This window comes from Dermochelys coriacea, chromosome 3 (assembly GCF_009764565.3).
Source record: "Dermochelys coriacea isolate rDerCor1 chromosome 3, rDerCor1.pri.v4, whole genome shotgun sequence".
NCBI lineage: Eukaryota > Metazoa > Chordata > Testudines > Dermochelyidae > Dermochelys > Dermochelys coriacea.
Genome location: NC_050070.1, coordinates 112,473,415 through 112,758,847, shown reverse-complemented (window position 1 = coordinate 112,758,847; position 285,433 = coordinate 112,473,415). Strand labels below are relative to the sequence as shown.

General features: G+C 40.6%; 1 protein-coding gene across 2 annotated transcripts; it reads right to left on the bottom strand.

The window, feature by feature from the left end:
- Positions 1–44,306: 44,306 nt before the first annotated feature.
- On the bottom strand, positions 44,307–273,053 carry ADGB (androglobin). 2 transcript variants are annotated; one of them, XM_038395342.2, is made up of 35 exons: positions 272,888–273,053; positions 244,988–245,147; positions 240,206–240,298; positions 234,723–234,794; positions 231,946–232,155; positions 223,210–223,349; positions 211,814–211,900; positions 209,840–210,033; positions 206,658–206,786; positions 190,799–190,893; positions 188,056–188,230; positions 186,245–186,335; positions 177,509–177,653; positions 164,091–164,136; positions 153,237–153,405; positions 150,413–150,476; positions 146,068–146,170; positions 143,319–143,460; positions 140,610–140,724; positions 138,925–139,092; positions 137,374–137,512; positions 135,807–135,941; positions 130,066–130,159; positions 125,792–125,926; positions 121,777–121,930; positions 112,730–112,917; positions 110,882–111,066; positions 100,160–100,356; positions 88,701–88,812; positions 67,213–67,394; positions 64,602–64,757; positions 60,357–60,465; positions 51,627–51,735; positions 49,001–49,184; positions 44,307–47,323 (listed from the first exon to the last, which is right to left on the bottom strand). In XM_038395342.2, the coding sequence occupies exons 1-35, from the start codon at positions 272,962–272,964 to the stop codon at positions 47,117–47,119; spliced, it is 4,761 nt and encodes a 1,586-aa protein (XP_038251270.1). In that variant the 5' UTR covers positions 272,965–273,053; the 3' UTR covers positions 44,307–47,116. The 2 variants fall into 2 exon arrangements, with proteins under 2 accessions (XP_038251270.1, XP_038251273.1); XM_038395345.2 differs by lacking the exons at positions 209,840–210,033; positions 231,946–232,155; positions 234,723–234,794; ... (1 more) ...; positions 244,988–245,147; positions 272,888–273,053 and having other exon boundaries at positions 46,055–47,323; positions 223,210–223,340.
- Between the last annotated feature and the right edge of the window lie 12,380 nt (positions 273,054–285,433).

Genomic DNA, 285,433 nt, shown 5'->3' with positions numbered 1-285,433 from the left:
TGAGCACATGCAAATGGAGGCACTCCCCTTCAAGAGTGAGCAGCACCAATTAACATGCTACAGGAGTATAATCCATTTCTCTGGCAAAGGTTTTTTGTTTTATTTTTGGCTGCTTGCTGACTGCATTATTTTTTGTACACATCAGATTATGCAGTGTAGAAGGGATCAACCAAATGACAGTCTATTGCTTTAATACCTGTGTGTGTGCTTAATCCCAGAATTTCTATTTATATGATTGAACACAGTTTAATCAGAAAAGAAGAAAATGCTCTTACCTAGATGAATATTAAGAACTTTTTAAAAATCCACCATCTCCATAAATTGGGGTATTTTGGACTGAAGTTTAAAAGCTATCCTCCACTTAAAACCCAAAAGAGATGTATTTACTGTATATGCAAACACTTGCTCAAACCCTAAAAGGCTCACTGTATAAATAAGAACATAAAAATGGCAATACTGGGTCAGACTAATAGTCCATCTACCCCAATATCCTGTCTCTGACAGTGGCCAATGCCAGATGCTTCAGAAGGAATGAACAGAACAGGGCACTATCAAGTCATCTATTCCATTGTCCAGTCCCAGCATCTGGCAGTCACAGGTTTAGGGATACCCAGAGCATGGGGTTGTGTCCATGACCATCTTGGTTGCTCCAAGAACTTCTCTAATTATTTTTAATGCAATTATACTTTTGACCTTCACAATATCCCCTGGCAATGAATTCTACAGGTTGACTGTTCATTGTGTGAAGAAGTACTTTATGTTTGTTTTAAAACTGCTGCATATTAATTTCATTGAGAGACTCCTGGTTCATGTGTTTTGTGAAGTGATAAATAACACATCCTTATTTACTGTCTCCAGACCATTCATGATTTCATAGACCTCCATCATATCCCCCCCACCCTTAGTCATAACAGTCCCAGTCTTTATAATATCTCCTCATATGCAAGTTGTAACATACCCATAATCATTTCTGTTATTCTTCTCTGTATCTTTTCCAATTCTAATATATGAGATAGGGTGACCAGAATTGCACACAGTAGTCAAGGTGTGGTGTGTCATGAATTTATATAGTGGCATTATTATCTTTTCTGTCTTATTATCTATCCCTCTCCTAATGGTTCCTAACTCCAAGGTCTCTTTCTTGAATGCTAACACATAATTCAAACCTATTCATTTTGTATGGATAGCTAGGATTACTTTTTCCAGTGTGCATTGCTTTGCACTTATCAATGATGAATTGCATTTGCCATTTTGTTGCCCAGTGACCCAGTTTAGTAAAATCCCTGTGAAACTTTTTGCAGTATGCTTTAGACTTATCTTGAGTAATATTGTATCTTCTGCAACTTTTGTCACTGCTTTACCAGCTCATTTATGAATATGTTGAACATAGGTCCCAGCACAGATCATTGGGAAACCCCGCTATTTATCTCTCTTCATTGAGAAAATTGATCATTTATGCCTATTCTTTGTTTCCTGTCAGCCAGTTACTGATCCATGAGAGGACCTTCCCTTTTATCCTATGACTGCTTACTTTGCTTAAGAGTTTTTCATGAGGGATCTTGTCAAAGGCTTTCTGAAAGTTCAAGTACACTACCATTCACTAGATCACCCTTGTCCACATGCTTGTTGAATCCCTCAAAGAATTTTAATATATTGGTGAGGCATGATTTCCCTTAACAAAAGCCATGTTGACCCTTCCCCAACATACCATGCTCATCTGTGTGTCTGATAAGTCTGTTCTTCACTATAGTTTTAAACAATTGCCTGGCACTGGCTCACTGGCCTATAATTACCAGGATTACCTCTAGAGCCTTTTTAAAAAATAGGTGTTACATTATGTACCCTCCAGTCATCTGGAACAGAGACTGATTTAAGTAATGGGTTACATATCACAGTTAGAAGCTCTGCAATTTCATATCTGAGTTCCTTCAGAATGCTTGGGTGAATACCATCTTGTCCTGACAATTTATTACTGTTAAATTTATCAATTTGTTCCAAAACCTTCTGTATTGACACCTCAATCTGTGACAGTTCCTTAGATTTGGCACCTAAAAAGAATGGCTTGGGCATATCCTCTGGAGTGAAGTCCAATGCAAAGATTTCATTTAGCTTCTCAACAACAGCCTTGTCTTTCTTGAGTGGTCCTTTAGTACCTCAATTATCCAGTGGGCTCACTTATCTGTAATGTACATTAAAAAATTTACTGTTTGTTTTTGTGTCTTTTGCTAGCTCTCTCTTCAAAGTCCTTCTTGGCCTGCCTTATCATATTTTTACACTTCAGTTGCCAGAGTTTATTCTCCATTCTATTTTTCTCAGTAAGATTTGATTTCCAATTTGTAAAGAATGCCCTTTTGCCTCTAACTGCCTCTTTTACTCTGTTGTTTAGCCATTGTGTCTTCTTTTTTGGTTCCCTTATTTTTATTATTATTATTTGGGTATACATTTAATTTGAACCTTTATTATGGTGTATTTAAATAGTTACCATGAAGCTTGAAGGTATTTCACCCTTGTGACTGTGCCTTTTAATTTCCATTTAATTAACTTTCTCATTTTTGTGTAGTTCCCTTGTTCAAAGTTAAATACTACTGTGGTATTTATGTTCTCATGTGGTGGATTTTTTGGCATTTTCCCTCTACAAGGATGTTAAATTTAACTATATTATGGTTATCCACCAAGCAGTTCACCTATATTCACATCTTAGAGCAGATCCTGTGCTCCACTTATGACTAAATCAAGAATTGCCTCTCCCCTTGTGGGTTCCAGGACAAGTGGCTCTAAGAAGCAGTCATTAAGGGTGTATAGAAATTATATTTCTGCCTTCCTTCCTGAGCTGACCCATACCCAGTCAATATGAGGATAGCTGAAATCCCCCTTTATTATTAAGTTTTATACCTTTGTAGCCTCTCTAATCTCCCTGAGCAATTCACAATCACTGTTACCATCCTGTTCAGGTGGTCAAAAGCGCATTTCTGCTGCTAATATATATTTCTGCTGTTACTGTTCAAGCACAAAATTTAATTTTGCAGTAGGTTTAAAAATAAACAGATTCAGAAAAAAAATCACTGCCATCCATTTTGCCCAGTTATTACAATCAATGTTTTGTTGGGTAGCATCTTTTTGGTAACCCTTGGCTACATTAAAGAAAGAACAATAGAATGAAGCACTTTCTAATACTCTCCTGATGAAAGGATAGTTGTCCAACAGCATACATGGTGGTCTCAGCCTATTTCCCATAGGAAACCCTATTGGCAGAGATACCAAAGAATGTACATGGAGCTGAACTATTCACTCCTCTCCAGGCAGGCTCTCCAGGCCAAGGTGAAGGCAATTTAGGAATTGTGACCTGTGGACTCTGGAAAGCCATTGCTGCTGCTTGGGTTGTGATTGTTTTAGGAATAAATTAAGGCCATCTTCATCGCCACCAATCCAGCTCCTTTCACCAGCACTTCATTTAAAAAATAAATCTATATTAAGAGTCTTCTCTCATGAGACACATATACAAAAACCTTCATCATAGGACTAACCTCAGAGTTTCTAATGCCCTGCAAGAGACCCGAGGGAAGTACCTTCTGTAGTGTCTCTGATGGGTGACTTTGTACCTGAGTGTTTGCTCCATCCAAGTGCCCCAGGCAGAATCAGTTCAGACATTGCTTCTTAGCTGGCAGCCACTGGCATCCCCCATCCCATCAAAATCAAGCACAAGTGGAAATGCTACCATGATATTTACTGCCAGTAATACAAGCAGCTTTATCCTAATAGTTTTGACACTCTTTTCCTGAGAATGTGGCACCATTCATATAGCTCCTCAGTGCACATTCATTTTGATATAGGCTATTTTCTGGCTCTTTACATTTGTTACTAAAATCATGAAAACAAGATTATTACCTCAGAGATCAGCAATGACCCACTTATTCTCACACTTGCTTATAATTAACAGCCAGAATCAGTTCCACAGTTGTCAGTTGTGAGGTCACAGATGAACCTAGGAACTGAGGTAAGGGAAAAAATTAGCTCTGGAATGGGAGATCTCAAGTTAAATGCAAATATCTAAAGTCCTAAAGCAGAAAAGACATTTCAGAAAATAATGTAGAGGATTACACTGCAATATGATTTCTAAACGGAATTCTCAAAACCATGCAGAAGCAGCTCTTAAAATTACCAGTAAAACAACCTCCCAAACACTAACCGGCCTGTGTCAGGGTGACACTTTATAATTTCATTTGGCTGCAGCCATAATTTGGTTTTGCAGCTTGCTCTAACCAAGTTGTGTGACTGAACTCACCGCAGGCAGCAGCTTGGGCTGAGTACTTACCTAGGATCTCGGACAAGGGTGTACTTGCGTGGCTAGCCTGAGCCACTCTTGTGCTGCTGCTCCAGCCACACTGCTTGGGTTAGCACACTAGCTCAACCAGAGCTAGCCCATGTAAGTCTACCTGAACTTGGAACTACACTGCCCAACTGTAGCGTAATCACAGCCTTAGGCTGCCCTAAGTGTATTTAGCCACTGTATATAGCACTGGTTTTTATAATCGTCTTTTGAACTGTTATGTGGCAGATGGCAATATGGTTTAAATGCAGTGGACTGACTCCCAACATCATCAGTGGCTTCTTATCCTTCTTCTCTAAGTAAAACTTACATAAAGATTGTCCCACCCCTCTGCCCCCATCCCCAACCCTTCAACAAAGCAGTTATGTGGTCTGATCAAATATTTAATGGGGAAATACAGAGCTAGTGCTGGGGAGAGCCTTTCCATTGTTTATTCATAGCTTGCAAAGCCAGAAGAAACCATAGTGATCATCCCTTGGCCCCAGCAATTTTGTGTGGAGCTAGGCATGCTCAGAACATGCCTACAGGATTGAGCCCTGCAGGGAAGGTCTCTCTTGGGCTTAGATGTGAGATAGACATCTGGACTTCTGCTCAGAGGCAGAAACATAAGCATCTAGGTGTCATGGCCAGGTTGTGGGCAGCCAGACCTAGTGGTCAGAGCTGGAGTCCACATTCACAAGACCAGAGCTTAATTTGTAATGAAAGTGCCGGGGCTCAAGCAATATTTTTACATTCATAACTGATGCAGCAAGCCCTGAAGTTCCAGGGATATGAACTGCCAAGCCTAGAGGTGCCAGGGCTCAGTCCTGGCACAAATTAAACACTGCACAAGACAGAAATTGAGAGTCAGCTGGGTCAGGATGTCAGGAGGCAAACTTGAGATCAGAACCAAAAGTTGGGAATCAGAGTCAGGCTGGGTCAGGATACCATTGGTCAGAAGCAAGAGACAAACTAGAGATCAGAACCATAAGTCAGACACCAGGAAGTCAAGCCCAGAGGGCAGAAGCAGGATGGATCCCTGTTGTTCAGACAGCTTCCTGTTCCTGCTGCTGGCTTAAGTAGTGCTCTGGGACTCTGCCAATAGCACCTCAGGGGCTAAGCTTCAGATGGGAGCTAGGCTTCATGGGTCCTGAGTAAGTAATTGTCAGCAGACTACCAAGTGGAAGGATGGAGCATGGCTGCTCCTGTGGATCTGGGTTCAAAACCCTACGGAATTCTTACAACACCATGGGAGTTCAGGTGGGCAACCCTGAATGGGGGATTAGTGGATTGCAGTAGTGCCTAAATCTATGGATCTGGGCCATTGTCTTTCCATTACCATCACAACCTTCCCTAAAAGTAGATGCACATCTTTAAAAAGATGCCATTGTTACATTTGTAGCCTTAGATTAGGAGTGGGTTTTATTGCAAAGACTGTGGGGAGAGAGAAAGGTTTTGTAATTGTCAGAGTTGGCCAGGGCAGCCTACCTGCAAACACTTCTCACATACAAAGCTTTTCTTGTAGGTATTTAAACAAAACAAAAAAAACCCCGACCAAAAATAAATAAATAAACAACCACCAGAACTTCCTAGCCCTTGAAACAGAAAATAACAATGTCTAGCACGTTATAACAAAAGCCAAGGCCTGAAAATCAGGTTTGGTTGTCCACTTTTTCAAAATTGACTAAGCTGGCCTGTTTCCAGCAACTTCAACCATTCTCTCTTCTCTGTTTACCCACAAGTTTCAATAAGATTTCAGTGTATACGTCCTCAGCATGCAGTTGCCCTCAGTAAATAAGTCTGTATCAGTATTCTAGCAACCCTTCATACCTGCGTGCGTTAACGCTCTGCTCACCTCTCCAGCAGCTAACTGTTTCTGCTACATGCAAAGTAGACCATCATCCATCAGAGTCTTAAAATGAAGTCACATTATGATGTGGTTTGGGGTTAAGTTTGAAAACTTGATGTTCTGAGCCCACATTTGTTCAGGTTTCCGAATCCTAATAACTCATTTTATATCTTTCTGTAAAGATTAGAACTAAATTGCAATAGTATTTGATACATGTACACTTAGAAGCAATTAAATGTTATCATAATTTTCCTTCAAGATAACACAGCAAAAATAGTAAGTTAAATTCTGTAAAAACTGCAAGTTAAATGTTGCTTTATTAATGATGTCCCTAAAACCACAGGAAGTCTGACACACACACAATTCTGTTTGAAAGGATGAAAGAGTTTGCCTAGCAGTTACCTAAAAGCAGAAGGAATTGAGTAATTTTGTTATTTGTATACAGATAAGGGTTCAAGAAGCAAAACAATTAAGCAACTGTTCCTTCTGCTGGAGGCACTACTGCTAGATAACGGACCTCAGGATTTCTGTTGTGTTTTGAATTCGAGGGAAGGTCATATAATAGGATATGAGTTCATTTGTCTCAAAGTGAACTTATCTGCTGCAATGAGAACTCTCTTAAAAAAAAGTCTTGGGCCAAATTCTATCCCTCTGCATTTAAGTGGTGTCACACTGCTCTAAAAGAGTAGAATTTGACTTCAGGGAAATGATACCGTGTAGGAAACTGGAATTTGATCTATGGTGATTTTTCATTTTAAATTACTAAGTCATCCTCTTTTAAAGTTAGTTAACTTGCTGTTGTAGAGCAATGTCATTACATAAAAATAAATAAATAAACCCAAGAGACCCACACTGCATGATCTGGACGTCTTAGCATGCTCCTAAAATGAGTCAGAGCATCAGTCAGACCATAGCTGGGTTTGAACATGGTTTCAAACTTAGTGTAGACAGAGTCCTACAGCTGGAATCTGTTTGGCTAAGAGAATTCCAGTGTATTTGAGACATTCAGTTTCATGAGGACCTGGAAGTTTTGTGAACTGGCTAGATATGACCTGAAACAAGCAGTGGTGGATTAGCCACTGGGCCCATGGTGTCCATGGCCATGGGCCCCCACCAACTGGAGGGGCCTGGGAAAAAATCCTCAGCCAGGCAGCAGAAACCTGGACTGCAGCTCCCGGGTAGGTGGGGCAGGGTAGGGAAAGCCTCCGTGCCCTGACTCTGCTCTGTGGCAGCAGCACCAGGCAGGGGAAGCCCCCCTCAGCAGCTCCCAACCCTGGTCCTGGCTGAAGCTGCAGGACAGGGGAAGCCCCCCTTCCCCAGCTGCTCCGGACCCTGTCCCTGGCAGGTGCCCCCGAAGAGGGGCAGCCCCCACAGAAGTTGTGGAGCGGCAGGGGACACCCCCACACCCGACCCTGCTTTCTGGAATAAGCGCTGGGCAGGGCAGGAGAAGCCCCAGCACCACAACCCTGGTCCCCACAACAGACGTGCGGGAGGTGGTGGCGGAAGCCCGTGCACCCGGACCCCCACTGCGGCCTTGGGACTGGAGGAGCTGTCACTCTCCACTGCATCCCAGGGCTATGGCATGGGGACAGAGCTTCTCGAGTCTTGGGGCTAGTGGGTGGGGGGCAGAAAGGAGCAAAAGGGGCTGCGGGGGGAGGTAGAATGGGGCCCCAGGGAAGGGACAGAAGGGGTGGGGCTGTGGGCAGGGTCGCAGGGGGAAGGGGTGAGGAGGGGTCCCCCACTTGCTTTAGTCCAGGGCCCCAGGAAACCTTAATCCGCCTCTGGAAACCAAGTGCCATAGGTTGATGTATTTATAACAACAGAAAAAACAAAATAAAACAAAAACAAACAAACCCAACCCCCCCCCCCAAACTGCAACACTGGCAAACATTGTACATGTACAAGCTGCAGTCCATCACTGGAGTAAAATCAGCAGAGAAAAGTACACAGATAGCTTTTTGGAGGGCTGGTACTTTTAATTTTAGCTAGTGACCATGTGGAAGATAGGTGTGCTTTTATATTATTATGAGCAAAAATGGTGGATTATCTAGCCCCTAGACACTGAGGTATTTGCATTTCTCCTGTTACTGAAAAGAGCTAATTAAATGATGTATTTACTTCTGCTGGGAAAACAGAGAGTTATTTATGAGTGATAGTCACCATCACTAATCAGATGCAGTCGAGTCATTTCTAGCATAGGGCAGAGTGCCCGGGGTGTGAATAAATAAATAAGTACATATATCCCCATTCTGGGTGGTGGTCTCTTGAGCTGAAAACATCTCCCATGTACAAGGGTGCCAGCAGGTGAAAGAAGGACACGGACTAGGCAATGAGAAAGTCATGGCCTCGGTAACCCTCACAAATCTTTTCCATCAGGCTGAGGAAAATTAAAGTGTCTCCTCCTGTTATCTTTGGAAAGGTTAGCAGTTAATGAAGGCAAGGCAATCTGTACTGATAAGAGCAGAAGCTGAACAGTCCCGCTTTCACAGTCAAACCCCACACATTTATCTCTTCTCGGAAAAGCTGTTGCTTGCAATGCATTGTTTTAAAGCAAAGGAGAAATAATGTACGGAGTTGGCAGCTTTTGAAAGTTAATGCCACAGCAGAATTTAAGTTTATGAAGCTCCTGATAACTTCTTTAGTGTTTGCCCTTCATATCCCCTTTCCAGACGAGATATACCACCACAAGTGATTCAGGAGCAGTTAAAGTGACAAAATAATAAAAGCCATATCTAGCTGTTTTGAACATGCATCCTGGAGTTGTAAGAGACACCCAAGAATGAGCTCTTCCAACTCAATTTCTGAAGTAGCAATATGCATTAAATCCCTTAGGTCTCTTTCATTCCCTAGCCCCCAACTCCAACTTTTATCCTGGGATGACAAGAGGAACAGTTTAATTCAGGAGGCATTTATTGATGGCCACAGCCAAACACCTAATCCTTCCCTTATATTTGTCTCTCTGGGACACATGGTCTGTTTTGCTGATTTAGAAAAAAACAGAAGAGCTCAGAATAATGCTTTGACTGGTTGCTATTAATGAAGTGTGCCAAACATAAAGGGCCAGAAACTGTTCTAACACTGGTGTAAGTTCAGTGCTGTCATCAGGTTCCTCCAGATTTACATTCATGTAACTGAGGGTGGGAGTTAGCTCACGGTTTTTACCACAAGACAAACAAGATTTTGTTTTCCTCAAGGAAATTGAGACTCAGGTGATCTTTAGTGGGATCCTTCCTGTTCCTAGAGAAGGGCAATAAAGGTGTGACAAGATTATGACTGTCAACAGATGGCTTAGGCAGTGGTGCTATAAGAAGGGCTTTGGGATGTATGGCCACTGGGAGGCATTCACGGACAGAGGACAGTTCTCTCGGGATGGACTTCATCTGAGTAGGGAAGGAAATAGACTTCTAGGATCGAGGTTGGCACAACTGATAAAGAGAGCTTTAAACTAGGAATTAGGGGGAGACGGTTGGGAGATGTCCAGGAAATCTCCACGCTAGATTTTAGCATTGAGAGGGAAGAAGACGAAGTAAGAAAGGATACAGCCGTGGGTAGGAGAAGGTATATAAGGAGCAAGGGCGGTGTGGATACTAGTCTAATAGGTTATACTGGCTGTAGAATGACTGTGTCTAATAGGGTACAAAATGTGAGCGAGGCCAAACAGCAAAAATTAAGATGTTTGTACACCAATGTGAGGAGCCTAGGTAACAAAATGGAGGAACTAGAGCTACTGGTGCAGGAAGTGAAACCAGATATTATAGGGATAACAGAAACAGGGTGGAATAGTAGTCATGACTGGACTACAGGTATTGAAGGGTATGTGCTCTTTAGGAAAGACAGAAACAAAGGTAAAGGTGGTGGAGTAGCATTGTATGTCAATGATAAGGTAGAATGTAAAGAAATAAGAAGCGATGCAATGGATAAGACAGAGTCCGTCTGGGCAAAAATTACATTGGGGAAGATAACTAGTAAAGCCTCTCCTACGATAGTGCTTGGGGTGTGCTATAGACCTCTGGGATCTAATTTGGATATGGATAGAGCCCTTTTTAATGTTTTTAATCAAGTAAATACTAATGGAAACTGTGTGATCATGGGAAACTTTAACTTCCCAGATATAGACTGGAAGACCAGTGCTAGTAATAATAATAGGGCTCAGATTTTCCTAGATGCGATAGCTGATGGATTCCTTCATCAAGTAGTTGCTGAACCGACTAAAGGGGATGCCATTTTAGATTTAATTTTGGTGAGTAGCGAGGACCTCATAGAAGAAATGATTGTAGGGGACAGTCTTGGCTCAAGTGATCATGAGCTAATTCAGTTCAAACTAAATGAAAGGATTAACAAAAATAAATCTGCAACTAGAGTTTTTGATTTCAAAAGGGCTGACTTTCAAAAATTAAGGAAATTAGTTAGGGAAGTGGATTGGACTGAAGAACTTATGGATCTAAAGGTAGAAGAGGCCGGGGATTACTTTAAATCAAAGCTGCAGAAGCTATTGGAAGCCTGTATCCAAAGAAAGGGGAAAAAATTCATAGGCAGGAGTTGTAGACCAAGCTGGATGAGCAAGCATCTTAGGGAGGTGATTAAGAAAAAGCAGAAAGCATACAGGGAGTGGAAGATACATACAGGGAGGGATCAGCAAGGAAAGCTAACTTATTGAAGTCAGAACATGTAGGGATAAAGTGAGACAGGCTAAAAGTCGAGTAGAGTTGGACCTTGCAAAGGGAATTAAAACCAATAGTAAAAGGTTCTATAGCCATATAAATAAGAAGAAAAATAAAAAAAAAGAAGAAGTGGGGCCGCTAAACACTGAGGATGGAGTGGAGGTTAAGGATAATCTAGGCATGGCCCAATATCTAAACAAATACTTTGCCTCAGTCTTTAATAAGGCTAAAGAGGATCTTAGGGATAATGGTAGCATGACAAATGGGAATGAGGATATGGAGGTAGATATTACTAGAAGCGAAACTCAAACAGCTTAATGGGATTAAATCGGGGGGCCCAGATAATCTTCATCCAAGAATATTAAAGGAATTGGCACCTGAAATTGCAAGCCCATTGCAAGAATTTTTAATGAATCTGTAAACTCAGGAGTAGTACCGAATGATTGGAGAATTGCTAATATAGTTCCTATTTTTAAGAAAGGAAAAAAAAGTGATCCGGGTAACTACAGGCCAGTTAGTTTGACATCTGTAGTATGCAAGGTCCTGGAAAAAATTTTGAAGGAGAACTTAGTTAAGGACATTGAAGTCAATGGTAAATGGGACAAAATACAACATGGTTTTACAAAAGGTAGATCGTGCCAAACCAACCTAATCTCCTTTTTTGAAAAAGTAACAGATTTTTTAGATAAAGGAAATGCAGTGGATCTCATTTACCTAGATTTCAGTAAGGCATTTGATACCGTGCCACATGGGGAATTATTAGTTAAATTGGAGAAGATGGGGATCAATATGAACATCAAAAGGTGGATAAGGAATTGGTTAAAGGGGAGACTGCAACGGGTCCTACTGAAAGGCGAACTGTCAGGTTGGAGGGAGGTTACCAGTGGAGTTCCTCAGGGATCGGTTTTGGGACCAATCTTATTTAATCTTTTTATTACTGACCTTGGCACAAAAAGTGGGAGTGTGCTAATAAAGTTTGCAGATGATACAAAGCTATTGCCAATTCAGAGAAGGATCGGTATATTATACAGGAGGATCTGGATGACCTTGTAAACTGGAGTAATAGTAATAGGATGAAATTTAATAGTGAGAAATGTAAGGTTATGCATTTAGGGATTAATAACAAGATTTTTAGTTATAAGTTGGGGACGCATCAATTAGAAGTAACGGAAGAGGAGAAGGACCTTGGAGTATTGGTTGATCATAGGATGACTATGAGCTGCCAATGTGATATGGCTGTGAAAAAAGCTAATGCAGTTTTGGGATGCATCAGGAGAGGCATTTCCAGTAGGGATAAGGAGGTTTTAGTACCATTATACAAGGCACTGGTGAGACCTCACCTAGAATACTGTGTGCAGTTCTGGTCTCCCATGTTTAAGAAGGATGAATTCAAACTGGAGCAGGTACAGAGAAGGGCTACTAGGATGATCCGAGGAATGGAAAACTTGTCTTATGAAAGGAGACTTAAGGAGCTTGGCTTGTTTAGCCTAACTAAAAGAAGGTTGAGGGGAGATATGATTGCTCTCTATAAATATATCAGAGGGATAAATACAGGAGAGGGAGAGGAATTATTTCAGCTCAGCACCATTGTGGACACAAGAACAAATGGGTATAAACTGGCCACCAGGAAGTTTAGACTTGAAATTAGACGAAGGTTTTTAACCATCAGAGGAGTGAAGTTTTGGAATAGCCTTCCAAGGGAAGCAGTGGGGGCAAAAGATCTATCTGGTTTTAAGATTGTACTCGATAAGTTTATGGAGGAGATGGTATGATGGGATAATGGGATTTTGGTAAGTAATTGATCTTTAAATATTCAGGGTAAATAGGACTAATCCCCTGAGACGGGATATTAGATGGATGGGATCTGAGTTACTACAGAAAATTCTTTCCTGGGTATCTGGCTGGTGAATCTTGCCCATATACTCATGGTTTAGCTGATCGTCATATTTGGGGTCGGGAAGGAATTTTCCTCCAGGGCAGATTGGAGAGGCCTTGGAAGTTTTTCGCCTTCCTCTGTAGCATGGGGCATGGGTGACTTGCGGGAGGCTTCTCTGCTCCTTGAAGTCTTTAAACTATGATTTAAGGACTTCAATAGCTCAGACATAGGTGAGGTTTTTTTGTAGGAGTGGGTGGGTGAGATTCTGTGGCCTGCGCTGTGCAGGAGGTCGGACTAGATGATCAGAATGGTCCCTTCTGACCTTAGTATCTATGAATGTATGAATCTATAAGATAATTAGACATGGCAGTCATAGTATACAAGGAATAATGTAGCAAGAAGAGATTCAACTGTGAGAAGCCCAGTGCAATGACTGAGGGATTTGTACTGGTCAGGCATCAAGTCCATATCCTTCAATTGGATCAGTGTGGGTGAAAACTTGCACCTGCAGAGAACCTTATGGATTCCAATGAGGTAATACTGGCATGGAATGGATTGCAGGTGATTAATCACAGGAAAAAACTACCAAGGAAAGTGATAGATTCTCCATCTTTTGATGTCTTCAAATCCCAACCGGGTGTCTTTCCAGAACATATGCTTTAGCCAAACACAAAGTTATTGACCTCAGTGCCAGGGTAACTGGCTGAAATGTAATGGCCTGGGACATACAGGAGGTCAGACTGTGATCTTTCTGGCCTTAAAAATCTTTGAAAAGATTTGATATTTTTCACTTTAAATGAAACTAATATTTGAGGTATTCTAAGATGAATAAAGGTATCAGAAAATGATTAATTAGCAATTTGATTATGATTGTTGATGCTAAATCATGCACATGCATATATAAATATTTTAAAATCAGGAATAGAGAAGTGTGTGTGCTGGGGCTGACATTATTTAGTTCATTTCAAAGTTAATAATTAACACTACATTTTTATTTTTAGTTATATGGGGACCATGCTAGCGGATTCCTAGGTACCTAACAAAAGCATAAGCAAAGGCAGGCTTGTCAGTTTAGAATTTCTTTTGGTTACCTCCCTCTCCATTCCCTTTGGTTTGTCTGGGGAAAGAAAGGCTTGCTGGGCCTGTATAATAGAGAAGGGAATATTCATTGTGCTGTTTTACTTTGTGAAGTTTGGAAGCGTTCTTGAAGGGAAAGGGTGTGATCTTCATTCTTTTCCTCTCTCAGACCTTCAGAGTCTCTTCTATTCTAGGAATTCTTCATAATACAAATGTGTCTGAGAACATGTGATATGAACTTGTCAGGAGCCTCTCCTGATTTCCACTCTGCCCCCAAGTCCCTGGGATATTGTCACATTTCCTGTTCTATGCTTTACCATCCCTTTGGTGTTTTTTCATGTACACCCTTTTCCTTGATCAGAAGAGCTGGTTTGCCTAAGAAGGATCAGCAAGTGTCCTCACTTTTGAAAAAAATCTTTCAAGAGTTGAGTTTGCAAATAGCCACTGCCTGAAAAAATGCTACCTTTTGGGAGCAGCAAACACAGATGGGATTAACTGAGAGGAACAAATGGACCATTAGCAGCTACAAGGATGGACATTTGCCTGAAAAAGGGAATGCCTACAATGAGCTATTTCTGAGGAAGTTCTATGAAAACTGCATGTGTTGGGCCCCAGAAATCGTGAGGTTAGGTTCTTTTGATTTGCTCTTTGATATACTAGCATGTTTTTTTTAATGAAAGCTGAGAGTCTGATTTAATCAGGTGACCCCAGGACTGGGGCTTTGATTAAGCACTAAATATCAAGAGATTTGTGATAAAACCAGGAGAGCTGGCAACACTGTATAAACCTCCCAAAGTTTTGGGAAATTACAAATATTTGGTTAAAAGTCTGTAGGTTTTATAACATTTTCTCATCCCAGTTTTAATACCTGTGTTTTCTGTTTGCATCTCAACAGCAGGCTGTCTGAGACTGGCCATAACTGCTCAGCATGGTGACAAAGTGTTCATTGATTTAAATTTTTTTTAAAGTGGGTGAAGGAGGGTACACAGTCAAAGATAAATTTGAGATGATTGGCTGAGGCAGGAAATAAGACATTGCCGAGTGGACACTGTGTTGAGTTTGGACCCCCTTTTCAGCATATTGATAGCAAAAAACAAACATAAAAAAGGAAGGAAAAAAAGGCCAAACATTAAGATGGCCAGAGCAGTATCTTTAAAATAAATTTTGTGCTTATCTGTCCATCCATCCCACATTCATCCTTGTGGTATCTGAGCAAGGTACCACAGTGACTGGTGCCTTCAAATGCCGGTAAAACATAGAAGCTATCATAGCTGGACTCCATTCATCACACAAATGTTTTATGATATCCAAACAGGCTAGTTAGTGGCTTGACAAATGCAGGATGTCAAATATTGGTTGCACAGATATTCATTGTTCTGTTGTCTTTAATAGTGCCTAATCTATGACAGCACAGATAATGTATTTATATTAACAACACATGAAATAGAAAACTGAGCTGATTACCACTGGAAAGGCACCTCCTGGAAAACAAGAGATTTGTGCCATTAAAAAGGTCCTTGTAATGTATCTTGAGGAGTTGTGTGTGTTTTATAGGTTAGAACAGACTCAGCAGGTTGCTTTAATATGAAATGCTAAATAAAGAACCCAGGATTGAACAATTTGTATAAAAATTTTTCATTTTTGTGGAGGGAAAAGTGAAGGTGAAGAAAGCAACTGCAGCATTGCACAGAGTAATGTTGTAAAGGGGAAAAAAATCATTCCCACATTGTAAGTGCCCCATATTGCTTGGAGGGGAGCAGGAATTGTGGCATGAACAGAACATTTCTGTGCAGCTTTCCTCTTCTGTTATGGCTGCTTTTCTGTACACATTGTCGGAACTTTTCACTGTCACCCTGGATCTGCCTCTTGCTGAGATGCATCACACACCCTTTGCATGCTGCATGTCCTCAGGCAAAACATCTTATGAAAACGCGATCACAGTGGAGTCACAGTTTGAATTAGATCTGCTCAGGCGCTCACTAAGAGCTTTGTTGTTGGTTTGTTTGTTGTATCTCCACTGTCTGTTAATTTTTATTACTTCCAAACTTCTCCTGTCTAAAATCTGTGGGAAAAGCTTGACTATCACATTAAAGGATATTTACCAGATGAGGACAATGTGGATGATTAAAGTGGCTGCTTCCATCTTTGCTCAGTGTTGTGACACATCCTCACATTGGGCAACATGAAAGGCAGAGAAACAACAGCAGTGAGCACTGATAACTTTGTGTGTCATTCTTTAATGCCTGGAGCTGACTAGGGTTTATGCTTCGCAAACCTCGTGGTTTGTTCTTTTTTTTTTTTGGTTAGGTTTTGCTGAAGAAATGGAAGGGGGAAAAAGCATCTGTTTCCTACTTTAGATTTCTGTATGCAAAATGAAGGAGAGGCAGAGACTTTGGTCTGCCTCATGTAGGGATTTAATTTTATTAGTATAGTTATTCTACAGTATATGCAATAATCTTTATATCTGTATATCATCTTTACTCTTCCCAGCCCAGAAAGGAAGGAGGGTCTTATGGTTAAGGCACTAGATTAGCACTCTTGAGATTTAAATTGAGTTCCTAGTTCGGTCACTGAGTGACCTTGGAGAAATTGTTTATTCTCTTTGCTTCAATTTCCTATCCATAAAATGGAGATGATAATACTTCTTTCCCTCATCCTTTGTCTATCCTATCTATTTAGACTGTAAGCTATTTACAGAAGTTCTAGAACTCTGAGGCCCTGATTTTTGAGGGGGCTTCTACTATATACATGATAAATAAATAATAATAATAGCCTTTCATAAAAAGTGAGTGTTGTAGACCATTTCACTGCTCAGTAGTTTATATTGTACCTACAAATATTGTACCATTCAAATCTGTGTACAGTAGTTCACATTATATTCTGAAGGTAGAGTTAGGGTGGACCTAGATGCCATGGTCAAGTTTCAAGAAGGCAGATGGGGCCTAAGATAATTGTAAAGGTATATAATATGTTTGTTTCTGTGATGCTGTGTATAAGACAGATGACCATTCGTAGCATGGTTGCTACCACTTTTATACAATTGCAATAAATCTTTTGCAAAGTATGTCATGTAAGGTGTCAATGAAAAAGTTGTGATTTGTTAAGTATGATTAACCTGTTTATATGCATGTGTCATCTTTGTATCTGAAGTTATTAATATTGGCTATGTACTTGCATCTTAAACCTGTGTTGTATTCCTGGGGTGACACACCCCAGGATAGGATTTACATCAGGGCTAGACAGTTATGTGTTGATAGCCTATCCAGGACACTCCATTCTCACAATGGGCCATTGAAGAAACTCATCCCGCCCAGTAGGTCTTCCTGTGGATGCCTCAGACAGCGAGGAGCCAATGGCCACCCCCTGTGATTCAGCAAAACATGTAAGGACATGTGATATACTCCTGTGACCCTGGACTCCATCTTGGGCCGGTAAGTTAACTTTCTACAGACAGGGGCCAAGGGCTTTGTTTGGGACAGTTAAGTTCCATGCACCTGGCAAAGGATATAAAAAGACCTCTGAGACATCTCCATATTGCCTCTTTCCTGCTTCCAGTCTCTGGACTGTGGCTTTAAAACTAAAAAGAGCATCGTGAACTATGGATTGAGGGCCTGCCAATCTTCTGAAAGTTACTAGAGAGACTTTACAAGCCAGCAGTCTATTCCATCATTGCTACAAACCTGATATAAGGACTTTTGCAACCATTTGTATATATATGTTCTATTAACCATTTATAACTCTCTTCTTCTATTTTATTAATAAATCTTTAGTTAGTTTACTAAGGATTAGCTGAAAGTGTGATTTTTGGGTAAGATCTGAGATTCATATTGATCTGAGGGTATGTGTCTGATCCTTTGTGATTAGAATGAACCTCACATTTGGTGAAATGGGTTTTCAATAACCTCTCACTACATTAGATTGGATGGGAGCCAAGGGCTGGAATGCCCAAAGAGGACTGTGTTTGTCTTCTGGTTAGCCAGTGTGGTGCTGCAGAAGCTCTTTTGTTACTGGCTTGGTGAATCTAATTATAGAATAATTTTTATAGAACCAGTTTTGGGGGTTTGTCTGCCCTATTTCTTGCAATCTGTGCTGAATGTGGCATTCTCAGTGTGGTCCATCACAGGCACCCAGTCACAGTTTCATGAGGGAAGTAGGAGTGTTAGTGAATGTATAAAAAATCAGGCATTTGGGATGTGAAATAATAAACAAGAATCTTTCCACCACTGCAGCACATATTTATAAGCAAATACACTAACTTGCACAGACGCCTTCCAATATATTGGCTCCGTATTCTAGCAGGGTTCTGTAGTAGCTGCAATGGTGTGTGTTGGGGTGTCACAATAGAGTGGGAGCTGATTGGCCACAGCAACATACATTTCAAAATTAAAATCAGTTGTGTTCCCTTCTGCACCACCCAGCCGTCTCTCTAATTCCATGTCTATCACACCCTTCCCAAAGAGACAACTGCCACCCAATCCTTCTCTGCTCCCTTGCCAACCTTAGGTCTTCCTCTGATTCCTATCCTTTACAGCATTGTCACTGATGTACCATTCCCCTCAACTGATGGCAGGGCAGAAGCCTCCATGATATCCCCACCTCACTATTTTTTACCTGCTGCAAGGCTAAGTCAAGGGCATTCATTGCTGTATGGTCCCTTCCTCGGCCACCACTAGCTTTTTCCATAGCTCACACCCAGGCATAGGCTTCGATTAGGTCTTTAACCTTGTCTATCTATTGCTTTTTTCTGTACTAATGTCAGTACACAGTTTGCCTCACCAATCTGTTCTCTGCAGGTTGATGTCAGGGCACAGATTTCCATGCTTCAGAAAATCCTAGCCTGCTACAGGTACCATTATGAGGCACACTTGAACTTGCTAAGAGTTAAGTTGTAATCTTCTCTTATGCTAATATCACTTTCCGTAACAAATCTAGAGAAATGGCTGAAACAGCTCACCCAGAATATACTGTTCCAGACAGATTTAAATGGTCAGGTCCACCCATAGAAGGCAAAATTAAAGGAAGAACTAAATCAATCAATGCTGATGTTAATGTGAGATAGCTAAGCAAACGTGAGAAATTACCAGAAAATGACTATACGCATCCATTCAGGGAAAAGCAAATTCCTACTTAATTCTATTGAGCAGACACCTGAACAGAAAACTGTAGATATCCAAGTGAGCAGAAGGAAGAATGACAAGGAGGTAATTAGCTCAGCCAATGAAAATAAAATGAAAAAGATGAGAGGATTCTCTGGTGCAGTGATCCTAAACGTACGATTTATGGGTGTTCCATGCACTATTTAACCCTTGTTTAAAAGGAAGTAGTACCTAGCACAGAGCACACAATAGAAGCTGAAAATTCTTCTCTTTGGTTCTTGGGGTTAATCTGCAACAGCCCTGGCCCTAAATATGGGGCTGTTCTAACTTAGGAGAGCTGGTTACAACTTTCAAGGGATTGCTAGAGTATATCTAGCACTCCTGCCTCACTTCTCTGCTCATGCCTCACCCTGCCCCCTACGCTATGGATTATTGAGGCGGTTGGGAGTAATATAGGAACCCAATACGTCAGCAAGGTGGAGTCCACAGTTGTGGAGATATGGGGGTTTGTTCTCAGGCAGCTCAAAGGGCGTGGAATCAAGCCTTAGTATCTAGCCTTGTGTCTCTACATGTGAATACAGCTAGGGTAGGTGTGTGGAAATTTGCAAGGAGTAGTAGGAGGCCTTTGATCAAAACATAGCATGTATTATACACAACAAGGGGTTCTACAGAGAAAAAGGTTTCAGAGTAGCAGCCGTGTTAGTCTGTATTCGCAAAAAGAAAAGGAGTACTTGTGGCACCTTAGAGACTAACAAATTTATTAGAGCATAAGCTTTCGTGAGCTACAGCTCACTTCATCGGATGCATTTGGTGGAAAAAGCAGAGGAGAGATTTATATACACACACACAGAAAACATGAAACAATGGGTTTATCATACACACTGTAAGGAGAGTGATCACTTAAGATAAGCCATCACCAACAGCAGGGGGGGGAAGGAGGAAAACCTTTCATGGTGACAAGCAGGTAGGCTAATTCCAGCAGTTAACAAGAATATCAGAGGAACAGTGGGGGGTGGGGTGGGAGGGAGAAATACCATGGGGAAATAGTTTTACTTTGTGTAATGACTCATCCATTCCCAGTCTCTATTCAAGCCTAAGTTAATTGTATCCAGTTTGCAAATTAATTCCAATTCAGCAGTCTCTCATTGGAGTCTGTTTTTGAAGCTTTTTTGTTGAAGTATAGCCACTCTTAGGTCTGTGATCGAGTGACCAGAGAGATTGAAGTGTTCTCCAACTGGTTTTTGAATGTTATAATTCTTGACGTCTGATTTGTGTCCATTCATTCTTTTATGTAGAGACTGTCCAGTTTGGCCAATGTACATGGCAGAGGGGCATTGCTGGCACATGATGGCATATATCACATTGGTAGATGCGTAGGTGAACGAGCCTCTGATAGTGTGGCTGATGTGATTAGGCCCTATGATGGTATCCCCTGAATAGATATGTGGACAGAGTTGGCAACGGGCTTTGTTGCAAGGATAGGTTCCTGGGTTAGTGGTTCTGTTGTGTGGTGTGTGGTTGCTGGTGAGTATTTGCTTCAGATTGGGGGGCTGTCTGTAAGCAAGGACTGGTCTGTCTCCCAAGATCTGAGAGAGCGATGGCTCGTCCTTCAGGATAGGTTGTAGATCCTTGATGATGCGTTGGAGAGGTTTTAGTTGGGGGCTGAAGGTGATGGCTAGTGGCGTTCTGTTGTTTTCTTTGTTGGGCCTGTCCTGTAGTAGGTGACTTCTGGGTACTCTTCTGGCTCTGTCAATCTGTTTCTTCACTTCAGCAGGTGGGTATTGTAGTTGTAGGAATGCATGATAGAGATCTTGTAGGTGTTTGTCTCTGTCTGAGGGGTTGGAGCAAATGCGGTTATATCGTAGCGCTTGGCTGTAGACAATGGATCGAGTGGTATGAACACTTCAATCTCTCTGGTCACTCGATCACAGACCTAAGAGTGGCTATACTTCAACAAAAAAGCTTCAAAAACAGACTCCAACAAGAGACTGCTGAATTGGAATTAATTTGCAAACTGGATACAATTAACTTAGGCTTGAATAGAGACTGGGAATGGATGAGTCATTACACAAAGTAAAACTATTTCCCCATGGTATTTCTCCCTCCCACCCCACCCCCCACTGTTCCTCTGATATTCTTGTTAACTGCTGGAATTAGCCTACCTGCTTGTCACCATGAAAGGTTTTCCTCCTTCCCCGCCCTGCTGTTGGTGATGGCTTATCTTAAGTGATCACTCTCCTTACAGTGTGTATGATAAACCCATTGTTTCATGTTCTCTGTGTGTGTGTATATAAATCTCTCCTCTGTTTTTTCCACCAAATGCATCCGATGAAGTGAGCTGTAGCTCACGAAAGCTTATGCTCTAATAAATTTGTTAGTCTCTAAGGTGCCACAAGTACTCCTTTTCTTTTTACAGAGAAAAAGCAATTGAAGAAAGTTTCAAAGGGACTTGGCAGATTACAGGTTGATGGCACTAATGTCACTGTCTCTCAGGAAATCTAGCTTTATCTAATTAACAAAAAGAACTGGAACCACACACAAGGACAGAATTGCAAAACAATTCAGAGAAGCTATGGAATCTTTCCAATACTCAGCCAGCATAACTCATCCTGATTACATAGGTAGAGGTGAAGTGATGAAACGTGGCAGATGGAACATAATCCTGAGTTCCTCTTCCAGCATTTACAATTGATGATCCAGATTTCTACCCCAAATCTTTGTTTGGGATGGAAGTTCAGTTTGTTATATCTAAATAATGGGTATTTGTGAATATAAACTCAGGGAAAATTCAGACTGTTGTACATTTTTAAAAGACCTACGTGCCTGTTCACTCAGCTCAGCATCTCTCAAATATAGTTTGAACACTCTTACACTTCATAATAGGGGGATTCATAACAGGCTCGGTGCTGATAAATGAACGAGTTGGTCTATTGGTAACTAAGGGCAGGTGGAAAAGGGTGGTGTATTTTGTATGTAACCCTTCTGCCAGGCCGAGTTGATAGCAGCAAGGGCCGGGTTCAGTACATAGGGGTTCCCTCTCAACAACACAATGCAAAACTGGCTCAAGCCCCCACCCAGTGACCTGGGAAAATCTTACACACACCTCTGGGCATCTCAAAGAGGCAATACTTCCCCTCTCGCAAGCACAGAGTCTTGGTGTAGCAGTGTTGCTTTTTGGAGCTTTGTGTTAATAATGACACCAGACTTCAGAAAGGGCTGTGATTGGATGAGCAAGCCTGTGAAGTTTTGTTTAAAGACTCTGGAAGAAGGGGAAAATTCTGCAGAGCACAGCAAAGGGCTCTCTGGCCACAAGGGGGTGCTGGTGTGGCAGCCATTGTGTTGGACGTCACTTCAAAAAAACATGGCCATTGAACAAATGCTACTTGCCCACACAGCTGAAGGTTTGACTCATTAGTTTCAAGATCAGTCCAACTGTGCTATTACTGTTACTAGTCTGGGTTTGTCTAAACAATACATTGGCTGGATCCCGTAATACAATCATTCACTGCTAACATTTGTGGTGAGTTTGCAAATGACCAGAAGGCATGGGTAAAAGTGGAAAAGTGTGAGAACTGACATTGTAACAGTTATTTCTAGAAACATGTTTTATGTCATTACTTAAAAAAGCCCCCAACCCTTCATTCAGCCTAGTCACACTTGTTTCTTTCCTGTTTTCATGGAAAGAAAGCTTTCTACATTACCACTCGCTGCACGGAATTACGAGCTCAGGCTACTGCTGGCACTCTGGCCACAAAGCTTCCTGCGATGCTCCCCTCATGAAATGTGAAAGGATTATGATGGTCTGTGGTATACATCACTGGATGACAGGGGCACTGCTATTGTGGATGTGTGCCATGCATCCTTAGGCCTGGTCTACACTGGGTGGGGCGGGGGATCGCTCGAAGATACGCAACTTCAGCTACAAGAATAGTGTAGCTGAAGTCGATGTATCTTAGATCGACTTAGAATCACTTACTTCGCGTCCTCGCGGCGCGGGATCAATGGCTGCCGCTCCCCCATCGACTCCACTTCCGCCTCTCGACATGGTGGAGTTCCGGAGTTGACGACAGATCGATTGGGGATCGATTTATCGCATCTATACTAGACGTGCTAAATCAATCCCCGATAGATAGATCACTACCCGCCGATCCGGCGAGTAGTGTAGACATGGTTAAAGCACTGCAGCATTCGTAAAGAGACGTTGGGCCTCATTCTGATCTCACACCAGTTTTTACACTGGTGCAACTGATCTGGACAGAGTTCCTTCCTCTTTACCCACTTGACAGATCAGAATCTGTCCTTCTGTCCAGTCACTTAAGCTATGTAGATAAAGATGTTACAAAAGAGAGTGACCTTCCTAGAATGTTTTCCTGATCTAGTCTGAATTTAAATGAAAAAGAGTTGTGGGATGATCAGAAAGTGAAGCTGAGGAGAAACTGACTCAATTGTCAATTGTTTTGAGTTGGGTAAAATGCAAAAAATAAACAGAGCAAATGGTGGAAAGTAAATCAGATTTTTAAAATGTGTCTAATAAGACAGGTGAGGAATTGGTTATTTAGCACTAAATGTATGCTATTTTTAAAATAATACTTTATTTAATCAATTCACTGACTAAGTGATTATCATGGAGCAGATTCTGATACCCTTACTTATGCAGAATTGTACCTTATGCCTCAAATGCTCCCATTGACTTCAGTAAGACTACCCAGGGAATAGGATCCTACTCAGTGTGAGTAAGGGTATTAGAATCTGTTATCCAGAACAAGGAAAGCATGGACAGTAGCAGTGCAAGCTTGATCATGTTGCCCTACTAATGTGCCTTAACTTTCATCACTGTGGATGAGGGAATATTTCAGTCTCTACGCCCATTGACTGAGCCTCTTTGCAACCAATAGTATGCCAATTGTGAGGGGGACACTTTTTCATGAGGGCCCTGATCCCAAGTCTATTGAAATCCCTGGGAGTCTTTCCATTAACTTCCCTGGACTTTGGATCAGGTCCTAGGAACTGGTTTGAAACCATTTCATCATTCTAAAAATATATTCTTTTTAAGGCTGACAGTATCTCATTCACTTTTTCTGAACTCATTTTTTCTCTTCAGTGTTCCTGTGATTACTTTCCTTTCGACCCTTTCTCTCGTTAGCAGCATGCTTTGCCTGTCTAATTTCTCCTGAGATTATATCAGCAGGGATGATCAGCAGCTGAGCTCCTTTTATTAATGCTGACGCAGGCAAAAGAGCTCTTCAGAAGCTCACAGGGGTCAGCATTTAAAAAGAGCAAGAGACTAGCTGGCACGTAGCAAGAATTGGTTGCTTTTGATTAGTATCTTTTGTTGCTTTGAACCAGAAATGACGCAGGGGAAACTTCCATGTGTTATGCTTCCCTTGATTTGAGGGAGTCTTACTGGCTACTGGCTGGTCAACAACCTGTTCACACACACTGCATTATGCAAACATCTGACAGCTTTTCATGTCAGACTGAATTATTTCATTCTTCCTCCCTTTTGAGATGGTACATTTCTTCAGGAGTAACCTCTGTGCTTTAACCTGCTAGGCCTGCTCTAAGAGAAAACTCCACGTATTCCAGCATTGCAATTAATTCTGTGAAAAGTGATGTAGCCACTGAGGGGAGGACAAGTGAGGATCTCCTGCAGCCTCTCTCCAGCAGAGGATTATGCGCTGGAAGCTCGAATCTTGTCAATATGTACTCTACACTCAGAAGAGTTTCAGAGTAGTAGCCGTGTTAGTCTGTATTCGCAAAAAGAAAAGGAGTACTTGTGGCACCTTAGAGACTAACAAATTTATTTGAGCATAAGCTTTCGTGAGCTACAGCTCACTTCATCGGACGCATCCGATGAAATGAGCTGTAGCTCACGAAAGCTTATGCTCAAATAAATTTGTTAGTCTCTAAGGTGCCACAAGTACTCAGAAGAGTGAATCTGTGAGCAGTAGGTGGCATTGTTAAACGCTGGTTGCTATCGACTGGACATCTGTGATGAGGCTGGCTGGAGAGGAAGAAATACATGGAGGACAAATGATATGACCTTCAAGACCGGAGTAGGGGGAAAAAAGTGCTTGGGAGTAACGTTGCTGCCTACTGACCAGTGTGTACAGAATATACTATTAGTTGTCCAGGAGGGGGGCAAAATGTTTGTGAATTCAGGTCTTGCTCAGTCTTAACCCACTTCTGCTCCTTCCCTTGCTATACCAGTAGCTGGTGGCCTCAGGAAAAAATATAATTACTATCAGATGAGAAGCATTTCAGACAAGGTTGTTTTCTTGTTCTGGTGGCACATTTACCAGTCAACTGGGCAGACAGAAAATTCCCAGAAGAGGACGGAGTCCACACAGGCTCTAAATATTTCCCACCCCAAACCACAAACAAACAGTAAAAGGAGGCGACAATCCCCCTCTCCTCCACCCTCAGAGCTTGTTGCTTTTACAACACTGAATTACACACCAACCACTTTGTACCATATGGCCTCTCCTCAAGGAATAATTCTGATTTAAAATCCACAGACTTGACTCCTGTTCTCCATTGGCAGAATCCATTTTATAGCATTGCCAGCTCTTGTTATTTTTTGGAATGACATATTTTTTCCTTCAGTAAAGTTGAGAGTGGGGCTGGCACACCGACCTTGCTAAACTCTAATCTTCAACATTTATACATTTGTAGGCATCTAGCTCTGTACTAGCATTGCCAGAAGTAAGCAGCCAGTTCTTAGTGGATTTTTCATGGAAATGAGATTGCAGATGTCCGACAGACCCACTATAATGACTTACTCTTCCTCTATTTCCTGCATATCTCTTCAAGTTAAATTGTCACACTGAGGAATACTTTCACCTAAAAACATAAAATCATTATTGAGGAGTTTCTTTCATTCCCAGCTCCTAGAGTCATCTGAATACAAAAGAAGCTCCACTATTATTTTTTTTAAAAACGTCAGTTTCTGGCTTTCATGGGTGTGGATAAAAGCTTGAAAATATGACCTGATTTACTCTACAGGCTAAGAAACTAGAAGGCAAAGAAAAATACCCAAAATGTATTATTAAAAAAACCCCCAATGCCCCAGTATAATGACTTACTCTTCCTCTATTTCCTGAATTTCTCTTAAAGAGAACTTGTCACACTGACGAATACTTTCATGTAATAACATAAAATCATTTTACTTTCACGTGTTTTCATTGTCTACCCTGGCCAACCTTTTTCCAACTTATAAAAAATCCTGATTTTTTAAGCCACTCATGGTTTTTGGGCAGCTGACTTGTGATGTCCTGTTTGGAAGAGTTCAGCAGTCCTAGGCCTTGTGCTAGCTCCTCTGGACTGGTGTGACTTTCATCCAAAGTGAATGGACATAATGTAAAGTCAGATGCAGAAAGGCTACAGCCTATCGGTACTTCTCAGCCTCGGTGCGGAAGTCCATATGGACTCCCCAGTGAAGGGCCTGGTGATGCATTGTCTGTGCTACTTCTGACTTCATCTAAATAGATGAGAGTCACCATTTAAAATGTTTCAATGTGGAATCTCTTTGTGCACAAAAGAAGGGGAATGAGTTTGGGAAAACATAGTTTGTCTTAAGTAAAGTACGTTAGTGATGAGGGAAATGATTCCTCCATTGGGTGCTGTAAAATTAACTGCCAGAAAGGGTCCCTTTTAAAAAAAACCTTTTGTCCTATTAAATTCTCACTTAAATCTGCAAAAGAATGTGTGGTGGGACAAGAGCAGAATGAGACTTATGTTAATGTTAATTGTACAGCTGGTGGACATTTCTGTGCTCCTTAGGGGAGAGAAAAACATTAGGCAATGACCCATTAGTGTTCATTGCCCTGTTAAGTTTGACTATCTGGTATTCATTTTCCATTAGCCTGAGTAAAATAAATTCTACAAAGATAGAAGCTAAAACAAGTTCCACAACATACATTCAGTATCGGGTTGTTTGGTATAGCACTAGAAATCTTCAGCAAAAATTTCCCCAGTTACAATCCCATTGAAGTCAATGAGCAGACATTGAATGCCCTTAGTGTGTAATTAACCAGTTTTTTCCTACCACTAGATGTCACTCTTGTCATATGAAATGATCCTCACACAGAAGTTAATTTTTGGGAGCTCAGCTTATTTTGGAGTCCCTTCTCCAGATGGATGTTTAAAATCCAGCTCCCTGAGCTTTTTTTCCCCAGTGACAGTCATTTCCTGATTAATGAAATATGTTGCACAGTAGGCAAGCACACTTACGTTTAAAATAAGGTGAGGAAAGGTTGAATTTACTTTAAATAACAGGGACTTTCCCTGCTAGCAAAATAAAGCCAAAGCTCTTTCAGTTAAGGGGATTCTTCTACTGAGCTCTAAAGTTTGTATACCATTGAATAGCACAAAAAGAAGGGCGATTTTATGATTAGGTCACTGGATTTGGACTCAGGAGATCTGGTTTCATTTCCTGTTTCTGCCTGTGTGATCTTTACCAAGTCACTTCTCTTAGGTCTTGTCTTCACTACTGCAGTAAGTCGACCTAAGTTACGCAATGTGAATAACATCACTGAAGTCGACATAATTTAGGTCGACTTATCCCGGTGTCTTCACTGCGCTGCGTCGACGGGAGATGCTCTCTGGTTGATTTACCTCTCTCTTCTCAGGGAGCTGGAGTACTGGAGTCGACAGGAGAGTGCTCTACCATTGACTTAGTGGATCTTCACCAGACCCGCTAATCGACATCTGCTACATCAATCGTAGCAGCATCGAATTCCCGGTAGTGAAAACAAGCCCTCAGTTGTAATAAGAACACTTCCTTTCCTTATCTTGGCTGAGATCTTTGGGAACTATTATTAATAGTGACACTTCTTTACCTATGAGGATAAATCCATTAATGATTGTGATGTACTCAGATGCCATGTAACAAGAGGCTAAATCGTCACCCCCAATGGAAGAAAACTCCAGAAGCTCCCACTAAAAATCAGTCAAGTTTTATTTAGGTGTCCAAAGTTAGGCTCCTAAGTTGGAAAAATGTTGGCCAGGATAGACAATGAAAATACATGAAAGTAAAATTATTTTATGTTTTTATGTGAAAGTATTCCTCGGTGTGACAAGTTCTCTTTAAGAGAAATGCAGGAAATAGAGGAAGAGTAAATCATTATAGTGGGGCCTGTCAGACATTTGCAATCTCATCTCCATGAAAAATCCACTGAGAACTGGCTGCTTACTTCTGGCAATGCTAGTATATGCCTATAAATGTTGAAGATTAGAGTTTAGCAAGGTTGGGGTGCCAGACCCACTCTCAACTTTACTGAAGGAAAAAATAAGTAATTCCAAAAAATATCTGAGATTGCAGCTCTGGACCTCAATCCTAAACTCTGATGTATGTGGATGAACCCTTATGCTCATGCAGAACCTCACTGGACTCCATGGAGATCCTTAAGGGCTCAGGTGTCCACCTCTATGGATCAGATTGCATAATCAGGGCCAGAATATATATTTATTTTAACAAGCAATTGGGAGATATTGGGAGAAATTCTTCACTAAACTAGGGTTACCATATTTTAAGTTCCTAAATAGAGGACACTGCCAGGGGGAGGGGGAATTGGAGGGAGGAGGGGAAGGGTGGTAGAGTTTCTACTGTACAGTTTCTTTCTATTTTGAATATCTAACATTTATAAATAACAAGTGTAATGGCATCAAAATGAAAGTAAATCAAATTTAAATGTACCTTTTTACATGCACTCAGTCCTATCCTACTGTCCTTCTTCCCATTGTGCCTATTTCTCTGTTGACTTATCTTTCTCAGCGGTGGTTGATTGCTCATCAAGTAGCCACAAAGGTCTTTGCAAGGTGTGTGCCTGAAGTTGTGCTGTACAAGCAGGATTCCTTTCAGCAACTCAACAGTCAATACCATGACACTCCTACTTCTGTGCTGCTACTGGCAGCGGCGCTGGTTTCAGATCTGGGCATCCAGACTGCAGCTGCTGCTCTCCGGCTGCCCAGCTGTGCAGGCAGAAGTAAAGATGGCAAACCGGTTAACATGCACACTGCTAGTAGGGCATGCTGGGAACTGGAGTTCTATCAGAATCAATGTTGGGAAAAGGATGAGCAAGGAAAAATCTCAGATATTTGTTCATATTTCAAAAATCCATCCGGCTGGAGATCGGAGGACCAAAGAAGAGGTCATGTCTGGGAAAACCCATACGTATTGTAACTCTAAACCAAACTGACTTAGCAGGGGATTCCTGATTTAAGGCCCTTCTCCTGACATAGCGCATCTGAAATATACTAAGATCAGCTGTTTGAATTTTCTATTTTTAACAGAGTAAATACCTGCCCCACTGGTACATAACACCTGACGGTACAAACTTGCATCCTCTGGCCAGCCAATGTAACATTTCACTCCATGTATTGATTTTGGGTATTTCTGGTATATGATATACCAGGTAAGGAGATGGGGATAGTTTTTCCTATGTAATCCTAACCAGCTTTTTACAATAACCATGAACATTTACTAGCTCTTCCACAAATTCTACTGACCCAGACCTTATCATGCAGATTAAACAAACAAATGATATTTTCCTTGTCTGTCCCAAAAAAAGTACTTGCCCTAGAAGGGTAGGGTGAGTACATTTAGCAAGGCTGAAAACTCACTACATTGTTACCCTCTTAGTTCTTATGTTGTTATCGTGGAAGAAAAGGAAACAAATATGTTTTGTTAAAGCTGCTTCATACAATCATACAAAGACAGATCACAGTAGGGAGCCTATTGATAGAAAATAGCCTTATTCAATCTTACAAATACAGAGTCCTGACTAACTTCAGTGGGACATTTGCAGGAGTAAGGACTGAAAGATTAACACTATCCTACATGTTCTTAGTTATATCAAGGATGATAGGTTGAGGCTTTCAAAGCCAATTATAGGGGATCTAGCCTTATTGTCCCTATTAATTTCAGTGGAATGGCTAAATCCCCAAGTTGATTTTGAAAATCTCAATCCTAAAACTCATCATTAAGCAAATGCCATGATTTGATACAAACTTTGATACAAAAACAAACTGTTTGTAAATCCTTCAAAAATCCCCATGATCATCTAGGATCCTATTTTGTTGCCCCTGCACTGAGAAAAAATTCCCATGGTTATTGCAGCACAAACCACAAAACTCATGATGAGAATATTCTCTGCATACCCCTCCTTTGAGAGAAGATGGAATCCTCTGCGCCCAAGGTACTTGTTGACATTTGCAACACAAAGAGGAAACAAATTAAATCTAAATGGTTCACTGAAGTACTTAATGCTGTAATTAGAGTAGTTGCTCAAAGGAAACAAAATATTAAAATCCAACAGTTTCATAAACTGAAGGGAAAGGTCATTCTGTTGTTTGAAAACCCCTCATAGAGTGGCAGCAAACAGGTGGGGCTCCAATTAGAAAACAAATTAGAGCTGCCTTACACTACAAGTGGCCTGCATCTCAGTTTGTGAAAAGAAGTAAAATGGTCCAGCCCAATGTGAACTGTACAGTGTTTTCTTTTAGGGGGTGCATTCTCCCCCATGCAAAAATATCCCACAGAATGGCATGGAAAATCAGGGCATTTCCTTATGTCTCTTTTAATGGGAAGGGTTACAGGTTTTATCTCCAGTGGAAGAGGCTGGGTGTTCCAATCCCCAAAGTCATAGAGCCTGTAGTGTGGAGGATCTTATCCCTTGCCTCCCTGCTGCCCAACATACAGCCCCCCCTGCACCCTTGCATGTTGTGGTACCTGCACAGCACAGCGTGTACATAAGAACAGCCATATTGGGTCAGATCAAAGGTCCATCTAGCCCAGTGTCCTGTCTTCTGACAGTGGCCAATGCCAGGTACCTCAGAGGAATGAACAGAACAGGTAATCATCAAGTGATCCATTGCTTGTTGCCCATTCCTAGCTTCTGTCAAACAGAGGCTAGGGACACCATCCCTGTCCATCCTGCTAATAGCCATTGATGGACCTATCCTCCATGAATGTATCTAGTTCTTTTTTGAACCCTGTTATAGTCTTGGCCTTCACAACAGATTGACTGTGCATTGCGTGAAAAAATATTTCCTTTTGTTTGTTTTAAATCTGCTGCCTATTAATGTCATTTGGTGACCTTTAGTTCTTGTGTTATGAGAAGGCATATATAACACTTCCTTGTTTACTTTCTCCACAACCGTCATGATTTTATAAACCTCTATCAGGTCCCCCCTTAGTTGTCTCTTTTCCAAGCTGAAAATTCCCAGTCTTATTAGTCTCTCCTTATATGGCAGCTGTTCTATACCCCTAATAATTTTTTTTTCTCTTTTCTGAGCCTTTTCCAATATTTTTTTTTTGAGATGGGGCAACCACATCTGCATGCAGTATTCAAGATGTGTGCGTACCATGGCTTTATATAGAGGCAGTATAATATTTTCTGTCTTATTATCTATCCCTTTCTTAATGATTCCCAACATTCTGTTAGCTTTTTTGAGTGTACTTAGATTTTCAAGCTGTGCATCAAGGGGAGCCCTTGGACTGCAGCTGCCCTGGAGCCTCCCTGGGATGGAAAGATTGATATTAACAAGCGTGTAAGTGCAGATTGACTACCAATGTTTTGTGTTTGTGCAGTGCATAGAACATGGGCTACTGGTCCATGACTAGGATTCTTAAGCATTACAGTAATACAGATAAATAACAACAATACTGTAACTTATGCAGACTTCCTCTGAGGGGAAAGAGAATCCTGTTGTGACGTATGGCCAGAAAGGGCTAAACATCCAGCCAAATAAATGACTCAAACTCAACCCTTAAAGACATGTGGGGAGATAATGTTTGTGTTTTTGTGTATTTACATATATATGAGTAGGGTCAACAATGTAATCAACAGTCCCTGTCTATGCTGTATTCTGTTTCATGTTCTCTGTGTGTGTATATATATCTCCCCACTGTATTTTCCACCAAATGCATCCAATGAAGTGAGCTGTAGCTCACGAAAGCTTATGCTCAAATAAATTTATTAGTCTCTAAGGTGCCACAAGAACTCCTTTTCTTTTTGTGAATATAGACTAACACGGCTGCTACTCTGAAATCTGTTAATTCAGAGATCAAAAGAACATCCTAGCATTTAAATGAATTGTAAACACAGGATATCTCTGTATTCATCTCTCTTTGAAATGTATAGCAAATCATCGGTGAATGGTGGAGGAACAGGTGATTGTCTTACGTTAATTTGTATAGCTAAGTACCGGCAATGGACCCACTTCAAAGATACCCTGATTATTGTTCCCTGAGGGACTCCAACTTGTCAAAGAAGTGTTGAAATTGTATAAAAGATCCTTGGGTCCTGATCATTTTAATCTCAGATCTGCTTAAGCTTCATCAGGGGAAATTTGAGTCGCAAGACCTGAGGTCCCAGTTAAATTGGTACACCGTGGATATGATATTGGACATTGGACTACAACCTGTGAACTAAATTTTCAAGGAACTCTTTGCAACTACAAAGCTCACCGTCTCTGCTATATATCTGAAACTCAAGAATTGAATTCACGCCTGTATGTGTATTAATCTTTTAACCATCCTCTCTCCCTTTCTTTTTTAAATAAATTTTAGTTTAATTAATAAAAAGTGGCTGTAGCGTGTCTTTGGGTATGATCTGGAATATTCATTAACCTGGGAGGTAATATGTTCAATCCTTTGGGATTGGTAGAACCTTATATGTATATGTATGAATATATATGTGTATATGTGTGTGTGTGTATATATATATGATGAAATAAGATTTTCAAAAATCTTCATCATATTTGACTTGGGTACCTGAATGGAGGCCTGAGGCTGGTTACTTTAAGTGAACTGTGTTGTTGATTTCTGGACAACCCGTGAGGTATTAAAGAAACTGTTTTATGCTGGCTTGGTAAATCTAAGTATTAAAAATATCCACCAGCTTTGGGGATAGTCTGCCCCATTCTTTGCAGTTCACCCTAATTGAGTGACCTCAGCTGGTCCCCATTGGGACCCTGGTCATACCTGTAAAGCCTAGATCTCCTCTCTTCTCCCACCCCATTACCTCCAAATACTGAACTCTATTGCATCCCAGCAGAAGGACTTCTACAGGGCCAGGCAGGTGCACATGCTATGAAGATGGCACTTGCACACCATGCAGAGAGGACCCTCTGCACCTGGATCCCCAAGCCATAATCTTGATCATCCTAAACAGAAGGAAGGAAATGCCACGGAAAATTACACTGAAGTTGTTTAAAATTTTTCACATTGATTCATCTCTGGATCTGTTTTAAAATGACAGCATCACGTCCTATAAGAGGATACAAATGTGCTGTGTATCGATACCAGCCAACATTTTCAGAGTTAGGTACCTACAGCCAGAGTTAAGCAGCTGAAACAGTTGATTTTACCCAGTGGCTTAATTTGAAGTGAATGGGAAGCATAAGCGCTCAGCATGTCAGAAAAACAGACCCCTTTTAGTTAGATGCCTAGGTTTAGGTAACTGATTTGGAACATTTTGGTCTGTTTGTACAGAGTAACTTGATATAAAATCACTGGGGGTGAAAGGGGTGTTATGGGATGGTTGATACTTCCAGTGCAAGTTACTGACTCCCTAATAGAAAAGGAATACTTGTAGCACCTTAGAGACTAACAAATTTATTTAAGCATAAGCTTTCGTGAGCTACACTAAAGCTTATGCTCAAATAAATTTGTTAGTCTCTAAGGTGCCACAAGTACTCCTTTTCTTTTTGCGAATATAGACTAACATGGCTGCTATTCTGAAACCTGACTCCCTAATGTATTAGATTCTGATCATGATTCAATAAAATATGTCACGGCTACAGCATACCAAGAAGCACAATGGACAGAGGGTACTTTCAATGTTTAAATCTATCAATCCCCTGAACAAGTACTTTCTGAAAGTTTACTGTACTACACTGTTCCGCTATCAGTATTTCAGCATGATATACTGTATTGCACTGAACTCAATACTATGTCTCATTGTCTTCCTTGCTTAGGGGCAAGGAGATCAGCTATGAGTTATATAAGGAGAAAAGCAACACACTAAGTAAATACATTCTTCCAAGTCTCAGAGGTCTGAGGCAATTAAATTCATGCACAATAATGTAAGTAATTCATGGAAGTTTATGCGAGTGAAAATGTATACTGTTGCTGTAACAAATGTGCCTGGAATGTACTGCACAACAGTTATATATATCATTTAACTATAAGCAATACTTTAGAGCAATACAGAATACTTACAGTGCATTCAAATTCAGTGGCTCAGCTGGGCTGGGCCAAAACAGGGCACAGCTTTCAGTAGTCTAGCTAAAAGCATTATGTTTTTGTTATTTTGCAGGCCAATGCCTTTCAGGTATTCTTATTCAGTCTGTTTATTTATAGGACTACTCAAAACTGAGTACTTATTTTGCTGTAGGTTAAATACAAGACTAAAAAGAACTATCCTGCCTACAGTGCCTCAGAAATAAAGCCAGCTCAGCTGAAGATTCAGCATTTCTCTCTTGGGCTTTCAGTTGCTCAGATGTGTGCTCATTTGCTGGGGTGTTCCCCAGGGGGGAACTAATCAATAATAAGATCTTACCTAGAGCTCTTTTCATCAGTAACTTAGCACGATGGTGTTATACATGTGGAAATGGTCATGTTTGTCAGAGACATGGATGCAACACAAATAAGCTTCAAGCAGACAGGGCTTCTTGCATGTATGCAGCTGATTTAACTGGTAAACTGAAAAAGCTTGAGTCAGCTTCGCTACTTAAAAACAAAGGCACATACAGAAATGACTCCTTCTAGTGAACAAATGCAGAAATTGCTGGTGTGTGTTTGGTCAGCTATGCAGCTGCCTGCCTGAGTCTTATGCTATGCATTGCAGCTTTGGTTCTTTGGCTTTAAGTTGGCATCTGAAGTGTGTCTGACCCTTTAGAACTGAGGGAGGGAAAGTCATTGCCATGTCTCCTGTGTCTGCCTGAGGGAGGCTTGTCTTTGTCTGAATCAAGAAGCTACATGATCTGACAGAAGTACAGAGCTCTGCTTGCTGGAGGCAAATGTAGCCCTCAATTGAGTTTGTTATAAACAGTACATGTGCCAGAAGACACATTATTATATCTGATATAGAATGTTGATGAATATTAAACCTACGATGAAGGTTAAAAACTGTCTCTTCCAAAACTCTCTGACCAAGAATATTTCTTTTGTGAAGCTGGCAAAGAACCTTTAGTTTATTCTTTGAGCGAGCTGGCATTTATTTTTCTGGAGAGCGATGGCTGGAGATTATATGATGCAGTACAGTGCATACCTGTGTGACTCAAAAACTCCTCAAAGTTACCACAAATACGTTGTGTTTTGATAACTGATAAATACAGTTGTTTAATTTTGGATGTCATTCAGCTACAGTTCAACACAGAAGTTCACAAGTCATTAGCTAAGTTGAATGTGCTCTTCTTTGCTTCATCTCTGGCAGTGCATGTAGTACATGTTGGCAGTGCATGTAGTACACGATTCACATTTCTGATCATGTGCTCATTTCAATCTTAATTAATATTGACTCTCACAACAGTCATGTTCATGAAGATTTAATAATGCTATGATTCAGGTTCTAGATCAGTGGTTCTCAACCTATTTACCATTGTGGGCCGCATATGTGACCCACAATGTGTTATGTGGGCTGCATCTAATACTACCTCTATGCCCTGAGGATGTCACATGGGCTGCAGCTCTGTGCTGATTGGGCTGCAAGCGGCCCGCGGGCCACAGGTTGAGAACCACTGTTCTAGGTTAAGTTGTTCAAGGGTGAGTCTTGCCCCTTTGTTAATTGTAGTGTCCTTGCCTAGACCAAGGGCTTTTAAGCTCTTCAGGACAGAGATGTGGTATGCCATTTTCTAGCTCTTCACTACTTAAAAATATCATTTACAGCACATCCACACTGCTGACAGTCCCTGCTGCAGCCCATGAAAAGGATTCTGGGATGCATTAGGAAGCAAGGAGGCACCAGTTTTTGTGATTACTTAGGTTGTCCTTTGTGATAACTCTTGGCAAATTGAGCTGAAAATCTTCAACAAAGCAAGTGCTGAAGAGGAAACCCCTATTCGTGTCTCTCAGGAGGTGCTCCTCCACTTTTACTGTACAACACTGTTACTATTTATAACATGTACTGATTTTACTGTTATAGTTTATTCAAAAACCAAAACCCTGCCAGGCTTCATAATGGGCAAAGCCAGGTTGTTTTCCTTGGTACAAAATAACACTTTTTCAGAGAGTTCAAGTTTGTGTGCCAGGAGCATGCTCATCTCACAACCAGGAACATGCAGTGGCCACCCGGTAGCAGGTTTCAGAGTAGCAGCCGGGTTAGTCTGTATTCGCAAAAAGAAAAGGAATACTTGTGGCACCTTAGAGACTAACAAATTTATTAGAGCATAAGCTTTCGTGGGCTACAGCCCACTTCATTGGATACATAGAATGGAACATATAGTAAAAAGATATATACATATACACACAAACAGAGAAGGTGGAAGTTGCTATACAAACTGTAAGAGGCTAATTAATGAAGAGCTATTATCAGCAGGAGAAAAAAACTTTTGTAGTGATAATCAAGATGGCCCATTTAGACAGTTGACAAGAAGGTGTGAGGATACTTAACTTAGGGAAATAGATTCAATATGTGTAATGACCCAGCCACTCCCAGTGACCTGGTAGTAGAACTTGTGGTTCTCTTGCTTGTTTAAGTCCTGGTAAGAACCTTTGTTTGACAAATGGTGGGCTCATATTCCTCAAATAATAGAAAGATAGCCTCCCTGATCATTGTTTCTCTGGACTGTAATTTCATTTTGGCAGTTTCTGGGACAAAATTACTTGATGCTTAACACCCCAACTCATGTATATTTTATAATGTACATTATGAGCACATTGTGGATGAAATCCTGGCCTTATTGAAGTCAATGGCAAAACTCCTATTTTCAGAGCCAGATTTCATCCGCTAAGTTTTATCAGGCCTGATTTTCCATTATCCTGCAGCTTGTGTGGTCAGGTACACTGGTACCAAGTGGGCATAAAATGCTACTAAATCAGAAAGGTAGCATTGTACACACACAGTTAGAACACATTTCAATGACTATAGAAGGTACAGGGCAATGGAGAATCTAGTTCCCATTAAAGTAGGTGGAAAGACTGGAAATAGGAGATTGATAAAGCCTCATTCTTGACTTTTCATTTCCTTCTTTTCAGTACATGGAATTTGTAAACGATATGACAGGCAAATACAAAGTTGTCACCTGGCAACTTTTATTAGCTTTTAAAACTTTTGTTTGTTTGTTTTGGGAGTAAATCAGAGTCTCCAAATGAAACATATGGATAGAAAAAGAAACAACAGAAATCTAGGTAACTGCTTTTCACTTGAGCATCCTTCTCAAACATCATATGGATAAATTATAGCTTTTTAGAGTATCACTTATAAAAAGTATTCCCATGTGGAACATAATTAGAATAATTGAGATGTTCTAATCAAGATGTAATAGTTATTTTAAAAATGAAAACACAAATGAAGTTCTTATAACTTTAAAGCTAAATAGTTGATACCAAAATTCACCTAAGACCAAGTGAGAGATTTCTGAATTGTTGGTCTGTCAGCCTTCAGGAATGCCATCCCATGGACTGGGCCTCATGACAACTGGGGGAATGATAGAGAAATATCTCTAAAAGTTCAGGACCAGGACAAAGGAGGAGGCAAGAGAAAGCTATTTCTGAGGGGTGGGATGTCTCTGTAGCCCTTCTTTCTTTTCATCACTGGTGCTAGGAATACAATTTCTGAGGGCTGAAAGAGAAAATACAGAAATTGCTCAATATACTTGCAATATGGTTAACAATTTCTATATATACTGTTGTTCATGCCTGTCCCCCAGTCATTGAGCACTGCCATGCTTGAAGGGGTAGTATAAAAAATTATACCTGTAATATCAATATGGACATCCCCTTTATTATCCCTCTGCCCATGGCTCTGCTGAGATGGGACAGCTTCAGTCTTTGCTGGTAGTTCCAGCTGTGGCTTCACATGTGGAGGCTGCAGCAAGGATACTCTGAATCAGGACATCATTGCCTTAGCCATATCAGTCTAGCACTATTTACTCTTCAGGCAACACTGCTGCATGTAAGATCCCACCATGAGAAGAGGTTGCAACCTTACAGGTGCCTTGTGACACTATAGAGCGTGAGTGAATTCTTCCTCTTTCGGGGCCTTTTGCCAAACTGGTCCATTAGCTAATTAATCCTGATAACATCCCGGTGAGATATGAAGTTATTATGAACCACTTTTTACAGTGAATTCTGAGCTGAGAAGGCCCCTGTTTTTACCCTTTGACACCTAGAGTTAGCCATCTAAATCCATATATAGGCTTCTAAATAAAGTGACATGATTTTCAGAAGGGCTGAGCACCTGCAGCATCCTGAGAGGTTGCATCCTGCTCATCTGTCTTCTGCCTTTTTCCAGTAGGAGTTGGGGCTGCTAAACACCTATGGAAAATCATCCGGTTTTCTTAGGTGGCTAAATATGGGTTTAGAGCCCTGTTTTTTAGGCACCCAGATTTGAAACTGCTGGGATAAGTGATTTGCCCAAGATCACCCAGGAAGGCTCTGGTGAAGTTTCAGGCTCCCAGGCCCTAATTCAACCACCATTGAAAGTCAATGGGACTTAGGTTCCGGCGTGCCTGAAACATTTTTGAAAATGAGACATAGGTGCTACGATTTAGGGTATCATTTGCAGTTTATGTAGATGTACCACACTAGCTTTAATCTCACTAGCATGCTAAAAATAATTGTGTGTGTGTGTGTGTGTGTAATTAGTGCGGACTGTACTAGCCTGCCTAGCTCCCTGAATACATATTCACATTGCTAGCATGAGCCTCACTGCTATATTTAGTGAACTGACTAGATTTAAACAAGCATGGGTATGTCTACATGAGCTGCAAATTGCATCCTTGGTTGCTGTGTGGATGTGCCCTAAGGCTGCTAAATCATTAAGGTCTGGCAAAGCTGGGTGAAGCAGTATCTAAATACAATTAAAAACCTGGCCTTGACTTGCCCAGGGTCATGCAGGAAATCTGTGCAGAGCAGGGCATTGACCCCAGGCCTCCAGAGTCACAGATTAACAATGGACCATTTGTCCTCTTCACTACATCACTAAGTTTGTGGTTAAATTCCATTTACATCAATGGGCCCCAATTCTGGTCAGACCACACCTCTCTCTCTCCTTTTATTGCCACTGTTGTTGAAGGTGGCATTTTGAACATGCCTTTGTTTCATGCTATTTTCTCTCTCTCAGCACCATATGGACTTTCTTCTGCTCTTGCCTGGCTTTCTTTTGTCTTTCTGCTTTTATCTTCCTTTGAGGTAGGCACATCCCCTGTGATGTCATGGAGATCATGTTTTTCTGAAAATAACAAGAATATCTAATCACAGATAAATTACCTGAACTCTGCAAATAGGGGGAATAAAGTAGGGTTGATCCAAGAAATGGATGAGACAAGGAACAAAGGGCATTTGGAGTCAAACACCTGTTCAGAATTCTAAAGGAGAGATGTCTGTCATTCCACTAAAACGCTTGCAGCTCAGATATGCAAAGCTGTTCCCCTAAGTTTCCTGCCAGAAAAAATATGTTGTCAAATCTATTTCTTGTTGGAGGAGAGTATGGTGTCATAATAGTGTGTGTGTGTGTATAAATGTTGTAGCTGGTCTAGACTATGGTTGCCTGTTGCTGGGGTGTGCAGACTGGCATCTTGAAACTGAGTGTCATTTCACAGCACACAGCTTGTCTTAGTACTTCAGACTCAAGACATCCTGGAACAGACTTGTCAATTTTTCTGCAATTCATTATGCAAATCCTAGACAAATTAAAATAATGCAGATGGGAAAAGGCATTTGTAGTTTAATGAAGCTATTTACCTTTAAAAGAAAAAGAGTCTAAATGATTTTGTGCATCTAACATAACTTTGGAGATGCAGTTTAATTACAAGGATGCTTTCTAGCTCATGATTGCTGCTGGATAGCCATGGATAAAGGGCCAAACCAATACCTAAAGCTTAGCAGAATGCACCAACAGATTGTTATTTAAAGTGATCAGCTCATCACAGAGATGACCACATATTTCTTCTCTAGGTTTCTGCATTGCTTTGCAATCATTTCAACAGTTATCCTGAAATGAAAAAATAGAGCAACCAAACCCAGAACAAACATGTCACCAATTCACTAGTAAGTATATGCTGTTTATAAAGTATGGATGTTACTGATATTTTTCATTGCTGCTCCTGGGTAATGAAGCAAACCTCTGTTCTTAGTAGACATGGCTATAGGAGATAATTTTGGTAACTATTTAGGCATTATTGGAAACCCAATCCATAAGGTTAACCCATTTTCATTCTTCCATGCAGTTTATTTTCAACTTTGACCAATATTTCCATAATTCAAACCAATGTACGACGTCAGTGCTTCAGTGTAGCAGACAGCATTACAAAGGTGGAGGTGAAATAAGAAAACACTATCCTCCTCTGATTATTTCAGTCTAAATCAAAATTATAGCTCACCAGATACTGTATTTGTAAAGTCCTTGCAATACCGCTTTATGGTCTGCTCTTGTCTGATCTCACAAGATGCAGAGCTGGTCTGGAGGAGAAACGCCTCCTGCCTCTGCCATGCTACTGCTCTTCATTCTTAGAACTGTTGTATTCATGCCAGACACATAATCTGTAGGAATTACCACTATCACACATAACATTCCTGTGTGCTTACTGGTATTCGGATGAGCTAGGAATATTGAGGAGTTAAAAAAATGACACAAACATAAAGAGAAAATCTTACCAGGACGTTGGAGTGTCTCCTGCATTCACTATGGAGCAGCGGGACACAGATCACCCCCAGTATCCGTTACTTTTGAATTGTTGGCCGCTTTCCACTACCCCAATGTGTTGAGATAGCAATTACCATTTTCTTTTCTGGGCGGTCGGGGAAAGTGTTGTGGGGAGAGGTGTCATAAATGTTCAAACCCCAAGACAGTTAAATTAAAACATTTAAAACCAACGCAGTGATCTAGATAGCTCTTTATATAGGACCAGTCCCTAAGACTAAAATTGGTGGAGTGGTAAATGGATGTGTGCAAACTTTATCAGCAATCATTTTTCTCTGTGTCAGATGTCAAAATGGGAGAACATTCAAAAACAACAAAAGATCTCCATTCTAATGCTTGGTCTATCAGCTAGTCCATCAAGTTTACTTAGTTACAGCTATTTCTGTGGTGCTCATCACCATAGTCCCTAACGGCCTGATTCAGAGAGACACTTAAAGCGCATGCTTACCTTTACACATGTGCTTAAGCCCATTCCTTTTCTGCAAAGGATTTAAGCATGTGTTGAGTCCCATTGACTACGTTTCTTAATTGCTCTATTGAATAGGAATGGACTTCACATTGAGCATGTGCTTATGTGCTTTGCCGATTCTGGCCCTGAGCCTGGTCTGAGTGTTAAGTTTTGTATAAACAGCAAAAATGGCTCTACAAATTTCATTACAAGGAATCTTGAGAAAATACAAGACTTCACACCATATTATATATTTCTGTACCATGAAACATACAGTCAGTAATAAAAGTAGTAGAATGGTATTTCTTGTACTGGTTATTGGAAATTATTTCTACAATAGAGATGTCACAGGCTAACAGATTTAGAGCTGATGCTGAGTTAGATCTAAACGCCATAAAATTCTGGCTGTTGTCCCTAAACCTAAAATGGAAATATGGTTTGTCCTGGTGAAAATGTAACATAGCCTTTGTTATGCTTGTTTTAGTATTATAGGTAACAATCAGTTATATTAAAACATATTGGCCTGTTTTAACTTGATCATCAGACTCATTGTAAAGGGTTCAAAGATTAAGGTTCACCAACCTGTGAAGCGGACATGGCTGGAACTGACCAGGGGTGCCAGTTTCGGTTGGCTGTATTCCTGGAGGTTTCATCATGACATAATCTTTAGTTAACGATTAATCTTTAATTCCTGGAGATTTCAGGACAGTCCTGGAGGGGTGGCAACCCTAGAACTGATCCACTTTCCTGAATATTTCAGCAGTGTCTCCTTTTTCTGCTTATTGACTATCGATCCTGATGTGCAATGAAATGTGTGAGAAAGACTGAGTGGATTTATTGGGCATGAAACTACATTAGGAACTTCAGCAATCACCTGTTTCTGGGGTATAGTTACTCAGAATCTTTGGCACAGTCCAAAAGCACCACACTCCAAATTAGGCTGATTTTCTTCCCAGCTCTATCAGCAGTGAAGAGAATATTTTCATTACCGGCATATGTGTGGGGATTTTGTAAAACTGACGCAGTTCTCTTAGCACAGCCCCACATTCCAAAGTATATTCAATTAAACGTGCACAACGTGTATAGTAATTTACTCCATCCCAATAGCTACATGGGTAAAATGACAGATGAACTGATAGAGCCATTTCCTGAACTACGTCAGAGTCTTAATGTGCCACTTTACTTTTTAAAATGAGAAATTATGGCAATTTGAATTGTGCCTATGTCATCAGAACAGTGTTTGATGACGAAGGGCTGAGTACATTTGTCAATAGTTTAACTCAGTTTGTAACTGTATTCCATGTGACGATTCATTGTCATCATGAGGCTTAGTCCCATTCCTGACACTTTATAGGAATTTACTTCCTCTCTGTTTTGATGGTTTTTGGAAGTGATTCAGTTTCCACAACAGAATGGCATAGGGTGACAGATTTATGTTACCAATCTGCCGGGGCTTCAGGTGATCACGTTGAGGCCACAGGATCTTTAGGGGATGAGATGAAGGAACACACCAAGTGACTAAGTTTAAAGCTTTATTAACCAAATAACAGTGGTGAGTGCTGGGTGCACCCCACATCACTCAGAGGGAGGAAGAAAGCATTAGTGCCTGAGCCCTAACCCACTTTCATACTTACACACGCACAACCCAAGGCTGGCCAAGCCTGGGTGTAACGTAAGAAGAAGAGGGGGAAGGGCAGACGAGAGTTCTGCCCTGTGCATAGGTCGTCTAGGGTTTGCTGTAAATCTCCCACTTGCTTCAGCTCTCAGGAGGGTTTTAAGCCCTGGGTTCTTCTGGGAGCATTCCGTCCAGGGACCCCCGTCCCCCATGCTCTCTGTACCAGTCTGAACCGGCCTTCTGCGGCTCCCTGAGCTTCCCCAAAACACCGGTTTCAGGGTCACGAGGCTGTTGTGTTCCCACTCACTTGCCTTTGCAATCTTATTAGTTTTGCAACCCCTTCAGTTTTGTCTGGCTCAGTTCTCCTTTCTCAGGGCTGGCTGGGGTTGGGAGACAGGCTTCTGGTGGTTTGGCTGCAGAGAGCTTGTTTGTATGCACTGGCCTTGGACTGCAGTTTCGTTCCTTATCTTTGGGCCTGGTTGGATCATCGAGTTAACCCATTCCTTTCTCCCTTACTCCCTCTTCGGCCTCTTGTAACCTAAATAGGAATCTTTCACTCCACACTCACACTTCAACCCTTCCCAAGATACTTTCCAATGCATATAAAAGCGTTTGCAATATACAACGCTGGTGCTTACCCAGAGGACTCCAATGAGAGACTGCTGAATTGGAATTAATTTGCAAACTGGACACCATTAGGCTTGAATAAAGACTGGGAGTGGATGTGTCATTACACAAAGTAAAACTATTTCCCCATGTTTATTTCCCCCCCCTATTGTTCCTCACACGTTCTTGTCAACTGCTGGAAATGGCCCATCTTGATTATCACTACAAAAAGTTTTTTTTCTCTCCTGCTGGTAATAGCTCACCTTAACTGATCACTCTCATTATAGTGTATATGGTAACACCCATTGTTTCATGTTCTCTGTGTATATAAAATCGTCCTACTGTATTTTCCACAGCATGCATCTGATGAAGTGGGCTGTAGCCCACAAAAGCTTATGCTCAAATACATTTTTTAGTCTCTAAGGTGCCACAAGTCCTCCTTTTCTTTTTACAAATACAGACTAACACGGCTGCTACTCTGAAACCAATTTTTATTTTGACAATAGTAGCATTTACGGAGACATCAAGAAGATCACTTTAATCTCATCCTCTTCTACAGAAGTCTTATCACAGAATCACACAAGAAAAAGGCCAACATGTGCCATTGCCATGGAAATGGTATTGAATATAGCAATAACACTATATTATGAAATGCAGAGAACAAAATGAGCTAGTCCTGCACACTACTGACAAGGTTTTTCATTTGCAGCCTACAGCTACAATCCAAAACTTACTAGGCTCCTGAGCTCTGAACTATAGGTGGCCAATGTACGAGGAGGAGTCTGGTTTCATATTCTTATTTGCATATACAACAAAATTAATTGGAACAGGCTTGAGGGGATGGAGTGTCAGACTGGGCTTCACAGGAGACGTGTGTGTGTGAGATAGAATGCACAGAATGAAAGGGTACATCACAGAATGAGTGGAGGAGGGTGCTGATATGCTTTAAGATGAGAAGGAAGCTGGAAAGCCCAACAATCAGCAAGGGAATGGGTGAGAACACACTAGAAAGGGAAGAGGAGGAAAGAGAAAAGAGGCTACAAAAGAAATGTCACCTTTTAGCATCATCTGCTGTCAGAACAACTGAGTTTAAAGCCACAATTTTAATTTGATTTGTTTCACGTTGGCATCCAAACTTTGTTCGGATTCCATCTGGCTACAGCTGAGAACTGTTTACAGTAAACAGAGTTTTTAAATGTGACTCATACAACAGTGCAGCTAGTGCTGTGGGGATGGGGGTGGGGGTGGGGGGGTGGAATGACTGATGTCCTTCCCACAGATTACGCCCTTAAATCAATTTAACAAAGTGATTCAAACCAACTAGTGAGGAGTTGATCAAAGTGGCGGCGACCTGAATAGCTGAAGGAGGAATGGTTTATTCTGCAGTGGGTGCTCAAATGGCTAAATATGACTGAGTGACCTCAGAATGTTTTTGAGTCACTTGCTCTAGCTGTTGTGATTTAAAAAGATTTTGAACATGGGCTCTTTCTACAAGGATTGGATATCACATATATCTATCTTCATGTGTGATGACTATATCCCAAAGTGAAGGACTTTCTATACCCATATAAGCAGCTGCTCTAATAAGTGCTTTCACCCTTTATGGAGAAGGCCAGGTAACTGTCACTGCACACCCCTAGTGTTTCTATCTCTGGGGAACAGCTTTAAATTCCAATCAAGGCTCCATGGGCTCTAAGGCTATGTCTACACTATCACTTACGTAGGTATAACTTATGTTCTGAGGTGGTGTGAAAAAACACACCCCTGAGCAACATAAGTTACACCAACATAGCACTGTCCACATCAGCACTTATGTTGGCAGCAGATACACTTCTCGTTGGGGGTGGAGTAATTATGTCAACTGGAGATCTCTCTCCTGTCAGCAGAGATGACTACATGAGAGATCTTACAGTGGCATAGCTGCATCAGTATAGATGTGTCGCTAAGCTCTCTAGTGTCGACATGGCCTATCAGTGGTTCTCAAATGCAGCCACCATGACCGCATGTGGCCACCAGGGGTTTTTCTTGTGCCCACAGCCTCCTGGGTTGTGATGGGTTGGGGTGGGGAGCTCTCCCCTTCCTGTTGCTCCCGAATCAACACCCCTTGGTGTTGATTGCTGGGGGGGTTGCGCCCTGCCCCCCTCTGGAGACACCTGGGGCACAACACTGGAGGAGCTTGCATCTGGTGAGTTCCGCACCTTCTCAGAGGCAGTGGGGTTCAGGCTTTGGGCTTCAGCCCTGTGGTAGCCAGTTAGTAGGCTCTGGCCATGGGGCTTTTGGTGCCAGACCTGGGCTTTGGCTGCACGCTCCAGCTACATGACTTTGAGCTCCGTCCCTCAGATGCAGGGGTTCAGGCTCCAGCTCCCTGCTGCCTCCCCTGGCCGCCGACCCCCATTGCCCCTGGCCCCTGCTGCCCGCCCCCCAATTCCCCATCCAGGGCTTAATTTGTCCCCAGGCTTGTGGGGGCTGAGTAAGTCTGCTATGAAAAGTGATACATCTATGTTTGTTAATATCATTTTTCACAACAGACTTAGCAGCTAGCAATAAATACATTACAATGATTTGGATGCGTGTATGTGCATATTTATTTGTTTTTCCTAAAGTTAAATATTTTAGGGAAAAGAGTAAGAGCAGCCACCAGCAAGAGTTGGTGGCTGGACTCTGAGGCCAACAAATAATTTGTCCTGAGAACCCTTGGATGAAAGCCCATCAGCTACTGTGCTATGGGACCTGAATTACACTGAGCTGTGACCTCAACATGAAATGCTCCCTCCTCACTGCCCCCTGCAAAAGATAAAAACTACTACATAAAAACTGAAATGAGACCTGGACAGGAAGAAAAAAAGGGGAAGAGAGTAATGTAGTCCAGTAATTCACAATTTTTAGTATACAGCCATAAATTTTAATGGTGTGACATGAGGGTCACAGTTGGTTAGTCTAGGATTTGAAAGAATTTGTGAGGGTGGAGCTAGATGTGAAGAAGAAAAAAAAGCTGTAGTAGCCAAATAGCTTCGAGGTGTCTAGTATGAATGTCTTTTCTAAACATTTTGAATTCTGCATATGAAATAGAATGGTGCAGTACTACTTAATTAGTATGCATAACACAACTCATCATCCACTGAAAGAATTCATGTTTCTGCAAAATTCAGTGACACAGAATCTAAGAGCCCAAATTCATCCTTAGTTTGACTCTGGTGAAGTCAAGAGTATAAGCCCATCGAAGAAACTAGTCCTAGGTACAGTCTTGAAACTGGACATCTGTAAACCTTTTGGAATGCTAGAGAAATTTCCACATGAGGGTAAGCGACTTTTCTTGATTCCTCGTGCCCTGTTAAAAATAATACCTCTTTTCTTTTTGATCCAATGCTTTCAGCAATGTTATTGCCTTTTTGTTGACTGTTTTTTTAAATTGAAAAATGGGGGACAGACACGTGGTACTGGGAGAACAAGTCCAATACAATATGAATATTTTTAGTGCAAAATTTTATTTCAGTTAAAACAGATAAACTGTAATGGTAGTGATTATCATTTATCATATGAAAACCACGAACTTTTCATGTTAAAAAGAAAGAAATACTAGATGGATTTTGGAATAATACCTGGAAAAGAGAAAAAACTGCATTTTCTGGGTAACAAAACATCGACTTAGAAAAATATTGAATAATTCTTTTCATCATTAAAAATAAATTCTCTTTCCTAAACAATGGGTAGAGTTAACCTTTCAGGCCGCTACTTTTTTTCCCTGCACTTTTTCCTTCCTTTTTTTTCTGTGCATCTGGACTTTTCTTCTCTTGCTCTGCTCGAACGGCTGCTTCTTCAGCGGCTAGTGCTTCTTGTTTTTTGAGTTCAGCCTCTAGTAGCTTACTTCTGTATGCTTCCCGAGCACTGAGAACCTTGCCTCGTGCTTCATCTAAGGATGCCTATCCAAAAACAAATCCCACCCCCAAACAAATGAGCATGCATATATATGATAAGGTTGAGTACCCTGACATTTATGTTTCTTGCTCCTGATTTTCTAGTTTCTCCCTTACTTGTTAATGCATATGCATTGTCTATAGTTCTGTGACAGAGTTGCTCAGTGATTACAAACAGGTGATCTTTTACATCAAGAAGAAGAGGAACAAGTTTACAGTAGTAGTTTACAACAATCTTCTTTTTAAAAGCATTTCTAGTACCATAAGCAATTAGTGTGGATAGAGGACTATCCACACTATCAGAAGTGACTATGGAACCTAAATATCATTGCAAGTCAAGCTCCTAAGAGCTTTTGTCACTTTTGAAAATGAGATTTAGGCACTCCTGAAAATTTTATGTTAAGTCCCATTTTCAAAAGTGACTAAGCTGTCCAAGTCCCTCTGACCTTCAATGAGACTTAGGCCCCAAACTCGCTTTTGAAATTTTCCCCCTTAACCTCTCCATGCTTCAGATTCCCCATCTGTAAAACAGGAATAATGATTCTTAGTTAACCTTGTAAAGTGCTCTGAGATCTATGGATGAAAACACTTTAAGTGCTGATTAGTGTGGCCAAGATGTTCAGAAGTAACTGAAGATTTTGAGTGCTGAACAACAACCCTCTAAAAATCAGCCCCTTTAAGATGTTCCAAGTTGGGCACCTTAAAATTAAGGCACCTAAAAAAAGCTAGTAAATTCTGAAGCACATTGTGTGTGCTTTATTAAGGACCCAGTCCTGCAAGCTCCCTTCACCCGTTGCAGGCCTGTAATCCATCAGTTTATGTTATATGCCTATTTATGTATTGTGCATCATTCAGTATGGCATATGGGAGCTTTTATGAAGGAGAAAGTTAAAATGACTGCAATAAATCAATCCATCTTATTGGAAGGATACTTTCACTGGCTTTTATCCAGCTCTAAAATATCAGGACTGGGGTCATTTGATTCATGGTGATTAATGCATCTCTGTGGCTTGCTTGTCAAAAATCATATTGCTCTTATTGACTCTTAAAGCTTAAGTCAATTTTGTTAAGGTATCTTTACCCACTTCAACTATTAAATAGATCCCAACCTTGACATACTGCACTAATGTTGTACCTTATGCTGAGTGTATTATTTGTAGCTGTGTTTCGTCAAGACTTAAGAACTCTAATAGCTTGCTAACTGGCCTTATGCAGATTTCAGAAAGACTGCAACATACCAATATTGTATTGTTCAATTGAAAACATCAGCAGTGATTATTTTTTTGTCAATCCAGTTTTTTATTTTCTACTAAGTTTCCTCTCCTTACTGAAAAAAGCTACATGGCTCTGCATCAAAAAAGGCCAAACTGGAAATGCCAGATCTAGTACATACATACAGGTATGTACCAAACACTCTGCTTACTTTCACTTTGAACCATCCTGCTATGTTGTTAATTACAAAGAAGTGCCCCTAGAAAGTAGTAGCTCAAGAAATGTATTCTAGAGTATCACCTCTACAGTGTTGTGTGACACTAATATTTTTCTGGGAACCTTGTGCTTTAACCATGGCTCAAGTGACATTTCAGGCTCATTTACTCTAATGAAGTGTACTTATTATCGAAGGCCAAATGGGTGTGTATGCATATGTGGCTGAAATCACAGAAAACCTATCTATGGACTTACTTGTATATGCTCATACATTTCAAGCATATTTTGCTTCAATAATGTGCGAGCATTTTGGTCTTTTTCTCTTTGTTCCAGAACCAGCTGCCGAAGCTCCCTAAAATGATTTATTTCTTCTGCTTTACGCAGCTCCTGCTGTTGAACGATAGACTCATTTCTTAGCACAGGCTCAGGCTCTGTTTTTCTGTAGGAAATACAAACATTATTTGTCTCACTTCACAGGCAGATTAGAACAGTTTTTACATGACTGATTGCCTGTATACAATATATCTAATTGTACAATTCAATGTTATATCATGATTCTAGGTATGGCTAAGGAGCCACTTTTATTCTCACCCATTGTTTACCGATGATCATAACTGGAAAAATTATTCTTTTGGCCAAAATTTCTCATACTTGATCCTTTGTTTTAAAATTTTGGTAAAATTGTGCTCATCCCTATTTTAGTTATCTGGATGAGAATTCAAGTGTTTCTCACAAAACAGGGATATTTTCAGATCTTTTTCATATTGCAATAACTCAACACAATTTTTAAATGGTATGTGCTCAGTGAGTACCTGTAAGAGTTTTGATGATGTTAATAAAAATTGATTGAGAGATAAAGATGCTATAAACTATTGAAGACATAACATAAAATCCTAGAAAGAGTCAAGAATGTGACAAGATATTGGGTCAAACTGTCTGCTGTCTTAATTTCATTCTCTTCAGTATTATACCAGTTTCCTTCCCAGTTAAAGCACTGATTCAGGAAATTGTCTTTATGCAGGACCGCACTTCAATATGTGCTTAACTTTAAGCAAGTGTGTGATGTTGCACTTCATATGATTTTATGAAAATATGCTAATGAGTGTGAATATAATGTAACTGGAATATGCTTCAAGCAAAAGGTCTCTTGTAAGGTATCATTACAAAGCTTATAATCTACTGAGTGTGTTCATCCTATTTGTATGCATGTATCAATCTTTTATCTGAAACTAGGAATATAAAATATAACTCTGAGGTCCTATTGTAGTTATGCGAAGTGTGGGCCATTAATGGTGGTTTAGAATTTTGATGACTTCCATCTTAAACTTGGTGCTTTTCCATTTGGAAGGAGGGGTGGGGACACATAGAGACAAAAGATTTCCGCCTTGTGCCAAAGCTATAAAAGGGGGTGGAAGAGAACAAAGGAGGTTCCAGTCATGAGAAATCCCCTAGTTACCACCTGAGCTGGAACTAACAAGGATTGTACTAGGGGAAAGGATTGGGCCCAGACTAGGAAGGAATCTAGTCTGTGAAAGAAGCTTATTGGAACATCTTTCAGGGTGAGATTTCATCTATAATCAGTTTCTTAAATGTATTAGGCTTAGACTTGCATGTTTTGCTTTATTTTACTTGGTGACTTGCTTTGTTCTGTCTGTTATTACTTGGAACCACTTAAATCCTACTTTTTATACTTAATAAAATCACTGTTTGCTTATTAATTAATCCACAGCAAGTAATTAATACCTGGGGGAGTAAACAGCTCTGTATATCTCTCTATCAGTGTTATAGAGGACAGACAATTTATGAGTTTACTCTGTATAAGCTTTATACAGAGTAAAATGGATTTATTTGGGGTTTGGATCCCACTGGGAACTGGGTATCTGGGTGCTAGAGACAGGAGCACTTCTTATGCTGATTTCAGTTAAGTCTGCAGCTTTTGGTGGACGTGGTTTGGATCTGGGTCTGTGTTTGCAGCAGGCTAGCATGTCTGGCTCAACAAGACATGGTACTGAAGTCCCAAGGTGGCAGGGAAAATGGCTCAGAGGTAGTCTCAGCACATCAGGTGTCAGTCCCAAGGGGGTCTCTGTGACCCAACCCATCACAATGTGCTTAAGTTCCATTGAAGTCAATGATGTGCTTAAGTGCTGGCCTGAATAGGAACGGACTTAAAACATGCTTCAGTGAACTGGGGCCTAAGTGTGTCTATATCTAGATAGCTGCACATTAACACACAGTAAAACATGTATTTATTCCAGTGAATAGACATATTTATTTAAATATATCATTACATTACATGTGCATTAAATATAGTACTTGAATCTTGCATCACACACTGACATACTGGAAGTGCACTAAATATGATTATTTTAATGTATGATAATTGAAACAAACACACATTAAAATAAATTTCCCAGCATGTGCATTGTCTGGATTCCACATATTTAATTCTCATGTCACACATTGTGCTATTGTTCAATTCCTTTTTTATTTATTTTTATACAAAGAAAATTAATTGCACTTAGATATAGTAAGGTATAGATTTTAAACACACAAAAGTCAGGTATCAAGCCAAATTCTGATATCACTTATACCTCTGTAAATGTGAAAAAACTATTGACTTCAGCTGAATTACTTCAGTTTCATAACATGAAAGTGAGCTCAGAATGCAATCGTGGTTTCTACAACTACTGTGACAAGCATATAAAAGCTAATACCATATACAGTAATTCAAAGTACTGCAGTCTATACTGTATGCACCCAGGGATGAGTTAGAATTGTGGAAACAACATAATGCATTTCTAACTCTTCTATTTGTAAATTCTTACTGTAAATACTGCATTAACATATTTTTTAGCATTTAATTACATTTGCTACAATTTACCTAATGTAGGGGGTTAGGTCTAGAGGTTCCCATTCCTTTTGCTGAGCTTGTGTGCTTGTGTCAGTGCCTGCTGGTGATGCTGTTATTTCAGGCACAAAAGAAACTGCATCTGCAATAAAATAGATTAAACTGGTTACTTTGTTTTGCCATGAAAATTCTCCTCTCCTTCTTAATAAAGTTCTATCCTCTTCTGGCTCAGCAGCACACATTATTACAGGCTGAGCAGGAGAACAACTAACACTTAGCGACTGCTATTTCTTGTGTTATCATTACAGAATCCTAGAAGATGGAAAGTATTGTACATCTGTCAAGGAACATTTTTAAACCTTCACAATATCTATTTTATATATAAACTTAGTTAAACCCATATTGCTCACAAACTACTATGGCCAATTTCAGCCATTTACAAGTTATTCATCTCCCCAAAGGATCTGAGACCAAAGGCAAAAGTGTGAGATAGATATGAGTATGTGAAATTAAGGGTTTATTACAGAAACAATTTTTCAACCTTTATTATATCTGGTGTCAGGAGAATGCTATGATACTGTAAGTGCTGATGGACCTAAAGCAAAACCCCAGGTCCAAAATCCTCTGAGCTTTGCGGGGGAAAGTAGAGTTGAATCCAAAATCAGAATTCAGTTTTTGACCCCATCTTCATAACAGACCAGATTAAAATCTTAGACTCATGTGCCCCCAGACTGTGGTTTGTTTGAATTTTTGATCCAAATGTTACAGCTCTGTTTCATCTCTAAATTATGTAGCATTTGAAATTTTGTATGAAATTAGTAGTTCTACCTCTTAGGTCAACACAGCCCAGAGACCCACTTCCAACGTGTCCATCTGGAGGATAAACAGTTTTGAAAAATTATGGTTGAAGAGAACTGGCATCTGGGTTAGCGAGTTCTTCTGAAGGCCTTGTCACTTTCCTCTGTCTCCTTGCACCCTTCTGCGGCGGGTGCTTTTTACCAGGTCAGTAAGGGCGGCAGCTACTGTGGTGAAGCCAGGCACAGCCTATAATAGCCAGTGAGGTCTAGGAAATGTGGTACTTGCTTCTAGGTTGATGGGGTCAGACAGGTCAATGCATGGACCTTATCCACCAGGGGATGTAGCCAGTCCTGTCCCATAGTGTACCCAAGGTATGTTACTTATCTCTGTCCCAGGTGGTATTTGGCAGGATTTGCAGTATGTCCCTGACCTCCTGAGGGCCTGCATAATCGCAGTGATGTGCGGTCTTCCTAGCTGCAGCTTTAGATGGCTATGTCATCAATATAGGCAGCTACATAATGGTAGTGGGGATGCAGCACATTGTCTATCAGTCACTAAAAGGTGGCGGCTGCTCCACGCAGGCCAAAGGGCATGGTCACAAACTGATAGAGGCCGAAGGGAATAGGGAAGGCTGTCTTTTCCCAGGATACCTTTGTCCGGGGGATTTGCCAGTATCCCTTAGCAAATCAAACATGGTACTCGGGGTTCCCAGTCTCTGTAGTAGCTCATCCACCTGAGGCATCAGATACATGTTGAATCTTGATATAGCATTGATCTTTCTAAAGTCTATGTAGAATCTTGTTGAGCTATCAGGTTTTGGCACTAGCACAATAAGATTCTTCCACTCACTGTGGGATCCACTCAATGACCCCCAGGTTTAGCATAGCCAGGGGTGCTTCCCACATCTTCAGCAGGGGTTGATGATTCTCTGTCTGGGCATCATTGCAATGTGATGTTGGGTTAAGGGAGTCCCCCAGGGAGGGCAAAGAACACCATGGGGAAGGCCTGAGTCAGTTGTAGTATTTGGGCTTACTGCCTCCAGTTGATCTCTGACCCCACTGGCACAGGGATTTGGTCCAGGGATGTAATGGCTTGAGGCCCCACTTCTGGTTCTGGGGCATACGGGGCTATCAGATGTGATACATTTATGTGTTCTTCCATCTCACAGGCTGATGGATGTTATAGTCCATTGGCCCTACCTTTCTTACTACTTCAGATGGCCCCTGTCACTGGGCCAATAGTTTTGATTCAGATGTCAGGAGTAACACCACCACCCTGTCTCCTCGTTTGAATGTTCACATTGTGCCCCCTTGTTGTAGGTACATTTCTGGGTTTGTTGGGCCTTCAACAGGTTTTCCTTGGCAAATCTCACTAGTGTTTTCAGGTGTACTCTTAGTTGGAGCACATACTGCACTGAGCCCATGACCAGAGACTCCTGTTCTTCCCATGCTCCCCAAAGGAGGGCCAAAATTCCTCTGGGTTGCCTCCCATACAGAAGGTCAAAGGGCAAGAACCCCATGGTGGCTTGTATGATCTCCTGTACAGCAGATAGCAATGATGATAGCAGTTGGTCCCAGTGCCAAGGGTCTGCATCAATGAATTTGCTCAACATGGCTTTCAGTGTCCCACTGAACAGCTCCACCAACCCAGCCATTGGCAGATGATAGACAGAAATCCTGAGTGCTTTGATATTCATCAGTTTGCACAATTCCTGCATCAGTTCAGACAAGAAGTTGAATCTCTTGTCTGTCAATGCCTTCATATTCTGATCTTCATGAATTCATTCGCTATGGTGGGTGCATTAGTTGTGTCTAGCGGGTTGGCTTCAGGGTACTACATGGCACATTCTACTATCACTAATATATAATGGTGGCCTTGTGCGTTCTTCTGAAGGGTGCCCAATAAATCCATTCCTACCCATTTGAAGGGTACCCACCACAGAGAGCAGATTAGGGAGGACTTTGGAATCCCTTTGGACCCTGTCAACTAGCATTTGGGGCACAAGGCACTGAAGTTGTGCACTTCTTTGTGGATGCCTGGCCAGAAGACTCTAAGGGCCAACCTCTCCAGTGTATTTTCTCTCCCTAAGTGTGGTAACCTCCTGTAGAACTTCTTGGGTACCAGCAGACGTCACTTGTGGGGGAGGGGACTTGGCGGTCTCTCATCACTCAGTGAAGCTGCTTGTTCCAGAGTTCGAAGTGGGGGCCACTGCTTTGCCCATTGGGTTTCGCCCTCCTCCCCATCAGAGATGGCCACCTGCTCCCAGGTGTGGCTTAGTGTCTAGTCCTCTTGTTGTTCCTTCACAAAGTCCTCATCTTCTGGTAAGCCAATCATGACTTACTTCCTCGGGTGTCCCCGGAACTAGCGGGCTGCTGAGTTGGTGTCCCTGGCTATCCCGAGGAGCCCTCCTCCAGGGTCTTCTGCCATGTCTTGACCCATAAGCCTGCTCGTTTTCAGCTCTGGGTTGCTTTCTGTGGGGGATTCCTGCTCCACTGCTTCAGGAGCTCCCTAATCCACTTCCAGGCTTGCCCTCAAATGATCAAGTAGGTCAGGGTGGCTACTAGGCTGACTCGGCAAGTCTCCATGTGTCCTCCTACCCTCAGCAGCATGTTTGTCACAGGGTAGAGTCACACGTCCCCATGGATGCGCTCGGGGTAGATCAGAGCATCTAACATATTGGGACACTCTATCATGTTTGCCTGTACAATGGTTTGGCTACACCTGGAGACTACCAGGCCCATCTCTTCAGCTCTTTGACCCATACCTGCAAGCAGCATTTTGGCTGGGCCCCACTTACAATCTCTAGTGCCTGCCATCCATGCCTGGCCATAGCTGCAATCCATAAAGGAACACTCCTGCCTAACATGCTTCCTGTGCACACTCAAAGCAGCTCCCCTTCAGGGTCAGAGGTGGCTGGTTCCCTTTTGGGGCTGTAGGGTCTCCAAGTGGGGCATACCCCTTTCCTTGGCAATCCTGGTCCCCTCACCGCTCCACCTTGGTCATGTCTTCTGGGTGGGAGCAATCCAAAGGGGGGCGGCTGGCTCAGCCACCCTCAGCCTCCTCTCCTAGCATGGCCCTCACTAGGGTTCGGTGTCCTGGTTCTGGGAACCCCTGTCCTCGGTGTCGGTGAGACTGGACTATTTTGGCCAGCACGTAGTTATCCATCAGGGTCATGGCTTCCACCAAGGTGATGTTAACCACACCACTGTATAAACCCTACACGGTGGTATTTGCTGTATTCCTTTTACTTTGACTATGAAATGCTGCAAAAGCTGTGGCAAATTTGACTACAAGTACTCAGGTAAATTTCAAGATATAATGGCGCTCACTATAGTTTGTTTCTATGAAAGTATCTGGTTCCTTTATTTAATACAGCAACCAACAAGAGACTTTTAAAGATATTATTGGAATTTTCTCCCCAGCAACAAGAAAGGTAGTTCTTGAGCACTAAAAGATTTTACTTCTAGGCTGGAAGCATTTGTGTCAGTATTTGCAGATAACTGTAGCTGTTTCAAATTAATTTTTAAAAAGAGTTTTGAAATGCTTCATATGAAAAGCTATATGTGCATTCATTGCTGTTAAAAAAAATTGCTCTCCCCCGCTGGATGATCCTCCTAAATTGAGTATATAGGTATAATGACAAACTCAATTAATAAATATCAAGAAATAAAAATTAAATTAAATTGAAGGTCCAAATCGCTACTGAAATCTAATCGCTAAGCTGGCATATTTAAAGCTAATCACAAATTCATCGTATCTAAACTCCCTATTTTCCAGTCTAATTACTTGACTCTAAGTTCCTGTTAAGGCAGGGAGGGAAATAGAATTCACAGAACTGCTCATCATAGAATCATAGACTTTATGGGTCTAAACATTAAAGCTGAATTCCTGATGTCATCCCATGACTCCAGGAGCTGCAGCCCTAAGCCCAGGTCTACAGTGCTTATGCCTTGTGTGCAAGAACTATATCACCTTCCTTTCCTTCTCCCACACAAATTTCGTGCTATATGGACTTTACCAGGACAGCCATTCTCCCAGAATAGGGTCAGAAGGGCCCATTATGATCATCTAGTCTGACCTCCTGTACAATGCAGACCACAGAATCTCACCCACCCACTCCTGTAAGAAACCCCTAACCTATGTCTGAGCTACTGAAGTCTTCAAATCGTGGTTTAAAGACTTCAGGGTGCAGAGAATCCTCCAGCAAGTGACCCGTGACCTGTGCCCCACACTGCAGAGGAAGGCGAAAAGCCCCCAGAGCCAATCTGCCCTGGAGGAAAATTCCTTCCCAACCCCAAATATGGCGATCAGCTAAACCCTGAGCATATGGGCAAGATTCACCAGCCAGACACCCAGGAAAGAATTCTCTGTACTAACTCAGATCCCACCCCATCTAATATCCCATCACAGACCATTGGGCAAATCTACTGCTAATAGTCAAAGATAAATTAATTGCCAAAATTAGGCTATCCTATCATATCATCCCCCTCCATAAATTTAGCAAGCTTAGTCTTGAAGCCAGATATGTCTTTTGCCCCCACTGCTCCCCTTGGAAGGCTATTCTAGAACTTCACTCCTCTGATGGTTAGAAACCTTCGTCTAATTACAAGTCTAAACTTCCTGATGGCCAGTTTATATCCATTTGTTCTTGTGTCCACATTGGTACTGATCTTAAATAATTCCTCTCCCTCCCTGGTATTTATCCCTCTGATATATTTATATAGAACAATCATATCTCCCCTCAGTCTTGTTTTGGTTAGGTTAAATAAGCCAAGCTCTTTGAGTCTCCTTTCATAAGACAGGTTTTCCATTCCTCGGATCATCCTAGTAGCCCTTCTCTGTACCTGTTCCAAAACTTTGAATAAAACTCAAGATTTTAAACAGGATATTTTAAAATTTATACATGTTCAATGCTTCATCTCTTTACAATTCCAACTTTCCCTCAGGTTGACATCAGTTGTATTTTTTATTACACAACTTGTGCATAACACTATGTCATTCTGTGACAATGGGATTAAATGAGTCAAGATTGTTTTGATTTGATGAGAGTTTAATTTACTGAGAAAGCTTCACTGTTTTTGCTCTCCCGTGTATATCAGGCAGAGAGCACAACATTTTCATTTACTGCTGATGTCTTTTTCAGCCGTTGAATTTTTAATCTTAAATACAAACATGGCCAGATTACGCCAATCTTGATCCCCTTGTGGTCCTTCCCCAAATGGGAAGGAGAACCACCTACACAAGAGCCCTGGCCTGGGTTAGTGTTGGGTGGGGACCATCACTTCTCTTTGGCCGAACTGGGACTCTCCCCTCCCTGGATCACTAGTCTCTGTTTTTAGAAGGACTGTTGTCTGTCCTGAAGGCCTCAGCTATTACCCACTAGAGCAGCGTGGGGAGGCCTCTTCCATCACTAGCCCAGCAAAGCAAAGACAGGACTGCAGAAAGGAGGTTTTCTTCTCCTCCTAGCCCATGGTCTTCTGCAGGGGTAGTGTTGGCGAGGGCCCTGGAAAGCAACAAGATGTTCCATTAAGACATTCTTGCCTGTTAGAGAGTTCATGTCTCACTTCATATGTCTCAGAGAGCTATTTTGCAGGCTGTCTGCAGAGTCAGGCAAGTGATACTACATCAGTTACACTTGATTCACATTTCAAGTTTTTCTTTGCAAGCATGAGGGCTAGAAAAATAACCTTTTTAAACATTAAAGCTGAATTCCTGATGTCATCCCATGACTCCAGGAGCTGCAGCCCTAAGCCCAGGTCTACAGTGCTTATGCCTTGTGTGCAAGAACTATATCACCTTCCTTTCCTTCTCCCACACAAATTTCGTGCTATATGGACTTTACCAGGACAGCCATTCTCCCAGAATATCAGCTGGCTGTGGCCTACTGTACCTTATTTGTGGTAGCTGGCCTATGGTACTGTGCATGGGGGGCTGAGCATGCAGCATATGGGTAGTGAAGGAGTCTTCTACATGGTGGTCTAGCAAGGGTGCTAAATGAAAAATTGTAAGTGTCTTTGGGCTATTCATCAGACAATTATTCTCCAGAACAAAACAACATTTACAAAGATAATGCACACAAAAATGCTCAAAGGCCCCTTTCTCCAATTGCCACTCTTTAAGGGACTGATCCAAAACCCATCAAAATCAATGGAAAGTCTTCCATTTACTTCAAGAGTCTTTGGATCAGAACCTAAATGCTCAATTTAGTTCAAATTCTGGCATTCAGTACATGGTTGGTGACCGTGTTAATCAAATGATCATGTCGCACTCATGTTCTGAGCACTCCAGACCCAAAACAGTTGAACTGTATTAAATGTATGAAATATAGCTGTGGTTTTAAAAATAATAAATGTGTGTCAAGTAAGGGGGGCAATTAGCAGGTTCAGGATAAATGAAACATATGATCAACATTTCTGATTTACTGAATGAGTATGATACAATTTTACTCAGAAAATTAATCTGCTGGAAATGCTGCCGAGAATTTTTTCATTACTGTGTATCCCTTAACACAGTGGTTTTCAAATGTTTTACGCTGCATACCCCTTTCCAAATAATGTAGTCTACCACATACCCCCATCTAAAATAGGGTTATAATATACCTATGAAAACAGAAAAAAAAGGTCTGTAAGGGATAAATTCGCCATTTCAGGATTTTTCTCATGATGAGAGCTCACATAACCCTAGGGGTACGCGTACCTCAGTTTGAAAAACACTGCTAAATTTAAAATTGGCTCTCTTGTACAAACCTAAATGGCCAGCAGTAAGACAGCAACATTTTGTATATATTGTCGGAGAAGTCTTGACATCAGGTGTCTCTCTCTCCAGGTAAGGGGAACTCATCCTAAAAGCAGCTGCAGGATAACTATTAATTATGGGGACTCTGTTTTACAACTTAATATACAAGGAAATAAAAATTCGAGATTTAACTCAATTTAAAATGTAAGAAGTAGCTATTGCAGTATACATATAAAGCACAAGACATGGTGGGCTAGGCGTCAATTTCTAGGGCTTTATGTTCTGATATATAGAATTATTTTCCTATTTGGCAATGTATTAGTGTTAACAGTTTAATGAGTGGGTGTGGACATATTCTTGATTCTTGCACATATTAGTCACACATTTGAATTCCACCCAAATTCACAGAGACCAATGTTGTTACAATCAGATTGGTATTTGATATTGTGTACTCTCTGGTGGGCTGATCTCAGTACTATTCTTAGCAGAAAGGTGCTGCAACAAAAAAAACCACCAGGACTCTTGTTGGAATTCTCACAGAGTCCAGAGATTGTTAGGAAATGAAAACTGAACTACCCCTAGAAATATGCCCTACCAGAAAGTTGGATGACATTTGTAGAGTCTGTGGAGAAGCTTGTGCTGCTACAGTATATGCTGCATGTGCTCTGTGGCTAGTACATCACTTTCCAGAACTGTCAGTCTGGCCCTTTTCATAAGCATGACATTAAAACAGAAAATGAACATCAAGAAATAGTAATGTCCTTGAATCATGGTGACTATTTCAGCTTCTGAATTCATTTTTAATATTTCTACAGCTATGACCTCTACAGCAAACATAGTTCAATAGGGTATGTGTTTTTGCAATGAACGTACATAAATAACACTACTATGTTTACTAGTTAGAACCCCAATGTGCACTGAACAATTTTGATGAGAGCTATGTTATCCATTTGCCATCAGCATTTAATGAGAAAGGTTGTTCAGATCAAAAGAGTAACACACGATGGGATGTTTAATCTCCTAGGATCACATGTCTGTATTAAAAAATAGGCTAGGACATGCATGGGCCATAATTTAGAATGCATCACAGAAAAGTCTGTACTACAGCGATTCACAGAATTTTCATTTTGGCAACCTCCTGCCTGCCATGTAATTACTCCTTATGAATAACTTTAAATTAGAATTCTTCTAGGTAGGACAACTTGTTTTGCAGAAAAGTTAAACCCATACCTCCTTCTCCTGGACCCAGTGCAACACTGACACTTTCGGGCTCAGCTGTGCGCTCTGTGGAACCCTTCTGTATGCACTTATTAACAAAATGCATACGTTCCTGAAAAGCCTAGAAAACAAAAAATGATTTAGTCTAGATAATTAAAAAATAGATGTACTGCAAGCTACTTTAAATGTCAAAGAATCTTTTTTAAAAAGGAAACTGTAACAAATAATGCAAGAAATCTTTGAAAAGGAATTTTTAGCTCTAGTAAACACTTAGTAAGGGTTGATATATGATTTATGATTATTGGTGAGTAGTTTTGTTTTGATAAGTAAGAAAGTCATCCCTCATGGCTGATTAGTGAGCCACTGAAAAAAGGATAAATCTGGGAGAGTGACTTGTGTCACAAATATACTCTAGAGGGGCATTGTATCAGATTGCTTAAATCTTCTCTGAAGCAATAACAATTTGTCAATATCTGACATTCAGTTTTTCAATATATGTTTTAAAAACATCTGTTATTTAGTTTTAACATGCCATACTCATGGGAAATAAAGTTACATTGCTATTTATGTCAAGTGCACCTTAAGTAAATGGGCAGGAATTTGATAAATAAGTCCTCATGATTGTGGTTCAGTAAAACGAAGAGTACGCAATAAAATTTTAATAACAGCTTAAAACTCAAGTGGCTGACTTTTTTATCACTGCAAGTCTTTGCATACTGAATATATACAGTATATGCCACATATATGATACTAATGCTGTCTGGAGCATCTATAAACAATGCATCATTAGGCTGGTGTCTATAACTCTTCCTGAGGCAGGAAGCAAAAATTGAGATTTTTACACAGATCTAGTGCTGGGTTACCTGCAAATATATCCGGAGAAACAAAGCCTGTTTTACACATTCCCTTTCCTCCTGTTATGGCATCATATAACATATATTGTGTCAGTGTGACAGTCAGAACTGACATAAGAAATCAGCAATACAAATAAATATTTAAACAAATATCTTTCCCCCTTAGATTAAGCAATTACTGTTGTAATCATTTGGTGCTGTTTAACTGTTAGCACTTACACAGTAAAAACAACCTGTTGTTAACCATAAAGAACAGAACACTGACAAAAACCAGAATTTAAAGTGCTACTCACTAACTACTAAGAATGAGAGATTCTGTAGAAGTTTGGACTGTATTCTTAATACTATGATCTGTTTTTTTGAAAATTAAAAAAATTCTCTAAAAATTGCTTTTGCATTTCATTTAGATTTAACAACAGTAAAAAGAAGTAATAAACTAATAAATAAAAAACTCTCTTTACTCCGGGCCAAATCCCAAAGTCTTTCCTCAGGCAAGAACTACCCCTGACTTCAATGTTTTTCCTCAGTAAGCTTTTCAAAATCTATCTCTGTGAAATTTGGGCCATGTTTCTGCAATCAGATGCTCACAGGTGCAAGGATTGGGCTGTGTGAGTCTGATTGCAGGAGTAGGGCCCAATTAATGGATATGAAGCATTTCCTTACAGGTTTGTCCCCAGGGGAAGGCCGTTAATCCACTCCCGTGGGTACTTCTCACTCTTTAAACTGTAAAGGAGTATTTGTGGCACCTTAGAGACTAACAAATTTATTAGAGCATAAGCTTTCGTGAGCTACAGCTCACTTCATCGGATGCATTTGGTGGAAAAAGCAGAGGAGAGATTTATATACACACACACAGAGAACATGAAACAATGGGTTTATCATACACACTGTAAGGAGAGTGATCACTTAAGATAAGCCATCACCAGCAGCAGGGGGGGGGAAGGAGGAAAACCTTTCATGGTGACAAGCAAGGTAGGCTAATTCCAGCAGTTAACAAGAATATCAGAGGAACAGTGGGGGGTGGGGTGGGAGGGAGAAATACCATGGGGAAATAGTTTTACTTTGTGTAATGACTCATCCATTCCCAGTCTCTATTCAAGCCTAAGTTAATTGTATCCAGTTTGCAAATTAATTCCAATTCAGCAGTCTCTCGTTGGAGTCTGTTTTTGAAGCTTTTTTGTCGAAGTATAGCCACTCTTAGGTCTGTGATCGAGTGACCAGAGAGATTGAAGTGTTCTCCAATTGGTTTTTGAATGTTATAATTCTTGACGTCTGATTTGTGTCCATTCATTCTTTTACGTAGAGACTGTCCAGTTTGGCCAATGTACATGGCAGAGGGGCATTGCTGGCACATGATGGCATATATCACATTGGTAGATGCGCAGGTGAACGAGCCTCTGATATTGTGGCTGATGTGATTAGGCCCTATGATGGTATCCCCCGAATAGATATGTGGACAGAGTTGGCAACGGGCTTTGTTGCAAGGATAGGTTCCTGGGTTAGTGGTTCTGTTGTGTGGTGTGTGGTTGCTGGTGAGTATTTGCTTCAGATTGGGGGGCTGTCTGTAAGCAAGGACTGGTCTGTCTCCCAAGATCTGAGAGAGCGATGGCTCGTCTTTCAGGATAGGTTGTAGATCCTTGATGATGCGTTGGAGAGGTTTTAGTTGGGGGCTGAAGGTGATGGCTAGTGGCGTTCTGTTGTTTTCTTTGTTGGGCCTGTCCTGTAGTAGGTGACTTCTGGGTACTCTTCTGGCTCTGTCAATCTGTTTCTTCACTTCAGCAGGTGGGTATTGTAGTTGTAGGAATGCATGATAGAGATCTTGTAGGTGTTTGTCTCTGTATGAGGGGTTGGAGCAAATGCGGTTATATCGTAGCGCTTGGCTGTAGACAATGGATCGAGTGGTATGATCTGGATGAAAGCTAGAGGCATGTAGGTAGGAATAGCGGTCAGTAGGTTTCCGATATAGGGTGGTGTTTATGTGACCATCGCTTATTAGCACCGTAGTGTCCAGGAAGTGGATCTCTTGTGTGGACTGGTCCAGGCTGAGGTTGATGGTGGGATGGAAATTGTTGAAATCATGGTGGAATTCCTCAAGAGCTTCTTTTCCATGGGTCCAGATGATGATGATGTCATCAATGTAGCGCAAGTAGAGTAGGGGCATTAGGGGACGAGAGCTGAGGAAGCGTTGTTCTAAGTCAGCCATAAAAATGTTGGCATACTGTGGGGCCATGCGGGTACCCATCGCAGTGCCGCTGATTTGAAGGTATACATTGTCACCAAATGTGAAATAGTTATGGGTCAGGACAAAGTCACAAAGTTCTGCCACCAGGTTAGCCGTGACAGTATCGGGGATACCCGCATGGCCCCACAGTATGCAAAGAAACAAAGAAAACAACAGAACGCCACTAGCCATCACCTTCAGCCCCCAACTAAAACCTCTCCAACGCATCATCAAGGATATACAACCTATCCTGAAAGACGAGCCATCGCTCTCTCAGATCTTGGGAGACAGACCAGTCCTTGCTTACAGACAGCCCCCCAATCTGAAGCAAATACTCACCAGCAACCACACACCACACAACAGAACCACTAACCCAGGAACCTATCCTTGCAACAAAGCCCGTTGCCAACTCTGTCCACATATCTATTCGGGGGATACCATCATAGGGCCTAATCACATCAGCCACAATATCAGAGGCTCGTTCACCTGCGCATCTACCAATGTGATATATGCCATCATGTGCCAGCAATGCCCCTCTGCCATGTACATTGGCCAAACTGGACAGTCTCTACGTAAAAGAATGAATGGACACAAATCAGACGTCAAGAATTATAACATTCAAAAACCAATTGGAGAACACTTCAATCTCTCTGGTCACTCGATCACAGACCTAAGAGTGGCTATACTTCAACAAAAAAGCTTCAAAAACAGACTCCAAGGAGAGACTGCTGAATTGGAATTAATTTGCAAACTGGATACAATTAACTTAGGCTTGAATAGAGACTGGGAATGGATGAGTCATTACACAAAGTAAAACTATTTCCCCATGGTATTTCTCCCTCCCACCCCACCCCCCACTGTTCCTCTGATATTCTTGTTGACTGCTGGAATTAGCCTACCTTGCTTGTCACCATGAAAGGTTTTCCTCCTCCCCCCCACCCCGCTGGTGATGGCTTATCTTAAGTGATCACTCCTTACAGTGTGTATGATAAACCCATTGTTTCATGTTCTCTGTGTGTGTGTGTGTGTGTGTATATATAAATCTCTCCTCTGCTTTTTCCACCAAATGCATCCGATGAAGTGAGCTGTAGCTCACGAAAGCTTATGCTCTAATAAATTTGTTAGTCTCTAAGGTGCCACGGGTACTCCTTTTCTTTTTGTAATAGAATGAGCTCTGATTACCTTGACAGCTCTTCCTGGTTCTGCAGACTCCCATGCTTGTTTCATGGCTTTGATCTCATCTGCTCTCTCTGTGTCTTTCTTCAGTTCCAGCACCTCTGCCTCACTCTGTTCAATGACGAGACGCAAGATCCAGTAAGGTTTGTTCGGATCAGATTGCTGAAGGTGGAATCGAGCAAAGCAAGTGAACTAAACTTATTGGTTATCTACATTCATTATTTCTTTTTAGGATCTAGTCATTTTTTGCTGCTCTTTGATAATTTCCCACTTTTTTGAGAGTCCTGCACACTTTTGATATTCACTGCTTGGTAGAGCGTGATTGTCAAAGGAAGCCTCTTTTTTATTAATGCCATCCTCTGATGTTCACAGGTGTGCTCACACTCAGTAGGGAATTGCTGCACACCTGATGGCTGGAATTAAATAATCATGAAAGTTCTCTTATTCCATTTCATGTATATCAATGTTAAAAATAAATGTATCTCACTGACACTAGCTTACCAATGAGATAATCATTTTGGAAAAGGATGGTAATTTTCTGACTAAGAAGTCAATTATGCCTGATCAGTTCAGGTGCAGAGCTCCTTCTGAATAGAAAGAGTCTCGGCCACCTCTGTAGCAGCATGTCACTTTTCGCCTACATCCTACAAAGGGCTCTCTGAACAGTCAAGATACATTCAGAGAGGAGGTGGGTGTGTCTTTTCCCATTCCCAGCAGAGCTGATGGTAGACATCTAACACAATTGGAAGTTCTATCGATTTTCTGAGTTAGCATGGATTTCCCCCACCTCCCCCACATGAAGCTGTAGGTATATGAAGAGGCCTCCCAGAACCATTAGGAAGAAATTCTGCATGAAAACCTCATGGAGACATCCTCCACTTTAACTCCCTCCTATGGCAGGTTTCAGAGTAGCAGCCGTGTTAGTCTGTATTCGCAAAAAGAAAAGGAGTACCCGTGGCACCTTAGAGACTAACAAATTTATTAGAGCATAAGCTTTCGTGAGCTACAGCTCACTTCATCGGATGCATTTGGTGGAAAAAAAAATCCACCAAATGCATCCGATGAAGTGAGCTGTAGCTCACGAAAGCTTATGCTCTAATAAATTTGTTAGTCTCTAAGGTGCCATGGGTACTCCTTTTCTTTTTCCCTCCTATGGGTTTCCCGTAGAAGGATGATTAAAATTAAAATGATACCACTAAAGGATGAATTATCATTGTTTTCTCTCATTGGGAATTAGTCTATCTGCAATCTATAAAGGTCAATTAGACCATTTAGTAAAGATTGTATGCTAAAAATGGTTTATCTTTGCTTTTGCCCCTCACTCCATTTTAATGACTTGGCTCACTATTGATCTGGAATTTACTGGGCCTGATTCTGCTCTTACTTATACCTGTGTATATTGGCAGTAGCTCCAATGAAGTCAATACAGTTCCATGGCTGTAAGCTGACTTTTGTCAGTTTGCACAAATCTTATTGTCATTTAAAATGTTTTAATTATACATATTTTTTAATTTTAAGAAATTATGAAAGTTTTTAGAAACAAAAGAAATTAGCACTTGGAGTAATTTAAAAACAAGTTTTGAAAGATCTGAAGGTTTCTACAAACTGATCAATCTTTGACACAAATCACATTTTCTCCCTAAGTGTTTGTGTTCATGAGGGGATTTTACAGTAGTGTTTCAGTTATCAGAACATTGTCCATTTTGTGAGCAAAACATCTAATTTTCAAAATAAATTTTCATTGCACTAAAATGGTCAAATTTTTTTCTCAGCTCTGCATCATTGGTCTCTTAAAATAGGAGTATACTGTAGATCTGAAAGGCTAACAGCAGCCTTGCACCAGATAGTTGATATACTGGTGTTTTGCTCTTTTGCAAAAGGAACAAATCCTGCCTACCCAGCCTTGGCCAAGGGAGGACCACATGAGCAGGCTGGATGCAAGCAGCCTCTGCAGGGGATGAACACTGCTTGCATGCCACAGAACCCTTACATTGTGCTACCTCAGAAGAGGGGAGTTGGTGGGCAGGGGCAATGCCAGCAAATCTACCACTAAGTGGCTCCACCAGCCACTCCAGTCTAGTTGCCTGATAGGAGGGTTGTAACCAACACCTAAGCTACTTCAGATCTGAAGCTGGATGTTGTGGAAAGTCTCCTTTCTTCATTCTTGGGCCCCTGTGGAATCCCAAGTACTGCATAGCTGCTTAGGCTGTGTACTAGGGCCAGGAATTCCCCTGAAGTGCAAGTCATGAGATCAACATATCTTTCATGTAAGTGAGGCTGGATCTCCAAAAGGGGCTGGATGAAGCTTGTCTCCGAAATGATATTGTTGTGACCAAACAAGTACATCAATCATATAATACAAGATAAACATATTTTACAAATATCATCTAACATTTCTACATATTTAGGAAGGAGACAAAGCATGATATAGAGAAATATATGTATTCCTGGTTATTCTGCTTTAGCTGCCTGTAAGTACTTTTACATCCTGTATGAGGACACAATTTATTTGTGAACATGGAACCACCAAATAATATAATTTTATGCCAAAGAACATCTAGGAAATGTTGGGGTTGCACATATACTTTATCTACAGGCTTCCTTGATTTATTCTTACCTGAGATTCTGGTCTAGATGCTGTTTTATCTTTACTGGACTTTTCTTTTTCTGTCTTCTCAGTTGCTTTATCTTTTGTTTTTCTAGTTGTTTTAGGAGTGCTTGCAGATTTTGGCCCTTCAAAATTGCTATAACAATCCTGGTTTACTGCTGGAATGGGTTCATCATGTTTCTCACCATGTGCTATCCATACATCGTTGTGAGGATGGTGTGAATTATTTAAGACCATTACCAACAGCGAACAAACGTCCCCACATTATATCCGGGATGGAACAGAAAAGTCATTCAACAATACAGAAAGAAAAAGAGAAACCAGTTAATGATTTTGTGATATTAAGCACTGAATTAGCATTGTTTGGCAGAAAAAGGAGAAAAATAAACGTAGGGCAAGAAAAACTTTAATACTTGGCTTAGAAAAGGCCAGATTCTGATATCCTTTTTGTCTTAAATAGTACCTTACTTAGGCCTCAACTGTGGTGTTGCCATAAGCCCTGTGTACAGGGCTGTGCATCGTTTCATTGACCCAGGAGCAGCCCAGTAATCAAACTGTGACTCAGAAAACCACAATCTCCCTCTTGGTTCCCCACCATGGTCCAAGACGAATGTCACCTATGCAAGCCCAATAGCATATATCACCTGATGCACGGCTGGCCACAGTACTGGGTGAGTGTGAGTGGGGTAAAGCTACACCTCTTATTGCCCACAAGCATGGAGAGTGAAATGGGAAATGCAGGGGAGAGGGAAAGCAAAATATTGCACTGATTAAGAAACATTTTAAAGAATTGCATATACACTAAAATCAGGAAATTCAAAGTTATGGCTCTGATGTCAATCCCAACATATTTTGTATTACTGTCTGTACCATAATATTGTGTATGTGGCAGTGTGTCAGAGTAAAAGATGCTGAGAAAATCAGAACTGAACATCCTGAGGTATCTTCCCTTAGCTATGTGTGCATTAACAGATATTTTTTCATTTAACATGCTTGTTTTTAAAAAAGAAAAATACAGAAACTTGAAATAGCACACACAGTTTATGTGTTGAACTGAACAATGAGCTAGATCTTAAACTATCTCAGAGAGCTAAAAAGCTTTAAGTTTGAAATCTGAATCTTATCACCAATTCATATGCCTTGAAATATACAGAAAGATTATGTTGAACATGTAGATTTGATTACAAAAGGCAGACAGTTAATCCTATTTGGGAAATGGGGACTGGTAGAGTGTAAAGAAAAATGTAACTATTTTATAGCCTGTCAATCAATATTTCTTGAAATCTTTTTGTTACAAAGCCCTCTTTCTTAATGATTGTCTACACAGTAGTGTATACACACTACAGGGGTGTGATTCCTGAAGTGCACTAACACTTTGCTCATCAATTGGTCAGTGTAGACCCTGCTGGTGCTCACTAAAGGTTCCCCAGTGTGCTTTACACAGTACTGTTTCAAACAAAGCTAGAAAGTGCACTAGGGAATCCTCAGTGTGCACCAGCAGGGTCTACACAGACTAAGTAATGCTCAACACTTTAGTGCACTTTGGAAATCACATCCTTTATAGTGTGTGCATTATCCCACATGTAAACAAGCCCTTAGTGCCAAATGCAGCGCCATAACTGTGCTCCTACATCCTTTCAACTGAGTGCAAGCTTTCCTGCCATGGGGTCAGATCCAAAGCCTACTGAAGCCAGTGGAAAGACTGGAGCAGTCTCCTTCTTTGGGCTATATGGGACTATAAAAAGATAAGTAAACAACAGAGAAATGCATACAGTCTGAAATATTATTTTTGTTATGTAGAAAAATGTCTTCTCATACTAGATTTAAATAATATATGATGGCACTGCAGTGCTAAGCTTAAATTGACTCAAAATCACTGAAGCATATATTAACAAATGAAAGCAAAAATTAAAGCAATCACTGTAAATATTGAAAATAATAAAAACTCTAGAGGAAATGCTAGTATGAAATAAATATTGATGATATAACTTGAAGTTACAATATCATGACATTAATGACTTTATATTTAATATCCTATTACCATAGCATATTACCATAATAAATCAAGCTGGAGCATGTGCACTATTCTGTGAATTATTAACGTTTAAAGATAAAATATTTATATATAAAAAGTTTGTATTTATCTGAATACATTAGAGACAGGCAGTGCCATTAGCTAAATGATGCTTGATACAGTCATCTGCGTTTTGGGATGCTGCAAGTTTTTGCTGACTTCTTTAAAGACCTTGAAGGGTTCTGAATTTTAGTGTATTGACATCAGTGATGGGCAGCCGAGAGATCGCTACTGGGGATGCTTTGTAGAACCTAATATATGAATTTCCCATGTTTTTAAATAAGCACCTCCACCTTACTAAAAACGAACACTAAACATTCTGAGCCAGATTCTTGGCCCAGCTTACAGTCCCTTTGCATTGTTCCAGGGGTGGAAAGAAGCTGTAAATCTGGTCCAACTAACACCCTGTGAGAAGGAATCCCTGGGTGGCGCAGGGATGGCATAAGCAGCTCTACATCAATTCCTGCCCCCCCAAACTCTTGGTGTAAAGGTTAAACAGGGCATGGCTGGGATTCTGTTATGTTGTGCTCCAGAGTGATCCAGTGGCTGCAGGAATGGCTCAGAACCTGGCTGAGTTGTAGTTCTGGTCTTGCACTGGGTACAACAACTGGTCCCTTAAGACCCTGAGTCAGTAAGGTACTTAAATACCTGCCTAACTTTAACCAAGTCACCAGTCTTACTACTTACATGGTTAAAATTAGACAGGTGCTTAAGTGCCTTGCTGAACTGGAACCTAATAAGATAGGAAAAAAGAGGGAGACACGATGGAGGAAAGCATCAAGGACACAAGTGGGCTCCAGCTCACTGATCCTGTGGCAATCATAGGAAACTAAATGACAGAACATGGTAATTTTATAACCCTGCAGCTTGGATGCAACAGATACTGATAACTGACAGCCACTAATTAAAAGAGAATAGAGGAATCTGGTAGCAACTACGATATTTACATTGCATAACAATTTCCATTTCATAAATGCCAAGGCTAGAAAGGTCCATTAGATCATCCAGTCTGACCTCCTGTTTCACAGGCCATAGAATTTCACTAAGTGATTCCTGCAACAAACCCATAACCTCTGGTTGACTTAGAGCATCTCTTTTGGAAAGACATTCAGTCCTGATTAAAAGATTTCCAGTGATGGAGACTCCCCCATATCTTTAGGCAGAATATAAAGGTTTCTTGTGACCTTATCTTTGAACAGCTTTCATATGCCCATTGTCTGCAGCAGGTCTGTTAAATTTGGGAGGTGTAACCCCTCTGGGCTATGGAGGTGCCTTTTCTTTGTCCCATAAAATCCTATTCAAATTTGGCTGAGAATGAAAGTATTAAAAATTGCCATTTCCTTTCTCTCACTAGTGTTCCTCAGGAAATTTCTGGAAGCTTGTCAAAAATCAATGAACATTCCAAGGCTGAGCTCATGCTACCACCATAGCAGACTGGGGCATCAGAGAACTGCCACAGAACAGCTGTCAGAGAGAAGTGGGAAGAGAGCTGGGCTTGATTCTCTACCCACTGTAAACCTCTAACCCAGTGCATGGCCCCAGTGGACCATTTATCCCAAAGAACATCATGTCAGGCAGGAAATTTCCCCACCTCCTAGACTGGGAGAGATATATGGACTAGGCTCCCCACATTCCCCTCCCGCAGACTCACCTCATGGCTCCAGTGGACAATCACTCCTCTGGGGCAACAAGCAAGTCAGGAGGATCCCCAACTCCAAGGGCAGAGGAAAGAGAGACAGACAGACCAGGCAGGGCTTCCCCCTAACCAGACTTCAGCCCAGCACCTGGATCCAGCAATCCATTTCCCTCCCACTCTGGGAAAACTGCCTTCTCCTACAGTCAGTTTATGTTAGTCTCACAGCTCAAAGAGTAGCAGATTTGAAAGTGCAGTGTTGAAGGTTCAGGAGTCAGACCCTGCTGATGATTCATGATAAGGGGTGGAGGCTGCTACAGTTGCACATACAATTTTTTTTACCTTTATCTTAAACGCACACACACAAATCTGTGACCCTAAGAGCACCCCAATGCCAGTTGACATACTGTTGTCATGATAAATACCCAAAAGATGGCAAGTAATATATAATTGGAAAACTAATAACTCAATTATCATTAATATTCTTGTGTGATGTATGTACAATAAATCCAGAAAGGACTTTATCAATATGTTCTGGAAGTATGTTCTTAAAATGTATTTGGTAAGCAGTGCCTAAGCCACCTGTTCCAGACAAAGGAATCTGGTTTCACCTGTTTGACTATGTCTCTGATGTAAATTAAGGAAGGTGTGACCAAAGACTAAGCAAAGCACAATAACATGCAACCTAAACAAAGCCATCAGGACAGCAAGTGGAGAAAGCTGACCACTTAATCTCGATGTGGGATGGAGACTGCATGGGAAGACTTCCTTCCTCTTGAAACAGAGTCAATGAACTTTGGAAAGATAAGGAGAGAGAAAAATCCATTTGGGCAAGGAATCCATGAGGAGGCAAAGGAACTGAGCACTTTGAGCTCTGCGAAGGGTCCTGGCCAGAGAATCTGGTCAACTATGCAAAAAGAAAAGGAGTACTTGTGGCACCTTATAGACTAACAAATTTATTAGAGCATAAGCTTTCGTGAGCTACAGCTCACTTCATCGGATGCATTTGGTGGAAAAAACAGAGGAGAGATTTATATACACACACAGAGAACATGAAACAATGGGTTTATCATACACACTGTAAGGAGAGTGATCACTTAAGATAAACCATCACCAGCAGCAGGAGGGGGAAGAAGGAAAACCTTTCATGGTGACAAGCAAGGTAGGCTAATTCCAGCAGTTAACAAGAATATCTGAGGAACAGTGTGGAGTGCGGTGGGGTGGGGGGGAGAAATACCATGGGGAAATAGTTTTACTTTGTGTAATGACTCATCCATTCCCAGTCTGTATTCAAGCCTAAGTTAATTGTATCCAGTTTGCAAATTAATTCCAATTCAGCAGTCTCTCGTTGGAGTCTGTTTTTGAAGCTTTTTTGTTGAAGTATAGCCACTCTTAGGTCTGTGATTGAGTGACCAGAGAGATTGAAGTGTTCTCCAACTGGTTTTTGAATGTTATAATTCTTGACGTCTGATTTGTGTCCATTCATTCTTTTACATAGAGACTGTCCAGTTCGACCAATGTACATGGTAGGGGGGCATTGCTGGCACATGATGGCATATATCACATTGGTAGATGCGCAGGTGAACAAGCCTCTGATAGTGTGGCTGATGTGATTAGGCCCTATGATGGTGTCCCCTGAATAGATATGTGGACAGAGTTGGCAACGGGCTTTGTTGCAAGGATAGGTTCCTGGGTTCAAAAGAAGCCCTTGAGGAATTCCACCATGATTTCAACAATTTCCATCCCACCATCAACCTCAGCCTGGACCAGTCCACACAAGAGATCCACTTCCTGGACACTACGGTGCTAATAAGCGATGGTCACATAAACACTACCCTATATCGGAAACCTACTGACCGCTATTCCTACCTACATGCCTCTAGCTTTCATCCAGATCATACCACTCGATCCATTGTCTACAGCCAAGTTCTACGATATAACCGCATTTGCTCCAACCCCTCAGACAGAGACAAACACCTACAAGATCTCTATCATGCATTCCTACAACTACAATACCCACCTGCTGAAGTGAAGAAACAGATTGACAGAGCCAGAAGAGTACCCAGAAGTCACCTACTCCAGGACAGGCCCAACAAAGAAAATAACAGAACGTCACTAGCCATCACCTTCAGCCCCCAACTAAAACCTCTCCAACGCATCATCAAGGATCTACAACCTATCCTGAAGGACGACCCATCACTCTCACAGATCTTGGGAGACAGGCCAGTCCTTGCTTACAGACAGCCCCCCAATCTGAAGCAAATACTCACCAGCAACCACACACCACACAACAGAACCACTAACCCAGGAACCTATCCTTGCAACAAAGCCCGTTGCCAACTCTGTCCACATATCTATTCAGGGGACACCATCATAGGGCCTAATCACATCAGCCACACTATCAGAGGCTTGTTCACCTGCGCATCTACCAATGTGATATATGCCATCATGTGCCAGCAATGCCCCCCTACCATGTACATCGGTCGAACTGGACAGTCTCTATGTAAAAGAATGAATGGACACAAATCAGACGTCAAGAATTATAACATTCAAAAACCAGTTGGAGAACACTTCAATCTCTCTGGTCACTCGATCACAGACCTAAGAGTGGCTATACTTCAACAAAAAAGCTTCAGAAACAGACTCCAACGAGAGACTGCTGAATTGGAATTAGGCTTGAATAGAGACTGGGAATGGATGAGTCATTACACAAAGTAAAACTATTTCCCCATGTTATTTCTCCCCCCCACCCCACCCCACCCCCCACTGTTCCTCAGATATTCTTGTTAACTGCTGGAATTAGCCTACCTTGCTTGTCACCATGAAAGGTTTTCCTCCTTCCCCCTCCTGCTGCTGGTGATGGCTTATCTTAAGTGATCACCCTCCTTAAAGTGTGTATGATAAACCCATTGTTTCATGTTCTCTGTGTGTGTATATCAATCTCCCCTCTGTTTTTTCCACCAAATGCATCCGATGAAGTAAGCTGTTGCTCACGAAAGCTTATGATCTAATAAATTTGTTAGTCTCTAAGATGCCACAAGTACTCCTTTTCTTTTTGCGAATACAGACTAACACGGCTGCTACTCTGAAACCTGTCATTATGTGTGATCATGGGAGACTTTAACTTCCCAGATACAGACTGGAGGACGAGTGCTAGTGATAATAATAGGGCTCAGATTTTCCTAGATGAGATAGCTGCTGGATTCCTTCATCAAGTAGTTGCTGAACCGACTAGAGAGGATGCCATTTGAGATTTGGTTTTGTTGAGTAGTGAGGACCTCATAGAAGAAATGGTTGTAGGGGACAATCTTGGTTCAAGTGATCATGAGCTAATTCAGTTCAAACTTAACGGAAGGATTAACAAAAATAAATCTGCAACTAGGGTTTTTGATTTCAATAGGGCTGACTTTCAAAAATTAAGGGAATTAGTTAGGGAAGTGGATTGGACTGAACAAGTTTTGGATCTAAAGGCAGAGGAAGCCTGGGATTACTTTAAATCAAAGCTGCAGAAGCTATCGGAAGCCTGTATCCCAAGAAAAGGGAATAAATTCATAGGAAGGAGTTGTAGACCAAGCTGGATGAGCAAGCATCTCAGAGAGGTGATTAAGAAAAAGCAGAAAGCATACAGGGAGTGGAAGATGGGAGGGATCAGCAAGGAAAGCTACTTTACTGAGGTCAGAACATGTAGGGATAAAGTGAGACAGGCTAAAAGTCAAGTAGAGTTGGACCATGCAAAGGGAATTAAAACCAATAGTAAAAGGTTCTACAGCCATATAAATAAGAAGAAAACAAAGAAAGAAGAAGTGGGACCGCTTAACATTGAGGATGGAGTTAAGGTCAAGGAATATCTAAACAAATACTTTGCCTCAGTCTTTAATAAGACTAAAGAGGATCTGAGGGATAATGGTAGGACGACAAATGGGAATGAGTATATGGAGGTAGATATTGCCATATCTGAGGTAGAAGCGAAACTGAAACAGCTTAATGGGACTAAATCGAGGGGCCCAGATAATCTTCATTCAAGAATATTAAAGGAATTGGCACTTGAAATTGCAAGCCTATTAGCAAGAATTTTTAATGAATTGTAAACTCAGGGATTGTACCGTATGACTGGAGAATTGCTAATATAGTTCCCATTTTTAAGAAAGGAAAAACAAGCGATCTGGGTAACTATAGGCCTGTGAGTTTGACATCTGTAGTATGCAAGGTCTTGGAAAAAATTTTGAACGAGAAAGTAGTTAAGGACACTGAGGTCAATGGTAAATGGGACAACATACAACATGGTTTTACAAAAGGTAGATCGTGCCAAACCAACCTGATTTCCTTTTTTGAGAAAGTAACAGATTTTTTAGACAAAGGAAACATAGTGGATCTAATTTACCTAGATTTCAGTAAGGCATTTGGTACCAGGCCACATAGGGAATTATTAGTTAAATTGGAAAAGATGGGGATCAATATGAACATTGAAAGGTGGATAAGGAATTGGTTAACAGGGAGACTACAGGTCCTACTGAAAGGTGAACTGTCAGGCTGGAGGGAGGTTACCAGTGGAGTTCCTCAGGTATCAGTTTTGGGACCAATCTTATTTAATCTTTTTATTACTGACCTCGGCACAAAAAGTGGGAGTGTGCTAATAAAGTTTGTGGATGATACAAAGCTGGGAGATATTGCCAATTTAGAGAAGGACCGGGAAATCATACAGGAAGATTTGGATGACCTTATAAACTGGAATAATAGTAATAGGATGAAATTTAATAGTGAGAAGGTTATGCATTTAGGGATTAATAATTAGAATTTTAGTTATAAGCTGGGGACGCATCAATTAGAAGTAATGGAGGAGAAGTATCTTAGAGTATTGGTTGATCATAGGATGATTATGAGCTGCCAATGTGATATGGCCGTGAAAAAAGCTAATGTGGTCTTGGGATGCATCAGGCGAGGTATTTCCAGTAGAGATAAGGAGGTTTTAGTACCGTTATACAAGGTATTAGTGAGACCTCACCTGAAATACTGTGTGCAGTTCTGGTCTCCCATGTTTCAGAAGGATGAATTCAAATTGGAACAGGTACAGAGAAGGGCTACTAGGATGATCCGAGGAATGGAAAACCTGTCTTATAAAAGGAGACTCAAGGAGCTTGGCTTGTTTAGCCTAACTAAAAGAAGGTTGAGGGGAGATATGCTTGCTCTCTATAAATATATCAGAGGGATAAATATCGGAAAGGGAGAGAAATTATTTAAGCTCAGTACCAATGTGGACACAAGAACAAATGGATATAAACTGGTCTTTGAGAAGTTTAGACTTGAAATTAGACGAAGGTTTCTAGCCATCAGAGAAGTGAACTTTTGTAATAGCCTTCCAAGGGAAGCAATGGGGGCAAAAAGACCTATCTGGCTTTAATATTAAATTTGATAAATTTATGAAGGGGATGGTATGATGGGACAACATGAGTTTGGTAATTAATTGATCTTTAACTATTCATGGTAAATAGGCCCAATGGCCTGTGATGGGATGTTAGATGGGGTGGGATCTGAGTTACTACAGAAAATTCTTTCCTGGGTATCTGGTTGGTGAATCTTGCCCATATGCTCGGGGTTTAGCTGATCGCCATATTTGGTGTTGGGAAGGAATTTTCCTCCAGGGGAGATTGGAAGAGGCCCTGGAGGTTTTTCGCATTCCTCTGTAGCATGGGGCACGGGTCACTTGCTGGAGGATTCTCTCCTCCTTGAAGTCTTTGAACCACGATTTGAGGACTCCAATAGCTCAGACATAGGTGAGAGGTTTTTCGCAGGAGTCTGTGGCCTGCGTTGTGCAGGAGGTCGGACTAGATGATGACAATTGTCCCTTCTGACCTTATTATCTATGAATCTATGAATCTACAGGATCTCTATCAAGCATTCTTAAAACTACAATACCCACCTGGTGAAGTGAAGAAACAGATTGACAGAGCCAGAAGGGTACCCAGAAGTCACCTACTATAAGACAGGCCCAACAAAGAAAGTAACAGAACGCCACTAGCCGTCAACTATAGCCCCCAAGTAAAACCTCTCCAGTGCATCATCAAGGATCTCCAACCTATCCTAAAGGACGATTCCTCACTCTCACAGACCTTGGGAGACAGGCCAGTCCTCGCTTACAGACAGCCCCCCAACCTGAAGCAAATACTCACCAGCAATTACACACCACACAACAAAAACACTACCCAGGAACCAATAATCCCTGCAACAAACCCCATTGCCATCTCTGTCCGCATATCTATTCAAGGGACACCATCACAGGACCTAACCACATCAGCCACACTATTAGGGGCTCGTTCACCTGCACATCTACCAATGTGATATATGCCATCATGTGCCAGCAATGCCCCTCTGCCATGTACATTGGCCAAAACGGACAGTCTCTATGCAAAAGAATAAATGGACACAAATCAGACATCAAGAATTGTAACATTAAAAAATCAGTAGGAGAGCACTTCAATCTCCCTGGTCACTCAATAACAGACTTAAAAGTAACTATTCTTCAACAAAAAAACTTCAAAACCAGACTTCAATGAGAAACTGCAGAACTGGAATTAATTTGCAAACTTGACACAATCAAATTAGGCCTGAATAAAGACTGGGAGTGGCTGGGTCACTACAAAAAGTAATTTTCCCTCCGTTGATACTCACCTCTTCTTGTCAACTGTTGGGAATGGGCCATGTCCACCCTAATTGAATTAGCCTCATTAGAACTGACCCCTCACTTGGAAGGCAACTCCCATCTTTTCATGTGCTGTAATATATATACTGCTTACTGTATTTTTCACTCTGTGAATCTGATGAAGTGGGTTTTAGCCCACGAAAGCTTATACCCAAATAAATCTGTTAGTCTCTAAGGTGCCACAAGGACTCCTTGTTGTTTTTGCTTGTAACCCTTTCTAACTTTATTCCCCATACTTGGTATCACTTAAACCTATGTCTTTTTGTTTAATGAACTTGTTTTACTTTTAGTATAAACAAATTTAGTGCTGTGATTAAAACAGCGTTTGTTAACCCGTGTTAAGGTAATAAGCTGCTGAATACTGTCTCCTTAAGTGAGCAGCTAACTTAATAACCTCTGTGAGTGTTAAGTGAGAGGGCTGGACACTGCAGGAAGCCATCTCTGGGGATCTCAGGAGGTGGGGTTCACTCATTGTTACTTATTAGACAAGGTCTGGACTGCCAGAGTCCAGAAGAGTTTGCTGGCAGGACAGACAAGCTAGTGTGTCAGGGAGCTGATACATAGCTCTTCAGCAGCAAAACTCTCAATTGCTGTGGCTGCGAAGGGTAACATAGGAAGTCACAATTCTGGGAACCCCAGTAGATGGTCACACAAAAACTATAATAAAAATGGTATTTGGTTTGCAAAGCACTTGAAATTTAGAACATGCCAAATGTACAAGTTGCCCAGGCAATTTTAAGTTGCCTTCCTCATGTTATGAATTATAATCCAGTCTATAATTACATGATCACCAACTATTTTTTCCACAGGATCTCAGCCTCATTCAGTGCACAAGATGGACACACTGGGAGCAGAATTAAAGGTTGCACAGGCAATCAAAAATTTGGTATTTCCTAACTTTCAAGTACTTGACTTTGCAATCTAAATAACCTTCTTTTAATGTAGTTTTGTTTATGTAATATATAGCAATATCTCCGGTACAATACAGACATTTCCCAATATAGCATGTATAGCAACCAACCTATTATTATTGCTGAGATAGTATTTGCTATTTTCCCCCAGTCCTCATCACTAAAAAAAAAAATACTGCCAAACAGCAGCTCTAAGGAATTTTAAGAAAGAAAAGAAAAAACAGCAAAAATTAATCAATGGAATTTAAAATTTTGGGCAAGATGTTGGTTTTCACCTGCAACCTGGATTCAGATTCAAAATCTGGTACTAGCATCCACCTATCTTAAATAGATCTTGGGCTGAACCCGAACCCTGAATCCAAACACCTCTGAATGTTGAGGGGGTTGTAATGCAGATTAATATTTAGTAGCTCTGGCACATCTCTTGGATATTACTATTATTATTAACTATTTATCTACAGTAGTACTAGGGATATATGTAGCACTTTACAAAACACAAATGACAATTGCGTGCAAAGAATTGACTTTCACCTAAACATTTGTGAAACAATAATTTATAGACCACATGATAACTACTGGTCTTCATCTAAAAGGTGAATTATTTAAAAAAAAGAAAAACCTCAGACAAATGCACATGTTAATTTAAAAGAACAACATGTTCTTGTCCTGACAAGTTAATTCCAGTACAAAAATCTACTGCAGATGGCACTGTTGTCTTATATTAAAAAGTACCAACAGAAACCATGAAGGTTTGTTACAGGAATTTTCCATCTTGCTCAATGCAGCTTTCTTAAAATTCCCATGATGAAAGAGTTCTTTTTTGTTATATACCAGTATTGTTGTATCTATGAATTGTGTTTGAAAATCAATGTTCACTTTAAATTTTTTGTTACGACTCCTCCTGGCACTATCCATCTCTCTGAAAAATGACATAATTTGTTACACCACAGGGGAGCCTAGGATGGTAAAGCCAAGTTTCCAAACTGCTTTAATAATGGGTTCACATTCAGAAGGAGGTTTAGAATATTCAGTGTCATTTTGTTCCAAATATGCTTACTGTATTTTAAGTATTTTCATACCATCTATACAAAACTGTCCAGATAAAATATTACTATTAGTAGTAACACTGGTTCATATACTAAATATTAGTATTGATTTAATTTTGCAGTACTTTAAAATATACCTTATTTTCAGATATGTCCTGTGAGTTTTAAATGCAATGCTACTGGGTTATCTTGGAAGACAGATAGTATTAGGGGACAGAGTAATCTCTTTTAGCCCTTAAAATGAATCCCTATATAAGGATACTCTGTATCATTCACCAGACTAAAATATTTGTATTGAGCCCAATGTGGCAAGCACTACTTTGTGAGGAAGCCCTTTGTTAATAGAAGTGTGACAGCAGGCCCTTTGTTAATAAAAATCCCTCCTAAAGTCTCCCTTATTTCTTCCTCCTGGGCTCACTCCTGCTCTCAATAAAGTCAATGACACCACTTCCATTAACTTCAACGGTGCGAGATCAGGCCCTATATAAAAAAATTGCTTTTTTAATATGTAGTGATGGATTTTAAATCTCCTTTTTAAAATATGCCTTTAAAAGAGAAATAAAGAAAATGAGTTCAGTCAACTAGGGAATAAATCAGTCCATGTTAAAAATGTAATTAATTATTGGTAAAGAATGGCTAAGGTAAAAATTAGAAAATCTGAAGACATACAAATCAGCTACTCTAAATGATTTACATCCTCAAATATTAACACAATTGCTTAAAAACTGTATTGAACCACTAAAAATTATTTTGGAATAGTCCTGGAGAATCAGGAAGGATACAAGAAGACTGAAAAAAGCGAATGTTATAATAATCTTCAAAAAGAGGGATGCTATTAATTACCATCTGATAAATTCAATGTCAGTCCCCAATATAATACTGTAGTGAAACTGATAATAAAAGAAAGCTCTAGAAGATAATATAGCAATGGGTGACAAACAGCATGAATATATAAAGATCAAATCTTGCTAAACAAATTTGATAGTGTGTATATATCAATCAAACAAATTGGTGGATGATCAGAATGCGGTAGATATATTATGTTTATATTTCAGTAAAGCATCTCACAAAACCTCTCTCTGTCATATGGATTGAAAACTGACTGGTGGAATTTCAGCACTCATGACATATGACAATTTATTCAGTGGGGGGGAAGAGCCTTGTGGGAAACTGCAGGGATTGATGTTGTCTGATTTTATTTAACAACTTCACTGATGATCTGGAAGAGGGGATCAACAGCATGTTAATGAAATTCACAGACAACACCAAATTGCCAAAGGGAGCCAGAGAGATTAGATTTCAGAGTAGCAACCGTGTTAGTCTGTATTCGCAAAAAAGAAAAGGAGTACTTGTGGCACCTTAGAGACTAACACATTTATTTGAGCATAAGCTTTCGTGAGCTACAGCTCACTTCATCGGATCCATCCAATGAAGTGAGCTGTAGCTCACGAAAGCTTATGCTCAAATAAATTTGTTAGTCTCTAGAGAGATTAGAAACATGGTACTAGCTCACTTTTCAACTACTGTCCCTTTCCCTTTTATCTTTGCTCAAATGCTTATCTTCTGTCTCCACCATGGATCTTCACCAAGCTTATTTTTTACTTTTTCTTGACTACATCTCAGAGCCTAGTTTTCCTTCTTCATCCTCCTTGACCTCTCTAATGCCTTTGTCACTGTCAGTTACTTCCTCCTTATTAATATAGTCTTTCCTTAGGTTTGTTACCATCCTCCCGATTCTCTTGCTGCTTCTCTGACTATTCCTTCAGCATCTCTTTCAGTAGATCCTCTCCCGCTCTCTGGAAGCTCTGCCCACTAACAGCTTTGTGTTTTCTTCCATTTGCCCCTTACGAATGGAACGCCCTCACAAACTCAGGTAGCCCCAGTTAGATAGAATGGGTCAGGCAGACCTGTCTTAAAGGGATGTGTGTTTGCATATGAGCTGTAAACAGTCCTCAGGCAGTGACAGGGGGAAGAAAGAAGGCAAAGATGATCTGCATCTTAGTAAAATAGTATAACTCCTCTCCCCACATGCCATATCTCCTTGCTCTGGGCTGGAAGGAACTTTTTTCTAGGGGTCACTCTCAGGAAAATAGACTTCAAAGGGTGACTGAACTATAAAAGTAAGGGGCAAAAACACCCCAGTTCTCTCATCCTATCCATATCTCTCTTTTCACCTAAAAAGACAAAAGAAATAGCTATTGGATTTTGAGAGCAGATCCTGGCCTGAGAATTTAAAAGAACTGCTTTAATATTTCGGGTTTCAGAGTAGCAGCCGAGTTAGTCTGTATTTGCAAAAAAAGAAAAGGAGTACTTGTGGCACCTTAGAGACTAACAAATTTATTTGAGCATAAGCTTTCGTGAGCTACAGCTCACTTCATCGGATGCATCCACAAGTACTCCTTTTCTTTTTAATATTTCAGAAATTCTTCCATTCACACACATGAAAACCAGATATAGACACATGAGATGCACGTACAAGAAATATTTCCTTGGGGTGTCTCTCTTAACAGATTCATTCCCAGTTGGATTTCGAAGTGTAAACAGAAAGCCTAAATAAATTTTCTATAGCCATTAAGTTAAGACTGCTGAGCCCCATTATTAATTTCTGTGTGTCACTTTTGGTATTCTGGAACCACTCTGTAGTAACATCTTGACCCTTGTACTTTATTTACCAATGTCACTATTATTAACAGATGGTCTGACGCAGTCCCACTGACTGAGATCTCCATGAACTTCACTCCTCTATTCATACATTTAACCAACCAAATAAATGTTATTTATATTTTAAACCAACTTTCTAAATTTAATTTTTAGTTCTAGATGTGGTTTGGTTGAAAGTGATAGAAAGTGACATTAATGACAAATTGTGACAGGGTTTGCATGGCCCAATAATATGAAATGTTAAATCTAAGCCTGATTCAGCTTCCAAGTACAGTGAGTCAGAATCACCCTGGCTAGCACAAGCAGATGGAAACTACACCTTGCTGCATTGTTCAGGTCCATTGCGCCTCAAGGAAGATTTGCTGAAAGGAGGGCTGGTAGCAGCAGCATCAACATGTGTCCTGGGTTGCTGTCTCTGCTAGCGGTAGGCAGCTTTGATCATTGTTGGTGGCTCCATACAAGTCCTGCAGAGGCTGCACTAGCAATGTGCTGAGTTACTTCATCTCCTGACCTCCCATCCATGACCAGTGATGTCTATTTTGGAGTCTGTGTTGGGTACTTGTGGGTGCATAGCAAAAGGAGAGTTTGTGAACCCCTAATGCTCCTCCACTGCCAGAGAATAGCATCTTCTGCATGATCCTGGAACAAATGTGACTAATATTTGGTTTTATACTGAATGCACCAAGCTAAGAGGCACAGAGTTTGACCTCAGAGCCTCTTTCTTAATTTTATTACCACCTCGTCACTGTATTATGCAGAGAGATGCAGTGGAAATGCATACACAGACCGATAATGCAACTTACAAGTACCAATCTGTCTTTATTTATTTAGAAGCCCTTGCCAGCAAGCTACCAAAAAAGCAAAATAACTGATTTTCATTAGAGATTTCTTAGAAATACACTGCATCCATCCACCCTTCTATCTGACATAGCTAATAGCTAGCTAGCCTCTTAGTTTGCTACCAAAAGTATGAAGTCATTGATTCACCACTTTTCAATAGTAAACAATTAATACTCTTTCTGAAACATATCCGGGGCTTTTACAGACGATTCTACCACAGTAAGTAATTGTGTATGGAAGAACTGAAATTTTTAAAAGTATATTGCTAAATTATGCTTGGTCACTGTGGACTTGATTGTGCCTGTTAGGCACAACCCGGAATAAGGGGTGATGTGGAACTGTACTGTCCTAGGGGGAGCGCTGAGAGGCAAATTGCATCCTGAGCCCCCAGTTATATTACTGAACCCCATCAGGCAGTCTGCTCCCCCTTGCATGCCCAGCTGTATAGGGTGTTTAGAGGAGACTGACACAGTCATTGCCCATCTTCCTCTCCTTTTCACTCTTCAATGCTTCCATGCTCCTCCAGGAAACTAGTGTCTGACTACTTCCTGCACCTTCTTTGAGTGCAGGGACTGCAGTTCTGCCTGGCCCTTTTGCAGACTGTGAGGTGTAAGCCTCCATATTCCCTCATCTCCCTAATGCATATCCATATAAAAGCCAGACAGAGTGAGCAATGACTAGTGGCAGAGTGGGCTTTCATTAAATATTCCTGAAATAATGTACGTGTGTGTGTTTGGAGGTTGCTGAGGCTCCAACTGGGTTCTACCAGCAAAATACTGATTTACTGACAAGAACTAGTTCTGTAGTTGATTAAGAAATAGAGATGTTTTTGAAACTAAGAAAGGAGGAGATGTCAAGAGTAGACACTTGCTGTGCTAAGCAATTTGAATTGCATGTCTTGGTTCAGAAAGCTATCAAATGACTATGACTGACAGCCAACTGCACCAATCCATGCATTCAGGCACTCCTTCACTTCCTGTCTTAATTATTACATAGTCGTGCCATGGGTTGCTAAACAGCAACCACTCCAGATGTAGCAGCATTTCAGCAGCGGATGAACTGATCCTTGTGTATAGACAGTAGAAGGCTGAAATGACTGCTGGTATAATTTAAAATGTTCTAATGGCTGCTCTCAGTTATGTCAGCTGTCACTGGTCCATACGGACCACTGTGCTGGCAAAGGTCAGGAAGAATGTCATGTGCACTGGCCTATCCTCCTCAAACTTGACATGTCCCTTACATAGAGAAGTACAGGTTTCCCCCTCTGTTCTGGAGAATCCTCCTGGAGGGCAGTTATCCAACTGCTTTGTGCTGCCTCCTAAGTGCAGAAAAACTAGAAGGACCAAAAATCTAATCCATTACTCTTAGTTAGAGTGACCAGGCAGGAAATGTGAAAAATAGGGACAGGGATGGAGGGGGGGGTAATAGGAGCTTATATAAGAAAAAGACCCCAAAATTGGGACTGTCCCTATAAAATCGGGACATCTGGTCACCTACTCTTAGTTATACTTTAAAATTCTGTCACATACACCATCTTGGACACTTTTGAGGAGAGTAATGGGTCTTCATGGGAGTTAATGATGTTGGAGTTGTGAGGACAGAATCCTGTCCCTAATCCATGACCAAGATACATGGACAATGGCCCTGTAGTTACTTTGTGGACCCTACTCCAGTCTCTGGACTGAAACAGAGATTAGGATTTTATGACTACAGGATAAAAAATTGTGGAGCCATAGGTCATATCCATGTCCTTCTATAAATTGGCTCATGGTACATGGAGATAACATGCAGCCCAATGTTATGGTGTGGACTGGGTGTTAAGGCTACATACGAGCCTCCTGCAGCTCCTATGCTGTCTGGTGAATTTTCTCCCAGAACGATAATTTTTTAGATGTCAAAAGCTTACTTTAAAAGGACTTTCCCTGCATCTTCCAAAATTAAAATTGAAGATTCAGACAATAGCAGCAAGAAATAAAATCCTTTAAAAAACGTTTAACTAGATGAAACAGACCAGCCAATACAAAGAGAACAGCAGTAACTGAAAATTAGCTACAAATGTAAGTTATAGATTTGTTCTTCACAAATATTCTTGCCATTAAATCAAATCACTATGTTATACCCAACAGTAGGATCCTTTTTACGTTTGTAGGAGTGCCTGTTATGCATCACTTGGTAATGAGAAGCTTAATGGTTCTTTCCCCTTAAAAGTACAAGAGGCATTAATAAATAATTGTACTTGCACATAAAAAATGAAAAAGCTATCAAAAGAACATTTGCCTACCGCTTTCTTTAAGCAATAAAAAACGGTAACTAACCTTCATCCAGATCCTCCTGTATAATATCCCGATCCTTCTCTGAATTGGCAACACCTCCCAGCTTTGCATCATCTGCAAACTTTATTAGCACACTCTCACTTTTTGTGCCAAGGTCAGTAATAAAAAGATTAAATAAGATTGGTCCCAAAACTGATCACTGAGGAACTCCACTGGTAACCTCCCTCCAACCTGACAGTTTGCCTTTCAGTAGGACCCGTTGCAGTCTCCCCTTAACCAATTCCTTATCCACCTTTTGATGTTCATATTGATCCTCATCTTCTCCAATTTAACTAATAATTCCCCATGTGGCACGGTATCAAATGCCTTACTGAAATCTAGGTAAATTAGATCCACTGCGTTTCCTTTATCTAAAAAATCTGTTACTTTTTCAAAAAAGGAGAATAGGTTGGTTTGGCACGATCTACCTTTTGTAAAACCATGTTGTATTTTGTCCCATTTACCATTGACTTCAATGTCCTTAACTAATTTCTCCTTCAAAATTTTTTCCAGGACCTTGCATACTACAGATGTCAAACTAACTGGCATGTAGTTACCCGGATCACCTTTTTTCCCTTTCTTAAAAATAGGAACTATATTAGCAATTCTCCAATCATTCGGTACTACTCCTGAGTTTACAGATTCATTAAAAATTCTTGCTAATGGGCTTGCAATTTCAGGTGCCAATTCCTTTAATATTCTTGGATGAAGATTATCTGGGCCCCCCGATTTAGTCCCATTAAGCTGTTTCAGTTTTGCTTCTACCTCAGATATGGTAATATCTACCTCCATATCCTTGTTCCCATTTGTCATGCTACCATTATCCCTAAGGTCCTCTTTAGCCTTATTAAAGACTGAGGCAAAGTATTTGTTTAGATATTGGGCCATGCCTAGATTATCTTTAACCTCCACTCCATCCTCAGTGTTTAGCGGCTCCACTTCTTCTTTCTTAGTTTTCTTCTTATTTATATGGCTATAGAACCTTTTACTATTGGTTTTAATTCCCTTTGCAAGGTCCAACTCTACTCGACTTTTAGCCTGTCTCACTTTATCCCTACATGTTCTGACCTCAATTAGGTAGCTTTCCTTGCTGATCCCTCCCATCTTCCACTCCCTGTATGCCTTCTGCTTCTTCTTAATCACCTCTCTAAGATGCTTGCTCATCCAGCTTGGTCTACAACTCCTTCCTATGAATTTTTTCCCCTTTCTTGGGATACAGGCTTCCGATAGCTTCTGCAGCTTTGATTTAAAGTAATCCCAGGCCTCCTCTACCTTTAGATCCATAAGTTCTTCAGTCTGGGTGGAACAGGGGTGGGCTCTGCCCCCAGGGAATAGGCAGAAAGGGATGGGGCTGTAGGCGGGACTGCAGGCAGAAGGGGCAGAATGGGAGCAGCACTGCCGGCAGAAGAGGTGAGGAGGGGACCCCCACTTGCTCTGACCCAGGGCCCCAGGAAGCTTTAATCCGCTTCTGATCATGGGAACTAGTATGGTACTTTCGAGTGTCCCATCAAAAGGCCTGCTTAGATCTCCCTGGATGGCCAGACAGCCATCATACCTGCATAGCGGGTTTCTCCTTTGACAGTACTGAAGGGCCTGGTATGGAACAATGATCAGAATCAACAGGCTCCTTCCTGACTGGCAGCAATGACACTGCCGACTCTTGCACGGTGTCTGTGTAGGTGACAGAGTTAACGGTGCCAACTTCTGTGGTACTGAGACAGAGGAGTACCTTAGGTCATGCTCTACTCTGATCTCCATGCCTGGCTGTTTTCGGTGCAGGGGATTGACAGCCAACAGTTTTTTGTGCCTTTTCTTGGGCACTGGAGATGGTGAATGGTGCCAGGACTCCAGTAGGCTCCTTACCGACGCTAGGCCCCACTCTAAGCCCAGTCAGACTGGCCTGGCTCAGATGGAGGTCTCAGTGCTGCCTCCATGAGCAAAAACTTCAGCCTGGTCCTTCCTCATGCAGGGCTTAAAGTCTGTGCAGATCTGGCAGCGGTCCCCCATGTGAGCTTCTCCCAGGACCCAGGAACTGGCGTCAGCTTGAATTCAGGTCACTCAGGGGCATAGCCTTGTTGCAAAAGGCGCAGGCCTTGAAGCCCGGTAACCAAAGAATGCCTTGGCACCAGGTAACAGACAAAAACATCTCTAACTCAGTAAGTTACCAACTTACACTAAAATTGACAAAAACTATTCACAACTAGCTAACTATGTACAAATATATAAAAGAGAAGATGTCTGAGAGAGCCAGCCAAAGCAAGGATAGCAGTTCCAGCAACCATCAGGGGAGATAAAAAAGAACTGAGGGAGCACAGGGTGCTTTATACTAGCGCTATAGGCATGCAGCAGGAGAGGGCATTCAAGCAACCCTGACGGTATCACTGAGGGAAAAATTTCCAGCAACTATGCTTGGGGCATGCACACACCTAGAGTGGAATGCACATGTGCAATCACTCGAAGAATATGCATATACGTGTAGTATACATAAGGCTTCCAGGTCAGGTAAAAGAGGAAGCAAATACGAGATATTTACTTGACTTCAAAGACTTTTATTGAGAGTACTAATTACTTCTGACCTGTGATAATGATAGAAAGAGTCACTTTGTTCTAATATTGAACAAGAAACTTTATTAGAATATGGGGAATAATATTATCTCTAAAGCTACTTTGTCTCTCTCTGCTGCACTATAGAGCTTTCCCCAGGACCTTTCCCAGCCCTTGCCCTGTCGGGCTTGCTGTTATAGAGTTAAAGAAATAGTACACATATCACCATGGCTTCTAAGCTTTATTGCTATAAGATGTCACCTAAAAACAAAGAAAAACTAACTAAACAAAAGCAGTCATTCTGAAGAAACAAATTGCAAGAACCATTTTCAGTTTCTTGCTTGGTAGTAAGGTCACAGTGAGTGATGAATTTTTAAACACTGAAGAAATTTAACTTTACCCTTTTGGATTAATTCATTTGTTTTATTCACAAATAGTCTGAATTATGCATTCTGGCACGGAGTCTGCAGTTAGACATTCTGGGGATGAATCTATAGCAGTGGTTCTCAAAGCCAGTGCGCCGCTTGTTCAGGGAAAGCCCCTGGTGGGCCAGAACAGTTTGTTTACCTGCCGCGTCCGCAGGTTCGGCTGATCGCGGCTCCCACTGGCCGCAGTTTGACAAATTGACAAAAGTGTTATGTTATTACCAAAAGACAATAATACAAGTTATGGAAATATCTTATGTATTTACTGAACAGAAATAAGTGATATACCAATACAACATCTTTAAAAAATGAACCATACTGTATACTCTAGCAGGTGTGTTTAAAGTGACATACCTTTGATTTCATTTTTCTCCATTTCTTTCAGTGCCTGAACAAATGCCAACTGACTCTTGGTGAGTGGCCAACTGTTATACAGCACCAGTGCTTGTATAATGTACTTGTGAGTCTGTGAAGCCAAATGCAATGTATTAATCAGCTGATGACATTAGTACGCATCCATAGTGAGCATCCCAAAGTATTTCAGTAAACTGTTAGACATTGAACACAGGCTGCCTAATTACAGCAAGAGAAGCCATAAATTAGTTCACAAACTTATACATGTCACATTATCTCAAAAGAAGTCTCAGTATTTAATAAAAGAAAAGGAGTACTTGTGGCACCTTAGAGACTAACAAATTTATTAGAGCATAAGCTTTCGTGAGCTACAGCATCCGATGAAGTGAGCTGTAGCTCACGAAAGCTTATGCTCTAATAAATTTGTTAGTCTCTAAGGTGCCACAAGTACTCCTTTTCTTTTTGCGAATACAGACTAACACGGCTGCTACTCTGAAATCAGTATTTAATGCCAAACTACATTGTTGTAATTTCCTTCTAGAACTGCACACTCACTTGCACATTTATCAAAGTGAAACTAAGTTGAGCTATAGAATAAGGAACTACACTTCTTTAAGGTTTTCATGTAACATTTTCCTGAGCATATGGTGCACAAAGACTTCTTTTCTTCTGTAAAACCATAAACCCTAACAGCTCACTGAGTTTTGAGTGCTCATACTGTAGAGTTATGTTTGTAGAAGATTATCGTTTAGAGATGCTCCCTCATAACGGACAGTATTATGAACATAGGAATTCGGAGATGTGCCCTGGAGGCAGGGATTGGGAACATCGCATGGCTGTGTGCAGCAGTTCACCACAGTAATGCTCCAGTTTGTTTTATTAAAGTTTTATTCCTTTCTCATTCACTGGTTTGTTATTTAATGAACCCCATGATCATTACATAGACGAGGACATATGATTATCTTTTCAATAGAGATATGTGACTAGAAAGCTGAACTCTTCATTATTTACAATGAATAGTAAATTATTCTAAGAGTATCTCTTATTCTCTTCAACTACTAATGTTATCTCTGTGGTAAACAAACAACTGAAAGTAGGCATGATTCATCTACCTGTAGAGTTAACATTTTATTGAAATTAAACCCAGCCTTAAGAACAAAAAAAATCACATTTAGCTAACAGGGGAGCAGTTGGATACAGAAAAACAAGCACTGTTTGGCAGCAGGAGTATGTTCACATTATTTTCCAACAAATATGTAAATGATGCCAGGTGAAGGCCAAGGGATCCTTCATAACAAGTTTTGATCTCCCTCCTAAAAAATTGCCCTCGAATAATGGGCAATTTTTTTTCATGTGCTGCATAATGGAACATGAACTTATAAGAAGTCTCTCTCCACAAGTATCACATGTCTACTCCAAATGTCTTACAAAATTTTACATGGAACAGATGAAGTGCCTGCACTTCATTTGACCCCGACTCTATCTTGGCATGTCTTTCTTTTTCTAGATTGTAAATTCTTCCTTGTCTTCCTACATATCTGTACTTCATCTAGCACACTTGAACACTATTGTAATATAAATAAATACAAACAACATAGTAAATTATCTTTCAGAGGGCCTGGCTCTGGAGGACCTCTTACCATTTAGAAGCTGTGATGGGGGCAGAGTAGGGACCCTGTTTTTTCATTGGTTTCTTGGACACACATTACTCTGCTTGGGAAATTTTGTGCTGTGGTATGAAGACATTAGAGAAACACAGGAGCATGGATGGACATAAGGACTTCTCACTCCCTAGCTTTCCAAGTTGTCACACCTGAGAAGCAGTCTGCCTCACTGAATGGGGAGCTATTGGTGACCCTGATGCCACACAGCCAGCTACTGAAAAGTGGACTAATGTAATTGAACTTAGTGTCAAGGGGATTCCCAAACAAATATATTTATAAAGAGATACCTCATTGGCTCTAGAGGAGGGTTGCCAGGGGTTATCATTCTGAATTTAATCATAAATCCTTCGACTGTTTGTGAAATTTCAGCTGTTTTCCATAGACACTTTGGAAGATAGCAAAGACAACAACCACCACCACGGAAGATTACCTTGCAAGTACAGATCTATGAAAAGTTTTTTAAAGTATTCTCAAACATCAAATTTATAACACATTCTTGCAGTTTACTTGGAAATGAGTGTCATGCCAATGACAAGTAAAGCTTTTTAATCTGTATATTGCTTCAAGGCTGTTTAGCATAATTATAATTAGGCAGGCCAAAAAAGAATTTGAAGATTAACTAGCCAAAGACTCAAAAATTAACAGCAAGAAGTTTTGTAAGTACATTAGAAGCAGGAAGTCTGCCAACAATCATAGGGACCATTGGATGATCGACATGCTAAAGGAGCACTCAAGGAAGATAAGGTCATTTTGAAGAAGTTAAATGAATTCTTTGCATCGGTCTTCACCGCAGAGGATGTGAGGGAGATTCCGTCACCTGAGCCATTCTTTTTAGATGACAGATCTGAGAAAATGTTTCAGATTGAAGTGTCAATAGAGGAAGTTTTGGAAAAAAATGATAAATTAAACAGTAATAAGTCAACAGGACCAGATGGTATTAACCCAAGAAGTCTGAAGGAACTCAAATATGAAATTGCAGAATACTAACTCTAGTATGTAATCTATCATTTAAATTAGCTTCTGTACCAGATGACTGGAGGATAGCTAATGTGATTCTGATTTTTTTAAAAGGCTCCAGAGGCGATCCTGGCAGTTACAGGCCAGTGAGCCTAACTTCAGTGCCAGGCAAATTGATTGAAACTATAGTAAAGAACAGAATTATCAGACACATAGATGAACACAATTTGTTGTGGGGGAGTCAACATGGCTTTTCTAAAGGGAAACCATGCCTCACCAATCTATTAGGATTCTTTGAGGGGGCAACAAACATGTGGACAAGGGTAATCTACTGGATAGTGTGCACTTAGACTTTCAGAAAGCCTTAGACAAGGTCCCTCCCCAAAGGGCCTTAAGTAAAATAACCAGTTATGAGATAAGAGGGCACATCTTCTCATGGATCAGTAACTGTTTAAAAGACAGGAAACAAAGGGTAGCAATAAATGGTCAGTTTTCAGAATGGAAAGAGATAAACAGTGGAGTTCTTCAGGAATATGTACTGGGACCGGTGCTGTTCAACATATTCATAAATTATCTGGAAAAAGGGGGAAACAGTGAGGTGGCAAAATTTGCAGACAATACAAAATTTCTCAAGATAGTTAAGTCCAAAGCAGACTGAGAAGAGTTACAAAGGGATCTCACAAAACTGGGTGACTGAGACAAAATGGGAGATTGCATTTTTCAACATTGAATTTCAAGAAATGTACATTGGAAAACATAATCCCAAGTATACATACAAAATGATGGGATCTAAATTAGCTGTTACCACTCAAGAAAGATCTTGGTGTCATTGTGGATAGTTCTCTGAAAATATTCGCTCAATGTACAGCAACAGTTAATAAAGCTAACAATATTACGAACCATTAGAAAAGGGGTATCTAAGAAGACAGATAATTATCATAATGCCACTATACAAATCCATGGTACACCCACACCTTGAATTCTGTATGAAGTTCTGGTCACCCTGTCTCAAAAAAGATATATTGGAATTGGAAAAAGTACAGAAAAGGACAAAAAAATGATTAAGGGTATGGAATAAATTCCAAGTGAGGAGAGAGAAAAAAAGATTGGGACTTGAGTTTGGAAAAGAGACTACTAAAAGGGGATATCATACAGGTCTATAGAATCATGAATGGTGTGGAGAAAGTGAATAAGGAAGTGTTATTTATTCCTTCACATAACACAAGAACCAGGGGTAACCCTATGAAATTAATAGGCAGCAGGTTTAAAACAATCTCAAGGAAGTACTTCACATAATGCACAGTCAACCTGTGGAACTTGTTGCCAGGGGATGTTGTGAAGGCCAAAACTATAATGGGGTTAAAAAAAGAATTAGATAAGTTCATGGAGGATAGGTCCACCAATGGCTATTAGCCAACATGGTCACGGATGCAACCCCTTGCTCTGGGTGTCTCTAGCCTCTGATTGCCAGAAGCTGGGAGTGGACAACAGGGGATGGATCACTCAATGATTACCTGTTCTGTTCATTCCCTCTGAAGTACCTGCCATTGACCACTGTTCGAAGACAGGATACTGGGCTAGATGGACCATTGGACTGACCCAGGATGGCCATTCTTATGAGACAGTAGTTTATCTCCTAAAGTCTTTGGGAATGAAAATGCTTATATACCTAGAAAATATTTTTGATTGTAACAGAGTCAGAAGACTTCCTAAGACTGTATCTTGGCCTAGGTACTCTGTAATAGACACTGGTTTTTTCAGCAAAGTATAGAAAATATTTTAATCCCTTTCTATCCCCTGCTTCAAGATGGAATCCATAATAAACATGTGCCAGGAAATATCTGTTGTCTCTGCCAGAGAACACGAGCATGCCTCTCAGAGGAATTGGCTTTGTCCCCTTCCTTACCCATGCTATACTACAGGAACATCTAGAGGTGTTTGTTGGATGCAAGAAAGATGAAAAATCTGGCAAACAAGAAGCAAGAGTTCACCTCTGACATTCTGCTTGGCTGGAATTAGTGATTTGGGATTTACTGATGACAAACACTATATAAGAGCTAGGTGTTAATAAATAAATAAATAATAAAGTTGAAGAAAAAGAACTTAATGTTATTAGAACCCCATACTTTTCTAAATTTGCACACTCCAGAATTCTGGAAACAGATCACTCCAAGATAGGATGAGGAACTTCTTTTGGGTGTTAAAGAATAACTGGGCTATAGGACTTTTCAGAAGCCTCACTAAGCTTGTACATTTCAGTCTTGAATGCTCTCAAGAATTCATCAAAGTTTCCATACAATTGGAAGAAATATTCGGAGTCCCTGAGTGTGCTCCCAATTTCTGAATCTATTTTCATTTCCCCACTACTCCAGAAAGTCTTGAATCATAGAATCATAGAATATCAGGGTTGGGAGGGACCTCAAAGCAGGACCCAGTCCCCAACTAAATCATCCCACCCAGGGCTTTGTCAAGCCTGACCTTAAAAACCTCAAAGGAAGGAGATTCCACCACCTCCCTAGGTAACGCATTCCAGTGCTTCACCATCCTCCTAGTGAAAAAGTTTTTCCTAATATCCAACCTAAACCTCCCCCACTACAACTTGAGACCATTACTCCTTGTTCTGTCATCTGCTACCACTGAGAACAGTCTAGATCCATCCTCTTTGGAACCCCCTTTCAGGTAGTTGAAAGCAGCTATCAAATCCCCTCTCATTCTTCTCTTCTGCAGACTAAACAATCCCAGTTCCCTCAGCCTCTCCTCATAAGTCATGTTTCCAGTCCCCTAATCATTTTTCTTGCCCTCTGCTGGAAGCTTTCCAATTTTTTCACATCCTTCTTGTAGTGTGGGGCCCAAAACTGGATACAGTACTCCAGATGAGGCCTCACCAACGTCGAATAGAGGGGAACAATCACGTCCCTCGATCTGCTGGCAATGCCCCTACTTATACATCCCAAAATGCCATTGGCCTTCTTGACAACAAGGGCACACTGTTGACTCATATCCAGCTTCTCGTCCACTGTGACCCCTAGGTCCTTTTCTGCAGATCTGCTGCTTAGCCACTCGGTCCCTAGTCTGTAGTGGTGCATGGATTTCTTCGGTCCTAAGTGCAGAACTCTGCACTTGTCCTTGTTGAATCTCATCAGATTTCTTTTGGCCCAATCCTCTAATTTGTCTAGGGCCCTCTGTATCCTATCCCTACCCTCCAGCTATCTACCACTCCTCCCAGTTTAGTGTCATCTGCGAACTTGCTGAGGGCGCAGTCCATGCCATCCTCCAGATCATTAATGAAGATATTGAACAAAACTGGCCCCAGGACCGACCCTTGGGGCACTCCACTTGATACCGGCTGCCAATTAGACATGGAGCCCTGATCAATAGCCTTTGAGCCCGACGATCTAGCCAGCTTACTATCCACCTTATAGTCCATTCATCCAGCCCATATTTCTTTAACTTGCTGGCAAGAATACTGTGGGAGACCGTATCAAAAGCTTTGCTAAAGTCAAAGAATAACATATCCACTGCTTTCCCTCATCCACATAGAGAGTTATCTTGTCGTAGAAGGCAATTAGATTAGTCAGGCATGACTTGCCCTTGGTGAATCCATGCTGACTGTTTCTGATCCCTTTCCTCTCCCCTAAGTGCTTCAGAATTGATTCCTTGAGGACCTGCTCCATGATTTTTCCAGGGACTGAGGTGAGGCTGACTGGCCTGTAGTTCCCCGGGTCCTCCTTCTTTCTTTTTTAAAAGATGGGCACTACATTAGCCTTTTTCCCCCGATCGCCATGAGTTTTCAAAGATAATGGCCAATGGCTCTGCAATCACATCCGCCAATTCCTTTTGCACTCTCGGATGCAGCGCATCCAGCCCCAGGGACTTGTGCTCATCCAGCTTTTCTAAATAGTCCCGAACCACTTCTTTCCCCAGAGAGGGCTGGTCACCTCCTCCCCATACTGTTCTGCCCAGTGCAGTAGTCTGGGAGCAGACCTTGTTTGTGAAGTCAGAGGGAAAAAAAGCATTGAGTATATTAGCTTTTTCCACATCCTGTCACTAGGTTGCCTCTCTCCCTCAATAAGGGATCCGCACTTTCCTTGACTTTCTTCTTGTTGCTAACATACCTGAAGAAACCCTTCTTGTTACTCTTAACATCTCTTGCTAGCTGCAACTCCAAGTGTGATTTGGCCTTCCTGATTTCACTCCTGAATGCCTGAGCAATATTTTTATACTCCTCCCTGGTCATTTGTCCAATCTTCCACTTCTTGTAAGCTTCTTTTTTGTGTTTAAGATCAGCAAGGATTTCACTGTTAAGCCAAGCTGGTCGCCTGCTATATTTACTATTCTTTCTAAACATTGGGATGGTTTGTTCCTATAACCTCAATAAGGATTCTTTAAAATACAGCCAGCTCTCCTGGACTCTTTCCCCCTCGTGTTATTCTCCCAAGGGATCCTGCCCATCAGTTCCCTGAGGAAGTCACAGTCTGCTTTTCCGAAGTCCAGGGTCTGAATTCTGCTGCTCTCCTTTCTTCCTTGTGTCAGGATCCTGAACTCAACCATCTCATGGTCACTGCCTCCCAGGTTCCCATCCACTTTTGCTTCCCCTACTAATTCTTCCTGGTTTGAGAGCAGCAGGTCAAGAAGAACTTTGCCCCTAGTTGGTTCCTCCAGCACTTGCACCAGGAAATTGTCCCCTACACTTTCCAAAAACTTCTTGGATTGTCTGTGCACCACTATATTGCACTCCCAGCAGATATCAGGGTGATTGAAGTCTTCCATGAGAACCAGGGCCTGAGATCTAGTAACTTCCGTTAGTTGCGAAAGAAAGCCTCGTCCACCTCATCCACCTGGTCTGGTGGTCTATAGCAGACTCCCACCACGATATCACCCTTGTTGCTCACACTTCTAAACTTAATCCAGAGACTCTCAGGTTTTTCTGCAGTTTCATACTGGAGCTCTGAGCAGTCATATTGCTCTCTTACATACAATGCAACTCCCCCACCTTTTCTGCCCTGCCTGTCCTTCCTGAACAGTTTATATCCATTCATGACAGTACTCCAGTCATGTGAGTTATCCCACCAAGTCTCTGTTATTCCAATCATAATTATAATTCACATCATAATTCCTTGACTGTGCCAGGACCTCCAGTTCTCCCTGCTTGTTTCCCAGACTTCCTGCATTTGTGTATAGGCACTTAAGATAAATCGCTGATCGTCCCACTTTCTAAGAGAAAGATAATGAAGGACCATCAATACCAGGGCTTTGTGATCCTATCCCTCTAGCTTTCCAGACCATAGTTCAACTTAATTTTATAATTCCTGCCAGGCCTTCTTGTATTCCAGGGCAGCAGAAGAGCAATACTCCAGTGAAGTACTCCTAATGATTGCGTGGTTGGTATCTGGGATCCTTGGAAAATACAAAACTTTAGGAACTGTCTATTGAACTCTTGATTTCATGCTGGAAAAATGTAACTAATAATTATAATAAGTGGACTTATTGGGATTTTGTTCTGTGGGAAATATTACACTCTGCTTTTAAAAATTCTATTTTAGGAGTTTAGCTTCTGATAGGCTCTGCTCTGACTTCTGTTTTTCTTGGTTTTTAGACTAGTGAGCTCAGGAGATTGGTCAGAAGTGCTTCTCTAGTCTAACCAGTAAAGGCCACGTAAGTTTGTTTTGAGATATTAATGCTTAATTGACAAGTCATCCTGCAACATCAAAAATTTAGCTGCAAAACTTTCTTTTGGGGGGGGTGTGAGGGGAGGAGCTTTGAGCCCTAAGTTGGAATCTAAGAACTAGATCTGCTGAAGTCCAATGGACCCTGAATGAAGAAAAATCCTTAAGAGGAAGAAAATAGTTCCTCTTTGGGAAACCTAACACTCACCTAGGACAAGTCTGTACTCAGCCACTTGCATAGATGTATAAGCCTTCCTCCTTTTCACCTGCAATCCTCATTAAGCAGCCACTATAACAGCAGCTCTTCTACTCTCTTCAGCACACCCAAAACACATGTGTAGACCCTGGTGTATCACAGAAGAGTGCATACTACATTCTCTAAAGGAACAGTGCTGTGTGCATGTCCACCCTACCCCTGTATGCTCAATGCTGGTGCAGCTTTGCATCACTCTCTATTGAGCATGGTGCCTAATAGACTTAGAACATAACCAGATATTGCTTTATCTTGTTAAAATAAGCAAGTCCCAAGAGTTTGTGTCCCCTTTGTCCTAGTAAATCATGCTGAAATGTTGAAAAGTCTGTTGATAATAAAAATGGAATAGACAATCCTTCTATAACAGCTGCAGCTTCCTGCAAGCCTGTCAGATCTAATACCACAAAAGTTTGGGAATAAATCCCATATGAAAAGTGCAGCCACAGAAATGTCTAAGTCTGATGTCCACTGCTGCAGTCAACTGATAGTGTGACATTCAGAGTACTGTCAGAAGAAGGAGAGATGGAGAAAGAGCTTCTGAGTGCCTGGTCTATGCCTTAAATATAGATCTTCTGCTCTTGAGAGCTTTTATTTTATTGGGCTGGCAAATCTGAGAACCCCAACAACCAAAATTTATGTGGAGAAAACTAAAAATGTAACTTCAAATCTATTACAGTGGAACTCGCTTCTAATGTACTCAGAAACAGTGAACATCTCTACTGTGAAGACCTTAAAGTCCCACATTGTTCAGATTATTGCAGCATGCAATTAATATTCTGATTGTAATGAATCGGATTGTTTTCATATAAAAACTCATTTCACTATCAGAGAATTCAGGTGTATATACAGAATGTTAAATGGTGTTGATGTGATGGACCCATAATAATTCTTAGCACTTACATAATGCCTTTCATCCTTTAATTGTTTTACAAGTCTCACAACACTGTTTTGATGTATATAAATATTATTGAACCACTTTGCAGATGATCCAATGAATGCATCCGATGAAGTGAGCTATAGCTCACGAAAGCTTATGCTCAAATAAATTTGTTAGTCTCTAAGGTGCCACAAGTACTCCTTTTCTTTTTGCAGATGAAGAAACTCATGCACAGAAACTATGTTGTATTCTTGAGGGAACATTCAGTCTCTTTGCATTGCCAAATCTGGCTGTTTCTTCTACACGTTCTCCAAAATCCATTCTTACCTCTTTAACCTCACTGTCAAAACCCTCAGCCATGCCCCAGTAATCTCATCTCTCAGCTTCTGCAGCCCCCATGACACACCCTCTGACCTCTCCAGTCCATCTAGAAAGCAGTTGCTAAACTCATCTAAGTTTCCTGCCTGTGTCAGCAATCCTAATTAGATCTTGTTACTGGCTTTTTCAAACTGTTCTCAATAAAATTCAAGCTTCTTGTTCTTACTTTCAAAGTCCACCACCAGAACAATCTCATATTACTTCACTGCTAGCATATGCTTTTATTCCCTGCTCACCTCCTTTACTCCACCCAAGATGCTCTCACTTATAACTTTTTCATGCTCTTGGACATCGGCCATTTTCCACGTAACTCCTTTTTCTAACTGGAACTCTCTTTCCTAACCCAGTCCACCATGCTTCCATCCTTTCTCCCTTCACATTTCTCTTCAAGACACACTTTTCCCATGAGGCCAATGTAAACTAATCCTCCTCTCTTCGTACCTCCATCTGCATTTGTGTGTACATGTGCACATACTTAAACTCACAAACCATCACATCACTCACTATTGGAGATGTCTTCTGCCAGACTGTCATATAAGCACACAGCCTTGAGTTCACTATGGACTCCGTAAAAGGAGGTGCATCCACCTCTCGCAAGTGTCCCCTGGTCGAGTGTGTGTGCCTGCAATCTCTCTGTTTGTGATTTCTTAGGTGGGTTTTCTCAGCAGGCGTAAACTGAGACAAGTCACAAAGTAAATGGGCAAACATCAGGACAGCAGGAGTGGATGCATTTCCATTTAGAGATCTGGGGTGAACTCCGGTCCCTCTTGAAGGGGATGGAAGTTTTCCCATTAACTTCTATGGGACCAGGATTTCTCCTCTGCTTCTTCAGTTCAGGTGGTAGAGACTCACGCTTTTAGGATGTTTTTCTAAAATATATATGCGAGTTCAACCACAAGATATGTGGTTGGTGCAGGAATTACTGGGTGAAATTATTTGACCTGTGTTATGCAGGAAGTCAGACTAGATGATAATCATTGTCCTTCTGGCCTTAAAATCTGTGGTTCTATGACAGAAGGAGATGGTTTCAGTGATTAGATAATGTAGTTGTGAAGATTTTGACGAATGCACCTTGAAGAGGTTGTGTGTGTGTGTTGTGGCATAACCTCTTTCTTCCTTCACACACTCAAACATATGCACATGCATGAATACACAAATACAGATAGTAAAGAATATGAGTATGAAGAGTAGGCCTCACGAGGGAAAGTATGTTTTGAACAAAAAGACTAAGGAGGAAAAAACAGAGGGCATGGCAGATTGGGTTACCAAGGAAGGTACTGGCATGGGTATGTATGTAAAAATATGATTGCTGAAGAAAGATACAACAGGGCTGGTTAATTTAGAATATTGGGTGGAGCAAAAGGGCTGAGGTGGGGAGTAAATAGAGTTCCATTGTTAAGTCAATGGGATTCTGCACACACTTGTATTATTTTGCAGTTATTATTTGGGGCCTTAGATTTTTAAATCCTCAGAGCAGGGCCAGTACTATAAATATTTGTGGCACTATAGAAATAAAATAACGACAACTATATCATTCTATGAGAATATAAGGTTTACACAGTATCAGGATATTAGATTTTCACATTTAATAAAAGAATTATTGGGACCACTTCTATTGTGCTTTTCCAAAATCTTTGCAGAAATTTGGATTTAAAATTTCTTACCGGTTGTGGATCGACAGCATTCTTTTCAAGGGCTGGGAGGATGGCAGTCTCTTCTTCTATTACAGCCTGGCCTTCTAGTGCACTTCCTGGCCTATGAGATTTGATGCCTTTCTGGGATGCTAAAGCTCCTTTTCTTTTGGTCCCTCCAGTTTCTGGGTCCTTCTTTGTGCTGCTTTGGCTAATCTGACCTTTGCTTGCTGGCAGAGAGATAAAAATGTCAACTTTCAGTTTCCTGGAATTCTACAAATTTAGTAGAATCAGCTGAACTGATACAGGCACATATTGTAAAGAGAAAGAGTGACTTTAGTCAATTTTCACTCAGTTCATTCTGTTCAGAAGGTTCTAATTAACTCTATGACTGTGCTAAAAATCACCCTAATTCATTTTCCTTCTGCATTGGAAATCACATATCTCTTTAAAATATTTATTTTTCTTAATAACCAACACAACATTTGTTCTACCCAGCACTGCAGACTCAGTTGTTGTGCAGTACATCTTTTCTATACACTCTGATCCAGTTTCCAATATATTCTTGCCATTACTCTGGCCCCAATTGACTATTGCTCTGTATGATGATTTGGGGAATCTGTCTGTCCAACTTATGAATTCTGGTAGATAATACAAAGTTATGAAACTACTGTATCATGGAATGCCTCTGAGTAGATGTGGAATTCACCACTGCTGACTGTTGGTGGGTCTGTCCCAGACAAGATATGATGGTAGGTTGTTAGAACTAAATGGCTGCCTATTGGGAGCCAACCTGAGCCTGAAAAGGAGCCAGAATTTACTCATGTACATTGCCAAAGAGCCGCAGTAATAAGTCAGCAGCCCCCCATCAGCTCTCCTGCCCCCTGCTGCTAGTGCCTCCCACCCACAGGCAGTCCCACTGATCAGTGCCTCCCCCTCCCTCCCTGCACCTCCCAATCAGCTGTTTTGTGGTATGCAGGAGGCTCTGGGCAGGAGGGGGAGGAACAAGGGCATAGTAGGCTCAGGGGAGGGCATGGGAAGGAGTGGAGTGGGGGAAGGGCCTGTGGCAGAGCCAGGGTTGAGCCGTGAGCATCCCCAGCACATTGGAAAGTTGGCACCTATAGCTCCAGCCGCGGAGTCGGTGCCTATACAAGGAGCTGCATATTAACTTCTGAAGAGCCACATGTGGCTCCGGAGCCACAGGTTGGCCACCCCTGGGTTAGCTGAAGCCTATGGAAAGCTACTTCCTCCTGCTTGTCTGCAGGCAGGAGGGAGTGGAGAATAGAAAATTCCCAAACAGGGCAAAGGACAGAAGTGACAAATCAAGGGTTTAAAAAGGACTCATGGGGGAAGATTATCAGAGCCACACAGGAAACACTGGGCATGAGATGAGGAGAGAAGAATAGGATTTCCTAGCTGGTGGTTGGCATTTTGTGAGTGGAAAATTACCGGTACTGATTTCTCTAGTGGGAAACTGACTTGCAAGGCTCCAGAAATCTGCTACCACACAACAGAGGGGCAACGCTATTCAAAGTCAGCTGATTGAATGTATTGGTCAAGAAATAACAGAAATACAAAACAGTTCAAAGTTTGGGAGCACGACTGCAGATGAATCAATGGCCAATGTGGGGAAAGGAACAAACAATCCTTTGTTTATGGTTCTTGCACAATAATATCAGTAGCAAGGACTTCGTCCAGCATACAAAAATCACTGCTGGGCCTTGCAGAAGCAGAACAGAGATGATATTAAATGATCTTCAAGGAGTGGATCTCAGTATTCTTGTAGGTCTGGGCTTTGAAGGTTCTAGTTCAACAAAAGGATATTTTTCTGGAGATAAAGCAGTGTTGTATATCCAATGTGAAAATCTTTGTTTAAATCTGGCAATTAATATATCTCATGAAGATCCTACAACATCATCAGTCTGGAACACTATTTCCAGAATGCTTTTGATAATAGCAAGAATAACAAAAGCTCCATATGTTTACTGATGGGTTGATCAACATGATACTGTCATTATTTCCCTACAACCTGTCCATAGACCTTAGATACTCTGAAAGATGTAAAACATTACAACATGAATATTTTTCTTTATTATTTATCTGACAGAGGGGGCTGAATCCTCAGATGTGTTAGCAAAGCATAGCTAGCTCCATTTTCTAGCTAGAATATGCTATTTCTGGGCGAAGGGACCCTCAGGATTAATAAACAACCTGTTCAGATGATCTGCCAGTGTATTCTGAGCCCCCAGGACGTGGGCCTCTTTCAGAAGTACAGAGTTGCTGATGTAGAAGGCCAAGAGCAGTATTCCTTCCTGACAGAACAGTAAGGATTGATCCCCTCCCTGCTTGTTTACATAAAACATGGTGTTTGCATTGTTGGTCAGAACCAGTAAGCTCCTTCCCCTGATGCAAGGAAGGAATGCTAAACAGACAGCCCACAGCTCTCTGATGTTTATATGTAGACTGAGATCTTGGAGCAACCAGAGACCCTGCATCTACAGGTGTTCCAGGTGAGCCTCCCAACCCAAGTCTGAGGCATCTCTGACTAAAGTAAGAGAGCGCTGAGGTGGGGTTGAAAGGAACTCCCCTGCATACATTAGTTGGATCTAACCATCAATCTAGAGGGGAGATGATGTCGCTTGATACTTGTACTAAGATGTCTATGCAATGCCTTCTTGGAGAACATACTTCTGCCATCCAGCCCTGAAGGAATCTGAGGTGCAGTCTGACATACTGGACCACATAAATGCATGCTTTCATGTGCCCCAGCAACTTTAAACAGCTTCTCACCATCATGAGAGGATAAGCCTTTAAGTCCAGAAGGGGCTCCGCATTGTATGCAATCTTGTCTGAGGTAATAAAGCTCTGGCCATCGCTGAGCCCAGAACTGCTCCAATAAATTGTATTTTCTGTACTGGAGCCCGGACTGACTTGTCTGAGTTGATTAGGAGGCCTAACATATTGAAGGTGGACTGGATTATGCAAATAATGGACACCACCTGTGACTTGGCTTAACATTTTATCAGCCAGTTATCCAGATAAGACAATACATGGACCCCAATCTCCGGAGGAATGCTGCTACCACTACCGTACATGTGGGTGAGCTGAGAGACCAAAGGGGACGACTGTGAACAGATAATGATGGCTGTTGATGGTGAATCTCAGAAATTTTCTGTGGCCATGATAAACTTCATATGAAAGTAGGAGTCCTTTAAGTCAAGAGCAGCATACCAGCTTCCCAACTCCAGAAAAGTAATAATGGAAGCTAGAGTGACCACCTGGAATTTTGTTTTTTTTTTCACGAACTGGTTTAACCGCCTTAGATCTAAAATAGGCCTGAGACCTCCCTTTTGCTTTCGGGATCAGGAAGTACCAGGATCTGTAGCTCCGGAATCTATAACTCCTACAAGGAGAAGCAATTATAGGTGTTGCAGTAATGCTGCCTCGTGAGAAGGGTCCCTGACGGGGGGCGGGATGGGGGCTAGAAATAAAATGGAGTGTTTATCCCACTTCCACCATGCTTAGAACTTACTGATCTGTATAATATGGGCCCAAGCATGACGGAAGTGGGACAGGTGGTGTGCAAATATAATACAAGAAAAAGAGGGCCCTCTTGGAACTCTGAGATTGCTCTTGAGCTGCCCTTCAAAATGATCTCTTGGAAGATGCCACCTGCCTTGATGAACCGATGGCTGTGGATGCAGAGGGAGGTGTTGATCACCATTTGTAAAAAAATGGTTACTCACCTTCCTGTAACTATTGTTTTTTGAGATGTGTTGTTCATGTCCATTCCAATCAGGTGTGCGTGCACAGCATGCACAGTTGTCGGAAACCTTTTCCCTTAGCAGCTCCCATCGGGTTGCCTAGGGAGCCTCTGGAGTGGCGCCTTCATGGTGGTCAATACGTGACCCTGCCAATTTGACTCACTTCAGTTCCTTCTTGCCAACTACTACAATAGAGAGGAAGGAGGGTGGGTATTGGAATGGATGTGAACAACACATCTCAAAGAACAGTTACAAGAAGTTGAGTAACCGTTTTTTCTTCTTCGAGTGCTTCTTCACGTAGATTCCAATCAGATGACTCCCAAGCTCTCCCACGGAGGTGGGGTCGGAGTTAAGGAATCACTGATTGGAGAACTGCCCTGCCGAAAGCTGCATCATCACTAGCATGCTGGGTGCTTGCATAGTGGGTAGTAAATGTGTGCACCGAAGATCAGATTGCTGCTCTGCAGATCTCCTGGATGGGCACCTGGGCCAGGAAAGCGGTGGACGAGGCCTGAACTTGTGTTGAGTGGGCCATAATAACCAGGGCTGGGACTCTGGTGAGGTCATAGCAGGTACAGATGCAGTCCATGATGCAGTCCAGAAGCTCCTTTATCTGGTCTGCCACCACTACAAACAGTTGGTTCGACTTCCCAAAAGGCTTTGTGCGCTCAATGTGGAATGCTAGCATTCTCCGGACTTTAATGAGTGAAGCCTCTGCTCCTGCACATTAGCATGGGGCTTGGGATAGAAGACTGGTAGAAAAATGTCTTGGTCAATGTGGAATCGGGATACCACCTGGGGCAGGAAGGCTGGGTGCAGCCTGAGTTGTACTTTGTCCTTATGGAAGACCGTATGGGGAGGGGATCGGAGATTAGCGCTTTTGACTCGGACACCCTCCTGGCTGATGTGATGGCAACCAGGAATGCCATCTTCCACGAGAGATACAAAAGGGAGCATGTAGCCAGTGGCTCGAATGGGGCCCCCATTAGTCTAAAGAGAATCAGATTGAGATCCCAAGCAGGTACCAGAAGTCGGGACTGTGAACATAGCCTTTCCATGCCTTTCAGGAAACAGCCCACCATAGGGCTGGTGAATACTGAGCTCCCCAACTCTCCCAGGTGGAATACTGAGATGGTCATGAGGTGTACCCTGATGGATGATCCCACCAAACCTTACTGCTTCAGATGCAGTAGACACTCCAGGATAAACAGTGTAGATGCCTGAAGTAGAGGTATGAGGTGCTGCTCACACCCGAATGAGAACCTTTTCCACTTAGCTAGGTAAGTGGCCCTGGTGGAAGGTTTCCTGCTACCAAGCAGCACTTCTCTCACCGATTCCGTGCATTGGAGCTCCATTGGGTTTAACCATGAAGCTTCCAAGCCATGAGATGGAGAGATTGGAGGTCCGGTTGAAGGAGGCAACCATGGCCTGTGTGATCAGATTGGGGTAGAGTGGTATTGAGATTGGGATGTCCATTGACTGCTCCAGAAGCGTGGTGTACCAACACCAGAAGCGTGGTGTACCAACAATTCTGTGGCCAGCAGAATTACCTCCGCTTTGTCCCTGTAGATCTTGAGCAGCACCTTCTGGACAAGTGGGAAGGCATACATTAGACCGTCTCCCCAGGGTAGCATGAACACGTCCAAGATAGAGCCCGGACGGTGTTTTTGGAAAGACCAGAAATGTTGGACACTTCCTGTTGGACACATCCTGTTGCTCCTGGTGGCAAAAGGTCTAACCGGGGAAACCCCCACCTTTGAAAGATGGAATGTATGACGTCCGGATGGATAGACCACTCGTGGTTGCGAAACAACCTGCTGAGGTGGTCTGCAAGTTCATTCCATATTCCAGGGAGATGGCCCACTCCATTCACCTGGAGGCGTCCTATACAAAAATCCCACAGCTGGAGAGCTTCCCGACAGAGAGGGCAGGAGTGGACTCCGCCCTGCTTGTTTATGTAAAACATGGTGCTGGTCATCACTGCCACGCACTGACCCTGCATTCTGGCCTGGAAGATCTGGCAGGCTAGACGCATAGCTCTGAGCTCCTTGATGTTGATGTGTAGTGAAAGCTTGACCTGCGACCACTGATCCTGCGTCTGTAGGTCTCCTAGGTGGCCCCCCAACCCAGAGCTGATGCGTCCATTACTAGGGTCACGGAGGGTTGAGGGGTTCTGAATGGGAGTCCTCTGCAGACCGTGCAGGGACCTAGCCACCAGCGAAGGGATTCTAGAACTCGCTCCAGTACTGTCACTACCAAGTCCAAGCTGTCTTAACCTGGGCATAAGTTGAGGCGAGCCATGCCTAGAGTGGCCTGAGCCTCAGTATGGCATGCCTGACACATAGGTGCAGGCTGCCATGTGACTGACGAGGCTCAGGCATCTCCTTGCAGTTGTGGTGGGGTACCGCCTGAGAGTCTGGATAATATCTGTCATTGCTTGAAATGTGAACTCTGGCAGGATTTACTGAATCCAGTACTGCCCCGATGAAGTCTATTCTTTGGGTTGGTAAAAGTGTGGACTTGTTCACGTTGAGGAGGGGGTCATAAATATAAAGGGAAGGGTAACCACCTTTCTGTATACAGTGCTATAAAATCCCTCCTGGCCAGAGGCAAAATCCTTTCACCTGTAAAGAGTTAAGAAGCTAAGGTAACCTCACTGGCACCTGAGCCAAAATGACCAATGAGGGGACAAGATACTTTCAAATCTGGAGGTGGGGGAACAAAGGGTTTGGTCTGTCTGTGTGATGCTTTTGCTGGGAACAGATCAGGAATGCAGCCTTCCAACTCCTGTTAAGTTAGTAAGTAATCTAGCTAGAAAATCCATTAGATTTTCTTTGGTTTAATGGCTGGTAAAATAAACTGTGCTGGAGGGAATGTATATTCCTGTTTTTGTGTCTTTTTGTAACTTAAGGTTTTGCCTAGAGGGATTCTCTGTGTTTTGAATCTATTTACCATCCTGATTTTACAGAGGTGATTCTTTTACCTTTTCTTTAATTAAAATTCTTCTTTTAAGAACCTGATTGCTTTTTCATTGTTCTTAAGATCCAAGTGTTTGGGTCTGTGTTCACCTGTACAAATTGGTGAGGATTATTATCAAGCCTTCCCTAGAAAAGGGAGTGTAGGGCTTGGAGGGGTGGTGATATTTTGGGGGAAGTCTTCTCCAAGTGGTCTCTTTCCCTGTTTTGTTTAAAATGCTTGGTGGTGGCAGCATACTGTTCAAAGACAAGACAAAGTTTGTACCTTGGGGAAGTTTTTAACCTAAGCTGGTAAGAATAAGCTTAGGGGGTCTTTCATGCAGGTCCCCACATCTGTACCCTAGAGTTCAGAGTGGGGAAGGAACTTTGACAGGAGGAGTCCTAGTCTCTCAAAGGTGTCCCTGTTAGATCAGATCAGATTGGGGTAGAGTGGTAGTGCGATCGGGGCGTCCATTGACTGCTCCAGAAGCGTGGTGTACCAACATTGGCGTGGCCATGCTGCGGCCAGCAGAATTACCTCCACTTTGTCCCTGTGGATCTTGAGCAGCATCTTGTGGACAAGGGGTATCAGCAGGAAGGCATACATTAGACCGTCTCCCCAGGGTAGCATGAACACGTCCAAGATAGAGCCCGGACGGTGTTTTTGGAAAGACCAGAAACGCTGGACACTTCCTGTTGCTCCTGGTGGCAAAAGATCTAACCGGGGAAACCCCCACCTTTGGAAGATGGAATGTATGACATCCGGATGGATGGACCACTCGTGGTTGCGAAATACCTGCTGAGGTGGTCTGCAAGTTCATTCCATATTCCAGGGAGATAGCCCACTCCATTCACCTGGTGTGCTCTGGGGGGTGCTTCCTCCTTGAATGCCTTCCTGGGTCTTTAGAAGCGCTTATCCTCGGAGTCTTCTGAAGATCCCATTACCGAGTCCCATTTCCAATGCCTCTTCTCGGGTACCAATGATGCTCATCTGCATCTGGTACGTTGCACTCCCCGTCAGTACCTGGCCTGGCCCAGGGAAGCTAATGATCCAACCAGCAAACCAAATTCAGTGATGAATCCAGGTCACGTGCCACTTGAGGCATGTTGCGCATACCCCAAAAAGAAGACTGGTAGTGCTAGAGGTGTGATACTGACCGACACCGAGGTGCTTGGTATCCAGTACTTGGACCGAGGTAGAGGGCTCAGATAGGAGGCTGCAGTGCCAGTTCCATCAGCAGATATTTTAATCTGTCTGAACTATTATTTTTCCTGAACAGGGCTTAAAGCCCTTACCAATGCCACACTGACCGCTCACAAGAGCCTCCCCGAAGCACTTGCCGCAGCTAGGGTGAGGGTCACTATTATGCATAGCCTTGCTACAAAAATGGCAGGGCTTGAAACCCAGAGAGTGCAGCATATCTTCAGTTCAGGTGACAGTACCCAAACTGATTCTGGAACCACACAAAACTACAAAAACAATTAAGAAATTTTTTAAAATCTAATTACACACAGGTACTTTTAGAGATATCAAGAAAAGAAGCCAGGGCAGGGAGCTCCAACAACCTTCCTGGTCAGTAGGAAGGAACTGAATGGGGCGAGGGGCAGTTCGGCCCTTTCTACCTGAGTGATATGTGCAAAACAGCAGAGGGTGCTCATGCCGCCCTAATGGGTAACTCTCTGACAGTTGTGCACTGGTGTACACAAACACCTACAGGGGAATGGACAGGTACCCCCACCTCTGAGCCAGGAGGGAGACAGTCCTGCTGCAGACTCTCCCTTTTGTTGGTAGCTCTCTGGCAGCATCTCCCCTCAAGCAGCTGCTGACAACCCACCTTCAGGACAACCTTTCTTCAAGAGGGACATTTTAACGGATCCCTTTGATCTCTAGGCTCATGGCCTTGGCCAAGTAACCATATAACTTTGTTGGAGCCTAGAAGTCACATCTTCTCAGCTGATAGCTTGGTATTGTCTTTCAAGTGTTTGCAGAGGTATTCTTTATCCAGGCTATTGTGTGGCCTTCCTACTTGTTTTTCCAACTGCCCACTAATGAACTGAATCAATCAATACATTCCCACAGTCAATCCACATAGTTCTACATTGACTATTTTAATAGCGAGGTCATGTAATCATAAATTGTTACAGATCAATTCTACATTCTCCACAGCACCCATTAAAATCAATGACATTAGTTTAAGGGAGAAATAAAATTTGGGATTACAATGTATTTTTGCTGAATTTTAGTAGTCTTCTTTTTGAGGATATTGAAGTGTAATGCAGACAGTAATCAGAAATGTCTACATTTGTTCTGATGAAATCAGATATTTTTCTTATGTAGTACTGGTAATTTATGAAAGCTAAATTAAAATTATGAAAAAAAATTGTGCATTTCACTACAGAGCCATCTGGGCAAAACTACTGGAGACACCATTTTGATCAGTACCAAAGCAATAATTTTACAGAAAAAACACCAGTAGTTGAATGATTTGTCTTTGCCTCAAGCTGCTAATATGCTGATAGAGAGATAGAAACTGACTGATTGCAAGAGGATTATTGGTATTAGACCCTTCATATAATGGTTTACTTCTGTTAAAATTTCAACACTGATGCATAGTGCTATGTGTAAGTGTAGTAGTTGAGTTAGCTGTTTGCTTTGAATTAATCACTGCTGTATTATTGCATATATTTGAAGAAAACATGTAGGGGAGTAAACCCTACAGAGAATGGGATTACACAGAAATATCTGTATGTGCTTCTGTAAACTTCAGCCCTGTATGTAGACCTTGTAAGCAAATTGCAAACAACATGGTTAGAAAACACACGGATAACAGGAAAACAAATGAAGACTAAACAAGCAATGCTAAGATTGGAAAGCACATTGATATAAACCCTTTATAGATTGTTAGATATATTAAGAATGTAATAGGTATGGTATATTTCATCTGAATTGAAATTACCTGAGCACAGTAGTGAAAGTGTCTGAAATATGCTTAACAAATACATACCTGATATGAATTTAACCATAATTATTACTCCACAACAATAAAATTAAACAGCACTTAAGAATCAAATGTCAATCTACTAGTTCAGAAAGAAAGCCAGATGCTATATTTGCAAGAGCTGGCACAAATTTGGTTCGGTTTTTGACTTCCAATATTTAAAAGCTGTTATGGAAAAAATGAAAAGGCCTACTAAACTGTAGATATGGCTAGTGGTAATAAAATTAATACGAAAGAAAACAAGCTAAACAAACAAAAAGTTTCTCAGAGACAAAATTATTCAGATAAAAGATGAGAGAGAGTGTGTAGGTATAGTAACTGACAATTAAATTTAGTCCCAAAAGATATTCTCTATAAATTGGAATGTGCCCTCTGAGATAACTTTTTCCTCAATATTTCTGTTGGCATTATAATGAGCTGTCAATATTGTTACGATTATTTATGCTTTCTATAAATCTGGTACTATTGGTAGTTCCTGCAGAATCCTCTATTTTCCTGCAGAAGGTTGTAGGGAGCAGGGGAGAAAGAGCCAGGGATAAAAAATAATGCTTGTCAAGAGGTCTTTTCTAGACTAACAAACAAAAGAATGTCTATATTTTAATCTCTGAAGATCAAATGCTAAGAACAAGATTTGAGAAGAGAATATATCTCAGTTCCCACTAATAAGGGAAATGTGTCCACATAAAAATCTTAGCACTAAGGATCTAAATTAATTGTGGCATAAATCCAAATTACTCATAGATGAGCCAGAAAACTAAGGCAAAAGTCACAGGCAAATAGTAATGCCAGGCAACTATGCAACCAACCTCACCTCCAACTCTCCCTGGGGCCACCAAGCATGATCCTGCATTCCTGGCCCCCATGTCAGAGTGGAACGTAGAAGAAAGCTGAAATTCACAATTAAATGAGGGAAATGACATAATTCATGGAAAAACTGGGAAAAAAATCATAGTTCCTGTGTGTGTTTTAAAGGTTATTTCTTACTTAAAGTCATTATTAGAATGCATATTCCTCTTAAAATGCAAAATAAATACTTACACTGAGAACTTAAAGGCCTTTCAGTACATAAGAAATTAAATGCAGGGATGACAGCATGGCCCTTTCCAACAGCGCTCACAATTTCCTCCTCACTATCCAGGACTTGCAATTTAATGAACACATCTGATTTAGAGGTTTGTACCTGCACTGTAGCAATATGTGATGCTGTGACTTTTACTGCATATCTAAAGAGGAGAAAAATTCCAACAACATAAGCAACAACCAGAACGTTCTTCGTTAGAACGTCTAAAACCCAATTAAGAAAAGCATCTTCATTCAAAAAACCACATACTTAAATAATTGGGATGGGCTTAGCACATGCTTAAATTGTTTCCTGAACTGGAGCTCAAGACACTAAACCTCGAGTTGAAAGTCACCAGATGCAACAAAAACAACATTTTTGTTATTGTTCAAACCACCATCAATTAGCTGAAGTTGTATCACAACTTTCAGTATGAAACTCTCCCCCCCCCCCTTTCCCAGGTTCAAAATTCTTAGGTTTACCAAAGCAAACAAAGTAAAAGATAGGATAATGTACGTTTAAAAAAAAGTCAGCAACTATGGATATGCACTAGCGATAGGCAAAGAATATCTAGACACATAAGCATGTGAACATATTTTAAAAATTAAAAATTTTTTGAAGGAGCATAGACAAGAGAAAAAGGGGAAACTGCTCAAGGCACGGCACTGTTGACAAGAATTTAGAGTATTTATTATATTTCCATTTCAAGTTTTTCTGGAATTTAATTATCTTTATTTCTGTTGGGACTGATTCTGCCACCTTTACTCATGGTCAGTAGTCCTTTACTCCATGAGTAATCCCACTGATTTCAGACCTTGGCATGAAAAGTTATAATACTGCTCTATAAAGAAACATATATAAAAGTTAGATCCTGATCCTGCAAAATCTATGAGTGTGCTTATCTTTAGGCATATGAATAGCCCAAACCTGTTTTAATAGAGCTTTCACCTCCACATTTAATAACTGAAATATGTATACAGTAACAAAACCAGTAGATTATATAATACTAGTCAATTTTTTTTTACTAGTTGTTAAATACTGCTGTATTTACAAGTTTGAACAGGGATCTGCTCACAGACCTGAACCAAGAGCCAGTTAATCAGCTTCGGTAAATTGGCATAACTCCTTTGACTTCAATGAACCATGGCTATTTATGCCAGCTCAGGATCTGGCCCAAAATCATTTTAGTCCATTGAAAAAAAAATTATAAACTCAAATAATTGCTTATGTTGACATAAAATATGCTGTTCTACAATAATATGTGTGCTCTAATCAAATGTGTATAATTTACAATCAAATGAAATTTGCCTGCCATACGATAGGATGGGAATGTGTCTGGTAGTTAGAGCAAGGGACCTAGGGTAAGGAGTCATGATTCTATTCCCATCTTTCTCGCTGACTGGAGCCAACCAATTCTGTGCCTTAGTTTACCCATTTGCAAAATGTACATTACAATGCTAATCTATCTCACAGGGGATTATGAAGTTTAACTTATTAAAGTTTATATAGTTTTCTGAGATCCATGGTACTTAAGTGCAAAATATTATATTATTATTTCAAAGTAATCAGTTAAATGTAATGTTCCTTTACCAGGACACCACACCCCACATCTGCACTAACTAGTAGCAATATTTTAGAAAACTAAACCCTGCTCTGAGGATATGTTCAAGTCTGACTTTCATATTGAATAAACATAATTGCCTGTAAAATTCAAGTATATTTTTCCTGTTTGCTTGAAAGCATTTTTCTTCCAAAAAGAATATAATTTTCCACGAGTAGTGTTATATAAAAAGTGACAGTTAAATTGTTCTCCTTCCAAAATTTACCTGAATACAATGTGCTTGTCATTTGGTATATAATAGTCTTTAATTTCCTTAGTGGAATAGAAATTGTTTACAGCATCACGAGAGAGAGAAGGGAGTGGATTATGGGAACCAATGAGACGTAGTCTCCATTTCCCAGCTGCCACAGGTAAGTCACCAGTAATTGCTTCAGCCATGAACGTGTATCCTTTCTGAAAAACAGAAAACATGGCATTTTTCATTAGATATGACGCTCACTAAAAATGATGCACTTACAACGAATACTGTGTACCCACAGAGGGCAAACACTTATCAATACCACTCCTGATGTGGCAGTACTATGGCTCTCTTATAATCCTACCGTACCTTAAGCAACCCATGGTAACATCATTTATATTGGGTAAAATTTTAAATGACAAGTCATTATGCAAAATTTAATTTGGAAAATATTAATCAAATCTTAAACATTATTGCAGCATGTCCATAATTCTTATGGATAACTCTCCCCATGATTAACACGACTGATGTTTATTCTGATTTTGTTCTCTTCTTTTGCATTATACTTATGTGTGATGAACTGCCACTTATTTCTTTATCTTAGGGTTTTATACTGCTGCAGTATCTCAGTGCCATCCATATTAATTCAATAGCAAAGGTGACGATTGCAAATACTGTTCATTTTCTTTCTCTAAAGTATGCCTTTGTTCTCTCCCTCCATCCTGACATTTATTATAAATGGAAGTAGATACACTGGAGGAAGAACTAAAGGTTATTTCACAAGTTGAGAATTTTCACTCTGAATTATGAGCAAGACACTTCAAATTTAAATTTCAGTGATGCTTTTGAGTTTGGACCCCCCCGCCCATGGGGCAGAGACAGGGAAACGTCAGTGAGCTGTATTTTCAGCACCATTCCCCAGAAATTATGCTTTAACTTTACCTTGTTTGAAGCTAATACTGACATCAAATGGCACCATTACCATAAAAATTGGCAAATTGACGTCAGTGTATAAAATAATGTAAAATTCCTATAAAACATTTTTAGATTAATCTCAGACTGACCAGAACTCAGAACTCTGGTGTTACCTAATATAGGTAAAATTGGGTGGGGGGGGGAAGGGTGGAAATGTACCATGAAAGGCAAAGGACTGTTTCACAGTATAAACTGTAAAACTTGGATGAGAACTAGTGAAGGATGGAATGGATATATGCCTGATGCAATATAGAGAAAGGAGGATTTGAGGTAGGAAGAAGGTAGTGAAAGCAGAGGAAAGAAGGGTTATAGCCAGTTCTAAAATGTTATATAACACTGACTGTAGAGCTACAGATTTCTGTGGTCTAGATTGAACAATGCAGAGGAAAGGAAATCTTCTTCACTGACATAAAAATAGGATATTTTAATAAATCGTTAAGAACTTACGGTAGGAACTTCTTCATATAATATGTTTGTACAATGCCCAGCATCATCATCTTAACAGGTTGCTAATGCAATATAAATGTTAAATAATAAAAATATACCTCCATAGAACTGAAAAGTTTGCTTCTGTTCCATTTAAATTGGCAAAGCTGTGAATTATGGCAATATCCCCAAGTTATTATTATACTGACATTTTCTTTCAAATATGAATAAATTAAATGAAAAGAAACAGATACAAAAAATGACTGTGACTACTTAAACGAATGTCTAAAAACAATACAGAAACCCTTTGGTCCCTTCTTTTCCACACTTCCCCACCCCATTTTCTTTTTTTAAAATCTTTTTTCTTTATTTCCCTGTTTCTCTCCCTCCAGCTCTGAAAGCTCTCCCTCCTTTATGTGTATAATCCTGCCTCCTCAATTTTACATTATTTTTGGGTCTTTTGAGTTGTTTGGATAATTGGGGTTGCACTTTAGCGGGAACTCGCTCTGAAGACTTGGATCACTTCAGAGACAGACTGTTTCAGAGGGATAGCACCAGTTTCCTCACTACTTAAACATCTATGTATGCTTTGAAGGTGTGTGATTTTTCAAAAGCATGCGGTTGTTTACCTAAATCTGCTTCCATTGAAGTCAATGGGAGTTTTAGCATTGGCTTTAATGAAAGTAGAGTTTAGGCCAATGCTGTACACTTTTGAAAATACCACCCTAAATGAATTCAGTCCCACCTCCCAAAGTCCCCGTGTTGTGATGACCTTCCCTTGGGTGAGTGTGGCTGGATGCTGCTTGCCTTGGAGGACAATACTGCTCCTCCAGTCAGCCAGAGAGGACTGCTAGGGAGTGATACGAGGTGCTCCTTTCCCAAGGGGATGTATCCTATCACCCCCTGATGCTCTTAATTCAGATCCTCCGTGCTCTGTTGTTACTGGACCACCAGCCTGAACTTTTTTTAATAAGCATACTACTGTTTATTCATTTTTTGTTCAGCAACAGCAAAAATACCTGGCCCATTAAAAATAGAGAGAGGGTTGTTGTGGCTACTGAATATGGAGAGGCATGAAGTATGAACCCCTAGCGTGGACAATAGATTGGTACAAGTTAGCTCCACTCAACAGAGTAGTGGGGGAGGGATGTGATGGATTAATGTTTTCTGGATGATCTGGCTAAATACACAATAACTGGCTTTTCTATTTGCTGCATATGCATATTGACAGTGGGGGCTGCAAGCAAAAGGGAGGGAAGCGGAGAGGGTCTGAGATAAGGTGGGGAGGGAGACAAACTGGAAGGAATAAGTAAAGAATTTTCTGTGGTAAGAAATGCAAAAAAGAGAGATGAGGGTCCCTACAGGATGCCGGTGGTGAGTTGGGACCTGGGATAGCATAACTGTATTTATACATAAATCAAATATGAACTGAAGATTTGTCACACCCCTATTTCCAATGCTATGTTTGGAAGACTATACAAAATTCTGTTTTCTGTATAATAAGAAAACATTTCTGAGTTGGAAAGAATGCAGCAGAGGGAAAACAACATTATGCATGGTTTTGCATTAAGAATTATTGAGAAAGGCTAGCCTGCAAATTTTATCCTATGCACCAGATTTTAGAAAAAAAGATTTTGCCTTTGTGTGAGTTTTGTGTCAGAATGTGTAAAAAGCATATAAGATTTTGAATGAAAATTATTGTATGCCAATAAACTGAGCTCATAGCTACTTGAAAAATAAGAGGTCAATGCAGTTGAAGATGAGGAGACAAGTATACTAGCAATTAATACATAGTATATTTGCACCAAAAGTATTCATCTAAATTAGACAAAAAATGGCAGAGACCCCAAATTCAGATTTGTAGAGAAATTTTCCATGTTCAAGTGGCACTTGCACAGGATTTAGCATCTCCTTTTGGTGCCCGAGGTCCTCCAAAAGATGCATACAAAACTTTTGGGGCACACATTTTGATAGGAAAATGTAGAGGCCAGATAGAACCCACTCTGAAGATTGAAACCAAATTACACAATCCCTCTTTTACTGATATCATAACAACTCAAAGCACCTCACTCACTGGCAAATTGCAGTGCAATCAATATGATACAATCAATGCCTGCCTTTACAAACACAAAACATCTTAATTAGCCTATATTTAATCATATTTATGCTACAATTTGTCTTCCTCTTCTTTTGGGGCCTTAACCAAAGTCCACTGAAGCTCAATAGAAATACTCCTATTGTAAAAGTGGACTTTGGGATCAAACCCTTAATCACGAATACTATATTATTGCACTATAATCAGTTTATGAATATCAAATTATAAAGCTATATGTAAGTTAATTTTAGAAATTTGGAAAGTCACAAAAATACCAATACATGATACATTGAGCACAAGTACACATTTTAGTTTGTCACATTTCAATTTTTGAAAAATTGTACAACATATTTACTTTTCATGCTCATACTACTTCAGAACTTCAGATTAAAATAAATCAGTCAACCAAGTACAGCACAGCTCCAAATCACCTATCTGTTGGCTTCAGATTTATCTGTTTTGGTCTTGTTTTGTGTTCTATTATCAGGATTACTAAGTGTTTAAAATGAGAGCTCAAAAAGCAATGAAAAAAAGACCATTTATAATCCAGTGATCCCATCTTGCAAAGTCATATATATGAGTAACTTTATCCACTTGTAATTAATTGGACATTCTAGACTACTCAAGGCCATAATTCAGGAAAACATCCCTATTTAGGTAAGCACTTAAATACATGCTTCAGTCTCATTGACCTTAACAGGATTTAAATCAATCAGGTAAAAAATCATTTGCTTGATATTATTGGACTGACAATTTTAGAACATTTACAAATTATTAAAAATAGAATCTTTGGATTTCAATTGAAGATTCAGCAGTACTTTGTTCCTTATTCTATCTCATTATCCTATCCACTCATAAAAACCTTGCGAACAATTAAAAAAATAAAGAAATAATGTGGTATCTTCTTGGTAGTGGAAGATAGGATTATACATGGAAAGAGTTTAGATTAAAATAGTATGCTTCCAAATACAGCCAAGGATATAACTAAAGTGTCTATCTACACTGTAAAATCTGCAGAAGAGAGACAGACACTATTGCTACTCTGCAGATTTTATCCTCAGTGTCAATCATTTTGAAATTAACTTTAGTTTTCTCCAGAACTGGCTTTGCAGCAGAATAATAAAATAAATAATAATAATAATAATAATATCTGCGGATAGTTTAACCTTCATTGAGAGTTGCTGAGTCATAGTTTTTGAAGCATAAAACTTAAATGGTAGGGTTATATCAAGAAGAGAATCTGTTTTGCATTAATACTGACATTTAGGAATTTAGATATTATTTCTCACTTGCTGTGTTACATTGTTATGTTTTTTATAACATACTATTAGAAAGGAGGTGTAGTGTCTGTTCATATTCAAAGTCAGTTAACTTAATAATAGCATTGGATAGTAAAGCGCTGGCTTTGCAGTTCCCATTGGCCAGAAACCACGGCCAATGGGAGCTGCGGAGGCTGTGCTTGCAGGCAGAGGCAGTGCCCAGAGCTGCCTGGCCATGCCTCCACCTAGCAGCTGAGCAAGGGGGATGTTGCCACTTCTGGAGAGGCCCCAGGTAAACACCGCCCAGAGCCTGCCTTACCTCATCCCGTGCCCCAACCCCTTGCCCCCTCCCACACCCAAACTCTGCTGCTTCGGGGTCAGGGGAGACGTGGAGCCAGGTAGGGAGCCTGCTGGCCCCGCAACCCCCAGCACCCGAGGGGGGTCCCAGGCTGCATGCTACCACCCACACCTGCCCAACACCAGCTGGGCTGCACGCCACCGCCTATATTTCCAAGCTGCTGGGCCACCCTCCCCCAGCACCCGGGGGGCCCCTGAGCAGCCCCCCACCCCCAAGTTTTATTCACTGGTATTTTTAGTAAAAGTCATGGACAGTAAACAAAAATTCACAGTCTGTGACATGTCCATGACTTTTAAAACGTAGCCTTACTCATAACTACTGCTGTGTAAACTGAATGAGTGGCAGTATCGGCAGCATCAAGAGAAGCCTACAGAGGTATCCTGGCAAGGAGCTGGCCTTCTGCAACAATTGCCTGTAACTGCTCTCTGTGTTCTGCTGACAGATGTTCAATAAAGGAGTTTAGCTTAGTATGGTTTATGTGGTTATACTTTGCCCCTAACCCTAACCCTAATCCTAACCCTGATCATTGGTGATTCTAAACTGTAAAGTAATAAGATTTTCTGCCAAGGAGGTTAACATGCTTAAGATTTTTATCATAGGGCATAGATTTAATGTGGTGCTGCCTTCCATGTTCATTAACTGCCTCAACCACAAAGGAGTTAGGAGATGGGTGAGAAAATAAGAATTCTGACTCCTTAAAGGGAATAATATTTTTTATCTGTCCTTTTGCACATGGGAGAAATTGAGGCTACAAGATGATCTTTGCCGGTCCAGCAGTGCTTCATTCACTGGCAGGGCAATGCAGGCAAAGGAGGCAGTATGGAGGATGTCAAACAGTATATGATGTAGTTCTTCAAGCTCCTTAAGGGGGATCTGTAAAGATTCTGTGACCCTACTGATGAGCTCTTGACACTGCTTAAAATCATCAACCAAGGATGGTGGAGGTGGCATGCCAGCTTCATCTGGGGATGAAGAAGAGATGTTCACAGATGCAGAGATCTCCTTGTCAGCCCTGGTCTCCTGTTCCTCAAAAATCTCTTCCTGAGACTCCAGTCTCCTGGAAAGGGTGGGTGAGAAGAGTTGTCTGTCTTTGTGAAGGACAGAGCTTGAGTCCCTGAAGAACTGATGGTGATAAGCCACTCAGGGATTTCAAGGGGGTGGTGCATATGGCATGGGTGGCAGAATCCATAGGTTTCAGCAGGATGCTAGCTTTGGATGTCTGTGATGAGTGACCTCAGGGGAAAAAAACCTTCATGGGGTGGAGTGGAGAGTCATGCACTGATATTTGGGAGGCTGAGGCCAAGTCTTCAGCATAATCCTCCTCTTCTGAGACACTCAGTAATGGTGGGGCAGCAGAAAGAGCTTGAGGTACCACTGGTCCTGGACACATGTTTGGGGATCTGGATGCTCTCAGGATTGAGGAAATGTGAGGTTCTGCCATTGGTAGTAAGTAGGCATCCGGAGAGCTGGAGATTCTCGGTACCGAGCAGAGATCATAACCAAGCAATAGTGAATCAGGAGTCTGACACTGCGAGGTCTTGGGAAAACCTGAAATCTTGCAGTACCAAGAGTGTTGCTGGTACTGTGTCCATGGCTTGAGGTAAAGGTAGGCGAAGGAGTGGACGGTACCACGAGTTTTGAACACTTCTGGGGGAAACCTGATGGAGGTTGAGTGGTCTTTTTCAGTACCATGGTAAAGCTCTTCTTGCCTCTGCAGTCTCCTGTTAGTACTGATGGCTTCTTGGAGCCCAATACCGTAAACTCTCTACATTTGTCAGAGCTCCCAGTACCTAAAAAACCAGGCGCCTCATGGGTACCATGCCAGAGACTGATGGGACCTGGGGGAGCTGACTACTTCAACTTCTTTGAGGTAGATTCACTACCTGGAGAACTTGGGTCCTGGTCCTTGGAAGACTTATAAGAGGAATCTTGGGTCTTTGTCTCAGATGCCCTCCAGGAGTGCGGCTCAGAGACAGAAGAGGCAGCCGACTTACTCAGAGACCATGGTAAAAAGGGGTGCTCCTGGCCTGGGTCAGAGGACAGACACAGTGAACTCTCCATCGTAAGGAATACAAGTTTTATCTCCCGGTTCTTTTTTACTTTAGATTTTAATGCCAGTCAGAAGTTTCACTTTTGGGGAATGAGTGATTCCCCAAGGCAATGGATGCAGCAGGCATGTCTATCACTTACCAGGATTGCCTCCTGGCGTGACAGGCAATTATTGTTTCTGGGATACCTGGGCATACCCTTGGAAAGGGAGAAAAAAGTCACTCCCCTGGGGGGAAACTACCTAAAAGATTTATATAAAAGCAAATATATATAAAATTTACTTAATTTTTAAAAATATTTTTGTAAAAAAGAAATGAATATATAACTAACTACTATATACACAAACTACAGAAAAAATACTCAACCTGGACAGCTAGCTAAGGCTCCATCTCAAGCTGGGGTGGTGGAGAAGGAACTGACGATAGTTAGCCCAGACACTACTATATAGCAATGGTATGGAACATAAGGTGGAGTAACACGCATGGATGGGTCGAATGGACACTGACTGCTATGAGAAATCACCAATCAAAGGCACATAGGGTTACTACTCAAAGAACTGTAAAACACTGATTCCTACAAACATTTAAGTTTATTTTTATGCGATTTTATCCAGTACTTAAAAAGGAACACCTGCTCAGGCTCCCTCCCAAAAATCAATTTACTAATTTAAATAATATATATAAGCTTTACAATATTGTACAATTCATCTTATAATGCGCATTTCTACAAATACTTGATTACAGTCAAGTTGTCATTTTTAAGGAATGAGTTATGAGGTATATGTCTCAGTACATGCACATCATTGCTACTTTGATGTTGAAGATTGAGTGAAGTCTCAATGTTTACATTTCTCAAAACTAAAACATTAATAAACAGTGACTCAGATTAAAGGTGTACTGTTCCTGAAAACTATGCCAGCAAACAAAAATTGTTAATATTTGTATTACAGCTGCGCCTAGAGGCTCAGAAAAAGATCGGGCCTCACTGTGCTCGGTGCTATACAAACAAATGCAAATACATTCCTTGTCTAAGACATCTCACGCAATAGTGGAAGGAACAGACTAAAGGGTGGAATGAGGGAGTAGAAGACAAGTTACCTGTTGAATGAGCTAATTTTTTTAAAAAAATTGGTAGTCTAGGCTTGCCATCTTCCTACCCGTTGTCTGCACAATCGACAATTTGCACACATCATTTATATCTTAAATACTGCACACTTAAATACATCATTTTCATCTGAAATTACCTATTTGGGTGTTGTGTAGGTTTTGCAGATACATGCTAAGTTTCAGTTTTTGAAAATTTACCCTTAAAAGCTAATTTTTAAGAGTGTTAACTTTAATACATTAATGTTTCTGAAGTAATTCAGGCAGTTATGTGGAACCATGTCTAAAACAGTAACTAGGAGTCAGCATTGGGGTCATAGTAACCAAATACTGCATGTGAAAATGCACATGCCTTGATATTAGCCTCATCGTTGCCAGCATCATAGTAGTTGGGTGGCATACCCCTGTCTCCCATATATGAAAGACTATTTGTGCTAGATTCATAGGTTTGTTCCTTCTCCTCCATACTACATATTAGGTCCAATAGAGAAATAGGATTAGCAATTACCACTATAGTGTCAGGGATAAATGCAGCAATACTTTAGCTAGGGAAGTTGCGAGACTGATCCTCTTTTGGAGATAACAGCAAACTTCGAGGAAAGGTAAAGGTATTTTCTGCAGTGGAAGAGGCTTGGAATCGAACTGCTGCTGTGGAAGCCTCTTTTCTGGACCAACCAGATAAATTAAAATTATGTGTGCTTTTGAGATATGTGCAAGTCCTGTGCAGTTACAGGAGCTTGGCCTATATCTTTATAACTACCATTATTATTTCTATAGTGATGTTGTACTCCAGAGATGTTTGGACTTACCTTATTCTTGGTATAAACATGAGGAGCCACTTTGAGAAAGATGCGTGGCATTTCTTCCAGTGTGTCATTATCTACAACATGGAGCATACAGGTAGGGATGGTTGTGTATACCTTTGGCACTACAAGCATATCTTCTGTCACATGAAATGTTTCCCTACAGTAAAAGAGAGGTAACAGCTCTTTTGAAAAATGTTTTCAATTTCAAACTGCTTTTCACTAATAAAGTAGATGCTGTAATATATCAATAATTGTGTAAATTGTGTAAATTGTGTAAATAATAAATGCATCCGATGAAGTGAGCTGTAGCTCACGAAAGCTTATGCTCTAAGAAATTTGTTAGTCTCTAAGGTGCCACGGGTACTCCTTTTCTTTTTTCAATAATTGTGTGTGTGTGTATGTGTGTACCTTCCAGCTGCTCAAAATTAGAAATGCTAGATGTTGTGTAGTTTTGTTCTAACTAACCCCACCTCCAACAAAGCCATCAACAACAATAATTAGCTGCAGGCGTTGCAATCTTTAAAAATCTGAATATAAACTAATTTTATAGGGTTACAAACATTATTTGTTTAAAAATCTTTTAAATTGCAATTTCACTTTGGGGGGAAAAATGTAAAAATATGTTAAAAGTTTCTTTAATTGTAAAAAATACAATTCAAATAGTCAGTTATAGCAGATACTTGAACTTCAGTGATTGAAAGCACTGGACCCCCAAAATGTGCAAGTAACTAATATAGACACACATGCTTACATGTGTTGTAGCTTACTTATCATAATGTGATGCAAAATATGCTCATTATTATATGCTCCTTATGTAATATGGATCTTGTAATATAGGTTGATTGGTGTATACTGGCTCACATGAGACCTGCACGCAGTTTGGAGAGAGCAGATAATCCCAAGAGACTGTAGAAAGCCCATAGTGATACCAATATGCAAATACAAAAGTGACATACACAACTGTTCAAAGTACCGAGGAATTAAGCTGCTGTCCCACTGCATGAAATTGTTAGAGAGAAACACAGATAGTAGCATTCATTGAATAGTGGAGCCTGTTTTAGGAAAGGAGCTGTTTGGTTTTAGAAAAGGAAAGAGACTACAGATGTTCACCAGACAGCTGGTGGAAAAGAAACTGGAGGGAAATGTCAAGCATGGTTAGGCTTTCATCGATTAGGAGAAAGCAGTGCTTAAACTGCAAAGCAATTGGAGAAGGACCTATAGAGGGAGAAAGCATTTGAATGATTACCTAGTATCTAGATGACTGCTGGTGCCCCTGCTATGCTCCTATGGAGTACTAGAGGCACTTGTCCAGACAGTGATGGGTCTGTATGATGGTTTGTTACGGGGCCCACCTGCTTCTCATGAGCTCCCTCTATCGAATATGTGCATGCACGTGCTCTTTATTCAGCTGCTCGCTGGCTAAGTCACACACAGTTCATATGTGAACACAACAAACCCTTTCTGGGGTACAAGTCCAACAGGGCCTATCACAATACCCTTGGTTGGTCTCTTCCTGCAGCCCTCCCTGGGCTCTCTTAAATTGTCCCTGCTCTGATATGAAGCAATGCCCAAGGGCTTCCTCCCTGGAGACTCTTCACCTATTGCCCCAACTCTCCAGCTGAGTCACTCAGGGCTTAAGGCACTTCCTCAATGGCTGGTGGGGAGACCCAGGGCTGTCCATGACTCCAGGTCCCAACCCAGGGACACTATAAAGTAGCAGCCACCTGCTGTTTCCCTTCAACTATTTACTCTGTTGCTGTTGCTACTGTTCCCTGGGCCACTTCCCCACCATCACCTTCACCCTTACTCCAAGGCTGAAGTCTTTCTTGAGTTCCTGCAGCCAGCCAGGAGCACCTTTCTTGCTCCCCTGGTCCCTGCCAGCAACTGATCCTTCTCTGTCCAGCATCTCCTTTTCATATGAGCTTGCTGGACTCTGATTGGCTGCTTCCTTGCAGTCACTTGAGGCAGCCTGGAGGACTCACCTCTACTGCTCTTTCCTGGGGCAGGATAAGGTAGGGCTGTGAGGCCTCCAGCAGGGAGGTATACCTTGTCACATAGTTCCAAGATAAAAAGTTAGATGCCTTTCAGTGCAACAGGGGGTTTTGAGGTGAAGACTGGACTCCACCAGGGATCTATGCTTATTCCATTACTATTCATAATTTTGATGGACTTCATAAGTAGGCAAAGCCAAATGGAAGGTGGTACAAAGGTTATCTATGCAGATGATAACTTTGCTAATGGCCAACAAAGGTTATCTATGCAGATGATAACTTTGCTAATGGCCAACAGGAGGAAGAGCTGGTTCGGTGATTTATGTCTAGAACAGGGAACTAACGAACTATGGCCTAAAAATGAGTACAGAAAAAGCTGAAATCATGCAAGTGACTTGCACGAAACCAAGACAGATGAATATCAATATTGAGGGCCAGTACATAAATCAGGATTATACACTGAAGAACTGTGGAGGCTGGTTAGAAGCAAATGGAGAAATCAACAGAGAACAGCAGGCAAGGCTGCTGAGCATGGGAAAAGTCTGGCACAAGATAAGTGGAGAGATCTATGATAACCACATGCCCAGGCTACTTCAGGGACAATTATACCAAACCACAATAAGACCACTCTTCTGTATGTATCAGAGACATTGACAACTAAAGAGAAGCTCTTGAGAAGACCTGACACCATTGAAATGAGATGTCCTAGGACAGTGAAGAGGTGGCATTACTGGACCAAATGCAGAATGTTATCAGGTGTGAGACCAAGGTCTGCAGTATCAGAGAGAAGATGCAAGAGAGGAGGCTGAGATGAGATGATATGGGCATGTGTAACAGGGGTGCAGTCAGTATCCTGTCATTCAAATCCCCACCAATATAGGTTAATTGAGACCTACTTACAGGATCAATTAACAAGTGGAGCTATAGCTGAGGGGCTAATTAGAGGACGAAGTAACCCCAACAGCTGGGAGCAGATAAATGGAGAGGAAGGAAGCCCTGGGTTGGGGAGCTAAGAACCTGAAGAAAGGCAGAGGTGGCTGCTGCTAGTACTGCTCCCTTCCTCAGAAGCAAGTTGGAGAGCTGACTGGGAGTTATAAAACGTAAATAGCATTAGTGGTGGTGGCCTGCTGGAATAGCTGGTGGTGAAGGAGATCTGGAGTGGGTGTTGTCTGTACTTAAGGTAAGAAACGACTGATAGGGAACCACCATGTGATAGCATGTATGAAGGATGGATGAAGTAAATCCTGATAGGGAGGCATTTGCCACTAGAGTTTGCGTGCAAAGATCAAGACAAAAGCCAAGAAAATGGTAGACTGACTCTGTACGGGAGGACAGAGTGGATATGGAGTGAGCACTGGCCAGACAAGCCTGTAAAAACTGATCTGGTGACCTGAGCCCAGCTAGCAGGAAAAAGGAGAAGACAAAGATGATGTAACATGGTCTCTTTTTTGTAGTTTCTCATTCTAGACTTAAATTTTAAAAAGGTTGTTTTTAAAACCCAATGTCATAGTTGATTATTTTTTATTCTTTATTGTTTATACTTTCACAGAAGTTTTAAAATAACATTACTTCTACTATCAAAATAGTCATTTTATTTTAAAAAAATCTGAATTCATTTAATAATGTGGCCAAAATTCGAACAACTGATTAGTGATTTTGGATATCCAACTTTTGACACCTTGAAAGGTTTGATGTTTCCCAAAATTGCTGAGCACTTGCCATCTGAAAATTAGGCCCCTTTATGGTGCCTCAAGTTGGACACCCAAAAACGGAGACACCCAAGTCAGAGTATTTTTTTACCTGTAATTCAAAACCAGTTAAATGAATTGTTTTCAAACTTTCACAGACATTCTCCATTGCCTTCAGACTAATTTTTGGCAATTTCATGCCCATCCAATTTTCCAAAACAGAGTTTTAGGTGAGGTAAAATAAGGCTTTATATTAAAAGCTGGCTGCAACTTTGAATGTGTAGAGGCTACTGCTTCTCTATAATAAATTATTTCCACATAAGAATATTTGAAACTCACCTAAAAAGCACAAACCAAAAATTTGGTGGCTGATCAAAATACGTTACAGCATAATCAGCAAAAGTTGTTTTAGCCCATTCATCATCATAGCAGGGGTATTTTTTGATCAACTTACAGTTGCTTTTAAACATTTCTCTGAAAAACAAAAGATAAAAATAAAAGAGATGAATACTTAAATGTAATAAGGAGAAGATATAGATCTTAACTTCAGCTTCTACATGAAAGGAAGAACACCAGGGTATATGTGACCCATTGGTACAGTGTGTGTTATATATCTTTCCCTACTGGCTGGTCCATATGAAAGGATAACAACCTACTACCGCTAACAGTTAATGATGATACTCCTTTACCTCAAGTCCTGTGCTTTGAAGCTAGAAGTCCTGGGTTCAGTCTCTCCTAATGACCAATAGGGGACGGTTGTCACATCTGTGTTCATATTGTGATTATGGCATATCTCCTGAGTGGCATGAGGCCAAAGACCAATTGCATGTAGCACCCCAACATTTCATTGCTTTTACAAAACTTCTTTACAATTTCTAATCATCCACTGTAGTTTCCTTTCCCTCCCATCATGCTGCCATCTTGTAGTTTTTCTTCTGAGGCCCCATTTGAAGATTAAAAGCTTAATTTTACCTTTAAAACACTTCTTTGAACAAGAAGCACTTTAAAGCAAACCCAAGGATCCTACATTTCAAATGTGTCCAGAAGGACTCCTTTCTCACAGGAAGAATCCAAGATCATAGCTACAAAGTTGTAAATGAGATAAGTAAGTTCCCACCCAAGTTGTTGTTCTTGATGAAGGTCATAATCAATCTGATCACTGAATTGGTTCAATGTATTTTTACCAATAACCTCCAGTAATAAAAACAATGTCGAAAATGTCACCTGATACATAGCTTGAGGCACCAAGGTATAATACATATAAGTGAACGGAAAAAGCAAAGGGAAGGCAGAAAACTGAAAAGAAGAAAAAGAGAGGAATTACAGGAGCCAACCGTGGTCAAAGTGAAAACCACCTCTAAGAAAAAACAACCTCTTTGAGTCTTGCTTAGTAAAAGCAAGACAGGAGTTATGATAGATGTCAAAGAAGAGCATGCTCTTAGCAGTAGCTGACCTAAAACACAAAAAAAATTGCTCTATGCCAGGGATTCTCAAACTGGGGGTTTTGAACCCCTGGAGGTCACAAGGTATTCTGTGGGGGGTCACACGCTGTCAGCCTCCACCCCAAACCCTGCTTCACCTCCAGCATTTACAATACTGTTAAATATAAAAAAAAAGTGTTTTTAATTTATAAGGGGGGTCTCATTTAGAGGCTTGCTGGGTGAAAAGAGTCACCAGTGAAAAAGTTTGAGAACCACTGCGCTATGCAGACCTCCCCACTACAAGGGAACTCAAAGGAGAAGCAGATATAAATATAGGGAGAGCACTTGGGTGTCAAAGCTTCTCTCCACTGAGCTGCCTCTCTGAGGGACTCTGACCATGATCTCCCCAATAGTCCTTTCTAGATGGATGGATCACCTGTGAAGGAGGATATTGCATGCTGTCATTGCGTGTGTTAGGGCCATTAGGAGTTTAACATTATGCAAAAGGAGGTTTTTTTAAATGGAACAAAGTGGAAGATTGGTCTCTGATGGTGCTTTATTTCACTGGGGATGCAGGAGAGCAGGATGAGGGACAGCAAAAAGGCAGCAACCTATACTCTTTGCTGTTGCCTCTGTCAATGATTTGCTCTGGGAAGAATGGGAGAGTAAGTTCTGGCTACTGTCTCTGCTGGTGGGTCAATATGATAGAGAAGGGAGCACAGAGAGAGAAAGAGAAAGTTGGTGCTTCTGCTCTCTGCTGCTACCGTGAATTGTTCCTTGAATAACTGTTTTCATATGTAAGTAAATGACTGATCTTTTTCGTTATTAAAGTAATGTTATAACAAACCCACTAACTCTTGGACAGGCTCTGAGATTTAGGGTTTTTTTAGGTATCCTGGGCCCAGCTCAAGCCTTGAAGATAAGGACAGAGATCTTGAATTAGACATAGTATTTTATAGGAAGACAGTGTACAAATCAAGACACGTTTGAATAGGTATTGCTCAGGCGATGCAATGCTGCATGGCATTTGCCCTGTGACATTACACCCCTATTCTTCATAGAAATATGCTTATGATATGAATATGGCATAACTAAGATGAATTTTATGCAAGATGGGTCATGTGAGATATCATTGGAAAGATTATGATTTACTGAATATGATTATCCTATTTGTATGCATGTATCATTTCTGTATCTGAAGTTAGGAATATTGATTATGTAACAATTACAACTGTATGTACACTTGGGAATGCCCACCAGACAGTATGCAATCAGCCTAGATGGGCCATTAGAAAGGACAATAGGACTTTGAAGATACTAATCTCCCTCCTTCCTGAGAAGTTTCCTGGGATGCTGCTTTGACACTACAGTGTCAGGTGATCATGTCACCTGGTACTAGACCTCATCTTGGACTTCTAATGTTTTTCCATTTAGAGGGGGGTGGGAGGTCAAACTGGGAAACAAAGGATTCCCGCTGAGCCCAAGTGAGAAAGATCTAGACTGTGAAAGGAATACCTGGAGATTTAAGCTGCAGTTTACCTTCAAGGGACTCTGCAACCTGCATAAAACAACATTTAGGAATTTGCTAATATTATCCAGTTAATTTAGTGTAATAAGCTTAGTTTGCATGTGTTTTATTTGCTCGGTGATCTGCTTTATTCTCTTTGCTATCCCTTATAATCACTTAACATCTACCTTTTGTAGTTAATAAACTTGTTTTTCGTTTATTCTAAAACCCAGTTTGTGCAATTCATAACTGGGGGAGTGCGGGGGGTGGGAAGCTGTGCATAACTTCCTCCACATTGAGGGAGAGTGAATTTCATGAGCGTACGTTGTATAAATCTCTATACAGCGCAAGACAGTACGATTTTGGGTTTACACTCCAGAGGGTGTGTGCACTTGAATGCTGGGTAATCCCTGAGCTGAATCTTCCTGCACAGAGTTGATTGCAGACTCTGTGTAATTCTACAGCTGGGTGTGTCCCTACCTGTGTGTGTGTGTGCGCGCGCGCAGCAGGACAGGATGAGGAAGCCCAGACTCATGGAATGGGTAGGCTCAGTGGGTCCCCAGTACATCAGGTGGCAGCCCGGAAGGTGGATCCAACCTGTCACATGGATGATAATATGCCCGTTTCACTTGAACAAAGAGTCAAAGTCACACAGTGGAGCCAAACTTTGCCATCATTAACTTTAAACATAATCCAAAATATGATTTAATTTAATGCAGTTATACAAGGAACCCTAGTATCAATATTTTATCACTTTTTGTTTAAGTTATTTAGGTATTTTTTCTCTTGTGTCTATTTTTGGTCATTTCCTTATTTGTGTGGGAGAATTTATGTCAGCCCTGCCAGGGCTAATTAAGTTCTGAAATGCCAGGGAGAAATCCTTGCAACATTTCCCCCCCTCAGTTTCTAACAAAGACTTTGCCATGAGTCCAGGACTGGTGGACTCTGGAGGAAGGTGGGCCCTTAGGTAGCCTCCTTTGTGCTGTTGCAAAGAAGGCTCCAGCTTGAACTAGGTTTTTTAAGTTTTTCTAACATAGCTATGTTGGTTAGGAATGTGAAAAAAAATCACATCCCTAACCAACATAGCTATGATGGCAAAAGTCCTAGTGTAGAAGCAATTATATCACTAAAAAAGTGGCATATTTTTATATTACAAAAAAGTGGTATAACTTATTTTGTCTGGGCAACTGGTGTAAGCCATACTGCAATATAAGCTGCATTTCCACTAGGAGGGTTTGCTGGCAAAAGTAGTTAGTGTAACTATTGCTAATTTTCTAGTGCAGACAAGGTCTCCCTAAAGGAAAGGGTTACATGACTCCATACTTTTTTTTAAAGCAACTTAGTGGACAATTACCAAAAGATCAATACCATATTTACATTAGTAAAATTTACTGTAGAATACCCAAGCTGTGAACACAACAAAGAAGATAGCAGGGAGGCAATACTCCAGCTCAAATAATAGATTTGGTAGATGTTTTTGAGGTGCAATGGGAAACAGAATAAAGCCTATACATTATACCTTCTTTGAAAATCTCAAATGCTTTGTATGTTTAACAACGTTTTGAAAATTTCAAAACAAGTCACTCTTTCATCGTATTTATTTTGATAAAACATTGGCTGTATGGTTATACAAAGAGTTGTGCGGAACAGGCTGCAATATAAAATTTTCATTTATTATATAATACCTCAGTAGAGTTACACCACACTGTTCAATATTTGATTCAATCGAAGTCCATAATTTTTGCAGAGTTTCTTTAACATTAGTATTCTCCTTAGTACCTGAAAAATAACAAAATGCGTTAGAAAAAAATCACAAAATATTTAACTTTTTCATTGTTCTTTAAAAAAAAAGTGTGAAAAAAATTGAGGCAAGTCAGTCATGTTCTGAATCAAGTTATAGTCTCATTTTAAATTTTACAGAATTCTTGCACTTCTGGAAACTATTTTCTCCTTTGAATTTCCAGTATCATCATCATCATTCTCCTTGTCACATGCTGATCAGCTCTCCTGCTATAGTGAAGAGCAATGTGATCAGTCCCTTTTACTGAAGTACACATCCCCATATAAATTATAACATGCTGCAGAGAGATGAAATAACTTCAGTGATCAGTAGAGGCAATGATCAGAACATTTAACTATAAGCTTAATTATATTGACTTTTCCTTGTAGTTAATACCATAATCTACATGCAAGGAACTAGAAAAAGAATGAAGACTGGAGAAAAAAAGAAAAGTGTATGGGACAGTAGGAGAGAAAATAGGATAGGTATATGGGAAAGAAGAAAAAATAATTATGAAAGACTAGAGGGAGAGAAGAAAAATAAAATGAGTAAAAGACAAGGAAAACAGTGGAGAGAAGTAAGAACTGAGAAAGAAGACAGGTTTCAGAGTGGTAGCCATTTTAGTCTGTATCAGCAAAAAAAAAAGAATAAAAAAGAGTAGTACTTGTGTCATCTTAGAAACTAACAAATTTATTTGGGCATAAGTTTTCGTGTGCTAAAACCCATTTCATCGGATGCATGCAGTGGAAAATACAGTAGGAAGATGTATATATGCAGAGAACATGAAAAAATGGGTATTGCCATACCAACTGTAATAATTCTTGATGTCTGATTTGTGTCCATTTATTCTTTTGTGTAGAGACTGTCTGGTTTGGCCACTGTACATGGCAGAGAGGCATTATTGGCACATGATGCCATATATCACATTGGTAGATGTGCAGGTGAACGAGCCTCTGATAGGGCTGATGTGATTAAGTCCTAGGATGGTGTCCCTTGAATAGATATGTGGACACAGTTGGCAATGGATAGGTTCCTAGGTTAGTGTTTTTGTTGTGTGGTGTGTGGTTGCTGGTGAGTATTTGCTTCAGATTGAGGTGCTGTCTGTAAGCGAGGACTGGCCTGTCTCCTAAGATCTGTGAGAGTTAGGGACTGTCCTTCGGGATAGGTTGTAGATCCCTGATGATGCGTTGGAGAGGTTTAAGTTGGGGGCTGAAGGTGACGGCTAGTGGCATTCTGTTTTCTTTGTTGGGCCTGTTCTGTAGTAGGTGACTTCTGGGTATTTTTCTGGCTCTGTCAATCTGTTTCTTCACTTCAGCAGGTGGGTATTGTAGTTGTAAGAATGCATGATAGAGATCCTGTAGGTGTTTGTCTCTGTCTGAGGGGTTGGAGCAAATGTGGTTATATCGTAGAGCTTGGCTGTAGACAATGGATCATGTGATGTGGTCTGGATGAAAGCTGGAGGCATGTTAGTAAGTATAGTGGTCAGTAGGTTTCCAGTATAGTGTGATGTTTATGTGGCCATCCCTTATTAGCACAGTAGTGTCCAGGAAGTGGATCTCTTGTGTGGACTTGTCCAGGCTGAGGTTGATGATGGGATGGAAATTGTTGAAATCATGGTGGAATTCCTCAAGGGCTTCTTTTCCATGGGTCCAGATGATGAAGATGTCATCAGTGTAGTGCAAATAGAGTAGGGGCATTAGGGGACGAGAGCTGAGGAAGCGTTGTTCTAAGTCAGCCATAAAAATGTTGGCATACTGTGGGGCAATGCGGGTACCTCTGTCATGTACATTGGCCAAACTGGACCTCTATGCAAAAGCATAAATGGACACAAATCAGACATCAAGAATTATAACATTCAAAAACCAGTCAGAGAACACTCTAACCTCCCTGGTCACTCAATTTCAGACCTAAAAGTTGCAATTCTCCAACAAAAAAACTTCAAAACCAGACTCCAACGAGAAACTGCAGAATTGGAATTAATTTGCAAACTGGACACCATTAAATTAGGCTTGAATAAAGATTAGGAGTGGATGGGTCATTACACAAAGTAAAAACTATTTCCCCATGCTAATTTTCCCCCCTTACTGTTACTCACACCTTCTTGTCAACTGTTTGAAATGGGCCATCCTGATTATCACTTCAAAAGGTTTTTTTTCCTATTGTTGATAATAGTCCACCTTAATTAATTGGTCTCATTACAGTTGGTATGGCAACACCCATTTTTTCATGTTTTTTGTGTATATTGTGGCAGAGCTCCGACCTTGTCCCCATGTGTCCCGCGCTTCCAGGTGGTTTATGCTAGCTTCAGAGGCTCACTGCAACCCTCTACGTAGCCCTTCTCTCTCTAGGGCTAGGGATATAGTCTACTGAGCCCTTTCCATCATAAGCCAGCAATGGAGGTTGGTGAGAGAATTTCCACAGTCTCTGTTGCTCCTACAGCCTCATGCCAAAACAGTTTAGCCTCCTGTCCTGGCCTGTTTTCCCCTCCCAGGAGGTGTTTCTGTAGTGGTGGGTTGGGGGAACCCAGGCTAGGGACCCTAATGGTAGCAGCTGTTGGCAGCCAACCTTTTACTGCCAGAGTTCCTACATTTCCCTGGGCCACTTCCCCACAGCTCTCCTGCTTCTCCCTTCTTCACCCTTACCTTAGTGTTCCCTTACCTATGTCTTCATTAACCAGCCCTTCAGCTGCACTTCCGCTCCTCTCTGCCTGACTGGAGTGAGCCCTTTTATATTATCAGAGGGGCCTTAATTAGAGTCAGGTGGTCACATTAGCTTAATGGCCTCACCTGACTCTTTGCAGGTTAATTGGAATCAGGTGTTCTCATTAGCCTGGAGCAGCCCCTGCTCTGGTCATCAGGAAACAGAAAACTGTTAATCCAGTGGCCAGTAGATCTACCTTCTGCTACTCTGCTGTACCCAACTGGCCTGGGTCTATCATAATATATATCTTCCTACTGTATTTTCCACGGCATGCATCCGATGAGGTGGGTTTTAGCCCATGAAAGCTTATGTCCGAATAAATTTGTAAGTCTCTAAGGTGACACAAGTACTCCTCATTTTTTTTTTTTTTTTTTAGAAAGAAGAGGTAGAGACAAGCAAAAGAGAAGAGTTAGGAAAAACCCACTTGGCAACTGACACATGAAAAGCTAAATCTCCAGAAGAACAGAATGGTGAATATAGACTGAAGCACTGTTAATTTATATGGTGCTTGCCAGACATAAATAAGATAGGCATTAAATTATTTGGAGTAAAGAGCCTAAATAAGACAAGACTAGGGATAACAGTTCAGGAGAGGGAGAGTGTTGGAATTATGGACGAGGAAAAGAATGCATGTGGAATTGCTTGAAAAGGTGGATCTTAAAGGAAAGATTTGAAGGAGAGAGAGGGTGCCTGACCAAAGACGACAAGATTGACCCAGGCATAGAATGCACAATGCATGGAGAGAAAAAGCCTCCATAAGGGTGGCGCTGGCAATCAGTCAAAGGGAAGAGTCAACCTGAGAGGGATGGTGTATTACTGAAGGAGGTGGTACCCATGAAGCATGTGTTTCTCACAGGACAGTTTTCTGTGCCAAGGCACTCACGAGCTGTCAGAATATTGTAATCATATGACAACTGTTGCCTTGGCACCCAGTGCGCCCTTTTTCCTGCCCTGGCTGGAAAGATCACCATGGTTCTTTAGTCCGATGAAGTGTATAGATAGGAGAACAGACAGAATGTGGGGGCACAAAGCCCACTTGAAACCACCCAATAGCAGCATAAAAACTTCTTATACGAATGGGCCACTACAGGAAAGGAAATGCCAGACACATCTGAAAGTTCGATGCTCACCTGCTTCAGAAGAAAGTTAGGACTTGACTGAATCATCAGCTATATAATATTTACAAGAAAAAATTGCACTACGTCATGTGAGACTTGCACAGTTTTATTTAATTTGCAGGACTGTTTCATATGAAATACACATAGGGACAATATTCATGTTATATGCCTCTAACACATGCAATATATTAGGAAAAGATTAAGAAGATTCAGTACAACTAAAGCATTAAATATATTTTTGTATTTTTGCCCAAGATCTTGGATTTTTGCCCTTTTGAAAACTAAGCCCTTAATCCCTGTACCTCAATTTCCTCATTTGAAAAATGGGGTTAATTACAACTACCTTCCTTACAAGGTTATTGTGAGGCTAACTCATTAACATCAATAAAGTGCTTTGAGATCACCAGATGTAGATATGCAAATTTATTTATTATCATCACCATTAGGATTTGAAAGATCCATTATGCTGATACATTCTTGGACTTTCTGCTCACCTCCGCTGTTAAGTCTCTGATGTAGATCTGTCTGTGATTAAGCAGTTTTTAGGGTATGAATGATGAAAAACCTTGTTTTATCATACACTTATTTGTAATTTTTAACATCAATTTTTATATTATAGTTGCCCACATATTTCTCAGATGTACAGTGTCTCTCTCCCCACCTCCCAATCTGCTCATACTATTCTTATCAAAGTCTCTTTCCCAGTCAGAATAAGATGTATGAAATATTTTGCCAGTGACATTTAGATTTACTACTGACCTAAACTCAGACGGTTATTCTTCTTCACTATCTTAATTTCAAAAATAAACAAACACAAAACAAAATGTGGATATATAATATGTAATTTGCAAACCTAAAAAGGAGAACTCTTTATATTTTCTTAATCTCTTTATGATTCACCTATGCCAGCTGTTCATACATATTCTCTTGAAAATGCTACTGTATGTTTGATCACAAGTGGGCATCAAAATATTCAAATATTTTTAGTAAAACATACATAAGCCTTTATGTAAGAATGACAATAAAATGTTAACTATTTGAGCTCTTGTTTTATTTGTAGAGATTTGTGGGAATACTTCTCAGAAATGCATTACAGTTGTTTAAAGGAATAGTATTATTTTTAAGTGAACAGTTTCATTTTGTGGCTTAATATAATTTTATTCTGAGGAAACGGATATTTCAATAACTAAATTATATTCCACTTTCCACAAACTAAACCTGTCACAATATTCTGAGCTAACCAAAACTATGCCCTGATCCGAAGCCCACTGAAATCAATGGCAGCCTTTCCATTGACTTAATGAGCTTTAAGTCAGGACCATGGCGAATTTCTAGCATCACTGATGTGACTAAGGGTATGTCTACACTGCAGTTGGTGGTGTAGCTGCAGCTCAGGTACACACACCTGCACTAGCTATAATTTAGCTAGTGCAGCTAAAGCAGCAGTGAAGATGTAGCAGCATGGGTTAGCCATGCAAGTATGTACCAGAGTTCCGGGCAGACTTGTACAGCCTATGCTGTGGGCCGTGCCACTGCATCTTCATTGCTATTTTTAGCTGCTCTAGCTAGATTAAAGGTAGCTCAGCTATGCCTACATGAGCTGCAATTGCTTCTCCGATTGCAGTGTAGACATATCCTGAGTGTCACAGCAGGCTCTGTGTCAAGCAGTATGTTCAATTTAATCAGCCATCTTCATTTCATCTATAATATTTCACTGCACTCCTAGTACAATTTTTTATCAAATTTTCAGATAACTAGTAAGAAGGTAGCACAGATAAAATAATATGGTGAAACACTAAACCCTTAAAATAAGATTTTAAAGGCCTACCTGGTTTTCTGCCATTTATCAATTGCCTAATATAGGTCCCTCTCCAATTGCTTTGCAGTTTAAGCACTGCAGCTTCTTCTTCAGAAGTTGGAGTTCTGTTCTGCCAAGCAACAGGAATATTTAGCTCTATCACCTCTGAAAGAAAAAGAACAATGAACAATACTGTAAATAGGGTGTGATGTGAAGACTACAAGCACTATAACTGCTTGAGAGTTAAAAAACTATGTGAGCTATATTTCAGAAATGCCTTGATTTGCTCATAAAGCTTCCATTTATGCTATTCCATCATCCTGTTATAAATTTTACTATATAAGAACCAACGTAAGTTAAAGCACTGTTATCAAGATATAACCAAGTGGGGACATGTATTTATTGTGTAATTACATGATGTTATTATGCAACTACTATACTAATGTCATGGGTCAAATTTGTCCAGCTCACAGTGATTTGGTAAGCTGGTATTTCTCCTTAGTGGGAGCCATCTTGCGTCAGAGCATTTAATTTAAGTCTCTTGTTCTAGCTGGAAAATAACCTACAAAATATTAACCAAATATAAACTGATGGAGTGATGTCAGATTCTACAGACAGACTGAAACAAGAGCGCCAAAAGGTAGGAAGTGCCTGTATTAATCTGAATGGTTTTGTTAATTATGAAGCCTAACAATTTGAACATCAACATTGTTTAAATACAAAAAATTCAACTCAACCTAAATGAGGGAGCCACAATTTTCACTTCTGCAGACAGTCTAAAACAAAAACCCATATGTGAACTGCCCCATTTATCCCAAAGGAATCTTGTATTGAATCCTATGGATGACAATTTAAATGTCATTATTGTGACACAGGGTTAGCAAAAGAATTTCTTAATCACAGTCATTATACTCTTAAAAAGCACTACAGCATTATAGATCTTTGCAAAATAACTAACATCCTAAGCTGCCCCCTTCACCCCAGTCTGATCTTGCCCCTTCTGTGAGTCTGAGGTCTTGTCAGTGTTTCAGGCTAGGTAGACTTCAGTCAGTTGTCTTGCATGTGTGACAATCAGCCCTTGTAACTGGGAAGCCTCCCCTTTAAGGGCCACAGGCCTGGGGACAACCAGCTTTGTTCAATTATCAGATCCAGCTGGGAAGTGAGTAAATGATTATACAAGCTAGCAAATGGCTCATTTGAGAGAGCTACTACAGGAAGATAGTGTCCTGCATTAGTCCCTGAGGAAGGAAGACTATCCTCCTGCCAATTTTTCAGTTTATCACTATTTCTGGCTTAATATGTGACTATATACATATAAACTATATGCATAAAAGTCACATCAAAAAGTTATTTAGGTTGCAAAGTAAACCACTTGAAAGTTAGGAAATGCCAGAATTACAGTTGCCTGCAATTCTGTGCAAACCTTATTTTACCCCTTTGTGCATCCTGCCTGCGGACTGAGTGAGATAGGGGGTTCTGAGGGTTTCTATGATGGCAAACGTTAGGCAATCTAAATATAGGGTATGTGACCAGCTCCCCCTGAATAGAAATGGACAGACAAATCTGAATAAAATGATTAATAATATCAGCACAGTACCTGAAGATGCATTGTCTTCCATGGGAGCATCGTTGGCTTTCAAATCCAAAGTGAAGGATCTGAAAGCGAATTCAAAATTGGGAGGAACCTTATTACCTAATACTTGTTGGATCAAATGCCCAAAAGCATTATTGAAAACCTAAAATTAAAAAGAGGAAAAAATTCAGACAACCATTTATTTTGTCAAGAAAACTGATTTATATATTTCTTGATCATTAATATTCTATACAGAATATTCCACAAATGTTTGTTTATTTTTTCCATTTCAAAACCTATGCCTTGGAGCTCCCATTTTGCACAAATACATATGACAAACACTTCTCTCTAGAGACCTAGATAGTTTCAGGAGCAAGAAATGGGAAAATATTCTTTTATCTTACTCTGTAGTACCATATTCATTTTAAATTTAAAACAGTCACTTATGAGATGGCTAACATATTTCTTCCTATAGGACTTGGATTCTTTATCATAAAATGGCACATGGGTTATTAAAACGTTTGGCTACCTGTGTATACAAGAGATGAACCTGAACCGAAACTCTGATTCTGACTTGCTCCCCTAATTCTGAACATTGGAGAGGTTTGAATCTGGCCCCAATTTCACATGCAACTACTGTGAATTGGACTGGCTTCTTTCTGTTTTGTATCAGTGATTGTAAAAAATTGAATACCTACTTCTAATGAGTAATCTAATTGATTAAATATGAATCATCGTTTCCATCAGCTGTTCGGTAGCTGTATACAAGTCACACAAGTTGAAATCAATGTACAAAGTGTTGTGTTGAATAAAAAATAAATCAGGATAGAGTTATTCTACTTCTGTAAACATTTTGGGAAAATATGTTAGGTTGCAAAGCTAAATTCCAATTATAGTCAACAGTAATATTGCTGGTTTTGGTTATAATCACTTTGATATCTCTAGTGGCTGCTATTACATTAGGAAGTTCTATGTTAAAAGCATGATTATTTAATGTTTTGAAGAAAAATCTAGATAATTAAATACATGCATACAACATTTAAGGGAAAGTATAAATAATAAAAAACAGGGAAATGTTGTGACTATAAAAAGAATCTGACTTGTCTTCAATAACAAAAAGCCAAATCAATTTTTTCCTGAGACATCAATCTGAGACACAGTAGGGAATTATGCTGTGTATTGCTTTCTGAACTTCGGTTAGTCTCTTTGCTTTCATATCCTGAATTAGATCTCAAAAAGCTGATGAATTTTGATGTTTGAAACATGCAGTGCCAAATTGCCAAAACACAGTCTCCAATTTTAGCATGTACAGTTCTGCATACATTATAATTTGGATATAAAAAGGAAAGGCAATTTCTGTTTGTATTTGTAAATTCTATCATTTGCACATGCAAGATATAATGGATTTCAAACCATGCATGCAGAATCAGGGGCAGAGTTAGAGACCCCTTTGAAAATTTTGCTAATAATAATAACAATAATAGCAGCTTATTTGAAGAAGAGAATGAATGTTAACATATACACTCTTTTATATTGTGAAATCTTTTAGAAAAAGCAGATTATTAGAACCGTTACCTTGAAGTGTTCTCTAGCTATTCCTGTACCATGGAGGCTGGGAGGGAAGTGAGTTAGTTCCAGCTCCTTCAGGGCCTTGGAAAGTTCAGGCTCACTGCTGAAATTATTTATCACATTTCCAATAGCTTTCAGGATAACTGTAGCCTGTTCTATAAACCGGTAGCTCTCCTGGGGAGAGAGAACATTCTAGCTTGTGGAAGGAAAATGCTATCAGTTTATCAGATAATGAAGAATATAAATATATTATGCATTGATTATTCTTCTTTTGTACCAAGCACTGTAGAATGTTCAGTCAAAATTAAGATGCATGTTTATATTGTACAAAGAATAAGTGAAGGCTTCTCCTAGCTAAAATACACATTCTGACATAATATTGGTTAATCCCATCCATATATTCTTAGAGGAGTATTTGGTTGAATACCATGTCAAAGTGAATGCTGCACATAGCAGTATTAACCTTCACCTGAATTTCAATGCGAGACTCTAGAGATTCAGCTGGGAGTGGCACTCTAGAGACTAGCTTCTCCTCTTGCAAAAATCTGTGGAAAGAAGACCACAGGAAGCAACTGCAGTTTTACATTGTTTTTATGGCCAAGGAAGTTCCACCCACAGAGTCTCCCTTTTGTAAAGAGAAGGGGGACAAGTTGAAAATGTTGCTCTTTTTTTTCTTAACATATCAAGTTCTCAGATTTAATCTAACTTCCTAAATATCCGTAATATTGCATGAGCTACTTTAATATCCTATTCTCAGAGCCCTGCAATTATGCAGCGGTGCAAATGGCTGCAAAATTTCCCCTTTTAAAATTTTTTTTGCACAACTCTGCTTTCATTTAAAAAACCCCAAAAGTCTCTGGCCCAATCATTTGTAAAGGAAACCTTGAAAACAAGGACTGAGTGTAACTAATGAAGAGACATCTCTCTGGATGGACAAACAACCTAACCAACAGCTCTGAGAAAGCGTTATCTGCTTCCCAGGGCCTCTAATCACAGCTATCACAAAGCCCTTTGAATCAATAGTTCATTTTAAGAACAAAAGCTATTCTGGGGCCTACTGGTCATTTTGCAACCATATGGGGGAAAATGTATTCACCTGACCGACAGTTTGCATCACTAAGTAGGCATTTTTAACATATTTTAATAATCTTTACATGTATTTTATGACTATCAGAGCTTCATGCTGCAAAAGGGAAGACAATACACTACCTCCAATTTAAATATTTCCACTACATTCTTTAATATCCAATTATATATTGGCACATGAATGAATTTTCAGCTATTTTATGTAAAACACAACAACATCCAATGCCTGCTTATACGTTTACATCACACAGCTATAATAATGCCCATCTTCATATGCATCTCTCTCCCTCACACTTCCAATATCTCAGAACTGTTTCTCTTGCTTCCATATATATTTGGAATTTATATTCTATTATTCAGTAAAATCTACTATAAATAGAGATCTGACATTATTTACATTAAGATTTAAATTTCTTTTTGTGATAATAGTAAGAAAAGAGATTTTTAAACAAATTACTTGTAGTCCATCTCCTTCTGCACAACTCAGAGAATTTTCTTGCATATCCTCCAAACTCAAAATTCAAAAGAAAAATTAGATCAGTCTGCAGTAAAGAATGGTCAATGACTTGTAATAATATTGCACACGTTGTTATGGTAACATGTACCTTGTCAAGATTTGGCATAACAGTATCCTCTTCACCGAACACACATGGCACCATGCTACACAGATGGATATGGTGCCCTATGGGGGAACTTGCAGTGAAGATTAACACATGTCGCCTACATAAAAAATAAAATATAACAAAAAAGAAAAGCATTCTCTTTTAGAACAGTGGTTCTTCAACCTTTTCATTCAGTGGACCAACTTCACAACAGTGAAATTCTTTTCTGGCCCACCTCTCCTTTTAAGCCTCAATTGCTAATTACTTGATTCTCAAATAAGTAATTGAGCAGAGCATGAGGAAAGGCTCCTAAAACTACTGGTGAGGTTATAATTACAGGTTGTAATCTGAGATGCCACTGTTTTAGATTTATTTTCTGCTTTAGTTTGATTACATGTGATTTTTATAACATAGAACAACATATTGCTGTAGTATTTCATAAGGATAGAGCATAAACTCTTTAAGTCAGGGACTGTGCCTTCTTTTGGGTTTGTACAGTGTTTTCCGGACACTGATTGAAACAAATAATAAATAATTATAAGAAGAATTTAAAAGCAAAGACCACAGCTGGTTACATTTAAGTAAGAATAAATCTTTTAAGTAAAAGAGTAAGAGTATTAAGTAAATCCAAAGTAAGAGTCCAGTGTCCAAGTTATTCTTTACTTTAATCAAAATTACTATAAGGACATAGGCACGAATAAGAAAATTTAAATATAAAACCAGATTAGAATAAAACCACTTTTATGCACTAATTCTGGGCCCAATCCATTCAAGAGTAGCCTCATCGGCTGGTGATTCACAGAAGTTCAGTGTGCCCCCTTGGGAACTACAGCTAATTCCAGTTTTGAAAGGAAGAAGAATTCTTTCTTGTGTTTACACAAGAAAGGATCAGGCACTCTGCACCATATTCTTCCTTTCTCTTGTGAATGGTGGTCTGAGAACTTCTTTGGTTAATAGCTCTTTCACAAAGGTCTGGCAACAAGAATAAAGGAGGATCCACGTGGTCCAAAGCTTTTAAAATTTGCTTTTTTCAATTGCAACTGGTTGCGGAGGAAGAGTACACCACTTCCTAGCAATTACGTGGACTGTGGGAGGAAAGCTTCCACTTGGATTCCCAAGTAATTTTTCTTTTTGAATGAAATGGAAACTGCTCCATAGGGTGAGTCCTAAGCCCACTTCTACTCCCATGCCCGAGATTGACTGTTGTAAATTCTACATAATTAATTATTCCTTGCGGTACAATTGCAAATTGTGTAGGATGGGGAATCAGAGATGTAGTGGCATGGGTGGGAAGCTTATCTGTAATAGATTCCTGCTTCTCGGGTAGCTCAAACTTGCAGTTGCAGAAATATAAAGATTTGTTCATTGATTTAGAGTCCTGCATAAGGCTAACTTTTCTGCTGAAATTTCCAACAGTGCAGACCCACACAGAACTTGATTCTCCAACTTTCAAAAACTGCACAACTCAGAAGGATGCAGATGCTGAATAATCTGTCCATAAGCCAGTTCAATCAGGCATTCTGATGTATATGTTTTTTTCCAGCAGAAGTTTGTTTTACTGCCATTTGTCACAAATGAAATCCATTTTAATATTTTAATCAGTTTAGAAAAAAAAGGGAGCACTGTTCAACTTTGTTGACTTAATACCAGATATATAACAGGTCTTTGTGTCTACCTTTCTGTTGCTTTGAAATCCTCTTTGATTTTCATTTATAATTTTTTGGCATGGAGATACAGGACATGATAGATATATATTGTTCTGTTCAAGTTTTATAGGTACTTTTTGTAATATTGTAAGTTTTTGATATTGTTATATATATGTCTTCTTTTAAATAAAAAAATCTACACAAGAAAAAAGAAGCTAAAAGTTCACAGCAACAGTCCTTCTTTGTTCATTTTAATGTAATCTTTTTTAAACTAAATTAAACTGGCAATTCTTTATTTTTTGAGAACCAAAAACTTTGAATTATCCGGCAATTCAGTCCTTGTGACAATACACCATGTATTGTTTCTTTCATTGCAAACATTTTAAGAGACTAGCAGATTTCTAAGGATGAAGGGGGTGGTATGGGGTTGTCTTTTCTTTATTTTTACAGCCAAGAAACTGCTTTAAACCAGATATATAGGGGAATATGCCAAGAGAAGTGAATCCCAAAAAGCATCAATGTCATGGTTTCCTAATAGTTTTAAGTTGGAATTTTAAAGAACTATTCACAAAGGTATAGCTGGATTATTTGGGAATTTATGTCCCTTCATGTTTCATAAATTTCATTTTAAGAAGAGTTACAATACTGGCTACAGAATCATACTTCAGTAAAAGTTTTAATTAAAGTGAGTGTTGGAGAGAGCTACTAATACCTCAGCCAAATTTCTGAAGCCTTCTGTATAGAAACAACTTGCCTAGACAGAATGTATTTCAGTTGTTTTTTCTAGAAAAACTAGTGGGACTATCATATGAATAACTGCTCAGCAAAGAGAGAGTAAGAGATTCACAGACACACAATTTAAAAAACTTTAGTAATAATCCTTAAATCCAAATAAACATTGTAATCTTACTAAAACTTGGGAAATCCTAGAAATTTTATGCAAATTCAACATTCAAATATTTGCAAATAATTAACCATTCCAGATTCAGTTATGTAAATTCTATCCTTAAGGCAACAGCAGGTCTTTAAGTGTTAGAGGGAAATTAAAAAAAGGACCAGTACACACCCTGGGGGAAGGCTTAGCATAGCAGCTTTGGTTGCATACGTATGTATCTTCAGCACAAGTTGTCCAGTAGCCACACTTTTCCAAGAGAAACTTTCAACAGTAAGCATGCCCTGTGGTACACTAGAACCTTCTTTTTGTGTCACTGTAAGAAAAACAATTAGAAAAACAAAGTTAGCTGAGCAATTGATACAAATATCATTAAGCAGAATTCAGAATCACATTTGGGTCATCAAAGCCCATAAAAAGGTGAAGGGACAATTTGTAAATTGATATACACCAGTGGTGCCTCCACCAGCTAAGTGCCCTAGTCAGCCACAGAAGTTGCCTACTCTTAATGGTAGCTCTGGGAGAAATACAGCAGTTTTTCCAGTTAACCGGGTTCAAAAAAGAACTAAAGTTCATGGAAGATAGGTCCATCAGTGGCTATTAGCCAGGATGGGCAGGGAAGCAAAACCATGTTCTGAAGTGTCCCTAACCTCTGTTTGCAGAAGCTGGGAATGGGTGATACAGGTTGGATCACTTAATGATCACCTGTTCTGTTCATTCACTCTGAGGCCACTGTCAGAAGACAGGATACTGGGCTAGATGGACCATTGGTCTGACCCAGTATGGCCGTTCTTATGTTCTTAATCAACATACAAAGATAGCACATAATGGCGGTTATGTATATACTCTACTCTCAGGGCCATATTCAAAAGTGATGTGTTAGGAGGTATAAATTAGATCCCTTTGCACTCACTTGGGGTACATTTACAGTTTGAGTGTAAATTCCTGCTCAAGGAGCTACACTCGTGCTAACTCTGATTGAATCAGAATGATAAAAATAGATTGTAGCCACAGTGTCGTGAGCAGGAGTAGGTTCTAGCTTCCCCAAGTATGTACCTAGCATCTCAGACGGGTTAATACTTGGGGTAGCTAGCCCCTCCTGTCACCATTGCTACACATTATTTTTAGTAACCTAGCTGGCGCAGAGTTAGTATGGGTACATATCCACAAGATGGAATTTACATCACCAGCTCAAAGTGTAGACATAACCTTAGACTCCCACAGAACTACTTGGACCTGCTTTATCCTGTGTAAGAGGGTCTAACACATGGGTGTAATTACACCTTCTTTTGGCTCCTTGGCATGTAACTTACATGCACTCAAGACTAAGGTTTATAGGCCTGTTTAACTCAAGTTGACTGCCAATTAACTTAACAAACACATTTTAAAATATTAATCTAGATATTTCACAGACGTTTGTGATTTACCCTAGGCAGAGCCCTAGGATATCAAGATGAGTCTTCTGTAAACAGATTCAAGAGTGTCCAAACAGGGATTTACATCAGTTTAACTGAATTGCTTTAAAAACCAATTTTAGTTAAATCAGTGCAATTATTGCATGTAGACCAGCCCAAAGATAAAACAGTTTGCAAGAAGAGAAAACCAGGCAGAAATGACACAGGAAATGAAATGAAATTCATACTAGAAAGATGTCATAAATATAAAGGGAAGGGTAAACACCTTTAAATCCCTCCTGGCCAGAGGAAAACCCTTTCACCTGTAAAGGGTTAAGAAGCTAAGATAACCTCGCTGGCACCTGACCAAAATGACCAATGAGGAGACAAGATACTTTCAAAGTTAGGGGATGGGGGGACAAAGGGCTCTCTCTGTCTGTGTGATGCTTTTGCCAGGACCAGAGCAGAAATGCAGGTCAGAACTCCTGTAAAGAGTTAGTAAGCAATCTAGTTAGATATGTGTTAGATTCTGTTTTGTTTAAATGGCTGATAAAATAAGTTGTGCTGAATGGAATGTATATTCCTGTTTTTGTGTCTTTTTGTAACTTAAGGTTTTGCCTAGAGGGATTCTCTATGTTTTGAATCTGATTACCCTATAAGGTATTTACCATCCTGATTTTACAGAGGTGATTCTTTTACTTTTTCTTTATTAAAATTCTTCTTTTAAGAACCTGATTGCTTTTTCATTGTTCTTAAGATCCAAGGGTTTGGGTCTGTGTTCACCTATGCAAATTGGTGAGGATTTTTATCAAGCCTTCCCCAGGAAAGGGGGTGTAATGCTTGGGGGGGATATTTGGGGGGGCGGAGATGTTTCAAAGTGGGCACTTCCCCTGTTTATTCTTTGTGTAACACTTTGGTGGTGGCAACTTTTAACCTAAGCTGGTAAGAATAAGCTTAGGGGGTCTTTCATGCAGGTCCCCACTTCTGTACCCTAGAGTTCAGAGTGGGGAAGGAACCTTGACAAAAGGTATGGACAAAAAGTGAATAACAAATGATTAAACATTGTAAACAACTCCTTAAGAGGCATTGTTCATAAAAAGGACACGTGGAAAAAAAATGTTTTCAATCGGTGTGGAGCAATACAAAACACCACTGTGGCACAGCCAAGTGTTTTGCCAGATCATTTCCTAGAGTAAACTTGCTCTGTTTAATGCCTGCCAAATTACCATATACGTGAACACATCTTCCTAAGCAGATCTGTTGTGACTCATGATTCATTGTAGCCTCAGTAGCTAACAGAAAAATCTCACGATACTACGGACATAGCATGTGTCAATACTGCAGGAGAGAGAACTCTAAAATATCGAAAGGGAATATTGCAGTTCTCATTAAACATCTAGGCACCTGCTCCATACAAGACCAAAGAAAAAGAAAAAGCATGTTTCAAAAGAAGACAGTTAAGATAAAAGAGTCTTTAGCAGTTGAGAACAATCAATATTAACACACTTTTTTCTTTGTATTGATCTTACCTCCAGAATCTCCCCAGCGTACTAATGCAGAAAAACTAACCAGGATTTCAATAGGCTTCAAACTGTCCACAAATAAATAATAGAAGACTCGATCATCCATAAACTGCAGGTGGAAAAGGGTATTCATGTTTAATTTCTGTTGAATTAGTCTTTTACAATTTTTTATTTAAAGTTCAAACTTTGTGACTCAATATACATATGTAAAACAAGCAGTTAATTGTTACCAGTGCTTCTAACAGAGCTTCAAGTTTCATTTACCTATTAATATTCATCTTTCATTCCACAGATTAGAGAAAAAATAGTTTATTTAATAGAAAATGTACCTACATCTTATGCACATCTTCCCTCTGTATCACCAATTTAATTAAACTCTGCTTACCTATTAGTATTTAATAAGGGACCAAAATAGTTATTGTAATGATATTTTAAAAGTATGAAGCATCCGGGATATTATTCTACAGCTTGCCAGCTCTAATTAATTCCAACAAACTTGTAAGATATACAGTATCATGAATATTCTTGATTTGTAGCTTGTAGCATACAATTTATTTTGCATAATTATGATTTCTGCTTTGCAAAAATCAAAATATGGCAGCACTTTATTTACAACTGTAATGCATAAACATCAGGAACAGAAGCTCGTACTGCACCATTCCTATAAAATACTCCAATTTAAACTCATTTCATTGTCTCTTTCATTTCTTCTTAAATTGGAGTGTTTCTCACATCCAAAACTGTAAATATTAGCAATTTGATACTGAGATATTAGGAATATTGGAATGTGTTCAGATCAAAGCTAGATGCACTTCAGGAAGATATGTTTTACCCCAAATACAAGTTATTGGGCTCAATACAGGGGCAAATGGGTGAAATTTAATGGCCTATGATATATAGGACATCAGATTAGATGATGTAATGGTCCCTTCTGACTTTAAACTTCTATAAATCTATGAAATTACAGTACAAAAGTGTTATTCTATATGGCTGATATTTAATTTGCCAGATCGTATGAATACTTGATTTACCTGTCTCTAATAAAATATTATGGTACCAGAGTAAAGGGTTCTAAAGAATATAGGTTTCAGAGTAGCAGCCGTGTTAGTCTGTATTCGCAAAAAAGAAAAGGAGTACTTGTGGCACCTTAGAGACTAACAAATTTATTTGAGCATAAGCTTTCGTGAGCTACAGCTCACTTCATCGGATACATTTGGTGGAAAATACAGAGGGGAGATTGATATACACACACAGAGAACATGAAACAATGGGTTTTATCATACACACTGTAAGGAGAGTGATCACTTAAGATGAGCCATCACCAGCAGCAGGGGGGGAGGGAGGAAAACCTTTCATGGTGACAAGCAAGGTAGGCTATTTCCAGCAGTTAACAAGAACATCTGAGGAACAGGGGGTGGGAGGGAGAAATAACATGGGGAAATAGTTTTATTTTGTGTAATGACTCATCCATTCCCAGTCTCTATTCAAGCCTAAGTTAATTGTATCCAGTTTGCAAATTAATTCCAACTCCACAGTCTCTCGTTGGAGTCTGTTTTTGAAATTTTTTGGTTGAAGAATAGCCACCCTCAGGTCTGTAATCGAGTGACCAGAGAGATTGAAGTGTTCTCCAATTGGTTTTTGAATGTTACAATTCTTGATGTCTGATTTGTGTCCATTTATTCTTTTACGTAGAGACTGTCCAGTTTGACCAATGTACATGGCAGAGGGGCATTGCTGGCACAGGATGGCATATATCACATTGGTAGATCCGCAGGTGAACGAGCCTCTGATAGTGTGGCTGATGTAATTAGGCCCTATGATGGTGTCCCCTGAATAGATATGTGGACAGATTTGGCAACGGGCTTTGTTGCAAGGATAGGTTCCTGGGTTAGTGGTTCTGTTGTGTGGTGTGTGGTTGCTGGTGAGTATTTGCTTCAGATTGTCTGTAAGCAAGGACTGGCCTGTCTCCCAAGATCTGTGAGAGTGATGGGTCATCCTTCAGGATGGATTGTAGATCCTTGATGATGCGTTGGTTTTAGTTGGGGGCTGAAGGTGATGGCTAGTGGCGTTCTGTTATTTTCTTTGTTGGGCCTGTCCTACAGTAGGTGACTTCTGAGTATTCTTCAGGCTCTGTCAATCTGTTTCTTCACTTCAGCAGGTGGGTATTGTAGTTGTAGGAATGCATGATAGAGATCTTGTAGGTGTTTGTCTCTGTCTGAGGGGTTGGAGCAAATGCGGTTATATCGTAGAGCTTGGCTGTAGACAATGGATCGTGTTGTATGATCTGGATGAAAGCTAGAGGCATGTAGGTAGGAATAGCGGTCAGTAGGTTTCCGATATAGGGTGGTGTTTATGTGACCATCGCTTATTAGCACCGTAATGTCCAGGAAGTGGATCTCTTGTGTGGACTAGTTCAGGCTGAGGTTGATGGTGGGATGGAAATTGTTGAAATCATGGTGGAATTCCTCAAGGGCTTCTTTTCCATGGGTCCAGATGATGAAGATGTCATCCATGTAGTGCAAGTAGAGTAGGGGCATTAGGGGACGAGAGCTGAGGAAGCATTGTTCTAAGTCAGCCATAAAAATGTTGGCATACTGTGGGACCATGCGGGTACCCATCGCAGTGCCGCTGATTTGAAGGTATACATTGTCCCCAAATGTGACATAGTTATGGATGAGGACAAAGTCACAAAGTTCAGCCACCAGGTTAGCCGTGACATTATCGGGGATAGTGTTCCTGACGGCTTGTAGTCCATCTTTGTGTGGAATGTTGGTGTAGAGGGCTTCTATATCCATAGTGGCTAGGATGGTGTTTTTAAGAAGATCACCAATGGATTGTAGTTTCCTCAGGAAGTCAGTGGTGTCTCGAAGATAGTTGGGAGTGCTGGTAACGTAGGGTCTGAGTCAGCGGCACTGCGATGGGTACTCGCATGGCCCCACAGTATGCCAACATTTTTACGGCTGACTGCGGAATTGGAATTAATTTGCAAACTGGATACAATTAACTTAGGCTTGAATAGAGACTGGGAATGGATGAGTCATTACGCAAAGTAAAACTATTTCCCCATGTTATTTCTCCCCCACACCCTCTGTTTCTCAGATGTTCTTGTTAACTGCTGGAAATAGCCTACCTTGCTTGTCACCATGAAAGGTTTTCCTCCCTCCCCCCCTGCTGCTGGTGATGGCTCATCTTAAGTGATCACTCTCCTTACAGTGTGTATGATAAAACCCATTGTTTCATGTTCTCTGTGTGTGTATATCAATCTCCCCTCTGTATTTTCCACCAAATGCATCCGATGAAGTGAGCTGTAACTCATGAAAGCTTATGCTCAAATAAATTTGTTAGTCTCTAGGGTGCCACAAGTACTCCTTTTCTTCTAAAGAATATACTTTGTCATCCTAGCACACATCTAGGATTGTATTGATTACATTTTAGAAAATAGAGCATGTTTTCAGTTGCACAAAGTTGCATATCGAAAGCAGATCTTAGCTCAGGAAAACTGACCTACTATCCGGTTACATTTTATTACAGTGAGACTAATGACACTGAAGATATGTGGCAGTTATGGAATATAACCCAAATAGATAATTTCTGGGTACAGAATTTTGTACTAGGTCTATTCATGACAAAGTTTAACTGCACAGCAATTACAGGGTATTAATGTACTAAATATGAAACTAAAGGAGCAACACAATAATCCAATATGTTTAATCTTCCAGTTACATTAATGTATTAGTTAAACTGTAGGTATCTAAAACATTGCTACAGTGTTTTTGCACTGTAATTGCAGTATATGTAAAATGTAATTCCAGTCACGGGAATAGATTCTCAAGTGCACCAGAGCAGCACTTAGCACACCTAAAGAGTCAAGGGATGGGAGACTATATTTCTGCCCTCCCAATCTTGGAGCTCTCAGAGATTGAATCAGTCTGGAATGCTCTTGAGAGGCATCTCAGCCGCTGCCTCAAGGCAAATTTAAGTCACTTTAGTCTTGCAACTTAAGTGGAGTTGTGGATCTGGCCCACTATATTCTATAGTGTAACCTGAAATCTTTTTGCTACCTCCAACAGTCAGCATTGTTTCAGCCATTGCCAAACAGTAATCTGTGGTACCACTGTAATTTCTGATTTCAAAGTAAGAGAAATATTGCAGTATAAGTGTCAGCAACACGTTGACTTTTAATGGAGACTACAGTAGCCTTAAATATTTCCATATACAGTATTTTCGCATTATTATTTTGTCTGTAATAGTTGTTCTTCATGGGTTAACACTAATATTTAGGATTTATGAATTATCAAGACATAGACTTTCTAAATAAAGGTGAAATCAATAATGTGATGCATACATTTACCTTAAAATCGGCTTTCTGATAATTATAAGCATATGTATTTGGTTTGTGGAAAATATGCAGGTTCCTAGAAAGAAAAATAATGAGGGGGAAATTAATTTTAGCATTAATAATTTATTTTAGTAAATTTTCTCTCATCCCATATGGTGCTACTGCAACCACTTCTATCATTATGAAACAGACTCAAAACTATTTCTTGAAAGTGGTTCAATATTTGAAGCCTCATAAAAGATGAACACCTACAATTTATCTCCACTGAAAGCTGTTGACATTGATTAGTAACTTTGTTGCAGGTCTAACTCTTTCTTATGCAGGTCAGATAGCTAGTTTTATCTTATTTGGATTTGAAATGGCAGCAAATTGAAATCTTAAAATTTTAACACCTAAAGCTCACTAAACTATACAAAAAGCAGAGGCATCACTATGGGGAATGATTACCTTTATGCAATTTGTTAACACTTCTATGAAATTTACTGCTGTTCCACACCTCACCAGAAAACGTCTAAGAAACTGATCAGATTGTGACCTCAGTTTGACCCAATTAACCTCACTGACTCCACCTTTAACTGAGGACAGAATTTGAACCAGAGTTCAGGGGTTTTTACAAAGGAAGAGTTCAGATTATTCAAAGTCCCTGTTGAGGCTGTATACATTCTTGACATACATCAATTCTATAACTGCTGATCTGCTCTTCCTCCCCCAAAATTGATGCCAATTTTTAACATCCATATCAAGTTCTCTGTATTTGACCTATTTCACATTATGCAAACAAAGACATTCAACATCACTGGCTGTCAGGATAAAAATCTTAGCCAGGCAGCTAAAATTTCTGTGTAATAAAGTCTTTAAAGGACACTAGGGATATACTGATGGATCATTGTTAAAAAAATTTAAGTTCTAAAAATAGATAACTCATCCTTTTTAGAAATGAGAAAAAAGGAACTGACAAGATTGGCATATAAATTTGTTACAGTGGTCTTCAAAAGGCTAACAGTAATTTACTCTATGTTCAACTAACAAACCTTTTAAAAATTTGTTCATATTTCCCCAAATTGACTCTAAGTGGAGCTGTAACTAAACTGTGCCCTTTACGAATAGGAAACAGTGTTGCAGAATGGAAGGGGGAAATCACTTGCTTGATGACTGCTTCAATAAAGGTATCATCTTGCATGATTTTCGCTCCTGATCTAGTGCTCCCTAACATGAGACAGGCAGACCTTCCCAAACTCTAAAGTGCTCTATAGTGTTTAGTCCCTACTGGGAGTGGGTAGCATGCAGGTTCAGGCACTCACTACAGCCCTCCCTCATTTACCACCTATAACAATAACGGCTGCCGTAGAGACCTTTCAGTCAGTTCTTAATGAGTGGAAAGTGAAGGCTCCCCAAAGAAATATCAATCACAAAAATAAAATAACTGAAATATTAGTGAGGCTAAAAGACAAAAGCTTTAAAAAAATGAAGAGAAAACCAGAACATCTAAAAATAGGTTCCCCCTCAGGAGAACTAGGATTGCATATTAAGACATTCTGACTTCTGTAAAGATACCAAACGAAAACACAACACTGCAACATGCAGCAAGAACTGGGGCAAATGCAAACAATTAGGGTTATTAATTTATATAACATCAAACAAGAGGCTCAACACTTGGATAGCCTGTAGGATACATCCAAAAATAAGGAACAATCTCCAGGTTTTCTTTTGAGATATAAAAGGTCCAGGATTGAAGGGTTGGGTTTCCCTACTTTGGATACAGGCTCTATAGGACTGAAGGTATGTCTGCACTGGAGCAGGAGGTGTAATTTCCACCTCAGTTATACATACCAGCACTAGCTCTGATTGAGCTTGCAACTAAAAGCAGCAATGTAGCTATAGCCACCCCAAGCAAGTTCCTAAGGTATTGGATTGGATTGTACTTGGGTGGCTAGCCCATACTGCTGCCCATGCAGCCATGACTACACTGTTGTTTTTAGCAGGCTAGTGGATCAGACCTTATGTAGATATATCTACCCAAACTGTAAATTACATCTCCAGCTCCAGTGCAGACACACCCTGAAATAGTGAAGTCTATTTAGATTCCTGAAGTGGGACATGAATAGTGAATAGGCCTTGAGCTAGCCTTCTGCACAGAGATGAATAAAATTACTGAAAAGCTCTATTTAAAAGTATAGTTCTATTCTGAAAAGTGACTGTAAAAATGGCACATTGGATGTATGTTTTTTGTCGGTCAATGATTTCAGCATCATGTGCACTAAATTTACAAGTTAAAACATACTTTTTTTTTAAACTTCCAGCCTTATAAACACAACCCCAGCATCTACAGCTTGGTCTAAGTTATAACAGTGTCACCTGTGAAACTAAATCACTCTAAAATTTTCAAATTATTAATTATTATTATATAAGCTAAACTGATTTAAGCAGGTTCAATCATGTCTATATTACACAATGTACAATATAGACAAGCTCTTAAGGTGAATTCTTGCCTTCTCATCCATAATAAAGCTTCTGCATATTAGACCCTCATTGACACCTGCACAATCCCATTGCCTTTACTCAGTTTGCAAAGGTATAAGCAATTGGAAATTATATTGATGATGCACAAGGACCAATAGAACTCAGCTTGCCTTTGTTCAGCTGTGTTGATTCTGCAGTACTAAGAGGAGTAAAAGATGCCAACAATTTATTTTTGTTCCTAAAATTAAGCCAAGATGACTCTATATATAAACAAGGAGTAGATCTGTTAAGTTGCAATTTTTACAAAGCCATTTTTACAGTACTTCACTACTTTGATCTAAATTTTAAGGAATATAAAACAACATCTGCTCCTTACTGAAAACAAGTAGAGAAGTCTTCAAAATCAAACCATGTTTCCCTGGAAACAGGATTCCGTTCTGACTCAATTTCTTCTGGTAATTTATCTGCTGTCTGGCTGTATATACTAGGGTCAACTGTTTCTGATGTCTGAGCCACATCACAACTTATATTTTCAATTAATTCATCTGCATAAATAAGAAGTAACATAGATTTCAACATGCTAAGAATGTGCACATTAAAGAAATGTTGATTTTGTACTGGGATCTTCTAAAAATTATCAAGATTTTTCTTCCACAAAAATTTCTCAGCCTATTAGAGTGCATGACATAAATTAATATTTTAAATCACAATCATGAAGCATTGTATATTTAGAACCTGCCATGGGGAAATTATTTTTCATATTTACCTGAGCAAAGGGATTAGATGTGAGGGAACACACTTTCCTACTCAGAAAGAAATGATAGGATTACTAATTACACAGTATTTTCATTCTGATACAAATATTATATAATGCTGCAATGCTAATGGTACCCAAATCTGTTAACTTCATCTCCATATTAATAGAACATTTATCCCTTGTTGTTCAGTTTGAGGCCTCTTTATTCTTTCTACAAAAATAAACAGAAAATCTACTTCATAATGTATTATTTTAATATAGCCTGTATTTATTGTACAAGAAAATCTTATTAAATAATAATAATTCCGTTAATGTGGAATCTGGATTTCCCATGATGTTTTTTATTTTCAGATTGTATTTGTTTATGGTTCTGTGCTTGTGTAAATAATCAGGCAACAATTTTCTGTGAGACAGCAGACAAGGTAAATAATGTGATACATCCTATTGTACTAAAAAAAAAAAGTAGAATACATGAGTTTTCAAGCTAAGCTCCACTGGCAATCAGTAACCAAAGAAAAGCATAAAATCATGAGAATGTAACCGTTATATGGTGGCAACTGGATAGATAAAGCATGTGCATGTATGTGTATGTGTATTTTACAATCCCAACAAACCATAAAGAAATGTAATTCTATTTATGTTTACTATTAGAACAAACAAATGACCTTCTCCTAACCTAAGGTCATTTTATCCAAAATTCCAGGAGATGTACTAGATTTCTACAGAAAGATGTCAATTTGCTGTTACATTTGCTGTGCCATGCCTACCAGGCATAAAACAAATTGAAACCTGCCTAGATTTTATGGGCCTAGCTATCTGGGAAATTTCTGGACTCCACTACAGATACACAGTTTCATTTAGAATTTCAGTATCTTCTGTGATAATAATGGGCCTGATTCTGTTTCCATTAAAGTCTGCGGCAGTTTTGCTATTGATTTTAACAGAATCAGGACTGGGCCCTTTTTCATTTTTCTATAACAAAAATTTCTCACTGGTTACATGGGGTCACACAAAAGGATCCATGTCGTAAGAATCGTCTAAAAATTCATTGTAAAGAAAAATGAAATCATATTAACCAGAACTTTTCAAGGTCCAAAAGGCGACAAAATGTGCGGCAGAAAAAAACAGAGTAATGAAGTGAAGAGTAATAAAAGCTTAAAATGGTGTAAGAATAATTTGTTAAATAAGAAAGATTTCCTATGTCTTAGTTTTATAAATCAGCATTTCTGATATAAATAATGGGCACTAATAAAACAGATACTTCCTTCTCAAACAGATATGGAGCTAACTTTGAGTCTAAAATGAAATGACGGCACAAAATACTTTGTAATAAGTGTTCACAATGTTAGGAACAGAATTCACTCCCCAAAGAACTGGAATTTTTATTTACATTTATTGGCAAAACAGGAAGAGAAATGGGAGGATGGCCTGGATGCACAAAAGAAGTTAGGCACCTAGTAAGTCACAGGGATGTGACTGGGATGCTCAAAGTCTGCGTTAGGTGCTTAGGATCCCTGTAAAACGAATGGACGGTGTTTGTGTGTGTATGCACATAGTTAAGTGTCTTAGAAAGCAATGCTTAAAAAGGTAAGCCAGATGAGCTGGGAGCACCCCAAGCTAGCCTTGAGGCTCAGCAAGGCCCACATCAGCCTTCCGCCTCCTCCACACCCAAACACCCCAATTGGGTGGTCAAGCAGAACCATATCAAAGTCAGCTCTAAGGAGCTTCTCATGTTGAAAGCACAAGGACATACACATTATCTTCTAAAAAGAACAATTTTCAGAAATGGATTGCAATGCCACTGGCTCAGAAGACCCCACTCATCTCAAATTCCACCATTTTACTCACCTTTCAAGATCTTCACAGGACAGCACACACCTAGGACTCCTGACACAAGCAATAGACAATATGGATGGCGGTGAGTTCAAATCACCCAAGGGACATGCACAGAAAGGAGGGCAGAGCAACAAAGGGGAAGAGAGGAGTAAATGGGGGAGCAGAGTTGCATGTTGCACCATCTCTCTGACACACACACACACACACTTTTCTGTAGTCTCAGTGACCTGCCAGACCCCAACCACGGGACATCCTCCCAGAAATCACCCTCAATCACATCCCAGAGCTCATCAGAAATGTCCTGCAACTCAAGGCTGCAAAGGCATCATGGGTTTATGTCAAACTTTCCACAGATGGAGGGGAGCAATCTCATACCATGGAAGTCGAAACAGGTCAGCCTTACTTAGAATCATAGAATATCAGAGTTCTATGATTCTAAGTAAGGCTGACCTGTTTTGACTTCCATGGTATGAGATTGCTCCCCTCCACCTGTGGACAATCATAGAATATCAGGGTTCGAAGGGACCTCAGGAGGTCATCTAGTCCAACCCCCAAAGCAGGACCAATCCCCAACTAAATCATCCCAAACTCATCTTCTGGGCCTCATCATCACATGGTCATCCAAATGTATGTAAGAGTGCCAGCTGCCCACTGGAAAAAAAATCAAATCCTCTCTAAACATGTTCCTCCGCTGAAACGCGCTCCAGGAACACAAGACAGCCCTGATCCAGAAGACAGGGTAGGTTCCCCACCACACTCTTCAACACAACATCCCACCAGGCCCTCCTATCATCCGGCCCCACACTGCCCCCCCCCCCGTCTCCCCAAGTATGCAGTTCCCACAGAACAACACAGAAGGACAGGCAATGCTCAGTACACTCACCAATTCCACAGAATGAGGCGGAGGAGAAGAGGAGACTCACAGCCAAACACAGCAGGGGTAGCAGCAGCCCAACAGAGACCTCTGGTGTCCCAAAACAGACATAGCCCACCCTCACCTGACCCAAGAAAGGAACCACTCTGCTCCATGAGGGCCACACACAGCAAGAGGAGGAGGTAAGCAAGAATTGGAAAGGCATACATCTGTGTAGGGGTGTAGGGTCCCCCATACCCTGGGCCTCCACAGAAAGCATTCCTTTGTTTCAAAACTGTATAGCTAATCCATGAGAGATAGGTGCACAAAGGTGAAGCCCAGGCAACTGCATAGGCACCTATGTCTGAGAGTTCAACACAGGAGGCTGGACTAAGGCGCCTATATAATTGCCAAGTGCTGAGCGAGGACTGGGTGTCAGCTGAACACAGACCCACAGGGTCATGAGGTCACAGGAAAGCACCACTTTGGAATACGTAATAAAAGCTGAAGTATGGGTCACATTCTGTTTGCACCCCAGCCCCAGCATGGAAGTATTGGATGCCAGAGTGAGGGAGCAGCCACCAAGCACACTGGAGAGGTGGGGACAGCATAGGTAGCACAGAGCAAACATCTTGAATGTCCTTGAAACAGAGATCAAAGCCATTAATGGCTTCATGCAAGCCCATTCCAACCTGTTCATGGATGCCAGGACTCAACAAATGAGCATAGGTGCTAAGGATAGGCTTTGGGGAGGAGCTCAAGGACCAGGTTAATGCCTAGGAGGATGTGGATAGGGAATAGAGGACTTCAAGAAAAAATGGAGACTGATAAGGGAGCAGGCAAAGGCAGGCTTGCAGGGGATTGCTGGAAGAGAGGGGGCAGCCTGGGTGTCGCAGCTCCCAGAATGTCTGAGAATGGCAGGGGCCACCTTCTGTGCCCTGGCCGTGATGGGGACCAGGGAGCTGGACACCACACAGATGTATCATTGACCATGCCATAAGTATCAGCGGTAGAGTAGAACGGAACAAGGAGGATGCTGGAAGGCACGGAGGACTGCACATGAGCACTTTATGGGTGATCAATCAGCAGCCAAGTGTCTGCATCACATAATTAACAAACACATGCACTGCTACACAGTCAGGGGCCACAGAAGCAAGGTGGCAAGATTCCATTTCCCTTCACCCTGAAACAGGGACTCAGGCACCTAACTCCTTTTGTGCATCCAGGCCTCTGAGCATCTCCATCAATAACATAATATTCTCTACTTTACTACTATTAATAATTTAGGGCAGGATCATTCCTAATGTAACTTCAGTGAAATTAGAACTACATCAGATAAATTTGACCCATTACTCTCAGAATTAAATATGACTTTGATATATAAGATGTATAATTTAAAAGACGGAGTGTCAATTAGATAAACATAATATACACACTTGAAGAGGGTGACATTAGATACATAAATGCTTTTGAAAAGTTAACCTAAGATTTAAGAAATTTAAGTCCATAGGCTTTCAATAGAACATAGGCTCATAAGTGACTTCAGTTCTTTGGAAAATGTTATCTGTAGGCCACAGTTCTGAAAACTGCTCCATGTAGGTGTACCCCAAGAGCCCTATAACACCCCACTGAAGTTAATAGGCTCCACCTGAGTGCTGGTCCATTCACACAGTTCTTACAGTCTATGACCCTTGCCAGCTATATCAGGAAATGGAAACACTGAGAAACAGAAGGTTTTTGAAGCTGCTCTCACTAGGGATTCGAACAAATAAATGTAACATAACAAAGTTTTCTGAAACAGAAGGGAAACAGTATCCAGGATAAGCCAGTTTAGACATTTCATCTTATTTCTAAAATAAAATACCCAATGGGGTAAGTCAAACTACTTGCTGGAGATTCTAATACTACTGCAAGTGAACACAGGGTGCCTGACTGTCCTCAGATAGTTCATATATTTGACTACCCATTGAAAATAAACTCCTAAGAGATAAAGTTACTGCAGTACCAGTCAAATATTCTGCCCTTTTTAGCCTTAGAAAAATGTATATTTCAGAATATTGCTCTTAAATAAAACATTTCTTTAAAGTAGATGCCATCCTCCCATTTTTTGATTCTTGATTTATGCTGTGACATGTTCTATGAAGTCGAAAGTGTCACAATAAATTATTTTGAAATAACATGAGCTGACTGATACAGCCTGATGTAATACAATATGACACAATGTAAAGCATTAGGCCAAAACATTTTTTTAAAAGCGACATGCTTTTTAAAAATAAATCATATTTTAAAATAATTGTTTAGCTAATAAATTATGAGTCAATAACAAATTGCATTTGTGATGGGTTGTCACCCCTGGGGTGCAGTCTGGGAGCTGTGGGAACTACTGTGCCTCTCTAAGACACACAACCGTGTTGGAGACACAGTTAGCCTCACCCAGGCCTCATTATCACCCAACAGGACAGCAGGTGGCTACCTGAATGTAAACAGCAGACCCCAGCCAGTTTCCCAGCTCCCTAAGCATGCACCTCCCTTTGGAGTATAAACCCAACATTATATTGTCTTGCACTTCACAGGGATCTGGACAGTGTAAGCTCATTAATATGTCTGCCCCTCCCTCAATGTGGAGAGGAAAATACACACTTGTGGTAACCAAACTGAGATTTTCCCCCAAACACTTCACTTAAAGGCACACTGGTTTAGGTTAATATATAAAACAAGTTTATTAACTACAAAAAGATAGATTTTAAGTGATTATAAGTGATAGCGAAGGGATCAAAGTAGATTACCTAGTAAAGAAACAAAAACGCAAACTAAGCTTAACATACTAGAAGATAGGATTTGAATTAACAATCTGTCACCCTGACTGATGATACAAGCAGGCTTGCAGATTTTCAAGGCACAGTCTGTACTTGCTTTGCAGTTTGGGATCCCCACCCCCATTCCACGTCCTTTTCCTTAGGAACTTCTCTTAGGTGTTCAGTTGTGGGAGAGTGAAGAACAGCAGATGAAGTCACTCCCAGCCTTATATAGCTTTAGCATATGGCGGGAACCCTTTGTTCCAAAACCAGTTCCCAGACCAGTTTGTGGAAAAATACAGGCCCCCAAAATGGAGTCCAGATTCATGTGGGCTGGTCACATGCCCTTGTAGCGTCATAGCAGCCATTACTTACAGGCTGGCCAAAACGTCCACAGAGAGGCTCACCAGGTTGGGGATAAGCTTCTTCTAAGGCCTACTGTTTTCCCTAATGGCCCATTATCCTGAACGGGCTCTTCACAACCAGCTATTTAGACTATCTTGCCTAATGGGTGTTGCCCAGGTTTGACTACATATGAAATAGAGATACATAATCAATATTCATAACTTCAAATACAAAAATAATACATGCATAAAAATAGTATAATCATATTCAGCAAATCATAACTTTTCCAATGACACCTTTCATGACCTGTCTTGTAAAAAATGCATCATAATTATGCCATAATCATATCACTATGAAGAATATGGGGTGCACTGTATTATTTAAAGAAAATAAAGCTACAGTTGAACCTCAAAACCATTAGGAAAGCATCCCATGGGAGCCAGGAGCTCCAGCCTCTGAAGACTGTAGTTATTATGTATATTTATCAAGGGTGTGTGACAGAATATACCCTCCGTGTTCACCCTCTGAACACTATGTAATAATCTTTGTACAAAATATGCCTTGTATGGTATCATCTGAAAACTCATAATTTGCAGGTCAGTATTGTCCAGGTAAAATATGTTTAGCAACATTGTATGTGAAGTTATAAGATTCCCTTGTATGATGTTATTAACACGTTTCAAACCCCACAGCCCTGCCCAAATGGAAGTTGGCGAACAGGTCTGTCTTAAACAAAGGAATATATGCCCTGCTTACTGTGCATTTAAGCAGTAAACAGTCATCAAGCAGGAAGGGAAGACAAAGGAAGTTCAAACAGGTGAGAAAACCAGTAGGGAACATCCTTCCACATAGACGACTCATTGTCTCTTGGTTCTGAGCTGGAAATGTTTTTCAAGAGGGGTACTGAAACTATAAAAAGGAGTGACAAACATCCCAAGGCACCCCCTTTCTCTCCCTGCCCATTGCATTTACTACACCTGAAGAAACAGAGGAAGCAGACATTGGAGTCTGGGGGAGGGATCCTGACCTGAGACTTTGGTTAATAATCTGCTGGAGCATATGGTGAGAAACTTTGCTTGAATCTAATATAGTTTGTTAAGTTAGGCGTTAGTAAACATCTTATCTTTACTTTTCTTGTAACCATTTCTTACTTTTATGCTTCATTACTTGTACTCACTTAAAATCTCTCTTTGTAGTTAATAAACTTGTTTTATAGTTTTACCTAATCCAGTGTGTTCAACTTGAAGTGTACAGGTAACCCCATTTTGTGTAACAAATTGTGTGCATATTATTCTCTGAAAGGAATACCAGACTTAATATATTTGTACTGACCAGGAGAGGATTGGGCAGTACAAGATATACGTTTCTGGGGGAAAATCTGGGACTGGGAGTATGTTGGGGTCACCAGGTGGTGATTTTTAAGGCTGGTAAGAACCAAGGTATGTCTGGCTGGCTTCAGCGCACACACAGACAAAACTGGGAGGCTGTTTGTGAGCAGCCCAGGTTGGAGGCTACAGCAGCAAAGCATTGTAAATGGCAGCATAGGCAGGAGTGGCACTACAATGCATTAGTCTGGATTGTACCCTGGTATGTCACAGGGTGATATCCTGTTCTCCACACAAAGCCCAAATACAGGAGGAATCACAAGGTTTTGGTGGATACAATCCAGAATGGAGGCAGTGCACAGAGAACCTCGCCACAAAGAATCGGGGTAGCCTGGCCGCCACTAGTATCATAAGATGTAAGGCCAGCGTCCTGCAAATCCCTCGCCCTTTTTAGTGTTGAGGGTGGGGGAGCATATGGAGAGTGTGTACATGGTACATAGACTGACTCTCCATGCTGCGTGTGAACGTCTGCACAGCAGTGTGAAGGAAGATTTCAAAAGCAGGCCAAATGATCTGCTGCTGAATGACAGACAACCCTCACTTGATGGGAAAGGAATGGAGAGAGGATTCTCTGGCCCCACCCGTAGTTCATCTCTCCCATCTCCTGCACATTGCTACCTTGGCTGGGAACTCACAGCAAAGCATGTCTTCACTCCACACAGGTGATATGCATCATTACATTTCCCCTTCCACACCCAGTTGCCTTCTTGCACAGTGGAAGAGTACTAATAAGGAGAGGTTTCTCTTCCTGATTACCCTGCCCACAGGGATCTCTTCAATTTTGTTTCAATTCAGCTAGGGTGACCAGACAACAAATGTGAAAAACTGGGACAGGGGGCGGGGAGCAATAGGAGCCTATATAAGAAAAAGACCCCCAAATCGGTGACATCTGGTCACCCTATTTTCAGCTGTATGAGAGTTCTGGAAAACCAGCAGACAAAGGAATGGGGTCTGATGAGGGTTGGGGGCTCCTCTTCAACAGAAACCAGACTTTTTTTAAAAAAAGCCACTTGCAGGGAATAGGCTGCTCTCTTTCCCTCAGTTTAAGATTTCTCAGTTTCTCCCCATTTAAGATGCATCTTTCCAAATCAGGACACACTGCTTGATTCCTATGAAGATATCTCTAAATCTCTCTATGTTTTTACACATTTTAACTGGCAACAATTCCACTTTTGCATATTACAAATGACTCTAGTATTGTTAACAGTCTGTCATATTGTCATTCTACTCAAGTCCTGCTGCACCAACTGATGAGCCTTCCCTCTATGAGTAACTCAGTTTTAGCAATAGTACATTGTAGAGAAAGTGGAGAAGGATCAATTTGGGCTATTGAGATACACTAGCTTCGAAATCAACTGAGGGTGATCGATATAAAAATTCTCGAATTGTCCATGCATGGCAGTTTTAAGGGGTCATCTATTCCACATTTATATGGCACACATATTACCTCTATTTGTACTAAATATTGTCTCATCACAATACTAAGAGAAATAGTTGAAGAGTAGCTTTTCACCTAACAATTTGATGCAATGATCCTTCACTGAGATAAGACTAGTAAGTATATTGTCTAATAGTATTTAATAATCTCAAAGAGAATAAGTTCAAGCACCATATTAACCTTATAACAGTCCTCAGTCCTTATAACACAACCTCAGAAACAACAAACAAAGTTTGCCTGCAGTTGATACTCCCTTGATTAATTTGTCTAAAAACTGTAACAGTTTGGGTTCTGTCATGATTTGGTCAGATATGCTTACTACATGCTCCAAGATATAATAACTGGACATGTTCATTATCAATCTACATTCAAGTTTTAGCATATCTCTACTGATGCATTTATTTTTCTTTTTGTGGCAGTACCAAATACTTTGGTGTTTTTAGGTTACTAAAACTAGTCGACAGGTTTCTTTAATAGAGGTAATGGCAAAATGATAAGAGAAAACTAGTGTAATGTGAATTGCTTTATTGCTGTTATTTACAATAGTGGTTACTGTACTGTATATGTGATTTCCCCGACATACAATTAATTCTATTTCTGGATGCTTGAAATAATGGATCACAGATGTTTTATGAAAAAAACAATAAAAATGTTTTAAGATTCTGTGCCTTTTCCACATTCTAGAGCTGCACTTAAGTTACTTCAGCCCTAAGGCTACAACTACTAGAGGCTGCAAGGCTCCAGCCAGGTGTGAAGAGACGAGGCACAGATGAAGAATAGGAAGTTGGGGTGTATACAGGTGGAATCACATTTACATTTACTCCTCTTCACTGTGAAATAACTCCACATCTCTGGTAAGTAGGAATAGCTTTTGCTAATTTTGAGTCCTACACAGTAAGGCTGGATAGGTCAGCCTGCTGTGTAGTATCATGCACATCCGGTCACCTTCTAAGCCTATTTGGTTTGGAAGGCTGTTGATACCTTCTGCTGAACCAAGCCCTTTACATTGATTCACAAATTTCCAAGCCTTCAATACCTAAGAATACTGGAAGGGGTCCCGCAACCTACAGTGCTACAATATTTTCACTTCCTTCTTCTGTCAAGTTTCAGAGTAGCAGCCGTGTTAGTCTGTATTCGCAAAAAGAAAAGCAGTACTTGTGGCACCTTAGAGACTAACAAATTTATTAGAGCATAAGCTTTCGTGAGCTACAGCTCACTAATGCATCCGATGAAGTGAGCTGTAGCTCACGAAAGCTTATGCTCTAATAAATTTGTTAGTCTCTAAGGTGCCACAAGTACTGCTTTTCTTTCTTCTGTCAAGACTCAACATGCATCTAATAAAAAAAATCTATATTCAGCTTTAAGTATGTATTTTGAAAAATGACTGGACATTGTATTCAGTCACTGTTCAAACCTGCCTGCCACACACACACACATTTAAAATGTAATATTTCTCACAATGAAAGCTCTCATTTATTCTTGCCTTTCACTTTTTTCTCCTAAATTAAAACAGCATTCATAATGATCAGGAAAAGACAAAAACAGCATTATATATATGTTTAAAGAAAATTGTAAATGTTTCAGAAGTATTTATTTTTCAAAATATTTATGTACAATAATTAAAACCACTCAAGATAGCAGTGTACAAAACCTTTACATTATATTTCCAGTTTTCTGAAATCTCTCACTATGGACTAAGTCCTGTTCCCAATGACATTAACATTTTTGCTATCAATTTCAATAAGAGTAAGATTTAGACCCAAAGTCATATGAAATCAGTGAAAGAATGAACATGATCTATTTTAATCACAAATAGATTACCTTTAGTGGGGCCTTCTGTGTTATGCTGTTGAATGAGGGAAGTCTCCTATATGGGAAAAAATAAAATCTTACATATATAGGCCTGGCTACATACATGTTGCTGAGAAGTAAATTTAAACAACAACAACAACAAAAAACACATCTTCTACACATCTCTTAATATACAATGGACAATCACTTATGGTTACCCCACTAACACAGCTACCCCTCTGATATACAGTTAAGTTAGACTAACTAGCAGGTATGTTATATCTATGTAGTACATCAAATACACAAACTAACATAGTTCAAAAATGCAGCCTAATGGGAGTTGTGCCTCAGGAAGGATGCTAAGATCTCATTCTTACTGATTAAACTTTGCCTTTTTAATATTTATTTATGTATAGTTTTTTAACAGGTTCAAAACAGACAGGCGGCTTGGTTAACCTCAAAATCTGGAAAACAAATGGTATCCCTAATTACAGTGATTTTCTAGTTGACACCAGCAGTTAATAGCACAAAAATGATTGACTTTAGGCTCGCTTAAATTCAGAGGGCTATATTTAATGATGAAGAAACCAAGAACCAGTAAAAAATGAAAATGAAATGAAAGCCATGCCATAGAGCAGCTGTTAAATAATAAAGATGTCATAATGTACCTTATAGGTTTAATGTTATAATTTTAATGTCACCAAAACTTTAACAAATATGTATTGGAAGAAAATCTTGTTCAGAAGATACAGTATAGAGAAACAGGATGCTGGTTGTACAATCACATAAAACACAGAGAAGAAAAAGCCAAGCTATTCGGCTAAAATGCTGAAAAAATATGCGATGTGACTGTTGTATATGCACACTCATACACATCCAAATTATGGAATACATTATTTTATTTCTGCAGTCACGGCATACACCGTGGAACCATGAAATAAACTGTTTGCCATGTACTTGACATTTCATTTCCACTTTACCAGTATCTTACTTCCATCAAGTTTACTTCCAACATTTCAAACTTCTAAACAACTTTCAGTTCCTAAGCAACTTGTATATATTGTATATTACCTCTCTCACACACACAGCAAGAATTACAGACAATTCCAAAAATTTTTTTTCTTTGAAACCACTACAAAAAAACATATCTAAAATAACTTTTGAAAACGTGTGATATAAATGCCCGGTGTGTTCAGTGGCATAAATGTTTTTACTCACAATAGGTTGGTATAATTTACATATTTCACTTGTGGTAAAGCCACTCATGAGTCAAATAGACTTAGCAAACTAATTCCTATTAGGAAAATTCCTATTCCACACCCCATCATGTGTTCTCTCATATATAAGTCACAATACACATTCTTAAGACTTCATATGATCATAGAAGAATATGATCATAGAATATCAGGGGTGGAAGGGACCTCAGGAGATCATCTAGTCCAACCCCCTGCTCAAAGCAGGACCAATCCCCAATATCTGCCCCAGATCCCTAAATGGCCCCTTCAAGAATTGAACTCACAACGCTGGGTTTACCAGGCCAATGCTCAAACCACTGAGCTATCCCTCCCCCTCATATAGGCCAGTGGCTCTCAAACTTTTTTACTGGTGACCGCTTTCACATAGTAGGCCTCTGAATGTGAGCCCCCCTTATAAATTAAAAACACTTTTTTATATATTTAACACCATTATAAATGCTGGAGGCAAAGCAGGCTTTGGGGGGAGGCTGACAGCTCGTGACCCCCCCATGTAATAACCTCACAACCCCCCTGTTTAAGAACCCCTGATATAGGCTGTACAGATACATAGGTCAATGTACATGACACCATACTATCATCTGTTTTTTAGTACAGTGAGTTACACTGGTAATCTCAAACAAGTATCAATACAAATAATATACCACCTCACCCACTCAGGTGTTCTATGCATGCACCATATTTTTCAGGAAAACTATTTCAAAAGTGCTAAGCGGTTTTATGAAAATACTATTGTTACTGTTTTTCATAATCCTTCACCTATAAAGCCAGGCTCCCTTTTTTATTGTGATTTCAGCTGTGCAGTTCCGCACACAATAAAACAATTATTTTAATATATTTTAGAAACACCTAAAATTAACTAAAATAGCTTTTCTAAAGAATCATGATGTCATTACTTAAAATTAATTTCTATCCCTGGAAGGCTATATGGTAATGAGTTCTTTATCCATTTGGAAAGGAGGGATTTGGGGCATTTTAAACTTAGAACTAATATTGTCCTAGGCCTCAATATTGCCTGTCCTGGACTTCAGAGCAGTGCAATTTTGGAAGAAGATTCCATATTTGAAGGGTAAGAATAAACAAGTTTGCTTATCAGGTTGCCTGTTTCAAAAAATGGAGGCTGTTCGAATCTGGTCAGAGGTTTGGAATATCAGAATCTCACTCAGAGATGAATTCATAGCAGAGTGCTGATGGGACAGAGATGAATTCTATCTATCACATGGATGAGCAACTTACTATATGTGTATTGTGTGTCTACTAAAAATATGCAAACAGACATGTATGTATGCATAGATACACACTCTGTCAAACTGTGGTTCTGAGAACTAATGAGTACCAAAGTGGGAGCAAACACCTTCAGCAGCCAGACAACGTAAGCATAGTATCTTGCAGATGTATACTAATCCATTGCACTTGTTAAGGCTTGCAAAACAGATGCACTCCCTTTAGCATTGTTTTCGTGGCACATTAGGCAAATGCCTGATGGGGCTTTGCAATGGCCATACATCTACACCATTCAATCAGGACCCCATGTTGGGGGATGCAGGTACAATGACATAATAAAGTTCATTGGTTTTACAATTATATATGGTAAAATTTCTGAATTAACATTTTAACAGATATAACAAAAGGTGTTTTAAGGAAAAACAAGTCCCTTAAATATGAACTGAATATATGGGGGGCAGATACTTTGCTGGTATAAACTGTCATAGCTCCATTGACATCAAGCTGAGGAATTACCCTTTGGTAATGTGGCAATATTGATTAATGAAGCTCCCCTCATCAGAATGCCCAGAGAATGGCAACCACACATAACATATATGTATTTAAATTAACTAATTTAATATTCATTAGTGATATGAGAAGCGCTTTTTTTCTGTAAAATCAAAAGGCATATTGCAGAGGAGTCACAAATCACATATACTGCAACATTAATTTAATCAAACACGAAGAGGAAGCAGGGTCAGTTCTATTTTCTGATATTGTTATTTCCCATGTAGCATTCCTGCCAGACAGCAAAAATTAAAACGTATTAAAAAAAGATATTGGGACTAAGCAGTAGGATGAAAATAACAGGCAGGGAATATCTTATATTTACAGCAACTGACATATTATAGAGAATTTAGGTCATTCTGAAGTGAAACTCAGACACAAATATAGCAGCTTTACTAATTTTCTTCACTACAATTGTTCCACTCTGAAGATCTTTGTATGAGTGTTTATCTGAGGGAGCAGTATTTGAGGTGATGAGGGTCAGAAGGGGGAAGAATATGGTTATTTTTGAACCAAAAACAGGGGATAACAATTTATAAAGTTGGAACATACCATATCTCCTCTCTCCAATCCTTCTCCTATACCTCACACCCCTCAAATAAATAAATTAAAAAAGTAAAAAAATTTGGAAGAAAAGATAAAGCCCCAAATATTTGTATTGAAAAAATGTAGTACAATGTTCATAGCACAATTCAAATAAGACTCCCTGTACTATGATAAGATCCTAGATCCATAAGATCCATAGTCTTCAATGCCTTGATTGTGACTAGCTGCTGCTTACAGATTTTGTGCCCTCCAAAGCTTTCATAAAAAAATCTGTAGTTGCCACAATATGCACTAGGTTTGTGTATTCTGAAGTGTATGTTGGAGTGCAAATGTTTTGCAAGGTATTCCCAGAGCCAGCCTATGTGAAATGCAAAGCCCTCAGGCTCCATCATTCTCTTGGGGACCTACAAATGTCAGGGCTAATCTGTTTTCATTTTAAAAAATGAGTGAATTTCTAGCCCTTTTCCTCGTAAAATAAGGAAAAAGCAAACATCATTAGGGTTAGGAATTTGTCACTGAGTTTTCTTAAAGATCATAACTTATTCTCCGCCTCTGCAGCAGTCACCTCGAGCTGGCCTTTTGGCTTCATGAAACACTTGGTCACAGGTCCCTTGATCTTTGAGGAAACCCCAGAGCAATTTGTGGTTGTGACAAGCAGTACTGCCCAGGTTGCTGTTGCTGCAACCTCGCTCCCAAATGGTTACTTTCAACTGAGATGCCTTCTCTGCTGAACAGCTAACGTGGCCTCTAGTCAACGGAGGAGGTAGCTTAGTAGCGTAAGGTGAGTTGGCAGCAACTGGGGCCAGGTTCAATATCTAGGCTTCCTCTTTACAAAACAGAATCTTCTTTAGCCCCCGACCAGTAATCTGGGAAAACTAAACACCACCCTGGGCACCTTTAAGAGGCAATAATTCCCCACTCACAAGCACAGAGTTTGCTATAACAAATGAAAGCTTTTATTAAAAGGGAAAGGGAACCCAGCATTAATTAAAAGGGAAAGGAAACCCAGCATTAACCCAGCATAACCCTGATTCAAAAGCACATAGCCATAATCAATCACTCTCCCCACAGTACATTGTGCAGTGTCCTTTGCCTCAGTTTCACACCTTGTGATGAGAAAGTCTGATTAACAAGTGTCCCTTTACCACACCACTCCTCCTTCTCTCCACTGCACCCCACTCACTGTGTGGTTGTCCTTAGTGAGCGAAGACAGAGTTCTGAGATGCAGTCACATGGGCCCACCTCCCACCCACTTCCCGCAGCTTCCATTGGCCAAGAACGGCGAACTGCAGCCACTGGGAGCTGCAGGTGGCTTTGCCTGCCAATGGTCAATGTAAACAAACTGTCTTGCGGCCCACCAGCAGATTACCCTGACTGGCTGCGTGCAGTCCGTGGGCCGCAGATTGCCCACCACTGTTCTAGATGATCTTGACATGATTGTACATCTTAAGTGCTATGGTACAATTTAAGAATAACCCATCACCAGTAAGACAGGAAACTAAAACACAAATCCCCTTTCCCTTTAAAAAAAAAACTCCACATCCTTATCATTTTTCTACCTTCATGTTTCCTACAACATGACATATTCTTAGATTGTACAGGTTGTTTTCTGCTCAGCAAAAGTGACAGATTCTCCACAATTGCTTGTTTCTTATTCCCACTTTGAATATGGTGTTGAAGAAAATATCAGTGGGTGAAGTGGCCTTGATAATGGTGCCAAGCACTTATGTTTCACCTTTTCACTGAAAAATGTTAAAATCTCCCACAAACCTAAAACTTTTCCTTTTATGTCAACTGCCCTTTTGACACAGCTTTTTTTATTCTTTTTTCTCTGAACTCTTCTCAGGCTTTTGGTAATTAAATTATTTTTTTCCTTGGTGTCAAAGATAATGATGTTTAAGTTGGTAGTGTTAAACTATGGTGGCTTTAAGGCCAGTTGCAGAGGTGGCAGCAGTGAAGGCATTGCTCCATTTGTTCCCCCCCCTTTAAGGAATGGGGGCTGAACCCACATGAACTCACCTTTGAATTCTGGGTCTTCACTGACCAAGGACAAAAGTGAGTAAGATTTTAAAAGGACTTTGACACCACAAGGCAAAGGACATTGTCCAACATACTGTGGGGTGCATGTTTGCTTGTGGTTACATGCTTCTGAAATGGTGCATGTAATAGTGAGTTAGTTCTTAAAAAAATTCTATTTTTCACTTGCTTTTTTAAGTAAGGGTGTAAAAAGCAGATCTTAAGGAAAGAGCTAAATGAGGAGGGGATAGAAGATTGGTAGACCATAATTGGGAGGGCATTCCAAGTATATGGACAGCCTCAAAAAAAAAAAAAGCACACATAGTTGGGAAGTAAGTGGATCAGTAAGGCTGGATCATCATTTTCAGAAAAGAAGGAGCTGGCTGTGGTGAAACTAATTTGTATATGTAAGTAATGGTGGGACTATGTGGGGCCTTAAAGACAAGGTCAAGAAGCCTTTGGTGTGGTAGAAAAGGGGAACAAATAGAAATATTTAAAGAGGATGTGGTTGAGTCAATGGACAAAGATGATGACTTTTAGCAGTCGCATTTTGGATGGCCTAAAGGAGAGCAATATCAGAGATGAGGCTGAAGTAGCTGAGAAGGAAGATGATTTAAAAGGGCAGCAGTCAGAGGATTTCTGGATATTGTAGTGCAATAGGTTTATAAATATGCTTAATACTCAGTGGTTAAATGTCTGCAATTTGGAGGAGAAAAATGTTCTCCTTTCCAATGGGAGTGGGTTTGGCGGGGGCAAGAGGGGCAACACAGGGGAAAGGCTCCAGCAGCTACCTGGTGCCTAGATAGGCCAGTTATCAAGTATTAAACTGGACAATCCTGCTTTTCTAAAGTTTGTCCCCCAGTCAGTATGGAGATAAAACCAGATGTGGTTTTGACCAGTATCAGAGCCACCATTTTGAAGAGTGGGCCACTCTGCCCACCCTTACATATGTGTGGCTATATTTTCTTAGGTGTTGGCCCCTTATCAATATGTGAGTTTCTGAGTACCCATAATCAGTGGTGAGCTGGAACAGGTTGTTAAATTTTGAAGCAGTTTTAGAACCAGTTGTTGATCCGCTTCCCTGCAGGGGGCGCTGAGGCTTTGATGGGCTCTGGCCTCCTCCAGCCACCGGGAGCGCTGCGCTGCGGGAGCCATGTGGGCTGCCGCCTGGCCCTCTGCACGAGCCCTGTTGCTGCTGCTGCTCCCCTGGCCCTGGGGCTTCCGATGCTGCCTGGTGGGTCCCTGGCTGCTCTGCTGCGCCTGGGCTGCGTCCTGCTGCTCTCCCCAGTACCCACCACCCTGCCTGCAGCCAGCCCTGCCTCCAGGCACCCCCTGCCCTGCCTCCAGCCACTCCCGCACCCCCAGCCCCTGCCGCACCCCTGCCCTGCCTCCAGCCCCCTCTGCATTCCCTGCCTGCCGCCAGCCCCCATCTCCAGCCACCCCCGCCCTGCCTCCAGCCACCCCCACATCCTCTGCCCGCAGCCAGCCCCTGCTTCCAGCCACCCCTCACCCCCTGCCTGCAGCCAGCTCCCATCTCCAGCCACCCCCTGCCCTGCCTCCAGCCACCCCCTGCCTCCAGCTAGTCCTGTCCCATGTCCCTGTCTGCAGCTTGCCCCACGTCCACTGGTGCCCTGCAGTTCCCAGGGTAGTAACTCTGCACACTTGCTTCAATGAGGGGGGCAGGGAGCAGCTGGGACCCACACATGTGCACACCCTAGGGTGACCAGACAGCAAGTGTGAAAAATCAGGTCAGGGGGTGGGGTGTAATAGGAGCCTATATAAGAAAAATACCCCAAAATCGGGACTGTCCCTATAAAATTGGGACATCTGGTCACCCTAGCACACCCTCAGGGAGTGGCGGGGACCCACACATGTGAAACGGAGCTCATTTCTAGTTCAGGCCCATCTTTTTAAAAAAAGAACTTTAGGCAGGGTTAACATACATCTGTATTTTCCAGGACAGGTCAGGCTTTTTATTCTTAAATCGCTGTTTGGGAGGAATTTTTAAATTTTAAAATTTTAAAAATTCCTCCTGGGAAAATACGGACGTATGATAACCCTGTTGATACAAAAAATACATACTGGGGCACATCCCTTAAATCAGAACTCTTTATAGGGAACCGGTTGTTAAGATTTTGGCAGCTCATCACTACCCATAATTGGTGTTTTAATTGCTGACATAAGCTATTTGTGTCTATATTGCATTAATACATTTTCCAATACATTAACGATATTAATCTCATGGTTACACATACTACAAATCCCCCAAAAACAATTTCATGTTTTTGCAGCATACTTGTTCATTATAAGCTACATATTGCAAAAACTCCTACAAACCTTATAAACCTAAGTCAAGTATTTACTGTAATTCATACTACTTGCCAGGCCTTGCTAGGCCTCATGTTAATCACTATGCCTTACCAGGCCATAATGTAGCTTATTGCAAAGCCTAAACAAATATTTTACATTTATTTACCCTTCTTGCATTTTCTAAGGATCCTAACTTATGTTAACATGTTGGTTACTATTTATTGTCATGGAATGGAACCTCCCAAGATCAGGTGCGGGTCACAGCTTAACACTTGTGTAAGAGGAATATTCTCCATCCTGGATAAATCAAGTGTGATTTTTAATTTGCAGAGCTACAAAGAAACAGTCATTCAGGATCATCTTCTTCTCAAAAGAATTTAGTAGCACTGTGTTTTGAACAGCTGACAAACGTATAATCTAATCTTTTGCTTTTTTTCTTATCCTAAGGGGAATAAGCATAAAAATGAATGATAAATCAAATTCTGAACTCTCCTTTGTTCAGGAAACAGGTTTTTTTCCCATGAAAAAAATTCATGCAATCAAAAAGAAGGCCAAGAGATTACTTTGAAATGTCAGCCTGAAACTGACTGACAATTTTTATTGTAAAAAAATAAAAATGTTTTGAGAACCTTAGATGTAAAGTGGTATATAAGTGCCTTTTATGGGAGGGTCTTAAATTGATATGGTGTAGAACAATATTTGGCCAGCTTTTCTCTTTAAACACAAATTTCCACTGTTGAAAATGGAAAATTTCCACTGTTCCACAATTGATGTTTAAAAATGGAGAAAAAGTTATCCAGACTTTGTAGACTACAAGATTAAAAACCAGAGACTGGCAATAATCTAGTGTATCAGAGATATCAAGGCTTGACTTTCAGCACTGTTTTTGAATTGTTTTCCTCAAGTAAGTACTGCATGCCTCTTCAAAATAAATTCAATATTTCTTTAAAACAAAGAGACAAAGGTGTCCCATGAAAGAAAACTGACCAGCTGTAGCTCTATGCTTTTGAAGATGATTTTTGCCATTTAAAACAATTTTGTGAAATAAGGAGGATTCATCATTAATTTATAATCATTATTTTGTCTCTCATGGCAGGCAGTATATATATATCTATATCTATTAAAATGTGTGTGCACACACACACACACTCTTCTTTTTTCCCTCTTTCCAATTTGCATTCCCCATTAACAGGTATGAAATTTTTCACCTGAGATTTAAATTGAGGCAAAATTAAGGTTCAAGTATAGGTCAATCAGTTGCTCATGACATCTTACATTTCATCTATGAATCATATTGCCCTCAGACTGACTCCCACTCCCACGTCTGTTTCCTATCATTCCATTTTTCTCAATATCTATCTCATGTACGTTCTTACTTGCCCTTGACTCTCTCTGCTTCCTTGCCCTTTTGTGACAGGCCAGAATTCACAATTAGAATGGTTTCTACAGCCAGGAACTACAGGAGAAAATTAAAGTAACATTCCATGCAACATTTATGCTTCTGGCACACAGATGTCTATCACTTTCTAATTAACTATCTATATTTGTAGAAATACAGAGTTTCAACACACTGATTCAACTTATAATTATAATAAACAATAGGATTCTACTTACAACTTGTTTTCATACTCATGTTTTTAAAAGATTTTCATGCACATTTTAATTAATAAAAAAGAAATCTAAAACTTGTCATACTAATGACATTATCTTATTTTATATAACACACATACTAAATAAGAAAAAATGTATTTACTTGTAACCTTTAAGATGGACCTCAAGAAGGTTATTCTTGATGTTTAAATTTTGTAAGTGGGTTTTTTTAAATCTAGCAAAAGCCTCAGCTCCAGATGTATTTTCTTTCTTTTTGTTTTTAATAAAATTTACCTTTTTTTAAGAACAGGATTGGATTTTTGGTGTCCTAAGAGGTTTGTGCATATGTTGTTTAATTAGCTGGGGGCAACAGTTAATTTTCTTTGTTTTTTTTTCTCAGCTCTTCCCTGGAGGAGCGGGTGAAAGGGTTTGAGGGTACCCCACAGGAAGGAATTCCCAAGTGCGCCTTCCTGGGTCCCAAGGGGTTTATTTTGCACTTGGGGGTGTTAGCATCTACACATCCAAGGTCAGAGAGGAGCTGTAACCTTGGGAGTTTAATATCAGCCTGGAGTGACCAGTATTAATTTTTAGAATTCGTGCAGGCCCCACCTTCTGCACTCGAAGTGCCAGAGTGGGGAATCAGCCTTGACAGCACCTAATAGAATAGGACTCAGCTATTATTTATTATTATTACCCTAGTGCCTAGGAGCTCCAATTACACACCAACACCCAACTGTGCTAGGTGCTGTACAAACAAAAAGACAGTTCCTGTCCCAAGGAGTTTATAATTAGAGTAGGAAAGATTAGATTTTTATCGTTAAATGTTGATAAACCTCAATTTCATCATACACCCAGGCAAACTGATGAAAAATATTTCCATTGATAATAATTAAAATTTACAGATAGACAAAGTAAGAAAAATGCTGCTTGAGAACTCATTAGAGATTGAGTTAATGCTATTTAGTTTGTATATTTTGACATATGATGTTGGTAATTTGTGGTTTAATGGGCAAAGTTTTGACATTTTAAATCTCAATGTCTACTGTTATTAAATAATTGTCTGACCACCTATAAATTCCCACAACTGTTAACATTTAAGCTGATAAAAATAAAAAAATGCTTAAAAACAATCAATATGACCTATTGGTTATAAAAACAAAAATCAAATTTTGTCAAGCCTACTTATAATCTGAGTATAAAACAAAAGACAACAGTTGGATATAGACAGAGTACAAGGAAACAATATCGGTCAGCATGATAGGCAGCAGTCTCAGCAAACCAGTGACCTGACCATTGTCAAACTATTGAATGAGGCACTAATGCCTAACAAAGTTCTATTTGTGCTGGATAATATGTGACTGTCATGAACACCAACCCTTTTCTACACTTTTTGAAAGTCTTCAGAGGCCAAATCTTGTTATCAGTTGCTCATGATTTGTACGACCATAACTGACAGAATTTGTGTCAGTGTTTGGGAACTCAATATGCATGGGCACTATAGAAGTGCAAAGTATTATTTAAGTTAATGGAATTGTGCCCATATACACCAATATACAATCTGACCCTCAGCAACTCTTTAGACTGCTAATTACTACCTCCACTAGTATGTTCTCTATTATATGATTTAAGTTCCATCTGCCACTTGTTTGCTTGAAAGTCTCCTACTCTCTGTTCACCATGACTCATTTTAGATACTATGACTAGCATTTTTTTAAAATGGGTGCCTAAAGTTAGGATCTGAAGCACATTGGAGCAGCAAAGTTTTGAAGAACAAGACTTATTTAGGTGCCTAAATATGGACTCAGAAACTAACTTAAAGGACCCTTCTTAAAAATATTGCCTACATGTCTAGTTTTGAGGGTTATTTATTCCCAAGTAGCTGTGTATCTAGGTAACCTCTGTACTGTAACTGAAATACAGCAAATATATTTTATTTATATATATATATATATATATATATACACACACACACACACACACACACAAGCAGCGTAAAGCCTGTGCTGTCATGTTGGGGTGAACAGTAAAGTCATGTGTATTGAAGGTTGGAGACTAACAAACTGAAGATCCTGGTGATATTCTAAACAAACAAATGTCTTAACTGTCCTGTAGCTGCTTCCATCCCTTTTCACTGATTCAAGCTTTTTAGGCTTCAAAGTCAGAAACAGGCCTTGTCCACACTTGCAGTGGCACATAGGGTAGGTGTAGCCATAGGCGCTGACTCCATGGGTGCTCGGGGCTGGAGCACCCACAGGGAAAAATTAGCGTGTGCTCCGCACCCACCGGCAGCCAAGCTCCCCCGTCCTCGCCTCCTTCTCCCCCACCCGAGTGTGCCGCCTACCCACTCCTCAGGTGTTTGGCGGAGCTTAGGACTTTTCGGGAGGCAGAGGGAGGAGTGGGAACGCGGCGTGCTCAGGGGAGAAGGCAGAGAAGAGGCAGGGCAGGGACAGGTGTGGGGGAAGGGGGTGGAATGGGGGTGGGAAGGTGGCAGGGCTGGGATGGGAAAAGGTGGGGTGGGGCGGGGCAGGGACTTGCGGGTAGGGGTGGGGTGAAGACAGTGCAGAAGTAGGGCCAAGGGCGGGGCAGTCGAGCACCCACCAGTTGCCTATGGTGTAGCTATGCACTGCTGTAAAAAGCAGGGTGTGTCCCAGGGCAGTGTGTAGCTACAAGTGTCAGGGAAAGGCCCTTGCATGGCCCTTTCACTGCAGTAGGGAAAGAGTCTGGCAGTGCAACACTATATTACTAAAAATAGCAGTGTAAACAGAGAAGGAACTTCTTGGGCATGTAGAGAGCTGTGTAGGGTCAGAGGTGAAAGTAAGCTGGTACGTCCCGGTATGGCGTACTGGTAAGAGCCGGTGCATTGTACTGGGGCAGCCTGGCTTCCCCAGGGGGCAATTTAAAAGGCCTGGGGCTCCAAGCAGTGGCTGTGGGAGCGGCTGCAGGGCTCCAGCAGCTATTTAAAGGGCCTGGGGCTCCCCTGCTTCTACCGCCCAGGCCCTTTAAATAGCCGCTAGAGCCCCGCTGCCGCTACTCCAGGGCTCCGGCAGCTATTTAAAGGACTGGGGCAGTAGAAGCAGGGGAACTGCGGGCCCTTTAAATAGCCCCTGGAGCCCTGGGATAGTGGGGGCTCCGGGGGCTATTTAAAGGGCCGGGGCTCCAGCTGCCTCTGCCGCCCCGGTCCTTTAAATAGCCGTTAGATCCCCACCACTTCCCCAGGGCTCCGGCGGCTATTTAAAGGGCCAGGGTGGTAGAAGAGGGGAGCCCCGGGCTGCTGCTGCTACCCCGGTGGGGGGTGCACTTACCTTACAGGGTGGGGTGGGCTGGGGCTGGCTCTGACCCCCTCAACCCCGCCCCTTCTGCCCTAGGCTCCACCCCTTCCGGGGGCCAGAGCTGGCCCCAGAGTACCGGTAAGTTACTCAACTTACTTTCACTCCTGTGTAGGGTACATACCCTAAGGTTCTGGAGTGTCTTTATTCTACTTGTCTAATCAGTACATCACCATTTACACTGCTAATTATACCTGTGCCAGGATGGCATGCAGTGTCTGTACTCTACACACCACCATATGTGTAGACATAGCCAAAGAGTGACATTCCTGAGGAGAAAAAAACAAAAAGACAAAGAGAGAGATACTGTATCCATGTTTTCTCTTTTCTTTTCTTTTCTTTTCTTTTCTTATAAACAGCCAAAACAGGATTAGTAGATTTAATACATGAGCTACATATTGAAAAAAATAGAAAGTTAAAATGGAAATGCTGATATATTGATGCCTACTGGGTAGGAAAACTCTAACTATAAAAAGGTAAAAGGCTGGTTAATTTTAATGCAAAAACAAAACAATGCAGTAAAAAAAAATTTAAAATCTACATATACAAGTATTAAAAATGTTATGTTCCATCTTTCACTGTCATTGGCAGCACAAAACTGGCTTAGTTTTCTGTTTAAATGTAACATTATTACCTGAGAATTATCTTCTGCACTCAAGAATCTCATATTTTGATTCACATCCAAATAAATGTCATTTACATTTTCATCATTTTCAATGACAGAAGGGAGGGTGGATGCAAGACTACATCCTCTTTTGATGGTAGATGGTGAAAAATGGCTGTATAATAAAAAAACTCAAATACATTAATACACATACTTGTTTTTAAGGTGTCTTAACTATCTTATTTGAAAAATAAGGATTTGATTTTCAAAACAATCTACATTTTTATGTCCTTTGTTTATTTTTTCAACCCAACAGGACAGCAGTATACCTAAGCAGTGTGCATGCATTAGATATCATTACGGGCTTACCACCACATACATATACACACACTAAAGCTTTTCCATCTAATTTTTAGAGAAGCCATGAACCTCTAAAATATAAGCAAAGTTATAAAACATCATTACTAATGGTTGACCTGTGCCACTGGGGAGAACACATCCAGAAGTGTTGGCCAGGGGAAGCAGTTTTGCTTTTTTCTTCAAAATTGGTCTCCAAGACAGACAAAACATGAAAATCCATGTAGAACCCAATCTTACTCCCACTGAAGTAAATCAGAGTTTTGCCTTTGATTTCAGTGGGAGCAGGAACTTGTTAGAACTCACTGCTTGGTTATATGGGCTATGGGGATTAAATCAAAGCAATGTCACACAAATAGCAATTTGATTGAAATGTGTAGTTGTAATACAATAGAACAAATGTAAACATGCTTCATCCAGCACTTCCTTAAAAGAGATAATGAAATATTTAATTCTTTGGCAATAAAATTGGCAGAAATATATTCTCTTAAATAATGTCTTAATATTTATATCTTTGATTAGGATTAAGATTACAGATTAAAAATAGCTGCAATCCCAATTATGAGTCTAAATTCCTTACATCATTTAAAAACAGTATTACTTTAATAAAATGTTGATTTTCACTATATATTTTGGTAACTACCTGTTAATTAAATCACAGGAGATTGAATTAGATGGTTGTCACAGAAACCTAATAGAAATAATTTCACCCTTGACAAAACAAGCTAAAGAGATCAGAAAGTAATTTATTAAAATATAAAAACATACTACAAAATTCTGCTAATCTGCAAATATTACAGCATTTTATTTATAATTATTACTCCATTTACTATTTCAACACTTTTCATTTATAGATATTTCTCCATTTTAAGGCAAATTGCTTAAGATACAGAATAAAAAAGAAGTCAAGCAATTTTCATAATGTATCATCTATATAATTCTTTTTTACAAATAAAAGGTAAGAAATGTCATCATCTCAATAATATTACAGAATTATATTATAAGACTATATTATAAGACATAGTCATCACAGTTGAGGACTACAATGTTGCCCCCTATGTCTGCTGCTGTGATCACTATCTGGGGGTTGGATTGTATAGCTGTCCTCTCGGCAGTGGAAGACTGTGGGGGATATAATGTTTGTTAAGGATTTCACAGCTGATTTCTTTCTTGAAGCAATAAACATGATGATCTAGTCTTTGTGGTTTCATCTACTGGGGGGGAGTCCAGTCAGATGATTCTTCCAGTTCTCAACATTAGTACGGTATCAGATTCTGTGATGGGGCAGAAGCTCAGTCCCTTAGGGAATACAAATAATTCAGCTTCAGTTAGGGGTAATCTTATGCTTATCTGATGATACTGGGGTGTCGTATAGTGTCCAAGTGGTGGGTCCTGGTGTCATGGTTTCTCCTAGAGGTAATGTTCTGTAAGTTGAGTTGATTCCATTTTTTGCTTTTTGTGTTTAATGGCTATGCCACTGTGATGCCTTCTCAGGGCACACTGGACTGTGAGTGACTTTGTTACACTCCTTCATGATGAAGGCAAGGAAGTATCTTATGGTAGGTGTGTGTCAGGACCAGTGCAATACCAGCCTTTCAATCACTTCTGTCACACCACAGGACCTGACACCTAGTCAGGTATTTGTACTTGGTTTTGTATTTTTTAGTATTTGTGTGTGTGTGTGTGTGTGTGTAGAGGCTTGTAGGGGTTTTGTGCTGGGAGAGAAGCTGAGCCCTGATTAGGGGGTGGGCCTTCTGAGGTCCTATAAAGGTAGCCAGCCAGTCAGGCAGCGGCACAGGAGTTAGCAAACAGAGCTGTAAACAGGGGAGTTTGTATTGTGGTGCTTGTTTGGGATTTGCTTTTGCTGGGGGGGGGGGTCTTTTTGGTGTGACTTTTGTTTCCCAGATTAACAGGACTTAGGTGGGAAGGCGATGACAGATACGGAGGCAGCTGTGGGAGTGACTCATGTGCTGGAAGACACATTGAGGATGACTGGATGTGGAAACTGTGGTATGTACATGATCCTGGAGGGGGGACCTGGTAAGAGTTTTTTCTGCATGAAATGCCGTCTGATAGAGCTGATGGAGGAAAAGATCCGAGGTTTGGAGATGCAGGTGGAAAGTCTCGTTGAGTTTAGGAAGGGGTTTGAGCAGATGATGGAGCAAAGATATGAGGTATCTGAAGGGGAAAGCTCAGACTCACAGATGGAAGCAGGGCTGGGGAATTCTGAGGGGCGACTGGGTGAGGAAAGTGCTCAGTGGAAGCATGTGACTAAAAGGACCAGGCAGAGGAAAAGACGGGCTAGTGAAGGAGAAACAGAGCTTAGGAATAGGTTTGCAGAGATGGAAAATGAAGAAGGGGATCAGCAGGTATTGTTGAAGGTGGAAGGGTAAGGAAGAAGAGAAGAGAGGTTAGTCCTATAGGAAAGGAGGAAGAGTCAAGGGAGACTACACCAAATATGAGCCCCAGGAGGATACAGGATGGGTTGAAGAGGATTATAAGGGAAAATAGGAATGGAAAGAACTTGCAGCCAGAGGGAACAGGGGAGAGACTGGAGAATAGCACTGTCACCAGGAAAAGGCAGGTCTATGTGATAGGGGACTCTTTATTGAGAAGAATAGACAGGCCTGTAACTAGAGCTGATCCAGAGAATAGAAGGGTGTGCTATCTTCCGGGTGCTAAGATACGGCATGTAGACCTGAGGTTGAAAAGGATCCTAAAGGGAGCGGGAAAGAATCCCCTAGTTATCCTTCATGTGGGAACAAATGATACGGCTAGATTCTCGCTGGAAAGTATTAAGGGAGACTATGCTAGGCTGGGGAAGACGCTTAAGGAAATTGAGGCTCAGGTGATCTTTAGTGGGATCCTTTCTGTTCCTAGAGAAGGAAAACAAAGGTGTGACAAGATTATGACTGTCAATAGATGGCTTAGGCAGCGGTGCTATAAGGAGGGCTTTGGGAGATTCATAGAATTTCAGCGTTGGAAGGGACCTCAGGAGGTCATCTAGTCCAACCCCCTGCTCAAAGCAGGACCAATCCCCAATTTTTGCCCTGGATCCCTAAATGGCCCCCTCAAGGATTGAACTCACAACCCTGTGTTTAGCAGGCCAATGCTCAAGCCACTGAGCTATCCCTGTATGGCCACTGAGAGGCATTCACAGACAGAGGACAGTTCTCTCGGGATGGACTTCATCTGAGTAGGGAAGGAAATAGACTTCTAGGATCAAGGCTGGCACAACTGACAAAGAGAGCTTTAAACTAGGAATTAGGGGGAGATGGGTGGGAGATGTCCAGGAAATCTCCACGCCAGATTTTAGCATTGAGAGGGAAGAAGACGAAGTAAGAAAGGATACAGCCGTGGGTAGGAGAATGTATATAAGGAACGAGGGCGGTGTGGATACTAGTCTAATAGGTTATACTGGCTGTAGAATGACTGTGCTTAATAGGGTACAAAATGTGAGCGAGGCCAACAGCAAAAATTAAGATGTTTGTACACCAATGCGAGGAGCCTAGGTAACAAAATGGAGGAACTAGAGCTACTGGTGCAGGAAGTGAAACCAGATATTATAGGGATAACAGAAACAGGGTGGAATAGTAGTCATGACTGGACTACAGGTATTGAAGGGTATGTGCTCTTTAGGAAAGACAGAAACAAAGGTAAAGGTGGTGGAGTAGCACTGTATATCAATGATGAGGTAGAATGTAAAGAAATAAGAAGCGATGTAATGGATAAGACAGAATCCGTCTGGGCAAAAATTACATTGGGGAAGAAATCTAGTAAAGCCTCTCCTACGATAGTGCTTGGGGTGTGCTATAGACCTCCGGGATGTAATTTGGATATGGATAGAGCCCTTTTTAATGTTTTTAATCAAGTAAATACTAATGGAAACTGCGTGATCATGGGAGACTTTAACTTCCCAGATATAGACTGGAGGACCAGTGCTAGTAATAATAACAATAGGGCTCAGATTTTCCTAGATGCGATAGCTGATGGATTCCTTTATCAAGTAGTTGCTGAACCGACTAGAGGGGATGCCATTTTAGATTTAATTTTGGTGAGTAGCGAGGACCTCATAGAAGAAATGGTTGTAGGGGACAATCTTGGCTCAAGTGATCATGAGCTAATTCAGTTCAAACTAAATGGAAGGATTAACAAAAATAAATCTGCAACTAGAGTTTTTGATTTCAAAAGGGCTGACTTTCAAAAATTAAGGAAATTAGTTAGGGAAGTGGATTGGACTGAAGAACTTATGTATCTAAAGGTAGAAGAGGCCGGGGATTACTTTAAATCAAAGCTGCAGAAGCTATCGGAAGCCTGTATCCCAAGAAAGGGGAAAAAATTCATAGGAAGGAGTTGTAGACCAAGCTGGATGAGCAAGCATCTTAGAGAGGTGATTAAGAAGAAGCAGAAAGCATACAGGGAGTGGAAGATGGGAGGGATCAGCAAGGAAAGCTACCTAATTGAGGTCAGAACATGTAGGGATAAAGTGAGACAGGCTAAAAGTCGAGTAGAGTTGGACCTTGCAAAGGGAATTAAAACCAATAGTAAAAGGTTCTATAGCCATATAAATAAGAAGAAAACTAAGAAAGAAGAAGTGGGGCTGCTTAACACTGAGGATGGAGTGGAGGTTAAGGATAATCTCGGTGTGGCCCAATATCTAAACAAATACTTTGCCTCAGTCTTTAATAAGGCTAAAGAGGATCTTTGGGATAATGGTAACATGACAAATGGGAATGAGGATATGGAGGTAGATATTACCATAGCTGAGGTAGAAGCAAAACTGAAACAGCTTAATGGGACTAAATTGGGGGGCCAAGATAATCTTCATCCAAGAATATTAAAGGAATTGGCACCTGAAATTGCAAGCCCATTAGCAAGAATTTTTAATGAATCTGTAAACTCACGAGTAGTACCGAATGATTGGAGAATTGCTAATATATTATATATATTATATATATATAATTCCTATTTTTAAGGAAGGAAAAAAAAGTGATCCGGGTAACTACAGGCCAGTTAGTTTGACATCTGTAGTATGCAAGGTCCTGGAAAAAATTTTGAAGGAGAAATTAGTTAAGGACATTGAAGTCAATGGTAAATGGGACAAAATACAACATGGTTTTACAAAAGGTAGATCGTGCCAAACCAACCTAATCTCCTTTTTTGAAAAAGTAACAGATTTTTTAGATAAAGGAAATGCAGTGGATCTCATTTACCTAGATTTCAGTAAGGCATTTTACCGTGCCACATGGGGAATTATTAGTTAAATTGGAGAAGATGGGATCAATATGAACATCAAAAGGTGGATAAGGAATTGGTTAAAGGGGAGACTGCAACGCGTCCTACTGAAAGGCGAACTGTCAGGTTGGAGGGAGGTTACCAGTGGAGTTCCTCAGGGATCGGTTTTGGGACCAATCTTATTTAATCTTTTTATTACTGACCTTGGCACAAAAAGTGGGAGTGTGCTAATAAAGTTTGCAGATGATACAAAGCTGGGAGGTATTGCCAATTCAGAGAAGGATCGGGATATTATACAGGAGGATCTGGATGACCTTGTAAACTGGAGTAATAGTAATAGGATGAAATTTCACAGTGAGAAGTGTAAGGTTATGCATTTAGGGATTAATAACAAGAATTTTAGTTATAAGTTGGGGACGCATCAATTAGAAGTAACGGAAGAGGAGAAGGACCTTGGAGTATTGGCTGATCATAGGATGACTATGAGCTGCCAATGTGATATGGCTTTGAATAAAGCTAATGCGGTTTTGGGATGCATCAGGAGAGGCATTTCCAGTAGGGATAAGGAGGTTTTAGTACCATTATCCAAGGCACTGGTGAGACCTCACCTGGAATACTGTGTGCAGTTCTGGTCTCCCATGTTTAAAAAGGATGAATTCAAACTGGATCAGGTACAGAGAAGGGCTACTTGGATGATCCAAGGAATGGAAAACTTGTCTTATGAAAGGAGACTTAAGGAGCTTGGCTTGTTTAGCCTAACTAAAAGAAGGTTGAGGGGAGATATGATTGCTCTCTATAAATATATCAGAGGGATAAATACAGGAGAGGGAGAGGAATTATTTAAGCTCAGTAGCAATGTGGACACAAGAACAAATGGGTATAAACTGGCCACTAGGAAGTTTAGACTTGAAATTAGACGAAGGTTTCTAACCATCAGAGGCGTGTAGTTTTGGAATAGCCTTCCAAGGGAAGCAGTGAGGGCAAAAGATCTATCTGGTTTTAAGATTGTACTCGATAAGTTTATGTAGGAGATGGTATGATGGGATAATGGGATTTTGGTAAGTAACTGATCTTTAAATATTCAGGGTAAATAGGACTAATCCCCTGAGACGGGATATTAGATGGATGGGATCTGAGTTACCCAGGAAAGAATTTTCTGTAGTATCTGGCTGGTGAATCTTGCCCATATGCTCAGGGTTTAGCTGATCGCCATATTTGGGGTTGGGAAGGAATTTTCCTCCAGGGCAGATTGGAGAGGCCCTGGAGGTTTTTCGCCTTCCTCTGTAGCATGGGGCATGGGTGACTTGCGGGAGGCTTCTCTGCTCCTTGAAGTCTTTAAACCATGATTTAAGGACTTCAATAGCTCAGACATAGGTGAGGTTTTTCGTAGGAGTGGGTGGGTGAGATTCTGTGGCCTGCGCTGTGCAGGAGGTCGGACTAGATGATTAGAATGGTCCCTTCTGACCTTAGTATCTATGAATCTATGACACCATACTAAAATGTGGAGAAGTAAAATAATTTTTTCCCTGACTCCGACTCAAACAATTCTTTCATCACAAAGATGAAACCACCCACAACCTTCACATCCCCACCGACACCCATAAGACAGAAGAAGCATCTGACTGGACATCGCACAATGGACAAAACCATACATAAAAAAGCATTAAATAATGTTAAGGTTGCAAATTTAAGCAACTTAGAAGTCAGAAAATGCCAGTATTAAGGTTGCCTTTGCAATCTTAATTCAACCCCCTTGTGTGTAAGCATTATGATAGTCTTTCATTACATGATCACATACTATTTTTTTCACAGGATGCACAGTGCTGACTGACTGAGCAGCTAGTCTTTTTTTTGTTTATCCTCATCATTCACTGTATTACCCCCATGCATTATTTACTAACCACAATCCAAACCCAGCACTGACTACATAATTATTATTTTTCTCATGGGCTTCTGTGGTACTCTCATGATAGTATCTTAGTTCTTTACAAACATTAATGAATTCATCTTCATAACACCTCTGTGAAATGGTAGTATTGTCCTTATTTTACACTATGAGAAACTGAGGACAGAGATTAAAAGCAAAACTGTTAAATATATTCACTAATTTTGGGTGTCCAATTTGAAAGGCCTAGCACCTGACTTTTTAGAATACCTAACATTTTATAGCACTTAATATATTCAGAGCAAAGCTTCCAGTTATGTCCGTTGCAGTTGTGAGTGCTTCACAAATTAGACCACAAATGCCTCACACTAAGCACCTGAAAATGAGAAACATATAGTGGTCACCTGTGGAAATTTTGGTCTACATGACTTGCTCAGCATCACACAGGCACTCTGTGACAGAGATAGGGACAGAACTCAAAACTCCATTTAGCTGGCTTAACCATGAGACCATCCTCTTTCTTTCTGCCATCCCTGCTTCAGGGTACGTCTACACTTACAGCATGTACAGTACAGACACTGCATGCCCAGTTAGCATGGGTATAAATAGCAGTGTAGACAGTGAGGCACTGCTTAGGCAAGTAGAGTGCCCTACATGTCTGAACCCTACTGTATATACCCTACACAGCTCTAAGGTGCCACAAGTACTCCTTTTCTTTAAACATAAGAGGAACATTGAGCATCTCTATTGAAAATCCCACCTTTCAATACAATAAGAAAAGTAGAAAAGAAAAACAATCAAAACCTATTATAAGAAAATACTTAAGGGGCCTGACTCAAGCCCGAATGAATTCAATAGAAAGACTCTATTGATTTCAATGGCCTTTGATGAAGCCCATAAACATTTGAAGAAAGAAAATTCCGACTTTTGGACCCAATGATCCATGGTGTGTCTAGTAGGGGTTGAGGGAAGAGAAAAGAACTGTCTGGCACACAGGTCAAAATAATGTAGGAAAGGTAAACGGGAAACATGTGTATTGGAAATTCTGGATTTCAAATGCTCCTAGACTTAATTTAAAAAGGGATAATTTCTTATGCAATTACATCTCAGATAAAAGGTACAGACCCTTGAGTGAGCAATGAAAGTAAACAACTTGTTTGCATATTATAGATAAACACAATACTTTGTGTTTATATTGTTTACATGATGAATGTTTAACAGAAATGTTAACACTCTTTTGGAACAAATAAGTGCATTCCCTTATTGTACAGGAAGTTTAATTTACTTACATATTTGTGGGTACTGCAATAGGAGTGACTCTATAATTCAGAAATGGGCTGGCAATCTCAATATATTGTTCAGGTTTCTTTATTATAGGTTCTGAAAAAATAAGATATTATTATGAGTTTTAAAACACTAAAACCAGTGATATTGTTCAAAATAAAAATTCACAAAAAAGGGTTAAAGACTGTGGCTACTTTTGGTACAATTCAAGGTGAAATCTGACATTACAAGGATAGCTGTATGTACTAAACCATTAAGTGATTTTTGAAAGTACAGCTTTCAAAAGATTTTAATGCAGAAGGACTTTTGAAATATGAAGTGGACACTTCTACAACTTGGTTTTGCAGTGCCATTACTATCCTTGAGAACCCTTTAAGCCCATATTAGCATAGTTGCAGCTGAATTACCCCATAGTTCCCTGCAAGCAACCACCTAGTTCAGTTATTACCCCATCCTCAAGCAAACTGCAGCTGAAGTCAATACAAGTTTTCCAAGTAAGGAATTAAGGATTTGGTTCATTTCAAATAAATAAATAGAATGCCTAAGATTCTGAAAAAATCTGTCTTAGTTCATACCATCTACGTGCATGTTAATTAGACTTACCATTGCATTATTGTTAAATGTGAAAATTAATAATATTTCTAATGAAGAGTATTTTGAGAAAAAACTATTAAGGCCACAGTTTTAAGAGTGCATGCACACAATTGGAATAACTGAATAAAAATGGTCTATTAAATGTCTCACGAGTTATTTAAGGCAACTTCATGAATTCTTAGTGAAATACTGTTAGGCAATTTTTATTGCTAATATCTGATCTGCAAAACTCTCTAAAAAGACTTTAGCAGCAAGTCTATGAAAACCCTCTTAGACAATTATGAAGTTGCTATTGAGGAAATGTAAGCCCAAAAGATGGCATGTTTTAGAAACGTAGGCCTCAGTTTCCTGTTCTGCCATTCCTGCAGATAGTGCAAGAATGGAAGGGAATGGTCAACGGTGCCTTTAAGTAAAGCACTGTGCACACACAGAGCTTATATCCTGCAATGTACTGATTACTCTGAGCCTGAGCCAACAAAGGTAGACCTACACTGCAGCTCTGAGCCTCCCAGCCAACCTAGACAAATGCATGCAAGCGGGGCTCAATCTAAAATAGCAGTATGAATGTTGCAGCTCCAGCAGAGATTCAGGCTAGCCACCCGAGTTCAGACACAGGAGGCCAGTGGACCTGAGAGCCCGAGCCGATGACAGAGCCATCAACATCCACACTGCAATTTTTAGCACATTAGTTCAAGCCTCGCTAGCACAAGTCTGGCTATCTGGTGTTGGGAGGCTTGTGCCCAACTGTAGTGTAGATATACAGTTTAACTTTAAGTATGTGAGTAGGACCAATAGTCAGTGGGACTATCCATATGCTTAAAGTAAAGCATGTGTTTAAGCGCTGTGCTAGTTGTCAACATCATGTCCCTATAGCTCTAATAATAATAAATAAATAATTTCTCAAAGCTTTCCAGTTTCTGTGTCCTCAGTTAAAAAGTGGTTAAGTCCATCATTGATTCTTTCCAAATCTTTAATTCAGGTTTGGGGATTTTTTTCCAGATATGATGTAATCCTGCCTCTCCAAAACACTCATTTATGAATGAATGGGGGGAAAGCCTTAAACAAGGGTGCAAAAATAAGGAGTGAAATTCAACTGTGATGTAACTCCACTGAAATTATATGCCAAGAGTTTCCACTACATTGATTCACAAGTGAAACACTAAGAACTTTAACTGTGATTCATAGTAAATTAAATATATTTTGTACAGTCTGAGCAGACAACCTTGAGCTTCATCTGTTACAATAGTTTCTTTTTTCGGGCGGATCAGTTTCCATCGAGGAATTGGTGGTGGCTTTGGTGGAGCTACCAGAGGACAGGACCTAGTCCTAGTCACCAGCACAGGATGGCTATATATGTGGGAAAGTCCATACTGCCTCAACTTCTCAGAAGAATCAGCCTGCAAAATCCAGAAGGATAAACTCAGTGACAGCAGTTCTCCTTTCCCATACTAAAAGAGCTAAGCAGTAAGCATACAGAATCTTGACAAAATATTAATTTTAACATGAACTATTCAGTCAGCTCCTTGTTCCAAACATGTCTAGCAAAGATGACTGATCAGGAGACAAAATTTAATGGCACATTTTTGGTTTAAATACATTTTATCGTATATAAAGGATTTATTGTACAAAAGTTGTTTCAGCCACAACCATGTATTTTTCAGCTCTGGAGATAAACACAGAATGATATTGTGTCACAGCAGTGGAATGAAAAAAGGAGGAAGGCTGACAACATTTTGTTTTAAAGATTTTTTGTTTAAAATGTTTTTCTGAAGCATTAGCTAAAGCTTCATGCTGACATCTACAAGGTGGCAGAGTTCTACTAAGCAACTGGCTTATTTAGGTGGTTCATGAAAACATCCATAATGAAAAGTTATTCTGCAGCAATATTTTTTTGATCAGAATTAGCCCTTTAATCTCACTGTCTATTTTAGTACATGTGGGTATGTAAAGACACTACGGTTGGCCCGCATAGCCATGACATAAGAGTAATTTTAGATACGGACATTGAGTGGTGCTCTTCCCATTTAAACAGTTATCTTCTAATATTTAAGTATATTCCTTCACTACTTATTGTTTAGCGTTAAAATTTGGACATCTTCCTTTCTTTTTCTTTTTCTTTAGCTATGTATCTTCTGTTGTTCACTAAACAAACTACTCCAATTACTCATCTTTATTCTGCATTCCAACAAAAAGCCCCGCCCCCGCCCCCGCATTGCTCCCGCTCATTGTCTAACATCCCTGGAACTCCACTAGTTCTGCAGCAATTACTGTGATTGTCAGTGTGACTGCAAATAAAGAGAAATCAAGCCAGAATGCAAAAAAGATCCATAAGCAACCTCATCAGTTTGATGTGATGTTTCCTCCTGGACATATAACATGCAGGAGTGGTGGCTGGAGAAGCACACATTTAAACAGACAGTACTTAATATGCAAGAAGTAAAGCCACCTGGTGTTTAGAAATGATTCTGCACTTCAGCAAACCAGTTTAGCTACTTTACTGTAGATCTTGGCAGATAACTGTTGGCCAAGAAACATACTAGAGTGATACCAAACTATTGATTTTTTCCCTCTTTTATTTGAATAACTCTGCATTCTTTCTGTAAACAGCCAAAACCCAGCTACACAAGCATTGGGAGAGCACACACCAATAAAGTAGGCCAAAAGAGAAAAATGCAAAAATCATGAACTGAACTGAATGACAAAACTCCCATTGACTTTAATGGGGCCAGGATCTCACTCAAGTAATTAAACTAATCTTCCAAAATATGATTACTTTCAGTGGTGGATTTCTGGGTTTCCAAACATGGTCTGAACAAGGCTTGCCTAAAAGATGTCCAGAAGAAATAGTATATTTCTATATTTACGCCCCCTAGACTTTCATCCATGAGTCTACTAAATGACCACCTCAGACAAATGTGTAAATGACATCTCAGACCTGCCTTATCACACCTGTGTATCACACCTCTTTTGTGGTGATCTCTGCCTCATTAGGGATTGAGGCCAAAGCCAGGGAATTAGACTTGACTCTCCATATGGCAGGAGAGAATGCAACCACTAAGCCACAACTTCCAAACTGCTTTCTGATTACTATAAATTACCAATAGTACAGAGAAACTGTGCTAAACACATAAATTATATAGGATTAAATTACAGTGGTCTTTCTAATAACACAATACTATTTAAACAAAGAACACAATTCTGGGTCCAACTGATATTAAACACAGTTAATTCAAAACAGTCTCGTAAAAGCACTGCCAGACATTTCTTTATTCTGTGAAGACTAATAATCTTTAAGTGCTCTAATTATTAGTAATAAGAATCAAATTGAAAAGAAAATTTGTTTTTATTCCTTACATCTAAAGCTAAGGTTTCAAGAAATCCTTCCCTCCCCACCATACAAATAGCTTTTGGGCTGGATGAGAGAACTAACTGTAAATATATAACAAGTTACAACTTCCTTTATTTTTATTTTTCTGCAGAAACAAGAAATGTAACATCTGCCACCCACTTACTTTCACCAGTCACAACAACAATCACAGCATAAATGAGCACAGATTGGCTATTTTCTGTTTTATACTAGTTTATTAGAAATTATGAGGTAATTATATTAAAAAAACTGAATTCAATTTTTCAAGGAGCTCTTACAGTAATTAGGCTTATTTTTTTCATTAATATTCCATCTTGCCTTTTTTTAATCTAACAAGATTTAGCCCTCATTAGCCTGAAGTATACTGACTAACACAAGGACTCAAGAGTCAGAAGTGAAAAATGTGGTAAAACTGAGCTAGAGCTGTGGAGAGAAATAGAGCTTTAAAGATTAAAAGAAATGTATTCAGCATTGAAATATAAATTGAACTGAACAGTCATTTCCTGGGGAATGTTTTTTTTTAAAATGAACTTGTGACAAAATAAATAGCTTAATTGTGAAATAGTTATTTGTTTTTCCTAAGAGAACAAAGCCTTACCATTTGCCCCAAAACAAAGATCTTCTCTTCAGACAAATGGAGAGGTACATAGCTAGCACACACCACCATTTGTGGTACTGTTGGCACTGGAGAGCCTAGAAGAGAGAACACTGCATCAATATGGCTTAGAACAGGACAAAACCAAAACAAGTTATGAAGTACATAACACCAAACGGTTCTAATTCCCTGTGGAACACCATGTTCTATAATTAGAGTATGATTGGAATATTTAATTGAGAAGTGCGTGATAGACTCTCCATTGAAAAGGAACCATTTCTGGAAAAGCCGCATTGTTTTGGTCCAATGCAATTTAGTGTGTTAATACCTTTTAAACATTTTGCTTGCATTACACAAAATAGGTAGCAGACAGGCTGCTGGTCAGAAAGTAACTTTAGTGATTGGTCCATAGGAGATATTCCTTTTATGTTTTCCCTCCAAATGTTAAAAATATTGGTACTAAGATGCACAGCACACTATATAAATGCCTAGACAGATAAGAGAGGGTATGTGTCCACTACAAAATTTTGTCAACCTAAGTTATGTTAATGTACAGCCACTGCAGAAATTAAAAAGAAAAGGAGTACTTGTGGCACCTTAGAGACTAACAAATTTATTAGAGCATAAGCTTTCGTGAGCTACAGCTCACTTCATCGGATGCATCCGATGAAGTGAGCTGTAGCTCACAAAAGCTTATGCTCTAATAAATTTGTTAGTCTCTAAGGTGCCACAAATACTCCTTTTCTTTTTGCGAATACAGACTAACACGGCTGCTACTCTGAAACCTGCAGAAATTAAAATCACTTTTGAATGTCCACACTGCTGATACGAAGAGCATAATGTATGTCCTCACCAGGAGAGCTTGCACTGATTTAACTGTCAGTGTAGGGCTTTGTGGGACGGCTTCTGAAAGGTAGCAACAGTCAATGTAAGCAATGCAGTGTTCACACTGACACTGTGTCATCTTAACTAGATCAACATTGAATTTATCCCTCTCGTGTAGGTAAAGTTAAGTTGGTGAAGGGGACAAGTTACATCGGCAGGAGCGATATTTTAGTATCTTTAGTGCCTTATGTCAATTTAACTATGAGGTGTAGACCAGGCCTTAGAAATGTAATCTGGACTATATAAATGGTCCAAAAACAACAGGAGCTGTTTCTTTCTATTTCACTTTCCCAGTCTGTGGGAGTGTGTGCTGCGTGTTTGAACTGACTGGCAATGGCTTGATCCCTGTCTTCCATGGGCATTTTTTGCTCATGTAGTGATGTGACAGAATATACCCATGTTCACACCCCACACACTATTGCAGTTAATTATTTTTGTACAATTTGCTGATCAATAATATCATGACAAAATGCATGTAGCAGTGTTATATGTGAAGCTATAAACATAAGATGAAATCATAATTAAAAGTATGTTTTCCAGATAAGTCTGGGGAGTGGCCAAACCAGTTCTTCAGAGACAAAAAGGCAAGCTGACAACTCAGCCAGGTGTAAACAAGGCTGATGGACCACTTCCTGCTAAGTGGTCATTCTTTGTCAGAAAAGGGGGTAGGGGTATAAATCTACAATTCAGCAAAGAAACAGCATGGAGTTGCCTTCCACAAAAACTGCTTGTCACCTTGCTCCCAGCTAGAAATGCTTCTCAAAGGGGGGACAGAACTGTAAAAATCAGGGGTCAACACCCCCCCGCCCTTTCTCTGCCCATCACATTCACTGCGCATGAAGAGACAAAGAAAGCAGCCTTTTGACAGTTTTGTCAGTATGACTGCTCAAAACATGTGGTGAGAAAACTTTGCTTTGAATATAATATAGTTTAAGTTAGGCACCAATAAGAGTTATCTTTATTTTTCTTGTAATCACTTCTGATTTTTATGCTTCATTACTAGTACTTACCTAAAATCTCTTTGTAGCTAATAAAATTGCTTTATTGTTTTATCTAATTCAGTGTGTTCAAAACTGAAGTGTCTGGGTAACCCCATCTGTGAAAACAAGTTGAGTGCATATTATTCCCTTAAAGGAAAATGGACTCAATATATTTGTACTGTCTAGGCGAGGGATGAGTAGTACAGGACATATGTTTCTGGGGAGAAATCTGGGACTGGGAGTGTGTTGGGGTCATTCTGTGGTAATCTTTATGGCTGTTAAGAGCCATGGTGTGGCTGTCTGGCTGTAGCACACACAGAGACATAGCTAAAAGAAAAGGAGTACTTGTGGCACCTTAGAGACTAACAAATTTATTAGAGCATAAGCTTTCGTCAGCTACAGCTCACTTCATCGGATGCATTTGGTGGAAAAAACAGAGGAGAGATTTATATACACACACACAGACTGTGTGTGTGTGTATATAAATCTCTCCTCTGTTTTTTCCACCAAATGCATCCGATGAAGTGAGCTGTAGCTCACGAAAGCTTATGCTCTAATAAATTTGTTAGTCTCTAAGGTGCCACAAGTACTCCTTTTCTTTTTGCGAATACAGACTAACACGGCTGCTACTCTGAAACCAGAGACATAGCTGGGAACATGTTGGAGGCTGTTTGTGAGCAGTCCAGGTTGGAGGCTACAGCAGCAGGGCATTGTAAAGGGCACCCCAAGTTACAGGGCATGGGTGACAGCTATTCATTGGTCTGGATTGTACCCTGGTATGTCACAAGTGATATCTTGGTTTGCAAGATAGAAACAGGGATCCATTACTCTTCTAGTTCTAGTGAGTTTCCAGCTATGTAAGTTGACAGGAAGTGTAGCTTTCTATGTGCTCTTAAAATCTTTCTTTCTGGAAGATATGCAAAGCTTTCAATGCTTTTCTTCAATACCGTAGAAAACCTCCAATTCTTGAATGTCCCTTCTGAAATCCCTTTAAATTCAACATCTCTGTAAAATTTGAGTGGTTGGTGAATGTTCCAGTTGGTCCTTAATATCTCTCTCTACATGCTTGTGACTCCCATGTTAGCCACAGCTGTTGTGTTAGCTATTGGTTTCATTTGTTTAAAAGCAATAATGTCATTTGGGCTTGATCTCAGTCCCCTGCAGACATGTTGGACCTATTACAAAAGCAACACTAGCAGCTCCAATATTCAACATCACAGAACAGTAAATGCCACAAGCCAGACCAATTTCAGCTCATGTGAGAAAACATTTTATTCAAATAACCAGTACTTCATCAAATACCAGGTGGAGCCTAAAGCTGCAAAATTAAGTCCAGATGGACTGTGAAACAACATGTATACAGGGCACTGAACAAATTATTGGAGCATGTAAATCATTAACAGATTGCTTTATCATATCCACTTTAACATTAATAGAATATTAAAAAATATACTGACTGTTTTTAAAAATGAAACAATATTTTTTTTTCACTGTACAAAAACTAAGGGGGAAATTTATTCTTCTGTAAAGTAGCATAAAATTGATGTCTGTGAATTTGGTTAAAATTGATAACATTGCTAAATGTGAATTATTAGGTGAAAAGTGTCACAACCTACAGCATTACTAAAAGGTTTAGCCCCAGCAATGCCTATCATTTAGTTCTGTCACTGAAGATTTACAAACTGTTCAGGCAGCTGCTAAAGATTTGAGATATCAGCAGTTGCACAATTTTAGATCTTGCTGTTTTGTAAATTCATTCATACATTTTAAGCAAGCTCGTTTTTTTCCCCATGAAAGCAAAAAATCATTTACAATTAGCTCAGGGAAAATTTGTATATTAAAAAGAAGGGCCAAAGGGTTTTTATTTTCAGGGTTTATCAGGATTTTCTTCTAGGTCATTCTGAAATATTCACATGAACACAACATACACATGTAAGATTTTTTAATACTAAAAGTATTAGGCTCTAATTTCAATCTGAGAGTGAAAACTTTTAACTATTCTGCACAGACAAAAGGCAAACTAAGAATATCAAAAAAGAAAAGGAGTACTTGTGGAATGCATCCGATGAAGTGAGCTGTAGCTCACGAAAGTTTATGCTCAAATAAATTTGTTAGTCTCTAAGATGCCACAAGTACTCCTTTTTTTTTTTGCGAATACAGACTAACACGTCTGCTACTCTGAAACCTAAGAATATCAAGGCTCTTTTTATACCTATTAACTACCTAAGGTACTTACACTTCCCCATTATCAAAGTATCTGTGTACCTCAATCTTTTACTGTATTATTTCTCTCAATACACCTGTGACAGAGAAATACTACTATCCCTATGTTACAGATGAGAAACTGAGGCACAGAGAGACTGACTTGCCCAAGATCGGTCAGGAAGTCTGTGGCAGAGCAAAGTCTCCCAAGTCCCATGCTAGTACCCTAACTACTGAAACATACTTCCTCTCTGGGACTATTAAGGCTATTCAGAAACAACAACAAAAATAAGGAATTTAGGTCAGGCAGCGGCACAGACAGCTGCAGCGGCACAGGAGCAAGCAAACAGAGCTCTAAACAGGGGAGTTTGAGTGGGAGTTCTGTTGGAGGAGAAGATTAACAGGATTTAGGTGGGAAGGCGATGACAGATACAGAGGCAGCTGTGGGAGTGACTCCTGTAATGGAAGACACATTGAGGATGACTGGATATGGAAGCTGTGGTATGTACATGATCCTGGAGGGGGGAACCGGTAAGAGTTTTTTCTGCATGAAATGCCGTCTGATAGAACTGATGGAGGAAAAGATCCGAGGTTTGGAGATGCAAGTGGAAAGTCTCGTTGAGTTTAGGAAGGGGTTTGAGCAGATGATGGAGCAAAGATATGAGGTATCTGAAGGGAAAAGCTCAGACTCACAGATGGAAGCAGGGCTGGGGAATTTTGAGGGGAGACTGGGTGACGAAAGTGGTCAGTGGAAACATGTGACTAAAAGAACCAGGCAGAGGAAAAGACGGGCTAGTGAAGGAGAAATAGAGCTTAGGAATAGGTTTGCAGAGCTGGAAAATGAAGAAGGGACTCAGCAGGTAGTTGTTGAAGGTGGAAGGGTAAGGAAGAAGAGAAGAGAGGTTAGTCCTATAGGAAAGGAGGAAGGTCAAGGGAGACTACACCAAATATGAGCCCCAGGAGGATACAGGATGGGTTGAAGAGGATTATAAGGGAAAATAGGAATGGAAAGAACTTGCAGCCAGAGGAAACAGGGGAGAGACTGGAGAATAGCACTGTCACCAGGAAAAGGCAGGTCTATGTGATCGGGGATTCTTTATTGAGAAGAATAGACAGGCCTGTAACTAGAGCTGATCCAGAGAATAGAAGGGTGTGCTATCTTCCGGGTGCTAAGATACGGCATGTAGACCTGAGGTTGAAAAGGATCCCAATGGGAGTGGGAAAGAATCCCCTAATTATCCTTCATGTGGGAAAAAATGATACGACTAGATTCTCGCTGGAAAGTATTAAGGGAGACTATGCTAGGCTGGGGAAGACGCTTAAGGAAATTGAGGCTCAGGTGATCTTTAGCGGGATCCTTTCTGTTCCTAGAGAAGGGCAACAAAGGTGTGACAAGATTATGACTGTCAACAGATGGCTTAGGGAGCGGTGCTATAAGGAGGGCTTTGGGCTGTATGGCCACTGGGAGGCATTCACGGACAGAGGACAGTTCTCTCGGGATGGACTTCATCTGAGTAGGGAAGGAAATAGACTTCTAGGATCAAGGCTGGCACAACTGATAAAGAGAGCTTTAAACTAGGAATTAGGGGGAGATGGGTGGGAGATGTCCAGGAAATCTCCACGCCAGATTTTAGCATTGAGAGGGAAGAAGACGAAGTAAGAAAGGATACAGCCGTGGGTAGGAGAATGTATATAAGGAGCGAGGGCGGTGTGGATACTAGTCTAATAGGTTATACTGGCTGTAGAATGACTGTGCTTAATAGGGTACAAAATGTGAGCGAGGCCAAACAGCAAAAATTAAGATGTTTGTACACCAATGCGAGGAGCCTAGGTAACAAAATGGAGGAACTAGAGCTACTGGTGCAGGAAGTGAAACCAGATATTATAGGGATAACAGAAACAGGGTGGAATAGTAGTCATGACTGGACTACAGGTATTGAAGGGTATGTGCTCTTTAGGAAAGACAGAAACAAAGGTAAAGGTGGTGGAGTAGCACTGTATATCAATGATGAGGTAGAATGTAAAGAAATAAGAAGCGATGTAATGGATAAGACAGAATCCGTCTGGGCAAAAATTACATTGGGGAAGAAATCTAGTAAAGCCTCTCCTACGATAGTGCTTGGGGTGTGCTATAGACCTCCGGGATGTAATTTGGATATGGATAGAGCCCTTTTTAATGTTTTTAATCAAGTAAATACTAATGGAAACTGCGTGATCATGGGAGACTTTAACTTCCCAGATATAGACTGGAGGACCAATGCTAGTAATAATAACAATAGGGCTCAGATTTTCCTAGATGCGATAGCTGATGGATTCCTTTATCAAGTAGTTGCTGAACCGACTAGAGGGGATGCCATTTTAGATTTAATTTTGGTGAGTAGCGAGGACCTCATAGAAGAAATGGTTGTAGGGGACAATCTTGGCTCAAGTGATCATGAGCTAATTCAGTTCAAACTAAATGGAAGGATTAACAAAAATAAATCTGCAACTAGGGTTTTTGATTTCAAAAGGGCTGACTTTCAAAAATTAAGGAAATTAGTTAGGGAAGTGGATTGGACTGAAGAACTTATGGATCTAAAGGTAGAAGAGGCCGGGGATTACTTTAAATCAAAGCTGCAGAAGCTATCGGAAGCCTGTATCCCAAGAAAAGGGAAAAAATTCATAGGAAGGAGTTGTAGACCAAGCTGGATGAGCAAGCATCTTAGAGAGGTGATTAAGAAGAAGCAGAAAGCATACAGGGAGTGGAAGATGGGAGGGATCAGCAAGGAAAGCTACCTAATTGAGGTCAGAACATGTAGGGATAAAGTGAGACAGGCTAAAAGTCGAGTAGAGTTGGACCTTGCAAAGGGAATTAAAACCAATAGTAAAAGGTTCTATAGCCATATAAATAAGAAGAAAACTAAGAAAGAAGAAGTGGGGCCGCTTAACACTGAGGAAGGAGTGGAGGTTAAGGATAATCTAGGTGTGGCCCAATATCTAAACAAATACTTTGCCTCAGTCTTTAATAAGGCTAAAGAGGATCTTAGGGATAATGGTAGCATGACAAATGGGAATGAGGATATGGAGGTAGATATTACCAGAAGCGAAACTCAAACAGCTTAATGGGATTAAATCGGGGGGGCCAGATAATCTTCATCCAAGAATATTAAAGGAATTGGCACCTGAAATTGCAAGCCCATTAGCAAGAATTTTTAATGAATCTGTAAACTCAGGAGTAGTACCGAATGATTGCAGAATTGCTAATATAGTTCCTATTTTTAAGAAAGGGAAAAAAAAGTGATCCAGGTAACTACAGGCCAGTTAGTTTGACATCTGTAGTATGCAAGGTCCTGGAAAAATTTTTGAAGGAGAACTTAGTTAAGGACATTGAAGTCAATGGTAAATGGGACAAAATACAACATGGTTTTACAAAAGGTAGATCGTGCCAAACCAACCTAATCTCCTTTTTTGAAAAAGTAACAGATTTTTTAGATAAAGGAAATGCAGTGGATCTCATTTACCTAGATTTCAGTAAGGCATTTGATACCGTGCCACATGGGGAATTATTAGTTAACTTGGAGAAGATGGGATCAATATGAACATCAAAAGGTGGATAAGGAATTGGTTAAAGGGGAGACTGCAACGCGTCCTACAGAAAGGCGAACTGTCAGGTTGGAGGGAGGTTACCAGTGGAGTTCCTCAGGGATCGGTTTTGGGACCAATCTTATTTAATCTTTTTATTACTGACCTTGGCACAAAAAATGGGAGTGTGCTAATGAAGTTTGCAGATGATACAAAGCTGGGAGGTATTGCCAATTCAGAGAGGGATCGGGATATTATACAGGAGGATCTGGATGACCTTGTAAACTGGAGTAATAGTAATAGGATGAAATTTAATAGTGAGAAGTGTAAGGTTATGCATTTAGGGATTAATAACAAGAATTTTAGTTATAAGTTGGGGACACATCAATTAGAAGTAACGGAAGAGGAGAAGGACCTTGGAGTATTGGTTGATCATAGGATGACTATGAGCTGCCAATGTAATATGGCTGTGAAAAAAGCTAATGCGGTTTTGGGATGCATCAGGAGAGGCATTTCCAGTAGGGATAAGGAGGTTTTAGTACCATTATCCAAGGCACTGGTGAGACCTCTCCTAAAATACTGTGTGCAGTTCTGGTCTCCCATGTTTAAAAAGGATGAATTCAAACTGGAGCAGGTACAGAGAAGGGCTACTAGGATGATCCGAGGAATGGAAAACTTGTCTTATGAAAGGAGACTTAAGGAGCTTGGCTTGTTTAGCCTAACTAAAAGAAGGTTGAGGGGAGATATGATTGCTCTCTATAAATATATCAGAGGGATAAATACAGGAGAGGGAGATGAATTATTTAAGCTCAGCACCAATGTGGACACAGGAACAAACGGGTATAAACTGGCCACCAAGAAGTTTAGACTTGAAATCAGACGAAGGTTTTTAACCATCAGAGGAGTGAAGTTTTGGAATAGCCTTCCAAGGGAAGCAGTGGGGGCAAAAGATCTATCTGGTTTTAAGATTCTACTTGATAAGTTTATGGAGGAGATGGTATGATGGGATAATGGGATTTTGATAAGTAATTGATCTTTAAATATTCAGGGTAAATAGGACTAATCCCCTGAGATGGGATATTGGATGGATGGGATCTGAGTTACCCAGGAAAGAATTTTCTGTAGTATCTGGCTGGTGAATCTTGCCCATATGCTCAGGGTTTAGCTGATCACCATATTTGGGGTCGGGAAGGAATTTTCCTCCAGGACAGATTGGAGAGGCCCTGGAGGTTTTTCGCCTTCCTCTGTAGCATGGGGCATGGTTGACTTGAGGGAGGCTTCTCTGCTCCTTGAAGTCTTTAAACCATGATTTAAGGACTTCAATAGCTCAGACATAGGTGAGGTTTTTCATAGGAGTGGGTGGGTGAGATTCTGCGGCCTGTGCTGTGCAGGAGGTCAGACTAGATGATCAGAATGGTCCCTTCTGATCTTAGTATCTATGAATCTATAAATCTATGCATTGTCTAGAAACCTACTGGAGTTGTGCTTGATCAATGGTGACTAGAACAAAGGACATAGCTAGTGGGTGAAATTATTGTCACTGGATAATGAGGAGATCTATAAACTGTTCGGGCCTTGGTTTGCTAGAATCTAAGACATTTCTGAAAGGTGGGAAGGGCCTCTGATAACTGTCATATATAAAGCTGATCATTAATCTTACTTTTCAATATTTTGTCTTCCCAGCATTGGTTTCACTAAGGGGTCCTTTCTCATTCTAAGCAGTAATTATGAAAATTGCTGATCATTAATAAACAAGTGATTAGCATTTACCAAACATCCGGACATTAATGTATCTGAAACAACAAGGCTATACTTAAAATAAGTAGTTAAGACCAAATGATTGAATGGACTCATGTAATGAAGACAGAAATTCTTCTGTAATTCTAAAAAGTAAAATGTAAACTTTATCAAGAGTTATTTGACAGCAATGTAGGAAGGATTCATGCTCATCTGAAAAGTACAGGAGATCAGTACCTTTGGACTCCTCAAGCTCAAATGTGCAGTTGAGGAAAATTTTGCTGAAATGAAAGAGCAATTTCAAGCTGCTCCAGGTGAGATAATGCCATGGCTGTACAATGATCATTTAGGTTCTATTCCAAGATTTCCAGCAGTAATTCAGAAACCTTCTGCAATCACCACGAGCCTCATGGTTCTGAATCTGAATCCTGGATTCATTCTTAACACCCAACCTAGGCATTTCCATCTTCTTTTTTGATAACTTTAGAGATGAAGGGTTTTCAACTCTCTGATAAACCTCAGCATTTGTTTTAAGTTCATTCCATTTCATACCTAGTATTTTCCTAAGCCTTTGTTTTCATACTGATGTCATTCAGGAGCAGTCTCTGTTCATCTTTGACACCCAGAACGTAGCAAAGATCAATTGATGATTATGCCAATCTAAACTAAAAGGCAAACACTTGAATTTATTAGGAGAGTTGCAACCTCTTCTATGCTGACATAGTTTTCCATGAAGCACAAACTCAGCAATTAAAAAAAAAGTGAGTGAAGCACTTTGCTATGGGTATACTCTTTCAGATAACTTTAAATGTGAGGGCCAATACTACATGTGGCAAGTGAAGAAAAAAGAAGACCTAGAATAATCAATACTGAAATTAATACAGGATGGTTGGTCAAACAAGCAATGTTTCGATAATGGCTAAAAGCATTCACACAAGGAAAATGTCTTCCTCCTTAATGGTATTGATACTATGTGTGAAAAGGTTTCAGAGTAGCCGCCATGTTAGTCTGTATTCGCAAAAAAGAAAAGGAGTACTTGTGACACCTTAGAGACTAACAAATTTATTTGAGCATAAGCTTTCGTGAGCTACAGCTCACTTCATCGGATGCATTCGGTGGAAAATACAGTAGGGAGATTGATATACACATACAGAGAACATGAAACCATGGGTTTTATCATACACACTGTAAGGAGAGTGATCACTTAAGATAAGCTATTACCAGCAGGAGGGAGGAGGGAAAGGAGGAAAACCTTTTGTGGTGATAATCAAGGTGGGCCATTTCCAGCAGTTAACAAGAACGTCTGAGGAACAGTGCGGGATGGGGTGGGGGGGAGAAATAACATGGGGAAATAGTTTTACTTTATGTAATGACTCATCCACTCCCAGTCAGTATTCAAGCCTAAATTAATTGTATCCAGTTTGCAAATTAATTCCAATTCAGCAGTCTTTCGTTGGAGTCTGTTTTTGAAGTTTTTTTATTGAAGGATAGCCACTCTCAGGTCTGTAATGGTGTGACTGGAGTGATTGAAGTGTTCTCCGACTGGTTTTTGAATGTTATAATTCTTGACGTCTGATTTGTGTCCATTTATTCTTTTACGTAGAGACTGTCCAGTTTGACCAATGTACATGGCAGAGGGGCATTGCTGGCACAGGATGGCATATATTACATTGGTAGATGTGCAGGTGAACGAGCCTCTGATAGTGTGGCTGATGTGATTAGGCCCTATAATGGTGTCCCCTGAATAGATATGTGGACAGAGTTGGCAACAGGTTTTGTTGCAACAAAATAGGTTGTAGATAGGTTCCTGGGTTAGTGGTTCTGTTGTGTGGTGTGTGGTTGCTGATGAGTATTTGCTTCAGGTTGGGGGGCTGTCTGTAAGCAAGGACTGGCCTGTCTCCCAAGATCTGTGAGAATGATGGGTCAGTGATCTCGGGCATTGGCACCCTGACAGCAGGATTGTCTGGCTATGTGAACTCCCTCCTCAGACCCTATGCTACCAGCACTCCAAGCTATCTTCGAGACACCACTGACTTCCTGAGGAAACTACAATCCATCGGTGATCTTCCTAAAAACACCATCCTAGCCACTATGGATGTAGAAGCCCTCTACACCAACATTCCACACAAAGATGGACTACAAGCCATCAGGAACACTATCCCCGATAATGTCACGGCTAACCTGGTGGCTGAACTTTGTGACTTTGTCCTCACCCATAACTATTTCACATTTGGGGACAATGTATACCTTCAAATCAGCGGCACTGCGATGGGTACCCGCATGGCCCCACAGTATGCCAACATTTTTATGGCTGACTTAGAACAATGCTTCCTCAGCTCTCGTCCCCTACTGCCCCTACTCTACTTGCACTACATTGATGACATCTTCATCATCTGGACCCATGGAAAAGAAGCCCTTGAGGAATTCCACCAGGATTTCAACAATTTCCATCCCACCATCAACCTCAGCCTGGACCAATCCACACAAGAGATCCACTTCCTGGACATTACGGTGCTAATAAGCGATGGTCACATAAACACCACCCTATATCGGAAACCTACTGACTGCTATTCCTACCTACATGCCTCCAGCTTTCATCCAGATCACACCACACGATCCATTGTCTACAACCAAGCTCTACGATACAACTGCATTTGCTCCAACCCCTCAGACAGAGACAAACACCTACAAGATCTCTATCATGCATTCTTACAACTACAATACCCACCTGCTGAAGTGAAGAAACAGACTAACAGAGCCAGAAGAGTACCCAGAAGTCACCTACTACAGGACAGGCCCAACAAAGAAAATAACAGAACGCCACTAGCCATCACCTTCAGCCCCAACTAAAACCTCTTCAACGCATCATCAAGGATCTACAACCTATCCTGAAGGACGACCCATCACTCTCACAGATCTTAGGAGACAGGCCAGTCCTTGCTTACAGACAGCCCCTCAACCTGAAGCAAATACTCACCAGCAACCACACACCACACAACAGAACCACTAACCCAGGAACCTATCCTTGCAACAAAGCCCGTTGCCAACTCGGTCCACATATCTATTCAGGGGACACCATCACAGGGCCTAATCACATCAGCCACACTATCAGAGGCTCGTTCACCTGCGCATCTACCAATGTGATATATGCCATCCTGTGCCAGCAATGCCCCCTGCCATGTACATTGGTCAAACTGGACAGTCTCTACATAAAAGAATAAATGGACACAAATCAGACGTCAAGAATTATAACATTCAAAAACCAGTCGGAGAACACTTCAATCTCTCCAGTCATACCATTACAGACCTGAGAGTGGCTATCCTTCAACAAAAAAACTTCAAAAACAGACTCCAATGAGAGACTGCTGAATTGGAATTAATTTGCAAACTGGATATAATTAACTTAGGCTTGAATAGAGACTGGGAGTGGATGAGTCATTACGTAAAGTAAAACTATTTCCCCATGTTATTTCTCCCCCCACCCCACCTCCCACTGTTCCTCAGACATTCTTATTAACTGCTGGAAATGGCCCACTTTGATTATCACCACAAAAGGTTTTCCTCCTTCCCCCCCCACTTCCTGCCGGTAATAGCTTATCTTAAGTGATCACTCTCCTTACAGTGTGTATGATGAAAAGGAGTACTTGTGGCACCTTAGAGACTAAAAAATTTATGAGAGCATAAGCTTTCGTGAGCTACAGCTCACTTCATCGGATGCATTTGGTGGAAAAAACAGAGGGGAGATTGATTTAGACACACAGAGAACATGAAACAATGGGTTTATCATACACACTGTAAGGAGAGTGATCACTTAAGATAAGCCATCAGCAGCAGCGGGGGGCGGGGGGAGGAAAACCTTTCATGGTGACAAGCAAGGTAGGCTATTTCCAGCAGTTAACAAGAACATCTGAGGAATAGTGGGGGGTGGGGTGAGGGGGAGAAATAATATGGGGAAATAGTTTTACTTTGTGTAATGACTCATCCATTCCCAGTCTCTATTCAAGCCTAAGTTAATTGTATCCAGTTTGCAAATTTGCTTGAATAGAGACTGGGAGTGGATGAGTCATTACGTAAAGTAAAACTATTTCCCCATGTTATTTCTCCCCTCCACTGTTCCTCAGATATTCTTGAATGGACACAAATCAGACGTCAAGAATTATAACATTCAAAAACCAGTTGGAGAACACTTCAATCTCTCTGGTCACTCGATCACAGACCTAAGAGTGGCTATCCTTCAACAAAAAAGCTTCAAAAACAGACTCCAACGAGAGACTGCTGAATTGGAATTAATTTGCAAACTGGATACAATTAACTTAGGCTTGAATAGAGACTGGGAATGGATGAGTCATTACACAAAGTAAAACTATTTCCCCATGGTATTTCTCCCTTCCCCCCCCCCCCACTGTTCCTCTGATATTCTTGTTAACTGCTGGAATTAGCCTACCTTGCTTGTCACCATGAAAGGTTTTCCTCCTTTCCCCCCCCTGCTGCTGGTGATGGCTTATCTTAAGTGATCACTCTCCTTACAGTGTGTATGATAAACCCATTGTTTCATGTTCTCTGTGTGTCAATATCAATCTCCCCTCTGTTTTTTCCACCAAATGCATCCGATGAAGTGAGCTGTAGCTCACGAAAGCTTATGCTCTCATAAATTTTTTAGTCTCTAAGGTGCCACAAGTACTCCTTTTCTTTTTGCGAATACAGACTAACACGGCTGCTACTCTGAAACCTGTCAGTGTGTATGATAAAACCCATTTTTTCATGTTCTCTGTGTGTGTATATAAATCTCCTCACTGTATTTTCCACCGAATGCATCCGATGAAGTGAGCTGTAGCTCACGAAAGCTTATGCTCAAATAAATTTGTTAGTCTCTAAGGTGCCACAAGTACTCCTTTTCTTTTTGCGAATACAGACTAACACGGCTGCTACTCTGAAACCTGTCAGTGTGTACGATAAAACCCATTGTTTCATGTTCTCTGTGTGTGTATATAAATCTCCTCACTGTATTTTCCACCGAATGCATCCGATGAAGTGAACTGAAGCTCACATAAGCTTATGCTGAAATAAATTTGTTAATCTCTAAGGTGCGACAAGTACTCCTTTTCTTTTTTATGTGTGAAAAGAAACACAGAGAATACTGTATGGTGTTCAGCACACTATTTCAACCTCATTGGGAACGAAGTACGATCTACCAGAGTATTAAGCAGCATGAAAGTTCCAAATTCTTCTGCAATCACAGCCATAGCTGATAGAATTAAAAGGGAGGATAGATGTCCCAGCTTTTCAATGTTTGTGAAGGAGATTGTGTCAGTCTCCTGTATACATATATGGGAAGTAAAATTATGGAAGACAGGATGACTGAATTCAGGACTTTGTCAAAAACATTACAATTTAATACTCTCCTTTTCTTCACAGCCAACCAATCTTACGTCCCCCCCCCCCAATCTTACAGACTCCTTCTTTACAAGTTTCAGGTTTAGTTGCTTTTTGTTTTCTAGTCTATCCAGGTTCTTATCACCCATTTACTACGTATCTGAACATGTATTCCTGAGTGGGACTTTCAGGATCAGCTCTGGTTCTTTTCACCTTGCTAATGCCTCCACAACATGTTTTAATTTTTGCCCTGAGCTAGCTTTCCTAGGTCTTCATTCTTGCAGCTCTTTATATGTCTCTTGTGCTACTTCTCATTGTTAAAAAATCTCAGGTTTTTGATATCTGAAAATTCAAGATATAATAGCTCTACTGATTTGGCTGAAATATAACACAGATCACTGCTTTTCAAATGGATTTCACTGTCCCACTAAATAGTAATAACAGCCCTTTATTTACTCTCATGGAACAAAAGTCTCTCACATGTATTATGACTGCATTTCATCTGGTCTCTGAAGTAGACCTGAGACCAAAGGGTACTTTGATTCCACCAGACACAGAACCTGAATCAGTTTCCTCCTCCATTTCTTCTTCGCACCCATCTTCTGTTGCACACCACCAACTGTCTCTTCTCCTTTAATGTAATAGCAGCAAAGACAAAAACCTTCTAGGAATGTTGCCTCTTGACCACTATTTGGTGATTCTGCCTGTCCTTTTATTGATCTAATAAAACCTCCAATATGTTCCAGTTCACTGAGACCTGTTTCTCCCCTCCTTTCCACATTTAAACATACCATCACACTATTAAGACATTTGTTTTTCTCTTTCCAAAATGTGCTTTAATGCTGATCACTCTCGCCTTTTGCTGGCCCAGAAGTGAGTCTGTCACAATTCCACAACTATTAAACTGATGTACAAGAAGAGCTATTTTTTCAAATAAATTTTAAAGTTTGTAATTATTTTACTCCACTAACAGTGAACATAAATCAGATGTCAAACTAACAAACTTCCTGCTGGTTGTTGATGACAAACAACTATACACAATACCTTCATAGTTGTAAAAAAACAAAACAAAACACACAACAACAACCCCAACTGATTAAATTCTACAAGCATTTATAACTTACTCTCAATAAAGGACTGAAGGGAACTCTGAATGTCTGTAGCAATTCGTGCAGAATGAGGTGCTGACTTGTTTTTTTCTTTTTCACCATCTCTACTTTTCTTCTTTCCAATTTCTCTTTGTTCCATCTTATCTACCAAACAGAATAAAAACTACATATTTTCTTTTCCTTGTAATGCCTTTAAATCATGAAACTTCATTGTCTTATCAGTATTTCAGATAAGCTTTTTAAAAGAAAAAGAGTAAAATTCTTGCTAAGTAGAATAGATTGAGAAAGCACGGTAAAGACAAAGGCTACGTCTTCATTGTAGAAAAAGGTGTGTTTTTACATCAAGACAGAAACCTCAAAAATAAAAATCCTAGTGTAAACAAGGCACTGTAGTTTTTACATTAATGGACCTGATGAGGGAAAATGGGCAACCTTAATTCTAGCATTTAACTTTTGAGTGCTTGACTTTCTTTGCTTGACTTTCTTTCCTTGACACAGACAGGTGTGTGTGTGTGTGTGTGTGCGTGTGCGCATGCACACGTGCACGTGTGTGAGACATAGGTAGGTGTGTGTGTCTGCACGTGCATGCATGTGAGACATAGGTGTGTGTGCCTGCACGTGCATGCATGCGAGAGTGTAATTTCCTGAGTTTTTAAAAAAGCAAACAGATATTCCATCATGAGGGACCACATCATGGGTCATCAGCAAGGATGGAGCATTTAAATCCACCACACAGACCTGTGCCACTTGAACTAATAGAATAACTGATAGCAATAGGAGGTGTGGACCAGCACTCGAGGAAGATGGGACACTTTACCAGAGGGTTTGCTGACACCAGAGGAATAGTGAGACTCAGGACCCTTAATTCTATTCTAGATTCTGTAAAAAGTGTGCTTTCATGGGCATATTCACCTTACCTAGCCAGTTCAAGTCTCCACTTCTCAGGCTTTTAATCCCATTCCCAGTCTTCTTGCCCCCCAGTTACCCACATCCCAGATCTGAAATCTCTCTCTTTCCTCAACTGTGGTCTCCAGTTGCTCCACCCCCATGTCATTGATCCCTATCCCTACAGGCTCCCAGTTCCAATCTTACTTGCCAGATTCCTCATCCAATCTCAGGCTCTCCCCACCTCCATTGCCCTCAGCTCCTTGGTCACTCTCTTTGCCCAGTCAGTCCCACTTTTCCATCCCCACCCTGGGTCCTCATCAGATCTGTTTCCACTGACTATTGCCTCTGAGTCTCCACCCAATTCTGGACCCTGCTTCCACTCCCAGTCTCCTTGTCTAGCCTCCAGTCCTCTCCTCCCCCAAGTTGCCGCAGACTTCTTGTCCAATCAACTTCATCTGCTCCCTTTCCACAGATCTGGCTCTTGGCTTCTCTGCAATTGACTCAGGCAGCTTCATTCCCCACACTACCTGGGTCAAGCAGGCTGATCAGAAGCCACTCTAGCTATAGTCCAGCTCGGCAGCTACTTAGGGTGACAGATTTCTAGACTGCTGCATATAAGTGCAGAATTGGCCAAGCTGCTCCTCTGTCATAACAGAGGAGCAACTGGGCCAAACCTGAGTGATTCAACTGTTTTGGCCCGAATTTTCCAAAACAATTCAGCATGAGGCACAAACCAGGCAGGAAAATTTTATCCAAATGGTTAAAGTTTGCCAAAAATATAAACAAATGAAAACATGGTGGTTATAATGGGAGTTATCAAACAACCTTAATTACAGATGATCCTATCTACCCCATCTATAATAATATCAACATGGAAGAGTTAGTCTCATAGGTTAATACCCTATTTCCATCACTGATACAAATCTGAGACTTCAGAAACTATGCACTTTGAATTTTCAGAAGCAAATCATTTAAAAAATAAGTAATATATTTAAAGGGTGAGAATCTCTGTTGAACCTCTAAGAGGCACAGTACAGAACTCACAGCTAAGGGGTTGTAAGACTAAAATGGCTTTAAGCTAGTGCTGTGTCCTCCTGATTATCAACTGTTTCAAGGGCTGGAATGGTCCCTGTTGTAATTTAGATAGGGGCTATGTTACAGCAGCCTCTCTGGGCTGCCCTACAGCTGATTATGCTGCTCTGGATCTCTGCAACCCTATGCCCTCAATCCTGCCTCTGGAACAGCTGTGAAGCGTCCTATGTCAAGGCTGGAGAGAGGGTCCTCAGAAGGCACCCTCTGGCTAGATCCAGGGCTTTTCAAGTTCCTTGGCTTTACATCATTCTGGCTCTTTTGCTCAGTTCAGAGGGACCAGAGAGGGGCTAACTCAGGATCTCACCCAGTATCTTTAAGTTTAAGTTAGGGTAGGCAGTGAACACAGGATTCAGTCTATAGTTTGTGCTTTCTTATAACATACAGAGTTGTTGCAGAACTACACATATGTTGTATTGTAAAAACTGAAGCTAACAGAAATAAGCATGAGAGCTAAACATTGCAGAATGACATTGTGGAATAAGTGCATTAGATAAGTAATGTTCCAGGTTTATTATTTAAATTCAAATGGGATTTTAAGGAAAATTGAATTCCAGAAATGTTAAATATATTAACTCGCCCTCAATACCATGAATAAAAAAGTTAGTTGCATTTTGATTTAAACCTGTATGAACAGTTATTTATATACACTCGCATGTTCACATATACACAAAAAACACTGCTATCTTCCTTTCCTACTTTAAAAAATAAACAAAAACACTTTTGAAATTGCATGTTTGTGTTAATTTTAGTTTTCTGAGCTCCTTACAAGTAATCACCACCTTGTAACATCCATTATGAAATAGATATTAATGACAAGCTCTTTTTGGTCAGAATTATTCTTGGTCAATCACCTTAGGGCAAATTGTAACCTATATACTTGTTTCTTTCTACAAGGAATACGTTTCTATGGAAATGTTGATGTGCAAAACAGTGGAACATAGTGTTCTGCCACAAATGAATTAAAGGGAGGAGGTACTTCAAAAAATTAGCCCCAAACCCTGCTATCATTATGGTCAACAGTTAAAACTAGACTAACTCTGGATTTATACTGGTGTCACCAACAGCAGAATGTGGTCCAGTGACTTCAATGGGAGCAAGACTGGGCCTATAGAGTAGCATAAAGTGTAACGAAGTAGGATGTGCTTGAATGCTGAGCATTCTGTCAACGTTGTCTATCTTCAATTTGAAAAGTTTTTATTGTGTCTGGAGTTTCCTACCTCTGCCAATTTTCTCAGCCTTCTCCGCTTGCTTACTGGCAACTGGAATTTCATTTTTTAACTCAGGCCCTTTGGTCTCTTTAGCCTTCATATCTGAAGGAGGATTTTTCAGTTCAGGAGTTGTCTCATTTGGTAGCTTAAATTCTGGCACTATGTCTTTTAAAAAGATCCAAACTTTATCCAAATATCCAGGCCTTAAAAAACACATACAATACATCAACATTACTTATATTTGCTACAGAATAAGGCTTTCTGCTCTGAATCTGACAATTTGGAAAAGTAACTGTATTATTTCAGCTAACAAGAACACTGCTCTATTTATATGTTTTCATGTATAATCATTAGAAAAACAACAAGAGTTGGCAAGAACAGGGTTTGTGCTAGGTATTATAGACAGACTGGTTAGTGGATTGTAGCACATCAAGAAATAGAGAGCTGTGCTCAGGCTTGTTAGGAGACACTGCTGTGGAAGACCCCTGATACTTTACAACTAATAGGGAAATCTTTGGTAGATCATTCTGCAAGACTAGAATGATAATGTAGGATCTTAAACCGAGACATAGAGTAAACATCTTAATAACTAAATCCTGATTTTGTAAAAAGAAACACCCCTCCAAAGGTGCTTCTAGACTCTCCTATTCACCTCAATATAACCAGCTCCAACACCTTCTCTCCATGGATTCCAACAAAGACTTTCTAACAGTCCTTTGATATGATGGCTACTGTTGTGCTGGTTCCGCATAGGGGATCCTTGCATCCAGAAATAAAGTAAAATCTGATCAACTGGTGTGTGTGTGTCAGGAGAGGGGGGGAAGAGAGAATGAGGGAGGGAGACGGACCTGAACAGACCCCGACAGTAACTGCATGAAAAACTTAAAACCATATCCCTGAACAGCTGATTGTGCAACAAGCTGTAGCCAGCTCTGTGTTACTGCACTCAGCAACAGTGTAGTACTCCCTGTTTTCCGATTTGCAAAACAAAAACAAAAAAATAATATTTAAGGTTAGATTTGCAGACACTGACTTTCATTGAAGCAGTAGTAAATTGCGGATGCAATATGGCCCCTGTAATTTAGGTCATTTGGATGTCTAAATTTCTGATCTGCAGGCATATTCTGGGGCTTAGACATCTAAGTAACCTAAATTGCAAGCATAAGTAGGAGCCCTAAATAAGGCCAGACTGAAATTTTGGCCCATTATGTAACTCTTTACTATTGGAATATTAGTCCATTTAATGTTTAACTATTTCTTTTAAAATACATTTACCAAAAGGCCACAAGTGGCAAAAGTACTATTTCTTTTACAAACGGAGCCTTCTACACCATATATTCCAATCAACCACTCAAAAAAAAGAGGATGTCAGACTAACTCCCTGTTGCACTGGCTGTTCAGAATGGACTTGAATATGAGCTATCAGGGAGAGGTGGCTGGGAGAATGGGAGCAAGAGTGTTATTAAATGAAGTTTAGTATGACTGTTTGGCTTGAAATAAAAGTAAACAAGTTGCATCAGCTTGGAAATGTGAAAAGAGCAGTCAATTGAACTCAAACTCTTTGTTTCTAGTTACACATAGGATTGCCTGTGTTTTCTACAGTAAATTCTTATACAAAGTGATGCTACTATATATTAAAATAATCTTTGCCTGTTGTATATCAGAATAAAATTAGACATACCTAGCAAATTGGACTGTTTTCATTGCTGGGTTCAATATGAGTTAAAAAAAGAAATATTAACAGCTCTAACTTTGGTAATAGCTTCACAAGTGTCAGAAGTGTTTGCAGACATAAAGTTAGCAAAATTCTTCAGGCACTGCAAGCTTCTAACCTCCAAAGTCTTTAAACACACATCTCCCCACTTACTAGAGTTAAAAACCTGACCTTTCATAAATTGATTTTGATTGATTTTTAAGGCCCACATCTCAGTTCATCTAGGCTCTCTGAAAAATAGTATTTAATTGTTTAACAGAAGAACTCACTGGAGAGGAATAACTTCTGGTATCCATCCAGTAAGTGCATGGAGAATTGTGAATTCCTCCAGCTCTCGTTTTCCAACTTCATGTATACTACAAGAAATTCAAAATTAAAATATTTATAGTTAAGTAGAGCCTGATACAACTCCCATGAAAGTCAATAGTCAACAATAAGGTTAGATGAGGCATACAGAGATTAGCAAATTACTGTAAGACAAGCTATCAACACACAGAGCAGTTATGGACGTTCTTGAATCCATTGCTGCTAAAGATCTCCCAGTTGAAATTTCAAAATTTTCAGCTTCAATGGCTGCAGCTCATTCTCCTTTAAATTTATTGAAAGTGTATAATACACCCTTTTAAGAAAATCTTCTGCTACAATTAACACTTGTTTTTGCAATGTCACATGACAGTAATTAGATAATGAAAGAAAACTGGAAACCAAAAGGTTATATGAAGTTTTTATAAATAAAATTTCTGATCTCTCTAGTAACTTATAAATGCCACACAAAATTAACTTTCACATATATGTCTCTTTGCTGTGTTCTCAGACCTCAGTCTTATGTCCTCTAAACTTATATTTAATTAAACTAAAGGTAAAATGTTTAAAAGTACCTCTTACTCATAAGCATAAAATCTCTTTTGAAAATGGAACTTAGGCTTCTAAGTCACTAATCAGCTTTTGAAAATTTCAGCCTAGACTTTTTTTTTGTTCGTTTTTTTTTAACTCTCATAACAAATGTTGCAGTATACTAGAAAACAGAACTCACTTAGGTGTAGGCAAAGAACATGATTCAACTGTTGAAATTCTTGAGACACAATTGCTCGCAGAGAGCCAGATTCTGGCGCAAGGTACATCCCTGCTCCCCAACCCCAGCACCACCCTGGAACAGGAGGGGACTTGAGAGGCAAGCTCTGTCTGAGCCACAGTCTGCTTCCCAGGTCGATCCTGGGCAGTGCTATACCACGCTGCTTATTATGTGACAAAATCATAACTAAGCCCTAATTATCAATATTTTGTGATGCTCCATTTTTCTAAACTGCATCTTTGTAGGTTTTATTTTTTATTCCAAGTACCTCTGAATTACACTTTTTGATAAATACTAGCAAACATATCTTCTACATGTTTTTATACTTAGTTGTCTCTATTATGTTTATTTTTGTAAAGATTTGATATAGTCAGATTCCTTAATTTTGTCTTTATAAGAATGCATACTGGTAATTATTTCAAAAATTGAACACTAAATGGAAAGGCCCAGCAAGGAGTCAAAGAATGTCCAGTATATCATTCATGAACTACGAAAATCTTTCTGAACTGAAAACTTAAGTGACTGGCAAACCTTATGTTTGAAATATGCAGGATGTGACCCTCTCTGTCAAAAAATACATCCACTAGACTGCAACAGAAATAAATACTGCAGTTTAAACTTGGCCTCTTCAGAATCCACTCTCCAGCTCCACTATTTTTCTTTCCTTTTCCTAATCAAAAGTCCTAATCTTTTTTTAAAAGGTCACTCTCAAGAAAAACTTGACCTAATAAAATACATTACTCATTCTCAGAGTAGAATTTTAAAATTTACAACTTATTGCTAAATATAACCTCCCTTTTAAAAAAGTGAACATATATGTTTGTTTATATTCTTACAAATGAAAACCCATACTTGATTCTATTTTTTCTTCTCTGTTTTAGCAATAGACTAAGGCTATGTCTACCCTACAAAGGTAAGTTGACTTAAGTTATGTTGGCAATCCTCCACCGCTGTAATTAAACTGCTGGTGCACGTCCACACAATGCTCCTTGTGATGGCATAGCATGTCCACAGTTGGTGCTCTTGCATCAACAAACAGAGCAGTGCAACTGTGTGTAACTATCCCATTGTGCAACTTGCCATCATCTGCCACTGGGTGGTCTGGGAAAGGATTGAAGTGCATCTTGGGGGTAGGGTCAGCATCCCATCACCCCCCAGTTTTCTTCGTCCCATCATTCCATGGGCTTCCTACTATGTTTTGCACTGCTTTTCAACAGCCCCTGTAAATTGTGTATCCGCCATCGCTGTCTAAAAGCATGGATCCTGAGTCTGTCTTGTCACAAACAGCTGCAGTGGCACAGGAGTCAGCTGTAAAACAGGGGAGTTTGAGTGGGAGTTTGAAAGGAGAGTTTGGGGGGAAGACTAAGAGCCAGGCAAAGGAACAGACAGGCTAGTGAAGTGAGTGTGTGGTGTTCTGGTAGTGTTTTCGTGCTCGTTGGGGGTTTGTTTTGCAGTGGGTGGGTGTTTTAGTTTGGTTTGGTTTGTGTTTTCCAGACTAACAGCACTTAGGTGAGAAGGCTATGACAGACACAGAGGCAGCAGTGGTAGTGACCCAAGTAGTGGAAGACACAATGAAGATGACATGATGTAGAAGCTGTGGCATGTATATGATCCTGGAGGGAGTACCTGAAAAGAATTTCATCTGCATGAAGTGCCGCCTGATAGAGCTGATGGAAGAGAAGCTCCTAGGTTTGGAGATGCAGGTGGAGACACTGGTTGAGTTTAGAAGAGGGTTCAAGTGGGTGATGGAGCAAAGACATGAGGAGGCTGAAGGAAAAAGCTCAGACTTACAGATGGAAGCAGGACTGAAGAACTCTGAGGGGATACTGCTGGATGAGGAAAGTGGACAGTGGAAGCATGTGACTAAGAGAACCAGGCTGAGGAAAAGACATGGCAGTGAAGGAGAAACAGAGCTCAAGAACAGGTTTGCGGAGTTGGAAAATGAAGAAGGGGCACAGCAGGTGGTCACTGAAGGTGAGAGGGCAAGGAAAAAGAGAAGAGCAGATAATCCTATTGGAAGAGGGCAAGAGTCAATGGAGATAACACCACCAAATATGAGCCCCAGGAAGATACGGGATGGGTTGCAGAGGATTGCAAGGGACAATAGGAATCAAGAGGACTTGTGGCCAGATGGAACAGGGGATAGACTGGAGAACTGCACCATCACCAGGAAAAGTCAGGTCTACGTGATTGGGGACTCATTGCTGAGAAGAATAGACGGGCCTGTAACAAGAGCTGATCCAGAGAACAAACGGGTGTGCCGTCTGCCGGGTGCTCAGATACGGGATGTGGACCTGAGGCTGAAGAGGATCCTAATGGGAGTGGGAAAGAATCCATTGATTATCCTTCATGTGGAAACAAATGATATGGCTGGATTCTCACTGGAACATATCAAGGGAGACTATGCCAGGCTGGGGAAGACGCTAAAGAAAATTGAGGCTCGGATGATCTTTAATGTGATTCTGCCTGTTCCTAGAGAAGGGCAACAAAGGTGTGACAAGATGATGATGCTCAACAGGTGGCTCAGGCAGTGGTGCTACAAGGAGGTCTTTGGGATGTATGGCCACTGGGAAGCATTTATGGACAGAAGACTGTTCTCTCAGGATGGACTTCACCTGAGAAGGGAAGGAAATAGACTTCTAGGATAGAAGATGGCAGAACTGATCAAGAGAGCTTTAAACTAGGAATTAGGAGGAGATGGTTGGGAGATGTCCAGGTAATCTCCATACCAGTTATCCTCTTTGAGAGGGAAGAAAACAAAGTAAGAAAGGATACAGCTGTGGGCAGGAGAATGGATATAAGGCGGAAGGGCAGTGTACATACCAATCTAATAGGTAATATTGGTTGTAGAATGTCTGTGCCCAATCGGGTAAAGAATGTGAGTGAAGCCAAATGGCAAAAATTAAGGTGTTTGTACACTAATGTGAGGAACCTAGGTAACAAAATGGAGAAACCAGAGTTACTAGTGCAGGAAGTGAAACCAGATATTATAGGGATAACAGAAATATGGTGGAATAGTAGTCATGACTGGAGTACAGGTATTGAAGGGTATGTGCTGTTTAGGAAAGACAGAAATAAAGGCAAAGCTGGTGGAGTAGCTTTGTATAGCAATGATGAGGTAGACTGTAAAGAAATAAGAAGCAATGGAATGGATAAGACAGAGTCCGTCTGGGGAAAAATCACATTGGGGAAGAAAGCTACTAGAGCCTGCCCTGGGATAGCGCTTGGGGTGTGCTACAGACTGCCGGGATCCGATGTGGATATGGATAGAGACCTCTTTAATGTTTTTAAAGAAGTAAATACTAATGGGAATTGTGTGATCTTTAACTTCCCAGATATAGACTGGAGGACAAATGCTAGTAATAATAACAGGGCTCAGATTTTCCTGGATACGATAGCTGATGGATTCCTTCACCAAGCAGTTGATGAACCAACAAGAGAGAATGCCATTTTAGATTTGGTTTTAGTGAGCAGTGAGGACCTCATAGAAGAAATGATTGTAGGGGACAACCTTGGTTCGAGTGACCATGAGCTAATTCAGTTCAAACTAAATGGAAGGATAAACAAAAACAGATCTGTGATTAGGGATTTTGATTTCAAAAAGGCTAACTTTCAAAAATTAAGGAAATTAGTTAAGGACGTGGATTGGACTGAAAAAATTGTGGATCTAAAGGCGGAGGAGGCCTGGAATTACTTCAAGTCAAAGTTACAGAAGCTATCAAAAGCCTGCCATTCCAAGAAAGGAGAAAAAATTCATAGGCAGGAGTTGTAGACCAAACTGAATGAGCAAGCATCTTAGAGAGGTGATTAAGAAAAAGCAGAAAGCCTACAAAGAGTGGAAGATGGGAGGGATTAGCAAGGAAAGCTACCTTACCGAGGTCAGAACATGTACGAATAAAGTGAGAAAGGCGAGAAGCCATGTAGACGTGGATCTTGCAAAGGGAATTAAAAGTAATAGTAAAAGGTTCTATAGCCATATAAATAAGGAGAAAACAAAGAAAGAAGAAGTGGGACCGCTTAACACTGAGGATGGAGTGGAGGTCAAGGATAATCTAGGCATGGCCCAATATCTTAACAAATACTTTGCCTCAGTCTTTAACGAGGCTAATGAGGAGCTTAGGGATAATGGTAGGACGACAAATGGGAATGAGGATATGGAGGTAGATATTACCACATCCGAGGTAGAAGCCAAACTCGAACAGCTTAATAGGACTAAATCGGGGGACCCGGATAATCTTCATCCAAGAATATTAAAGGAACTGGCACATGAAATTGCAAGCCCATTAGCAAGAATTTTTAATCAATCTGTAAACTCAGGGGTTGTACCATATGACTGGAGAATTGCTAACATAGTTCCTATTTTTAAGAAAGGTAAAAAAAGCGATCCGGGTAATTACAGGCCTGGTAGTTTGACATCTGTAGTATGCAAGGTCTTGTAAAAAATTTTAAAGGAGAAAGTAGTTAAGGACATTGAGGTCAATGGTAATTGGGACAAAATACAACATGGCTTTACAAAAGGTAGATCACGTCAAACCAATCTGATCTCCTTCTTTGAGAAGGTAACAGATTTTTTAGACAAAGGGAACGCAGTGGATCTAATTTACCTCGATTTCAGTAAGGCATTTGATATGGTTCCACATGGAGAATTATTAGCTAAATTGGAAAAAATGGGGGTCAATATGAAAACTGAAAGGTGGATAAGGGAACTGGTTAAAGGGGAGACTACAGCAGTTCACACTGAAAGATAAACTGTCAGACTGGAAGGAGTTCTAGTGGAGTTCCTCAGGAATCGGTTTTGGGACCAGTCTTATTTAATCTTTTTATTACTGACCTTGGCACAAAAAGCGGGAATGTGAAAAAGTTTGCGGATGACACAAAGCTGGGAGGTATTGCCAATTTAGAGAAGGACTGGGATATCATACAGGAAGATCTGGATGATCTTGTAAACTGGAGTAATAGTAGTAGGATGAAATATAATAGTGAAAAGTGCAAGGTCATGCATTTAGCCCAATAACAAGAATTTCTGTTATAAACTGGGGACACATTACTTGGAAGTAACAGAGGAGGAGAAGGACCTCGGAGTATTGGTTGATCACAGGATGACTATGAGCTGCCAATGTCATGCGGCCATGAAAAAAGCTAACACGGTCTTGGGATGCATCAGACGAGGTATTTCCAGTAGAGATAAGGAGGTGTTAGTACTGTTATACAAGGCACTGGTGAGACCTCATCTGGAATAGTGTGTGCAGTTCTGGTCTCCTATGTTTAAGACGGATGAATTTGAACTGGAACAAATACAGAAAAGGGCTGCTAGGATGAGGAATGGAAAACCTGTCTTCTGAAGGGAGACTCAAGGAGCTTGGCTTGTTTAGCCTAACTAAAAGAAGGCTGAGGGGAGATATGATTGCTATCTATAAATATATCAGAGGGATAAATACCAAGGAGGAAGAAGAATTATTTAAGTTCAGTACCAATGTGGACACAAGAACAAATGGATATAAACTGGCCATCAGGAAGTTTAGACTTGAAATTAGATGAAGGTTTCTAACCATCAGAGGAGGGAAGTTCTGGAACAGCCTTCCAAGGGAAGCAGTGGGGGGAAATGACATATTTGGCTTCAAGACAAAGCTTGGTAAGTTTATGGAGGAGATGATATGATGGGGTAGCCTAATTCTGGGCTTTGACTAGAGAGCAGATCTTCGACTACTAGCAGTAGATATGCCCAATGGCCTGTGATGGGATGTTAGATGGGGTGGGATCTGAGTTACTACAGAGAATTCTTTCCTGGGTGTCGCCATATTTGGGGTCAGGAAAGAATTTTCCTCCAGGGCAGATTGGCAGAAGTCCCGGGGGGGTTTCGCCTTCCTCTGCAGCGTGGGGCACAGGTCAGTTGCTGGAGGATTCTCTGCATCTTGAAGTCTTTAAACCACGATTTGAGAACTTCAATAGCTCAGACATAGGTTAGGGGTTTGTTACAGGAGTTGGTGGGTGAGATTCTGTGGCCTGCGTTGTGCAGGAGGTCAGACTAGATGATCATAATGGTCCCTTCTGACCTTAAAGTCTATGATTCTATGAGAGTAATGAACACAACACAGCTGATCTTGCCGTATTTCATGAGCTACGATCTGATAATGCCACCATGGTGACTGTCCTGCTGGGTGCTATGGAACGAAACAATTCAAGGTTGCTGTTGACATTCACAGAGCAGCTGCACATGGTGGACCCTCAGTACTGGGCTTAGGAAACAAGCACTGAGTGGAGGGATCACATCGTAATGCAGGTAGGGGATGATGAGCAGTGAGTGAAGAAATTTTGGATGTGCAAAGCCACGTTCCTGGAGCTGTGTTCTGAGCTTGCCCCTGCCCTCCAGCACAAGGACACCAAAATGAGAGCTGCTCCCATGGCGATCACTGTGTGGAAGCTGGCAACTCCAGACTGCTATCAATCAGTTGTGAATCAGTTTGGAGTTGGGAAGTCCCCTGTGGGGGTTGCAGTGATGCAAGTGTGCAGGGTCATTAATCATCTCTTATTATGAAGGACTATGCCTCTGGGCAATGTCAGGAAATAATGGATGGCTTTGCGGCAATGGGATTCCAGGGACACCAGGGTGATAGATGGCATGCATATCCTCATTTTGGCCCCAGACTACCTTGTGACGAAATATATCAACAGAAAGGGCTACTTTTCAAGTTGCAAGCATTGATGGATCACTGGGGTCGTTTCACCAACATCAATGCAGGATGGTCAGGGAAGATGCATCACACACACATCTTCAGGAATAGTGACCTTTAAAGAAAGCTGCAAGCAGGGACTTTCTTTCCAGACCAGAAGATTGTAATTGAGGATGTGGAAATGCCAATTGTGATCCTCAGAGACCCAGCCTACCCCTTGCTCCCGTGGCTCATAAAGCCTTACACCAGAAACCTTGACAACAGCAAGAAGCACTTCAACAATAGGCACAGCAAGGGCAGAATGACCATTGAATGTGCCTTTGCCAGATTAAAGGGTCACTGCCATTTTGGGAGGCTAAACCTAAATGAGGAAAATATTCCCAGGGTCATAGTAGCCTGCCGTGCTCGGCATAACAATTCTGAAAGCAAGGGGGAAAAGTTTCTGCAGGGGTGGAACCTTGAGTTTGAGCAGCCAGATATCAGAGCTGTTAGAGGGGCTCAGGGAGGGCTGTTTGAATCAGGGAAGTTTTGAAGGAGCTTTTTGACAATAAGCCCCAGGAATATGACTTTCTATAATGCACTGAGTCAGGCATTGCTTTCTTGTATTGTAGTATGGCCCTTGTAATGACTGTTGTGTGTGCATTAGGTGTATTATGGAAATACTCCAATTGCCACTGTGTATGAATTTCAGCAGCAACCTTCATCTGTAGGAGACTAATAAAGATTCATTTTTGTTTCCCTCAGTTCACTTTTATTTAACAGCTATACAGACATTTCTATTACCTATAAGGGACATGACAATGAAGAGCGTTTTTTAATGCAGGGTATATGTCCAGCTGTCATTGTGAAACATGTTCCTAGGAGTAGAGTGCCTGGGGTGGAGTGCAGTAGCCCAAGAACATGCAAAGAATGTGTGTGGGGAGTTTGGGGAGGGCACTGAAAGCAGTTCTGAATGGGCTGCAGGGGGAAGTGAGCACAGCTGTGTTCCACCTGCAGTACAGTCAGGTACCTCAGCATGTCTGTTTAGACCTTGAGCAGCTGTATCATCCACTCCTACCCGTTTCCTCTCTTGGCTATACAATCTCAGTTTTTCATTGATAATGAGCACAGAGCTCGGAGAGGCTATCAGCAGCATCAGACAATTGTAACCCCTCCCTGAACACGTCTTTCTTACTTCTCCTGGTTCGTCTCCTTATCAGATACAACTGCTCAGCTGGTGTACAGGAGGAGACTCTCAAGATCACATCTGCACAAACTAAAGTAACAGACAGAGGCAGCATTGTGAGCACACTCACAACCTTGATTCATACAAGTTAAATACACCACCTTCTCACTTTCCCTTGGCAAGCACATAGCATGGAAAGAACCCTAACCATGATGAGTTGGGCACAATGGAGAGGGAGTAGGATGGGACAAAGGGAGGGAAAGTCTCAGAGGGGGATCATTACAAGTTTCTAGGGACACTATTCTGAATACTGGCACCATTTTCCATAGATGGGGGTGATAGAAGCTGATATCTCACTCCCGAGGGTAACCAAAGATACAAGGGTGCAGCTCCTCCATGCGTGTGGCTGCATACTGGGTCCATATGCTGCTCGCCTGCTCTGGTGCCTGCAGGCGTAATTGCTGATTGGCGCAGCAAAGTTTCCTTCTGCAGGGGAAGGAACAGAGCAGCCCTCCCAAGGAATCTTCAGCAGAGGATTTCAGAATATCTCCACAAAAGATTCCTAGAGATCAGTATGGAGGATTCCCAGGACATCCCGATGCGCATCAACTTTTCCACATGGCCCCCCCTCCATCTAGCTACACAGGGGAATGAAAGGCAGATGCATATAACGCTACTGTTGGTTATATCTACCCCTCTTCTACCCTGGGAAAAAAATAGCTCTACCTCATTTCTCCCTGCAGTATCAAAGCACAATGAGTACTTACTGGGATTCCCCTCTCCTGTATCAGGCGCACCAAAGCCAGAGTGCTGGGACTGGCTAGACCACTCCAGAGTTAAAAACGGGTCCTGGCTCACCATGCCACTAGATGACCCTGTCCCCTGTTCCCCATCCTCTTCCAATTCCACTTCCTTGTCCACCACTTCATCCTCAGGGTTAACTGTGCTAGCCACTGCCTCCAGCCCCGCCCCCCCCAAAGTATCCACGGGGCTTCTGGCAGTGGAGGTGGGGTTGGCACAGAGGATAGTGTGCACCAGACCAACGATTGGCCTCCCTTGCCTTCTGGTATGCCTGCCTCAGGTCCTTGATCTTGGCACGGCACTACTACGTGTTCCTCTCACACCCCTTCAGCTCCATAAGCCATCTGCCCGAAAGTATGAAAGTTTCTACGGCTGGAGAGGAGCTGCAACTGCACAGCCTCCTCTCACCACCACCTCTCATCACCTCCGACCCAGCAGGAGTGTGTTTTCTTCAGTGAGCTGCCTTGCTCAACTGGGAAGATCCTATGTGAGCTGTCCACAACAAGCAAGACAGGAAGAGGAATTTCAAAAATTCTTTGGGCTTTAAAGGGGGAGGGGCACATGCCTGTGTATCTGGCTGCAGTGCAACGGACTTCAAAGTGGTGACCAGAGCAGTCACGATTGGCATTATGGACACCTCCTGGAGGGCAATTTGGGCAACATAAGCAATACAGTGTTACCCTGACACTGCGGCACTCTGTTGGAAAAAACTCTATGCCTCTTGTCCAGGTGGTTTTATTATGTTGGTGTAGCAGGAGAGCTAAATCCGCTGGAGGAGATTTGCTATGTGTACAGCACCACTGTTTTGTTGATGAAAGATTACTTTCATCGACAAAACTGTGTAGTGTAGACATGGCTTTAAGGTTTCCATCCTCACTGTCTCCAATTTATATCCTGTTATACACTGTGACTCCATTCTTCTTTAAAAAGAGAGCTGTAGTGGACTGGAATCCCTTCAAAGAGTATCATTACTACCCTAATTGGTTGGAGAAGTTCCTTTCCCAGGAAACACAAGTCCTACTGTTCCTGCCCAAGGGGCTGTGTATACTGCATCCAGAGCACTTCAAATCTTCATTTGCCTGGCCTATAGACTGAACTGGCCTACAACTGAACAGAACAAAAATCTATAATATGGCACAGCAGATTACTATCACTAACTTCACCAGCACAGGTTTCAGAGTAGCAGCCGTGTTAGTCTGTATTCGCAAAAAGAAAAGGAGTACTTGTGGCACCTTAGAGACTAACAAATTTATTAGAGCATAAGCTTTCGTGAGCTGAGCTGTAGCTCACGAAAGCTTATGCTCTAATAAATTTGTTAGTCTCTAAGGTGCCACAAGTACTCCTTTTCTTTTCACCAGCACAGACTCAGTTATTTTGTTTTCACTTACAGTTTGTGTATTACTTGTCCAATGTTGATTGGTTAAGCATTACTTAGCTTAGCGTCACTGCTGTAAGACATGATATTTAACTGACAAACTACGGATGTTGAAAGCAAGAACCACCATGCATTATGACAATATTGCAGTATGTAAGTTACCTTGGTTTTGTCATCTATCTCCACTCTTCCAAACTCATTAAAACTTCTGGGACATTTCTGCTTTGCATGTGAAGGGGTTTTTTGTTTGTTTTTTGCAACAAACACAGTAATGTCAGGCAGACAAGGCAGATAAGAAGATTTCTTGGATTAATTTCCTTATGAAGCCTTCAGAGTGTATACATACATACACAGAGAGAGAAAGAGAGAGAGACACAGAGAGAGAGCTGTGTCTGCTACAGTCGCTGAGAATACTTACTACACAGATTTACTGTGGCAGCTTTCACATCGGAGCTCAAAAAGTACACATTTACCATTACAATAATTTGCAACAAACATTCACCCTGTGTATTATGATTTTGTTGCTTATTAATTCCATCTGATTTAATAGAAGAAACTGATAGAGATCTCCCTAAACATACTCAGTGTTTGCCAGCTTAATGATTGCTTTGGTCAGCAACAGTGGCCAAAGTTCAGTTTGACAGGTTGTAGATGGAAGCAACAAATTATTCTCTTCATTGAAAGGCATAGTATCATCCACAATGATCTTTCGCCAGCATCCCTATGAATGAGAAATAAAAGAAACATTAAAACTGTGTGATGGAAATAAGAAACAAATTCAGCATAGGAAATTTATGTGTTCTCCAAGAACCCACGCCTACTGTAGCTTGATTTATATTACTAATTATTTTAATGAAAAGGGAAAGTAACGCAGATTGCAATTTGAAACCCTAGTAGGTACACTCAGCATGCCAGATACTGAAGTTCCTTGCTAATTTGATCTCCAAAGCTTATCTCCAATTCTGTTACTCACACTGATCTCTATTAATGCCATGTTAAATCTTAACCTACTATTTATTCCAAATGATTTGGATAAGGCTCTAATTTGGCACTCTATATACCACCTGCAAAACATGCAACAAGCAGGGAAGAATTTTAAACATGTATATTTGTGTGCCTGTGTTTATATTTTAACATTTAGCAACACCATGATAGATTTTGAAATATTGTTGGTATTTTGCACTATGCAAAGAAAATTGTTCAGAGAATGTGAGAGATTCATGAAATCTGTTTTCAGATCATCCATATTACTACCTCTTTACTATTTGACTATTTTATTTCACACAGAAATCTAACTGCAATTATTTTCCAAATTTATGTGCAGTCTTAAATGTATGGCATATTTTCAACTGCTATCACAGAGTCCTTGGAAACATATGCCAAATGCCTGACTTTATGAATATGAATAATCCCATTGTTTTAAATGGGACCACTAATGTGCCTAAAACTAAGGATTAGGGCCTAAATCATGTATAAGGTATAGAGAGGAGAAATGATGGTGTAGTTCTATTGACCTCTATAGGTATTTATAATGCACTCACTATGGTATCTGAATTATTTACAAAACCTCAGTTTTAATTTAATGTTATGAATGAAAATTTAAACCCTTCATGGTTTTGTAATCAGAACTCCTAAAAATAAGGCACATTTCAGTTTCAAAACAGTCACTTGTGTCTCAAACCACTCACTTGTGTCTCAAACTGAAATAGAAATTAATTTCCCCCTTTTCATAATCCTTTCGTGTTCATAGGATTGTAAGGTGAACTTATTACCAAACTCAATATTAACATGGCAACAATGAAAACACATTAGACTCAACATTGCAAAAAAACATATACAAAGGCATGACCCCCCAAAATTAACAAAACATAGCAAAAATACATATAGGAGAATGCAGAATTCTACCATCAACATTTCACAAAATACTTATTGCTACCAACCCACATCCTTACCCGTGGTTGTTTTATTGGGGTTTGGGTTGCTGAGCGAACCCTGTAATCTGCACCTATTGGTCATTGGTCACCTACAGGTCATTTTCTTTTAGGACACCTTGACCTTACCCTTCTAGTGCCTTCTCCAGAATCCCTGAGAAAACGGGATATAATGGAGAGCCAAGAAATCTTATTTTTTCAAGGACCCATCTGATAAAACTGCAGGGGTTCCCAAACTACGGTCCATGGATCACTGATATTTGCAGAGCACTTGCTGGCTTGTCACATGATGCTGCCCTTTTTGTTTCCAGCAAAGAGAGCTTCTATGGACCTGTATAACTAGCTGGAGAAAAGGCGCAGAAGCCAGCTTTGCTTTCTCTACTGCATAAGAGGGAGAGAGGAAACAGAAGTTGTCCTCTGAAAAGGGTCAACCACCAGTAGCAGAGGAAATTCCAGGGGAGAAAGGAATCAAACAAGTGAACCAAGGAAAGCATCTGCAAAAGGAAAGGAAGAAAGGGCAGCATAGAATGATATAAAAGGCAATGGACAAGAAGGGGAGCAGGCAACAAAGATGCATGGACAAAGGAGCTGGGCAAGAGACAGGAACAGAACATATTGTGCAAGAGATGAAATGAAGAGCAAAAGAGCACTTAACTTTCTGGGAGAAAAAAACAAACAAACAACCTAAATGCTAGTTGCTTTTCCATGTAAGTAACTGACATTTTCCACAGTAATGTTGCATGATCAAATAGGAAAGGGAAGTAGTCAATGAGGATGTCTCTATTAAAATGTTATCTACCCTATGAAAAAGCTGCTGAACCCTCAGAGTATAGTATCTGGGGTGCTGCTGTGATTAGTTAGAAGGGGCTTGTAAGGGATAGCACAGGCCAGCCTTTTGGCCCCATTAAGATAAACAAAAGAGCTGTGATTAAGAATAGCTAACAAAAAATTCAAATTAAATTAGAAAGTCGGTCAGGCAAAATACATATAGTCAACAAAACAGGCAAAAAATCCAAAAGGAAGTAAAAATGGCCATATCAGCTCTGGAGTGACCAAGTTTAAAAGACAGCCACTGATGATCTCCAGCGTACATCCTCAGGGATGAGAATTCCTTAGAAGGTTTCCATGAAGGAGAAAAACCTGCCCCTCAAGCAGAAGCTCAAACACTTTGTTCCTAAATTAATAAAAGCTTTTTAGGCTATTTTCAAGATATTCGAATCCACTGGGTTACCAGAAGCTGCAGAAAGCTCTGCATTTCAAAATGAGGGAAACAAATTCACCACATCAAGGAAAGACAAATGCTCTCTTTTACTTAAACTAATTTTTAAGTAAAAAACACTAGTAGTGAGACTACATTATTATGAGGTGGTACTGTTAAATTAATTTACATAATGGTTTTTGAATTTTTTTTAATTGGCTATAATCTGTACGCTTTAGTTTAGTTTGATAAATTCTTTAAATGTAATAGGTAGAACATGGATTCTGTCTGATGGTTCCTATTGCTATGTAATTGGTGCTCCCACCAATTCTTAATATTTTAGAAGACGAATCTAAAAAGAGAGTTTAAACCATATGATAGGTAGATGAAGGAAGTATCATATACATAGGTTTTTTTAAAGGCAAAGAATATTTGCTAATGGCCATAACTGATTTTTAAATTTCTCAAGTACATTTTTGAAAACCAAAAAAGTTATTGAATGGCAGGCCTTTAATTGCTCAAACAATGAGATAAGAAATAGCTTCGTTCCTCTCTCATGTAGCAGTTCAACCAAATGCTTCATAAAGCAAACAGTACAAGATAATGGGCAAAGAAAAGGGAATGTTTGTCTACTTATTCTTCTCCATAACTAAGGATGCAGTAACTCTTTGTAAGTAATTCTTAAGAGTGCATTTCTTACTAATCGTACCTTTAACAGTTAAATAACAACTGCAGTATGACATTGTTCTTTTCCTTTCAGATGTTATTTGACTTTTTCCCCTTGACTGATTTTTTGATTTCATATAGTTAGTAAATCTTCAAATCTGTATTGTAATTATCATGCATTGACAACAGCCCCTTTTAAACGCCTAAGTATATATTATTTTAAAATGTACATTGTGAGAGAGAGGGACTGGAGACAGAAGGGAAGTAATTCCCAAGGACTAAAAGTAAGAGTTCAGAAATAGAAATCCTCATGAGATAGAGAGCAGAAATGAAGAAGCAAGTTCAGGGTAATACTATTTTTGGGGTCAGAATTTTATTTGGTAGAGAAGGGGGAGGACGTTATTGGCAGAAATGAGCTGAATGAATGTGCAGGAGGAAAATCAAACTAATCGCTCTACTATTTTGTAATTATGTTGAATCAGTACATTCCATGCCAGGTCTTAAGATTTAAGAGGCAGCCCTGTGAGAAATGAATATGAGACCCCCACAGAACTCCTACCTAAACTTTGTACCAATTGGTCCCAGTTCTTTCCCTGTAGAATACATCCTGATTGTGGAGAACTGGGACCCAGGACAGCAGAATGGCGATAGGAGTTCTACTGCAACAATACAGGGTGGAGGTGCCAGAATGTGATCACTTATTACAGTTACTGCTGAAGAGACTGGATGTGGTATATCATGTAGAACAAAGAGGAAGGGTTTAAACACATGCTGGTTCTAGTGAGATACCAGTCTCCTTAAGAGACAATATGTCTCACTGAAACCAGCCTAGAGTAAACGCCTACCCCCCTCTTTATCCTCCCATCTGTGAACTTTCTCTCCCTCTGCCTTTATTCTTCCCCTCTCTCAATTTCCCTTCAGCTCTATCCCAGATTTCCCTTCTTGCCCCCCACCCTTGGGTGTTTATCACTTTCCCTTCTCCTTTGCATGTCCCCTTTTTTCTCTCTCTCATGAGGTTCCCCACCTTTCCTGAAGTACTGAGTTGGTAGAGCCAGCAGAGGAAGCAAGGAAAAGGGAACTTCAGTGAAGGGAGAATAGAAATGAGACTGATTAGAACATACACAACTCAGGAAACGACAGTTAAAATAGCCTATGCAACTTTAACTGTGCAGATGTGTTATAATACAGTCGTTTATTACATGCGATTGTTCCCCATAGAGCCCCAGCATCATTCGTACACTACAGACAGCACCCTCAACCCAAGATTATATGGGTACGGTCATGTTCTCTGAACTCCTGAAACTGACTCAAGAGGTGGAAGACAACTCTTGGCTCCCTTGTGTGGGCTATTAGCATTACAAGTCACAGTGCCAGGGAGAGGGCTGCCTCCACAAATCTGCTAATTCACCCCCCAAGCAAGTGGATGGAGAGACTTGGCTCCCCTCTTTCCCACTTCCCCTAAATAACCTGGCAAATGGAACTATCAGCATCAATCAGTAGCAGATTACTAATCCCAAAGGAGAGAGCCAGGGCATAAATTATGACTCTGAGTGAAGAGTTGCAGTTTGGTCCCTCATCTACTCCTTGGGAAGCTCAACTATGCACCACCTCTTACAAAAGGCAAATCGTAAAGATACAATCTAGCACTATATTATATTTTGTCAAAGTAGCAACCATGGTTATGAATGAACTGACACAGTCATTGTTTAACCCTATTTTAGTTTCTCATACATTTCTTTTAAAATTACCTTTTGAGGGGCTATCATATTCAGACTGATCCTACAAACAAATCTCTTCAGAAAGATTCCTAAAAATCTATCAAGATATTTCTGAGTTAAACCAATTTGAACAGAACTCAACTTTAAAACTTCACTCGGGGCCTATACTGAATGGAATTTCAAATCCTAATTTGAATTTCTTAATATTAAACGAACAAAGTTGGGGATATTTAAAAATAGAATGAACATGCTTAGGATTTTGTTTCTATTACTTAAAAAAAGGTGCACCAAATCACAACAGTGCAACAATGTGCATGGGTGCTAATATTTAACCGCTCCCCTCACCTTTGTTTGCATTTGTGTTCATTCCAAGAATCAGAAGTGATTATAAATATTTTAACAGGGTGAGAGGTAAGAGAGTACAACCCTTCCTTCTTATTCTTCTTTACAGGAAATTTAGACAACATGACCACTAAAGCAACAGTTCAACATTGAGCTGAGATGAGTGATTTTGCAAGGATTATGGAAGAATTTGGGTAATTTTTATTTTTATCTATAGAGATTTTTGAAAGAACCTTGAGTCACGTAGTTGCTAAGCAACACAACGTACATTACAAGGCTCACTCACCGTCTCTACACTAACACATCTCTTTATGAGAGATATATAAGCAAAGATGTGTTCCTTTTTGTGCTACAGTGTTAGCACAAGGACTGCAAGGCAAAAAGATACACCTATCATGGACTGAAAACAGGGAGTAAATGGCTAATCTTGCAGACCAAGAGGAAAAAAAATTACTGATCTGAATCAGAGAGCAGAAAGCAGTATTTGTAAGGGGCTATGCATGGGGTGGAATGCACACAGGATTATGGAATGCATGTAAGGGGTCTGAGATATGGTGTCACAAAAGGAAAATGGAGGTGGTTTTTAGAAGTTAAAGATGAGAAAAGATTGAGGATCCCTGTCCTAAAGACTTAAATTCAGGGTAATTAGCACCTCCATAAGATTATGCAGCCACACAAATTGCTTTATATTTTCCTCTTTCTTTGGCTGCTGTAGTTTTCCACCATTCTGCTGTCCCTGCTTCTGAGGACAATATTCTGCCTGCTTTTGAGATATGGAAAAGGCATGCAGGGCTGTGTGCGGGGACCTGCGGAGACTACAGCCACCTCATAATTTGCATTAGTCTCTCAGTTGCCATCCTTCCCAGTGCATTCAAATGTTACGCAGAAGTAAGGGTGGCATGGTATGGCACTGCCACAGGTACTTCTGTGATGTTGCTGGCAGTGGCGCTGCCTTCAGAGCTGGGCGGCTGGAGAGCAGCGACTGCTGGCTGGGCACCCAGTTCTGAAAGCAGTGCTACTGTCAGCAACAGCTCAGAAATAAGCACAGGCGGGAAGCCAGAGTGTTTGAGAGCAGCCCCCAGCCCATGTTCCCACCCACTGGGGCATGCTGCCCAGTGTGGGTGTAAGTACCTGGGCTCCACACAGTGACCCAGATTGACCCGCTCCGGCCTGGGCTCCTGGGCCTTGCCTCCTGTGGACGCTGCTCCCCAAGGGCTCTACCAGTCCCAGAGCCAAGACCCCCCTGCCCGAGCGGCTTTTTCCGGCTGCAAGCAGTCATATTGTATATTTAAGAAATTACTTGTATTTACATTCTGATTTTGGATGCCTGTCAACTTCTGGTTTTGTACTTTATTAGCGGTGCTTTATTTATTTTGTGCTTTTTTTGCATTAATTAGCCATTGGTTTGTTAAGAGCCTAATTGCTTTTGTTACTTTAACAAAGACTGTGGCTCATGTGGGTGCACAACAGATGCTCCACCATCCCCCTCCCAAAAAAATCCAGCTTTAAACTATTTTTGAATTTTCAGATTGTATGTATTTGACTGGATTTTTATTTGACTGGAATGGAAATATGTGCTCAATCAGCTAGGAAAAAAGGTGTACATAGTTTTGGTCAGTTGTTATTTATTTTGCTTTAAATAGTAGTGTGTGTGTGTGCTGTTTCATTTTCTGTGTGTGTGCAAATGGCTAATTTTAAAATATAATACAGTAAAAAATTAACATGAGGAAATAGTTTTTACTTTGTGTAATGACCCATCCACTCCCAGTCTTTATTCAAGCCTAATTTAATGGTGTCCAGTTTGCAAATTAATTCCAATTCTCCAGTTTCTCACTGGAGTCTGTTTTTGACGTTTTTTTTGTTGGAGAATTGCGACTTTTAGGTCTGAAATTAAGTGACCAGGGAGGCTGAAGTGTTCTCCGACTGGTTTTTGAATGTCTGATTTGTGTTCATTTATTCTTTTGCATAGAGATTGTCCATTTTGGCCAATGTAGAGAGGGGCACTGTTGGCACATATCACATTGGTAGATGTGCAGGTGAATGAGCCTTTTATGGTGTGGCTGATGTGATTAGGTCCTATGACGGTGTCCCTTGAATAGATATGTGGACAGAGTTGGCAATGTGCTTTGTTGCAAGGATAGGTTCCTGGGTTAATGTTTTTGTTGTGTGGTGTGTGGTTGCTGGTGAGTATTTGCTTCAAGTTGACCAGCAACCACACAACAAAGTAAAAACTATTTCCCTTTACTAATTTTTCCCCCTACTGTTACTCACACCTTCTTGTCAACTGTTTGAAATGGGCCATCCTGATTATCACTACAAAAGGTTTTTTTTTTTCCTGCTGATAATAGCCCACCTTAATTGATTAGTCTCGTTACAGTTGGTATGGCAACACCAATTTTTTCATGTTCTCTGTGTATATATATCTTCCTACTGTGTTTTCCACTGCATGCATCCGATGAAGTGGGTTTTAGCCCACGAAAGCTTATGCCCAAATAAATTTGTCAGTCTCTAAGGTGCCACAAGTACTCCTCATTTTTTTCCATAGATTTAAATACTTCCTTAAAAACTCCAGTTACCACTTCTTGTGCTGAATGAGAATTGCCACTTACTTTCTTCATGTTCGTGTGTGATGCTAAGATGTTGTGTGGGGTTTTTTGGTTTTTGTTTTTATTAAAATGATGGATCTCCAAACTGTTCTCAGTTGTTAAAAAAAAAAAGTGTACCTATGTTAAATCAATTTTGAAAAAAAAAACCCTCAAATAACTCAGCAAAATCAAAATAAAACACACCATCGGAAGGTACAGCTGCAACATAGGAATTAAAGCCTGTCAAAGTAGGTTCTGCCAATTTCAAGTTTCTACCCCAAACTGCTAAGGTACTAGTGCTGTTCAAAATGGATAACTTAAACAATGTAAAAATAATAATAATAATAATAATAATAATAATAATAATAATTCACTACTACAGAAAGAGTGGTAAAAATGTATGACAATCACTTTTCCTCAAATTCCCACCTAAGTCTGAGTAAATCCAAAAATTTCAGTTTGAAAGCAAAAAGGGTTAGAAAGTTTTAAGCATATGAAAAGCTCTTTAAATAGAAGCAACATTAGCTACACACTATATGTCTACTGTATACACAAACTGCACATATTTATTTTTCAGTAGTGCCTAGATAAATATAATTTCCTAACAAGCAATAAAATACTCCAGGTAGTGTGCTTCTAAACAATTATTGCACATCTGGCTAATGATCTAGGATTTCATAACTCTTAATTTGTACAAGTATAACAAGAAATATTCATTTTCATCTTGATAGTTTAACAATTTTACCACTACAAAACATATTTTTTTCAAAAAAGCAAAATATTTATCCTGATAATTAAAGATAGTACAATATATTCATATTAAATGCATAAACACACAGATATAAAACATTTTATATTCCTGAAAGTAGTCACTTACCATCCAGTAAAGTTTCACCACATATTTTCCATAACTATTATACAGTGGCATGTGTCCCTTAATAGCTTTGCATAAGGCATATATATGCTCCCATGGCTTCCAAGAGACTATAGGTGTTTCATTGGTGTTGGTTTTACCCTCATTAGTTAAAATGTTCACATTATATATCCTCCAGACTGCACAAATTTCACTTATTATCCATCTCATCAGCTGAAATCAGAGACATTTTTTTTAAATAAAAGTTTTCAGTTTTTCACATTGCACATTTTAGGAAAAAAATCAAATGAAGTTGAATTATATTAGTCAGAAAATGCAAAATACTTCCAAATGCTAACTGGAAAGCAAATCTCACAGAATAGTGCATTAAAATTAATTTATTGTCAAGATTTGCTTTTATCAGCACAAATATTCCTTAAAAGGCATCTGTAATATGTGACATTTAGCTATATGTGGAGATCTACAAAGCTTTATGAAAATGGGAACTGCTAATAGACATTGTATTATTTAACGCATGCCATCAACAGCACATCTCATGCCACAATAGTGTTGCTTCATGAATGGTATGAGTGGAAGATTTGCCAAGTGAAACTAGCAGGATCTAATGATACGAGTGCAAACAAGAAACTACTCTTACTTTGTACATATTATGCCTAAGCCCTGGTCTAGGCTAGAGGGGGGGATCGATCTGAGTTATGCAACTTCAGCTACGTGCATAACGTAGCTGAAGTCGACGTACTTAGATCGACTTACCATGGTGTCTTCACCACGGTGACTCGACTGCTGCCACTCCCCCGTCGACTCCACCTGCGCCTCTCACGGCACTGGAGTACAGGAGTCGATGGGAGAGCGCTCAGGGGTCAATTGCTGCCCGCCGATCCAGCGGAAAGCGTAGACATACCCTAAGAGGATGCATTAATTATAGTGCAGTCACATTTTTTACATTTAGTATTTGCTGCATTTTTCGATTTTTTAAAGAAAAGAATATTTCTATAATCAAACATTCTACCAAGAAATAGAATACACTCTTCAGGAACCAACCATGATTCATCAACACATGAGAGCTACAAGAACTGGCACTAATCACAGGAGAAGTGGCCTGAGAACTTTTCAGAAATCTGGATGCTGACTGATTGATGAGCAGATAATGGATTATACAGTGCACTAATGATCAAAAATATATACTTGACCTTTAGTGGTAAGGAAGTTTTTCCTTATTATGCAAGACATATGTCTATTTTTATGTGTTTTAAGGTTAACTGGTTAAGTGACTTGGGAAGCTAAACCTTCTTTTTAATTTATTTTACTCAAATACAGTATATAAGCAGTTCAACAGGAATATCCATATATTAAAGTTGGCTCTTTTATCAGATAGTTTCCTTGCCCTAAAGAGATGTTGATCAATGTGCAGAGTAATAAATGAAATATGTCAATTTAAATTATTTAATATGTACACATTCCATTTTTATTAATATTTCAATCCTTTGTGTTAGCCAATTTAAAGTTAGTAGCTTTTGTTTTGGGGTTTCCACTTCCCAAATAGAGAGAGGCTCAACCAAAATCCCATGGTTCAGTTCCAGATTCAACTTCACAGCTCAAGCATCATCTTATAACAATCAAGCACCCTAATTCTGAAAAAGTTAATATTTGGATCCAAATTTCAAAGCTGGAGGTTCAGGAGTGTTTGGATCTGAGGCTACAGTTCAAACCCATCTCTAATCAAAATCTAAAATTCATACCTGTTCTCTAAAATTAGAAATATAACACTATCATCCCTTTATAAATGGAGAGATTATTGTTTGGAAGTTTTCCCTGCTGATTCACTTCTGTGTTCTTTTTAAGGAAGCGAGGCGTCCCAGATAATATATGGTAATAACTGTTTGGTAGAATCTGAAACCAATTCACCCCATATACTTATTTCAAACTGTGCTTCAAACAACAGGCCTTGATATAAGAGCCAATAAGCCATAGAGCTTCTTCTATATTTGAAGCCTCGGTATTTGTATTTTGCCCTGTTTTACCAAAGAAAAAATGAAAGACGTAATTTATTTTGAAATCATACATTTTAAGAGATTCATTCCCATTCTCCTCCACATCTCGCACAATGTTAGCTATAAGATATGAAAAATTATATTGATTCCTGTAATAGATATTGTTTATACTTATTATAATATAAAAAAATTTAACTCATTTTAAAACATCTTCTAAATATTTTCCAAAATAATCATGTTGCTATACTCTGCTCTTTAAAGAGCATGTCCTTTCCTTATATTTACAGTCTGACACATAGAGTTGGTAGGCTCATACTAACCAGTACCTAAATGTATTCCTACACTTGGCCTCTTTTCTATATAGTGAATATTGTAAACTAAAATGATAAAAGGTTTTTCAGAACTTTTAGGTTCCATACTTCTTTTGTGGGGGTGAATTTACCCTAAAGTTAAGGATCTTTACTTCCTTTTGTAAATAATAGTTTCCTTTTAGCATTAATATATATTAATTTTCCATGCAATTATTAGCAAAACTTATTCATAACCTGCACTGTTACTTTAAAATGCCCATTTCGGTTGGTCAGCCTTTCACTTCTCTTATTTATTTGTTCAGTTTCTAAGAATGGTATCCTTCATTATTAAACCTATTTGACCCTGATATGGATTTACTATATATATTTACTGACAGGATTTACTATACTTAATTCCTCCTGTTGATGGTCTATTTACACCACTAATGTTGAGGGATCAGTCCTTAATATGACATAAACTATCACATTTACTACATACCTCACTACCAAGTAAGTGTTCATTTGCTGAAAAAAGGTCAAACCAGTTTTCATTTTTCACTACTACAGGAACCTGAAAGAGAAGAGGTTTTAGTTGAAAGCCTGTAGCTATATTCACTGAAGAGAATAAAGGTCCACGAAAAATATATGAGCATAATATAGTACAAATGCTAGAAATGCCAGCCATCAGCTAAAAGGCTGCCAGACTTGCAAATTCCCTGACTGCTTCAATATTTCTTAATAGAAAAAAAAAATCTTTAAAACACAGAAGGTGTTGAAAATTTAAATTAATCATTGTTAAGTTGTATTGGGAACTTAGTTAACAAGTGATAATTAGAAAAAATTTTCTGTGTCTCAATGGACAAACATTAACGATAACAGATTTGCTCCTTTCACTGCACAACATTCAAATACAACTTTAAGTACAACCAAAAATGAAATTTAGGGGCTCAGTTTAGGGCTTAGTGGTTTTTAGTTCTTTTATGACAGACAAAATAACCATGTGTTGAATGAGGCAGTTTCTTTCATGACAAGTGGAAATGGCTGTTTGTGAAAGAAATACAGTAGAATATAATACACTACAGATGCTGAAAAATAGGATGGAAATGCGCTCACAGATCTGCAAGGAGAAGACTGTTTAGATCATATCTGGCTCTAGCAAGTCTCTCACTTTTATGATTATCAGATTCGCTCAAGATATTTTATTAAAAAGATGGTACAACATAGTTATTTTTCACTAACATACTAAAAGGCATTTTGAATCATTTGGCTCTAAGATACGTTGTCGTTTTGTAATTTTGTTTTTAAAAACAAAAACTAATCTTCAGGACCACTCCTGTTTCCAATAAAGTCACTGTGAATTTTGCCACAGTATTCAAAGTGAATTTATGTGTATAAATGTAACACAATAGTTTACAAAGATACAGACATCTGGGCCTAGTCACCATTAAAGTATAATACATGCTCATGATCTGCTTAACAAACAGACTGTCATTTTGATCTCTATTCATTTTATAATTTATCCATTGTCAAAAATCCTCTCAGAGCAATATGATTCACAAATGATTACACTCTAAACTTAACAACATTGCAATTAATGAAAAATATCAGTTTTGTGTAGCATCTGTCCAGTATATGGTGAATGCTGTTTTAATGACAATTTGTCTAGAACCAATGTCTCCTCTGAGAAAATATATGGAAAAATGGTTTGCTTTCTTGTAGTTTATTGTGTTTTTACGTATTCAAGCATCATTAAGTTGATTACTAGTAATCACTTGATGAAATGAGATTTTTATTAGATGCTTTACTATATGACTTCAAAAAATTTACTGCAGTGTATAGCAAGTGACAAGAGATTTGTGTTAATGTCATTGTTGCAATATGAAGAACATTTTTCTATAGTGAAAGATGAGTGGATAGTTCTAAAATAGACAAACAACATTTGTTCCTTCCCATTTGAGCCCTGGCTCTTCACTTTCTATCAGCTATGCAAATATTTTAAAGTTTCCTAAGAATGAGTTAAACAGTGGGTCGCATGTTCCTTACTACTTCAATCCCACAGAGTTCTCAAGAATCATTTGAAGAAACACATTCTATTTCAACAGCTGTTTCATCTCCACTTACTGCCAACTTAAAACTTCACACTGTATCATAAGGCACAACTGCATTTTTTTTCAAAGGGTGTCTCTTCACTAATGTGCTTTCTCCAAACAGTGTGTGTGTCAGATTATGTCAACAAGAGTTCAAGGCAAACATAACTATATTTTTAAAAAATAATCAGTAATTCAATTCTGACCTCAATCTTTAATGCTCCAATGAGAAACATATGCAATCTAGGCTAAAAATGACCTCATAAAATGACCAAGTGGGTATTCACCCATGAAAGCTTATGCTCCAAAAAGGTCTGATATGAATGTAGACTTCATCAGGACACTAACAGGGAAGCTAGTAAAAAAAAAAAAAAAAAAGCTATTGCCCGTGCTTACAACCAGAATGTTTGTTTATTTTAGGGCAATCTGGCAATAACAGATAGAAGGATTGCAGTGGAAGTCTTTGGAAACAAACAAAACCATTTTTATTTCTGCTCAGTTGCTTGAATCTTTTCTTACTACTTTACATATACTTGTTCACCATATCCTTTTCTGTTTCTGCCACATTTAACAATAACTACATCATTTTAACTGTTTTTCATCACTTGGTGTTTATGATCATTTTATTAATATCTACAGCATTTATAATAATTTTAGCAATTTGGCACTAAATTAAGGAGATTAAAACCAAAACAAGAAGAGTTGATCAAATACTAAACAAATTAAATGTAGTTGAAGGATTTTATATACATATAGCTTTATCTGTTTCTGGCTGCCATATCCTTTGCCCCAGTTCTTTAGCGACCACAACTCACTTTATGTATTTTGGCATCATTTATCATGCAATCTTTTGCTCTTGTGAATTTCCACCCCCACCCTCCCATTAAAAATTTAAACTTGAAACACACTTACTGCATATTTAATAAAAAATGAAACTGACAAGCTGACACAAGTAAAACTGACAAGACTGAAAAACTAGAGAGGCAGACAAAGTGCTTTAAGAAGCTTCAGATTTCAAATGGAATAAAAAGGGAAGAGGATAGTTTTAAATTTAAACAGCAGCAACAGATTTTCAGAGTTGAAGAGCATTTCACCTGTGACATGGCAAGCAGATTATTCATTTCTTGTTTTGGTTTCTATTTAAAAGCAGCTGAAAATTAAATAAAGGAGTTGTGCAGAAATAAAAAAACATTACTGGATATTAGCCAGCCAAATACTGTCAAAGATACAGACATGTTATGTAGGCAGTTCAAAGAAGTGGGATGTCTGAAGTGGGAGACCAAGGATGATAATATATCATGGGTATATTTGTAATCTTCAGATCTGCATGGAGGATTTCTACTTCAATGTTCTGCTCAAGTAAAACCACAGTCTGAACAGCACATGTGGGAGAATCAGGATCAGCCTTCTGGCCCCACTGATACTTTCCCAAAAACTTTTCGCATTCTTAAAAGGAAGAAAACAATACAGGGACTGTGGTCTCTGCAGAGAATCAAGAAGGCGTATCTCCCTGCAAGTTTAACGTACGGAGACCTGTAGGAAAAAAATTAGAGTTTTGTGAATTTACAAGAGCAGGCAAGTAGTTCTATTTATGCAGTTAACCCCTTCTGCTCACTGGTGACACAGCTGGACAGCACCTGAAACAGGGAGGTTCTTCTCTTCATGACTTTGCCCCTGTGCACCAGCTGTCCTGAGACAACTCTTTGTCCTGAAAATTTGAAAGACTGACAGACTGCATTTTTTCCTCAAATGTAACTTTCAATTTTTTTATGATCACATGGGTGCAATGCTCTGACGTGGGTTTCCTAAAACTTGCTAAATAAAAAGAAACCACTGTGCTGTTGTCTGGTAGCATGTGAGCCTTAGTACCCTGGTGGGATCATGCAATACAGGAAGTCATAGAATACAGAATTCCAGAAGACTGGAAAAGGAAAAATACTGTGTCAATCTATAAAAAGGGAAATAAGGACAACCCGGGGAATTACAGACCAGTCAGCTTAACTTCTATACCCGGAAAGATAATGGACCAAATAATTAAGCAATCAATTTGCAAACATCTACAAGATAATAAGATGATAAGTAACAGTCAGCATGGATTTGTCAAGAACAAATCGTGTCAAACTAACCTGATAGCTTTCTTTGAAAGGGTAACAAGCCTTGTGGATGTGGGGGAAACGGTAGACGTGGTATATCTTGACTTTAGTAAAGCTTTTGATATGGTCTTCTCATACACGAACTAGTGAAATACCTAGATGGAGTTACTATAAGGTGGGTGCATAACAGGTTGGAAAACCATTCCCAGACAGTAGTTATCAGTGCTTCACAGTGGGGTACGCAAAAATCAGTTCTGGGTCCAGTTCTGTTCAATATCTTCAGCAATGATTTAGATAATAACATAGAGAGTACACTTATAAAGTTTTCAGATCTTACCAAGCTGGGAGGGGTTGCAAGTGCTTTGAAGGATAGGATTAAAATTCCAAATGATCTGGACAAACTGGAGAAATGGTCTGAAGTAAATAGGATGAAATTCAATAAGGACAAATGTGAAGTACTCCATTTAGGAAGGAACAATCAGTTGCACACATACAAAATGGGAAATGACTGCCTAGGAAAGAGTACTGTGGAAAGGAATCTGGGGGTCATAGTGGACCACAAGCTAAATATGAGTGTAATGCTGTTGCAAAAAAAGTGAACATCATTCTGGGATGTATTAGTAGGAGTGTTGTAAGCAAAACATGAAAAGTAATTCTTCCAATCTACTGATTAGGCCTCAGCTGAAGTATTAGAGTCCAGTTCTGGGCACCACATTTCAGAAAAGATGTGGACAAATTGGAGAAAATCCAGAAAAGAGCAACAAAAATTATTAAAGGTCTAGAAAACATGACCTATGAGGGAAGATTGAAAAAATTGGATTTGTTAGTCTGGAACAGAGAAGACTGAGGGGGGACATGATAACCGTTTTCAAGTACATAAAAGGTTATTACAAGGAGGAGGAAGAAGAATTGTTCTTCTTAATCTCTGAGGATAGGGCAGGAAGCAATGGGCTTAAATTGCAGAAAGGGAGGTTAGGTTGGACATTAGGAAAAACTTCCTTAATGGTCAGGGTGGTTAAGCAAGCACTGGAATAAATTGCCTAGGGAGGTTGTGGAATCTCCATCAGTGGAGACTTTTAAGAGCAGGTTAGACAAACTCCTGTCAATGGTCTAGATAATACTTAGTCCTGCCATGAGTACAGGGGACTGGACTAGATGACCTCTCAAGGTCCCTTCCAGTCCTCTGATTAAGTTCTAACATATTTCATCTGTCTCATAAGCCATTCTCTGTTTATTGTCTGGTGGAGGCACCTCATGCTGACTTTGAGGTACCTGTCTCCAGAATGTCTGCAGCTGACAAGTCTAGAAAAGAGTGAGGGAGGCTTACAGTTCCTTCATTGTAAATTTCTTGTTTTATTTAATTGAGGAAAGGTAACATATGTCTCTTCTAGATTAGTAGTTGTCTCTTCCCTTGCAAGGACATGCCAAGCATTTGCAATCCATTACCCTAGTTGTGGCAAGTTTGAATTCTACCACTCTGCTGTTATAACAATTGTGGCTGCTGCTAACACTGCAGTCATCAATTAAATTTCAATGTAGTTTTATCATGAGAACAAGCAATGCATATAAAAAGACAATACAATTGGTTTCATTGGGGCAACTCAGGGAGAAAGGTGGAAGAATATGACCCATACTTTTTTTGAGATGCTGTTGAGAATAAGTAGCATACACAAACTTTTGGAGTTTTTGCCATATGAAATGCGCTTGTCAGAAAAATAGGAAATCAATTTTTAACCTAAAGTCTACATCACTATAAGATCTTGTAACTACTCTTCTGTAAAGTTAAAATACATGCTTCTTACCTTATTAGTTAAAAATTCATGTGGACGTTTCCAGGAATTCACTTTTAAGGAAGGTGGCAATTCAATCTTCCCTTCGGGGTCCTCAAAGACATGCTATATAAAATATACATGTACAAAAATTTAAGTTTGTATTTACTATACCACTGGATCATCAAGATTTAAAATGCTTCAATGTTCATGATTAAGGCTTAGATGCTGTCATGCAAATTTTTAGTAAAAGTCGCCAGTGACCTGTCCGTAATAAAGAAAAATTCACGGAAGCCCATAACCTATCTGTGACTTTTACTAAAAATATGTATGACAAAATGGTGAGCTGCAGGCTCACCACATCACCTAGGGGAGCATGGCTTGGAGGCGCAGGGTCACCCCACTGCTGGTGGCTCCAAGCCCTGGGGCGCCTGTGGCCACCCATGGTGGCTCTGAGCTCCAGCTAGGGTACCCCTGGCCACCCATGGCAGATCTGTGCTCCGGGGCGCCCACAGTGGCTGGGGCTTCCCAGGAGCCCTGTTGCCCGCAGTGCTTGGGAGTTTGGGGTCTCTCCGCCACCTCGGAGCTCCAGGCACCCCTGTCTCCTCCCCGGCTGGGAGCTGCCTGCAGGGCATCCCTGCCTCCCTCTGTGACTGGGAGCTCAGGCCCTCACAGTTCCCAGCTGCCAGGGGACAGGTGCTGGGGGCTCAAGTCACAGAGGTTCCGTGATTTCCATGTCCTCCCTGACAAAATCGTAGCCCTATTCATAATTATTCACTGGGAAGAAAAATCACACATTATGGCACAGTGAAGAGAAAAGATGGTTACTTACCAATAAGTAGAGTTCTCAGAATATACTGTGTCTGAAAAATCCATAGTCAAGCACATTAGGTGCTTGATGTAAGTAGGAGAAGGATACTCAACCTGTGTTGTTTTTACTACCAGAGTAAAATGTGAACAGGTCTCCCATTTCTTTCTGGAGCCTAAGACTTTCGAGTCTTCTATCACCTCCCATTCAAGCCAATTATTTGGAATCCCTATTCTTTTTCATCTTCCGGGAAGGCTGCCTGAAGGACTCTGTTTGGGCTACTTATTCTGGGAGTAAAGACCACACAGTCTGAGATACCTCAAAAAGAAAAGGAGTACTTGTGGCATCTTAGAGACTAACAAATTAACAAACTAACAAATACCTCAGACAGCACCATTCTCTCAGTAATTTTTAAGCACTTAAAATGCTGATTCAGAAAGAACATTTTCATCTTACAACACTCTCATTGCTCAAAGGCCAACTGCTTCTTCAGATCTGCCATGAGTACGTGGGATTGGAAGGGACCTCCTGGGTCATTGAGTTGAGTCTCCTGCTGTCAAAGGCAATCCCCATCATATAATCCCATTCTTAAGATTGTCAAGATCCATCTTAAAACTAGTTGAGTGAATCCTACGCTAATATAAAACTATTTTAATAACCCTAAACCCAAAGTTTTCTACCTGGGAAGCCTAAAGTTAGACCCCTAAATCCATATTTAGACAGGAAATTAAACTTGGGACTGTGCATCTACAACTCTCACTGCAGTCAATCTGAGCTATGAGTGCTCAGCATCTGGACATCAGGCTGCTAAATCAGGTATCTGGATACAGATGTAGGGGCTGAAAGTTAAGTCACTGAAGTTTAAAACTTTGGCCACCTAATGAACAAGTAACATCTAAGAACAAACAAACCCAGGAAGTTTGGATAAATTAATTGTGCAGTTGAGGATGTGGAAAAGATTCTGAGACTGCTCACACTGGTGGAAAGAGAGGTACTGATGATAGGTACATGGATACGAATATCTGCCGCTGGAATGTTACATCAGCGGGTAGATATACAGGTTGTGATACTATTGTCACCAATGTGACACAAATGTGATAAATCTTGTAAAAAGTATGCCTTGTAAAGTATCATTAGAAAAATTATAATCTGCTAAATATTATTATCCTATTGAAATGTGTGCATTTCCATTGTGTGTGAAGTTATAAAATGTGACTGTATACTTGTTACTAAACATGTTGTGTTCCTGGGTAACACCCACAAGACAGATTTACATCAAGACTCTCCAGTCCTATGTTGATGGGCCATTAAGGAGAATTAACTATTCTAGTCAGCCCCTCCTTAGGATGCCTCAGAGAGCATATGGACAATGGAGGCCCAATGACTCAGCAGGGCAAGTAGAACATGTGATCATGTTCAAACAAACTCCCTGTTTGAGCCAATATTTTTCCATGCACATGGACTGGGAATATAAACTGGAGACTGTGACATCACCTTCTTGCCTCATTCCTGTTCCACATCTCTGAACTGTGATTTCTAACAAAAGGGACCAGAGCTTTGAACAATGGACTGAGGACTCCAATCTTTTGGATGTACCAGAGAGACTTGCTGCAAGCTAGCAGACTTAACATCACTGCTATTATCTGATCTACAGACTCTGAAATCAGCTGTAATGTATATGATTCACTTTAAACCATTTAATAATTCTTGTCTCTCTTTTTTATATTAATAACCTTTTAGTTTTAGCTTACTAAAGGATTGGCTACCAGCATCATATTTGGTGAAATCCTGAAGTATATTTTGACCTGAGGTAAGTGGCTAGCTTCCTGGAGCTGGAAGAACCTAATATACGTGATAATCATTTATCACAGAAGTCTGGTTTTTTTGGGTGGTGCATGAGGGGTTAAAGGACCTGACAGAGACTGTCTGTGGCTTCATAATAACTAGTATAGTATTTTGGAAGCACAAATCTGTTACTTGCTTGGTGAAGTCTTATGATAGAGTACACGACCAGTCGGGGGTATATGCCCTGTATTCTGGCAGTCTGGCCTGAGACTGGCACTCTTACCTGTGTCCCGTACCAGGTAGCATGACAAAGACACTACCTAATGGCTAAGCCATTTTGACATATTTCAAGGACTGCAAGCTACTACAGTGTAAACTGCAGAGACAGTTTCAGGGAGGGAAGACTATGGTGTCTTAAATAATTATCAATTAAGGAAAGACATTAGAAAAGCATGAAAACTCATTACTCTGTTTTTCTTTTGCTTAGAAGCTCGATTTTATCAATTTCTTCAATGTAGTAGTCTGTGCCTTAAAACTGGAACAGTAATACGAGAGAAGTAGAAAAGCTTCTAGGGAATACAGACCTTTTCAGATGTGGTTACTGGTCTGAACGCTTAAATGAAGCCTAGCAGGCTACTGACAGATTGACCACTGGATACTGTAGTTACTTGTTTGACCAAGTTAGCATAGAGTTCCACAGTGACGGCAAAATTCCGTTTTCAGATGTGGATATAGCTTACAGTGAATTTAACCATATGCAAATATAAAGGGAGAATTTGGATCTTAAAGATTTGGTTCACAAAAATGGAGGATGGCCTCACATTATGTGAGGGATCAAATGAGAAAAAATGAAATATGCCTCTCCCTCTGGACAATCAATGTTCACAGGCAGTCACAGAAGTACTTCTAAGAGAAAGTTATCATCGCGTGGGATGTGTTTTACCAGCGACCGAAAACTTTTAACATCCTTCTTTCCACATCACGTATATGAAAGAAGCAATGTGTAATGCAGCTTGATGCTAGAGGTCTGAACAGTCTAAGAAATACACTGAAAGATGCTTAAAGGAGAAAGATTTTCAATTATAAATATTTGTATGTATTACTTATATTACAATAGTGTCTGATGCTCCCAACCAAGATTATTATTAATTATTATTATAAATCTATTTTTTCTCAGTTTTATTAACCCCTGGCTTGTAAATCAGAGCCAAAAACTGACCCACTTGTATGTGGAAGTACAAGGCACATACATTCTTATTGCCACATAATGTGGCTCCACAGCTGGCATATCCACCAGAGCTCAATCAAGATCAATAGAGCTAGAGTCAAATTAGCTCTATGTCCCCTTTGCATACCCTGCCCCTCTCTGCCCACAGCACTAGTATTGGAGAGGCTGATTTAGAAGTAAGGCAATTTGTAATTGCCACACAGAAGAGAAAGGGTGGGACTAGGTCCCAAACTGGTATCACCCCATAAGTAAACAGTATTGAAGGGGAACTCCCTCCTCCCCATCCCATAACCACAAAAGGGGCAGTGCTGGGAAGCCATAAAGCAATATTTTAAATCTAATAATTTATGCAACAGTCTTTATAATCCCTGTAAAGAAACAATATATTAGTTGACCCATTAGGTAAGGGTAATGAGAACAACAAGTAATTATTAACTCAAAGTATGGCCATTAACAAATATTTAAGACTATAAAATTTGTGCAATACATAGGGAATGATGAGCCCCCTAGTAAAGCCTATTTTTCTGTGTTTTATACAAGCATAATTAATACATATTTTTCCAGTGTTGTTTATACTTTTACAAAGGGCCGTACAGATTGTCTGAAAATGTAAAAGCAATGTGTTTGCTCCCACAAGAAGCAGCAGTTTTAATTATGATCTGAAACATTTCAGCTTTATTTAGTTTGACAACACAAACTACGTAGAAAAATTAATGTCTTCCTTTTTAAAATTTGAATGAAAAGAGGCAAAATACATTTAGCTTAAGACTGGACTTGATCTTGTAGGCATCCACTTAAACTTAGGCAAAAATTTAAAAGATGTGCTGGAGAAATTAATATGTTTATCAGACACAAATTATTAGAATCATAGAATCATAGAATATCAGGGTTGGAAGGGACCTCAGGAGATTTTTCTGAAGTTAAAGCAAAGCATACTCTATTAAATATATGTAGACAAATTAAGCTGAAAAAAAAAGTGTCATATTCAACTTACTAAAACAGGACTCTTTCCAGTTTTATCTCTCTCTTTTCCAACTTTTCCTGCATCCCACTTTTCTGAATTGATATCTGCTTCGTTCCATTCTGGCCAAATGGGAAATTTCCCTTTCTTCAATTCATTAGCAGCACCCACACTGGGTAACACAGCAGCTGTCCTGGAAAGCAACCAACAACCAATTTCAAATGAAGATTACATCAGAGAAGAAATAAAATGTGTACAATAGAAAGATTTTCACAAGGTAATACATTATCTTATCTGATTGTTTCAATTTAACTTAATTAAAAAGTTTAGTGCTACTAATTACAATACCTTTCCTTTCTGAATTCAGAAAAGGCAATATCAAAAGGTCTTTAAAACCACGATTTTGGGTATCAGAGTAGCAGCCGTGTTAGTCTGTATTCGCAAAAAGAAAAGGAGTACTTGTGGCACCTTAGAGACTAACAAATTTATTAGAGCATAAGCTTTCGTGAGCTACAGCTCACTTCATCGGATGCATTTGGTGGAAAAAACAGAGGAGAGATTTATATACACACACACAGAGAACATGAAACAATGGGTTTATCATACACACTGTAAGGAGAGTGATCACTTAAGATAAGCCATCACCAGCAGCAGGGGGGGGAAAGGAGGAAAACCTTTCATGGTGACAAGCAAGGTAGGCTAATTCCAGCAGTTAACAAGAATATCAGAGGAACAGTGGGGGGTGGGGTGGGAGGGAGAAATACCATGGGGAAATAGTTTTACTTTGTGTAATGACTCATCCATTCCCAGTCTCTATTCAAGCCTAAGTTAATTGTATCCAGTTTGCAAATTAATTCCAATTCAGCAGTCTCTCGTTGGAGTCTGTTTTTGAAGCTTTTTTGTTGAAGTATAGCCACTCTTAGGTCTGTGATCGAGTGACCAGAGAGATTGAAGTGTTCTCCAACTGGTTTTTGAATGTTATAATTCTTGACGTCTGATTTGTGTCCATTCATTCTTTTACATAGAGACTGTCCAGTTTGGCCAATGTACATGGCAGAGGGGCATTGCTGGCACATGATGGCATATATAACATTGGTAGATGCGCAGGTGAACGAGCCTCTGATAGTGTGGCTGATGTGATTAGGCCCTATGATAGTGTCCCCTGAATAGATATGTGGACAGAGTTGGCAATGAGCTTTGTTGCAAGGATAGGTTCCTGGGTTAGTGGTTCTGTTGTGTGGTGTGTGGTTGCTGGTGAGTATTTGCTTCAGATTGGGGGGCTGTCTGTAAGCAAGGACTGGCCTGTCTCCCAAGATCTGTGAGTCCTACAAAGCATTTGAGCACATGCCATTTTAAAGTACATTAGTATTACCACTACTAAATGAAGTATGAAATGGAGCCTGCCAGTGACACAAGGTATTGAGCTACAGCATGGGTGGGATCCCTAATTGTGCTAAACCCAGCACAGTGACCCTGCTGTGTGGATCCCTAGTCTTGCCTGATATGGAGAGATTCATATACCTGGCAGAAATAGTTCATATGCACGCAGCTCCACAGGAGTATGCAGAGTAAAAGGACATGATGATGACTGGAATCAGGACATGGCACCTCCTCCCCTATGGATGTGTGATCCACAAGTGAAGGGGTACACGTGAAAGATGACCTCCACAAATTCCTTTAAACCTATTTGTTGCAAGCATAGGAGCAGCCTATGAAACCGGAACCAGGCAGGGACCTGCTGAAACCTGGCAGCTGCACCACAAGCACCCTGGCCCCAAACATTGAGCACCAAGGCCCCAAACACCTTGCTGAAGAAGAGGCACGTCTGAAGTGTGGACAGCCTACCTCAGTCAGCCAGAAATGTGACCTGAGACAGAATCCGTCTCCTTGCATTGTTCTAGAGCCATGTGCTCCTCTGTAATGAGTTCACTGCATCTCCGTGGGGGCTTGTATCCTGCACATGGACAGGCTTGAGATCATGTGACGTGCAGGGTGCTCCACACAGGGCTCCACTTGCTCAGCAATGCTGTGAGAGCTGCACAGCAGCAGAATCAAGATCTCAGAGAAGGGCTTTTATATTTCCAGAAGCTTTCAAATAAAGTATATCTTATTTAAATAACCCTTCTAGCTCATAGGGGTTTTTAATATATAATTTCTCAACATTTTTCTAATTCTGATGATGTGGGTTTAAAAAAAGACCAGGCCCCTTCCTTACAACACATTCCTTCTATCTCCTATGAGCAGCAACAGAGGACCTAGAGCTGTATGTCTGCAGACTCAGGACAACAACACTGTTTTGGTTTACACTTGGAAAGTTATCTTCAAAACCATTATTGTCACTGTTTTGTGTGTGTGTGTGTGTGTGGTATTGGGGGGTTTTTTTGTTTTTGTTTTTTTTAAGATGAAAGCTGACATTCAGCAGAAACTGAAAATTGCAGGGGCACATATTTGCAAGGGAAATCTTCCCACTTGCTATGGATGAGTGGACTTTTCAAATCCTGGAATGGGTCATATATTATATTGTGTGTGTATTTATACTGCTGTGCAAATAATCAATAATAGTATATAAAACAATCAAATTTTGAATTTCAGATCTATAATTTCTTCCTGGGATTCTGGTGACTATACAAACCACAACAAGAAAAGGAGTACTTGTAGCACCTTAGAGACTAACTACATTTGTGAGTCTCTAAGGTACCACAAGTACTCCTTTTCTTTTTGCGAATACAGACTAACACGGCTGCTACTCTGAAACCTATACAAACCACTTAAGTGTTTCCTTTTGTGATTTATTGTATCTCCAGGGCCACTCAACAGATGTGACATTTTAGATAATCTGATCATAGCTCCATGATTCAAAGTTTTGTTTTGTATTTTTAATTCGATGGTACATGTTAGTGCCTGAATTTTTAGTATAGTGAGCATCTAATTAATTATGCCCCAACTCTAATCACATAAATTCTTACTGCACAAATAAGTATTCTTGGAGTATTAGTAGGTGACATCCTTTTACCGTTAAACTCTTTACTCTTACCTTCTTATTAGCTGAAAGAACAAAGTGATGTTAAAACTAATGATCCTTCACTGTTTAATCAAATACTACACTGATACATATTACTAGTAACTCTTCCTGGGTGTTAAATTATAAAAATGCAGTAAAATCCATATATGTATTCTGCTCTGTATATTATGAGTTATAGCCCAAGCAATCTTCACAAACTGGAAGATAGATGTATTCTCTGGGGTGAATCTTCACTTTTCTCTGCTATCTCTATCAAATATAAAAAGCCTCAGGCATCTCCTCTAAGATATTTGATCTTTCATTAACAGGATCATTTTCTCTACCGCATCTTCTTAACAGAATGTCAAAAGATATTCCATTCTATATTTAATAGTACATAGAGTGCAAGCACAGACATGCAGATACTTAGCAGAATTTTAGTGAATTACCAGAGAGTTACCCCACTTTCAGTTTCTTTACTGAGTTTGCTGTACATGCATATATGCACAACAGTGAAGAACAACAGAATGCCAGCTCTATTAGATGTTTCAGTATTCATGATGTTCATTATTTTTGCTCCTTTCAAAATTGATCTAGGCGAGGTCTACACCTAAAAATGACAATGACCTAGCTATGTAGCTCAGGCCTGTGAAAGATATCAAACCCTGTGTTACATAGCTAAGTCGCTCTAAACCCCCTGCATAGACATAGCTAGGTTGACAGAAGAATTTTTCTGTTGATTTAGCTGCCATCTCTCAAAGAGGTGGATTAACTATATCGGCTGTTCTCAAACTGTGAGGCAGACCTCTCAAGGGAAGCATAGGAATGTGTTAAGGGAGGCGCAAGCTGTGTGCCCTTTCCCTCCCCCCCCAAAGAGCTCCGGCTGTCAGCCCCAGATAGCTGGGGCTCATGCAGAAGGGCCGTGCACATCCAGGAGGCACGGATAAAGGGAACAGCCAGAGCACCACCACTCAGGCTCTCCTTCCCCCTGCCCCTCAATCTCTCATTGGGAAGGAGCCCAGGCTCAGGCCCTCCACCCCCACCTGCCCAATCCCTCACCTGGAGGTGGTGGTGCTCCAGCTGTCAGCCCGGGGTGGCAGCAGCAGTGCAGAAGTAAGGGTGGCAATGAGGAGCTAAGTCCTCTGTGAAAAGTGATATTCATCAATATCACTTTTCACATTGCCACCCTTACTTCTGCGCTGCTGCTGGCATGGCACTGCCTTCAGAGCTGGGCACGTGGCCAGCAGCCCCTGCTCTCTGCTCTGCCTTCAGAGCTGGGTGGGGGTATATGTACTGGGGGAGGTATTAAATGACTACACACACACCAAGAAGGGGTGCTCAATCAAATACGTTTGAGAACCACTGATTTCCATCAGCGTAGGAAGCATCTGTGCTACAGCGGCACAGCTACAGCACCACGGCTGTGCCACTACTATGCAAACATACCCCTAAACAACTCCTTTGCATAGCAAGGTATCACCACAACACCCCCCCCCTTTTAGCTAGAGGTGGCATTTCAGCTGCTGTGCCTCAGTTTCACCCCTCTATCCTTTGGCCTACTGCAGGCATAGGACTGTCCTGGTGCTCCATCCAGACTAATTTTACCAAAGTCTTAAAATTACGTATACAAAAACCAAACCTTCAGCCTAGCTCGGCTCAGCTGACACCCAGTCCATCACAGGCGTACTTTTGACCATCCTTCTGTGCCTTAGCCCACCCCATGATCTTAGGGTTGGCCCACTCCTTCCCTTACTCAGGAGTTCAGGGAGACTCCAGCTAAGCCTCTAGCCCACCCCTGGCGAAGCTTATCTGGCCTTTCTCCTTTTCAGATTTCCTTCAGGCTTCTTCCCAGAGAGAGTATCTCTATTCAGCCTCCTCCTACAACTGGCCTCACCCAGCTCCTTATGGACTACAAGCCCTGTCCTAACCCAGCTGGGCTTTATTTCTAATTAGTCCAAGTGCAAGCAGACATTCACAAACAGTTTTGGTGGGAATGATGGCTGGGTTGCTTCTCTCCCTTGTAAACATTTTTATTTGGTTCATTTCCTTTCTTTGGCTTTTGCGTAGCGAGCTAAATTTGAGAAAGGACATACAACCTTTTCCCCGCTGTAAAATAGGTCTCCTTTATTTTTGGCCACTTGTAACATACAGAAAGGACAAACAGGTCTAACAGTACATTAGTGATGCCTACACTTTCTCCTTAACGGCTTCACATAAGGATCCTGCTAGAGCCTTCAGTGTATACAAGAGCCTTGTGCACATCCATACTTGCTACCAAATCTTCCCCATGAATCCCATAAATTCCAATAGATCCATTTATTCTTCATTAGTGTTTATCAAGATTGTCAGTTTCTGCAAATACCTTACCACCTTTTTTACTCTTTTCCCTAAATCCCTATCATTCTTTAGACACACGTTGCAAAGAGCCTACTTTCTTTGCAGATCTCAACTGTTTAATTTTTTCAGCTTTTCTCTTTAATCCTTCATCATCCTTCATGTAACCAATCATTTTCTAGCAAGCTTGCTACTTTAGTTTCTAAATTTGTTAAGGCTTTCTTCATATCATCCATTTTATGGCAAGTAAGTGGTAAAAAGGATTTCACTCTTTCCTTATGATATCATGATATCAGCCTGGGGAAAACAATTGAAATGAGCCAGATGACTGATTCAGCAGTGCAAAGCCTGAGCTCTGAGACCAGATTCCTGCCATTTAAATAAGCCAGTCCTCTTGATTTGGGTATTCTTATGACTAATGTCTGAGACACACAGAAATAAGAGAGTCTGGAGTTCACTTCCTACTCCTCAGTGACATGCTACATTAGCCATTGCTTATCTTCTCAGTGGCAGTTTATCTACTTAGTGACTGGCATTGCTGGCACATGGCTCCATCCAAATACACCTTTTGTGCATTTGTGTAAAAGCTTGTACAAAAAGACACAACATGAACCATGAACTCAACCATACAATCCCAATGGAAGATAAGATATGGGCTATATTAGCAGCTTCTCTCATTGTCTCCTGGGCAGCGTTTCCAGTCTGGGAATTGACTTGGTAACTGAAAGCCAAAACTTCGTTAACACAGAATTAAGATTGCCCGGGGTGCCTTGTGATCTTCCAGAATGTTAAATTCAGCTACATTCAAACCTCTGAAAATCAGAAAGTGAACAGATATGGTAAAGCAAACAAACTTCTGAAAACGAGGAAATACATTATTAAGGTACAGGCCACACCCATAATGGAGCTTTAAATGTTTCCCTACAGCTGTCAATAGCCACTGAGAATAGTTCAGTGAGAGAGAGTGCCATAAATAGACATGAAGAATGACTAAGAGAATGTGCCATTTATACATATTTGATTTGTTGCATTTTTCTGCATGCACTTCAGCTGTTAGGTGTAGCTATACTGAATGGTGATGTGATTAATTGGAGCAAGTTGGAAACACTGTCACTCAGGTCTGAGGAAAAGTGCATGCATATGTTGGGGATCAGATATGCCTCATTTCAGTGCTAAATTCTGTAGGCTGTGTCAACAGTGGTGCATAAGGGTCTTCTTGCCATAGCATTGTCAGCAGTCTGGTGTCATGTATGACAATGATCTCCAGAGTACAGTGAAGGGCAAGTAAAGGCAATCCTCAAGGCAAAGGCAAATCTAAAATCAAGTTTTGCGTAAGCAAACAAAAGGTGTTAGATTTTGTCCTACAGTGCTTATGTGCTCTGTTTCCCGAATTTTCTGTAGTATCCATAAGGGAAGATCCCACGAGCCCCAACGCCCCGCCCCTCCAGCTGAAACCAAGAGTGGAGCCCTGTGGAGCCTGAACCCTGGCATCCCTATCCCGCTCCCGAGACAGAAGCTGGGAACTGAGCCACAGCACTGAAGTCCCAAACTCCAGCACCCCCTGTGAGGCTGAAACCAGGAGCAGAGCTGCAGGGCTGAACCCCTGAGCCCCAGCGCTCCCCCAAGATCTAAAGCCCTGAGCCCTGCTGCTCCCGAGGGTCAGAAATCCTGACCCCACCCCACCGGGAGCCCTGACCCTCCCAAATCATAAAATGTTATGATTTTGTTTTATATGTAGCTATTTGTTTCCAATACTTGTGATTACTTCAATCTCTGCTTTTTAAAATAAACTTATACTTGATTTCACTATAAACATATCTAAGTGCTGTGTGTTCAGTGGAGCAATGATCTGAGTAAGTGGAACTGGTAAGCTGGAGTGTACTGTTCCTTTGGAAGCAACAAATGTGTGAATATTGAGAGTGTCTGGTAGACCAGGGGCTAGAGACTCCAGGTAGTTTCTTGGAAGCAGTATGGAGTTGGAGTAGGAGTATGACTATTGCTAACCTGTAGAGCAGGGTCTGCATAGGCCAAGAGGCCTATGTGTTGCCCGTGGCCAGAAGAGTTGGGGAGCTGACCCTGAGCAAGCACAGACAAGCTTCCTCACACTAAGGTCAGGTGGTAGCTTGCTGCCTCGCAGCCTTGAGTGCTCCTGGGAAGTATCAGAGCCAGGCACCAGAAGTGAGAGCAGGGAGCCTGTCTGTCCTGGGCTCTCAATGAGTCCCCAGCTGGCACCCAGGCAATGTAGAGGAGGAAGCTATCTGACTCAAATGCAGAAGGCACAAGAGCTGGATTGGAGAGCAGAGAGGGAAAGGAGTAGATTGGGACAAGGAACCTGGTGAGACTGAGAGAAGAGGGTGAGGGGGAGAGACAGATCAGATGATGAGTTGGAAGGAGGTAATTCGGACTGGCTGGGCAAGAAGACAGGGACTGGAATGAGAAGCCTGAGGAGTGGAGACTGGGACTGGGAAAGAAGCGGGGATAGGGAAAAATAGAACGGGGACAGGGACTTGGTGGAGGCAATGAGCAGAAGGGGTCAAGCTTGAGGTTAACTGTGGCTACTAAAGCACATTTCTCTCCAAAGCTTTGGATGGAACTCAAGATTCTCAAGTCTCACTATTCCTCTTTTGTCACCAAATGTATGTGAACCCTGCTGGCAAAGTGTGTCACATCTCCCTCTAGTGGCTGGTCAACTCAGAGCATGACAACCTACTACTACTAGTGGTTACACCATCAGCTCTAGTGGCAGATGTCTGTCCTTGCTTCATTCAGTGTACAGGAGGAACCTGCTCTTAAAATGAATCATGGTTGTGTTGTGAATTAGGCTGTTGTCTGTAAGACAACTGTCTCATTTATTGCAGAAATTGGAAAGTCTGTAGTAAAGGAGATAGGGGATTGCAGGAAAAGAATCACAGACTGGAAGGGACCTCGAGATGTCTTCTAAAGGCAGGACTTTTATCTTTTTAGACTATCCCTGACAGGTGTTTGTCTATCCCGCTCTTAAAAACCTCAAATGATAAAGATTCCACAACCTCCCTAGGCAATTTATTCCAGTGTTTAACTACCCTGACAGCTAGGAAGTTTTTCCTAATGTCCAACTTAAACCTCCCTTGCTGCAATTTAAGCCCATTTCTTCTTGTCCTATACTCAGAGGTTAAGAAAAACAATTCTTCTCCCGCATCTTTGTAATAGCCTTTTACGTACTTGAAAGCTGTTATGTTCCCCCTCAGTCATCTCTTTTCCAGAGACAAACCCATTTTCAGTCTTCCCTCATTCATCATGATTTCTAAACCTTTAATCTTTTTTGTTGCTCTTCTCTGTACTTTTTCCAATTTGTCCACATTTTTCCTGAAATGTGGCACCAGAACTGGACACAATACTCCAGTTGAGGCCTTATCCAAGAACTTGTTGGATAATCTGTGCCCTGCTGTGTTATTTTCCTAACAGATGTTTGGGTAGTTGAAGTCCCCATCACCACCAAGTCCTGTGCTTTGGATGATTTTGTTAGTGGTTTAAAAAAAAAAAAAGCCTCATCCATCTCTTCATCCTGATTAGGTCGTCTGCAGCAGACCCCTACCATGACATCACTTTGTTTTTACCCCTTTTATCCTCACCCAGAGACTTTCAACAAGTCTGTCTCCTATTCAATCTCAATTTCAGTCTAAGTGTATATATCTTTGATATATAAGGAAAGACGATAGCCTCATTGTTGAATACTGCCCTGGAGGATTGGATTCTGTCTCTGCCTCTGCTACAGGGCAACAACATATATGGAGAAATATAAAATGCTACATATGTGCATTAACTATTGTTAAGGCTACGATTTAGTCACGGAGGTCACAGAAGTCATAGAATCCGTGACTTCCAGTGACCTCCATGACTTCAGCCTGAGTGGTCAGGAGCTGAAGAGTCCCCTACTGCCCACGAGGGTAGGAAGCTGCAGGGTATCCCCTCCCTCTCCACGCTTCTGGTGGCTCCCAGCCACGTACCCTGCAGCTCCCATCGACTGCAAGCGGCAGGGAACCCTACGAGCCCCTGACCACTGCAGGCAGCAGGGGAACCCCCGAACTCCCAGCTGCTGCAGCCCCCCGAGCAGTGGGGGACCCCCAGAGCTGCAGGCAGCAGAGGTACGTTGGAGCTCCCATCTGCTGAAGGTGGCTCCTAGCCCCTGCACAGCTGCCCCACTTCAGGCAGTGTGGGGACCTGCAGATCCCCATTTTGTCAGGGATATTTTTAGTAAAAGTCACAGACAGGTCACGGCTTCTGTGAATTTTTGTTTTTTGCCCGTGACCTGTATGTAACTTTTACTAAAAATATCTGTAACGAAATCTTAACCTTAACTATTGTAGAAAAAATAAGAGATTGAAAGTAGGAGATAACATAACATTTAGTAGCCAAATGTTCACTATATTCAGATCTGTAAAATAATGACATTTCTAAAATGAGAGACTAAACGCATAAAAGCAAAATCTCCGTCTTGCATCATCAAGGGAATTCAGTCAGTTTAGCACACTGGCACATTGATCTGGTTATAAATGGCATTCCCACCATCTGCAACATACTTTGTTTACAACCAAGTGGCACTCTAAGACATGTGAAATTCTTTCCTGCCTTTGAAAACATAATTCTTAAAAGCAAAACTCTACTGATCATTGCAAGCAAGGGACAAACACTTCAGCAGCAATAGGATATAAACTGTTTTGGAAGTAAGTTTTTTACCTCTAAAGGTAAAAAAGATACCATCTTTCTTGTGTTCCTGGTATGAGACAGGATAGAACTCCCCACCTCAAAGATTTTTCACCTTCAGAGATTAGCAGTTGTAGTGTTGATGACAGATGCTCTTGCTGGTCTGCACATACTACAAATTCCACTACCACCTTTTGAACCTAAGGGCTTGTCTACATGGGCACTTTACAGCGCTGCAACTTTCTTGTTCATGGGGTGTGAAAAAACATCCCTCTGAGTGCAGCAAATTTCAGCACTGTAAAGCGCCAGTATAGACAGTGCACCAGCGCTGGTAGCTAAACCCCTCGTCGACGTGTGTTTTTTAGAGCTCTCCCAGGACTCTGCCATGACTACACAAGCTATGTTAAAGCGCTGCCGTGGCAGCACTTTAATGTTGCCAGTGTAGACTAGCCCTAAGACTGTAACTCATTTGTGTGTATATGTTTACCTGATTTAACCTTGTAAATAACTCATTTCCTTTACTTAGTTAATAAATCTTTAGTTAACTATAAGCACTGTCTTTGGTGTAAGATCTAAACTGCAATTGATCTGGTGTAAGTGACTAGTCTTTTGGGGTTGGGGGGGTAACCTGAATATTGTTGTGATTTTTGGTGCAAGGGACCATCAGTCACAAAAACAAGCTTGCCTTGGTAGCAAGATAGATCCGAGTACTCATGTGGACTGTCTGTGACTCTATGGTTAGAGTGGTAGAGTGCCTGAGGAGTTTACACTTGATTGTGAGTTCCATACTTAGATTTCACCAATGAGTTTCGGGTTTGTGTCCTTACCAGTCCTTACCAATCTACCCTAAGGTTAGTACTCATGCACTTGAGCCCTACAGACACCTTGACAGAGATAATGTAAAATCAAGGAGAATGGGAAGAAAAGAACCATAAGTGTTCAACTTCGACAAAGATCAGAGAAGTAGCCGTGTTAGGCTGGATCTGTAAAAGCGGCAAAGAGTCCTGTGGCATCTTATAGACTAACAGACGTATTGGAGCATAAGCTTTCATGTATAAGGTGCCACAGGACTCTTTGCCAACTTCGAAAAAGAATGTGTAGTTTACAAACTGGTGGTCCTTTTCAGATGGTCCTGTTGCTCCACCTCTTCTGTACCTCCTTCCCTCACGCATAGCAACATACAGCTCCATTCTTTTAACAAGTGGCAGATCATAATTGTCTAACCAACACCAATTAAGTGTTTGGCAACCTTAACTAAAAGCATCACTATATACTTCTCCAATAACGTCTGCTGTATAGGCAGCATCTATATAGCCTTATATGGACTCAGATATGTTGTGCTGAATCAGACTGTAAAAGCTTAGTGAAAGATTTTTAAAAAATCCAACCTCTCATGCAATCCAGCATGAAAATTTAGGGTGATCAAATTATATTTTATGGCTGCCTGTATGCATTATCTTTATAGAACCTAAAATAGCCTGGTCATATATAGATTATAAATATAAAAGATAGCAGCAGTATTTGTAGAATTAATTCACAATTTTCAGGGCTTCTTTCTCAAAATAACTTTAAAGTCTATTAATCATTGTTCATTTTTAAATTATTAGTACTTCTATGATAAGTCACATAATTTCAGGTATGTATTAGATAGCAACAAATACCACTTAACTGTAGGAAAACAATGTAAAACAAAATTCTACTGCAGCAACAGACGCTCATTAGAAAAGTGAGATAATCAGAAATAACCTGCCTTGCAATTACTGCAGACTACTAAACTTACAGGATGACATTTTCTCACCCATCTTGTGATCATCCATATCCTTCTCTGTGCGACTATGCCATCTGAAAAAAGAAAAGGAGTAATTGTGGCACCTTAGAGACTAACAAATTTATTTGAGCATAAGCTTTCGTGAGCTACAGCTCACTCACAAAAGCTTGTGCTCAAATAAATTTGTTAGTCTCTAAGGTGCCACAAGTATTCCTTTTCTTTTTGCGAATACAGACTAACATGGCTGCTACTCTGAAATTTGCCATCTGAGTTTTGTAGACTAGAGTTACACATCACTTGCATATTGATTGAAACATGGCCAAAATTGTCTTGCAAACATATTGAACAAAAGGGATAACAGAATGAAGTTGTGTGAAAGCCCACTTGATAAACAAATATCTAACACTGGCCTTCAAGATCTGAGAGGAAAGAACAGATCAACCCTAACCAGGGTTCAACAGAGAGCTCAACAATACCCAGTGGTCAAAGATAGCAGACATATCTAAAACAATCACCATGGACATTTGACCTCTGTCTGTCACTAGGAGGAAAACATCATAAACAAAATAGTGCTATCTTCATGCCACACAGGCTATATGCCAGATTGAAAAGAGTCAAGAAAGTCTGAGGACTCTATCTGGTAAAATTACTTTGCTACAACATTCAGTAAGTTTACCCAAAAAGGAAAAGTTAATAATACTGGGATAGCTGACAAAATTTTAAATGTCAAGGGTTGTAGGCTTAATGACTACTTCTTTGTGAATAGCTGGCATGGCACAAGAAGGCATTAATACATTCATCCAAAAGCAGACCACTCATAATCCACGCCTAGCCCTGTTGGATTTTACTGGGCATGAGAGACATAAGTCCAACTTGCAACATGCAAGTCTTAGCTTCCAGAGAAGAAATGGCATTTGTCTCTTCTTGACATATTTCTGAAAATAAGGACAATCTTTTCTGTAATATCAATAAAAAAACTCTGCATCAAGAAATAGACTATTTCCACCACCCAGAATGTTTCCACTGGTCAAGATTTCACTGATAGGGTAGAAGAAAAAGTATTTTTTATTTCTATGACAGACATAGCACAGATTTTCAAAAAACACATTTTTGGCAAATCAGAGTTAGTAACCCTAACCTCCTCCCTGTGGGCCTGATCTAAAGTCTATTGAAGTCACTGGAAAAATTCTCACTGACTTCAGTAGGCTGTAGTTCAGAACCTGAATGTGTAACCTATTGCAGACTCTCCTGCACACTAAAATGAATAAAACCTGTGTGCTACAGCAGGGCCGATACACTAAGATGTTGGATTAAAAGCACCCGTTGAAAGGACTAAGAACACTGGAACATTTTGGATACTTAGGGGAGGAATTTAAGGTCCAATTATGTAGTGTGTCAAGTGCTATCAACACCCACTCCAATGGGAGTTAAGGGCAATCAGCATCTCACAGAAGGCACTCATCACTTCAGAAGAGAAGTACTGGTCCCACTGAAATCAATGGTAAAAGTCCCATTGACTTCAATAGGACCAAGATTTCTCTCCAGGTCTTTCATGATTGAAGCCCCAAGGTGTGCTTAACACAATGACATTCCTGTTGAGAGGGTCTATTAGATCTGCTAATTGGCCTAGAAAGAACGCCATTATTATGGTTTACTTATATTGTTTATGAAAAATGGCATTAATTTATACATGATTTCATAGTCCAAAATTCAGTTTTTCATTTTTAGTTTTCTAATTCAGTCTTTATCAATTCTGGCAAAGAACAAAGAATTACTCAATCTAAAATAGAATACTGAAAGGAAAATTTGAAAGCATTTGATTTAATAGCTATTTTGCAACACAGTATTCAACAATAAATATTATATTAATAAAGTATCTATTTTCTAAACAAATAAAAATTATCCTAAAAAGTAAACTGAAGTGGCTATTTTTAAAACTAGTAAGATAATATATTCTGTGTTCTGTTAAAACTTTCAAAATCATTATAAAGTCCTGCTTCTAGCATTTCTGTTACAGAAACCAAATACATTCTGCTGTGATTATACATGCATAACTCATTAACAGTAATCAGCATCACATGTGCAGAGGCAGAAATACAGGCCACAAAAGGAGTAGCAAGAAACTGCACTCTTATTTTCTCATGAGGAAAACAAATTTCCTTGTAAAATGTTTGCTTCAAGATAAAAATATAACTTCTTAATAGATTAAAACAAGCTGTCACCTCTTTCTCTTGATTCACTATCTCTGGTTCAACAGAACTTCCTCACAGCTTAGACCAGAAGGCTTAACTGATGGTTTGTGGAACTAGAAGAGATACATGTTGTACTAACCTGACGCTTTTTCAACTTATGCTTTATAAACAGGCTTCATACATCCAAAAGATCTTAATCATATTAAGAGGCTGACAATAAAATAAGCAGGGATAGAATAGTCTGCAAAACAATACAAGAATTACTGCAACTTCAGGTTGTTTGTCAAATGGATTTTTTGTGTTGCCAGCTTTTGTGGCCATCACTGTACACCAGGGGCGGGCAAACTTTTTGGCCTGAGGACCACATCGGGTTTCCAAAATTGTATGGAGGGCCAGTTACGGGAGGCTCTGTCTCCGAAAACACCCAGGCATGGCCAGCCCCCACCTCCTGTCCAACCCCCCGCTTCTTGCCCCCGACAGCTCCCCCGGGACTCCTGCCCCATCCAACCCCCTTGTTCCCCGCCCTCTGACCGCCCTGACCCTTACCCAGTGATGAGCTGCCAAAATCCTAACAACGGGTTCCCTCCTCACCCCTTGAGGGGGTTGTTGCCCACCCCCGCCCCCCCAGGACTCCTGCCCCATTCAACCCCCCCCCCCGCATTCCTTGATGCCCTCGCCCCAGGACCCCTGCCCCATCCACCTCCCTCCCCTGTCCCCTGACTGCCCCCAGAACCGGGCAGGAGGGTCTCGTGGGCCACCGGAGTGGGTGCCCAGCCAACCCCACCCCTAAGAGCCAGAGGCACCTGCCGGGGGGCGAGGTGGGAAGTCCCGGAGCTGCTTACCTGGGGCAGCTCCCAGGAAGCATCCGGCAGGTCCCTCTGGCTCCTAGGGGCAGGCGAGCGTAGCTGGGGGGGGAACAGGGCGAGCGGCCGCTCCCCCAGTGATCACATCAAAAGTGGTGCTTTAGGCGCCGACTCCCTGGGTGCTCCGGGGCTGGAGCACCCACGGGGAAAATTTGGTGGGTTCAGAGCACCCACCGGCAGCTCTCCACCCCACACCCGGCCCCAGCTCACCTCACCTCCGCTCCTCCTCCTCCCCTAATGCACCGCCCAGACCTGCTTCTCCACCCCCTGGCTTCCCACGAATCAGCTGTTCAGCGGGAAGCCGGGGAGAGCTGAGAAGCAGGCGGCAGCTTCCTGCTCAGGCCAAGGGTGGTGGAGGTGAGCTGGAGCGGTTCCCCTGCGTGCCTCCCCCCGGGTTACCTGCTGCGGTGCGGGTAGCCCTCCTCTTGCCCCCCCCCCGCCCCAGCTCACCTCCGCCTCCATGGGCCTGAGCGGGAAGCCGCGGCCTGCTTCTCAGTCTGTCCCGGCTTCCCGCGCAAACAGCTGATTCGCAGGAAGCCTGGGCTGGAGGGCTGAGGAGGAGGCAGAGGCAAGCTGGGGCTGGGGCCAGGGCCGGGAGGGGAGCTGCCGATGGGTGCTCTGCACCCACCAAATTTTCCCCTTGGGTGCTCCAGGGATGGAGCACCCATGGAGTCGGCGCCTAAGTTGCCACTTTTGGCCGGTTAAATTTAGAAGCCCTTTTAGAACCGGTTGTCCCTCACGGAACAACCGGTTCTAAAAGGGCTTCTAAATATAACAACTGGTTCTAGTGAACCATTGCGAACAGGCTCCAGCTTACCACTGCCCTTATCCACACTCCCAACCCCTGACCACCACCACGAACTCCTCTGCCCTCTATCCAACCCCCCCCCTGCTCCCTGCCCCCTTACTGCGTGGCACAGAGCACCGGTGGCTGGTGGCACTCCAGCCGCGCCGCCCAGAGCACCGGGTCAGAGCACCCATAACTATTTCACATTTGGGGACAATGTATACCTTCAAATCAGCGGCATTGCTATGGGTACCCGCATGGCCCCACAGTATGCCAACATTTTTATGGCTGACTTAGAACAACGCTTCCTCAGCTCTCGTCCCCTAATGCCCGTACTCTACTTGCGCTACGTTGATGACATCTTCATCATCTGGACCCATGGAAAAGAAGCCCTTGAGGAATTCCACCAGGATTTCCACAATTTCCATCCCACCATCAACCTCAGCCTGGACCAGTCCACACAAGAGATCCACTTCCTGGACACTACAGTGCTAATAAGCGATGGTCACATAAACACCACTGTATACTGGAAACCTACTGACCGCTATTCCTACCTACATGCCTCTAGCTTTCATCCAGATCACACCACATGATCCATTGTCTACAACCAAGCTGTACGATATAACTGCATTTGCTCCAACCCCTCAGACAGAGACAAACACCTACAAGATCTTTATCATGCATTCTTACAACTTCAATACCCACCTGCTGAAGTGAAGAAACAGATTGACAGAGCCAGAAGAGTACCCAGAAGTCACCTACTACAGGACAGGCCCAACAAAGAAAATAACAGAACGCCACTAGCCATCACCTTCAGCCCCCAACTAAAACCTCTCCAACACATCATCAAGGATCTACAACCTATCCTGAAGGACGACCCATCTCTCACAGATCTTGGGAGACAGGCCAGTCCTTGCTTACAGACAGCCCCCCAACCTGAAGCAGATACTCACCAGCAACCACAAACCACACAATAGAACCACTAACCCAGGAACCTATCCTTGCAACAAAGCCCGTTGCCAACTCTGTCCACATATCTATTCAGGGGACACCATCATAGGGCCTAATCACACTATCAGAGGCTCATTCACCTGCGCATCTACCAATGTGATATATGCCATCATGTGCCAGCAATGCCCCCTGCCATGTACATTGGTCAAACTGGACAGTCTCTACGTAAAAGAATAAATGGACACAAATCAGACGTCAAGAATTATAACATTCAAAAACCAGTTGGAGAACACTTCAATCTCTCTGGTCACTCGATCACAGACCTAAGAGTGGCTATCCTTCAACAAAAAAGCTTCAAAAACAGACTCCAAGGAGAGACTGCTGAATTGGAATTAATTTGCAAACTGGATACAATTAACTTAGGCTTGAATAGAGACTGGGAGTGGATGAATGATTACATAAAGTAAAACTATTTCCCCATGTTATTTCTCCCTCCACCCCACCCCTCACTGTTCCTCAGACGTTCTTGTTAACTACTGGAAATGGCCTACCTTGATTATCACCACAAAAGGTTTTCCTCCTTCCCCCCCTCCTTCCTGCTGGTAATAGCTCATCTTAAGTGATCACTCTCCTTACAGTGTGTATGATAAAACCCATTGTTTCATGCTCTCTGTGTGTGTCTATATAAATCTCCCCACTGCATTTTCCACCGAATGCATCCGATGAAGTGAGCTGTAGCTCACGAAAGCTTATGCTCAAATAAATTTGTTAGTCTCTAAGGTGCCACAAGTACTCCTTTTTTTAAAAAAAAGAAAGAGAGCTTGATCCTGTCCTATGCTACAATTTGTGCTGTGAATCAAGTAAAAAAAAAAAAATCAGTCTGCTAGTGCATGCCAGAGCAGCAGCCAATTCAAGAAGATACAATATGTGCACATAAATCATATCATTTAGGCTTTTATCTCTGACCCCTGAGACAATGGGCCTGATTCTGACTTATATTAAGGCCACTCTACATCATGCTGGCAGAAGAGGCTGAAAGTATGAAGAAATGTCTTTCTAAAAGATATGCTATAGCTCAAACTTAGGTTCTGGCTTGATGCAGAAATTTCTAGGTGAAGTTCTATGGTGTGTGTTATGAAGGAGGTAAGTTTAGATTATCATAGTAATAGGTTTGAGCATTTGACCAGTCCAAAAATAATTGGTCAACTGACCCGTGAAATATTGTCAAATAATGTCAAAAATGGTAAGATATTTTAAAGCACTAATTTAGGAGAACAGTAATAAAAAAAGAGTAAGACATTATGGTCTTCAGTAGGCTTAGACTTAGGTAATACATATGCCTAGCTAAAAAAAATAAGTTATTTAACGGAGTGATTTTTAACTCAGAAAAATGCAAAACACAATGAAATGAAGTTTTAAAAGCTGAAATAATTGTTACTATCTTTTTTAGCAATGATAGGTTAAAAGTGAACGTTCTTCAAGACTGAAGTGTTACAAAAGAGAAAAATGAAATTAAACAGAAATAAAACAAACACATAGCAACTATAAAGAGAAAAAGTCATTTTTAAATGCACTTAAGCTAGGTAGGCAACAGGCCAACTCCTTCAGGAGCTTAATGGCAGTGCATCTTTTCTCTTTGTGTAGGGGGAGTTCATTTCTGAGTTATTTTCTGTATATTTGTCTAGTCAATTTAGATTGTAAACTCTTTGAGGCAGGGACTGCGTCTTTTAACTTGTTTAATGTGCTTTATAAACTTTCACGTACATAGATAGTCTGGTGTACAATAAAAACATACATACGTTTGTTCTAAAAGATTCCAACCAATCAAGATGCTCAACTTTGAATTAGTTCACCTTTTTCACAACAGGTGGCATTAGCATGTGGTACAATTAGTGATCAAGACATTTAAGTAGACTTGCTAACAGATGGTATCATGATGTAACCAAAAAGGCAGGCTGCTCTTTACATCAGGGCATTTTTGCTGAAATATTTTACTGTTGTTAAATAATAGACCGTCAATTGACATTTGACCCGTCAATTTACTGGTTTGCCAAGCCTACATATCAGTGCCTTCTGGCCTTAAAGTCTATAAATCTATTAATAAAATGAGCATGCATTTTAAGACATTGTTACACTATCAAAGTGGTATACGGTGAATGTAAATGAGAACCAGGTCCTGTGGATCTGCTTCTTATCTCAACAACACTGGATTTACACTGGCTTAATCTTTCCATTATAGCAGTTACACTTAGTTTATACTAGAGTAAGAGCTGAGGCATGTGCTATGGCTTCCATTTCCAATTTTAGATCTCAATATAATTAATGTAAACATTTTCTCTCACTCTTTATATATTTTCTCAGCAAAAATCTGTAACTAATTACGTATTTGCTATTCTCTAACCTACCCACAGTGGTCTCATCTGATAATGCTTGATGTGAGATATCAAAGGAAAAATGCTATTCTGGCTAAACTACAGCAATAATTCTTTTCACTTGAATTATTTTTTTTAATTGTGTGAAAGCAGCTCTTGTGAATTAGTGATTTTATTATGTAAGTTAAGTATTTTCAGTTTCCAAAGAAAAGGCGTTGTTTTCTTCAGAGGACCAAGGAGTAACCAAGAAGCATATTGTAAGGCTACCTCTTCAGAGACAACAAGACTTGAAATGCTGTCTTAGTGGATTTCACCTGAGGTAAATCTACAGATGATAGCCCACCCCTAAAGAACTTGTACATGGGAAATCCAGGTAATATCTCTTTCCCTTACTGAGGAAACTGAGACTGCACTACAAAATAAAAAGTTATTGTCATAGGTTGGAAACATGAAACACGGAATTACTGAACATATAATAGGGTGATAAGTAATAGCCAACATGAATTTGTCAACAAATCATGCCAAACCAACCTAATTTCCTTTTTGACAGGGTTACTGGCCTAATGGATGGGGGAAAGCTGTAGACAGGATATATCTTGATTTTATTTAAGCTTGTGACACAGTTTCACTTGATATTCTCATAAGCAAACTAGTGAAAGGTGATCTAGATGAAATTACTATAAAGAGGGTGCCCAACTGGTTCAAAGATCATTTTAAAAAACTAGCTATCAACTGTTCTCTGTCATATTAGGAGGACATATCTAGTGCGGTCTTGCAGGGGTCCAGTACTATTCAATATTTTTATTAATGACTCAGATAATGGAGTGGAGAATATACTTATAATATTTGTGGATGACCAAGTTGGGAGCGCTTGCCAGCAATTTGGAGGACAAGATTAAAATTCCAAATGACCTTGATGAATTGGAGAAGTGGTCCAAGATGAAATTCAACAAAGACAAGTGCAAAGTACTACACTGCAGAACAACTGGCTGAGCGGTCGTACACCTGAAAATGAGTTGGGGATTACAGTGAATCACAAATGAATGAAAGTCAACAATGTAATACAGTTCCAAAAAAAAATAATATTCTGGGATGTATTAACAGAAATGTTGTATGTAAGACATGAGATGTAACTGTCCCGCTCTACTTGGCACTGGTGAGGCCTCAGCTGAAGTTTTGTGTCCACATCTGGCTGCCACACTTTAAGGAAAATGTGGACAAATTGTAGAGAACCCAAAGGAGAGTTACAAAAATCATAAAAGGTTTAGAAAACCTGACCTTATGAGGAAAGGTTAAATCTGGCTGTTTAGTCTTGAGAAAAGATGACAGAGGGGGGATCTGATAACATTCTTCAAATATATTAAGGGCTGTTATAAAGAGGATGGTGATCAATTGTTCTCCTTGTCCAATGAAGGCTGGATAAGAAGTAATGGGCTTAATCTGCAGCAAGGGAGTGTGCCGCTGCACTCCATAATGTTTTATGGAAATATGCTTATGAGTGTGAACATAATGTAACTGGAATGTGCTTTATGCAAAAGGTCTCTTGTAAGGTATCATTACAACCTACTGAATATATTCCTTCTATCTGTATGCATGTGTCATGCTAGCATCTGAAGCTAGAAATATAAAGTATAACCTCTGTGCTCTTATTGCAATTATGCAAAGTGTGGGCCATTAATGGTAGTTTAGAATCTTGATGGCTCCCACTGACTAGGACAATTGGTTGTAGATGGTTTATTTACCTGCAAGCCTTCTTGTGTGGGCCAGCCTGTGGGTAATGAAGAATGAGATCTGACAGTGACATGGTACTGGAATCCATCGTAAATCTGGTGCTTTTCATTAGAAGGAGGGGTGGGAACCCAGAGAGATAAAAGATTCCCGCCTTGTGCCAAAACTATAAAAGGGGGAGGAACAGAACAAAGGGGGCTGCCAGTAATGAGAAAACCCCTATTTACCACCTGAGCTGGAATTAACAAGGACTGTACCAGGGGAAAGGATTGGGCCCAGACTAGGAAGGACTCTAGTCTGCGAAAGAAGCTTATTGGAACATCTCTGAGGGTGAAATTTTATCTGTAATCAGATAATCTTATCTTAATGTATTAGACTTAGACTTACGTGTTTTTGCTTTATTTTGCTTGGTGACTTACTTTGTTCTGTCTGTTATTACTTGAAACCATTTAAATCCTACTTTTTATACTTAATAAAATCACTTTTGTTTATCAATAAACCCAGAGTAAGTGATTAATACCTGGGGAAGCAAAAAGCTGTGCATATTTCTCTATCAGTGTTATAGAGGGCGGACAATTTATGAGTTTACCCTGTATAAACTTTATACACAGTAAAACAGATTTATTTGGGGTTTGGATCCTGTTGGGAATTGGGTGTCTGTGTTCTGGAGACAGGTGACCTGCTGAGCAACTTTTGGTTAAAGTCTGCAGTTTTGGGGGCGTGGACGAGACATAGGTCTGTGTTGCAGCAGGCTAGCGTGTCTGGCTCAACAAGGCAGGGTTCTGGAGTCCCAAACTGGCAGGAAAAATGGGCTCAGAGGTAATCTCAGCACATCAGGTGACAGTCCCAAGGGGTTCTCTGTGACCGAACCCATCACAGGGAGATTTACGTTACATACCAGGAAAAGCTTTCTATCTATAAGGATAGTTAAGCTCTGGAATAGTCTTCCAAGGGAGGTTGTGGAAGGCCTGTAATTTGGGATTTTTAAGAACAGGTTAGACAAATATCTGACAGCAATGGTCTATGTATACTTGGTCCTGCGGCAGCGCAGAGTGCTGGTCTAGATGACCTCTCGAGGTCCCTTCCAGCCCTACATTTCTATGATTCTGTGATGTGAGAACTGTAAGTCTATGGCTAAAATAAAAATTATTGATCATCTAACATAACATCAAGTAAGAGATCTCAAGGAAACAAAGGACCGGAGAGTGACACAGGTGGCAAAGGATCCCTCGTTCTTTGCAAACTCTCACCTCAGACCTGACAAACTCACTGCACAAAACACATCTTATAGGATATTTTATCCACAGAGTAACACATAAGGTATCTACTGTTGTTACTATTGTAACTTGTCTAGATTCATAATCACTGCAAGATGTATGTATGGGTAACATTTAAGGAATAAGGTATTTATATTGAAAGTATGCTTTATGGATTTAGAGTAGAAATTAGCCACCAGGAAGTAATGTGTCTCAGGGATGACCCATTCTAGCAAGAAGGAGCTGTCATCCTTCCCTAGTCAGCTGGTGAGGTAATGCAAGGTTCTATTTCTACCCTTTCCACATCCCGGAACAATCAACGAAAAACCATCAAAGACAATTACAAATGATCAAAACCATTTGGAGGTAAAAGAGAATATTATAACAGGCAAGAGATCACCCTGGCTATGAATAAGGCAAAAGACTGTTTCAATATAACAGAATGTTTGGATCCTGGTTCTTGTGAAACCAGCCAGCGCTGCAACAGACTCAACTTTCGGGGGAGTGGGGGGGGGAGGGAAGCCTACTTTATTACATAAGACAGGTAACGGTATTGATAAGTGTAGACCCAGATTCAAGTTTTAAAAATTTTATTTTGTTCTGTAACCGCTTGTTTCCACCATTTTCTCTCACTTCTAGTTAAATCTTTACTCTTTCTTAATAAAATCTACTTTTATTTTACAAATGCTCACAAGTGCTGTATGGTTTACAGGAATGGTCATGTCTCAGGGTGCTTCTTCAATTCCCCAGCGAGCAGCAGTTTTGCCTGGCCTATTTTTATGGTCTCTCAGTCAAAAACACACACAGTATGTTTCTTTTCCACTATGTGCACCTTTAATTCTCTGTTTCCAAACAGCACAGGACATAGTACAGATATACAGTAGGAGGAACCTTTCACATAGCTTCTCTCTTCCATCCAGCTCACCCTCTAGGCTCCCCACTGCTTTCTGTTCCTCCCGATTATATATCCTCCAAGTTACTGAGCCAATTGTCTCACTAGCACAGCAATTACCACCCAGTGTCAATAATCCCCACCAGTAACAGGCTGATTGGTTCCAATTAAGCCCGAAGTCTTCTCTGTGCTACAGCAACCTCAGTGACCAGGGTGCTACAACTAGCACTCTGTCATGGGTGCTTTAAGGTAGAACTAGTAAATTGGGATTCCCTGCACTCAAAAGTGCAGTGTATCTAGAATTTCTGTGAGTAGCCAGTATCAGAGGCTCGATGTCACAGGAGAATGATTCAAAGGAACTTGGCTATTGGGGTGCACCTATTACTACTAATCTGCAAGGCAAAGTTAGGGCTGGCATAGCCCACAGCAGAGTACTTGAGTAGCTAAAAGGCTGGAGCACCCAGGTGGTGTTAGGGAGCTGATACCCTACTACCACAAGAAAGACTCCTTCTCCCTGGAAGCAGGATGTAATAAGGTGACTCCCAGTCCTGGGTACCTGAAGAATCATCACACAGAGATAGGTTAAAGATACCAATTTAAGATGGAACAAAGAGTTATCTAAATATTAGTTGGCCAGCTCCAACAGATAAAAAAAGCATTGTGTGGTAAATGCCAGTAATTGCATATGCAATAGAATCAAAGAAGAATTTAAAGAGCACCTTCCAATAGTGCATGAATTGATGTGACTAGCATCTAATATATACAGTTTGTTCTTTTTCTTGTCCTCTTTCCAGGGGCAAAATTGGGCATGCAATGTAATTTGGGGTGGGGAGGGGCAGGATTAAATATACACACAACATGTTTATATTAGAAAAGGCAAGGTCAAAGTGTGTCCTGCCCTTAGAGTGGACAGTGGTAAGGTGCATAATTATCCTTCTTTCCTCCATTATGCCCAAGGAGTGGATTTGTAAACCGCACTGTAGCATTCTGTATCACTGGAAGGTATCATCAGCTCTTAGGAAACTCCATGTCCAGGTATACTGCATCACTGTAGTCCCAACAGAAGATGCTGATATGTGTAACTGAGGCCAGATCATCATCCACCAGAATGGGAGAGTCTCTTAACCAACTGTAGATCGTATAAAGCATTACTTGTGGATGCTACAATATATGAGAGCTTAGCATTAGTGAGGAATGCAGGAGTACTCCTTGTGAATGTGTGTCTTGAAACAAATGAGACTGCAACATGGATGCAAAGTCTTCAAAGTGCTTTCCTCTGACTACCAGTATCACCACTGTCTTGCTTGGGTTCAGCTTCAACCAACTGTTCTTCATCCATGAGTTGATTTCATCCAAGCAATGGGCCATCTTAGTGCTAGTGGTATGACTATATGTGATATAGAATAAGTAGATCTTTGTGTCATCTGCATATTGCTGGCACTTGAGTCCATGTTGTCTCACTATTTCAGCAAGTGTCTGCATGTAAATGTTGAACAGGACCAGAGAGAGAATGGTCCTTGTGGGACTCCAAATGTGAGAGTTCTAGTAGTGGAGGTACTGTGACCTCCACCACTAGATCCATTACTGCCAACAGGTCGGGGGGGGGGGCACAGCACATGAGATGGATAAGGTTTTATAAGGATTCCCTGGGTTGGATATACATAATAGTTCACTGAAGGTGCCATGAGACCCAGTAGTAGCCGACAGGCTGACATAATCATTGGAAAACATATGTATGAATAATATTTATGTAATTATGTACCTATACTGAACATTATATTCTTAAGGTCTTGGAGTTAAGTCAGGTCACCAGGAGATGACATACCTCAGAAATATTCCCTTCAGGCAGGAGGGAACAGATGTGAAATAAGAGATTGTGAAATCTACTAGATGAAAGAGCAGGGAGTGTGCTGTTTATGAATAAAGATAAAAGATTGTTCTGGTATATGTTGGAGAGTAAGGAAACACACTGAATCCTTCACCTGGAACAAGCTGACAGCATACCTGTCTCATGAAAGGAGAATTACAGCCAGGCCTGGCTGTAAAGCACTGAAAGGATTTTGCGTGAGCAATATTCTGCAAGAACATAACTGCCATAATGGTCCATTTTGTCCAGTATCATGTCTCTGACAGTAGCCAGTACCAGAGCTTCAGGGACAAAGTACAGAACAAGGCAATTTGGAGTGATCTGCCCTCTCTTCCATTCCCTGCTTCTGGTAGTCAGAGGTTTAGGGTTGCCCCAAGTATGCCCCTGACCATATTAGCTCATAGCCATTGAAGGACATATCTTCAATATGCAGCACCCTTTGGTTTCAAGTAGTAATAACAACCCAAATACATGTTTCCGTCTTCATCATCCCCACTATAAAAATTGTTCCAGCACCACTGTGCAAGTGTCCAGTGGGCCAGGTGCTGGACACTCCATGGAGATCCTCACAGGGCCTACAGCTTAGAGTGCGCCAATTGCTAACCCGCACAGAGACAATGAGGCCTGCGAGGCCTAGAGGGCAGTGCTTGTGTTGCCTGGGCCTGGTGGAACTGGGGCACCTGCTGAACCACAGCAGGCACAGACAAGACTTCCTCACACTAAGTGCAGGTGGCAGCTATGTGATTCATAGCCCTGTGTACCCCCAGGAAGTGTCACAGGTAGTTTTCCATTACTACATATTGGGTGCATCCCTCTAGGAAGGTCTTCAACCCATTTTTTAGTGCTCTCTCATATGAGAGTCAGCCATCATCCAAGCACAACAAGAGTTTATTCATCACTTCCTCTAAAGCTGTTTTTGTCCCATTCCCTGGCCTGAATCCTGATAGCGCCAGGACTAAAGACTGGGCATTCTATACTTAGATAATGAAAAAACAATCTACTGGTATTTATCTTTGCAGAAATAAACACTTTCACACAGCAAGGTTATTCCCTATAGTATGTGTGCTGCTGCTTTAGTCCTGCCTAGTCTAGTTTTAAGTGTCTCAAGAGATGAGGCTTAGTGTTTCTATTCAGTGCATAAATATTTCTAATGTTGTTTATGCTGAACTACCGAAGTGCCTTATAACATGCAGCAAACATCTAGTCATTATGCATTGTCTTCCCCTTGTGTAAAAATAATACACATAAGTTTTCAATGCCATGGTTCTTGAAACTGATCTCCTTTATAACATCCCCCACTATGGATGGCATCCACAGTCAAATTCTTAAATCAGTTCACAGCATTGGGGTCCTTTTATGTCCAAAAACTATGGCAGCAAACCCCGTTTCTGTTTGCAACTGGCCACAAGACTGTGTTCTGTACTATTAGAAAAAGAACTGGCTATAACGGTCCACACATTTGGAACATATTGACACTCATATCTAGGAATCAAGCCACAAATCTTAAAAAATCTCCAAATGAAGCAGCCTGTCAATGTAGCAACACCGGGCACCACGAACATATCATTCCAGTGCTCTGCCTTCTGGTTTGAATACCAGTTCAAAGTAAATGTCCTGATATTCAAAGCTCCCCATGGGGCTGATCATAGCTAATGGAGAGATCTTGCTGTCTTCCTTTGTAATCATGACCTCCCTTAACAGCTACAACCCACTGGAACAATTAAACTGTCAACCAGTGTAGGATGCTCCTAATGGAAGAAGCAGAACTTTCATAGGAACTGGACCTAAACTATGGAACTCAATCCTGCAAGAGAAAAGAAAGGGCTTTGGAATAAACCACTTTCTGAACTAAATTCAATATTCATTTAGTCAATTAACACAAAAGCAAAGACCCCTACAAACAAATCAACCTATTTCACTGAAGGGGCCTGCAGCAGTGGCGGGCTTCTTACTTTTTGGTGGGGGCGCTGATGATGGGAAAAAAAGAGAGGTTTTTATTTATATTTTTAAATATTTGAGAGGTATCCAGATACTATGATGATGGGAGCCACATGTATCTAGGTAGAAGTTTCCAGATGACATCATCATAGTTAGGACAAAATATTTGAACCAGGCTGTTTTGAAAAACAGATTATTTTGTTTGAAAAAATAAATATTTCAATTTGTTTCCGTTGTGGACAGTCTACAATAGAAACTTTAAATGAAAAATGTTCCCTGCTGGTTGCGCAAAATTTGTTTTCATTGGGTTTTGGTTTTCAATTTTTTTATTACCAATTTTAGTTGGTCAGCTTAGTGACAGAGTGACATATTTTCGTTTTCAAAATGTGTTGACTTTGAAAACTAACAAAAATTCCAAGGAAAACTCAGAAAAAAATGACAAAAAAACCAACAATTGCAGAAAATAAACTGACCGAAAATGTGGTTTACATTTCCGAGCTTTCTTTTTTCAAACCAGTTCTAACAGCTACAAAGAGAACAACATTCACAAATGATGCCCTAGTGCCAAGTACCCTGCTGCCACAAAGGGCCACAGGAACAGCCGAAGGCCACGGGGAGAGGCGTGCGAGAGAGAAGGAACCTTCTCATTCCCCCACGGACACCAGCGCCCCTTATTGCCTCGGTCAGGGGGCGAGGGAAGGGCGGAGAAGCTAGAACTAGACTGAAAGAACTGGAGGACTTGTGGCACCTTAGAGACTAACACGTTTAGTTGAGCATAAGCTTTCGTGGGCTACAGCCCACTTCACCGGATGCATTGAGAACGAGGCTGGTGACACGCAGGCATGAGGACAGGGAGCCTCATGCAACTTTGGGCCAAGCGCAACACAAACCCCGCTCGTTGAAACTTGGACGATTTCTGTACAAAGCAATGAAGCCTCGGAGGGAAGTGGGGGGCCGGGGGAGCAGCAAGTGGAGAGGACAGAGAGAGAGAAGAGAGATCTCCCGGGTAGGGGGGAGGCGCGTCCACTGGCTCGGCGGTGGGGGAGACAAAACAACTTCCCCCACCGGAGCCCGTTGGAGCTGGTCCATTTCCCAATGTTGCCAAGCGAGTGACCCACCCCCACCGCAAGGGCCGGGCTAGGGCACCCCGCGCCACTGCGTGCTGGGGGACGGGCTGCTGCGCCCCTGGCTCTAGGGAGGAGGCTGGCTGGGGCATCCCCGAAGGGCAGGGGGTGGCCCGCGGGCGAGGGCTGCATGTGGGCGGCCTGTGGGCGAGGGGCCCGCGGCGGCGGGTCTCTTACTCTTTGGCGGGGGCGCTGATGTGCGCGGAGTTGTTGCGAGTGAGCAGCTCCTTCTTCTTGCTCTGCTTGGAGGCCATGGCGCCGCCGCCGCCGGCCCCGGGCCCCGGGCCCCGGCCCCGGCCCGCTGCTGCCGCCCGGCCCGCGCTTCAGCCGCCGGGGGGGCCGCGTCCGCTCCGCGTTGCTAAGAGACGCGGAGCCGCGACGCCGCGGAGCGTTCCCGGGAGAGCGGGGCCGGGCACAGGCCGCCGGCGGGCGGGGGAAGGGGGGTGACAGGGGAAGTAGAAGAGACAGAGGGTAAATCACTAGTGGAGGGGGGGGGGGAAATCCAGGGGGCGGGAGGAGGGGACCGAGGCCTTCGGGGGGTGGGGGCTTCATGAAGGAGGCACCGCGGGGTTTCCCGTTTGTCCTGGAGGAAAGGTGTGTAACTGTCACAAAGGCAAGGAGTAAGGAGAGAGGGAGGGCAGGCAGGGGAGAGACACCATGTGGTTTGTTAGGTGGGACCATCGCTGCTCAGCTTGAAACATAATTAGGGAAGAGGAGATGGAAGCCAAAAGGGGGGCAGAGGGAGGTAGGGTGAAAGCAAGAGTAATCTAAGATCTGCTGGGGGCTCAACTAGACATCTCAGTGCCAGGCAGCTGCAAAGGTGGCATAAAGCTCCCTCACCCTGCACTCAGCACAGCTGGGCAAGACCAAAACTGTGTTCAGGCATGAGCCATCTGTGGTTCATTCTGTGCTGTTTGGAACAATAATGATCTCCCCTCAGGCTCTGAGAGGATTCAGAGCAGCAGCCCTGTTAGTCTGTATCCGAAAAAAGAAAAAGAGGACTTGGGGCACCTTAGGGACTAACTAATTTATTTGAGCATAAGCTTTCGAGGGCTACAGCTCACTTCAGCGGATGCAACCGATGAAGTGAGCTGTAGCTCACGAAAGCTTATGTTCAAATAAAAAGAAAAGGAGTACTTGTGGCACCTTAGAGACTAACAAATTTATTAGAGCATAAGCTTTCGTGAGCTACAGCTCACTTCATCGGATGCATTTGGTGGAAAAAACAGAGGAGAGATTTATATACACACACACAGAGAACATGAAACAATGGGTTTATCATGTTTCATGTTCTCTGTGTGTGTGTATATAAATCTCTCCTCTGTTTTTTCCACCAAATGCATCCGATGAAGTGAGCTGTAGCTCACGAAAGCTTATGCTCTAATAAATTTGTTAGTCTCTAAGGTGCCACAAGTACTCCTTTTCTTTTTGCGAATACAGACTAACACAGCTGCTACTCTGAAACCTGTCATTATGTTCAAATAAATTTGTTAGTCTCTAAGGTGCCACAAGTCCTCCTTCTCTGAGAGGAATTGCACATGATACTTACCAAATCCAAATCGGTTCAAAGAAAAGGAGTACTTGTGGCACCTTAGAGACTAACAAATTTATTAGAGCATAAGCTTTCGTGAGCTACAGCTCACTTCATCGGATGCAAATCGGTTCAGTCAGAGAAGTTGAATACAGATGCTAGCTAGAGAGTTGATCTGCAAATGTCTTTCCCAACCCTAAAGGGTTAAACACTTTCAGCTGTAGTTTTGGTATTTATAATACTATTCTGCCAGTGTAATTATTTTCAAAGAAGCAAAGAAAAAAAGAGTTGTCTGCCTACTATGGAACCAACAAAAAACTGCAGAGGGAGCTGCTAACTCAAAGCACAGGAGTCCTATGGCAAGCACCCCTCATCTTTATTAGAAAGTTAGGTCATGTTGAATACAACCTTGACAAATCATTTTAACTAGCATGACACTGAACATGACTTAACTTCTCTTGTCTATGGTGACTATGTTTAACATTGCGTCAAAGCGCAACACTTTGCTAAGATCAGTCAAAACAGTTAGAGCTCAGTTCTTCAAGAGAAACAATATGGATCCCTTGGAAGGATTTGGTCCAAACTGTTTTTGCTAATCTCAACTGAATTCTCTCTACTGAGGGAGCTAGCCACATATACATGTGGAATCAGTTTTTTTTCCACCAAATGCATCCGATGAAGTGAGCTGTAGCTCACGAAAGCTTATGCTCTAATAAATTTGTTAGTCTCTAAGGTGCCACAAGTACTCCTTTTCTTTTTGCGAATACAGACTAACACGGCTGCTACTCTGAAACATGTGGAATCAGTAAATCTCATCTTTTTGGAAGATTCGTGATTCAAAGAAAGTTTGCTTACTTTTAATAAGTGTCTCAAAAATTATGTAACTTCATAATGGAGAGACAAGGTGGGTGAGATAATATCTTTTACTGGACCAACTTTTATTGTCTCTCCCACCAACAGAAATTGATCCAATAAAAGATATCACTTCACCCACCTTGTCTCTCTAATATCCTGGGACCGCATGGCTATGACTACACTGCATATAACTTCATAATAGCTTTCAAGAAAATTAGGTTTTCTTTGTGAGAAAAGGCATGTCAAATTTCATTTAAAATAAAAGGAATATATTTTAGAGTCTATTGTTAGCACTTTACCCTTTCCATCAGCATTCATTTGTTTGTAACCCTTTTGTCAGGTGGAGTTGGGAGCAACAAGGGCCAGGTTCAGCATCTAGGTGTTTCCATTTGACAATACAACACTGAACCGGCTCAAATCCCAAAATTACACACCACCCCTGGCTGCCTCTAAGAGGCAATACTTCCCCTCTCACAAGAACTGAGTCTGTGTATGGAAAAGAAAACTTTTTTAAAAAGGGGAAGGGAACCAGGCATTAAATTGGAAAAACACAACAAGCGTGATTCGAAAACATATGACCATGATCAAAACACCCACCCCAGAGTACATTGGGTAGTGTCCTTTTGCTCAGTCTCTCATCTCGTGGTGTGAAAGTCTAGAAACAAATGTCCCTTTAACATATGACTCCCCTCTCCCTCCACCACACCCCACTCACTGTTGTTGTCCTTGGTCAGCAATGACCCAGAGTTCAGAGGTGCACTTGCATGAGTTCACCTCCCACCCTGGGGGGCAGGGAGGAATCCAGCAATGTTTCAGCTGCTGCTGCCCTGCTTTTCACTCTGTCTCGTTGCCCACTACTGATCTGCCAGAAGCTCCAACATCGCTCACTCCTCTACTGGCTGCTCCACCAGCAGCTTTGCTGTCGCTCATTCTGCCACCGGCTGCTCCACCATCATTCACTCTGCCACTGCCCTCTCTACTGCAGCTTCGGGGATGTCTTGAGGTCCTACCACTTAACACAAGTCTCAGTGATTTCAGCTCTTAGGTGGGGAGCCTCACTCTTTCACCAAAGAAACTGTCCTATAGCAGGTCTAATGATTAGAGCTCATTATTGGTTATTTCAGCTCTAGTGATCTATAACAAAAGACTTCAATTTAGTCTTAATCAGCTCTCTTGTTACACAGTAGAGAGAGAAAGAATCAAACAATGTCTATGACCCTTAGATAGAAACACAGCCACAAAAGAAAGACAGCTATCTCCACTAGCCTTTGGCACCCCTACCCCCTGTTTAATGAGTACAGTTCAGTTGAGGGTGAACCGCATAATCAGGGCATGCCAAGCACAGTTCTCCCCTTGATTCACACAAGCATAACACTTTACTACCCCTGAACCCAATCATAAACTGACTTGCAATCCAACACCAGCCAAAAAATGATCATTTGGGGAAAGCAGCTCCATCATGCTCTGCACCAAGGCACAGTGGGTATGTCTATGCAAACCAGATCAGTTCCTGAGGTCTTCTCCCCCCAGCTCATCACTAGATATCAGGGGAGAGCTCATTCAGACCCTGCTTACACATTATTAGAAATAATAGTGTTATGGGTATGAGTTGAGCTTTGTAAAACACATATGTTTGGCCAAAACCTGCTTGCCTTCACTCTGTTCCTCACAGCTGCCAGAGTTAGTTTAGTCAAGCCAGTGATTCAGTGCACCCAGAATTTTTATAGGTGACCTACAAAGGAAAACAATTGGATTTCCACTCCTTACTTTTTTATGATGAATAATGAAATTCCTGTCAGGGCTTCTCTTACATTATTTAATTGCTTTCTTCCTGCCCCTCCCCTTCCCCCCAATAGAAATTCCAGTCTCATAAAATCTATTTTTCCCCCAAAAGACTTCTTGGACAATTGGAAGACTAGTAGATTTATTTCAGAGTAGCAGCCGTGTTAGTCTGTATTTGCAAAAAGAAAAGGAGTACTTGTGGCACCTTAGAGACTAACGAATTTATTTGAGCATGTTAAAGTGAGCAGTAGCTCACGAAAGCTTATGTTTTCGTGTAGCACATGAAAGCTCACGAAAGCTTATGCTCAAATAAATTTATTAGTCTTTAAGGTGCCACAAGTACTCCTTTTCTTTTAGTAGATTTATGACATCCAAGATCATTAGCAAAAGAAATCTGATTGCCTTAGGAATTTATGTTGACTGCCAAGCTCCTCCCATGTAAGACCTCAATCCAGCAAAGGCATACATGCTTAGTTTTGCACATTGTCAGTAGTCCCATTGACGTGAAAAGATATGCCTTTGTGGAATTGGAATCTAAATGCTTTTCTTAGAGCTAATCATTTGATTGGGAAGGAAAACCTCCTATTATACATGTGAGTCATTCAACCAGATGTATAGTGCATGGGGGACAGGGGTGGAAGGAGTTATGCAATTCAAGAACTGCATAGTCTACAGATTCTTTGGACAGGGCCCATGGTCGCTTTCATCCTTGCAGTGTTTGAAACCATGGGAACTATAGCCCTTATGGCATCATTCACAGTCCTGAAAGCTATGGAAGCAGACCTAAGAAAGCCTCCAGAAGGCTAGGGTTGGGAAAGTATGGTTAGAGATTGATATGAGGGAATGGATCTGTACGCTATTCTGTGGAAGGGAGCAAGTGTGATGTGTGTGGAAGTTGTGGATGGACGTAGTAGATATGGGGAGAAGCGTGATGTGATGTACATGTCATGTGGGTGAGTAGGCATAGATATGGTGAATTTGATTTGAGAGTCTTGTAAAAGATCAAGTGGGGATGTACACACCATACACAAGTGTTTAGCCACACAACCTACATACATGCCACACATCATGTTGAGCAAGGGATAGGGTGCGGGGGGGGGGAGGTGATGGGGGGGTGAGTGAGAGAGAGCAAAACTGAAGTTCCTAAGATTCTAGTATATGTTAAGAAGGGTATATGTGTGCTCACTCTCTCTGGACAATTAAAAGTTACAGGCAGCAAAATGTCTAGTGATCTTTAGGGAATAATCCTGTAACGACAGGTACTGACCTGTCTTTTCTATTATTCGTTTACATTATCTGCTTCTTGGTTTGCTACATTACCTGATATTTGTCTTTAACAATGGTCTTTTGATTTTACCGACAGAGAAGAGGATAAAATCCTAAAACTTGAAGAGCAGTTTGTTTAAAAAACACTGCTACACAATGAACAAAATTGTCCATTCACAGGTATCTGATATCACATCCCTTAATTACAAGTTTTGCCCATAAGAGAATAGAAATAAAATATGCAATATGAAATTGTGGAATACAAGTTTCCCCAGCACTTCTAATGCAGCATTACATTTTACCTTTTTTGTTTTTATTTATAATGTTTTTCTAGTAGTAATTTATATTGTGCTAATCACTAGTTTTCCTGATGCAGTTAAGATTTTTGTATTTGTTTTAAAAGACAACCATTAGGTGGCAAGGATATTGGTCAACAAAAACAAAATGTCCGGCTCAAGACAAAATGCTAGTTATTTGCAGTGATGGATGTTTTACAATTTTTAAATAGTGGATTTAGTATTTGTGAAAGGTCTTGAACTGATAGTACTTGAAACTAAAGCTCTTTATGTAATAGTATTTACTGAAATCAGTACATGTCACATCCCCCAGGGTACAATCTGGACTGTTGAATCACTGTGTTCCTTTAATTCTCTAGCCCAGGGTGCCTTTTACACTGCTTTGCTAGTTACAAACAGCCTCTCCAGACTCTGCTTATACACAGCCCTTAGCATATAAAGTCACTCCTAGCCAAGTAACATGAATGCCCTCCCAGTCGCTCATGAACTACATACAGGGTAACACCTACAAATTTCCCAGCCCCAGCCTTGCACCCCAGGAATGTGTGTCTTGCACTGCTCAAGACACCCCTCACCCCGAACAGTATAAGCTCATTAAAAGTCCATAATTCCATCAAAGGGAATGATTACGCACCAGCCTTTGTTAACCCGAGTAAAGACTCCCCAAACACTTCAATCAAAACACACTAGTTTATATAAAAGAATAAAACAAGTTTATTAATAGAGAATGGTAGATTTTAAGTGATTGTAAGTGGTAAAGGCATAAAAGTCAGACTTGGTTATAAAAGATAAACATGCAAGATAAAAGATAAACATTTCCTAAACTTTACCAAGCTAAATAAGATTTGAAAGCAAAAGGATTTCTCTCACCCAAAACTTTCAGTAGTCCATACCAACTGGAAAATCTTTCAGTTAGAACCACTCCCTACAATTCAATAAAGGTTCTTTGTCTTTCAAACAATCTTGCTGCCATGAGTAAAGGTGGGGGAGGAGAGGTAATGTGTAGGTCACTGCTTCTTATTTTATACCCTCCTCTCTTTGAAGAACCCACACACGCGCGCTGGGGTCTAGACAAAGCTGCCCCCTGTGTACACGACATTCAAAGCATCTTTCAGGTGAATTGTAAATTTCTTGTTCATGTCTTCTGCGTACGTGAAGTCTGAGACATTTTCGGGGATGACATGCAATTCTTTTGTCCCCCTGATGGTGAATGGTTGCTTCAGTAGCTAATAGCTTTCTAACATCTATGGTCAGTCCTTTCTGGACACTGACAAGCTAATCTGTAGGTTTTTTCCAGAACTACAATATATTTCAGTAACAATTGAACATAAGAATCTTATAACTCCATGCAGTGTTGCACATATTTCAACAGAACAATAATGTTCACTAGATTATGCATTTTCAAATGGTATCCCACAAAGAATACGGGTTTTCCTCCTTTCCCCCCTCCTTCCTGCTGGTAATAGCTCATCTTAAGTGATCACTCTCCTTACAGTGTGTATGATAAAACCCATTGTTTCATATTCTCTGTGTGTGTATATAAATCTCCCCACTGTATTTTCCACCGAATGCATCCGATGAAGTGAGCTGTAGCTCACGAAAGCTTATGCTCAAATAAATTTGTTAGTCTCTAAGTTGCCACAAGTACTCCTTTTCTTTTTTGCGAATACAGACTAACACGGCTGCTACTCTGAAACCTGTTATTATGCAAGGCACTGAATTTAGCCGTATGGAGTGGAAATCTATCAACTTCATGAAAAAGCTCGTACAGATACAGACAGACATCATCTTCCTCTCCAAATGCAAACAGATGGACATCATACCAAAAGGACTGAAGGTAAAAAATCCATTACAATCTACATACCACACAGACTATGCTGACAGCTTGTGCCACACGCTCTCAAAGAAACTGCGGAACCACCTGATCAACATCCTCTACAGCAAACAGGGAAAGATTAAGAATGAGCTCTCAAAACTGGATACTCTCCTAAAGAACCAACCTTCCACACAAACTTCCTCATGGCTGGACTTTACAAAAACTAGACAAGCCATCTACAACACACACTTTGCTTCTCTACAAAAGAAAAAGGACACTAAACTCTCAAAACTACTACATGCCACAAGGGCCCACAACAGTGGTTCCCTTAACCCACCCAGCAATATTGTTAATCTGTCCATCTAACAAATCTTAGCCCAGCAGAAGAATCTGTCCTATCTCGGGGCCTCTCCTTTTGCCCCTCCACCCCCATGAACATGATACAGTTCTGTGGTGACCTAGAATCCTATTTTTGATGTCTCCAACTCAAGGAATATTTCCAATACACCTCTAACCAATGTATTAACCCATAGGGAACTTCCTACCAACACTACAAAAGAAGGATTCTGGGTGGACTCCTCCTGAAGGTCGAAATAACAGACTGGACTTCTACAGAGAGTGCTTCCGCCAATGTGCACGGGCTGAAATTGTGAAAAAACAGCATCACTTGCCCCATAACCTCAGCCGTGCAGAACACAATGCCATCCACAGCCTCAAAAACAACTCTGACATCATAATCAAAAAGGCTGACAAAGGAGGTGCTGTCGTCATCATGAATAGGTTGGAATATGAACAAGAGGCTACTAGGCAGCTCTCCAACACCACTTTCTACAAGCCATTACCCTCTGATCCCACTGAGGGTTACCAAAAGAAACTACAGCATTTGCTCAAGAAACTCCCTGAAAAAGCACAAGAACAAATCCGCACAGACATACCCCTGGAACTCTGACCTGGGGTATTCTATCTGCTACCCAAGATTCATAAACCTGGAAATCATGGCTGCCCCATCATCTCAGGCATTGGCACTCTGACAGCAGGATTGTCTGGCTATGTAGACTCCCTCCTCAGGGTCTACGCTAACAGCACTCCCAGCTATCTTCGAGACACCACTGACTTCCTGAGGAAACTACAATCCATCGGTGATCTTCCTAAAAACACCAACCTAGCCACTATGGATGAAGAAGCCCTCTACACCAACATTCCACGCAAAGATGGTCTACAAGCCATTAGGAACAGTATCCCCGATAATGTCACAGCTAACCTGGTGGCTGAATTTTGTGACTTTGTCCTCATCCATAACTATTTCACATTTGGGGACAATGTAAACCTTCAAATCAGCGGCTCTGCGATGGGTACCCGCATGGTCCCACAGTATGCCAACATTTTTATGGCTGACTTAGAACAATGCTTCCTCAGCTCTCGTCCCCTAATGCCCGTACTCTACTTGCACTACATTGATGACATCTTCATCATCTGGACCCATGGAAAAGAAGCCCTTGAGGAATTCCACCAGGATTTCCACAATTTCCATCCCACCATCAACCTCAGCCTGGACCAGTCCACACAAGAGATCCACTTCCTGGACACTACGGTGCTAATAAGTGATGGTCACATAAACACCACCCTATATCCGAAACCTACTGACCGCTATTCCTACCTACATGCCTCTAGCTTTCATCCAGATCACACCACACGATCCGTTGTCTACAGCCAAGCTGTACGATATAATCGCATTTGCTCCAACCCCTCAGACAGAGACAAACACCTACAAGATCTCTATCATGCATTCTTACAACTACAATACCCACCTGCTGAAGTGAAGAAACAGATTGACAGAGCCAGAAAAGTACCCAGAAGTCACCTACTACAGGACAGGCCCAACAAAGAAAATAACAGAACGCCACTAGCCATCACCTTCAGGCCCCAACTGAAACCTCTCCAATGCATCATCAAGGATCTACAACCTATCCTGAAGGATGACCCATCACTCTCACAGATCTTGGGAGACAAGCCAATCCTTGCTTACAGACAGCCCCCCAACCTGAAGCAGATACTCACCAGCAACCACACACCACACAACAGAACCACTAACCCAGGAACCTATCCTTGCAACAAAGCCCTTTGCCAACTGTGTCCACATATCTTTTCAGGGGACACCATCATAGGGCCTAATCACATCAGCCACACTATCAGAGGCTCGTTCACCTGCGCATCTACCAATATGATATATGCCATCCTGTGCCAGCAATGCCCCTCTGCCATGTACATTGGTCAAACTGGACAGACTCTACGTAAAAGAATAAATGGACACAAATCAGACGTCAAGAATTATAACATTCAAAAACCAGTCGGAGAACACTTCAATCTCTCTGGTGACACGATTACAGAACTGAGAGTGGCTATCCTTCAACAAAAAAGCTTCAAAAACAGACTCCAAGGAGAGACTGCTGAATTGGAATTAATTTGCAAACTGGATACAATTAACTTAGGCTTGAATAGAGACTGGGAGTGGATGAGTCATTACATAAAGTAAAACTATTTCCCCATGTTATTTCTCCCTCCACCCCACCCCTCACTGTTCCTCAGACATTCTTGTTAACTGCTGGAAATGGCCCACATTGATTATCACTACAAAAGGTTTTCCTCCTTTCCCCCCTCCTTCCTGCTGGCAATAGCTCATCTTAAGTGATCACTCTCCTTACAGTCTGTCTGATAAAACCCATTGTTTCATGCTCTCTGTGTGTTCATATAAATCTCCCCACTGTATTTTCCACCAAATGCATCCGATGAAGTGAGCTGTAGCTCACGAAAGCTTATGCTCAAATAAATTTGTTAGTCTCTAAGGTGCCACAAGTACTCCTTTTCTTTTTTGCAAATACAGACTAACACGGCTGCTACTGTGAAATTTGTACAAAATATAACCATCTAAAAGTGGTGAACATGGAGTACAGGGTGTCATATAGGATACAGAGTGTCATATTACATACAGACTCCTTCCATATGACAAGAGTATAAGCTAGTAGCGTTCTGTTATTTTCTTTATTGGGCCTGTCCAGTAGTAGGTGACTTCTGGGTACTCTTCTGGCTCTGTCAATATATTTTTTCACTTCAGCAGGGGGTATTGTAGTTTTAAGAATGCTTGATAGAGATCTTGTAGGTGTTTGTCTTTGTCTGAGGGATTGGAGCATATGCAGTTGTATCTTAGAGCTTGGCTTTAGACAATGGATTCTGTGGTGTGTCCTGCATGGAGGCTTGAGGCATGTAGGTAAGTATAGCGGTCGGTAGGTTTCCGGTATAGGGTGGTGTTTATGTGACCATCGCTTATTAGCACAGTAGTGTCCAGGAAATGGACCGCTTGTGTGGATTGGTGTAGGCTGAGGGTGATGGTGGGATGGAAATTGCCCCTCTGCCATGTACATTGCCCAAACCGGACGTCTCTACGCAAAAGAATAAATGGACACAAATCTGACATCAGGAATCATAACATTCAAAAACTGGTAGGAGAACACTCCAACTTCTCTGGCCACTCAGTAAAAGATTTAAGGATGGCAATTTTGCAACAGAAAGCTTCAAAAAACAGACTCCAATGAGAAACTGCTGAGCTTGAATTAATATGCAAACTAGATACCATTAACCTGGGTTTGAATAGAGACTGGGAGTGGCTGGGTCATGACACATATTTAATCTATTTCCCTAAGTTAAGTATCCTCACACCTTCTTGTCAACTATCTAAATGGGCCATCTTGATTATCACTACAAAAGTTTTTTTCTCCTGCTGATAATAGCTCATCTTCATTAATTAGCCTCTTACAGTTTTTATGGCAACTGCCACCTTCTCTGTATGGATATATATATCTTCTTACTATATGTTCCATTCTATGCATCCGATGAAGTGGACTGTAGCCCACGAAAGCTTATGCTCTAATAAATTTGTTAGTCTCTAAGGTGCCACAAGTACTTCTTTTATCAGAAATGTGTTTATTATATAGCATTTATGTTAATGGATGACATTTTTATATTATTACAAATGCTTCAGTACATGAGAGTTTTTGCAACTATGGCTTAAGGTTTTTAAAAGGGGGAAGATACAATGATGAGAAGCTAAGTATTGAAAACACATCTAAATATGATTTCCCAAAATTACTTAAGGTCCCAGTACTGCAATGAACTGCACTTGGAGGGACCTCTATGGTGCTCCTCCTGAGCTCTGTGTATGCACAAAAAGTTACCTGTGTGGAGCTCATTGCAGAATTGTGTCCTAACTTTGAAAGACATTTTCTAAGCAGAGGAAACAAAGAGTGAAATCTTGCCCCTCTTGAAGTCCACCGACTTCAGTGGGGGCCAGGATTTTACCCTAAATCCCTATTAATCTCTTAACTTTGTGAGACGGGATTATTCCAAAAATTAGTCTATCATATTTTAAAACTTCAGCATTTTGTTATGCAACATTATTGCACTAATTTTTCCACTTTCTTTCAGGAAAATACCTCAGAAGGATATAAGATAGGATTTACTGTATTAAGTCAATATGAAATCAGGTAAACAGAAGTCTAGTAGAATATCTATTGTCTTTTGTTCAAGAGTAGGCTGAGATTTCTAATATTAAAGATGAACAACATTATTTTCTCAATTTATTCCACCAAATTTAAAGTTCTTTGTAAAGTGCCAATTACCACAAAGCCAGAGAACATATGGAAAAATTAGCCAATAGTCAGTTTGTATGAATGTAATAGAGACAGTTCCTCTCATACCTAAAGGTCGCATGGCCAAATTCTCCACTATCTTTCACATTGTGTATCTATTTGCATCTGTATAAAGTGAGCATAAAATGCTACCAAATCAAAATGGTAGTATTTTATATCTACTTCGCACTGGTGCAAATGATATAAGGCACAAATCAGTCTCATGGTTTCGAAAGAACTGTGAAATTTTATATTTGGAATTTCTAAATAGTTGTCTTTTCTCATTGGAAAATGGTGGGATAAAATTAATTCCTGATATAACTCCAGTGAAGTCAATACTCATTGAAGTGAATAGAGGTCAGGCAAATGTAAAGTGTATCAGCAAAGATTAAGTACTTTTGATTTCAGTGGTTATGAAAAATACTTATATACATATTAACATTGATTGAAATAATCATTTTGCAGATGTGTGCTAGACAGATTGGATTTCCACCA

What these genes read in the sequence shown, in the direction of transcription:
- ADGB (XM_038395342.2), bottom strand. Translation starts at nt 272,964, where the DNA reads ATGGCCTCCAAGCAGAGCAAGAAGAAGGAGCTGCTCACTCGCAACAAC. An exon ending in TTTTGGTTTGTGCTTTTTAG is followed by an intron (nt 121,931 to 125,791) that starts GTGAGTTTCAAA and finishes CTTTTACTGTAG; the next exon opens with GGAAACATTTCATGTGACAG. An exon ending in CATCTAGACCAGAATCTCAG is followed by an intron (nt 64,758 to 67,212) that starts GTAAGAATAAAT and finishes TTCCACCTTCAG; the next exon opens with CAATCTGATCCGAACAAACC.